The sequence below is a fragment of the Heptranchias perlo genome, chromosome 43 (genome assembly GCF_035084215.1).
Source record: "Heptranchias perlo isolate sHepPer1 chromosome 43, sHepPer1.hap1, whole genome shotgun sequence".
NCBI classification, from domain to species: domain Eukaryota; kingdom Metazoa; phylum Chordata; class Chondrichthyes; order Hexanchiformes; family Hexanchidae; genus Heptranchias; species Heptranchias perlo.
In genome coordinates, this window is record NC_090367.1 from 5382566 (window position 1) to 5624015 (window position 241450).

Here is a 241450-nt window from a genome sequence, read left to right on the forward strand (position 1 = left end):
GACCCTTACCCTGAATAAACAGTGGCTCTGTACAGTTACACAGTGAGTGACCCTCACCCTGAATAAACAGGGACTCTGTACAGTTACACGGTGAATGACCCTTACCCTGAATAAACAGTGACTCTGTACAGTTACACAGTGAGTGACCCTTACCCTGAATAAACAGGGACTCTGTACAGTTACACAGCGAGTGACCCTTACCCTGAATAAACAGGGACTCTGTACAGTTACACAGTGAGTGACCCTTACCCTGAATAAACAGGAACATTCTACAGTTACAACGTGAGTGACCTTTACCCTGCCAAATAAACAGGGACTTGGTACAGTTATACAGTGAGCGACCCTTACCCTGAATAAACAGTGGCTCTGTACAGTTACACAGTGAGGGACCCTCACCCTGAATAAACAGTGACTCTGTACAGTTACACAGTGAGTGACCCTTACCCTGAATAAACAGGGACTCTGTACAGTTACACAGTGAGTGATCCTTACCCTGAATAAATAGTGACTCTGTACAGTTACACAGTGAGTGACCCTTACCCTGAATAAACAGGGACTCTGTACAGTTATACAGTGAGTGACCCTTACCCTGAATATACAGTGACTCTGTACAGTTACACAGTGAGTGACCCTTACCCTGAATAAACAGGGACTCTGTACAGTTACACAGTGAGTGACCCTTACCCTGAATAAACAGGGACTCTGTACAGTTACACAGTGAGTGACCCTCACCCTGAATAAACAGTGACTCTGTACAGTTACACAATGAGTGACCCTTACCCTGAATAAACAGGGACTCTGTACAGTTACACAGTGAGTGATCCTTACCGTGAATAAACAGGGACTCTGTACAGTTACACGGTGAGTGACCCTTACCCTGAATAAACAGTGACTCTGTACAGTTACACAGTGAGTGACCCTTACCCTGAATAATCAGTGACTCTGTACAGTTACACAGTGAGTGACCCTTACCCTGAATAAACAGTGACTCTGTACAGTTACACAGTGAGGGACCCTCACCCTGAATAAACAGTGACTCTGTACAGTTACACAGTGAGTGACCCTTACCCTGAATAAACAGTGACTCTGTACAGTTACACAGTGAGTGACCCTCACCCTGAATAAACAGTGACTCTGTACAGTTACACAGTGAGTGACCCTTACCCTGAATAAATAGTGACTCTGTACAGTTACACAGTGAGTGACCCTTACCCTGAATAAACAGGGACTCTGTACAGTTATACAGTGAGTGACTCTGTACAGTTACACAGTGAGTGACCCTTACCCTGAATAAGCAGGGACTCTGTACAGTTACACAGTGAGTGATCCTTACCCTGAATAAACAGTGACTCTGTACAGTTACACAGTGAGTGACCCTTACCCTGAATAAACAGGGACTCTGTACAGTTACACAGTGAGTGACCCTTACCCTGAATAAACAGTGGCTCTGTACAGTTACACAGTGAGTGACCCTTACCCTGAATAAACAGTGACTCTGTACAGTTACACAGTGAGTGACCCTCACCCTGAATAAACAGGGACTCTGTACAGTTACACGGTGAATGACCCTTACCCTGAATAAACAGTGACTCTGTACAGTTACACAGTGAGTGACCCTTACCCTGAATAAACAGGGACTCTGTACAGTTACACAGTGAGTGACCCTTACCCTGAATAAACAGGGACTCTGTACAGTTACACAGTGAGTGACCCTTACCCTGAATAAACAGGGACTCTGTACAGTTACACAGTGAGTGACCCTTACCCTGAATAAACAGGAACATTCTACAGTTACAACGTGAGTGACCTTTACCCTGCCAAATAAACAGGGACTTGGTACAGTTATACAGTGAGCGACCCTTACCCTGAATAAACAGTGGCTCTGTACAGTTACACAGTGAGTGACCCTCACCCTGAATAAACAGGGACTCTGTACAGTTACACGGTGAATGACCCTTACCCTGAATAAACAGTGACTCTGTACAGTTACACAGTGAGTGACCCTTACCCTGAATAAACAGGGACTCTGTACAGTTACACAGCGAGTGACCCTTACCCTGAATAAACAGGGACTCTGTACAGTTACACAGTGAGTGACCCTTACCCTGAATAAACAGGAACATTCTACAGTTACAACGTGAGTGACCTTTACCCTGCCAAATAAACAGGGACTTGGTACAGTTATACAGTGAGCGACCCTTACCCTGAATAAACAGTGGCTCTGTACAGTTACACAGTGAGGGACCCTCACCCTGAATAAACAGTGACTCTGTACAGTTACACAGTGAGTGACCCTTACCCTGAATAAATAGTGACTCTGTACAGTTACACAGTGAGTGACCCTTACCCTGAATAAACAGGGACTCTGTACAGTTATACAGTGAGTGACCCTTACCCTGAATATACAGTGACTCTGTACAGTTACACAGTGAGTGACCCTTACCCTGAATAAACAGGGACTCTGTACAGTTACACAGTGAGTGACCCTTACCCTGAATAAACAGGGACTCTGTACAGTTACACAGTGAGTGACCCTCACCCTGAATAAACAGTGACTCTGTACAGTTACACAATGAGTGACCCTTACCCTGAATAAACAGGGACTCTGTACAGTTACACAGTGAGTGATCCTTACCGTGAATAAACAGGGACTCTGTACAGTTACACGGTGAGTGATCCTTACCCTGAATAAACAGTGACTCTGTACAGTTACACAGTGAGTGACCCTTACCCTGAATAATCAGTGACTCTGTACAGTTACACAGTGAGTGACCCTTACCCTGAATAAACAGTGACTCTGTACAGTTACACAGTGAGGGACCCTCACCCTGAATAAACAGTGACTCTGTACAGTTACACAGTGAGTGACCCTTACCCTGAATAAACAGTGACTCTGTACAGTTACACAGTGAGTGACCCTCACCCTGAATAAACAGTGACTCTGTACAGTTACACAGTGAGTGACCCTTACCCTGAATAAATAGTGACTCTGTACAGTTACACAGTGAGTGACCCTTACCCTGAATAAACAGGGACTCTGTACAGTTACACAGTGAGTGACTCTGTACAGTTACACAGTGAGTGACCCTTACCCTGAATAAGCAGGGACTCTGTACAGTTACACAGTGAGTGATCCTTACCCTGAATAAACAGTGATTCTGTACAGTTACAGTGAGTGACCCTTACCCTGAATAAACAGTGACTCTGTGCAGTTACACAATGAGTGACCCTGACGCTGTCTGCCAGCTGCACTTCGTCGTGTATCTGTATGGAGCTTCTGAATACTCAGCAAACTGAGGGGTTAATTCATGGGTAGTTTCGTGAGTAGCCATGTCATGCTTTACTTGTCTGTTCTTTATTGCTGGTTGTTGCACTTCCTGTGTTAGGTGATCCCTCTCACTGACTGGTTACTCTGCCCTGTGCTGTAGCTATGATGTACTCGGGAGTGGCGGCCCGACTCCGCAAGCAGAGGCAGAAGGAGCTCGGGGCGGGACAGCACAATCAGGCCTTCAAGTACCTCGGACAGGATTACGAGACACTCCATGACGACTGTCTTGGCCGAGGAGCTCTGTTTGAGGATGAGCACTTCCCAGTTGGCCCCTCCATCATTGGGTTCAAGGAGCTGGGGCCTCAATCCTCGAAAACTTATGGAATCAAGTGGAAGAGGCCAACGGTGAGTGTGAACAGAACACCAAGTGTGGACAGACCCAGCCCCGAACATGTACTCACATATGGAAGGGGCGAGTAAGCCAAAACTACCACAAAACTGTCTTCATCCTGTCTGAACTGGATGTTGTTTGTAGATGGGAATATTCCCAGCTTAGAATCATAGAACTTTACAGCACAGAAAGAGGCTGTTCGGCCCATTGCCCCTCTGCCCTCTCTGAGAGAGCTCTCCCCTCAGTCCCATTCCCCTGCCCTTTCCCCATACCCCTTTTAAATTTTCCCTTTTCAAATATTTATCCACTTCCTTTTAAAAGCTGTTATGGTTTCTGCTTCCCCCGCTGTTTCTGGACGGGCATTCCATGTCCTAACAATCTTCAATTGATAGATTTTTGTTGGGTAACACTATTAAGGGATTATGGAACCAAGGTGGGTAAATGGAATTAAGATTCAAATCAGCCATGATCTAACTGAATGGCGGAACAGGCTCGAGGGGCTGAATGGCCTCCTCCTGTTTCTACGCTCCTCAGTGTAAATTCTCCTAAGCTCTCCCTTTGATTTTTTTAATTCATTCATGGGATGTGGGTGTCGCTGGCAAGGCCGGCATTTATTGCCCATCCCTAATTGCCCCTTGAGAAGGTGGTGGTGAGCCGCCTTCTAGAACCGCTGCAGTCCGTGTGGTGAAGGTTCTCCCACAGTGCTGTTAGGTAGGGAGTTCCAGGATTTTGTCCCAGCGACGATGAAAGAACAGTGATATATTTCCAAGTCGGGATGGTGTGTGACTTGGAGGGGAACGTGCAGGTGGTGTTGTTCCCATGTGCCTGCTGCTCTTGTCCTTCTAGGTGGTGGAGGTCATGGATTTGGGAGGTGCTGTCGAAGAAGCCTTGGCGAGTTGCTGCAGTGAATCCTGTGGATGGTACACACTGCAGCCACTGTGCGCCGGTGGTGAAGGGAGTGAATGTTTAGGGTGGTGGATGGGGTGCCAATCAAGCGGCTGCTTTGTCCTGGATGTTGTCGAGCTTCTTGAGTGTTGTTGGAACTGCACTCATCCAGGCAAGTGGAGAATATTCCATCACACTCCTGACTTGTACCTTGTAGATGGTGGAAAGGCTTTGGGGAGTCAGGAGGTGAGTCACTCACCGCAGAATACCCAGCCTCTGACCTGCTCTTGTAGTCACATTATTTATGTGGCTGGTCCAGTTAAGTTTCTGGTCAGTGGTGACCCCCAGGCTGTTGATTGTGGGAGATTCAGCGATGGTAATGCCATTGAATGTCAAGAGGAGGTGGTTAGACTCTCTCTTGTTGGAGATGGTCATTGCCTGGCACTTGTCTGGCGCGAATGTTACTTGCCACTCATGAGCCCAAGCCTGGATGTTGTCCAAGTCTTGCTGCATGTGGGCACGGACTGCTTCATTATCTGAGGGGTTGCGAATGGAACTGAACATTGTGCAATCATCAGCGAACATCCCTATTTCTGACCTTATGTTGGAGGGAAGGTCATTGTTGAAGCAGCTGAAGATGGTTGGGTCTAGGACACTGCCCTGAGGAACTCCTGCTGCAGTGCCCTGGGGCTGAGATGATTGGCCTCCAACAACCACTACCATCTTCTTTTGTGTTGGGTATGACTCCATCCACTGGAGAGTTTTCCCCCTGATTCCCATTGACTTCAATTTTACTAGGGCTCCTTGATGCCACACTCGGTCAAATGTTGCCTTGATGTCAAGGGCAGTCACTCTCACCTCACCTCTGGAATTCAGCTCTTTGTCTATGTTCGCACCAAGGCTGTAATGAGGTCTGGAGCCTAGTGGTCCTGGCAGAACCGAAACTGAGCATCGGTGAGCAGGTTATTGGTAAGTGCCACTTGATAGCACTGTCGACGACACCTTCCATCACTTTGCTGATGTTTGAGAGTAGATTGATGGGGCGGTAATTGGCCGGATTGGGTTTGTCCCGCTTTTTGTGGACAGGACATATCTGGGCAATTTTCTACATTGTTGGGTAGATGCCAGTGGTGTAGCTCTACTGGAACAGCTTGGCTAGAGGCACGGCTAGTTCTGGAGCACAAGTCTTCAGCACTACAGCCAGGATGTTGTCGGGGCCCATAGCCTTTGTTGTATCCAGTGCACTCAGCCGTTTCTTGAAATCACGTGGAGTAAATCGAATTAGCTGAAGACTGGCTTCTGTGATGGTAGGGATATAGGGAGGAGGCTGAGATAGATCATCCACTCGGCACTTCTGGCTGAAGATGGTTGCAAATGCTTCAGCCTTGTCTTTTGCACTAACGTGCTGGGCTCTGCCATCATTGAGGATGGGGATGTTTACAGAGCCTCCTCCTCCCGTTAGTTGTTTAATTGTCCACCACCATTCGCGAGTGGATGTGGCAGGACTGCAGAGTTTCTTTAGGTTTTAAATTAATGCCCTTTAGTTACCAGCTCAGCGACCAATAGAAATAGTTTTTCCCTATTTATTTTATCAAAACCCCTCATAATTTTGACCCCTTCTCTCAGATCTCCTTTTAATTTCTTTATTCTGATGAAAAGTGCCCCACATTCTCTAGTCTCTCCTTATAACGAAAACCTCTCATTCCTTGCATCATCTGAGTGAATTTCTTCTGCACCCCCTCCAGGGCCTTGGCATCCTTCCTAAAGTAATGCGCCTAATAATTGGACCCAGTATTCTAACTGCAGACAAACCAATGCTTTGTATAGGCTGAGCTTTACTGCTTTGCTTTTGCACTTTAGGTCTCTAGAAAACCTGGGATCCCAAAGGTTTTTTTTACAGCTTTATCGACCTGTCCTCCCAATTTAAAGATTTATATATCTGAATCACTAAGTCTGTCTCTTCTCCTCTACTCCTTGTAAAGTTTTACCATTTATTGTACATGTCCTCTCTTTCCTACATTTGCAACTATACTTCAAAAGTACTTCATTGGCTGTAAAGTACTTTGAGACGTCGTGAGGTCATGAAAGGCGCACAGTGGCTGCAGTGTGTACCATCCACAGGATGCACTGCAGCAACTCGCCAAGGCTTCTTCGACAGCTCCTCCCAAACCCACGACCTCTACCACCTAGAAGGACAAGAGCAGTAGGCACATGGGAACAACACCACCTGCACGTTCCTCTCAAAGTCACACACCATCCCGACATGGAAATATATCGCCGTTCCTTCATCGTCGCTGGGTCAAAATCCTGGAACTCCCTTCCTAACAGCACTGTGGGAGAACCGTCACCACTCGGACTGCAGCGGTTCAAGAAGGCGGCTCACCATCACCTTCTCAAGGGCAATTAGGGATGGGCAATAAATGCCGGCCTCGCCAGCGACGCCCACATCCCATGAACGAATAAAAAAAATATAAATGCAAGTTCTTTCTTTTTGTTCATACTCCATAAATGGATCACCTTGCATTTCTCCACATTAAATTCCCCTGAAGTTGGTTACAGTTCTCCTCACAGCTAACCACACTTCCAATATTTGTGTTGTCTGAAAATGTTAACTCTGTACCCCCCCCATACCTATGTCCGGATCATTTATGAAAAACAACCTCAGGACGTCCCAAAGTGCTTTACAGTCAATGAAGTACTTTTTGAAGTGTGGTCGCTGTTGTAATGTAGGAAATGCGGCAGCCAATTTGCGCACAGCATGATCCCACAAACAGCACTGAGATAAATGACCAGATAATCTGTTTCAGTGATGTTGGTTGAGGGATAAATATTGAGCAGTATCTCCGTCATCCTCCGTGAGAGAATTCCTGATGAATATGATCCGATCCCTTAAAGGATAAGTGGACCATCCCAATGTACTGAGTCATACTGAATCGGTCCTGGTTGTCTGCTGGGTTGTCTGATCCCAGCAGGGGGCAGGGGTCGGGCTGCTAATGGTGGCCTCAGCCCCTTGGGTCAGGGAGGGGAAACCCCTGGCTGATTTTCCCGCTTCCAATCCCTGTTCGGGCGCCTTGCCGCGAGGCACTGGAGTGTGGGTGTTAGATCGAGGGCAGGATCGGGTACACCCGCGATGCATTCCATATTCAAGCCTGCCGTACACTCATTGGTTGGACCTGCACATGTAGGAGGCTCCCAGGGGGTCCCTTGTGCCGAGAGAATCCTAACCCCTGAGGAAGCACCAATAGTTTTCTGCCCTGGACCAGTATGGTGCCATGCTGGTGCGAGGGAACTGACATGGGCTGCAAGATTTGAAGAATAGCCGGGCGGTCTTGTTACCTCCGTAAACTGATGTACATTGTAAATGGCTGTCAGTGTGGGACTGATGGACGCTGCAAATGGCAGTCACTGTGGGACTGATGGACACTGCAAATGGCTGCCTGTGTGGGACTGATGGACACTACAAATAGCTGCCAGTGTGGGACTGATGGACACTACAAATAGCTGCCAGTGTGGGACTGATGGACACTACAAATAGCTGCCAGTGTGGGACTGATGGACACTGCAAATAGCTGCCAGTGTGGGACTGATGGACACTGCAAATAGCTGCCAGTGTGGGACTGATGGACACTGCAAACGGCTGCCAGTGTGGGCTGCTGAAGGTTTGTTTGGGGGAAACCTATGCATAATTGTTCAGTTAAATGTGCAAAGCACTAACTGCCTTTACTTGTTCCCATAGGAGATATGTTCCAACCCCCAGTTTATACTGGATGGAGCAACTCGCACTGACATCTGTCAGGGAGCTTTGGGTGAGAATGCCATTTCGTTTATATTCCTTTTATTGTGTGTCAGCTTAGTTCAGTTGGTATCGCCCTCACCTCTGGATCAACAGGTTATGGGTTTGACCCTCTCACCAGGGCTTGAGCCCATAATCTAGGCCGACTTTCCAGTGCAGTACTGAGGGAGGTTGGAGGTATGTCCTTTGCTGAGACGTCAAACTGAGGTCTCATCTGCAAGAGAGGGAGGAGGCTCATGTGGAGCATAGCACCGATTGGGCCGAATGGCCTGTTTCTGTGCTGTAAATTGTAGGTAATGTTATTCTATGGAATGAATGTGCCAGTGGTTCAGGAGAAGGTCAAGGTTCTCTGACACTACTTGAAGAGCAGGGAATCCATCACCAAACTCATCTTCCCTTCGCCTCCCATTGAGGGGGAGGAGCGTTTCTTCCCAGAAGGACTAGTTCCCCTGCAATACCCTTCCACTACTCGAGCTTTCTGCTTCTTTTTCCCATGCACTAGCAGCACCTACCTTTCCATTCAGCTCCTCTTCCAGGGCCGCGACACTCCTTCCATGTGAGACTATGTAGTAACTATATTCAGAGCCCACGGTGCTGGTGTCCTCTACAGTGCGACCCAGGTTAGGGGCCCACTTCACTGACCACTGCCATTCCATCCGCAGTGTGACCCTCAGCACTTTAACCCCTCCCCCCCCCATTCCCGCTCTGACCCCCCGTTCCCATACTGACCGCTGTGACCTTTGGCCTTGTACACTGTTCCAGTCGAGCTCACCGCTAACGTTGGGAACCGTGTCCGATCATTCTCCTGGGCGTTCTGCATTCCTTTGCTTCTAACACTCATTTCACTAACTTCAGACCTTAGCTACATCCTCCACTTCCCAGCATTTCAACTCCTTTATTGTCTTCAAATTTCCACCATTTCCCAGCCTTTCTGGGGTTGACCCCTCCCTGTCTTGCTATTTGCAAGTTGCTTTGCATCTTAAAGATCCCTCTTATCATTTAGCCTTGCTTTTAATAACTTCTCCCTTTCAAGATTGGAGAATCTGTTATCTGCTTAAGTCTTTTACCTGATTCTATTAAAAGTCTCGTTCTTCTCTTTAGTCTTCAGACCTCGGTCCTGTTCTGTTGGCCGATCTGTTTTAAAGGACATTGTTTCAGAGAGTTTGGGCCCAAGGCCAGAATCATTGCATCATTCACCGCAACAAACCCCTTTCCTCAACTCTAGGTCACTTTGATTAAACGCTTTGGCAGCGCATCAAAAAGACTCAACATTCCTGAGCTCACACTTGAAAGAGCTGAGGCAATGCACCATTTCACCCTCTGGATACCAGGCACCGAGTCCAGTCATGCAGAGATGTCAATGGGATTGTGTAAATATAATGGTTTGTGTTAAATCTTCATGCTAGGTTCACTCGAACTATGAAATACATTCAGCAGTATAATAACACGCTTTATTCTGGGCTGTGTCTGGAGAGAACATTTAACACTGGGGTGAAATAATAGTCCGGGAACGCCTCGATTGGAAAATTCTCATCGTGTTCGAATCCCTCCATGTCCTCACCTCCTCCTTATCTCTGTAACCTCCTCCAGCCCTCCGAGATCTCTGCGCTCCTCCAATTCTGGCCTCTTGCCAATCCCCAATTTTCATCGCTCCACCATTGGCAGCCGTGCCTTCAGCTGCCTGGGCCCTAAGCGCTGGCATTCCCTCTCTAAGCCTCTCCGCCTCTCTCTCCCCTTTAAGGCCCTCCTTAAAACCTACCTCTTTGACCAAGCTTTTGGTCACCTGTCCTAATATCTCCTTATGTGACTCAATGTCAATTTTTGTTTTATAATCTCGCCTGTGAAGTGCCTTGGGACGTTTTGCTATGTTAAAGGTGCTATATAAATGCAAGTTGTTGATATTGAATACAGGTCTGCCATTGGTGGTAAATTTGAGATTAGGGGCTTTGCTTAACTATCACCTGTAAATCATGTAAGCACAGGCCTGAAATCCAGTATAATCTACCAACCCTGGTCTCAGCAGGTGGCTCTCTCACCTCTGAGTCAATAGGTCGTAGGTTTGAGTCTCACTCCAGAGACTTGAGCACAAAATCTAGGCTGATGCTTCAGGGCAGACGAGGCCTCGGTTTAATGTCTCATCCGAAAGACTATGCAGCACTCCCTCAGGACTGCACCGAGGGTGTCAGCTTGGATTGTTATAGCTTAAGTCTCTGGAGTGGGACTTGAACCTACAACCTATTGGACTTAGAGGCAATAGTGCAACCCACTGAGCCACGGCTGACGCCTGACTCAGGCCCTGTTTTGATCCCCACTCTGTGCTGACTTTTAGCTGGGGCTGTAGGTGAGGGGTCACAATTGACCTCAGTGCCCTGGGGTTAGGGAGAGGGGAATAGACCAGGTTTCCCGCTCCTGATCCTGCGGCCCCTGCTGGAAAGTGCGGATGCCGGGGCGACGGCACGATCAGGCTCGGCTGCGATGCCTTCCGGAAAACCATCGGACGCTCAGTGTCTAGAAAACCCAGTGCCTTTGGGACAGGAGAGGGAATAGAATCTCCAATCTGTCACTGCCTTCCAGCAGCTCAAATATATCTCTCCCCTGCATTTTATTTTTTAGGAAAAAGAACTTGCAATTTCTACAGTGACTTTCATGACATCCCGAAGTGCTTTACAGCCAATGAAGTTCTTTTGAAGTGTAGTCACTGTTGTAATATAGGAAACATGGCAGCCAATTTGCACACAGCAAGATCCCACAAACAGCAATGTGATAATGACTGGATAATCTGTTTTAGTGACATTGGTTGAGGGATAAATATTGGCCAGGACACCAGGGAGAACTCCGCTGCTTTTCTTTGAAATAGTGGCTGTGGGAACTTATATATCCACTTAAGAGGGCAATCAGAGCCTCGGTTTAACATCTCATCTGAAAGACAGCACCTCCAACAGTGCAGCACTCCCGCAGTACTGCAATAGGAGTGTCGGCCTGGATTATGTGCTGAAGTCTCTGGAGTGGGGCTTAAACCCACAACCTTCTGACTCAGAGGTGAGGGAGAGATACCCACTGAGCCACAGCTGAGAGTTGGAGCTGCTCCAGATTCTCTGAGCTGCGTCTCCTGCGGTTCTACAGTGATCGGCAAAAAACAAAGGGCAGCTCTCGTGTGCTGCGGCCTGAAGGAAAGACCTGACTTGTGGACTGGCTGTGGCCTTTCACACTCTCCGACTGAAAAGCTTGGGCTGTGAGCCTGAGCCTCACTGGGGCCTGTAGGAGGGGAGGGGCAGTCGGGCACCTGTTTTCAAAGGCTGGGTGCTGGCTGTGGAATGTTGCTCGACTGGGCCTGGCTCCAATAGGCATCAAAGGTCAACAAGGTCTCTTCAGTAATGGGGAGTGTTCACAGTTTCCAAGGAAACACATGGAACCAAATCAACATTTACTGATTCATTCCCTCTTTTGCTTCATCTGGAAGTTTCTTTCTTTTTAACTCTCTGTGTTCATTGGGGGATGGTAGACTATGAATCTCACAGTCATCAGACACTCCCAGAGCAGGTACAGCACGGGTTGGATGCTCCCTCTCCACTGTCCCATAAGCTGTCTTGCTTTGTCAATATGTGTCTATGTGTGTGGGTCTGTCTGTGTCTGTCTGCGTGTTTGTGTGTTTGTCTGTGTGTGTGGCTGTCTGTGCGTCTGTCTCTGTGAGTGCAGGTGTCTGTGTATATGTGGGTGTCTGTATGTGTTTGTCTGTGTATGTTTGTCCGTTTGTAAGTGTCAGTCAGTGTGTGTGCCTCTGTCTCTGGGTGTGTGTTTGTCTGTGTGTGTATATGTGTGTGCATCTGTCGGTGTGTGTGTGCCTCTGTCTGTCTGTCTGTGTGTGTGCCTCTGTCTGCGTGCGTGCGTGTGTGTGTTTGTCCATGTGTGTGCGCGGGTGTCTGTTTGTCCATGTGTGTGCGCGGGTGTCTGTGTATGTGTGCCTCTGCCTGTGTGTGTGTGCGGGTGTGTGTGTGTTTGTGTGCCGGTGTCTGTCTGTGTGTGTGCCTCTATCTGTTTGTCTGTGTGTATGTGTTTGTGTGTGTGTGTGCGGGTGTCTGTCAGTGTGTGTGCCTCTGTCTGTGTGTTTCTGTGTGTGCGGGTGTCTGTCTGTGTGTGTGCCTCTGTCTGTGTGTTTCTGTGTGTGTGTATGTATGTGCGGGTGTGTGTGTGTGCGGGTGTCTGTAAGCGTGTGTGCGGGTGTGTGTGTGCCTCTGTCTGTCTGTCTGTGTGTGCGGGTGTCTGTATGTGTGTGTCTCTATCTGTCTGTGTGTGTATGCCTCTGTCTGTCTGTGTGTGCCTCTATCTGTGTGTCAGTGTCTGTGTGTGGGTGCCTGTCTGTGTGTGTGCGCCCCTTATCTGTGTGTGTGTGTTTGTCTATGTGTGTTTGTCTGTGTGTGTGTGCAGGTGTCTGTCTGTGTGTGTATGTGTGGGAGGCGGGACTTGTCCTGTGGGTAGGGGGGGGGTTGTGTGTGTGGAGTCTCTCCCAATGTCACTGTGTGCGTCTCACTTTGAGGCGGGGTTTGTGTCCTAGCCTCTCTGAGGGCCACCTGCTCTCGGCCTGTGTTACTGACAGCAGCAGATTGACTATAAATGTTGCTGACTGACTCAGGCCCAGCTGTCGGCCTGTGTTACCCCTGGGTCCTCCGGCTGAGATCGGCCCAGCCTGTGAACTGCCCCTCATCTCAGATAATAATGGAGATTTGTCTGTGGCTTGTGTGAAGTATTCTCAGTGAAACACCAGCAGGATCTTTGTCCCTTTGTGATCCAGTCTGGCCACAGAGGCTGCACCAGGACTGTGTGGTGACTGCTCCATCTGGGCATCCTCCTGGGCGCAGTGGGCACCTGATAGCACGGAGACGGAGCTCCTCTGACACCTCTTGACGTTCCAGCGCCCTGATGCTTCTCATGTTTACCCGTATCCGATTCCTCCATCACTGTTTCAGCACAGAAATAAACTGCGGGCTCCCCTCCCCCCTCCCACCAATGGTCAGTCAGTGTGGGACTGGATCACTGAGGGTTACATCAAGATTACAGCCCAGAAACATGGCTCAGCACCACACCAGGCCCATTGACACACTGTATATAAATAACAATACAGAAACAGGCCATTTGGCCCAACCAGTTCCTGCTGGTGTTTAACCTCCATATGAGCAGTAGTCCTAAACCCGTCTGCCCCACTGTTCCCTTTGTCCCCCTTTCCTTCATCAACCAAGCTAACCTATTTTTAAATGTTGACATGGTCTCTCCTTCAGTCACTAACTCCGCTAGTGCATTCCACAGCCATCTGTGTGAAGTAGTTTCTCCAGCTCTCTGCCCTGTATCTCTTACATTTTATCGTGTATCTATGTCCCTTTGTTCTAGACCCCCCTCAATCACCGGAAATAATCTGTGCTAAGTTCACTGCCCTATCTTGCACCCTGCGCCTGTCGGTGTGACGCACCCTGCGGTCGAATTGACAGCAGTCATTTCAGAGGGACCCTCCCCCCAACCGGGCTGGGTACTGAGCGCCCCCATCGCCCTCTTCCGCTCATGGCGGTGACCAGTTTACTCTGTTTTCCAGGTGACTGCTGGCTGTTGGCTGCCATCGCCTCCCTGACTCTGAACGAGAAGATCCTCCATCGAGTGGTGCCTCATGGGCAGAGCTTCCAGCACCATTACACTGGAATATTCCACTTCCAGGTACCCCAGACATCTTCGTGCCGTTTGGCTGCTAATTAACGAACAACCTCTGATCCCCCAGATCCACAAGGGAAGTGGGGGGCGGAGGGGCAGGAGTGGGCTGAGTGGGGGAGCAGGAGTGGGGTAAGGGGGGGACGGGTGGCAGGTGTGGGGGGCAGGAGTCGGGTGCGGGAGGGCAGAAGTGGGGGCTGGGGGGGTGAGTGAGTGAGTTGCGGGGGGCAGTAGTGGGCTGAGTGGCGGCGGGGGCAGGAGTGGGGGGGCAGGAATGGGGTGAGTGGGGGATGGGGGGTAGGATTGGGATGCAGAGGCAGGAGTGGGGTGCGGAGGCGCAGAATGTGGTGAGTGGGGGGGTGGGGGTTTTTGTGGGGTTCAGACGGGGGGGGGTGGGGTTAGACACTGTCAGTTTGGACCAGATAAGCTGGATGTAGCAGAGGCTCATGTGACTTCTCCTTCCAGTTACTAGGCGCCAAGTCTCTCTGGGGGCGTTGCATTAGGGTTCTGTTGTGGGGGGTGTGCCGTCCGCAATGTGAGAGCCCCAGTCTTGGTGGGCGGTTCGAGTGATCCCGTCCTTGTGCTTTCCGGCAAAGGATTAAGCGATCGGGAGCAGGAGCGCTGGCTGATGCCCCTCCTCTCTCCCTCACCCCCGGTCCTATCATCTCCCGGTCGATTTGAAGGCCTGTAACGTTACAACTGTTTTTCTCTCTCTCTCTCTCCACAGTTCTGGCAGTTTGGTGAGTGGGTGGATGTGGTGATCGACGACCGCCTCCCGGTGAAGGATGGCAAGCTGGTGTTTGTCCACTCGGCCGCGAGGAATGAGTTCTGGAGCGCATTGCTGGAGAAAGCCTACGCCAAGTGAGTCTCCACGGCCTCCGGTCACTGCCATCAGTCACAGCCACCGGTCACAGTCTCCGGTCACAGTCTCCGGTGACGATTTCCGGTCACAGTCTCCAGTGACGATCTCTGGTCACGGCCTCCGGTCACGGTCTCCAGTGACGATCTCTGGTCACGGCCTCCGGTCACGGTCTCCAGTGACGATCTCTGGTCACGGCCTCCGGTCACGGTCTCCAGTGACGATCTCTGGTCACGGCCTCCGGTCACGGTCTCCAGTGACGATCTCTGGTCACGGCCTCCGGTCAAGGTCTCTAGTGACAATCTCTGGTCACGGCCTCCGGTCACGGTCTCCAGTGACGATCTCTGGTCACGGCCTCCGGTCAAGGTCTCCAGTGACGATCTCTGGTCACGGCCTCCGGTCACGGTCTCCGGTCACTGTCTCTCCTTCCCCCTTCTCCCGAAGCTGCTGACCTTGCTGGAGAACAGTTCCAAAGGGGATGCCTCAACCCTGTCCCCGTTCCTCCCGTGCGAGTCTAGACAGTGAGAGTCGGCAGGGCATTCGACCACAGGGGGCATCGCAACTAAGCTCGATCCTGTCCTCATCCAACAGCCATGCACGTCCGCTATCCATCAGAGGATTAGGAGACAGTGATCATGATCTGAGCCCCGATTGATTTCCTCACCCTCCCACCCTAGCCCAGGGACACCAGAGTCAATTGTACCACCCCAAATACCACCCTGGCGGAGATCAGCTAACTCAGCACTGACTGGGAATGGAGCCTGGGACCTTCGTGTTTGGAAATACAAAGGGGTGGAAGTGATGCTTCAGTTGTACAGAGCTCTGGTTAGACCCCATCTGCAGATATTGCTTTCAGTTCTGGGCACCGTCCCCTCAGGAAGGATATATCGGCCTTGGAGGGGGTGCAGCGCAGATTCACCAGAATGATACAGGGGCTAAAAGGGTTAAATTATGAGGACAGGTTGCAGAGACCAAGCTTGTATTCCCTTGAATATAGAAGATTAAGGGGTGATCTAATTGAGGTGTTTAAGATGATGATAGAGAGAAACTATTTCCTCTGGTGGGGGAGTCCAGAACAAGGGCATAACCTTAAAATTAGAGCTAGGCTGCTCAGGGGTGATATCAGGAAGCACTTCTTCACACAAGGGGGAGTGGAAATCTAGAACCCTCTCCCCCAAAAAGCTGTTGAGGCTGGGGGTCGATTTAAAATTTCAAAACTGAGATTGATAGATTTTTGTTGAGTAAGGGAATTAAGGGATATGGAGCAAAAGCGTGAAAATAGATTTGAGGTACAGATCAGACATGATCTAATTAAATGGCAGAACAGGCTTGAGGGGCTGAATGGCCTCCTCCTTTTCCTATGAACGGCTGCGTCAAACCGGGAGGTGCAATTCCTCACCGAGTCACCTTAATTGGATTTTCAGTATTGCTGTTAAGTCCGAGTTTTGAGGTGTTGGGAATGTTAATGTTCCTGTGTTAAGATTCTAGACCTCAGGTTAACCCAGCTCACAGTAATAAACTTATCTTTCAATGACTTTTATTGCCTTGCACTAAAATACAGTTGTAAACAATTTTACAACACCAAGTTATAGTCCAGCAATTTTATTTTAAATTCACAAGCTTTCGGAGACTTCCTCCTTCCTCAGGTAAAATACAGAGCAGCACTACAAAACACAAAGATTAAAAAGTCAAACATAAAAGGTGTCGGTTATCTCTCCGGGAACCGAGATATGGGTCTCATGAGCATTCACCCCTTGAATCTGCTCTGACCATCTGGTGGTGACGTGCGCCTCAGATCGGTGACTTGTTTATAAGAATGCAGCAGCTGTCCTTGCACAAAAGTGAGCAAGAAACGATTTATTCATTGACATTTTAACTTTCATGTCAAATATAATTACCGATTTCAGCACACCCTATAATCACACATCCTCTTTTTTGCAAGGTAAGGATCAAGAGGTGTGAAACCACTTGCTATTAAACTGCACAACCAGACATCAGCTGAAGAGATAAGCTATATAAAAGTATAAAAAGCAAAATACTATAGATGCTGGAGATCTGAAATCAAAACAGGAAATGCTGGAAATACTCAGGAAGTGAGGCAGCATCTGTGGAGAGAGAAACAGAATTAATGTTTCAGGTCGAAGACCTTTCGTCAGAACTGGAAGATGTTGAAGATTAACCTGCAACTTCTTGCAGGTTAATCTTCAGGTTCCTGTTTTGATTTCAGATCTCCAGCATCTACAATGACCTGCGAAAAGTATAAAAACATTTGCAACCTCAGATCTGCAGCCTAACGATATAAATATAATTCAGGCTCCTCCCTCAGCCTCAACATGTAGCCCACAGAGACTAATAGCAAGTGCTGCAATCACTCTCCTCGTCTTATCACTGCCCTCAGACCTAGAATCGGGACTTTCCTAATGAGTCAGTTGTCTAGAACTTCAAGAATGGATGTTTTTCAGTGTGTATGTGAAATATCTACTTCTCTGCCTCCCCAATCTCACAATGATTCTCTCTTTATCCATCTCTGTCTGTCTTTATCTGCCATGTCCTGTTTGTCTGTTTATCACTCTGTGTCTCTATTTTGCTTTCATCTCTATTATTCCTTCCCTCTGTCCTTCTCTATTTCTTTGTTTGTCTGTCTTTGTCTCTCTCTCTCTCTTTCCATTTCACGAATGGCTGACTGTTTCTCTGTATCCCTCTCCCCATTTCTTGCTCTGTCCCTGTCTCCATTCTCTTTCTCTCTATCTTTCTCTATTTCTTTGTCTATTAACTCTCTCCATTTCTATCTGTACCTCTCTTTCTGTATCCCTCTCTCTGCCTCCGCCTCTCCATCTCTCTCTCTCTCTCCATCTCTCTCTTTCTGCCCCCTTTCTCTCTCTGCCCCCTTTCTCTTTCTCTCCCTCTATTTCTCTCCCCTCCCCCACAGGTTGAACGGCTGCTATGAAGCTCTCTCGGGTGGAAGTACATCAGAAGGTTTTGAAGATTTTACAGGAGGGGTGACGGAAATGTACGACCTACACAAACCACCCCCAGATCTTTACAGAATTATCCAGAAGGCGCTGGAGCGCGGGTCCCTCATGGGCTGCTCCATCGATGTAAGTGGTCCGTCCGATTTACTTACCTGGGTTGGACTCAGGAACGTTTGAGATGTTCCTGTATTGAGGACCGATTCTCGGGAGTTCAGTCCCGTGACGACTGTCGATACGCTCAGAGATCAGCAAATATTTGGCAGCTGTTATATATTATACACTAACAGATAATTTTGTTAAACTCCCACAGACTCTTCCTGCTCCCCGTATCCCAAGTTGAAATAAAGACTTTACATTGTCTCCTATTCTAACACATTCTCTCTCAGGATCTGAACAGTGTGTGAAAGAAAGAATTTGCATTTATACAGCGCCTTTCACAGTCTCGGGATGTCCCAAAGCGCGTTACAGCCAATTAAGTACTTTTGAAGTGTAGTCACTGTTGTAATGTAGGAAATGCGGCAGCCAGTTTGTGCACAGCAAGATTCCACAAACAGCAATGTGATAATGACCAGATAATCTGTCCTTAATGGTGTTGGTTGTGGAAAACGTCTTGGACTGGACAAGTCCCTGCTCTTCACATAGTGGGATCTTTTACATCCGCCTGAGAGGGCAGACGGGGCCTTGATTTAACGTCTCATCCGAAAGACCTCAAACAATGCAGCACTCCCTCAGTACTGCACTGGGAGTGTCGGCCTGGGTTATGGGCTCAGTCTCTGGAGTGGGACTGGAACCCATGACCTTCTGGATTTCAGGCTTTTAAAACCCAAGCTTGATCCCACGACCCCTTGATTTGCCTCGTTTTCTCTCCTACTTTTTTCAACCTTGGTGATCCCTCCCCTTTTACCCCAAGAGGGTACAAAAAAGATTCATGAGCTGCCGTGGTGTCTCAATTGGTAACCGCTGCCTGCCTGGAGTGGACAGAAGGCCCCAGGTTTGAGCCTGCCCTGTGCCGAATTAGTTGATCTTAGCCCAGACAGTGGCAGGGGGTGTTACAATTGGGCTAAAACAAAACCTAGTATCAGTAAATGTGACCATGAAGCTGTTGGGATTGTGGTAAAAACCCGACTGGTTCACTAATGTCCCTTTGGGGAAGGAAACCTGCTGTCCTTACCCAGTCAGGGCCTCTACGTGACTCCAGTCCCACACCACCGTGGTTGATTCTAAACTAGCCTCTGAAGTGGCCTAGCAGGTCACTCAGTTGTATCGAACCGCTACCAGCGGTTCAAGGAGATGGTCCACCAGGGCATTTCTCAGGGCAACTCGGGGACGGGCAATAAATGCCGGCCTTGCGAGCGGCGCCCACACCCCGAGGATGAATGAAAAGAAAGAAAAATCAGCCAGGGTTCCTGCTCCTGATTTCTTTCAGTGTCCCCCTGCTGGGGGTGGGGTGAGGACGGGATCGGGCGTGCCTGTGATGACCCTTCCAGGTCCGTGTGGTTAAGCGTTAGATTGGTGCATTTACCAACTGAGCCACTGGAGAGGGAGGGGGCGACACCCCTGCAGCTTCAGATAAAAAGGGGATCCTGCCCCTCAAACTTTGTACCGGCGGGGGGGGGGGGGGGGGGGGGGCCTGGATCCTGGAGAAGATCCCCCTCTCTGCACCTTGGTGAATCGTCTGCTGTTAAATCAGACTCGTGACTTGTCCGTGTTTTTTTCCCTCCCCAGATAACCAGCATGTTCGACATGGAAGCTGTGACGTTCAAGAAACTGGTCAAAGGTCACGCGTACTCTCTCACCGGTGCCAAGGAGGTTAGAGTCTAACCCGCTACGTCTAAAGCATAGGAGGTGTAACCAAAGGGCCCTTGTTTATCTCTATTGCATCCTCCCCCTCTGCTCCAGTTTTCTGCCTTTCCCTTTCTTGCTGGGGTCAGTCATCTGCCAGTACCTCACCCGTGTGTGGGTCCAGGCAGTGAATATTAGCAGGATATTCGACTGAAGGGCATCACAGGTGGACCAATCCATATGCACGCAGCAGAAGTCACGGGATATGGATCAGGAGCGGGAACCCTTGTTAAAAAAGGGTGTAAGGATAAACTCAGCAACTACAGGCCAGTCAGTTTAACCTCGGTGGTGGGGAAATTTAGAAATGATAATCCGGGACAGAATTAGCAGTCACTTGGATGGTTGTGGATTGATTAGGGAAAGTCAGCACGGATTTGTTAAAGGCAAATCGTGTTTAACTAACTTGATTTGAGTTTTTTGATGAGGTAACGGAAAGGGTTGATGAGGGCAATGCTGTTGATGAGGTGTATATGGACTTTCAAAAGGCGTTTGATAAAGTACCACATAATAGGCTTGTCATCAAGATTGAAGCCCATGGGATTAAAGGGGGCAGTAGCAGCATGGATACAGAATTGGCTAAGTAACAGGAAGCAGAGAGTAGTGGTGAACGGTTGTTTTTTAGACTGGAGGGAGGTATACAGTGGTGTTCCGGCACTGGGACCACTGCTTTTCTTGATATATATTAATGACTTGGACTTGGGTGTACAGGGCATGATTTCCAAATTTGCAGATAACACAAAACTTGGAAGTGTAATGAACAGTGAGGAGGATAGTGATAGACTTCAAGAGGATATAGACAGGCTGGTGGAATGAACATTGCAGATGAAATTTAACGCAGAAAAATGCGAAGTGATACATTTCGGTAGGAAGAACGAGGAGAGGCAATATAAACTAGAGGGCACAATTCTAAAATGGGTACAGGAACAGATAGATCTGGGGGTACGTGTGCACAAATTGTTGAAAGTGGCATGGCAGGTTGAGGAAGCGGTTAAAAAAGCATACGGGATCCTGGGCTTTATAAATAGAGGCATAGAGTACAAAAGCAAGGAAGTCATGATGAACCATTATAAAACACCGGTTCGACCACAACTGGAGTATTGTGTCCAGTTCTGGGCACCGCACTTTAGGGAAGATGTGAAGGCTTTAGAGAGGGTGCAGAAGAGATTTACTAGAATGATTCCAGGCATGTGGGTCTTTAGTTACGTGGGTAGACTGGAGAAGCTGGGGTTGTTCTCCTTGGATCAGAGAAGGTTGAGACAGAATAGATAGAGAGAAAGGGTCAAGAACAGATTTAAGATGATTGGCAAAAGAACTAAAGGTGACATGAGGAAAAACTTTTTAACGCAGCGAGTGGTTAGGATCTGGAATGCACTGCCCGAGGGGGTGGTGGAGGCAGATTCAATCGTGGCCTTCAAAAGGGAAGTGAAAGGAAAAAACTTGCAGGGCCACGGGGATAGGGCGGAGGAGTGGGACTAGCTGGATTGCTCTTGCATAGAGCCGGCACGGACTCGATGGGCCGAATGGCCTCCTTCCGTGCTGTAACCTTTCTATGATTCCTTCCTCCCCCCACACTTTCTAATTGGCAGCTACCTCAGCACAGGCCAGGGATCGAGCCTGGGCCCTGCCTGGGTTGTATCGCTCAATGCCACACCTGCGAATGCACTTACTCACTGAGCCACGGGTGGAGTGGCGGAGTATCTTCAATTATATCATGGAGTTAGGGAATTATGGGAGAGTCTCGTCCCTCTCTGAGCGACTGACTGCGATTTCTCTGGTTAATGTCTGTCTTGTTTTAGTTTTCTCCCTCGCACCCCCACCTCTGTGCCAAGCACCCAGCCCCAGCCTCCAGACAGGCAGTGCCAGTCTTCAAACTGATAGACACGGAGATTAAATGAGATGTATAGAACCCACTGGGGTGGAACTTGAACCCATGTCCATCTTTACTAGTGGGCGCGACAGGTTAGAGCATGAACACACACATATATACACTCATACACATATATATACACACACCCGCACACATGCATATGCACACTGCACACTTATACACACGAACACATACACATATACACACAAACACATACACATATACACACACGTACATGTATATGCTTGTGTGTATATTATTGTGTATGCGTGCGTGTGTATATGTATGTACACACACGGTTGTGTATATGCATGTGTGTTCATGTGTATATGCATGTGTTCCTGTATGTGTATGTGTGTTCATGTGTGTATGTGTGTTTGTGTGTGGATATGTGTGTATATGTATATGTGAGTGTATATGTGTCATGTGTTCAAGTGTATATGTGTGTCATATACACACGAACACATATACATATAGACACATACTGCACACACATGCAAATACACACTGCACTCTTATATGAGCATATACACACACATATAGACACATACCGCACACACATGCAAATACACACTGCACTCTTATACATATGAACACATATACACACATACACACATGAACACACACATATAGACACATACCCGCACACACACAAATACACACTGCACTCATACATATGAACACATATACACACATGAACTCATACACATATAGACACATATCGCACACACATGCAAATACACACTGCACTCATATATATGAACACATATACACACATACACACATGAACACATATACATATACACACACATACACAAACACATATATACACATATGAACACGAAGACATACACATCGCACACGTGCATATACACACACATCCACACACAAACACATATACACATATGAACACATACACATGCATATACACATGAACACACATGCATATACACAACCGTGTGTACATACATATACACACGCACGCATACACACTCAATAATATACACACACAAGCATATACATGTACGTGTGCACATACATATACAAACACAGCTCATGTGGTCCTGGTAGGCTTGGGTTTGGTTTGTGCCGAGTTGTGCCGAGTTGCTCCCAAATCCTGAATCCCTTTCCCCTCACTGTGTGTTGCTTATTGGTGACTGGTTTAACAGCCTTTCTCCATGTTCCCAGGTCTATCACCGAGGAGGTTTGGTTAAACTGGTCCGGGTGAGAAATCCCTGGGGAGAGGTGGAGTGGACTGGAGCCTGGAGTGACTGGTATGTGGGATTCCTACAGAGTGAGGCTGGCTGGGGGAGGGGGCACCGAGAGACCCTTCAGGTTGGAGAAACGTGAACGGCCTCAAACCTATGGAAGGCATGTGCTTCTGCGCTGAATTAGTGCTGCTGACGGCAGGAAATCCGGGTGTTTGATTGTGCCTTCAGCTTCCGATGCTTGGGTCTCTTGGAATGGCAGCAAAACCAAAAGTTGTTGTTGTATCCTCACACTCTTCCCTTGGAGAATAGTATGAAGTAGTTGAAGGATTTGCAGGCAGATTAACTGTCTGAGAGGCCGTGATGTGAACCCTCCTTCCATGGCTTCATTTAACTTCGCGTATTTGCCAGCTCTAAAGTCGGGGGCTGATGAAAGTGGCCATCGCAACTTGCGCTGCGAGCTAAACATAGTGTGAGCTTCCATCAGACAGTGACTAACGTGAAAATCGTCATCGGCACCACATTTGGCCCTAGTGTGAGGACAAAACGAGGCAGTTACCAGATCGCAGGGGAGATCATATGGTTCAGCATCACGACCCAGAGCTTTGTGCTCCGGGTACGTTAATGTGCATATCGGAATTTTTCAGCCCGCTCAAACTTCTGTCCCTTTCAGACACAGGAAGGTGTCCAGTTCCTTCCTGAAAACCCTGCCAGGCTCCTGTTTGACCTTTGAACTGACAGTTTGTTCCCGGGGGATGTTTTTCTAACTTTGCGTAGCCTCGCATTGCTGCAAATCACGGGGTTTCTGCCCACTGTTTTCTGTAGGTGAGAAATTAGCGTGATTTCCGTCTTGTGCTAACGGCAGGGCTTTTAATAGCACACTTAAGCCACCCGGTGGCAGGAAGAAATAAGCAAGAATCATTGTGTAAGACTGGTTATTCACATATAGATAGGTGAAGTGGGAGATTGGGGTCTCGATATTAACCCCCCCCCCCAACAATGGACGGGAGGGGTGGAGTGCATTAAAGACTTAAATATGGGCAACGTGTCTCTAACATGCTGTGTGCCCAGATGTTGGGGTGTTATGACTTTTGAAATTATTGGCCTTGGAGGGGGTGCAGCGCAGATTCACCATAATGATACCGGGGTTGAAAGGGTTAAATTATGAGGACGGGTTGCAGAGACTAGGCTTGTGTTTCCTCGAATATAGAAGATTAAGGGGTGATCTAATTGAGGTGTTTAAGATGATTAAAGATTATGATAGGGTAGATGGAGAGAAACTATTTCCTCTGGTGGGGGGGAGTCCAGAACAAGGGGGCATAACCTTAAAATTAGAGCCGGGCCGTTCAGGGGTGATGTCGAGAAGCACTTCTTCACACAAAGGGGAGTGGAAATCTGGAACTCTCTCCCCCAAAAAGCTGTTGTGGCTGGGAGTCAATTGAAAATTTCAAAACTGAGATCGATAGATTTTTGTTAGGTAAGGGTATTAAGGGTTACAGAACCGAAGCAGGTAAATGGAGTTAAGATACAGATCAGCCATGATTTAATTGAATGGCAGAACAGGCTCGAGGGGCTGAATGGCCTCTTCCTGTTCTCATATTCCTTTGTTCCTAAGTGCAGTTACTGTTGATATGTTGGCACATGCAGCTGCCAATTTGCACACAGTAAGATCCCACAAACAGCAAATCTATTGAGTTTGTTTTTGATGGTATTGGTTGAGGGAGGATTATTGGCCCCAGGACACCAGGGAGAACTCCCTGCTCTTCTTCCAACAGTGGCTGATTGAATTTTATCATCCATCTGAACAGGTAAACGGGGCCTTGGTTTAATGTCTCATCCAAAATAAGGCATCTCCAACAGTGTGGCGCTCCCTCAGTACTGGACTGGGAGTTTCAGCCTAAATTATGTACTCAAGTCTCTGGAGTGGGACTCGAGCCCACGACTTTCTGACTGAGCCGTGAGTTTTAAAAATAATTCATTCTTGGTATGTGGGCATCGCTGGCAAGGCTGGCATTTATTGCCCATCCCTAGTTGCCCTTGAGGTGGTGGTGGGCCGCCTTCTTGAACCGCTGCAGTCTGTGTGGTGAAGGTGCTGTTAGAGAGGGAGTACCAGGACTTTGACCCAGCAACGATGAAGGGACGGCCGATAATATATCTAGGTCGGGATGGTGTGTGACTTGGAGGGGAACTTGGAGGTGATGGTGTTCCCATGCACCTGCTGCCCTTGTCCTTCTCGCTGCGATCCCACTGAGCCACATTCATGACTGCGACTAGCTTTGAAGCAGTTCTGCGGCAGTAACCATGTGCTTGTTCTTGTGCAGCGCAAATGAATGGAACCAGGTGGACTCTGTCCAGTGCAGCCAGATGCGAGTGAAGCTGGAAGATGGAGAATTCTGGTGAGTGTCTCATGTGTGGGAGAGGGGGAGATAATTTACAGGACCCTTTTGTATTTCATATGGTGATGTTGAGATGTACAGTTTTGTCCCCTTCAAATCCTGAAGGATCTTGCTGGGGAGCAGGTTCCTTGCCCGTGTGTTCATTCTTCATGAGCCGTGATGTTCAACCACAAGTGCCACCACAGGCGAGCCCTGATCCTGCCCTCCACCCGATTGGCCCCGCACACGCACTTTCCAGCAGGAGTCACTGGATGGTCACCGGGAGCGGGAACCCTAGCTGGTTTTTCTTATCCCTAACCCCAGGGGATACTGAGGCTATTAGTAATGTCTATTGTTACAGCACGGGTTAGATACAGAGTAAAGCTCCCTCTACACTATCCCATCAAACACTCCCAGGGCAGGTACAGCACGGGTTAGATACAGAGTAAAGCTCCCTCTACACTATCCCATCAAACACTCTCAGGGCAGGTACAGCACGGGTTAGATACAGAGTAAAGCTCCCTCTACATTGTCCCATCAAACACTCTCAGGGCAGGTACAGCACGGGTTAGATACAGAGTAAAGCTCCCTCTACATTGTCCCATCAAACACTCTCAGGGCAGGTACAGCACGGGTTAGATACAGAGTAAAGCTCCCTCTACACTGTCCCATCAAACACTCCCAGGGCAGGTACAGCACGGGTTAGATACACAGTAAAGCTCGCTCTACACTGTCCCCATCAAACGTAGAAACATAGAAAGGAATAGGCCATTCGGCCCTTCGAGCCTGCTCCGCCATTCAATATGATCATGGCTGATCCTCTATCTCAAAACCATATTCCCGTCCTCTCCCCATGCCCCTTGATGCCTTTTGTGTCTAGAAATCTATCTATCTCCTTCTTAAATATATTCAGTGACTTGGCCTCCACAGCCTTCTGTGGTAGAGAATTCCACAGGTTCACCACCCTGAGAGTAAAGAAATTTCTCCTCATCTCTGTCCTAAATGTCCTACCCCGTATCCTGAGACTGTGACCCCTCGTTCTAGACCCCCCAGCCAGGGGATACATCCTCCCTGCATCCAGTCTGTCTAGCCCTGTCAGAATTTTATACGTTTCAATGAGATAAAAACACTCCCAGGACAGGTACAGCATGGGTTAGATACAGAGTAAAGCTCCCTCTACACTGTCCCATCAAACACTCCCAGGGCAGGTACAGTATGGATTAGGTACAGAGTAAAGCTCCCTCTACACTGTCCCGTCAAACACTCCCAGGGCAGGTACAGCATGAGTTAGATACAGAGTGAGCAGTGTGTGAGTGTGAACAATGTGAGTGTGCAGTGAGCATTGTGAACAGTGTGAGAGTGTGCAGTGAGCAGTATGCATGAGTGTGAACAGTGTGTGTAACCCAATTACTGTGCCTGAGTGTTACTCAGTTGTTCACCTTTTCCATACAATCTTCTTCCTAGGATGTCCTTCGCTGATTTCCAAAGAGAATTTAACCGTTTGGAAATCTGTAACCTCACAGCAGACACCCTGAAATCGGATAAAATCCGTAAATGGAGCACCTCATTGTACGAAGGGGCCTGGAGACGTGGGAGCACAGCAGGAGGGTGCCGGAACTTTCCAGGTATGACATAGGGTGCTCTGATTGGCTCATTGATCAGGAAATATGTAATAGTTACAACACGGAATCAGGCCTTTCGGCCCAAAGGGTCCATGTCACCATTTTCCCCCACCCGAGCAAACGGTCCCAATCACATTTACCTGCTTTGTTCCCATATCCCTTAAACCACTTTTCCTTCATTCATGTTGAATCTTGACAGTTTCTGCCTCAATCACTAACCTGGGAAATGAATTCCACCTCCTCACAACACTCTGTGTGTGAAGTTTCTCCTGCCCTCTGTTCTCAATCTCTTACATTTAATCTTGTATCTATGACCCCTCGATCTCTATCCCTGAACTACTGGAAACAGTATGCTCCTATCTATCCTAACCCATCCTTTCATCATTTAAACACTCCTATCATATCGCTCTATAATTTACATTGTTCTAAAGAAAACAGACCCAATTTGTCAAGTCTTTCCATTTGTATTTCCTTATACAAGGCAGCATCCTGGTGAATCTGTACTGTACCCTATCAAAAGCCTCAATATCCTTCCTTTAGTGTGGAGCCCAATACTATACACAGTACTCTAACTGAGGTCTTATTAAGGTTTCATACAGTGTCATCGTGACCTCTTGGCTTTTATATTTATACCTCATGATGAAACCTACAATTCCATTAGCTGTTGTTTCATGACCTTCATCAATCTGAGGTGCTGCCTTTAATGTCCTGGGAACCTGTCCCTCCAAATCCCGCTGATCTTCCACATTATCAGGTTTAGCCCAAGGGATCCACCTCAGTATCCCCAAGGGGATAATGGGGCCAATTGTATTGTCCACTTTCACCCTGTACTGTCACTGATAAAAGCCGAGAACCTTCCTGTATTTTTGGTTCAGTGCAATTACCGAGCAAGCCGGCAGAGGGAGCCGATGTCACAGTTTGTATTGTTTTTATTAAAGGGGCAGTTTCCTTTAATAAGTGTCTGCAAAACTCTTTCTATTGAAAGGAAGAACTTGTATTTGTAGAGAGCATTTCACGACCACAGGATATCCCAAAGCGTTTTACATCCAATGAAGTACTTTTGAAGTATAGTCACTATTGTAATGTAGGAAATGTGGCAGCCAATTGCGCATAGCAAGATCCCACAAACAGCAATGTGATAATGATGAATTAGTCTGTTTCAGTGATGTTGGTTGAGGGATAAATGTTGGTCAAGACACCGGGGCGAACTCCCTATCTCTTCCACGAAATAGTACCATGGAATCTTCTATGTCCACCTGACGTTTCATCCGAGAGACAGCACATATATGAGGTGGCACAGCAGCACACCAGCGCCTGAGGCCTTGCCCACAATCCTGTCACCCGCCAGTTTTGACAAGCGCAGAGAAAGCGCTGAGCATGACCAGGTGATTCCCCGCGAGGGAACAGCTGAGCGCCAAACCTGGACCACTCCCGATGTGACGCTGTGTTTGGGTGATGCGCTCCACTGAGGGGATTGCTGCAAAGGCAAAATAAACAAAGAAGCTTCCCCTGGTGGCTCAATTTGTGATTGCATCACCTGGTGCGGTACTGAGATACACAGGAAGATCCTGAGCTTCCATCTCCAGTCTGTGCTGGATTAGCTGATCTCAATAGGGACACTTCAGTTAGCCTGTGGGGTAGGGTAGGGAAAAGAATTGTTGGGTCTATATAGGATATTGTCATACATCCTTTACCTCGAATACAAGTTTGAGGACTAGATAATACTCTTTCCTAAATCAGATCAATGATAAAACAAAACACAATCCCTTATATACAGCGCATATGAGATTGGTATTGATTATAACTCACTTGCAAAGGACTCTTCATAGCATTTGATCTTGATTGCTTACACCAGCCTCACCAATGCTCAATAGTTCCCCAAGGACCTCCAATGTCTGTATCATTTATATGTTTAATTACGTCCTCCTAACCTAAGACCATCATGTTCTAACTATGTCTGGTTAATCTCCCTTCTACGAGTCTGTGCAATAACATCAGTTTACTCACTAATGAGTGGATCAGTAATGGCCTTCCATCCAGTACAGTCGTAAAACAAGTCTATTTGTACCAGATTACCTCCCTACAGTCACATGACTGATTTACTCTACACCTACTACATTCCTTAGTCTCTTCTCATGGATGGTTAATAAGTAATGTCTCCAATGCTCCAACCCTGACCTTCACAGCCATTGGCGAATGAGCGGATATATATTTTAAAAGCTTACTATGGCTATTCTATCTGGAACAGCTATACTTACACTAATCACCCAGGGTGGTGGGTATTTGCTATACTTACTGGTTATTGCTGTAAAGTGAACCTTGCTGGAATGTGTGTTTGCGGTGTGGAGAGGATTGGGCTTGGCTGTGAAGTCCTCCACAGTTGAATAGCCTGCCATCACTCACTGTCCTGGCTGTTATATGGGGGTGGAGTAATTTGTGAGTTTGTGTGAGTCCCTTTTCCATGTGTATTAATTTTAATAGTGGGCCGAGTGTTCTCACTGTGCGTAGCCTCCCCACTGGTACCACAATGTGGGAAAGTACCCTCACAAAGCAGGGCCACGCGGATGAGATACTGGGGGGGGGGGGGAGAGGCTGGCAGTGCCAGTGGACAACACACTCCAGCAAGAGTAGGCACCAACTGGTGAGGAGTGACTTTTAGAAGGATATGTTGATGGGGTTAGATGAAGTAAGGTGGAAGAAAGCTGATGTGGAGCATAAACACTGGCATAGACCTGTTGGGCCGAATGGCCTGTTCTGTGCTGTAGATTGTATGTAATTCTACCACTTTGTGCATTTGGAGGGGAACAGAATAAATGAAGAGGGAGAGTGAGTCTCACGGTCGCTGACTGTGTAACGGTTGCCCTGGGCTGTGGGTGAGACCCTCTGTTCTCTGACCCCCCCCGCCGCCGTTTGTTCTCTGACACCCCCATTCTCTGACCTCCCGTTCTCTGAGCCCCCCATTCTCTGAGCTCTCCCCATTCTATGAGCCCCCCCCATTCACTGACCCCCATTCTTGGAGCTCTCCCCATTCTCTGAGTCCCCCATTCACTGACCCCGCGTTCTTTGAGCCCCCCATTCAATGACCGCCGTTCTGACCCCCTGTTCAATGACCCCCCGTTCACTGACCCCCCGTTCTCTGACCCCCCGTTCTCTGACCCCCCCGGTTCTCAGACCCCCCCCCCCATGCTGATCACCCCCTGTCCTCTGACACCCCCGTTCTCTGAATCCCCCGTTCTCTGAATCCCCCGTTCTCTGAATCCCCCGTTCTCTGAATCCCCCGTTCACTGGCCACCCCGTTCACTGACCCCCACCCCCCCCCCCGTTTACTGACCTCCCCCTTCACTGACCCCCCTCCCGTTCACTGACCCTCCCGTTCACTGACCCTCCCGTTCTCTGACCCTCCCATTCACTTACCCCGCACCGGTCTCTGACCCCCCCTGTTTACTGACCCCCCCCCCCGTTCACTGACCCCCCTCCCGTTCACTGACCCTCCGTTCTCTGACCCTCCCATTCACTTACCCCCCCCTTTCTCTGACCCTCCTGCTCTCTGACCCTCCCGTTCACTTACCCCCCCCCCCGTTCTCTGACCCTCCCGTTCTCTGACCCTCCTGCTCTCTGACCCTCCCGTTCACTTAACCCCCCCCCCCGTTCTCTGACCCTCCCGCTCTCTGACCCTCCCGTTCACTTACCCCCCCGCCCCGTTCTCTGACCCCCCGTTTCACTGACCCCACCCCGTTCTCTGACCCTCCCGTTCTCTGACCCTCCCATTCACTTACCCCGCACCGGTCTCTGACCCCCCCTGTTTACTGACCCCCCCCTCCCCCCCGTTCACTGATCCCCCCCCAGTTCTCTGACCCTCCCGTTCTCTGACCCTCCCGTTCACTGACCCTCCCGTTCACTGACCCCTCGTTCTCTTATCCTCCCATTCACTGACCCCGCTCCGTTCACTGACCCCCCCCCCCCCCAGTTCTCTGACCCTCCCGTTCACTGACCCCCCTCCGTTCACTGACCCCCCTCCGTTCACTGACCCCCCCCACCCCCGTTCACTGACCCCCCCCCCCCGTTCACCAACCCCCCCCCCCCGTTCACTGACTCCCCCCCTCGTTCTCTGACCCTCCCGTTCTCTGACCCCCCTGTTCTTTGACCCTCCTGTTCACCGACCCCCCCATTCACTGACCCCCCGCCCCCGTTCACTGACCCCTCGTTCTCTGATCCTCCCAATCACTGACCCCCCATTCTCTGACCCCCCCATTCACTGACCAACTGCTGTTTTTTCCTGCAGCCACTTTCTGGATAAACCCGCAGTTCAAAATTCAGCTGCAGGAGGAAGATGACGAGCGGGAAGGGGTGGAGTCGGGGTGCAGCTTCCTGGTAGCATTGATGCAGAAGGACCGGCGCAAGCTGCGGACCGCAGGGAAGGATATGGAGACCATCGGCTTCGCCATCTATGATGTACGAAGGTGTGGGCACGGTTGGGGGAGGGGTAATGTAAGCCGGTTTCCATGCCAATAAGTTTGTCGTCTGTTGGTTGCCCTCGCTGGCCGTCAGACGCCCACCGCTACCTGGCCTAAGCGTTGCTTTTGTCATGTGTTGGTGGGCTGTTCGACCACAGAAGGCATCACAGCGCAGCTCGCTCCCGTCCTCACCTGAAATCTAGATGTACACGGGCATGTTTCCCAGCGAAAGTCGCTGGGTAGCGATGAGGAGGAGCAGGAGCCCTGGTCGGTTAACTTGGCATGGATTGAACTTATGAGCCTCAACCTCACACTGGGTAGTGCATTTACCTACAGAGCCAATGGGGCATGGGGGAGAGGAACGGTCCAGCAAGGAATGCTGTTGTGTACAGTTGGAGGAGGGAATGAGAATAAAATGGAGATGTGCTGAGCAAGGCCATCTTGTCACAAGGGAATTGAATAGTTTGAATTGCTGGTGGTGGCATTGTTCTAAATGCATTTATTTTTCTGTCATTTCAATTCTTTTTCTGTTTCTCTACAGGTCCCAGATGAGGTAGGTCAGTTTGTGCAGCATCTAAGGATCGTGCAGAGAGCAGGTAAAGATCCCACATATGAGGGGATAGGAGCATAGGAACAGGAGCAGGCCATTCAGCCCCTTGATCTGTATCTTAACTCCATCTACCCGCCTTGGTTCTGTAACCTGTAATACCCGCGCTCAACAAAAATCGATCAATCTCAGTTTTGAAATTTTCAATTGACCCCCAGCCTCAACAGCTTTTTGGGGGGGAGAGTTCCAGATTCCCACTCCCCTTTGTGTGAAGAAGTGCTTCCTGACATCACCCCTGAATGGCCTGGCTCTAACTTTAAGGTTCTGCCCCCTTGTTCTGGACTCCCCCCACCAGAGGAAATAGTTTCTCTCTATCTACCCTATCAAATCCATTAATCATCTTAAACACCTCAATTAGATCACCCATTAATCTTCTATATTCATGGGAATACAAGCCGAGACATGGATTGAAGGGGAGTGGCAGGGTGTAGAGCTGGCATTGACTTGGGGAGGTGATAGTGGGCACGGCTAGAAGGGGAAGGGATAGAACAGGCATTGTTTGAAAGGGAAAGGGTGGTAATAAAGTGGGCATGGATTAAAGGGGAGGTGATAAAGTAAGCATGGATTAAAGGGGAGGGTATAGAGCAGACTCTAATTGGGTGTAGGGAAAGATCAAACATGTGCTGGGGGAGGGATAATGTAGCACTCACTTTGGGAATGGAAGAGAGCAGAAGCTTCCTGGGGGAGGGAACAGAGTGGACTCACTTTGGAAATTGGACACAGTAGATGTGTCCTGTGGGAATTGGAAATAAAGAACCTGGATTTTGGGGGCAGGCTGTGGCACGGGGGGTTCTGGACTGGATACACATTAGGGGTTAGGGGCTGTGAGTTGTGGTTTGAATGGAGCCATTGGCTGTGCTCCTGATCCATGATGTCACCACAGTGCAACATCATGATGTCATAGCCATGCACAAAATGGCTGCCAGCTCCTGGCCCATAAATTATTGGTTCATTATTTTTTAATAGTTTTTAAAAGGAAGTAATCACTTTCCCCTTGGCATTGCACATGGTGAGTCAAGTCTAAAGTGCAGTCAGGTGAAGCGAGGTCAAAGTGCGAGAGATAATTGGACCAGGGAGAGCAGACAAAATTCATGCCCCATTTTACAATCAATCATATGCTGTGTCCTTATTTTGTATGATAGTTCGACTTTTAGCTGATAATTTATATAGCAAAACTGACAGGAATTTGGGGAGCAGAGTGGAGTTGGTGGGACAGAGGAAAGGCTGAGGAAGTGGGAGATGCTATAGCACCACCACTGGTAGGAGGGTGTAATTACAATGTGACAAGTTTACATAGATAGTTTCCATTATAAATGTGGACATAGGAATTTATAACAGAAACAGGTGCCGGCAAGGTTTTCCAGATAGGGGTCTCACCCGTGCAGGTGTAAGATTTTTAATATATTATAGATAGAAGCTTTTAAATGTAATTTCTACTCCTCGTCTCCTGAAGTTGCTGAGTTTTCCGAGGTACACAGGCACTCTGCCCAAGTGGCTATCCTACAAGTGTGGGCCAATGTCAGCCAGCTATTTGAGCTTGGGGGACATCACAGCTGAACCTGATCCTGTCCTCACCCGATATCCATACGTGCTCATTTTCCAGCAAAAAAAATCTCTGGATAGTAATGAGCAGTGGGAGACCCCCGACTAATATCTTTCCCTCCCGCTAGTCTGGGGTGTTACAGTGAGGTGTTGGGTCCCGTACTGGGGGCTTGAATGAGACCGGCAGCTGTAACCAGGACCTCTCTGGTGTATAGGGCTCAATGTCGGGTGGGCTTACTGACCATGTGTGATCCTGAGGTGCGGATTTCACCGATTGCTGCTGACTCGGTGCAGTTGTTAGTGACGGAATCATAGAATCTTACAGCACAGAAGGAGGCCATTCAGCCCATTGTGCCTGTGACGGCTCCTTGAAAGAGCTATCCAATTAGTCCCACTCCCCTGCTCTTTCTCCATAGTCCTGCAAATTTATTCTTTTCAAGTATTTATCCAATTTCCTTTTGAAAGTTATTATTGAATCCGTTTCCACCGTCCTTTCAGGCAGTGCATTCCAGATCATCACAACTCGCTGCATAAAAAAATTCTCCTCATCTCCCCTCTGGTTCTTTTGACAATTATCTTAAATCTGTGTCCTCTGGTCACTGACCCACCTGCCAGTGGAAACAGTTTCTCCTTATTTACTCTATCAAAACCCCTCATAATTTTGAACATCTCTATTAATTCTACCTTCTCTGCTCCAAGGAGAACAACCCCAGTTTCTCCAATCTCGCCACAGAACTGAAGTCCCTCATCCTGGTACCATTCTGGTAAATCTCCTTCGCACCCTCTACATGGCCTTGACATCCTTCCTAAAGTGTGGTGCTCAGAATTGGACACAATTCTCCAGCTGAGGCTTACATCCCTTTCCTGGTACCATTCTAGTCAATCTCCTGTTATATTTTTCCGTGCTCTTGTGATGCAGTACGTCGGACAGTCAGCAGTTCACTTGAAGCGGGATTTCTTCCTCACGCATGGCTCGCGAGCCCGGTCCGAGCTGTTCATCAACCTCCGGGAAGTGAGCAGTCGGTTCAAGCTTCCCCCTGGGGAGTACATCATTGTCCCGTCGACCTTTGAACCCAACAAGGAGGCTAACTTCTGCTTGAGGGTCTTTTCGGAAAAGAACGCCAACTCCGAGTAAGTAAGGGCTCAAAGATAGGAACCCGCTGTGAAAGGAAGATCCCTGCATTTACACAAAGTGTCTCTCAGAATGGTCCCAAACCACTTCATCTACAAAGAAATGCTTTGAAGGGCAGCCACTATGTAGATGCACATTTTGTGCACAGCAAGGTCCCGTAAAATGAGATGAGTTTTTGATGGTGTTGGTTGAGGGACGAATGTGGGCCCAGGACACCACCCTGCTCTTTGAATAGCGTTGTGGGATGTTTAGCATTCACTGGAGGAGGCAGACAAGCCTCGGTTTAACGTCTCATCCGAAAGACGGCACCTCCAACAGTGCAGCACTCCCTCAGTACTGGAGGGGAGCTCCCGATCAATGTGAAAACTTGGCAACTGACTGGGTGACGTGATCCACCGTTCGTTAACTATGGCCCAGCCCGGATTAAGTGCTCAAGTCCTGGAGTGGGGAATGGACCAGATTCAGTCATGGCTCAGTGGGTAGCACTCTCTCACCTCTTAGTCAGAAGGTCATGGGTTCAAGTCCCACTCCCGAGACTAGAGCCCATAATCCAGGCTGACACTCCCAGTGCCAGTACTGAGGGAGTGCTGCACTGTCGGAGATGCCGTCTTTCGGATGAGATGTTAAACCGAGGCCCATTTGCCCTCTCAGTTGGATATAAGAGATCCCATGGCCCACACTATTGGAAGAAGAGCAGGGGAGTTCTCCCCAGTGTCCTGGCCAACATTTATCCCTCAACCAACATCTAAAAACAGATTATTTGGTCATTATCACATTACTGTTTGTGGGACCTGGCAGTGCACAAATTGGCTGCCGTGTTTCCTAGATTACAACAGTGACCACACTTCAAAAAGTACTTCATTGGCTGTGAAGCACTTTGGGACGTCCTGAGGTTGTGAAAGGTGCTATATAAATGCAAGTTCTTGCTTCCTATTCACACCCCACTCCCTGTGAGTGAGATGTGATCCTTCCTTTCCCCCAGTTACTGTGTCTCCTGACCTGAAGGTGCTGAGTCTTGCTGAAATATGGTTGATGGGCACTGAATGTCCTCTGAGCCTCTCCCATGCTTCATGTGTGAGTCCAGACAGGGAGTGCTGGCAGGTGATTTCACCGTGGACAAGCCCGACCCCTGAACCCACAGTCAGCTGACAGCCACAGTGCAAGAGTAACACTAAATTATTACCCCAGGTGAGAGGACCCCTCTCTTTCTGGAGATGAGTGGGAGTGCAAGTGCTATTTTGTCCTTAATTATGAAAGGGAGGGAGAAGTCCATGATAGGATAATCAGACACAGGGCTCTGGATGGAAGGAGCTGATGGGCTGAATGGCTCTCTTATCTTTTGTTTCCACCTATAACAGAGTGGCAGCACCTTCCCATGTGGAGTCTCCCTGTATTTGCTGGGCTCCACTGCTTGTGCCCGTATTCACTTCATTTCTAGTTCCTGAAGGCGCTGGTGGTCAAACTTGACCATTAGTGGACCATCCATTGGTGACATCACCTGGTCAGTTATCAGGTTTTCCCAGTGGTCTGGAGCTCTTCTTCAGTGGGTTAACTCTGCAAATGCCCACCATGTGGCACCAAGAGACAGGGCCTCCAGGAAACGAGGGGGGGAATTGGCAGGGGGACTGCTTATCCTGCAGTATTCCCATTCATAATGTGTCAGACTGGGAGCAATGACAGTTTCAAACCTCATCTTTTACAGGGAACTCGATGATGAAATCAGCGCTGACCTGGTGGAGGAGGTAAGATGGCAGTGGTTTAAGGTGACGTTTGGTGGGGTCAATGAACAGTCATTTTCTTTCTATTTTATTCTGTTTGCACTCCTGAGGCTGAAGGATGTGAGTGCTCAGGGAATGGAACACTTTCCCTAGTGCCAGCATCATGCAACCCCATGGCAGGGTTAGATACAAAGTAAAGCTCCTTCCACACAGGGCAGGTACAGCACAGGTTAGAAACAGAGTAAAGTTCCGTCTTCACTGTCCCATCAAACACTCCCAGGGCAGGTACAGCATGCTTAGGTACAGAGATGCACTACCATATGCACTGCAGCAACTCACCAAGGCTTCTTCGAAAGCACCTCCCAAACCCGTGACCTCTACCACCTAGAAGGACAAGGGTAGCAGGCACATGGGAACAACACCACCTGCACGTTCCCCTCCAAGTCACACACCATCCCGATTTGGAAATATATCGCCGTTCCTTCATCGTCGCTGGGTCAAAATCCTGGAACTCCCTTCCTAACAGCACTGTGGGAGAATCTTCACCATGCGGACTCATATGGTTCAAGAAGGAGGCTCACCACCACCTTCTCAAGGGCAATTAGAGATGGGCAATAAATGTTGGCCTTGCCAGTGATGCCCACATCCCATGAACGAATATAAAAAAAAGCTCCCTCTACACTGTCCCATCAAACACACCCAGGGCAGGTACAGCACGGGTTAGATACAGAGTAAAGCTCCCTCTACACTGTCCCATCAAACACTCCCAGGGCAGGTACAGTACAGGTTAGAGAGAGAGGCAGTTGGCAGTGGGAGTTTTAGGGTGGGTTTAGGAACAAATTGTTTAATGTTTAATATTTCTGTCTTGTGTCTCCCGTAGGAGGAAGTACCTGAGCATGAAATTGATGAAAAATTCAAAAGCCTCTTCAGGCAGCTGGCTGGAGAGGTGAGCGTGCGGGTCTGAGTGAGCGGGTCCGAGCCTGTGCGTCAATGTTTGTGGCCCTCTGTGTGTTGACCAGCTCGAAACAAACATATCTCTATGAGAAAAGTCCTTCTCCTGAGGAATCTCTCTCGATTCTGACAGAGACATTAGCACTTGCTGATCCCGCCCAGCTGTGATACTCAGTTGCTCGCTTGGCCTGGTACTGGCACTGGAGCTGGTATGGCCGTGGGGAGCCATGCAGCGGCTATGCCTTCTGCAGTTGGTGTCAGTGCTCAGACTCTGATTTTTTGTTCTCCTCTCCCATTTGCAAATGCCGACTCTCGCTGGTGTATGGGTCCTCTGCCCCAGACCATATTAGTGCTTATTCCAGTGTCACAGTGAAAAGCCCCATTTCCCTGGGTCTGTGAGTAATTGAGGGTTTAATATATGGGATATTCAGGGTACCCAAAGCTCTCTGTAACCTAACGATTTATACTTTATTTTTTTGTCTTCCGCAGGACTTGCAGATCACAGTGAAGGAGCTTCAAACAATTCTGAACCGAGTAGTGGGTAAACGTAAGCATCAGGCCCACTTCTGTCCCCCACAGTCACTCTCTGTGCCAACTCTCCGGTGCCACATGCCCATAACCATCCCCTCTGTTGTTTCTTGTTTCCAGACAAGGATCTGAAGACAAATGGGTTCAGTATGGAGTCCTGCCGCTGTATGGTCAACCTCATGGACGTATCCTCATTAGAACGACTTACGTAACACCTTTAATTGCGGGTCTGCATTAGGTATTCTCTTGGGTTCAGTAATTACTGCTGTAGGATTTCTCCTCTGTCTTGTTCAGAATACAAAAGGTCAAGGATCAAGTGAGACTCCGTAGTTATTTTCTAACTTCAACTAATTTAATTTGACATACAGTCATACAGTTTTTACCAGAAAGTAGTAGCTTCTCATGCCTTTTTCTAGCAAGGCCGAAGGATTGATCAAGTCCTTTTGTCTTGGGAGAACAAGAAGGTTCTCTCCTGTGCCGTCTTATCCTGACGTTGCATGCGGCTTTCCTGAAAACCCTGCAGAATGGGCTGTTTTATATGTTTTTCCTTCACATCTGCTGTTGAACATCATAACGTATTTGGGTTGTGTTTCAACTCTAACACTAAAGAATTTCTTATCATTTCCTTAGGCCTTGTAGCTTACCAAGGTCAGCCTTGCTGACACATCCTACCTACTGTCTCAGCAGAACCGTATCCTGCCAGTATGTAATAAACACATCCATGATACTTTGCAGGACATGTCAATGGCCTAATTTCCCAGCACTGCTCAAGTTGACAGCTCCATGGCCTTTTACCAGGTAATCAAAAGTCCATTCTTTTAGTCTTCTTTAAATTCAAGTATTAGAAGTCCATGTTGAAAAGTCCAAAATCCTTCACTGGTCACACATGTAAGTGGTCCCCTACAATCAGGAGCTTATCTTTACTCTCCAATATCTAGTTGCAGGTTAGGTTGGCTCGGAGTTCATAACAATGAAACCTCTCGTTGTGTGAATGGGATACTGTGATCTCGCTATGATCCTGTGTGCGTCCCTTCTATCTTCCAGAAGGTGGACAGTTGTACCCTCTAGTAAGATGAGGCCAAATGTAAACCAAGAAACTGGTTTGTTTTGCATGTAATATATGAATGAGCAGATTAAAAGTTTACAGTGAATTTCAATCTCTCTTCATAATGCTCCTCGTAACCTTGAGGCTGTTTTAGTTGGTACAGAGGAGATTGAGGGGTGATTTGATGGAGGTGTTTACAATTATGAAGGGTTATGAAGAGTCGATAGGAACACATTGTTTCCAGTGATTGAGGATCTAGAACGAAGGGACATAGATATAAGATTAAATGTCAGAGATTTAGGACAGAGAGCAGGAGAGATGTTTTTACACAGGGTTGTGAGGTTGTGGAATGTACCAGCGGAGTTAGTGATAAAAGCAGAAACTTGTCAACATTTAGGAGCAGGTTAGATAGGTGGTTGAAAGGGGATAATGGGATATGGGAACAGGACGGGGACGTGGGATTAGGATACTGCTCATGCGGAGGATAAACACCAATACAGGCTGCTTGGGCTGAATGGCCTGTTTTTGTGTTGTAATTTCTATGTAATGGAAAATAACAAAAGATGCTACACTATCCCTGTTTGCGAGCTGAATTCACTTTACTGACTAGCAAGTTTCTGAAATGTCTCTTGACCTATGACCCGCCCCTGGCAGTCTACGCCCAGGGATTGGCCAGATGAGCTGCCAATCAATGCTGCTACGTCAACTCAGAAACCTTCCACATGATACCTACAGGGCCCGTTCCGCTAAGACCCCATACTGTGCTCTGTGAGAAGAGGTCATCTGAATGTTATGCCCAATTTCCTCTCTGGAATGTGTTAACAAATCCCATTGTCTCAAACTGACCCTAACCTATCTAACCTACTCTTAAATATTGACAGGTTTCTGCTTCTATCACTAACTCCGCTGGTACATTTCCCAACCCTCGTGATCTGGATCAAATCCCAGGAGCAGAGGGTGATGTGTGGATTTAATCCCTTGTGAGCTGAATTTAACTTAATAACTTCATTTTAGTATAAACTAATCTGAAATCCCTCCTACACTAAATATTCAAAAATTCCAAAACGTGACAAACAATTTACACTAATGTCACACTTTTAACATCGTGGATTGTCCCAAGTGTATAAAACAGGAGTTGGGAGAAGAGTTAGAGACCGGGACTGAAGATATGGTTGAAGAGGCAGGTACTGAGGAGGCTCTTGTAGGTGGGAACAGATGGAACAAGGAGGGGGGAGGGAGAGAATTTCAGAGAGTAGGGATCTGATGGGAGGGGAGCTTATACAGTAGACATGAGTCAGAGAGCTGGAGGGTGCAGGCTGGGTTATTAGGCTGGAGGAGGCTGCATTAGTAGAGACCATAGAGGCATTTGTAAATGAGATGATGATTCTGAAAACAAGGCATTGGGGACAGGGGGCCAGAGGAGGTCGTGGACGATAGGGGATGGTGATAGGTTAATAAGATGGGGCAATAAAGAGTGGGATGAGAGTTTGTGTAGGGAAGAGCTTGGGAGGCTGGCAAGGAAAGTCATGGTGGGGTGAGAAAGGGACATCAGCGAGAGATATCACAGATATTGGTAATGGGACTGCAAGTAGGGTTGACACTCAGCTTAGATCAAATAGGACACTGAGGTTTTGTACGGTTAGGTTCACCTGATCGAGCAGCCGGGAAGAAGGAGAGATTCGGAGGACAGGATCCGGTGTTTCTGGCATGAACTAAACACGATTGCTTCGGTCCTGCCAACACTGAGCTTGAGGAATTTGCAGTGTATCCGTGACTTGGTGTCGGACAATATAGCAGCAGTTGTGGAATCAGAGATGGTGGTGTGGAGGTAAAGCTGAAAGGTCTTAGCATACGTATGGAAGCTGACCTCAAGCTCTTGGATAATGGTGCTGAGAGACATCATGTAGATGAGGAATAGGAATGAGCCAAGGATGGAACAGTAGGGTCTGCCAGAGGTGACAGCACAGGTGCAGAAGAATCTATTGCAGGGGCTGCGCTGGCTCCAGAATGGAACCATGAAAAGGTGGAGCCATGCAGTAGGAGCGAGTGGGTGACCATGTCGATCATTATATAAAACTGTAGAGAGGAGGGGGCGAATCAGTGTAGTGAACTTGGTTCACTACACTTTAATGGTCAGGGAAGGGCACTGTGGGTTATATTTGGGTGGTGGGGGGGTGTGGATTGCGTGGAAAGAGGGAGTGTTATTCCCGTATCCAATGGATAAATGCTGAGACCCACTGTGAGGTTTGGTATTTGAAGACGGGCATGAAATCCAGTTTGGAAGTGCAAGATCTAGAAGTGGGAGATATATGGTACTGAGGCATGGAATCTGGGGAGAAACGTCTGGGTATGAGGCACAGGCTCTAGATCTAGCGGATTTATGCCTTGGAGGTGTGGGTTCTGGCGGTGGGGGATGTTGACTCCAGGGGTGCGATCTGGAGGTGGATGATGCTGGCTCCAGGTGTGGGATCTGGAGGTGGGTGATGCTAGCTCCAGGTGTGGGATCTAAAGGCAGGACGTGTACAGTTCTGAGGCATAGGATCGGGAACCAGCACATTGTCACTTTATTAGTGCAAGATCGGGGAGCAGGAAACATCATTCGGATAAATTAGACATCCAATTAATTCTGCAGTTTTCCTTAAATGTGGTTCGTGTAAACAGCGAGATGGAAACGCGAGACTTGGTCTTACAGAGTTCAACGTGTTGTGGAACAAGATACGCAAGTGGCTGGTAAGAGAAGGATTAGTTTCAGCACTTTTTAATCCCCCAAACTCCCCCCATCTTTCCCGAGCGTACTGACTCTTGCTGGGGTACAGACCACCAATGGCGGCCATGCCTTCAGCCATCAGGCCCTAAACTCTGGAATTCCCTCCCTAAACCTCTTTACTTCTCTCCATCTGTAAGACGCTCCTTAAAACCTACCTCTTTGACCAAGCTTTTGGTCACCTGCCCTAATATCTCCTTATGTGGCTTGGTGTCAAATTTTGTTTGATAACACTCTTATGAAGCGCCTTGGGACATTTTACTACATTAAGGCACCATATAAATGCAAGTTGTTGTAGTAGTATGTCCTCGGACACCGAGTGCCCTCTGCTATCTCGTCCAAAGGTCCCCTCTTCATGTGTGACCCCATCCTATTTGTGATGTCCCGCTAAGAAAGAAAGACTTGGATTTATATAGCACCTTTCACGACCTCAGGACGTCCCAAAGCGCTTAACAGCCAATGAAGTACTTATGAAATATAGTCACTGTTGTAATGTAGGAAACGCGGCAGCCAAATAGTGCACAGCAAGATCCCACGAACAGCAATGCGATAATGACCAGATCATCTGTTTTTTAGGTGTTGGTTGAGGGATAAATATTGGCAGGACACCGGGGAGAACTCCCCTGCTCTTCTTCCAATAGTGCCATGGGATATTTTATGTCCACTTGAGAGGGCAGACGGGACATCAGTTTAACGTCTCATCCAAAAAATGGCACCTCCGACTGTGCAGCATTCCCTCAGTACTGCACTGAAGTGTCAGCCTAGATTTTGTGCTCAAGTCTCTATAGGGTGAGACTTGAACCCACAACCTTCTGACCCAGAAGCGAAAGTTCTGGGGATCTTTGACTTGTGGCTCAGTCAGAAGGTTTAAGTCAAGAAGGGATTCTCTCCACCAATTGAATTTTCATAGGTGAACACACCTGGACATTGCTTAATAATTAATAATTGATAAGAAGTTATGTAAGTCTGTCTATGCTGCATTAATTGCTGTAGGAAAATAACACATTGAATTTCACATTGTCATTATTACATATACACAAATATGACAAAATAATCTTTACTACCAAAGCTCTCCCCTTTCCTCTTTCAATTACTTAGCTTTACTCTTAATCATTCCTACTTCTTCCTACAGTCCAATCCCCATTCCCCCACCCACTACCCATGATTAACTACTGCCCCACTTTCTCACCCTTCACTACTCCAGAGTAACTCCCCACCCTCCTCAATACTCACACATACACAGCTTTTCAGCCGGCCTAACTGCTGCACGAGCTAAGATCAGCACAGACTGGGGATTGAACCTGTGAGCCCCCTGGCCTGTATGACAGTCCCTCACAAGTAGTGTAGATCAGCCATGATCTAATTAAATGGCGGAACAGGCTCGAGGGGCTGAATAGCGTCCTCCTGTTCCTATGTGTGGCTACCCACTGAGGCATCAATCCTGGGGGCGGGGGGCGGAGGGGAAAGGGGTTGTTGTTTGGCAGTGGGGATAATTAATGGAGCTATTGATATTTTTCCGCAGGGAGTTTTCAGACAGTTCGATTTAGACAAATCTGGAACGATGAATGCCTATGAGATGAGACTGGCCTTGGAGTCTGCAGGTACTGCTTCACATGCTCTACATTCCTTGTACTGTCAATGTTGCAGCTTGATCTTTTACTGTGGAACAATTATCTTTAAAAGGAAGGGCTTGATTTTTCCATTGGTTCTCGGGATGTGGGCATCGCTGGCAAGGCCGGAATTTATTGCCCATCCTTAGTCGCCCCTTGAGAAGGTGATGGTGGGCCTTCTTGTTGAACTGCTAGCGGTTTGATACAACTGAGTGGTTTGCTGGACCACTTCAGAGGGCAGTTAAGACTCAACCACATTGGTCTGGGGCTGGGGGCACATAGAGGCCAGACCAGATAAGGTGAACCAGTTGGATTTTTACGACAATCCGTCACTTTTACTTCATCTCCAGATTTTTTTAAAACTCTATTCAAATTCAAAGGGGCTTCAGTTATGTGGAGACTGGAGAAGCTGGGATTATTCTCCTTAGAGTAGAGAAGGTTAAGAGGAGATTTAAAGAGATGTTCAAAATTATGAGGGGTTTTGATAGGGAGAAACTGTTTCCACTGACAGGAGGGTCGGTAACCAGAGGACACAGATTTAAGATAATTGGCAAAAGAACCAGGAGAGAGATGAGGAGAATTTTTTTTATGCAGCGAGTTGTTATGATCTGGAATGCGCTGCCTGAAAGGGCGGTGGAAGCAAATTCAATAGTAACTTTCAAAAGGGAATTAAATATAATACTTGAAGGGGAAAAATTTGCTGGGCTATGGGAAAAGAGCAGGGAAGTGGGACTAATTGGATAGCTCTTTCAAAGAGCCAGCACAGGCAGGATGGGTCGAATGGCCTCTTTCAGTGCTATCTGATTCTAAATTCTCAAGCTGCCATGGTGGGATTTGAACATGCATTCTCTGAATTATTAGTCCAGGCCTATATTAGTCCAGGTTATATTACTAGTCCAGTAATATAACCATTACACTACTATACCCTGCAGTATAGTAACAGTATTCAGTAACTCATTAATTCTCCTTTTTAATATCATCTCTCCAATCTCCTTTCTGAAGGTGCCGGGGAACACTGGGGTTGTTTTCTGGTCACAACTGTCTAACTCGAGCTATTAGCATTGATCAACTGCCTCCTCCAGTTTCCTCCAGTACCTCACCAAGTGGTCACAGTGATATGAGAGCCTGAGTAGTGAGTGTGAACAGGGGGTTCAGTCGTGCCCTCACCTGATGTGACTGTCCGGCAGGGGTCACTGGTTAATGATCATGAGCGGATTTTCCCCTCTCTAACCCAGAGGCTATTTGTAGCAGCCGCTGCAAAAATCAGCTACTTCAGCACCGACTGGTGATTGAACGAGGGACCTTCTAGTCTGTCTGGCTCAGTTCCATACTCTGGCCATGTCCCTTGTCCTATAATCTAGGCTGGCGTCTCTAATGCAGCACTGACGGAGGGGCTGTTCTTCCGATGAAATGTTAACCCAAGATCCATCTACCTGTTCAAATGGATGTTAAAGATCCCGTGGCACTATTGGAAGAAGAGCAGGGGAGTTCTCCCCAGTTTCCTGGCCAGCATTCTTCCCTCAACCAACACCACCAAAAAAACAGATTAACCGGGCATTCACCTCATTTGCTGTTTGAGGGATCTCGCTGTGTGCAAGATGGCCACCATATTCACCCACGTAACTACTAATTCAGTGTGAAGTGCTTTGTGATGTTTCTCAGAGATGTGATGAAGTTCTATATAAATGTACGCTCTTAATGAGCACAGCTTAGTTTGCAGATTAAACTCAGTGAGGCTGCAGGCCAGGTGTGGGGCCTGGCTGGACAGGAGCTTGGCTTCAAGTGGCCTGTGGGCCTAGCTGCCAAGGCTCCACGCCAGGACTGCATCCTCGAGGCATTCAAACCGTCATCTTCTAAACCAGGACATTTGGAAAACTGTCGCATGTGGAAAAGCAAGATCCCACACGACTCAGCCTCCTGTTTTTGTGTTTACTCTGCGTTTGGCTTATTTTTTTCTCTCTCGTTTGTCCCTCCCAGGGTTTAAACTGAACAATCACATGCACAATCTGCTCATCACGCGATATGCGGAGCCTGACCTTTCCATCAACTTCGATAACTTTATCTGCTGTCTAATCCGCCTGGAGAGCATGTACAGTGAGTTCCGCATCAGCACTGCTTTCATTGTTACATTTCACAAGATCTGTCTCCACACACCCTGCCCAACGCCTGGACATTTACTGTTCCCGCAATACAGCCTCCTCTGGTACCTCGCCCGCATAACCAATCTGTGAGCCGAGACAGGACAGTCAGGCTATTTGACCATGGAAGGCATCGCAGCCAATCCAATCCAATCCATTTGACTTCCACATTTTCCAGCAGGAATCAATGGATGGAATTCAGGAGCTGGAACTACAGCTGATTTTATTCTCCTTCACAGGCCGGGGCACTGAGGCTGATTCTTATTCCCTAGTTGTTACCCCGACTGAGGTCAGCTAACACAGCACAGACTGGGAATGGAACCTAGGACCTTGCTGACCTGTATGCATTTACCCATTGAGGGGGAGCTATGGCAAGTGTTCCTTTTTGTCGAGGGTATGCTCAAGGACCATTCTTAGGAACGCTGCACCACACAGTAATGGAACACGGGTCTGGAGCTGTGATTCCTCCACATAGTCACACGGGCTGGGCGAGTGGGACGTCGGGCTGGGCGAGTGGGACGTCGGGCTGGGCGAGGGGGACGCCGGGCCGGGCGAGGGGGACGCCGGGCCGGGCGAGGGGGACGGGTCGCCGGGTCGGGCGAGAGGGACGGGGATGCCGGGCCGGGTGAGTGGGACGCCGGGCCGGGTGAGTGGGACGCCGGGTCGGGCGAGGGGGACGGGGACGCCGGGCGAGGGGGACGAGGACGCCGGGTCGGGCGAGGGGGACGGGGACGCCGGGCCGGGCGAGGGGGACGGGGATGCCGGGCCAGGTGAGTGGGACGCCGGGTCGGGCGAGGGGGACGGGGACGCCGGGCGAGGGGGACGAGGACGCCGGGTCGGGCGAGGGGGACGGGGACGCCGGGCCGGGCGAGGGGGACGGGGATGCCGGGTCGGGCGAGGGGGACGGGTCGCCGGGCCGGGCGAGGGGGACGCTGGGCCGGGTGAGTGGGACGCCGGGTCGGGCGAGGGGGACGGGGACGCCGGGCCGGGCGAGGGGGACGGGGACGCCGGGCCGGGCGAGGGGGACGGGGACGCCGGGCCGGGCGAGGGGGACGGGGACGCCGGGCCGGGCGAGGGGGACGGGGACGCCGGGCCGGGCGAGGGGGACGGGGACGCCGGGCCGGGCGAGGGGGACGGGGACGCCGGGCCGGGCGAGGGGGACGCCGGGCTGGGTGAGGGGGCTGGGTGAGTTGAGTACAAGGGGAACAGGCTCAATGCGCTGAACGGCCTCTTCTCATTCTTGATTTTTTCTTATTCTGCTTCCTGCTCCTGTGTTTCTGAAATGTCTGCTGAAAAGTTTTGTTGGATTATAATTTGAGCAATTTCACTTAATGAGCTGCTTTCTCAATGCAGGAACCTTTGTGATGCTGGATTCAGATCGGGATGGTAGTGTTACCTTTAATGTGTATCAGGTGAGCCTCGGCATTCTCTCTAATCTCTTCCTCTAATTTCTGGCTCTGTAATCTCTCTTTCTATTGCAGTCCCCACCACTTAAAACATCCACGTTTAAATGGGTAGCTGCCTATATTGGCCAAAAAGCGATAACTATTATCCATTTGAATTAACATCAGTTGCCGGTTTTAACGTCTTAAGTGCTCCGTTTATTTCGGGCAGAAACCGAAATGCTGAGATTTTTTTGGTAGTCTAAATGAATTTTTTATTCAATCTGATACCAATTAAGTTTAGCCTTTGCTAATTTACACCATGCTCTGTAAATTGTCGCTGGTATAATTAGCACAATGCTAAAACAGCTGTTTCTTTAATTATGTCATCTGCTACAAGCATTTAACAGTGGCTTTCGAGACAAAGTAGAAAGCTCTGGCAGCTGTGGCAACACTCAGTTCGAGGTTTTAAATGCCCTTCAGGCAATAATAACCTGCCATAAAGTCTGTCAAACATTAACACTGACCCTGCGCTACACTGAATATCAGAGGTCAGCATCTGATCCCTGTAGTTTGATGTCTGAAACCATGTCCTGAGATTAGAAACTGATTGTTGATTAGAATTCATGGGTGAGAGGAGCACAAACACTGCCCAATGGCATTTTATATAAATTATTTATTGATGCCCAAAGGGTGGAGTCTGTCCCAGGAATACCTTTGGGGGAAATTTACAGACTTGTCTTTCTTAAAAAGTTTGATTAATTTGAGTCTCTCTCCTGACCTGACAGTCCGGGAACAATTCAGAGGAGGTGTCCCAAAACTGAGTGATTCTAACACTCACAATGTCCCTTTCCATAAGTTTCATAAATGTTTGTTTCAAAAATTTTTTCCCTGTTAACAGCCATCGCATATAGCGGACAAATCGCGTTTGCATGAACACACCCGCTATAAGCAGTGTGGACTCTACCTCAGTCTCAAATCTCTGTCTGTCACTGCCTCTCTTTCTCTGATCTCTCTCTGTTTAATTTACATAGAATTTACAGCACAGAAACAGGTCATTTTTTGGCCCAAAAGGTGTATGCCGGTGTTTATGCTCCACATGAGCCTCCTCCCACCCTACTTTATCTAACCCTATCAGCCTATCCTTCTATTCTTTTCTCCCTCATGTACTTATCTAGCTTTTCCTTAAATGCATCTCTGCTACATGCCTCAACCACTCCTTGTGGTAGCAAGTTCCACATTCTCACTACTCTCTGAGTAAAGAAGTTTCTCCTGAATTCCTTATTGGATTTATTAGTGACTATCTTATATTCATGGCCCCTAGTTTTGGACTCCCCACACGTGGAAACATCTCTCTCTCAATCTCTGTCTTGCACTCTATTTATCCCTCTAACGATGTCTCTGTTTTTGGAAAGTGATAGTTACTGAGTCTCTACAGTTGCCAAAGTTTCATTCTCTTTGTTACTGTCTATGAAAAGTTTCCCAGTGAATCTTCTTGGGCCTTGAACTCAGACCGCCTCTGCTCCAGCCTCAGCCCCAATTTGTACCCGCTCAAGCCTCGGACTCACTCTGATCTCAGCCCCCGCTTCAGCCCTGGATGTGTTCCAGTCTCGGGCCTGCTCGGTAGCTCTTCCTCGCTGCTTTGTTGCTCCAGGAGCTGGAGCACTCCAGGAGCAGAGCCAGAGCCAGAGCCAGGGGTGGGGTGAACAAGGCCAGGCATGGGAGGAAGGGATTGAATGGGAGGGAGCTGGGAGCGGAAAGGAAAGCACAGACTCAGGGGTATTGCCGTTTTTGTGCAGGTTTTCATGGACAGATGGAGCCGAGAGCTTAATATTTAATTGTAAAAATACTCATTATAGAACTGAGATGGCAGGGAGACTGAGACCAGTGGTCCCAGGCCCGGTGAGGTTGTACTGGGAAGAGGTGGGGTGCAAGAACATTACTGGTAGAAGATCCTGCTGAGTCCCGGCCCATGAACTGAATGAGCCAATCAAGCAGCCAGAATAGGTCCCCCAACCTCTATGCGTTAATATTTTTCATTTAATTTCGATGTCCCACCTCCCATTTCCTCCTTTTCTCTCTCGCTCTTGCTGAGGTACAGTTCCATGGCTGCTTGCTGGCCTCTGGTAGCTCACCCAATTGGACGTAATTCATAAGTATGTCAAGACACTCAGTGTGGGCAGGCCATTTAACTGTGGGGGACATCACAGGCAAGCCCAATCTCGTCCTCTTCTGACATACACAGGCAGACACTTTCCACCAGATGTCATTGGATAGTGGTCAGGAAAAGTAATCCTGCCTTGATTTTTTTTTCTACCCTTTCCCTAGCTCTGAGGCCAACTGTACTTTGGATAAGACCAGCTAACTCAGCACAGATTTGTGGATCAAACCTGGGGCATTCCTGGTCGGAATGCTGTGCATTTCCCAACTGAGCTTCTGCCAGCCGTGGCTCAGTGGGTAGCACTCTTACCTCTGAGTCAGAAGGTCGTGGGTTTAAGTCCTATTTCAGAGACTTGAGTACATAATTCAGGCTCACACTCCCAGTGCAGTATTGAGGGAGAGCTGCACTGTCAGATGAGACGTTAAATCGAGGCCCCGTCTGCCCGTAAAAGATCCCCTGGCGCTATTCGAGAAAGAGCAGAGGATTTCTCCCCAGTGTCCTGGCCAATAATCCCATAACCAACACTTAAAAACAGATGTCATTATCACATTGCTATTTGTGGGATCTTGCTGTGCGCGAATTGGCTGCCGCATTTCCTACAACACACCAGTGACTACATTTCAAAAGTACCTCATTGGCTGGAAAGCGCTTTGGGACGTCCTGAGGCCGTGAAAGGCGCTACATAAATGCAATCCTTTGTTTGTGGAGAGCTAGCTGCTGCTGCTGATTGCTGTAACCTGTGGTACTGTTCCCACTGGCTCTAACCTTGTTTTCCTGTTGGTCTCACAGTGGCTCACGATGACCATGTTTACTTGAATGATGCGCCGATTCCCAGCTCCTGCTGACACTTCGTCTGCCTGCTTTCCACGTCCAAGTGCCTTTGCTGTTGAGACAATGGACACAAATTGAAACCTCTTGCGGGTGCCAGCCTGACGCAGTCATACGAAAGCCCCCCCGCCAACACCCCCCGGTGCTTTGTTTTATGTTGGACTCAGTGATGTTGCATTACCTGCTAAGTTGTGTTTGAGGACACCGTTTTAATGGCTGTTTTACAGTTATCTATGTTTTTTAAAATTATTTTTGAAGGGCTGCCAATCTTTTTAATGGGAAATTTAAAAAATATAATAAAAAAAAATGTTGAAATGCCCATTGGTGCCTTTTATATTTCTGTTCGGTGCCAGTGACCTCTAACCTGTCTCCATATCACTGCTACGTTGTGTCCAACACCCACTGCACCTCAAAAGAGATTCCCTTATATTTAACATCGCAAAATGTCCTCAGAAGCTTCACAATGTGTGTGTGTCGGGGGGTGGGGGGAGGGTGGATGGAAAAAAGGAATTGGGGGAAAATGTCGGGGTCACTGAGAGCTAGAGTAGGTTCAGAAGAGGCTTCTGAATATGGGGAGAGATGTAGCAAGGTGTGTTGCGGGGGGGGGGGGGGATTTAGGGAAGGTGTAAGGGGGCACAATGGTTAATGTTTGTCACTGATGGAGGGGAGGAATACACAGACCCGGTTGTTTTCGATGCTATGAATCCAAGTATTATTAGTGCACACTGATTGGAGTTAGGTTTCTGGGAGAAACAAACTGCATCCTCAACATATGCAAGTCATACTCCAGTGAGGGGAGAGACAGATACCTACACTACCCTCCTCCCACTCCACAGGGTGGATCCCACTCCCTCTTCCCCCATCAGGTAAGGTGGATCCCTCTCTCTCTTTCCCCCATTGGGTGAGGTAGATCCCTCTCTCTGTTCCCCCATTGGGTGAGGGGGATCCCTCTCTGTGTTATATGCTTGTGCCCCAGTATTTTATTATTTCGGTGATCCATTAAACCTCAGTTCACCTATGGAGTGGGTCAACTACCCTTTCCTGACCTCAGGGCTGCCAATCGAACCAGGCGCTGTGTAAAAGAGGAAAGGAACATTTTTAGCTCCCCTTGGTGGTTCAGTGAGTTTACCCAGTGAGTAGCTGAGCCATACAGACCAGGAAGGTCCCACGTCTGAGCCCTGATCCTCAAGGAGTTAGCTGACGTCAGTCGGGGAATGGTAGGGGGTGCTGCAACTGGCCTGATTGACCCTTGATTAAGGAGGAAATGAATCTACTCCTGAACCCTTTCCTGCTGGAAAACGCACACACATGTGAATGTGAGATGAGGATAAGATCGGAATCGGCTGTGATGCCTGCCATGTTGAATAGCCCATTGACATTCCAGTGGTTTCAAAGCCCAAGAGAGAGTCAGCAAGTTCGGAGGGAGGGGGGGGGGAAGGGGGGTGGAGGGATGGAGGGATAAATCATACATAATTTGTTACAGAATTAACTTTTTCTAGGGAATTGCATGAGGGAACTACTGTTGAAACACGAGTGTACAGGGCAAATGCTAGTGCCTGGGTTAGAAATTAAACAGCTGCTGTAGAGATTTCTTGATGAGGGGAGAAATATTTCCCTGCCCTTTCACAAGGATGTTGACTGGTCTTAGCAATCCTTTTGTGTCTTTGTATCTCTCTGATTGTCCTGAAGGTGCTGACTCTTACTGTGGTATGGGCTTCAGCCGAGGGCACTTGCCCAAATGCCCATTCTTCATATGTGAGCCCTGGCAGTGAGTGCCCACAAGCTATTTGATGGGAGGCATTACAGCCAAGCCCGATGCTGACTGTCTCCGTGCACATTTGTAGCAGTCAGCGGATAGTGATCAGACCCTTCCCTAGCCCAAGGGTGCTAAGTTGGGTTGCCAACCCTTCAGGATTGGCCAGGAGTCTCTAGGAATTGAAGATCAATCTCCAGGACACTGCTGTGAGCAAACCCAGGGAGAAAAATCATATAGGCATTAAAAAACTTTTTTTTCATTTTCTTTGTTCGCTTCTGTAAATTAGGTATAAAAGGATTGGAGATGGGAAAAAGAGGCAGTTTGACTGACAGTCAAGAATCATCCAATTAGGTAACAAAGAGTCTGTTTGCTTTCTGAATGGCGGGGCAGTTAGAAGCAGGAGGTTATGTGATGGAACCTTCCGGAATATGTCCAACTAGAGTTGGCAACTTAGTGCTGAGGCCAATTGTAACTCTGGCTGCGATCAGCTAACTCAGCACATGTCGGGGTTTGAACTTGGAACTGTCCTGTTCTGTGTAGTTCAGTACCACGGCAGGCGGTGCATTTGCCCCGTAGAGAGCTATAAAAAACAATCAACCAGTACGGTTCCTCTCATTCTCCAGGTCTTTTCAGCAAGAATCAGCAATTTATGGGTAGGGACTCTTTCCTCCTGCACTGGTTGCCATGGGCTTTTACTGAAGGTAACCTTCACTCTTGTTTCTGGATGGTTGAATTGGCACATTGGATAATAAGTTACAGTTTGCTGGTCTGGTTTTGACTTGACTATATTTCTTATTTCAGCAGTGTATCTTAAAGGGCCCATGAGGGGTGATTCTGTGACCCAGCCCTGCCCTGCGCTAGGAGTGCCAGATCATGGAATTGCCCCCTCATTGGTGCTTTTATACTGAAGAAGTGCAGACACAACGCATGGGTCTCCTTCTGTTGGCCATTTCCCATAGACAACTGATCTTCCTGGTTAAGGTACTGCCCCTTTCTCCTATTCTCCCCCCTCTCTAGACAGCTTACTGCTGGCGATAATGGTGGTGATAACACTTAATGTGTTCGTGTGACATTCCTAGCTGTCATATTTTAAGCAAGGTGAAACCCATTTTAAAGTAAACAGGTTAGCTCCTCTCCATAGCGCCAACAAAGGAAAAGAAAGGCAAGAAAAGACCATCAGGCTGACCAAATCCGACCCTATCGGTTAGCCGGTGAACCCCTCCCCAACCGCCAGCAGTGCCAACTCCTGGAGGGAGGCAAAAGAAAACCGGCGGCTAAGTTTGGCAAAAACTCTGGCAAATCCCTCCCTGGGTCGCTCAGACAAAGAAGTAAGCTCCAGGTTACCAATGGTGCATCAACCAAGATCCAAAGGCATCGGACAGATCCATGAAAATCTCGGTCTACTACTCTGCTGTTGGGCTAAGCTTTGCCCCTTACAGCAAAGGGGGGCTGGTCCTGAGGGGTTGAGGGGGCTGGGAGGTTTGCTCTCTGGGTCTCCATGGAGACTGGCTTCTGAGGCCAAGTGTAAAAGACGGAGGGAGAATGGCACGAAAATTGCTGTCCTGAAGCAGGAATAATGACCTGGTAAATATCACAGTGCCTTGTGTCCCAGTAATCTTTCCCCTGGTTCAACAGTGCTACACACTTGTAAATATTTCACCAGTCCATGCTCTCTCCCTGCATGTTTAATGTTTGGAGCGTGTTCTGCTTAGCATTAATTGGTGTTCTGCAGGACTTTTATAGCTTGCAATGACCATCGTCACTCAGCACCAGCCCACCATGGCAACAGTGGGAACAATTTTGACTGAACAACAAGTGAACTTTCATCACAGCCAATGAGAATAGTCAGTTTACAAAAGGCAGTGAGTGCCTCCTAATTTTACCCCAGCTTCAGCCCTGAGAGGCCTTTGTCCCAGATATCTTTATTAGAGCAAGACCTTTCAGGAGTGAGATTAGAAAACATTTCTACACACAAAGGGTGGTAGAAGTTTGGAACTCTCTTCCGCAAATGGCAATTGATTCTAGCTCAATTGCTAAATTTAAATCTGAGCTAGATAGCGTCTTGGCAACCAAAGGTATTAAGGGATATGGGCCAAAGGCAGGTATATGGAGTTAGATCACAGATCGGCCATGATCTTATCAAATGGTGGAGCAGGCACGAGGGGCTGAATGGCCTACTCCTGTTCCTATATTCCTATGTTCCTATATCCACATGCCAGTGGCAGTATTATATTGGGAGTCTGGCGTCAGTGGTTCCTTGCTCAATACTTGCACTGTTGGAAGCACCTGGCAATATCCCATTAAAACCTGATCTTTTAGATAAGGTGTTGTTTCACCTCATCCCCCCCTCCCCCAACCCCAGACAGCATGGGCAGAAATGACTGTTGCTGATAATGGCGGTCAGATGCTTCAGGTATTTATATGCCATTCACCTCGCCACTGTTTTAATGGAGATGCTAACCGATTCAAAATAAGCAGGTTAACACCTCTGTTAAAATAGCAGAAAGAGGTTCATTCTCCTGGTCCCTAGCAAGTGGAACTCCTTCATTGATTTTAATGAATTTAGTGAATTTCTCGTGTCTAATTTAAATAATTATTTATTGATGTATTGCAGTAGTGGATAATCAGAGAAGAGGAGAAATTTTTTTACGCAGTGAGTTGTAATGATCTGGAAGGCACTGCCTGAAAGGGTGGTGGAAACAGACTCAATAGTAACTTACAAAAGAGAATTAGATAAATACTTGAAGGGGGAAAATTTGCAGGGCAATGGGGAAAGGGCAGGGGAGTGGGACTAATTTGATAGCTCTTTCAAAGAGCCGGCAGGCATGATGGGCCAAATGGCCTCCTTCTGTGCTGTATCATTCTATAATTCTATGATTAGAACCAAAGTATGGAGATGATTGATTTGCTTATACTCATTCCACACTAGCTATCAGTTATGTCGGACTATAGACATTACATTGCCCCGGTTCGCAGATTAAAAAAATATAAAACTGGCTTTTCTGAAGCATTAAAGATCGAGAACAAAGCATGATATTTTTGTGCTCTGGGATTTGAGAAACAATGCATCTAATTTCATAATTAATTTTCTTTTTAAACAGTTGAACTGTGTTGCTTCAAACAACAAATGATGATAGCATAATACATTTCACTTGTTTTATAATTAAAATAGGCTCATTTTCAAACAACCTATCTTTAATCATCTTGACCATGTTTATACGATCAAGTCAGTGCAACAGGCCATGGTGTGAGCAGGTTTCCGATTTACATATTTCGTTATATAAGCTTTCACAGCACAGTTTAGAAAAAAAACATCTTGGATTTTTCATACACTTGTTTAAATCAGTGGATGAATTTGAAGAAACCAAGGATGCAATTCCACATCTGGCTTTTGGCAGTGGCACTTGAAACCAAATGTTCAGGGTAAGTGAATGGACCATTTGATTGTAATTTCTATCTTTTAAATTAAGCAGGATTTTAATTTTTAAAAAGAATATTAACTCATTAACCACTTCACTATTTGTAATGATAGCATAGTTATTTTAGGAGAGCACTTTCTTTTAAAGAATCACCTAACTTGAAGTTTGTGATTAAAAGCTGCCCCTCATCTGAGACGGGTTAACTATTCTCTCCTGGGAAGAAATAATTAATATGTACACTGGACAATGAGGCAAGAAGTTGGTTTAAAGTATTCAGCCGAGTCCCATGCTTTTGAACCAGCTCAGTGCTCCCTGTTCCAGTGTAAAGAATGGTGGAATATTCCTTTAATTGCTAGTACTAAGTGGGATAGTTAAAGATTGTAAAACCTAGTTGATTGGTAAAATGCTACTGCCCTGGGTCCAAGGTCAGAAAGTAGCACATGGGACATTATTACAGAAGATTAAGGGGAATGTAAATAGGGGAAGATAGCAAATGGATTGAAAATTAGTCAGAAGAGAGAAAACCAAGACTAGGATTTGAGGGCAGTTTTTCAGAGTGGTTAAAAGTGGGTAATGATGTCCCACAGGGTTCAGTTCTGCTCACTGTGTATATGAATTATTTCTAGAGGTCCAGCGGGAATGGTCTTGAAATTTGCAGCTGATACCAACATAGGAGGTATAGTTAATTTTTTGGAAGACCAAAGGGATATCGTTAAGTTGGGAAATGGGTTAAAACATGGCAGATGGAATTCAAATGTTAATAAGTGATGTATTTGCTTAAGAAAACCCAGTAATAATTATACTCTGAATGGAAGTGGGCTCAGTGTAGTGGGAGAGCAGAGGGATTTGGGGGCACAGGCTCACGGGACATTAAAGGCAGCACCTCAGGTTGATGAGGCTGTAAGAAAATTCTAATTTTTATAACAAGAGGTATAGAATATAAAGGCCAAGAGAAAATGATGAGCCGATATAAAACTTTATTAAGATCTTACTTAGAGGACCTTGTGCAGTACATTCCCAACCACTTAAAACTTCCACGTTTAAAACGGGCAGTTGCTTATATCGGCCAAAGAGTGATAACCATCACACATTAATGTCAATTTCAAAGTTGACGGTTATAGCGTCTTAAGTGCTCCGATTATTTTGGGCAGAAACAGCTATACTTACCAGTTCTCACCTCGCTGGCTTGACCTACAACATTCTTGTTATATTCTTGTGAATTACACAAGTTTTCAGGGTCATGTGTTCATTACATAACAAATTGAATGGTTTTTGTCAAAAGAGCAAAAGATTATGTGTAACAACTGTGCCATATTCCATGTTGTCGGTTTTCTCACACTGTTGACGACAATCTCCTGTCTCGTGGCCTCACTCAGTCTCCCTGACCGCATTTCAGGCCCTCCCTCGGATTAGCAATTGCATGCTATGTGTTCTACTTTGTTACATTTATAACATTTAGCATCCCTAGAATCGATTCTTTGTGATTTGCTGGCTCACTGGCTGTTGGACAATCACCCAGTTCAGCGAGATGCCTACCCATTGACAACTGTGAGATATCTGGCTTCCCACCTTCTCATTGGATCCCTGGTGTTTGTGAAGCTGAATAATGCTTGGCTTGTTCAGGCATCAGACTTGGGGTCCTGCTTTCTTGGTCAAGGAAACATATCCTCGAGTCATCCAGAACAACATCTAGAAAACAATACTTTCATACTTCATTTCAACTTCTTTACCCAAAGAGTGGTAAGAATGTGGGCCACACTACCACAAGGAGTAGTTGAGGCAAATTGCATAGATGAATTTAAGGGGAAGCTAGATAAGCACATCAGGGAGAAAGGTATAGAAGGGTATGCTAATAGGGTTAGATAAAGTAGGGAGAGAGGAGGGAGGAGCATAAACGCTGGCATAGACAAGTTGGGCCGAGTGGCCTATTTTTGTGCTGTAAACTCAATGTAACTCACCAAACGTTGTTACACTTTTCCCCTCTAACTATTTTCCATATATCTCTCACTTTAATCACCAGTTTTCAGTAACTACTGTCATGATCTTTCAATAATGTTTTGAATTTGCACTGCTATGCTTCTACTGTAAGGTCAAAAATAGTGAGAATCACTCATTTTGCTACATCATGATTTCCTATCTATGATGTTTCAATAATTCCAAAGCACTTAAAAATTGATCTTGTTACCATGTTATACCGGCCATTGCACATAACAGGCAAATCGTGTTCGCATGAATGCGTCCGCTATAAGCGGTGGGGACTGTATTGGGCTTCACACTATAGGAAGGATATTGACGTTTTAGAGAGGATATAATGTAGATTAATTAGGATGCTGCCTGGTATGAGGAAATAAAAAGAAAAACTTTTTGTTAGAGCATTGCAGATTATGGGCATACATCACGTGCTCAGATGTCACATGATCTGATGTCATATGATCAGATGTCATGAGTGTCATGTAATCAAATGTCACATAATCAAACATCACGTGATCAAATCTCCAGAGTTGGCAACCCTACTGGATAGCAAGGGACTAATAGGTACACTGCAAATGGCTGACAGCAATGGACTAATAGGTACACTGCAAATGGCTGACAGCAATGGACTAATAGGTACACTGCAAATGGCTGACAGCAATGGACTAATAGGTATGCTGCAAATGGTTGCCTGTCGGGCTTTCAGAGCTACTGGTCTGTTCTGTGGTCACAAGACTGATTTAGGAAGTGTTAATTTCTCAGTGGGAGATAATATTAAGGATTAATACATTCCTGTTTCTTTTCATTAGTCCAATTTAAATCCAGATTATGATGTTGCTATGGTTATTCTGCAAACTGTTTCAATCAATTAACCCCTTCACAGATGCATAACCTTCTAACTGTATGTAGATCTCATGAATGGCCCCAAATGACTGGTTTGCATTTATTACACATAATCTCGTGATACCAGACCTGTGCGTATGAGACTGGATAAAATTGCTCTATTTTTCTCTTCCAATTCTCCTCTTTTCCTGAAGACGCCGACTTGTCCTGGGGTGCAGTTCCATGGGCCCCTGCAGCCTGCAGTACATTGCTCGAATAGCCTTTCTTCACCTGTGAGCCTAGGCAGTTAGTATAGGCCAGATATTCGTCCAGGCTGGGCCTCACTCTGCCTCGCCTGATGACCACACGCACACATGTACTTTTCACCAGCAGCAGGGACCTGGCTGATTTTTCCCTTTGTGCCCACAATGTTGAGGCCAATTATAGAGATCCAACTGCTGTTCCCAGTTTGATGTGGAAATGTCCAACATACTGGTTAGGGAACCCCTTTCATCCAATGCTTCTTCTCACATTAAACTCACAACCAGTTTCAACTAGAGTTAGTTTCGCTGGGAGCTGAAACTATCTGAAAGCAGCTTACTGTGCTCAGTGTGAGTAGAAACTGTAGCTAGATGACAGGTTCAGCTGCAGCCCTTTAAACCTCCTGCTTGGATGATGACAAAAGGCTGCTCACTGATTGATCGATTTAGACCAATCAGGGAGCAGCCATTTTCCACCAATCAGTTCTCCAGCCCAGGAAGTTAAGGAGCTGAGGTTGAAGCATTCCAGTCTTCGAGCTTCTGAAAGGGGATGGGTGGAAGTGGAGATGGGGGTGGGAGACAAGGCTGGAAGTGGGGATGGGGGAAGGGATGGGATGGAGGAGAGAAGGATGGGGTGGAGGAGAAGAATGGAGGTGAGGATAGGTGAAGGGATGGAGTAGGGGAGAGAAGGATGGAAGTGAAGAGGGGGAGAGCTGGATGGGGAAAGGATAGGGTGGGGAGAAGGATGGATGAGGGATAGAATGGGGTGGGGAGAAGGATGGAAGTAAAGAGGGTAGGAGAGATGTATGGGGGTAGGATAGGGTGGGAGAAAGCAATATGAGAAAGAATGGAGTAGGGGAGAGATGGAAGTGAAGGGGAAAGAGATGGATAGGGAAGGATAGGGTGGGGAGAAGGATTCAGCATGGAGAAGAATGGGAGTGAGGGAAGAGGGGAAGGACATGATTTTTTTGTGTATGGAGGCTTGGAATTTTTGTGCACTGGGTCTTGCTTTTTGTGTTTGAGGGGTCTGGCTTTCTGTGTGTAGACAGTCTTGCTTGTTTTTTGTCAATGGGGAGTCTCACAATTTTTGTGTATTGTAGGGGGGGGGGCGGGGGGGGGGTTTGAACTTTCAGTGTATCGGGGCTCACAAGCCCAGTCAGTGAATTTGACTTTTGAGTATTTGGCCGCCAGCTCTAAAAGGTTGGACATCCCTAGCTCAAGGGATACAACACAGGTTATAGCCAGCTGATGGAAATCTTTTTGATGCCTGGCAGTTAAATCCATCAGCAATAGTTTTTGAACATTGAGACTCTGTGTCATTTATTGCGGGAGCACAGAACCTGACTGCACTCTGATATAGATGGTCTTCCTGATTCCACCTGCCCCCCCCCCCCGTCACATTCCTCTCTGTATATTCAAATATTTTGACAAGTTGTTCGACCCAAAACGCTTTTTGCTGGCACACTGCGTACACTGAAAGATTGTTGACATTTTTTGTTTTCATTCAGAAACCTGGGAGAGGAGCCAAAGCCCAGAATGCAACATGCCAAGGTTGAAGGCGTACAAGAGGAGAAAAGGACACCAGGTTTAGAGTCTACTAACACCCCAACTGGGATCAGATGATTGAGCACAGATCAAGGATCAAGTCTGTTGTGTTGTTGGTCTGTTTGGCTCAGTTCCGGTGGGGGGGGGGAAGGGCGGGGCGAGGGGGTTCCTTTAAAGTGCTGAACAATTCAGGAGGCTCATGTCTCAATGTTACAGCATTTTATTTTGTTGCCCATCTGAGAATTGACCTGCTCACTCGGAAGTGATGTAGGAATGGAGTGACAGACAGACAGTGGATTTATAACTTTCTCGGCTATATGAGTCATAGAGAGTAGTCCATTAAAAAAGACTTGATACTTCGAGCAGTAATATTCCGTATCCTTGGACACACTAAGGGAGGGGCATTCAATATCCACTCGCTGCCAAGTGAAGGTCCTCTGGGGTATCGTGCATCCAAGGATCTGAAGCCAGAGGTCCCTGGATGACGAAAGGGATAGAAAGTAAGATGAAGCAGCAAATGACAAGATGTCAAGTTTATAATACAAGTGAGAACCAGGCTGAATATAGAAAGTACAGAGGAGATAAGAGGGGCAAATAAGGAAATAAGTGGGGCAAAGAGAGGGTATGAGAATTGACTCATACTCATGACTGGTGGCTAACATAAAAGGGAATCCAAAAGTCTTCTATGGGCATATAAATAGTAAACGGGTAGTAAGAGGAGGGACCAAAAAGGAGATCTACGCATGGAGGCAGAGGGCATGGCTGAGGTATTAAATGAGTACTTTGCATCTGTCTTTACCAAGAAAGAAGATGCTGCCAAAGTCACAGTAGAAGAAGAGGTAGTTGAGATACTGGATGGGCTAAAAAAAAGTCCTTTGCCGATTTATACAACCCACAGCTGTGGTGTTGAATGTGGGGAAGTAAGGTGAAGTTTGGTCTTCAGGTGAAGCGGGGGACCAGAGCATGCAGGGTTGAGGTTTATTTAATCCATTGGAGCATAGGAATTTCTCTGCAGTATCAGCTGAGGAAGTGGAAGATGCAAAACAGGTGGTGAGAAGATGTAATTACAACATGACAAGTTTACATGGGTAGTTCCCATTATAAATGTGGACGTAGGAATTTATAATGGGAAAAGTTGACACAAAATGTCCTAAAAGCATGACAACAGGAGGCAAGGTTTTGTGTGACAGGAAGTGCGTGCAGACATGAGATTTTTAATGGCGAGTATGTGTTAGCCTCGGCAGAATTTTTATTTACACTTGCCGAATTTTTTTTAACTAGCGCAGAGACTCTTCAGCCAGGTCTCTGTCTCCACTCTGATGATATCACCAGCAGCATCTCCTGCGTCCAAGAGCAACTGCGTAGCAAGCAACAAGCCTGCAACATCAAGCCTGTGAGCTGCCAGACCCCAGGAGACCATACTGTTTGGCAGGAGTGCAGATTTCCTCGCTGTGACAGCGCAGTTTCCCGGAGTTGGGTGGCTTTGGAGCAGCTCGCGTTCTGTTTCAAGTTGTGACATCTACTGTTCCATTATAGTCGCTCTGGGATGTTTCCTGTCAGCGATGTAACTGGAACAGCTTCGCTGGGAGGCAGACCCCACTTGAGGGTCTCCATTTTGGTAAGAAAATCAGCTTTTTGTTCAGAAAAAATTGGATCAGAATTTCTGTTGTGTTATATAACTTTTGTCTATAAATGGGAGACTACTTTGAATAAGAGATACTCCCTCAGAATTTCAGTTGTCGTCGATGGTAGATTCAGTAATATTGAGATGCTGTTATTTAAAAATATTTATTGGGATGCAGGGGGCTGGAGCCCCAAATATAGTGTACCACCCGAACAGTCCAACATAACCTCATGCTTTTGATTCTCAAGTCAGTGAGTCACTGTTGCCCATCACTGAAGGGATTGACTGAAGATCTGGCCCTTTCCTACAAATACTTGAAGGGAAAAAAATTTGCAGGACTACAGGGAAAGAGCGGAGGAATGGGACCAACCTGGATTGCTCTTACAAAGAGCTGGCATGGACTCAATGGGCCGAATGGCCTCCTCCTCCTGTGCTGTAACCGTTCTATGATTCTATGAAATTGATAAAGAGGAGGTACTAGAAAGGCTGGCTGTACTTAAAGTGGATAAGTCACCAGGTCCGGATGGGATGCATCCTAGGTTGCTGAGGGAAATACGGGTGGAAATTGCAGAGGTACTGGCCATAATCTTCCAATCCTCCTTAGATATGGGGTGGTGACAGAGGATTGGAGAATTGCAAATGTTACACCCTTGTTCAAAAAAGGGTGTAAGGATAAGCCCGGCAGCTACAGGCCAGTCAGTTTAACCTCGGTGGTGGGGAAGCTTTTAGAAACTATAATCTGGGACAAAACTAATAGTCACTTGGACAAGTGTGGATTAATAAGGGAAAGCCAGCACAGATTTGTTAAAGGCAAATCGTGTTTAACTAACTTGATTGAGTTTCTTGATGAGGTAACAGAGAGGGTTGATGAGGGTAATGCGGTTGAAGTTGCGTATATGGACTTTCAAAAGGCGTTTGATAAAGTCCCACATAATAGGTGTACAGGGCACAATTTCAAAATCTGCAGATGTCACAAAACTTGGAAGTGCAGTAAACAGTGAGGAGGATAGTAATAGTCTTCAAGAGGACATAGACAGGCTGGTGGAATGGGCGGACACATGGCAGATGAAATTTAACGCAGAGAAGTGCGAATTGATACATTTTGGCAGGAAAAATGAGAGGCAATATAAACTAAAGGGGGTGCAGGAACAGAGAGACCTGGGGGTATATGTGCACAAATCTTTGAAGGTGGCAGGACAGGTGGAGAAACCGTTTAGAAAAGCATACAGGATCCTGGGCTTTATAATTAGAGGCTTAAAGTACAAAAGCAAGGAAGTTACATTGAACCTTTATAAAACACTGGTTCGGCCAAAGCTGGAGTACTGTGTCCAATTCTGGGCACTGCACTTTAGGAAGGATGTCAAGGCCTAAGAGAGAGTGCAGAAAAGATTTACTAGAATGGTTGCAGGGATGAGGGACTTCAGTTACGTGGATAGACTGGACGAGCTGGGGTTATTCTCCTTGGAGCAGAGAAGGTTAAGAGAAGATTAGATAGAAGTGTTCAAAATCATGAAGGGTTTAGGTAAAGTGAATAAAGAGAAACTGTTTCCATTGGCAGAAGGGTTGAGAACCAAAGGACACAGATTTAAGGTGATTGGCAAAAGTACCAAAGGCGACATGAGGAAAAACTTTTTTACACAGCGATAAGTTATGATCTGGAATGTGCTGCCTGAAAGGGTGGTGGAAGCAGATTCAATTGTGGCTTTCAAAAAGGAATTGGATAAATACCTGAAGGGAAAAAATTTGCAGGGCTATGGGGAAGGAGCGGTGGGATGGGATTAACTGGATTGCTCTTACAAAGAGCCGGCATGGGCTCAATGGGCCGAATGGCCTCCTTCTGTGTTGTAACCATTCTATGATTCTAAGTAGTGGCTTGTGTTGGCAACAGAGGCAGCATATTAGGAAAATGTAAGTGACATGGAAATGCAATTGGCCATTATAGATGGAATGTTAGGACATTAGAGAGATGAGCTTTAATGAGCTAAATGGTCTTTCCTTGGCCTGCAGATTCTTGCGTTGCTGCATTATCTCAAGCTAGTTTGCTCCTATTAACCCAGTAGGATCATGGTGGTGAGAGGGTTAAATTGTGGCTGCATCACTGTTGGCAAAAAAAAATGTTTGACCAGATTAAATGTTATGCAAACTGTCACCTGTCACAATAGTCTCTGCATTAGTAAGACCCAGTCAGTCTGCTGAGAGCAAACGCCGGTATGGGCTTCACAGATCTCCTTGAGAATGTCGGAAGCATGGGAAAATTCCAAATTATTCAAGCAGCTTTGCTGGCAATCCCGATTTGTACCTTGGCATGCCACAACCTGCTCCAGAACTTCACTGGGGCTGTACCCAACCACCATTGTAGGGTTCAGCCGGAATTGAATGGCTCGAAGTATGATAAGCCCCAGGCGAAGGAGCTTCTCCGGATTTTCATCCCTCAGGACCGGAAGCAACAGCCGGAGAAATGCTGTGTATATTCCTCACCTCAGTGGCACCTTCTGGATCTCAATGTGACACTGGATAACGTGACTGATTATGATACGGAACAGTGCACAGACGGATGGACATATGACACCTCTGAGTTTTCATCCACCATCATTACGGAGGTATGGGTGAAAAATCTGTTCAGTGCTGAATATTCTTCCCCCATCCAGCTTTCTTCCTTCCCCTCCTGAAGGTGCTGAGTGATGTTATAACATGGCCATTTTTTCCAATATGTATCGAGATCATGAGGGAGCATCAACTGATGTCCACATACATGCATACATTCCATTAGGAGTCATTAAGCAGCGATTAGGAGTTGAGTTGCCTGCCACAGTTCGTGTAAGCCTAGTTGAAATTTAATGTGCAATTGTCCTACAATTTCAGTGTTTGTCTTGATCCTTGTTGTCTTGTGGGGTTGTTTACGTTCCCTCATGATCGACCTTGGATCTTGCACTCAAGGATTTAACGCTCTGATAATTTTGCAATGTGTGGGTAAGAAAATAAATCACAGCAGAGATCAATTAATTTTCGGTATGGCTCCTCATTAACCCCCTTAAGTGGTTCTCTCCTTAACCACAGTCTCTCTCTCCAATACTACTAAATGCCAGATATCTACCTCCAACCTCTACATCTTGCATTACATCTTGTTGTATATTCAGGTACATAGATCATTGAAGTGTCATGAACAGGTGCAGAAAATAATCAATAAGGCTAATGGAATGCTGGCCTTTATATCGAGAGGACGAGAGTACAAGGGGGCAGAAGTTATGCTGCAGCTATACAAAACCCTGGTTAGACCACACCTGGAGTACTGTGAGCAGTTCTGGGCACCGCACACCTTCGGAAGGACATATTGGCCTTGGAGGGACTGCAGCATAGATTTACTAGATTGATACCCGGACTTCAAGGGTTAAGTTACGAGGAGAGATTACACAAATTGGGGTTGTATTCTCTAGAGTTTCGAAGGTTAAAGGGTAAACTGATTGAAGTTTATAAGATATTAAGGGGAACAGATAGGGTGGATAGAGAGAAACTATTTCCGCTGTTTGGGGATTCTAGGAGTAGGGGGCACAGTCTAAAAATTAGAGCCAGACCTTTCAGAAGTGAGATTAGAAAACATTTCTACAAACAAAGGGTGGTAGAAGTTTGGAACTCTCTTCCGCAAATGGCAATTGATGCTAGCTCAATTGCTAAATTTAAATCTGAGATAGATAGCTTTTTGGCAACCAAAGGTATTAAGGGATATGAGCCAAAGGCGGGTATATGGAGTTAGATCACAGATCAGCCATGATCTTATCAAATGGCAGAACAGGCACGAGGGGCTGAATGGCCTACTCCTGTTCCTATATTCCTATGTTCCTATATTCTCAGCTTTGAAAATGGTAAGTGATAACAAATTATGTACAATATAGGTAAAGAAATATGAATAATAACCACTCATTTATGGTTTTCACGGAATAATGGTCAAGAGAACCATGTCATGAAAACAGAATTTGACTTCTTCCGTCACTGTAAATCAGTGGCCCTGATGTTATCCAATACATGGCATAAACACCCCTATTGTTGTAAAACAGCCTATCCAACAACTCACTGCGAGTATTGCCACGGGAGATCTTCTAGTAATAAGTCCTGTATACGGATGTACTTCCTGTAAATATCATGCTTATTTCTGTAACACTTTCTCCTTCACACTTTACCCATTCTACTTTGTTGATTATAAAACAGCATAACCACGGACTCAATATGAGCGCTGCCACAGGAGATCTGCTAGTGTATAATATATACGCACACACAACTTTCTCCCCTCCCCTCCCGAAGGCACTGACTCTTTGCTTGCAGTGCCATCAGGGGCTCTCTGGTACCTCACCCGGGTGGCCTATATTTATATCTGTGAGCTGTGGCAGTAAGCATCAACAGGCTAGTAGACCGCGGTTGCACCACACCTGAACCCGATCCCATCCTCAGCCAATGAGGGAGTCACAGGATAACTATCAGAAGCAAGAATCTTGTCCGATTTTCCCCTCTCCCGCCCATTAGTGCTGAGGTCCATTTACAGCTCCAACTGCTGCTCTAACTCAAGATCAGCTAACGCAGTATTTACCAGGGATTCAACCTGAGACCTTCCTGGTCTGTATGTCTCAGCTACTCATCAGATAAGCTCACTGACCCACTTTGTGGTGTTATAGGGTTAAGATCTAGCACTTAATGGTTAAACATGGATGTTGTCCAGGTGAGATTTGACCTTTGGGTAATGACGTGCTGACTTTGAAGAAAATTATGTTTCTCATCTGAGATCAGATTTTAACAAACAGAAAAGAGCAACTGATGATCTAAACATAACAAGAGAATGGGGAAAGGGGCTTGGAGATGAGCTGTAGCCAAGTTTACATTTCTTGAGAATTTTTTATGCTCTTTAAGGCAAGGGTTATTATTGCTGGGCAATTGAATACATCCCCTTTCTGGCACCAAGTATCAGCAGCAATATAGTCACATTGAAAAAAAGAAAGAACTTGCATCAATATAGCGCCTTTCATGACCTCTGGACGCCCCAACACATCTCTCAGCCAATTAATTACTTTTGAATTGCAGGCGCAGTTGTTGTGTAGGCAGACGTGGCAGCCACTTTGCACACAGCAAGGTCCAACAAGCAACAAGTGAGATGAACGATCAGTTTTGCTTGAGGAAGTGTGTTGCCCAGGACAATGGGTGAACTCACTGCTCTGCCTTTGAATAGTCCACCTGAACAAGCAGACAAGGCATCGGTTTATTGTCTCATCCAAAAGTCGGCACCTCCGACAGTTCAGCACTCCCTCAGCACTGCAGTGGAGTGTCAGCCTAGATTATTTGCTCAAGTTCCTGAAGTGGGACTTCAACCCACAACCTCTGACCTCTACCACTGAGCTAAACTGCCAAGTCAAGAGAAAAGGCCTCCCTTTACTCTACACCTACACCAGCCTCAGTCTCAACTTTGGAAGAGCACCAGCGTGACATTTTATTCCATTTACCACACTGGCCATCTCACGGCCTCTCTCAGTGAGATTGCTCATTCATGCTCAGCAAGGGGCACTTTTGCGCTGTGGGTCTACGCCACTAGGAACTGGGTTGAGATTGTCCAAACTCATTGTAGGCAGGCAGAGAGGAGTCTCCCATCCCTTCTACCTGGACTATTTTGACCCCTGATCCGAGGGGTGAAAGGGAAGTATCTAATACACTGCAATACCCAGTCCTACTCCGGAATAGAAAAGAGATTTTCCTCCATCCGTCTACATCAGGATTTGAACCCACATTCCAGAGGTCAAAAGCAGGTTTAAATTTTCCGTGCTTTTCTGACAATACATCTGTAAAACAGTTTGACTCCCACACACTTCCCATCCAAACACATCATCTTAACCCTCCCAATGCACAAAATTCCAGATCCAATCACAGCACAGTGTAAATTCAGAGCCCAGGAAATGACAATATTACTTTCTTTAGCCTATGTTTTATTTTTATCCTGCCCTGTTCTCCTCTCCTCCCCTCCAGAATATATTCACTCTTACTGGCCGACTGTTCCATTGGGTACCAGACGCCCTCCAGTACCTCACCCATGTGGCCATTCATCGCATGTGGGCCTAGATAGTGTGTGTCGGCAGAATACTAATTGGTGTTGGACATGGCCGCCAAGCCTGACACCGTCCTCACCCATGATCAGGAGCAGGAATCATAGCTGATTTTCCTCTCTCTAATCAGGATGTGTTGAGATCAACTGCAGTGCCCCTAAAACGACCCCAGCTGAGATCAGGACTATATGGCTCAGTGGGTAGTGCACTTATTGTCTTTGATGCTCTTTTTTAGTGTGAACTCTTGTGTAGTGCACACTTGAGCCCTGATGGAGATATTTAACTGGCCAGGAATTGCAGTCATTCTAACAGATCTCTTCTTGTCCCTATAGTGGGACCTGGTTTGCAACAAGAAGTCTCTGAAACCGATGGCGCAGTCTGTCTACATGGGTGGCGTTTTGGTGGGAGCCCTGGTCCTTGGTGCTCTTTCGGACAGGTAAGGAGTTCAGATGAAGATGATTCTTATTGGCTCCTCCACTGGTTTAGTGAGTTTATTCAGTGAGCTGTTGATCTACAAAGACCAAGAAGTTCCCAGGTTTAGTTCTTGGTCTGTGCTCAGTTGGAATGCTACAATTAACCTTAGCACCCCTGGTCTGAGAGGGAGAAAGTCAGCCAGATTTCCTCTCCTGACCAGTGGCTGTGTATGGGCATCGGGTGAGGACAGGATTGGTCTTGGTCTCCCACTGTTGAATTGCCAGTTGACACTTACTGCCAAGGCCACTTGGGTGAGGTGGAAGAAGGTCTGAAAGTACCAGTGGAGTCAACACCTTCAGGAGAGGAGAGGAAAAGATAAATCTCAAAACAAACTGCAGTTCGTCTGCTGCTGATGGCCTTTGTGCTGCAGGTTTTGTCAATACCTTTCCCAGCCTTCTTCCCAGGCTCAACAGTATTCTCTGGGGAGATAGGGTTAGATATCTATATATATAAAAGCTTTGTGATGAGCTGTCCGTGAAAGAGATAGAGAGAAAGAAAGAACGAATGAACTTACATTTATATAGCGCCTTTTACAACCTCAGGACGTCCCAAAGAGCTTTACAGCCAATGAAGTGTAGTCACTGTTGTAATGTAGGAAAATGTGGCAGCCAATTTGCACACAAGATCCCACAAACAGCAATGAGCTAATGACCAGCTAATCTGTTTTTAGTGATGTCGGCTGAGGGATAAATATTGTCCTGGACACTGGGAGCACTCCCCTGCTCCTTTTTGTCCACCTGAGAGGGCAGTTTAGCGTCTCACCCAAAATACAGCACCTCTGACAGTGCAACACTGAAGTGTTAGGCTAGATTATGTGCTCAAGCCTCTGGAGTGGGGCTTAAAGCTATGACCTCCTGCCTCAGAGACGAGAGTGCTACCACTGAGCTAATGCTGATACCCAATTAGGGAATGAATTCTGCGCTTCCTTGTGGTCTTTTTTTCTCTTCTATTCCCCTGGAAGTGCTGGTTCATCCTAGAATCATAGATTGGTTACAGCACAGAAGGAGGCCATTCGGCCCACTGAACCCGTGCCGGCTCTCTGCAAGAGCAATTCAGCTAGTCCCATTCCCCCGCAACCCTGCAAATTATTTCCCTTCAAGCACGTCCCCGGATTATTAGTCCAGGCCTCAGGATTACCAGTCCAGTAACATAACCACTATGCTACCATACCCACTCGCTGCGTGAAAAAGTTTCTCCTCATGTCGCCTTTGGTTCTTTTGCCAATCACCTTAAATCTGTGTCCTCTGGTTCTCGACCCTTCCGCCAATGGGAAGAGTTTCTCTCTATCTACCTTTCTAGACCCCCTCATGATTTTGTACACCTCTATCAAATCTCCTTTCAACATTCTCTGCTCTAAGGAGAACAACCCCAGCTTCTCCAGTCTATCCATGTAACTGAAGTCCCTCAATCCTGGAATCAATCTAGTAAATCTTTTCTGCACCCTTTCTAAGGCCTTCACATCCTTCCTAAAATGCAGTGTCCAGAGTTGGACACAATACTCCAGTTGTGGCCGAACCAGTGTTTTATAAAGGTTCATCATAACCTACTTGCTTTTGTACTTTATGCCTCTATTTATAAAGCCCAGGATCCCGTATACTTTTTTAACCGCTTTCTCAACCTGCCCTGCCACCTTCTGTGTGCACATATACCCCCAAGTCTCTCTGTTCCTGCACCCCCTTTAGAATTGTACCCTTTAGCTTACATTGCTTCTCCTCATTTTTCCGATCAAAATGTATCACTTCGCACTTCTCTGCATTAAATTTCATTTGCCACTTGTCCGCCAATTCCACCAGCCTGTCTATGTCCTCTTGAAGTCTAAGATTAGACTTAGAGGCACAGTTCCAAATGTACCAGCCTAGACAGTCAATGTCAGCAGGGAATTACAGCTGAGCCTGATCTGGTCCTCATTTCACACCTATGTATGTACACTCTGTAGCAGTAGTCATTGGATAGCAAGCAGGAGCAGGAGTCCAGGCTGACCTTTCCCCTCCATTGCCCCAAGGGCATTAAGTCTAATTTCCACCTTGGCTAAGATTAGGTAAATCAATACAGACCAGGGATTGAACCTAGGAACTTTTGGTCTGTATGGTTTGTTGCCACATCAGATAGTCCACTTGTCCACCAAACCTTTGGTAAGTTATTTCCGCTGACTTTGACATCAATGCTGTTCTGCATTTAGCCAGCAGGAGGCAGTCAAACCAATGGGCAAGACACACTGGCCAGGATTCTCCCCCACAGTTCTGCCCAAAACCGGGCAGGATCATGGCAGAGAATGATGGAAAATTTGGGCAGTGATTCCCACCGCTGCATCATCCCCACCACAATTGAGATTTAACTGCCCCTGCCGGGACTTCCACCAGCCGCTCCTTCCTTGCCTGCCGCATGCAGAGGGTTGCTGGTGGATTTTCCGCCACTTACTGCCGCTTCCAGGGGTTGTCATGGGAAGGTGTCAGTAAGCCCTGCGACGAGGTGGTAAAGGCCCGGAGATCCCCCCTTGGTGGGAGAGAGTCTTGTGCCAGCTTCCTCCCCCTCCATATAGACCCCCATGAGGCCTACTCCGATGCCGATCTTCAGGGTACTTCTACCTCTTAACTGCCTCTTCTAGTGCTGCTGTGACAGTCCAGCTGGGATTTTGCAGCCAGGCAATGGTGAACTCCCTCTTGGTAGAGGAAATCCCACCAGAGCCCATCATGCATTAGTGATGAAATCTGACTCTGGATACTACGGTGGTGTTCCTGCCGTGTCAAACGGGCGCATGGACGTCCCACGCTGTCAGAAGACTGCCATTGGGAGACTAATCCTGGTCACTGTGTCAGGCTTCCCTCCACATGTTACTGAAGGCTTGGCATGTGCCTGGGGGCATTTGATTTGGAGCCTGGAGGAGTGGGGGTGGGGGAGGGGAAACTAGAGTACTGAGATTGTGACTGGACTATTGATTGCTGGGAATGGGTATAGTGATGAGATAATGTCTGGAGTGGGTCTGGTGGGGATCACTCAGATTGGAACCTGAGATGACAGAATTGACAGTTTTCATTTCTTGTCTAATTTCTTTAGAAAGCAGGACACTTTGATGTGACCTAATTGAATTTTTCCAGATTGTAAGAAGGTAGCTGACAACGTTTACACAGGCTATTTTGTTCAGTGTGTCAAAGAGATTGAGGGGTTTGGTGAGAAGGAGGGTAGGTAGGTTCAATCTATGAAAAAAAACTTGTTGGGCTGACTGGCTTTTATCTGTTTCGAAAAATTTCATTTTCTAAGGCATTGGGTTGACTGTAATCCAGAGATTCTGCTACAAGCTTAGTCACCGGTTGGTTCTTTTGCATTTCCTCCAATGTTTAGGTTTGGCCGACGGACTGTTCTCTTGTGGTCCCACATGCAGATGGCAATCTCTGGGATATGTGCCGCATTCTCCTCCTCCTTTGCCCTATATTGCTTTTGGAGGTTTGTAACTGGAGTGTCACAGTCAGGGATCACACTCAACATCTTCTCGCTTAGTAAGTATCGGCAGGTGGTAGCACTTTATTCTATTGTCATTGGTGTTTTCTCATTTCTTCAGGGGCTTCAAAGGGAGGCAAATAACACCAATGAATCAGATGGGCGAATGCTCACCCTCCCCTGGCTGGTGCGTGGGTTATCTGTTCCAGCAATACTGTGACATCAGGCATTTGGCCTACAGAAGTGGTAGTCCACCCCTTCCATTGGCAGACTTGCTGCTCCGTGTGCCTCTGGGCCTCCACTGGTGGCCTGCCTGGCTGTGGGATGTTGAATGAGCTGGGATTTGTGGCTATTCTCAATCTTTTTCTATAAATGTGGCAAGGGAATGCTATTAGGAGGAAGGGCTCTCCCAGTTTCCATACAGCAAGTGAAAGGTAAGAACTACTAAGCTTATAGTCTTAATTCCTGCCTAGTGGGAGGTGCCTGGCATCCACTTGGCCACTGTCTGCAGCAGCTTGACTTAAATCCGGAGCTCACTGTGTGGGAAATTGCAGGTGTAGACCTATGCCGCATTATTCTGTGGTGCAGCATTCCTAAGAGTGGCCCTCAAGCAAGGCATTGGTTGGGAATGTGTTTTTTGCATTTTCGGAGGATGGATGGACCAATGGTGGGAATGTGGGGGCGGGACAAATAGAGGTGGGAGGTCATGTGATGAATCCTCCAGGAATGCACCCAACCAGAGTGGTCAACCCTACCTTCAACTAAAACTCGGTAACAATGGCCTAGCCTGCTGATTTAATAATATCATCACTAACAAAGTACTGAACATTAACAGGAAAGCAGAACAATTTAAGGGTCACCATGCTACGATTTGACAATGGGGTCTGCAACTCTGATCTTCCAGTGAGTTCCTGCTCCCCAGTTCTTTTGCTTTTGGAGAGAAGGAAGCTAAGCGCCTATTCACAAAGGAGAGGAAATATTGGAGGGACAGCAATCCCTAGCTGACTCCTACTGGCCAGCTTAGGAGTGGAAATGGCAGTGTCTGGCAGCAAGTCACTTGACTGGTTTTTGCAACCAAAGGTGGTTCAAAACATGAGGAGACTGGGGATAAGATTGAGATCCAGGTTGGCAGAAGATTTTTTAAAAATACAATCTGGTGGATTAATTATTTTGTTGACACCCTCTACATTACTCACATGCTATTTGTTGGTCATAAAATCAAACAGGGGCATTTTTGAGAATCACTCAGGAATGTTTTGGAATGCTCCACTGAGCGGTAATGTGTTAGAGGTCTGTGACCATAATTTCTCACATGGTGTGATCCATACAACGATAGGGAGTTGCTGAGGACTCTGTTGCATGTGCTGTGAATTCTGGAATAGCCACTGGCTTCTAATAGCGTTCCCTTGTTTTCTTTCATGTGACAGCTCTGGGAACATCACAGAGCCAAGTGAGCTACAATTACAGAGGTCTAGATACGCATGGAGCAGCTACTGTGCGTTAGAGTCCTCACTCGCCGTTCCTCCAATTCTGTTTTTTCCCCGTTCCCTCTGCTCCACCATTGGAGGCCAATCTTTCAGTCATTACATTCCTGCTCCTGGAAACCCAGCATTAATCTGGGCTCAGAATTAGAGAAACTTACGGCACAGAAGGAGGGCATTTGGCCTATCGTGTCTGTGCCGGCTGAAAAAGAGCTATTCAGCCTTATTCCACTTTCCAGCACTTGGTCAAAGTTTGCGCACAGCAAGTTCCCATAATCAGCAGTGAGAGAAATGACCAGATCATCTGTTTTTTAGTGGTGTTGGTTGAGGGATAAACATTGTCAGGACACCAGCGACAACTCCCTGCCCTTCTTTGAAATAATGGCGGTGGGATCTTTTACGTCCACCTGAGACGGCATCCAAAAGACACCACCTCCAACATTGCAGCGCTCCCTCAGTACTGGCACTGGGGAGTGTCAGCCTAGACATTTTGGGCTCGAGTCTCCAGAGTAGGACTCAAACCCACGATCTTCTGACTCAAAAGTGAGAGTGCTACTCACTGAGCCACAGCTGATATTGAAGTCATCGGGCTTCTTTTAAATATTCTTTTGCATCTGTACAAAGTACGACACTTTAAAGTGTGACATCAGGAGTTTGTCGGGCAGCTCATCTCAAGATATTTATACCTTTATATATATTCTTTTTTTAAATAGACATGGGGGAAGTGGACTCTTTAACAGTGGCTGGCACAAATTCTTAAAGGCACAATATCTTATTGAAAAGCCTTGGGGTAATCAGAGCCCATTGTGCAGGACACCAGAGAGCTTAAAGAAAGAAAAAGAGAAGATGGAGTGGATCCTGAGGTATTGACTAGGTGATGCCAACTTGAGTTTGAAAAGTGACAGACCATAGGAGGAAGGGAAGACTGAGGAGGAAGTCAATTCTGTTATTTTGAAGTTCTGGGAAATATAGCCGTTCATATCAATACTGGGAGTGTTAGAGGACACTTTCAGAAGAGAAAGGGGAAGAGAGAAATTTGGAGAGAGAAAATAGTGGGGGGAAATTGTAAACTGAGCATATAATGTTGGAAGCTCTGGAGCCAGAAGAGCACTGATTTGTGTTTATTTTATTATTGTTTCCAGCTGTCGAGTGGACTCCTACTAACATGCGGACGCTAATTTCAACCATAAACGGATACAGTTACACCAGCGGTCAGCTGCTCTTGGCTGGTCTAGCATATGGAATCCGAGACTGGCGTTGGCTTCAGTTTACAGTGTCTGCTCCTTATTTCATCTTCTTCCTTTACTCGTGGTAAAGTCATGGTCTAGTCTCTCTGTATTCTGTCTACAGCTTCTCTGTAGCGCCAGTTTTGGGGGGCACTGTGTGAGAGTATTACATAGTGGACGTGGGGATTACAGAAAGAGCCATTGTGCAGAGGGTGCTGGGAACACAAGAAAAGTCAGAGATGAGAAAAGACCACTTGGCCCATTGAAGCTCAGCCATCTTGTACAATAACTCTTCCATCATAGCATTCAGTTGCACTCTAAATAACCCCATAGGTATCTCTGATCATCCATGTCTATTCATGGGCTTACAACCTTGAATCTTCCTCTTAGCTAGATATTAATGCAATTAATGGCTCAGTGACGGCACTCTCTTCTCTGAGTCAGAAGTTTGGGGATTCAAGCTCCATTCCAGAACTACGTAAGACATTCCATTGCAGTACTGATGGAGTCCTACATTTGTCTTTCAGATGAGATATTAAACTGAGGCCCCATCCATCTCTTCAGGTGGATGTAAAAGATCCTGGGGTACGATTTAAAGAAGAGAATGGGAGTTCTCCTGCTGTCCTGTCCACAATTTATCCCTCAACCAATACCACCAAAAACAGATTAATCTACAGCTGATTGTGTGATCTTGTCATGTGCAAGTTGGCTGACGTGACTACACTTCAAAATAATTCACTGGTTGTGAGGTGCTTTGGCATGTGAAAGGTGCTACATAAGTTCAAATTCTTTCTTTAAATTAACACACTTTAAATGCTCTTAGGGAAGGCAAGGTAAAGAATCAACCGAAATGCAGAACTTTTCAGGAAATAATGTCACTTGTAACTTCATGTGCCTTTTGGTCAAAGTGCTGAAGCTGCATGTTATTTGTATGTAAAAGTGGAAGATCATCTTCAGCTAGAGAGAGAGGCATGTTGGAGACTTGAAGGACTTGTTGAAGGAAATGCTTGACTCTAATCTTCTCCCCCTGAAGATGAATGGCCTCCAACCACAGATAGGGAACTTTGCAAGTGGAGGGCTGTAAACATGAACACATGGCCCACCATTTTTTGAGTGGGCAGATTGGTCCTCTAGTCTGCTGCACCACATTTCTTCAGTTATTTTCCCCCTCCGACGTAAAGGTACGGACAAGGTAAGATGGGCTGACTATCTGGTTATCTGTTGTTGAAGGGTCATTCCTAATAATCCTGGTCCTTCTCACAGGTGGTTCCCAGAATCAGCTCGTTGGCTCATCCTGAACAACAAGACTGATGTAGCTCTGAAACAGCTCAAAAGAGTGGCAAAATTAAACGGCAAGGAGGCAGAAGGGAATAAACTCACCACCACGGTAAGCAGCGGAAAATGCCGAACATTGACTCTCCTCCGTGGATGTGTAATTTCTAGTCATTGTTACCAGTTTCTTAATTTCTTTTTAGATTCACAATCACTATCTAAAAATCTTCCTTTTCTAATTCCCTCCAACTGTCCAGTTTGATGCTGCAATAGTAGATCTTTATTGCACTTTCTCTCACCTCTGGCCTCCAACTTCTTTCCATCTCAACCCTTGTCTTACTCCATTTCATAACAACTCAAATGACATTCATCCTCTGAACTTTCCTCTATTGTTCTTTCTAAGCTTCAAATATTGTACACCAGTTTTCATGCTCTTCCTCCTCCCTGTATCATCACTGGGTTGAAATCAAGGCTTGTTATACCATCTTCTACTCTAATTCATTCTTTTTTAGGCCCTCAAAACTGGATCTTCCCATCTTCCTACAATCTACACGTCCTTAAACCCCAAGCTCGGCATTATCTAATCACTACATCCTGATTTTCATGTTCTTCCTTACTACTCTTTTCAAATTTGGCAGTGCCACTCCATATTGGCCTTGGTTCTTCACCCAGATTTCTCAATAAAAAAGCTCGTTCTTCAACGTGGCTCTATTTTTGGTAAGCGTTCCCTGGCTGCAGCTAAGTCTCTCCTAAAGCAAAACCTTCTCAAGTTCCGTTAGTTGTATCTTTGTAGTGTTCTCACCAGCCTGCACTGTGAGAATTGTGCCAAGTCTTGTGAGAAATAAGGGTGATATTCAAAGCCTGGAAGTGGTACAGAGAAGATCCCAAATGCTGATCACTGGCATTGGAGGGTTGAGTAATGAGGAAAGACTGGAGGAAATTGGGATATTCAACCTCAAAAAGAGGCAACTCAGAGAGGACCTCATTGCGATATTTAAAATAGTAAATGGTTATATTCAGAACACTAACTAAAATTAAACCATGACAGTAGGACAAGGAAGTTCAGATTCAAACTAATGAAAGGCAAACTTGGGACTGATGTTGCGATGTTTGTGATCAACTTCTGAAACAGACTTTAAGCACAGATTGGGAGGAAGCAAAAACCCTGGAGTCATTTATAAATCAGCTTGTTGCTGTGACAGAGGGACTGTAGGTTTTTTATGGATGGATGAGCTTAGATGAGCTGAATGTCCTTCCTCATCCGTAACTATCTGCTGATCTTGTGAGAGATCAGATTCTTAAGCAGGCCAAGTCAGAGGCATCATGCACTGAAGATGAACTGTTCACAAGATCACATGATAATCTAGGATGAAGAAGGCTCTTTGGGCCCTTGGATCTTACCCTCTCACTACAGTAACTCTACCATCTTCCCATTACCGCATCTAGCTGGCTCTTAAACTAGTCCAATGTCCTAGCCTCAACCAACTTCCTGGCAATCGGTCCCAGCTCTTGACCACTCTCTGTGTAAATACATACATTGTGACATCTATCTCACATTTGCCCGTGACATCCCTGACCCTGTGCCCTCATCCTAGTGTCCTGGCGTATCTGAAAGTATTGCTTGGATTGACATCTCCACGAGGCCCCGTCTGAGACATCTCTTTTGGAGGCTGATGAGCCGCAGCTTATCAAGTTCAGTGCTTTGGTGTGTAATATCATTGTGTGTTTTCCCACAGATTCTCAAATCCAGAATGGAGAAAGAGCTGTCAAATACCAAGAAAAACTATGGTATGATGGATCTCTTCCGGACCCCGGTCATGCGCAAAAATATTTGCTGTAGCATGTGTGTTTGGTAAGTCATTGTAAAATCAGATTTGAAATATGCTCTTGTCAGTATCAGGCCCATGGTACTACCAGAATCATGGGGCACTAGTATGGGCTGCTTGAGATCATGCATTGTGCTGCAGCTGGTGGGGATGGGGAGAATAGTCTCTATCACCTTACCCTCTAGCTGGAGGCTGGGCAGACCAGGACCAACACCTTGTCCTCTCGCTGGGAGGGTGAGATGGTCTAATCAACGACTTCTTGTTGGTTAAATGCCATGCAGCTTCAAGATTGGTGAAGAAGTTAATCAGGCGTCATCAGATCTCAACATCAATCCCAGTGTTATGGGGAGAGAGTAGGGCAGTGGGATAAATATTGGATTGCTCCAGTGAAGAGCGGGTACAGATACAAACATACGAAATTAACGGGCAGGAAAAGACCAGCTGGTCCATCAAGTTAAACACTTCTTCCCTTCCCCGACCTCCCACCGTCACACCCACCCCCACAGCCATGTAATCTCCTGGAAGAGGCAAAAACCAGAAAAAATCCAGTGCCAATAAGAGAAAAAAACTCTGTAAAATTCCTTTCCGACCCCCTCAGATGATTGAAACCAGTCCAGGAGATCACGTGGACCAAGTGTTATCTATAAAGACACTTACCTTCTATATGATGCAATCTCTACCCTGGTCAGGAACCGGTCCAGCTCCCTCTCAAAAGCATACAGAGAGTCACCCACCACACCAACAGGCAATGTATTCCAGAGGCTCACAATTCTCTGGGAAAAGAAGTACCATCCAATATCCAGCCTATTCCTATTCTTACATAGTTTAAACTCATGTCCCCTGGTCCTCCCCCACCTGTTAAAATTGATTAATTTATCAATTTTTAAAATTCGTTCATGGGATGTGGGCGTCGCTGGCGAGGCCGGCATTTATTGCCCATCCCTAATTGCCCCTTGAGAAGGTGGTGGTGGTGAGCCGCCTTCTTGAACCGCTGCAGTCCATATGGTGAAGGTTCTCCCAGAGTGCTGTTTGGAAGGGAGTTCAGGATTTTGACCCAGCGACGATGAAGGAACGGCGATATGTTTCCAAGTTGGGATGGTGTGTGACTTGGAGGGGAACGTGCAGATGGTGTTGTTCCCATGTACCTGCTGCTTTTTGTCCTTCTAGGTGGAAGAGGTCGTGGGTTTGGGAGGTGCTGTTGAAGCAGCCTTGGCGAGTTGCTGCAGTGCATCCTGTGGATGGTACACATTGCAGCCACAGTGCGCCGGTGGTGAAGGGAGTGAATGTTTAGGGTGGTGGATGGGGTGCCAATCAAGTGGGCTGCTTTGTCCTGGATGGTGTCGAGCTTCTTGAGTGTTGTTGGAGCTGCACTCATTCAAGCAAGTGGAGAGTATTCCATCACACTCCTGACTTGTGCCTTGTAGATGGTGGAAAGGCTTTGGGGAGTCAGGAGGTGAGTCACTCGCCGCAGAATACCCAGCCTCTGACCTGCTCTTGTAGCCACAGTATTTATATGGCTGGTGCAGTTAGGTTTCTGGTCAATGGTGACCCCCAGGATGTTGATGGTGGGGGATTCAGCGATGGTAATGCCGTTGAATGTCAAGGGGAGGTGGTTAGACTCTCTCTTGTTAGAAATGGTCATTGCCTGGCACTTGTCTTGCGCGAATGTTACTTGCCACTTATCAGCCCAAGCCTGGATGTGGTCCAGGTCTTGCTGCATGCAGGCCTGGATGTGGTCCAGGTCTTGCTGCATGCAGGCTCGGACTGCTTCATTATTTGAGGGGTTGCGAATGGAACTGAATACTGTACAATCATCAGCGAACATCCCCATTTCTGACCTTATGATGGAGGGAAGGTCATTGATGAGCAGCTGAAGATGGTTGGGCCTAGGACACTGCCCTGAGGAACTCCTGCAGCAATGTCTTGGGGCTGAGATGATTGGCCTCCAATAACCACTACCATCTTCCTTTGTGCTCGGTATGACTCCAGCCACTGGAGAGTTTTCCCCCTGATTCCCATTGACTTTAATTTTATTTGGGCTCCTTGGTGCCATGCTCGGTCAAATGCTGCCTTGATGTCCAGGGCAGTCACTCTCACCTCACCTCTGGAATTCCGCTCTTTTGTCCATGTTTGGACCAAGGCTGTAATGAGGTCTGGAGCCGAGTGGTCCTGGCGGAACCCAAACTGAGCATTGGTGAGCAGGTTATTGGTGAGTAAGTGCCACTTGATAGCACTGTCGACGACACCTTCCATCGCTTTGCTGATGATCGAGAGTAGACTGATGGGGCGGTAATTGGCTGGATTGGATTTGTCTTGCTTTTTGTGAACAGGACATACCTGGGCACTTTTCCACATTGTCGGGTAGATGCCAGTGTTGTAGCTGTACTGGAACAGTTTGGCTAGAGGCGCACCAATTCTGGAGCACATGTCTTCAGCACTACAGCCGGGATGTTGTCGGGGCCCATAGGCTTTGCTGTATCCAGTGCACTCAGCCGTTTCTTGATATCACGTGGAGTGAATTGAATTGGCTGAAGGCTGGCGTCTGTGATGGTGGGGATATCGGGAGGAGGCCGTGATGGATCATCCACTCGGCACTTCTGGCTGAAGATGGTTGCAAACGCTTCAGCCTTGTCTTTTGCACTCACGTGCTGGACTCCGCCATCATTGAGGATGGGGATGTTTGCAGAGCCTCCTCCTCCCGTTAGTTGTTTAATTGTCCACCACCATTCACGACTGGATGTGGCAGGACTGCAGAGCTTTGATCTGATCCGTTGGTTGTGGAATCACATAGCTCTGTGTATAGCATGTTGCTTCCGCTGTTCAGCATGCATGTAGTCCTGAGTTGTCGCTTCACCAGGTTGGCACCTCATTTTTAGGTACGCCTGGTGCTGCTCCTGGCATGCTCTTCTGCACTCCTCATTGAACCAGGGTTGATCCCCTGGCTTGTTGGTAATGGTAGAGTGAGGAATATGCCGGGCCATGAGGTTACAGATTGTGCTGGAATACAATTCTGCTGCTGATGGCCCACAGTGCCTCATGGTATGCCCAGTTTTGAGCTGCTAGATCTGTTCTGAATCTATCCCATTTAGCACGGTGGTAGTGCCACACAACATGTTGGATGGTGTCCTCAGTGTGAAGACGGGACTTCGTCTCCACGAGGACTGTGCGTTGGTCACTCCTACTGATACCGTCATGGACAGATGCATTTGCGACAGGTAGATTGGCAAGGACGAGGTCAAGTAAGTTTTTCCCTCTTGTTGGTTCGTTCACTACCTGCCACAGGCCCAGTCTGGCAGGTACGTCCTTCAGGACTCGGTCAGTAATGGTGCTACCGAGCCACTCTTGGTGATGGACATTGAAGTCCCCCACCCAGAATACATTCTGTGCCCTTGCCCATTCAGTGCTTCCTCCAAGTGGTGTTCAACATGGAGGAGGACTGATTCATCAGCTGAGGGAGGACAGTAGGTGGTATCCTTGCCCCTGTTTCACCTGCTGCCATAAGATCCAGAGTCAATGTTGAAGACTCTCAGTGCCACTCCCTCCTGACTGTGTATCACTGTACCACCACCTCTGGTTGGTCTGTCCTCACCAGTGGGACAGGACATTCCCTGGGATGGTGATGGAGGAGTCTGGGACATTGGCTGAAAGGTATGATTCTTTGAGTACGGCTCGGTCAGGCTGTTGCTTGACCCGTCTGTGGGACAGCTCTCCCAATTTTGGCACAAGGCCCCAGATGTTGGTGAGGAGGACTTTGCAGGGTCGACTGGGCTCGGTTTGCCTTCGTCGTGTCTGGTGCCTAGTGGTCCATCTGAGTTTTATTCTTATTATGACTTTTTTTTTTAAAGTGAGATTTTACAACTGAGTGGCTTGCTAGGCCATTTCAGAGGGCAATTAAGAATCAACCACATTGCTGTGGGTCTGGAGTCACATTTCAGTCAGGCTAGCAGGTTTCCTTTCCTGAAGGGCATCAGTGAACCAGATGGGTTTTTAACAACAATCTGATAGTTTCATGGTCACTATTATTGATATTAGTATTTTAATTTCAGATTTTATTTAATTAATTGAAATTAAATTCACCAGCTGCCGTGGTAGGATTTGAACTCACGACCTGCAGATTACTAGTCCCGTAACATAACCACTATGCTATCAGCCCTTTACTTATTTTATAGACCTCTATCAGGTCACCTTTAAGTCCAAGCTGCTCTAAAGTAACTAGACCAAGGTCCTTGAGTCTTGTTGCTCTCCTCTGGACCTTTTCCAAAGCCTCTATATCATCCACCATGTTGGGGGGGGGGGTGGACCAAAACTGAGCACAGTACTCTCGATGCGGTATGACCAGCGACCTGTATAGTGTTAAAATGGTGTCCTTTGATTTGTATTGAATAGTTCTATTACTGTAACTCAATGCCTTGTTAGCTTTAGCTACAGTTTCTCTTCATTGGTCATGAACCTTTAGTGATCTGTGCATAATAACACCAAGATCTTTTTGTAGCTCAGCCTCTTTCAATATTGTTCCCTGCAAATGATACATGTATTCTGTGTTGGCCCTATCAACATGCATAACACTACATTTATCTTAATGAAATGCCATTTCATAGAATCATAGAATGGTTACTGCACAGAAGGAGACAATTCGGCCCATTGAGCCCATGCTGGCTCTTTGTAAGAGCAATCCAGTTAGTCTTCTTCACTCGCTTTTTCCCCGCAGCCCTGCAATTATTTTCCCTTCAAGTATTTATCCAATTCCATTTTGAAAGCCACAACTGAATCTGCTTCCATCACTCTTTCAGGCAGCACATTCCAGATCATAACTACTTGCTGCGTTAAAAGGTTTTTCCTCATGTCGCCTATGGTTCTTTTGTCAATTTGTGGCCCACTCCCCTAGCACATCTAAATCTTTTTGGATTTGATTGCACTCCCCTACCGTCTTAACCCTTGCACGGATTTTGGTGTCATCTGCAAACTTACTTACCATACTCCCAACATCACTGTCCAGGTCATTAATAAAGACCGTGAAGAGTAGTGGGTTCAGGATCGATCCCAGGGGAACACCACTAGTACGAATGGGGCAAATGGCCTTCTTTAGTGCTATATACGAACATGGTTCTATCCCTTAAAGAGAGAACGCAGTACTTACACACAATGTTACCTCTATTAGTTCAGAGAAGTTATGAAATTCATGCATCCCAAAGAACAGAAAACCCCTGGTCCTGACCTCATCAATCTGGTTGGGAGTCATGCATTCAATTGCTTGACCTACCTGGATACCCAGACCTAGATCAAACAGTATTTCAGCCAATCGCCTTTCAGCATGAATATAAACAGGAAACAAAGCTCCAAACAATTGTCGATGTTACTTTGCTTTCATTCCAACATGTTGGAACAGCTGGAAACACGAAATAAAACAAGTGCTTTACTTCCTCTTTATTCAAACAGGTTTGCAGCCAGTTTTGGTTATTATGGACTGGCAATGGATCTGCAAGGCTTTGGCGTCGATATTTACCTACTCCAGGTCATTTTTGGAATAGTTGATATTCCGGCAAAGACTATTGCTATTGTCTCTATGAGTTTCATTGGCCGGCGCTGGACCCTAGGATCAAGCCTTATCTTGGCAGGACTCATTACATTGACAAACATTTTTGTTCCGCCAGGTGGGTGTACTTATTTTGGCATTCATACCCGTTCCCCCATGTTGACACATGTGACCTTCAGTTGAGGTTCAGGTCACACGTTAAGCCACCATAAGAATTGTTAAGAACTAGAAAAGGTCATTCGGCCCAACAAGCCCATCTCCTTTTGACTGACCTCAACCTCTGTACCACATCCCTAAATGTTTTCTCTCTCTAGAAACACATCAGTCTATATTTACCAACCAGAGCTCGCCATAACTATAAAATAGTCACTAATGAATCCAACAGGGAATTCAGGAGAAACTTCTTTACCCAGAGAGTGGTGAGAATGTGGAACTCGCTACCACAAAGAGTAGTTGAGGCGAATAGCATAGATGCATTTAAGGGGAAGCCAGATAAACACCTGAGGGAGAAAGGAGTAGAAGGATAAGCTGAGTTAGATGAAGTAGGGAGGGAGGAGGCTCGTCTGGAGCATTAACACCAGCATGGACCTGTTCGGCTGAATGACCTGTTTCTGTGCTGTACATTCTATGTATGTATTAGCCCATTTATTCTGAACAGGTTAACGGCTGCATTAAAATAAAGCCAATTGCAAAATCTAGATTATCCAATCTATCCTTTTCTTTAATTGAGAGAGCTGGCTAAAGAGCCAAGAGTTACTGCCGGACCATGCTAAAGTTAAAAAGTAGAGAAGAGGATGAGCTGACAAGGTGGGACTTGTACAAGTCGGACGGGTTGCACCTGAACCAGAGCGGGACAAATATCCTTGCGGGGAGGTTTGCTAGCACTGTTGGGGGGGGTTTAAACTAACTTGGCAGGGGGATGGGATACAGAGTGGAGCTACAATAGGGGGTGATGTGCAGCCAAATATAGAGAAAAAAACAAGTCAGCTTGGAAGACAGGGCAAATATGTGAGGGCAAGGCTGGATGGCATCTATTTTAATGCAAGGAGTCTTGCGAATAAGGTGGATGAACTGAAGGTGTTGATAAACACATGGGAGTATGATATTGTTGCTGTCACAGAGACATGGTTGAGGGAGGGGCAAGACTGGCAGCTCAATATTCCGGGGTACAGAATCTTCAGGCGAGACAGAGGGGGAGGTATAAGAGGAGGGGGGGGTCGCAATATTAATTAAATAATCAATTACTGCCATAAGGAGGGATGATATATTAGCAGGTTCCTCTAATGAGGCCATATGGGTGGAGCTTAAAAACAAAAAGGGGGCAAGCACTTTGATGGGAGTGTACTATAGGCCCCCAAACAGTCAGGGGGAGATAGAGGAACAGATATGTAGGCAAATCTCAGAAAATTGTGCAAATAATAGGGTAATAATAGTGGGGGATTTCAACTTCCCCAATATTAACTGGGATACTCAGAGTGTAAAAGGCTTAGAGGGTACAAAATTCTTAACGTGCATCCAGGAGAGCTTTTTGAGCCAGCATGTAGAAAGTCCTACAAGAGAGGGGGCGGTACTGGACCTAATTCTAGGGAATGTGGCCGGCCAAGTGGAAGAAGTGCTAGTAGGTGAGCACTTTGGTGACAGTGACCATAATTCGGTGAGATTTAAGGTGGTCATGGAAAAAGATAGGGAGGGGCCGGAAATAAAGGTTCTAAATTGGGGGAAGGCCGATTTTAATAGGATAAGGCAGGATCTGGACAAAATGGACTGGGATCAGCTGCTTGTAGGAAAATCCGCATCGGAGCAATGGGAGTCTTTCAGAAGGGAGATTGAGACCATACAATGGCAACATGTTCCCGTAAAGGTCAAGGGTGGTTCCAAGAACTCCAGGGAACCTTGGATGTCAGGGGATACACGAGAATGGATTAGGAAAAAAAGGAGGGCTTTTGGCAGATACAAAAGGCTAAAGACGGAGGAAGCCCTAGAGGAGTACAAAAAGTGCAGGGGGATACTTAAAAAAGAAATTAGGAGATCAAGGAGGGGCCATGAAATAACACTGGCGAGCAAAATAAAGGAAAATCCTAAGATGTTTTATCAGTATATAGGGCCCATTAGGGACAAAAATGGCAATCTGTGTGTGGAGCCGACAGATGTAGGAGGGGTTCTAAATGAATTTTTTGCATCTGTTTTCACTATGGAGAAGGACGATGTAGACATAGAAATACGGCAGGGGGACTGTGATATACTCGAACATATTAACATCAAGCGGGAGGAGGTATTGACGGTTTTAGCAGGCCTAAAAATGGATAAATCCCCAGGCCCGGACGAAATGTATCCCAGGCTACTGTGTGAGGCAAAGAAGGAGATTGCGGGGGCTCTAACACATATATTCAGAACCTCTCTGGCCACAGGGGATGTGCCAGAGGACTGGAGAACCGCTAATGTAGTACCATTATTCAAGAAGGGGAGTAGGGAAAAACCGGGGAACTACAGGCCAGTGAGCCTAACATCAGTGGTAGGAAAATTATTGGAAAAAATTCTGAAGGACAAAATTAGTCTCCACATGGAGAAGCAAGGATTAATCAGGGATAGTCAACATGGCTTTGTCAAGGGAAGATCATGTCTGACTAATTTGATTGAATTTTTTGAGGGGGTGACTAGGCGTGTGGATGAGGGTAACGCAGTGGATGTGGTATACATGGATTTCAGTAAGGCCTTCGATAAAGTCCCCCACAGGAGACTGGTCAAGAAGGTACGAGCCCATGGAATCCAGGGTGCCTTGGCACTTTGGATACAAAACTGGCTTAGTGGCAGAAGGCAGAGGGTGATGGTCGAAGGTTGTTTTTGTGACTGGAAGCCTGTGGCCAGTGGGGTACCACAGGGATCGGTGCTGGGTCCCTTGCTGTTTGTGGTCTACATTAATGACTTGGATATGAATGTAAAAGGTATGATCAGTAAGTTCGCTGATGATACAAAAATTGGTAGGGTGGTAAATAGCGAGGAGGATAGCCTCAGTCTGCAGGACGATATAGATGGGTTGGTCAGATGGGCAGAACAGTGGCAAATGGAATTTAACCCGGAAAAGTGCGAGGTGATGCACTTTGGAGGGACTAACAAGGCAAGGGAATACACAATGAATGGGAGGACCCTAGGCAAGACAGAGGGTCAGAGGGATCTTGGTGTGCAAGTTCACAGATCCCTGAAGGCGGCGGAACAGGTAGATAAGGTGGTAAAGAAGGCATATGGGATACTTGCCTTTATTAGCCGAGGCATAGAATATAAGAGCAAGGAGGTTATGATGGAGCTGTATAAAACACTGGTTAGGCCACAGCTGGAGTACTGTGTGCAGTTCTGGTCGCCACACCACAGGAAGGATGTGATCGCTTTGGAGAGGGTGCAGAGGAGATTCACCAGGATGTTACCAGGGCTGGAGCGCTTCAGCTATGAAGAGAGACTGGGAAGATTGGGTTTGTTTTCCTTGGAGCAGAGGAGGCTGAGGGGGACATGATTGAGGTGTACAAAATTATGAGGGGCACAGATAGGATGGATACTAAGGAGCTTTTTCCCTTCGTTGAGGGTCCTATAACAAGGGGACATAGATTCAAGGTAAAAGGCGGGAGGTTTAGAGGGGATTTGAGAAAGAACTTTTTCACCCAGAGGGTGGTTGGAGTCTGGAACTCACTGCCTGAGAGGGTTGTGGGGGCAGGAACCCTCACAACATTCAAGAAGCATTTGGATGAGCACTTGAAATGCCATAGCATACAAGGCTACGGACCAAATGCTGGAATATGGGATTAGAGTAGACAGGGCTTGATGGCCGGCGCGGACACGATGGGCCGAAGGGCCTCTATCCGTGCCGTATAACTCTATGACTCTATGACAAGCATGCCAGAAGGGTAAGTAGGGTGTTTTCCCCAACAATAGTTGGACTTACTGAGGAATTAAAAAAGGTGTGCACTCTGTTGCTGTCTGAGTAAATGAAAGAGCATTGATTACATGACGACAAGCTTGAGTTTTATAAGGCTGCAGGTTGTGGGGAAAAGCGATCGAGTGAGGTCAGGAGTTCCATAGTTGTGAAGGCCTGGGAAAGAATGTGTTGGGGAGGAGACAGTTCAGTGAGTCAATTTTAACACATTGAGGATACAGGGAGCAAGATGAGAGTATTTGGATACCAGATTACTGCTATCCTGTTTGGCCCAGTCTCGGATTTCTTTCTGCATCTAAGATGTCAGACACTGCTTTTTGTGCAAGGCACATTTGCAAGTAACCCAGGCGAGAATCACTGATGCCCATCACCACAAATAAGGCTCACTGATTATAGAATCATAGAACCATAGAAAGGTTACAACACAGGAAGGAGGAAATTCGGCCCATCGAGTCCATGCCAGCTCTATGCAAGAGCAATCCAGCTAGTCCGACTTACCCGCCCTATCCGCGTAGCCCTGCAAATGTTTTCCTTTCAAGTACTTATCCAGTTCCCTTTTGAAGGCCATGATTGAATATGCCTCCACCACCCCCTCGGGCAGTGCATAACCTCTCACTGTGTAAAAAAGTTTTTCCTCATGTCACCTTTGGTTCTTTTGCCAATCACCTTAAATCTATGTCCTCTGGTTCTTGACCCTTCCACCAATGGGAACAGTTTCTCTCTATCTACTGCCTGGACCCTTCATGATTTTGAATACCTCTATCAAATCTCCTCTCAACCATCTCTGTTCCAAGGAGAACAACCCCAGCTTCTCCAGTCTATCCACGTAACTAAAGTCCCTCATCCCTGGAAACACTCTAGTAAATCTCTTCTGCACCCTCTCTAAGGCCGTCACATCTTTCCTAAATTGCGGTGCCCGGAACTGGACACAATACTCCAGTTGTGGCCAAACCGGTGTTTTATAAAGGTTTATCATGACTTCCTTGCTTTTGTACTCCATGCCTCTATTTATAAAGCCCAGGATCCTGTATGCTTTTTAAACCACTTTCTCAATCTGCCCTGCCACCTTCAACGATTTGAGTACATATACCCCCAGATCTCTCTGTTCCTGTACCCTTTTTAGAGTTGTGCCCTCTAGTTTATATTGCCTCCCCTCATTCTTCCTACCGAAATGTATCACCTCCTATTTTTCTGCGTTAAATTTCATCTGCCAAATGTCCGCCCATGCCACCAGCCAGTCTATATCCTCTCAAAGTCTATCACTATCCTCCTCACTGTTAACTATCCTTCCAAGTATTGTGTCATCTGCAAATTTGGAAATTGTGCCCTGTCAAGTCATTAATATATATCAAGAAAAGTAGTGGTCCTAGTACCGAGCCCTGGGGAACACCACTGTACACCTCCTTCCAGTCTGAAAAACAACCGTTCACCACGACTCTCTGTTTCCTGTTACCTAGCCAATTCTGTATCCATGTTGCCACTGCCCCTTTTATTCTATGGGCTTCAATCTTGATGACAAGCCTATTATGTGGTACTTTATCAAACGCCTTTTGAAAGTTCATATTAGTACATGAAGTACTGCACTCATAAATCCCACGTGCCACTCCGGGAGGCTGTAAGAGCATGTGTAATAGGCATGTGTACTATTACCTGTGTGCCATGTCTACTGGCTGAGTGTGTGTTATACTTCACCACTGTTTCAGGATGTGTGTGTGTATGTGTGTGAGTGAGAGAGAGAGAGAGATAGCCAACTCGGCTGCTGGATATATTTGGTGGAAAGTGTTGTCTCTTGTTACAGAGCTGCAGATTGTACGGACTGCACTTGCTGTCATTGGGAAGGGATGTCTCTCTGCCTGCTTCACGTGTGCTCTTCTGTATGGTGGAGAGCTTTACCCGACCGTCGTCAGGTATGTACCTCCTGTTATATTACACATCGTTAACAGTCCATGTGTTAAAGAGCAACTTGCATTTATATAGCACCTTTAATGTAGAAAAACATCTCAAGGTGCTTCACAGAGACAAAAGGAGAAAAAAGGATGCTGAGCTAAAGGAGGTATTAGGAGGGGTGGCTAAAACCCTGGTAAGAGGTGGGTTATAAATAGGGTCTTAATGCAGTAGAGGATAGTGGAAGGGTTTAGGGAGGGTATTCCAGAGCATGTGGTTTAGCCAGCTGAAGGCACGGCCACCAATGGTGAGAGGGATGCACAAAAGGACAGAGTCCGAGCAATAGAGAAGTTGGGGGAAGGTTGTAATCGTGGCAGGGGTGAGAATGAGAGTGAGAGAGAGAGAGAGAGAGAGAGAAAGATTGATTCCATCTAAGTCGGAAAACTGGGAACTCAAAAAAGAAACCTTTTCAGAGAAGTGTAGTTATTTAGTGCACTGAACTATTGTGGACAGTCTGCAGCAAAATGTCCTTAGCAAGAGAAAATATCCACTAATTTAGCTTATGGTGCGCCTGAGCAATTAGCCTCTAACTGACCTCAAGATGTGCCAACTTAGAGTTCTGTGTACAGTTCTGGTCACCGTATTACAAAAAGGATGTAGAGGCACTGGAGAAGATGCAAAAAAGATTTACAAGGATGATACCAGAACTGAGAGGTTTTCACTGTCAGGAAAGACTGAATAGGCTGTTGCTCTTTTCTCTAGAAAAGAGAAGGCTGAAGGGTGACCTAATAGTGGTCTTTAAAATTAAGACGGGGTTCGATAGGGTAGACGTAGTGAAGATGTTTCCATTTGTGGGGGGAGTCCAAAACTAGGGGCCATAAATATAAGATAGTCATTAATAAATCAAATAAAGAATTCAGGAGAAACTTCATTACCCAGAGAGTGGTGAGAATGTGGAACTTGCTACCACAAGGAGTAGTTGAGGTGAATAGCATAGATGCATTTAAGGGGAAGCTAGATTAAACACATGAGGGAGAAAGGAATAGAAGGATATGCAGATAGGGTTAGATGAAGTAGGATGAGAGGAGGCTCGTGTGCAGCATAAATATCAACACAGAATGATAGAGAAATTACAGCACAGAAGCAGACCAGATGGGCCGAATGGCCTGTTTCTGTGCTGTAAATTCTATGTCATTCTATGTAATTCACTTCAATTAGACCATGTGGCCTTAAAGGGGCATGCTTAGCAGCAGAGTAATACATTGTGTATTATATGGTATGTCACTCCTGAATTACTATGAACAATGCTGCAGGACAGCCACTAGCAAATGAAAAGTACAGGGACATAATTCCTTCCCTGCCTATCGGGCCGCGAGTTCCAGGCTTTTCACAGCGCGGAATGTTTTTCAGCATTTCTTCCTATCTGTGTCCCGGCAGGCAGACAGCGATTGGCCTGATGTCGACGATGGCACGGGTGGGAGCCATGTTAGCGCCTTTTGCAAAGTTGGCTAGCAACACGTTTCCTGCCGCAACATTGGGTATATATGGTGGAGTGCCAATAATAGCCGGGATCATTGCCTATTTGCTACCAGAAACACGGAACATTCCTCTACCAGACACCATTGAAGACATAGAAAGCAGGTTTGTAACAACAACAGCCTGAAACAAGTTTATGAAAAGTCATAGAACCATCACGCACAGAAGGAGGCCATTCCTCCCATCGTGTCTGTGCCGGCTCTCTGAAAGAGCTAACAATTAGTCCCGTTCCCTTGCTCTTTCCCTATAGCCCTGCATTTTTTTCTTTTTTAAGTATATATCCAATTCCCTTTTGAAAGTTACTATTGAATCTGCATTGAGTCCAACATGTCTCAGCATCAGGTTTAGTACCTGTACAGTGGAAACTGGTTAAACGGGAACAATCCCTTCCATTAAGTATGCCTCGGCTGTGTCACTGCTGTTTTTCTAGGTTTTCTCCCCTCGTGCTCCTGAAGGCGCTGGATTGTGCTGGAGTACGAAAAAAGCCCAAGTGCCCATTCTTCATGTAGAAACCTAGAAAATAAAAACCAGCAGGCCATGTGATCAACACGGCTGAGCACAATGCTGCTCTCACCTGAGGTCTGTACACAAGCACTTTTCAGCAGGGTCACTTGATAGCGATCAGGAGCGGGAACCCTGGCTTATTTTCTCCCCTTTAGCTCAGTGGCACTGGGGGCCAATTAAAGCTCCCCTGGCTGAAATCAGCATAGGTCAGTTGGGCCGAGTGGCCTGTTTCTGTGCTGTAAATTCTGTATAATTCCCCATTATTCTCCAATGGGCCCACTGTCATCTACCCCTGTCACTGCTGGCCTTGCTTCCTCCCCCTTGTAGGTTTGTGCATTTTGTGAATATGGACCTCGCTGTAGTGGGTACCTGTGCCATTCCGCCCTCACTGGCCAAGAATTCTGCCACAGTGGCAGTGGGATTGCTTCTGACAGGACACCTCTCCCAGTGTGACTCAGCACCCCAGAGCATCTGCCCGGAAGTGTGACCCAGCCATGTCACATCCAGTCTTTTAAGGTTTTGTTTTGTTGTTTGCCTTCTAGAGCAACAAAAGATGCTGAAAAAGACAAGGAGCCAAAGAAAGAGGAGACTGTGCTGCAAGAAACAGACATGTCACTGCTGTAACAGGCTGCTTAACCAGACACCACTCACTCAAACCACACTGTTTAGACATTGTTCACTTTCATACCAAATATCAGGACACACATACGCTCTGCACGTGGCTTTTCTGAGTGAGATCAATGAATTAGTGTCCGTATACGGCAGGTTTGAGCTGTGTACTGGTCTGAGACTCCCAGGCCATTCCTGTCAGGCTTGGATTTAAATCTATGTCCCCGTAAGGAAGAAGGTGTACATTTGCCTGCAGTGCGGAAAGTGTGTCAGGATATTTGAGATGCGAATGCACATTGGGGAATTTTGAGGATGGGCAACAAGGAATGGTTTCCAGGTAATCATATTCCAGTTTTGTAAACAGCAATGAATGTAGACATTGACAGACTGGTGTATGGAGTGTTAAAGTAGGACAGGTATTAATTGATCTTTGATTAATGGTGGACCCGTTCACTTTGTCTCCAGGTGCACTGGTTGTACTACTAAATCTCAAAAAAGACCATAGCTCCGATTTTAACCCCCCCACCTCGAGATTTGAGCGAGCAGAGGGTTAAAATCAGGGCAGCGTGGTACTCGCCTCATTCGCGCTGCACTTGCACCACTCAACATCTTGGGCAGCGTCGGAGGCCTTCACCCCAGGCCACATAAATATTCAAAAGTTGGGGTCCGATGGCATCATGTTTTATGCCCAGGTGGCATGAATCGCGATGCCAGCAATGCCAGCCAACCCAGGCGGCATTCAGGAGGGGATCCATTCTGAATCCTTCAATAAGAATTGTATATTTCACATTTTAAATTAAATGGTCTCCCTTAAACTACTTTGATGTCTCCTATGCTTTGTCCAACAGCTGAGTGCCTGCAATTATTGAAACAGCGACTGGCAGCAATATAAAAAACAATCAGGTGTCTGGACAAGTGTGTTCCATTAGAAGAGGGTCTGATTTAACTGTAGTTACAGTTTCAGGACACACTTGATGCAATGAGATGGAGGGGGGCAGGTAAATTCAGGGCAAATCATCGGTTTGGAAATTAGCAGAATAAGAATAACGGCATGAAGTCCAAGAAAAACTTTTTGATTCGTTTTTAAGTTACTGTGCGCACTGTCATATTGATTGCAACTTAAAGGGGGCTTGTCTTAACGGTTTAAAGGTGATACTTTTGCTGAGAGAAATTCTACGACTATCTAAGGATTGGATGACCCTTTCAGAGGAAAAGAGAAATGTGAAAAGTGAATGAATAATTTCTTGTCTACCATGAAACTGTTTAAAGCTGGTTAGCACTCATTCTGCAGGACATTAATTTGGTTACTTATTAGGTTGTTTCCCATGTCGTACATTCCGTTCAGGATACCCCCATAGACGTGGCCCTTGACACCCCTCTGCAACCCCATCATGCCTGAGTAATACATTTCTAATTAAGGCCAGAGGACCACCAGGAGCATTACTCAGCATACCATGGGGCTTCTGGGAAGGTCTGGTGGGCACCCTACAAGATTGGTATCTGTCGCCATCCCGCTGTGCTGCATCCTGCACAACCTCGCAGTGGAGAGAGTTCTTCATTTGGAGGAGGTACAGTAGCGGCAGCAGTCCTCATCGGACGAGGAAGACCAGGGGGGAAGGCGAGGAAGCAGCAGAAGTGGAAGGGCCACCTCAACACCTTGCAGCAAGAGGTGTGAAGGATGAGCTAATTGCTCCTCGATTCCGGTTACCTTCTCGATCCCCTGCCCTGAAACCATACACCAAGCCCTCTGCATTGACAATCCACGTTACATCCTTCACCACTCCTTTCACCCCGCATTAAAGAAAATTCACACCATTCTGACCACTTATATATCATTTACATACTGACAACGCAGACTCAGAAGTTGCTATTAAACAACACTGTAGGCTAAAGTGCCAAATGTGATGAAGATGATTAATTTAATGGCAAACATAACAATTGCCTTCCATTCATTTCACACTCATGTGTCAAGCTACAGAGTTTTATGTAAAAGGTTTGCTAACTTTGGCTACGCCTACAAGGAGCTCCCCTAGTGGCCTTAGCAAAGCGGGTGAGTGGCCGCTGTTCCTCACGAGGACCCTTGAGATGCTCATGGCTGGTGACTTCTGAGTGCTCGAGCATATGAGGACCTGGCTGTAGACTACTGCACCTTGGCTGCTGCCGGGCCAGCTGTATCAGCCAACTTGCTGCCACCATGGCAGGTGAGGGTTGAAGGGGTGGCGAAGGAGCAGACATGCTGACATCCTGAGTGAGGGCAACACGTACTGTTCCCATTGCACCACTCCCGTGGGGCTGGGCTTCATCGCTTCCACTGATCTGTGGGAGAACAGACTGCAGAAGATGTGACTCCTTGAAAGCCTCTAACTATTCGGTCCATCAATCTGTCCAAGGTGGACACCTGTCTCTCCAAGGTGGAAACCAGAAACTGCATGGCAGGTGTTTGAGCTTCCACCAAAATTGCAAAGGCTAGTGACACTGACTCCCTTTGTGAGGGCCCAGCTGCAGCGTCCCTGGAGGTGACCAAATTCTCCAGGGCAGATTGCAGAGTGCTGATGCCATGAGATATGACACCACACAGACTGGAAGCAGACCCCTCCACAATTCCAGCCACAGTGCTAAAACTTCTTGGCAGGTCTTCTAATACAACATCAACAATAACAAGTTGCATTTATATAGTGTCTTTAATGTAGCAAAACATCCCAAGGCGCTTCACAGGAGTGTAGCCAGACAAAATCTGACCGAGCCACAAAAGGAGATATTAGGATAGGTGACCAAAAGCTCGGTCAAAGAGGTAGTTTTTAAGGAGCGTCTTAAAGGAGGAGAGAGAGGTGGAGAGGTTTCGGAAGGGAATTCCAGAGCTTAGGGCCTAGGCAGCTGAAGGCACAGCCGCCAATGGTGGAACGATGAAAATTGGGGATGCGCAAGAGGCAAGAATTGGAGGATTGTGGAGATCTCGGTGGGTTGTAGGGCTGGAGGAGGTTTCAGAGATAGGGAGGGGCGAGGCCATGGAGGGATCTGAACACAAGGATGAGAATTTGAAAATCGAAGGGTTGCCGGACGGGGAGTCAATGTAGATCAGCGGATGATGGCTGAAAGGGACTTAGTGCGAGATAGGATACGGGCAGCAGAGTTTTGGATGAACTCAAATTCATGGAGGGTGGAAGATGGGAGGAGAGCATTGGAATAGTCGAGTCTAGAGGTAACAAAGGCATGGATGAGTGTTTCAGCAGCAAATGAGCTGTCTATATTGGGGCTATTTTGCTTGATTATGCAAAGTATTAACTTGTTTTTCTTTGATGAGGTATTATGTTAAAGATTAAAGCATTCCTGTTTCTACATGTTAATTCCTGTTTCAATCCTTATTGCGTTGCCATGGGTTAAGTTTCAAGCTGAGTCAAAGGGAAGCTTTCAGGACCACATGGCTGGTGTCATTTCTGCTCCATTGTGCCTTTAAAGTGTCTCTTAATAAACATTGTCTGCCTCTGTTATAATTTACTACATTTAAAAGTCCTATTACTAGTTCCTCTGGGGGAAGCATAATTGGGCTAATTTCAGGATAGAATGCTCCCACCGAGCACAGTTCCTGGAATCACCCAATTGTGCAATCAGCCCTAATCTTTTCACTTTTAAATTTGCCCTCTTCCTATTCCTTCCCTCTTCTCCTGAAAGTGTTGAGATGTGGTTCCATAGGTGCCTCTAGTACTGAAACCCCTCTACCCCATACTTTGTTTGGGAGCACAGACGGAGCGCTAGTAGGCTCTTCAATTGGGAGGATCAGGGCCAAACCCACTCCTGTCTTTACTCCAACTCCCTTCAGCAGGAGTTACCAGATAAGGATTATGTGTGTGAAACCCCTGTTTGCTTTTAATCCCCTTCCTGCCCCTGGTGCACCGAGGCCAAATTTTGCTCCTGTGGCTCAGATCATAGAGTGGGAACTGAAGCTGGAACTTTCCTGGTCCGTTTGGGAACATAGGAACAGGAGTAGGCCATTCAGCCCCTCGAGCCTGTGCCACCATTCAAATAGATCATGGCTGATCTGTATCTTAACTCCATCTAGCCACCTTGATTCCGTAATCCTCACCACCTTCACCTAATGAAAATCTATCAATCTTAGCTTTCAAATTTTCAATTGACCCCCAGCCTCAACAGCTTTTTGGCGGAGAGAGTTCCAGATTTCCACTATCCTGTGTGAAGAAGTGCTTCCTGACATCACCCCTGAATGGCCTAGCTCTAATTTTAAGGTTATGCCCCCATGTTCTGGACTCTCCCACCAGAGGAAATAATTTCTCTCTATCTACCCTATCAAAGCTTTTAATCATCTTAAACACTTCAATTAGATCACCCCTTAATCTTCTATATTCAAGGGAATACAAGCCTAGTCTATGCAATCTATTCTCAAAAATTAACCCTTTTAGCCCCGGTATCATTCTGGTGAATCTGCGCTGCACCCCCTCCAAGGCCAATATATCCTTCCTTAAGTGCGGTGCCTAGAACTGAATGCAGTACTCCAGATGGAATCTAACCAGAACTCTGCACAGCTGTAACATAACTTCCAACCGTCTTGAGATAAAGGCCAAACATTCCATTAGCCTTTTTAATCCAGATTTCCACTCCCCTTTTTGTGATGAAGTGCTTCCTGACATCACCCCAGGATAGCCTAGCTCTAATTTTAAGGTTATGCCCCCTTGTTCTGGACTCCCCCAAGTACCTGACCAGGAAGTGCGTTCGCTAACTGTCCCAGGAGAATCTACTCCAAATCCAGCTGATTCGACGGGAGGTCTCACGCCTGTCTTTCTGGGGGTCTCTGCAGCACTTCTGCTGAAGTTACAGCAGACAAATGAAAATTGACCCCCAAATTATCCGATAATACCAATTATGTTTAGCACTACATGAACCCTTTACTGTGCTATTTACATTGCTTATTTCAAATTATTGCATGATTCAAATTTTTTTTAGTGCAAAAAACTACTTTGAATTATTCGGAGCAGGCTGCACGGTGGGAGATGAGGAATTGCACAGTTTGGGGGTCACAGCCAGTCTAATGCAGTGCAACATAAGAACATTTTTCCCTCCCCATCTAGCATAGTTTCAGCTACTTCAATCATTTTTATTTAAAATGCTTCTGTTATAAGCTCAGGTTCTGCTGTCTGAGGTTCAGTGGTGTCAGTTGTCCCTGTAAGCGAATTCCACACCTCTTACATGACTCACGCTGCCCAATATCTAGTTATACGATAGCGTAATTCAGGGGCTGTAACGATGCATCCACTTGGGTATATGAGCTGGATATTGTGTCCTTCACACATTCCCTCAAGTGTAATTCTTCAATCTTTTCAAAAGTGGACCAAGAAAACACTTGGTGAGAAAAGACCAGATGTGAACTGTTAAGCTGCTTTGTTTCACATATGGCAAGCAAACATACAGAGCAACAATTATGCTCGGATTCACTTAATTCTATCAGTACAACTTGTCTTTGCGTAATAATACAAACTAATGAACATGTTACGCTTCCCCACATCAGTTGTTGACTGTCAGTATGTTTTTCTGTTTCCGTTTTTATTTCCCTCTGTTCACAATCCGAAGGGAAAGCCTATTCGAGACATCCTTGCTAAGTGCCGAGGACAACACAATGGGTGTGAGATGTTTATTGATTACCGAGACAGGCTAATAAATTGATTACTGTATACATTCTTTTGAGAAATAATTTCAAAGCCTAGCTCATTAGCATTTTAACCACCTTTTCTCGCAGTGACACTTTCTTCCAAACTTGTTTGAATACACTTTGCTTTAAACAAATGTAACTTCTTTACATCCGAATCTTTTCTATGGAAAAATAGTTTTAAAAATCCCGAAACGTGACGCGGGGCATTCCCCATGTACTGAGAAGGTATATCACTATTGCACTGAAATGACTTTGAGCTATTTCAAATAATTGAAGGGGTACTTGATATCTTTATCTTTGTCCAACAACGCTCAAAATACTACCTTCATCCCCACCAACCACACCTCCTTGGTCTTTCCTCTATGTAGTATTCAAGTTGTTTATATAAAAATATACTTTGGCGGTAAAACCGAGTTTAACAATTTAGAGTGCAAAAGCAAATCTGTTATCACCAGATTAAACATTATTTAAATCCACTAATGCTCAAATAAAGCCAAAGACTCAGTTTCCACATCAATACCATGATCTCTCAGTCAGTAAAAGCTTCCCTGTAGGTAACCGTCTCTCCCATTTATAATACACAACCATGGGCTTTGTTGATATCCTGGAGAAGGTCAGGAGTGTGGGAAAATTCCAAATCTGTTGTAGGCAATCCCAGTTCTATTTCTGGCTAGACCTGCTTCAGAACTTTGTGGCTGCTGTACCCGATCACCACTGTAGGATCCGTTGGACAGAGAAGGTTAAGGGGAGATTTGATAGACATGTTCAAAATCATGAACGGTTTTGACAGAGTGAATAAGAAGAAACTGTTTCCAGTGGCTGAAGGGTCGGTAACCAGAGGACACAGATTTAAAGTGATCGGCAAAAGAACCCGAGGCGACATGAGGAAACATTTTTTTATGCAGCGAGTTGTAATGATCTGGAATGCACTGCCTGAAAGGGTGGTGGAAGCAGATTCAATAGTAACTTTCAAAAGGGAATTGGGGGGGGGTCTCACAATTTTTTTGTATGGGGGGGTGTGGTTTGAATTTTCAATGTATCGGGGCTCACTAGCCCACTCATTGGTTTTGACTTATGAGTATTTCGCCCCCAGCTCTAAAAGTTTGGACATCCCTAGCTCAAGGGATACAACACAGGTTATAGCCAGCTGATGGAAATCTTTTAGATGCCTGACAGTTAAATCCATTAGCAATAGTTTTTGAACATTGAGACTCTGTGTCATTTATTGCGGGAGCACAGAACCTGACCTCACTCTGATTCCACCTGCCCCCCCCTTCACATTCCTCTCTGTATATTCAAATATTTCGACAAGTTGTTCGACCCAAAACCCTTTTTGCGGGCACACTATGTACACTGAAAGGTTGTTGACATTTTTTGTTTTCATTCAGAAACCTGGGAGAGGAACAAAAGCCCAGAATGCAACACGCCAAGGTTGAAGGGGTACGAGAGGAGATAAGGACATCAGGTTTAGAGTCTACTAACACCCCAATTGAGATCAGATGATTGAGCACAGATCAAGGATTAAGTCTGTTGTGTTGTTGGTCTGTTTGGCTCAGTTCCAGGGGTGGGGGGAGGGAAGGAGAGGGGATTGGTGGAGGTGGAGGGGAGGGGGAAGGGAAGGCGGAGGGGGAAGGAGGGAGGAAAGGCAGTGGGGAAGAGGGGAAGTGGGGTGGGGGAGGCGAATAGGGGAGGACGGTGAGGGAGGGGGGAGGGAGGGCGGACGGGGGAAGGAGGGCGGGGCGGGGAGGGATAGAGGAGGGGAGCGATGGCGGGAGAAGGGAGGCAGGGGAAGGAAGGAGGGCGGGGCGAGGGGGTTCCTTTAATGTGCTGAACAATTCGGGAGGCTCAAGCCTCAACGTTATGGTATTTTATCTAGTAACCCATCTAACAATTGACCTGCTCACTCAGAAGTGGTATAGGAATAGAGTGACAGACAGACTGGATTTATAACTTTCTCGGCTGTTTGAGTCATACAGAGGCCTATGAAAAAAGACTTGATACTTCGAGCAGTACTATTCTGTATCCTTGGACAGACAAAGGGAGGGGCATTCAATATCCACTCGCTGCCAGGTGAAGGCCCTCCAGGGCATCGTGCATGCAAGGCTCTGAAGTACTGGCTTGTGTTGGTGACAAAGGTAGCATATTAGGGAAATATCAGTGACGTGGAAGTACAATTGGCCACTATAATTTAACCAGAATAATTGTTATGAAAACTGTCAACTGTCACAATAGTCTCTGCGTTAGTAAGACCCAGTCAGTCTGCTGAGAGCAAACGCCGGTATGGGCTTCACAGATCTCCTTGAGAATGTCGGAAGCATGGGAAAATTCCAAATTATTCAAGCAGCTTTGCTGGCAATCCCGTTTTGTACCATGGCATGCCACAACCTGCTCCAGAACTTCACTGGGGCTGTACCCAACCACCATTGTAGGGTTCAGCCGGAATTGAATGGCTCGAAGTATGATAAGCCCCAGGCGAAGGAGCTTCTCCGGATTTTCATCCCTCAGGACCGGAAGCAACAGCCGGAGAAATGCCGTGTGTATTCCTCACCTCAGTGGCACCTTCTGGATCTCAATGTGACACTGGATAACGTGACTGATTATGATACGGAACAGTGCACAGACGGATGGACATATGACACCTCTGAGTTTTCATCCACCATCATTACGGAGATATGGGTGAAAAATCTGTTCAGTGCTGAATATTCTTCCCCCATCCAGCTTTCTTCCTTCCCCTCCTGAAGGTGCTGAGTGATGTTATAACATGGCCATTTTTTCCAATATGTATCGAGATCATGAGGGAGCATCAACTGATGTCCACATACATGCATACATTCCATTAGGAGTCATTAAACAGCGATTAGGAGTTGAGTTGCCTGCCACAGTTCGTGTAAGCCTAGTTGAAATTTAATGTGCAATTGTCCTACAATTTCAGTGTTTGTCTTGATCCTTGTTGTCTTGTGGGGTTGTTTACGTTCCCTCATGATCGACCTTGGATCTTGCACTCAAGGATTTAACGCTCTGATAATTTTGCAATGTGTGGGTAAGAAAATAAATCACAGCAGAGATCAATTAATTTTCGGTATGGCTCCTCATTAACCCCCTTAAGTGGTTCTCTCCTTAACCACAGTCTCTCTCTCCAATACTACTAAATGCCAGATATCTACCTCCAACCTCTACATCTTGCATTACATCTTGTTGTATATTCAGGTACATAGATCATTGAAGTGTCATGAACAGGTGCAGAAAATAATCAATAAGGCTAATGGAATGCTGGCCTTTATATCGAGAGGACGAGAGTACAAGGGGGCAGAAGTTATGCTGCAGCTATACAAAACCCTGGTTAGACCACACCTGGAGTACTGTGAGCAGTTCTGGGCACCGCACACCTTCGGAAGGACATATTGGCCTTGGAGGGAGTGCAGCATAGATTTACTAGATTGATACCCGGACTTCAAGGGTTAAGTTACGAGGAGAGATTACACAAATTGGGGTTGTATTCTCTAGAGTTTCGAAGGTTAAAGGGTAAACTGATTGAAGTTTATAAGATATTAAGGGGAACAGATAGGGTGGATAGAGAGAAACTATTTCCGCTGTTTGGGGATTCTATTGTCATTGGTGTTTTCTCATTTCTTCAGGGGCTTCAAAGGGAGGCAAATAACACCAATGAATCAGATGGGCGAATGCTCACCCTCCCCTGGCTGGTGCGTGGGTTATCTGTTCCAGCAATACTGTGACATCAGGCATTTGGCCTACAGAAGTGGTAGTCCACCCCTTCCATTGGCAGACTTGCTGCTCCGTGTGCCTCTGGGCCTCCACTGGTGGCCTGCCCGGCTGTGGGATGTTGAATGAGCTGGGATTTGTGGCTATTCTCAATCTTTTTCTATAAATGTGGCAAGGGAATGCTATTAGGAGGAAGGGCTCTCCCAGTTTCCATACAGCAAGTGAAAGGTAAGAACTACTAAGCTTATAGTCTTAATTCCTGCCTAGTGGGAGGTGCCTGGCATCCACTAGGCCACTGTCTGCAGCAGCTTGACTTAAATCTGGAGCTCACTGTGTGGGAAATTGCAGGTGTAGACCTATGCCGCATTATTCTGTGGTGCAGCATTCCTAAGAGTGGCTCTCAAGCAAGGCATTGGTTGGGAATGTGTTTTTTGCATTTTCGGAGGATGGATGGACCAATGGTGGGAATGTGGGGGCGGGACAAATAGAGGTGGGAGGTCATGTGATGAATCCTCCAGGAATGCACCCAACCAGAGTGGTCAACCCTACCTTCAACTAAAACTCGGTAACAATGGCCTAGCCTGCTGATTTAATAATATCATCACTAACAAAGTACTGAACATTAACAGGAAAGCAGAACAATTTAAGGGTCACCATGCTACGATTTGACAATGGGGTCTGCAACTCTGATCTTCCAGTGAGTTCCTGCTCCCCAGTTCTTTTGCTTTTGGAGAGAAGGAAGCTAAGCGCCTATTCACAAAGGAGAGGAAATATTGGAGGGACAGCAATCCCTAGCTGACTCCTACTGGCCAGCTTAGGAGTGGAAATGGCAGTGTCTGGCAGCAAGTCACTTGACTGGTTTTTGCAACCAAAGGTGGTTCAAAACATGAGGAGACTGGGGATAAGATTGAGATCCAGGTTGGCAGAAGATTTTTTAAAAATACAATCTGGTGGATTAATTATTTTGTTGACACCCTCTACATTACTCACATGCTATTTGTTGGTCATAAAATCAAACAGGGGCATTTTTGAGAATCACTCAGGAATGTTTTGGAATGCTCCACTGAGCGGTAATGTGTTAGAGGTCTGTGACCATAATTTCTCACATGGTGTGATCCATACAACGATAGGGAGTTGCTGAGGACTCTGTTGCATGTGCTGTGAATTCTGGAATAGCCACTGGCTTCTAATAGCGTTCCCTTGTTTTCTTTCATGTGACAGCTCTGGGAACATCACAGAGCCAAGTGAGCTACAATTACAGAGGTCTAGATACGCATGGAGCAGCTACTGTGCGTTAGAGTCCTCACTCGCCGTTCCTCCAATTCTGTTTTTTCCCCGTTCCCTCTGCTCCACCATTGGAGGCCAATCTTTCAGTCATTACATTCCTGCTCCTGGAAACCCAGCATTAATCTGGGCTCAGAATTAGAGAAACTTACGGCACAGAAGGAGGGCATTTGGCCTATCGTGTCTGTGCCGGCTGAAAAAGAGCTATTCAGCCTTATTCCACTTTCCAGCACTTGGTCAAAGTTTGCGCACAGCAAGTTCCCATAATCAGCAGTGAGAGAAATGACCAGATCATCTGTTTTTTAGTGGTGTTGGTTGAGGGATAAACATTGTCCCAGGACACCAGCGACAACTCCCTGCCCTTCTTTGAAATAATGGCGGTGGGATCTTTTACGTCCACCTGAGACGGCATCCAAAAGACACCACCTCCAACATTGCAGCGCTCCCTCAGTACTGGCACTGGGGAGTGTCAGCCTAGACATTTTGGGCTCGAGTCTCCAGAGTAGGACTCAAACCCACGATCTTCTGACTCAAAAGTGAGAGTGCTACCCACTGAGCCACAGCTGATATTGAAGTCATCGGGCTTCTTTTAAATATTCTTTTGCATCTGTACAAAGTACGACACTTTAAAGTGTGACATCAGGAGTTTGTCAGGCAGCTCATCTCAAGATATTTATACCTTTATATATATTCTTTTTTTAAATAGACATGGGGGAAGTGGACTCTTTAACAGTGGCTGGCACAAATTCTTAAAGGCACAATATCTTATTGAAAAGCCTTGGGGTAATCAGAGCCCATTGTGCAGGACACCAGAGAGCTTAAAGAAAGAAAAAGAGAAGATGGAGTGGATCCTGAGGTATTGACTAGGTGATGCCAACTTGAGTTTGAAAAGTGACAGACCATAGGAGGAAGGGAAGACTGAGGAGGAAGTCAATTCTGTTATTTTGAAGTTCTGGGAAATATAGCCGTTCATATCAATACTGGGAGTGTTAGAGGACACTTTCAGAAGAGAAAGGGGAAGAGAGAAATTTGGAGAGAGAAAATAGTGGGGGGAAATTGTAAACTGAGCATATAATGTTGGAAGCTCTGGAGCCAGAAGAGCACTGATTTGTGTTTATTTTATTATTGTTTCCAGCTGTCGAGTGGACTCCTACTAACATGCGGACGCTAATTTCAACCATAAACGGATACAGTTACACCAGCGGTCAGCTGCTCTTGGCTGGTCTAGCATATGGAATCCGAGACTGGCGTTGGCTTCAGTTTACAGTGTCTGCTCCTTATTTCATCTTCTTCCTTTACTCGTGGTAAAGTCATGGTCTAGTCTCTCTGTATTCTGTCTACAGCTTCTCTGTAGCGCCAGTTTTGGGGGGCACTGTGTGAGAGTATTACATAGTGGACGTGGGGATTACAGAAAGAGCCATTGTGCAGAGGGTGCTGGGAACACAAGAAAAGTCAGAGATGAGAAAAGACCACTTGGCCCATTGAAGCTCAGCCATCTTGTACAATAACTCTTCCATCATAGCATTCAGTTGCACTCTAAATAACCCCATAGGTATCTCTGATCATCCATGTCTATTCATGGGCTTACAACCTTGAATCTTCCTCTTAGCTAGATATTAATGCAATTAATGGCTCAGTGACGGCACTCTCTTCTCTGAGTCAGAAGTTTGGGGATTCAAGCTCCATTCCAGAACTACGTAAGACATTCCATTGCAGTACTGATGGAGTCCTACATTTGTCTTTCAGATGAGATATTAAACTGAGGCCCCATCCATCTCTTCAGGTGGATGTAAAAGATCCTGGGGTACGATTTAAAGAAGAGAATGGGAGTTCTCCTGCTGTCCTGTCCACAATTTATCCCTCAACCAATACCACCAAAAACAGATTAATCTACAGCTGATTGTGTGATCTTGTCATGTGCAAGTTGGCTGACGTGACTACACTTCAAAATAATTCACTGGTTGTGAGGTGCTTTGGCATGTGAAAGGTGCTACATAAGTTCAAATTCTTTCTTTAAATTAACACACTTTAAATGCTCTTAGGGAAGGCAAGGTAAAGAATCAACCGAAATGCAGAACTTTTCAGGAAATAATGTCACTTGTAACTTCATGTGCCTTTTGGTCAAAGTGCTGAAGCTGCATGTTATTTGTATGTAAAAGTGGAAGATCATCTTCAGCTAGAGAGAGAGGCATGTTGGAGACTTGAAGGACTTGTTGAAGGAAATGCTTGACTCTAATCTTCTCCCCCTGAAGATGAATGGCCTCCAACCACAGATAGGGAACTTTGCAAGTGGAGGGCTGTAAACATGAACACATGGCCCACCATTTTTTGAGTGGGCAGATTGGTCCTCTAGTCTGCTGCACCACATTTCTTCAGTTATTTTCCCCCTCCGACGTAAAGGTACGGACAAGGTAAGATGGGCTGACTATCTGGTTATCTGTTGTTGAAGGGTCATTCCTAATAATCCTGGTCCTTCTCACAGGTGGTTCCCAGAATCAGCTCGTTGGCTCATCCTGAACAACAAGACTGATGTAGCTCTGAAACAGCTCAAAAGAGTGGCAAAATTAAACGGCAAGGAGGCAGAAGGGAATAAACTCACCACCACGGTAAGCAGCGGAAAATGCCGAACATTGACTCTCCTCCGTGGATGTGTAATTTCTAGTCATTGTTACCAGTTTCTTAATTTCTTTTTAGATTCACAATCACTATCTAAAAATCTTCCTTTTCTAATTCCCTCCAACTGTCCAGTTTGATGCTGCAATAGTAGATCTTTATTGCACTTTCTCTCACCTCTGGCCTCCAACTTCTTTCCATCTCAACCCTTGTCTTACTCCATTTCATAACAACTCAAATGACATTCATCCTCTGAACTTTCCTCTATTGTTCTTTCTAAGCTTCAAATATTGTACACCAGTTTTCATGCTCTTCCTCCTCCCTGTATCATCACTGGGTTGAAATCAAGGCTTGTTATACCATCTTCTACTCTAATTCATTCTTTTTTAGGCCCTCAAAACTGGATCTTCCCATCTTCCTACAATCTACACGTCCTTAAACCCCAAGCTCGGCATTATCTAATCACTACATCCTGATTTTCATGTTCTTCCTTACTACTCTTTTCAAATTTGGCAGTGCCACTCCATATTGGCCTTGGTTCTTCACCCAGATTTCTCAATAAAAAAGCTCGTTCTTCAACGTGGCTCTATTTTTGGTAAGCGTTCCCTGGCTGCAGCTAAGTCTCTCCTAAAGCAAAACCTTCTCAAGTTCCGTTAGTTGTATCTTTGTAGTGTTCTCACCAGCCTGCACTGTGAGAATTGTGCCAAGTCTTGTGAGAAATAAGGGTGATATTCAAAGCCTGGAAGTGGTACAGAGAAGATCCCAAATGCTGATCACTGGCATTGGAGGGTTGAGTAATGAGGAAAGACTGGAGGAAATTGGGATATTCAATCTCAAATATTCAACACAAGAGGCAGAAATTTAGTAAACGAAATACTCACATTCTGTGACAAAGTCAGCAGTCACATTAGTTATGTCCAGAATGTAGAAAATGACTTAATATACAATTGCCTTACTATAAACTTATGAGGCACAATTTTAAAAGGGAAAAACAGGTGGCTTGGGGACAGGCAATCAAAATCGCTGTTTTTGGGAGCAGGCAGACATCCCGGCTGGAACCCGCACATTTCTGAATGAGACTCAGGCAAATCTGTGTGCATGCGTACAGCAGTCACCGGGAAGTCCCGCCCCCACTTAAATCCGGCGGACTGATAATTAAAGGAGCAAATGTACCTCATTGAGATACTTAAGGTAGTTTATTTTTTGCGTATTGGATAGTTAAAAAGATTTTAATATTATCTGGGTGGCTTTTCCACGGCTTCCCATTCACGCCTGGTGAAACCAGGTGGGAAGGGCTGGATCAGTGAAAAATAAACTAAATAAATTAAATAAAATTACATTTCCCATTGTAAACAAATTAAATAAACATACCTTAAAAATGATGTTGCCTGGACCACCCCCCCACTCTGATCCTGATGTCCGATGTCTGCCCTCTGATCCCGATGTCCAATGTCTCCACTCTAATCTTTGTTCCCCCTTCCCCCCTGCACCCCCCAACTCTATCCTAACAGCCGATGAGGTCTCTCTCTCTCTCTCTTTCTCTCCCCCGACTGGACGTGCAGCTCCTGTTGGCAGGAAGCCGGCTGGCTGCTGAGCGTCAAACCTAATGAGGCTTTGATTGGCCTCATTAGGGTTGCAATCGCAACCCGCCTACTTCCCTTCTGGGTTTGGCACCCGTAAATCACCACCCCCCCAACTCTTCCCGCTGGCATATTAAAATTGTGCCCATGGTATTAGTGCACTGTCCACCAATACAGTATAGGAAAAAAATCACACTGTGTGATGCCCTTAATTCATCATTTTAATTTGCTCTCACTGGTACCATCAATGATAGTCTTTAAGCAACAGTACTACACCTTTGTGTTATATGCCTTGTATTATCGACTGACATTCTTGGCCTCACTCGACCTCTGAACTCCTTTATCTCATCCATTGCTGAAGGCACCTCCAAGAATTTCAGTTTCCTTGTTTGTATCAACCACCTCTTTTATCTTCTACAACTCCTAAATGTCTAAAAATCCAATTCTGTCTAAGAGTTGAATACACTTTCCTTATGTGGGAAACTCTTCTAACTCCTCTCTTGCACTCTTGCACAAGATACAAGAGAAAACTTCTTGTCTGTTAGGTAATCCTTCTCTCACCTCCAACCGCTCTCCCTTGCATCCTTTCTAGTCTCTCTATTTTAGCAATGTTACGAGACCTTGCTGAAATTATATAGGGCTCTGGTGAGACCACACCTGGAGTACTGTGTACAGTTTGGGTCTCCTTACCTAAGGATATACTTGCCTTAGATGGGGTGCAATGAAGGGTTCACTAGATTGATTCCTGGGATGAGAGGGTTGGCCTATGAAGAGAAATTGGAGTTTAGAAGAATGAGAGATGATCTCAATGAAACATATAAAATTCTCAGAGGGCTTGACAGGGTAGATGCTGAGAGGCTGTTTCCTCTGGCTGGAGAGTCTAGAACTAGAGATCATAGTCTCAAGATAAGGGGTCGGCCATTTAGGACCAAGATGAGGAAAAATTTCTTTACTCAGAGGGTTGTAACTTTGGAATTCTCTACCCCTGAGTTGTAGAGGGCTGAGTTGTTGAATATATTCACGATTGAGATGATAGATTTTTGGACTCTAGGGGAATCAAGGTATATGGGGATCGGGTGGGAAAGCAGAGCTGAGGTTGAAGATCAGCCATGATCTTATTGAATGGCGGAGCATGCTCGAGGGGCTATATGGCTTACTCCTGCTCCTATTTCTTATGTTCTTAGAATGATACCAGGCCTTAAAGGTTTAAATTATGAGGATAGGTTGCATAAACTTGGCTTGTATTCCCTTCAGTTTAGAAGTTTGAGGGGTGATCTAATCAAGGTCTTTAAAATGATAAAGGGATTTGACAGGGTAGATACAGAGAAACGATTTCCTCTGGGGAATGTAAAGGGGCATAATCTTCAAACTCGATCTAGGCCATTCAGGAGTGAAATCAGGAAGCACTTTTTCACACAAAGGGTAGACCTTTCAAAATCATGAAGAGTCTGGACAGAGTAGATAGAGAGAAACTATTCCCATTGGCGGAAAGGTCAAGAACCAGAGGACATAGATTTATAATGATTGGCAAAAGAACCAAAGGTGATATGAGAAAAAACTTTTTTACACAGCGACTGGTTAGGATCTGGAATGCACTACCAGAGCGGGTGGTGGAGGCAGATTCAATCATGGCTTTCAAAAGGGAACTGGATAAGTACTTGAAAGGAAAAAAATTGCAGGGCTACGGGAATAAGGCAGGGGAGTGGGACTAGCTGGATTGCTCTTGCATAGAGCTGGCACGGACTCCATGGACCAAATGGCCTGCTTCCGTGCTGTAACCTTTCTATGATTCTAGTGGAAATCTGGAATCCCCAAAAGACTGTGGACGTTGGGGTCAATTAAAATTGTCGAGACTTGAGATTATCAGATAGAATTATAGAAAGGTTACAACACGGAAGGAGGCCATTCGGCCCATCGAATCCGCACCAGCTCTATGCAAGAGCAATCCAGCTAGTCCCACTCCTCCACCCTATCCCCGTAGCCCTGCAAATTTTTTCCTTTCAAGTATTTATCCAGTTCCCTTTTGAAAGCCATGATTGAATCTGCCTCCACCACCACCTCGGGCAGTGCATTCCAGATCCTAACCACTTGCTGTATAAAAAAGATTTTCCTCATGTCACCTTTGGTTCTTTTGCCAATCACCTTAAATCTATGTCCACTGGTCCTTGACCCTTCCGCCAATGGGAACAGTTTCTCTCTATCTACTCTATCTACTTTTTGTTAGTTTAGGGTATCAAGGGATATGGAACAAATGCGGGTAAAGTGAAGTTGAGGTACAGATCATCATGATCTGATTGAATGGCGGAACTGGCTCAAGGGGCTGACTGGCCTACTCCTTTTCCTATGTTTCCTGCAACCTCACTCTATTGGAATCTGCTACTTTAACTCATTCAAATACTTAAACTGTAGAACTCCTTCCCTTCCTCACTTCTCTTCCTTCTATAATCTATGGACTTTTTAAACTCCACTTTGCATCATCTCACCACTTACCTTAGTTGTCTCTTACTCTTTTTAACCTTGGGGATGTCCCACGATATCACCTATTCTGCTCAGTTAAAAATTGGGTTACAGGAAAAACTTTGACTCCTTATTTTCCAAGATTGAGGGCAGTACTGTTGTATACTCACGGTCACTTCCATAACCCAGGGGTTTTCAAACTGGGGTTCCCAGACCCTCAGGAGTCCAGTGGTCTCAAGGCTATCAAATTTCTGTCTGTCCCTTGTGAGAGTTCCATACTTTATGTATTCGTGACTTACTAGCACAGCTACTGTTCTTTATTCTGCATGAATTCCAACTAGGAAATCAATATCGTGGTTGAAGTCATTGAAATGTTTATTTTGCAATGATAGCACTGTTTCTTTTGGCTAGCTGACACTGTCTTTTGGAAGTCAGGATAGAATGCCTTGGGTTTGTAAGGGGCCCCAGGAAATGTCAGTATTTGCAGAACTGCCCATGAGTGTATTGGTATTTGCAGGAGGTTTCCAGGAGTGTGTTAATATTTGCAGGGAATCGCCAATGAGAACGGTTTGAAAACCACTTGTGTAACAATGAAGACAAATGTCTTGTGCTACTAGCTATAAAATTGATAGACTACTCTTTGTACTTGGATATCCATTCATATCAGTGTGTATACAAAGGTGCAAAGCATTAGGAATAAAACTAGGGAACTAGAGGCACTAATTACCATAAGATATGGGGGGATGATTTTACTCCCCCTACTTGATCCAGTGTAAATTGGGTAGTGTACTTTATGCCTAATTTAGGTGGCTGCTGTCAAAAGCAGCAGGCAAACGATCTCCACCCCTGCAGCACAGCCCTACAGCAATGAGGAATTTCAAAAATGGCCCTACCTGAGGTCCGAGAAAGTTGCTGGCTGCCCCGTTACAGCTCCTCCGATTTGAAGGCACCCAGTTTCCATGGTTGGTTCTTTTTGAGCAAAAGATGAAAATGCATCCATGAGTTTCTCTTAGCTCCTCCAATTATCCTTTACATGACATTTCTCTCTATGATTGTTATTAATTTTCTCCTGGACAGGTAGATAAATTTATAGTGGTGACATCACCACTCAAAGTTACCATGAAATTAGTGTGTATAAATTCAGTCAACGTAAGATGGAGTTGGTAAAGCCTATTGTAAACATTTAATTATTTAATATGGACATATATGGGTGATAAAGTTACAAGTATTAGTTTTTCAAAAAGTAAATAGGATCAGAAATTCTGCTTTTGAAAGTGAGAATGGAGAGAGGAGTTGAGAAGATGAGGCAAGTCAAGGAGCAGTGGTCAGAGATGCCAAGCTTGAGTTTTAAAGGTCTGTAGATTGTAGGAGACAGGTAAGGAGTTCCACAATCCTTACATCCAATCTAATACAATTCAAGTGAATTAAATTTCAGTCCCTCTTTCCCCCACCATCTATTATGGCTTCAGCTACTTCAATTATTTTGACCTGAACTGCTTCTAGAAAGACATGGGTCGCTATATGCACTGGTGAGTTAGCACACTGAGATGATGATACCTTGTGTGCTGCAGTGAATTGTTTGACATGACTTCCTAAATGTTGGTGACAAGTATACCTTTGACCAGTAACTCCCCACAAATCCCCACCTAAATCTCCACTAACCACAATTCCATGGCCGTTCTTATACAAGGTTCAAACTCATTAAAACCAAGTTTTATGATTTAGAGTGAAAAAGTAACCATTATCACCTGATTAAACATTACTTAATGTATGCACTAATGATCATTACAGCCAAAGGCTCAGAGTCTCTGTCAGTGTCACAACCTCTCAGTCAGTAACAGTCTCTCTGCACCAGTGTCTTCATCTGCAATCTGCAACCATGAGCTTCGGTGATATCCTGGAGACTGTTGGAAGTGTGGGAAAATTCCAAATCATCCATATTTTTTTGCTGGCAGCCCCAGCTTTAATCATGCCTAGCCACAACCTGCTTCAGAACTTTGTGGCTGCTGTACCCGATCACCACTGTAGGATCCGTTTGGAAGCGAATGGCTCGAGGTACGATAATGTTACAGACAAGCTGCAGACAGAGAAGCTTCTCCGGGTTTTCATCCCTTTGGACCAGAAGCAGCAGCTGGAGAAATGCCGTGTGTATTCCTCACCTCAGTGGCACCTTCTGGATCTCAACAAGACGCAGCAAAATAGGACCGATTACGACACACAGATGTGCACTGATGGGTGGACGTATGACGACTCTAAGTTTAAAGCTACAATAGTTAGTGAGGTACGACTGAGAATGTCTATTTTACTTCAAATTTCAATAATATTGTGTATACACTGGGATAATCTCACCTCCATGAATAGTTTTCAGTTCAAACATCCAGGCACATGTGCAGGAGTTGCCTCGTTGCCAGGGGTAACACCAGCTTCAGCCCCCTTAATGGCTCAGTGGATAAGCGATCACTGGTGTGGTACTAAGTCATAAAGACCAGAAGATTCCACGATTCCTTTCTGTGCTGAGTTAGCTGATCTGGGCAGGATGGCAGGTGCAGCACAATAGCCCTGCTATAGGGAGAAGAAATATTAGCCGAGGGTTCCCACTCCTGATCACAAGCCAGTGTCCACTGCTCGAAGGCGCAGGCATGGACCTCGGTGATAACAGGACTGGGCTCAGCGTTCAGATCCACCGTAGTCAAACAGCCTACTGACACTCACTGTCTAGGCGTGCTGTTGGAGAATGACTACTTGGACAAGGTACAGGAGGGCTGTCAATGCCTGTGGTGCCATACCCCAGCAACAGTAAGTTCCATCAAAGGAGAACATTGGAATAAAAAACACTGGCTCTTACTTGATCTTAGTCCCACTGATATTAGCAGAGAGAAAACTGAGTGGAAAATCACAATGAGCACCATGTGTACAATACCCTTTCCCTCTGCTCTGCTGGTAGCTCCCTACTGGTGGCACGAGTAAGGAGGGAATACGAAAGTCTCATTATTAATCATGATCACGTAGATAATATAAACACTGGAAAGAAGAAGATACTTATATAATGTTTGACTGAAAGTGGTATGACACCCCCTCCTGGTATAACAACCATGCTTAGTATATGTCCCACACTTCATATAACTTGCCCCTTCCAGTTGATATAATTTTGCACTTGATCAACATCACTTCAGGCTTCACTTTTAAGTAAGCTATTAACTTGCTCTAGGTGATGTGGCTATTGTCCAGTAATGGCTGAGGAATGAAAGTGTCTACAGTGCAAAAAGAATAATTTATTGCAGCAAATGAGAGCAATATCCAACACATGATTCTGCTCTTGTCTCTCATTGCATCCGTGCAAGTTATAAACAAAAGCTTAAATGAAACTCATCGTTTTGAAAGTTGCTGCCTGAAGAAGTGTTGTTGACTTAACTTTCCAATCACTATAAACTGTGGAGGCACCTCCCCAGGGGCTCAACTGGTAAATGCATTACCCAGTGTGGGACTGAGTGGAATGACCACTTGAACAAGGTGCCAAGAATGCTTGGCCCTATGGAACCATACTGCAGCATGAGTCAGCACCTTCAGGAAAATTAACCAAGCAAAATGACAGAACACTGATCCTTTTTCACATCTCCACTATTTATCTCTGGTCTGCTGCCCTCCACAGACCAGCATTCCACCCCCCTCCCCATGCACCAGCAGCACAGAAAGCACAACATCTCACTGAGTATTTCGTCATTTCAGTCTATAACTATCCCTGAAACCATATTCGAATTCCCATTCCAATAATATTGTGTATACATTGGGATAATCTCACCTCCATGAATTTTTATCTGGTTTCTTTCTAAAGGGGTTAACTGATGTAGCTTCAACTCCACACATCCGCTATTTCATGGGAGAAAATTATCTTATAATCTATTGTCCTCCATGAGGCTTGTTCATTTTTAGGCTGTTGTGTTTATTTTTGTGCTGTTCCTCTCAGCATTGTCTTGAAAAGAGAGCAAAAGTGAGCCCTGCATGATGCTACCATGACTACTCATGTGTGGGCAGTGCTTATGCCCACAGGCATAACCGTTAGCCTATTCTACAAACAGGAACTTTCTTCCCCTTGCTGAATAAATCAAACTCCAAATACATACACAGTGAACAATCCTTACCCTGCTGGATCAACAGGAACTTTGTGCAGATACACAGTCAGCAGCCTTTATCCTGCTGAAGAAATAGGAATTCCACACAATTACATAACGAATAACCTGTACCCTGCTGAACAGATAGGAATCATTGCATGCACGTACTGTGAGCAAGCCATATCCTGCTGGATTAAGAGAAAATCAATACTATTACACAGCATCAAAAGCAAAATACTGCGGATGCTGGAAATCTGAAATAAAAACAGAAAATGCTGGAGAAGCTCAGCAAGTCAGGCAGTATCTGTGGAGAAAGAAACAGAGTTAACGTTTCAGGTCGAAGGCCTTTCTTCCGAACTGGAAGATGTTAAAAGCAGCTTTTAACTCTGTTTCTATTACACAGCATTTGGCCCATACCCTGATGAATAAATTGTGATTCTATGCAGTTACAAGGTGAGAAAGTAAAAATTTCCATATACAACATCTGTTAGGTGTGAGGCGTTTGCAGAACATCCCAGTTACTATTAATGTTATATCTTCAATAACATCAGCTCCATTCTTGTTTTGACAGTGGGACCTAGTGTGCAACTGGAAATCTCTGAAGCGGATGGCACAGTCTATCTACATGGCTGGCTTGCTGACAGGAGCCATAGTGCTGGGCAGGCTTTCAGACAAGTAAGAAAGGCAGGATGAATTGTACAACACGTACTGTCGAGTTGGTATGTTTAGACTGCGGGCTGGTCACCCAGGAAATGAAGGCCATGATTTCCTGCTCAACCCCTGGCAATTTTTCAGCAGATCAGAGGCAGGTGATGATGGAAAAAATTCTTGGGCACACTATCCTGTTGCTGCCTCCTATTTCCTGCTCCCCAGGCCCAACATCGCTCTTGTGATTTGCATCCTTTGAACACTGGATGCAACTGATGCCTGTTAGGCTCAGACATCCAGTGTTTTTCCTGATGACAGCACAGCCCCTGAATTTTTATTTTGCAGGAGGACCCGTCCAAGGACACAGAGAGCAGCCCTGCACCGACCAAACATGAGGCCCCAGAATTGTTTTACAACAATTTCTGTTTTTGCAGGCAACATCGAGGCCTGCCCTAGCAAAGCTCCACCTACAATTGGGCACGACACCCCAGGGAGCCCACCCCCAAAATGCTAATGGCCCCAGAGCCAGAAGTTCAGCTGGGTGAAGGATGGGAGGCAGCTAAGAAGGAAACTAGAGAAACCGAGTCAACAGTGTGGATAAGGGTTTCAGTGGCAGTGAAGGTAAGATAAGGGCAGAGGCAGGCAATGTTGCAGAGGTGGAAGTAAGCAGTCTTGTTGATGGATAGGATGTGCAATTCAAAGCTCAGGTCTGGCTCGAACAGCGTTCCAAGGTTTCATAAGGCTGGGAAGGGGATAGAATTGGTGGATAGTTGGAGCTAGATGTAATCAGGATATATATAAAATCTACCCGTGCACTTCTGGCCACCTTTGTGCTATATACTGTTTGTCTGACATCAAGTCATGAATGAGTCAAAATGTCCTCCAACTGAAAATGCGGAAGACCAAAGGCACCATTTCAGACCATGCCATAAATTCTGGCCCTTTGCCACTGAGCATTCCCTTAAGGACAATGTGTAGATGAGGAAGAGGAGCGCTTAAGGATAGATCCTTGGGGGATTCCAGAGGTGACAGTATGGGGGTGGGAAGATAAGCCATTGCTGGAGCTGCACCAGCTGTGTACAGGTAAGAGTGAATCCATGCAAGGGGAGTCCCATGGATCTGGACATCATGGGGGAGGGGGTGATGGAGGAGGGTGGCATGGTTAACTGTATTCAAAACTGCAGAGAGGTCAAGGAAGAATAACGCACCATGGTCGTATTCACAGAGAATGTCATTCATGAATTTTGCCAGGGCAGTTTTGGTGCTGTGAACAGGGAGTTTTTGGGGAGATGGGCATGGAGCTGGGAGGTGAGGACACATTTGATGACAGTGACAAAAAATGATAGTCCCGATTTTAACCCAACCTAACCCACCAGGCGAGAACAGGGCAGGTTAGACTCCTATTTTACTCCTTGCTCCATTGAAGGTTGTAGGTTGAATGTAGGCTTTTTGAGGAGAGGGTGAGGATGGCAGATTTGAAAGGGAAAGAAATGGTGAGCAAAGTGAGCCATTTACAATTTCAGCTTGCATGGGAGTCAGGAGGGGTAGTTGAATGGTCAGGAGTTGGGTGAGGAGGGATGATCAAGAGAGCAGGAGGTGGGTCTCAGGAAAAGATAAGCTTAGAAAGAATGGGGGCAGGATTTGGGAGAGAACCTGCAGAGTGACAAGGGCTTTGAAATAGGGTGGATAGGTCACTGGGGAAAGAAGAGGAGAGGGTGACAGCAGCAGTTGCAGCTGCACAGATGGCCTCAACCATAGAGATGAAGAAATCCATAAGCTCTTTGCACTTTGTATTGGAAGTGAGGTGGAGGGATTGGGGGAAAGGGGATTGAGGAGGCCGATTGTTATGGAAAAATGAATCAATGGGATGTCCTTGTCCTCCAAGTTGACCTTGGAGTAGTAGTAGGATTTTGCTGAGGAGAATAAGGCATGGTAGAGTTTAACATGGTTGAGCCAAATCTGGCATGAATTACTAGACCAGCTGTGCACTCAGCTTGGCAGCCCTCAGACTTAAGGGAGTGAAGATGGGGGGGCTACACAGGGGGAAGATGGTGATTAATCTGGTGAGATGAGGACATCGACAAGAGAGGGGGGGGAGCACGTGAGCAGGTCAACAGCAGCAGAGATGTTCAAGACAAGTGAGCGTCAGATAAGAGGAATTTGGGATTTTGAGACTGAATTAGTGAAGGAGCTGGGGCAGAGTTTTATTCAGGGGTAGTGAGAGTGGTGGGGTTATGGAAAGGTAAAATGATATGAGTGATAAGGCAGCTGAGGAAGTGATCAGAGATAGCCCTGTTGTGATGGACAGTCCGATATGAAGTGAGAATCTTCCTAGCGTTAATTTAAAAAGTTCATTGGTTAAAATTGGTAAATGTAAATAGTGGCAATGGACCCTATTTGCAAGTGTAAAGGAGCTCTGGGTGGTAACCCCATTCAGTTACCACAAGCCAATTCTCCAGTGTCTCATTCTTTTATTTCTTGTTCTCGTCCTCTTCTTAAGATGCTGCGTTCTGGTTCAACAGGCACCAACCATCTACTAGTACCTCATATTGAGCTCTTTGTCCTCTATGAGCTGGTTGATATCAGCTAACTTCGCACACACTGGGAATCAAATCTGGGGGCCTTCTGTTCATGTGGCACTATAATGGCAGTTCTCACTAGACAATCAGAAGAGCCTTGTCAATAGAATTTGACTAGTTTGATATATTTAATAGACAGAATGGGTGGCATTCTGTATGTGCTCCCTTCTCCCATTGGCTACTGCAAATTGTCAAGACTGGGGTTGCTCAGTTCTGGCTTTTCAGTAGATGTACTGATTCCAATTCACAAGCTGCCTGTTGTTAAACCTCGCAATTGCTTTAGTGTAAAATATTTCCTTACATCTCAGTGGATAAATGCACTGACTGCTGAGCCATACAGGTCAGAAGTCAAATGTGCCTGTCTATGCTGAGTTAGCTAAGGTGGCAGTAGGGGCACTACAGCTGGCCACAGAATGGGCTGGGAAAGAGAAACATCAGCCAAGGTCCTTGCTCCAGATTGCTATCCAGTCACCCTTGCTGGAAAGTGTGTGTGAATGAACGTTGAATGAGAACAGTTTCGATTTTGGGTGCGATGCCCGCTAAGGAAAAATATTCTGCCCACATTCACTGTCTGATCTTACATTTAAGAATGGCCTCTTGCACAAGGTGCCAGACTGCTTTCATGGAAACTGTAGCCCAGCAAGATGTTAGCTCCTTCAGGAGAAGAGGGAGACAGGTTGGAAAAACAATCTTTCCCACTGTTGCTGTGACAGTTCAGTGCTGGCTCACAGTGCGCTGATAGCTGGTATTTAAATCTCTGTAAGCTATAAAAGTCCTGTACAACACCAATTAAATACTGAACAGAACACGCTCTAAACATTAACCATGTCACCAGACAGAGACATAGCATGGACGGGTGAAACACTTACCAATACTGTAATGTAACACTGTTAAATCTGTAATAGCAAGGGTTCCTTTTCCTCTAACCTGTGTTTTTTATTGTTAGGTTCGGGCGTCGGACTGTCCTGCTCTGGTCATACTTCCAGATGGCAGTCTCTGGAACATGCGGGGCTTTCTCCTCCTCCTTCCCTTTGTTCTGCTTTTGGAGGTTTCTTTGTGGAATAGCAGGATCTGGGATCATACTCAACTCTTTCTCCCTCAGTAAGTGAAAAGTGTTATACATTTTGTAGTTGCCTCTTAGGTTCAGTGCAAGAGTCACCATAGGTACCCAAACCCTCTAAAGTTGCCTTCAAATAACGTTCGCCCCACCTCATAAATAAGAAAAATAGCCATGGTGCCCTGTCCTGGCTGACAGGCATAGTATACTTAGCACTGAATTAGATCAAGGCTTATGCTGGGCCTCGTTGGCTTTAATCTTAGAGTAAGCTGTCTAGGCCTTATCTCTCTTTATATCTCTCTCTCGCTTTCTCTCTTCAACTGACCTTGAACATGTGGATCTTTGTTCTCTTGCTCACAAGAAGTGGGGATGGGGGCCTCGATCTCCGATCCCTCATTTGTTCATAGAGTTGGTCAGTGGAGCTTCCAATTAACCTGCTACGGCCCTCCCAAGAGTGGCTTATTACCAGACAGCCCGTGCTGTGTATGTAAGAATAGCACTATCTTGTATAAATGTCCTATGGATGCCTGAAACAAGGTAACAAATTACCTATAGTTCCAGGTCATTATGGGTAACAGTATTAATGGTTATCTCTAATATACCAAACCCCTTTTTGTCACAGCAGCCCAGCATTTCCCTATGTTTAAAAACAGCCAGAAGAAGGCTGCATCTTTGTGAATTAACCTGAGTTCATGTCAGAAATATCCAATAGCTTAAAACAAAAATCCCACCTAGGTCAAATAGCCAATAATCCCAAATCATGACACCCATTATTGGTCAAACATCATGCCAACACTCACTCTCCAGGTTCATACAGGAAGAATGGGCATTTGGATAAGCTACTGGATGGCACCTATTGAACTGCTACCGAGCATGGAGTAGAGTGGGCCTCTAATTTGACATTAGTTGGGTGGTGTTACTCGCACCTGGCTGACTTTTTCTTTTATTCATTCATGGGATGTGGGCGTCGCTGGCAAGGCCAGTATTTATTGCCCATCCCTAACCTGTTAGTGTGCTGACCCCATCGGATTGTGGCCCAAAGTGGGGTCCATAATTGTGAGTTTGCTGAGTTGGGGTGGGGGAGGGCGGGATTAGAGTTTGCCTTACAAGGGGAGATGGATACATTTAAAGGGATGTGGCTACTTAAAGGCAAGTAACCACATAGAGGGATAAAAATATTAGGAGCCTTTACAATGATTGTTTATATCTTGAATGTATATTTCAGCCTTTGCAAAGGTTGTTTGGGTAACAAAAATGCCTGGCAAATACTAGTGTCTGGCACAATTAATGTGGAGACAAGAAACTGAGTTTGTGGCCAAATGATGGGGCAGCGCAACACTCCAGTCCCCATTTGATGGCTGGTAAAGTGGAGGTGGTGCAAAAGCAACGAAGGTGGCCCTGGTACTTCACAGCATCTTTCCCACAGGAGAGCAAAGAATATCAACCCTAATACCTTCAGAAAAGAAGGATTAGAGGAAAGTAAATTAGCAGGTAAAGGAGGTAAACGACAAGTGAAAATGCTGTTGTGGCTAAAGGAGCAACAAACTTACATTTATATAATGTCTTTCACAATCTCAGGATGTCCTAAAGCATTTCATAGCCAATGAAGTACTTATGAAGTATAGTCACTGTTGTAATATTGGCAGTCAATCTGAGCACAACAAGGTCCCACAAACAGCACTGAAATAAATGACCAGATAACGCGTTTTGGTGGTTTTGGTTGAGGGATAAATATTGGACACAACTGCCCTTCTCTGCTTCGAATAGTGCCATGGGATCTTTTACGTCTACCTGAGAAGGCAGATGGGACCTAGGTTTAACATGTCATCCAAAAGACAACATCTCCGACAATGCAGCACCTGCTCAGCACAGCAATGAAGTGTTGGCCTAGATTATGAGCTCAAGTCCTGGACTGGGGCTTGAACCCCTGACCTTCTTGATTCAGGTGAGAGTGCTACCACTGAGCCTAGGTTGACACCTTAGGATACAGATGAAACTTCCACAGACATATGGGTTACGGAGGCAAAAATCAGCCAGGGTTGCTTCTCACTATCCAGTGAATTCTGCTGGAAAATGAGCAAGTGTACATGTGTGTGCGGACATCAGATGAGGAGAGGGTCAGGTTTAGCCATGCATATTTGTGAATGAACCCTTATCAGTCTGAACTCGAGCTCATATCAGAAACATGTTTAGCACAAAACAAAAATCACTCCTTTGTCAAATAGCCAATAATCCCGAATCATGACATCCCCTCATCAGAGAGCCTGCCAACATTAACTACCTAGGTTCACATCTGAAAAATGACCAATCGGGCGGCCTGCACTCATGGAATCCTACCCCAAGCATGAGTTGGTGCATTCTGTGCTCTTATTCACACTGTAGCACGTACACTGTACTCATAAAGTTTCCTTTAAAAGTACATGGGCTCTAATGTTCTTCACTATTTGCCAATTCAGTAACAGCAGAATTTGTTTTGATTTTTTTAAATATCTTGACTCTTTCTCTATTTCCTTCCAGAGGTTGAATGGATCCCAACAAGAGTTCGAACTTCTGTTGCAATGATTGGCAATTATCTTTACACCTTTGGTCAACTACTCCTGGCTGGTTTAGCATATGGAATCCGAGATTGGCGCTGGCTTCAGCTCACAGTGTCTATCCCATATTTCGCGTTCTTCCTTTCTGCTTGGTAAAGTCAAACACTATTGGTCTCTTTTACAGGATTGTATCAAAAATCATCTATATCTATCTAATATCTATAACTGTCTAACTGGAGCTAGAGCAATACATATTAAGGAAAGGATAGAAGGGATACTGAAAGGGATAATAGCTAAATGACACAGGGAAAAATAATATATGAGCCTTAAAAGCCACATATGCAGATTTGCTCAAAAGATAGAAGATGCAAAGTAATGTTCACTGGTATAGCTCCAATATTTAGGAAAGGAGGGAGGTCATCAGAAATACTGAAGAGGTAAATGAGTGGCTGGCAGCATGGTGTGAGATGCTACCTTCATAAATAACTGGGAATCCTTCCAGAGTAAAAAGGACTAGGAGAGGAGAGATGGGCTACGAAGTAGGGACAAAGAGACCTACGAGGAACATTGTCAAGGACACTGGGATGTAAAATAAGTCGATCCCATGGAAGATAGAAATCTACTCTGGTGAGACATCTGTAATGTTAAACAATCAAAGTTAACACTAGGGGTATGCTATAGACCACCTGGTCAGCATAAGAAAGAGGACAATTCGCTCATGAAGAAATAAGATTGCTATGTAAAAACTGAAAAAATATTTTAAAGGAGACTTCAATCAACCAAACATAAAATGGGAAAATCCCAAGTGGTTTAGAGTTAGAGTTGACCCAGTGTGCCAAGGAAGTTATGAGAGACAATGCTCATCTTGTATTTGTAAATGACCCAGAAAATGTACAACAAATAGAAGTCGTAGCGGCCCTGGCGACCAACGATCACAGAATGATAAAGTTTAACATGATCTGGGAGGCAGGATCTGCCGAAGACCATGAAACAGGTACATGACTTTAAAAGGGCTAAATTTGAGGAAATGGAGGAACAACTAAAGCAAATAAATTGGGAAAGGTTGTTCAACAACATTTCAATAGAAGACAAGTGGAACACCTTTAAAAATATAATGCTCAGCATGCAGGATAAATACATTCCCAAAACTAACAAGCTCAGAATAAGCAAACATGACCCAAAATGGATTAACAAACAAATTAAAAGTGAGATAAAGGGGTAAATGGCCCCTACAAATCCTGCAGGGAGAAAAGAGAAGGGGCCCACTGGGATGAATGTAAGAAATACAGAAACATGTTATAAAAGTAACCTGAGGGGCAAAAATAAACCTAGAAAAAAACACACCCGTACAACTGTACTCCATAATGAGTCCTCAATTTCAGGTGAGTCTGGGTAAAGGAAGAAAATTGGGAAAATAAGGAAAGCCCAATACCAAGAATCTATTGTATCTCATTATAGAGATTAAGTTAAATTAACAATTAATGCAATTCCAATATTATACTATTCTGCTGAATTAGCCTAAATTATTTAAGAGCTTTTATCGCTGAGGTACTATTCCTAATTATTGTGATCTTCTCACAGGTGGTTCCCAGAGTCTGCTCGTTGGCTCATTCTAAATGACAAGGCCGATGTAGCTCTGAAACAGCTCAAGAGGGTGGCAAGATTAAACGGCAAGGAGGAAGAAGGGGAAAAACTCACCACCGCAGTAAGTGCTGATGTTAAATGTTATACAATACTCACCCCACTTGGTACACCATGGAACTGGTGTTTTTAACCTCTTTACACAGTGAAGATGGATGACACATTTCTTTCTATTGACATTTTTGGGCTCCCCTCCGAAGACATTATACTTCGAAGTGTCAAAAGTAATAAATGGAAAGAAGGGGAGTTGTTTCATAATGGTTTCTCTATCTGGAGCCAGGAATTTACAAGCACCTGCCAATGTGCAAACTTCCCTCACTTTCAGTAACTAACCACAGGACTGACCGTAGGATGCTCCTATATACAGCAATTGGACTTTGTGGTCTGAAAGGAATAGGCTCAGTTAAACATATCTGCACCTTAGCAACAGAATAATACATTGTGTGTTACATGATATAATACTCTTGTCTTTGTAATACAGCATATCTTCTCACCGATTGTACTCAATGGGGAGATCTACTAGCATATAAGTATATGGAAAATAATATCATACTTGTAATGATGTAGTAGATTAAGAAAATGTCCGCAACAACTATGGCACTATTAACTGAATAGGAGCGAATTTGACTCACTCCGCCCTGGTTTGAAGGAGGTGGTAACTGCCCTAAAATTAGAGTGCTGCACTTACAACCCCATTCCCACCCACCATCATTTTGCTTGGGGCCTTCACAAAGGCAGCCAGGCGGAGCCTCAATAAAGTATATAAATTGGGGTCCTATGATTTGATAAGACCCCAAAGCCATTGTTACTCATAAAAGCAAAAGCAGTGCACATCGCTGGACCTACCTAGAGTTGGAAGGTGGTAGACAGAGAATAGGGATAAAGGGATCGTTCTCTGATTGGCAGGGTGTGACCAATGGTGTTACCCAGGGATCTGTGCTGGGGCCGCAGTTTCTCACCATATATATTAACAGTCTGGATGAAGGAATAGAGAGTTGTATATCCAAGTCTGCAGATAACCCTAAGTTAGGAGGCACAGTAAGCTGTGTAGAAGGGAGCAAGAAGTTACAAAGAGTCATAGACAGACTAAGTGAGTGGGCAAAACTATGGCAGGTGGAGTTCAATGTGGGGAAGTATGAGGTCATCCACTTTGGATCAGGAAAGACAAAGCGGAGTATTTTCTAAATGGTGAGAGACAAGGTTAAATTATAAGGATAGGTTGCATAAACTTGACTTGTATTCCCTTGAGTTTAGATGGTTGAGGGGTGATTTTAATTGAGGTGTTTAAAATGTTAAAAGGATTTGATAGCTTCTCTGTATCTACCCTATTTCCTCTGATGGAGGAATCCAGAACAAGGGAGCACAATATTAAAATTAGAGCTAGGCCGTTCAGGAGTGAAATCAGGAAACACTTTTTCACACAATGGGTCGTAGAAATCTTGACTTCTCTCCCCCAAAAACCTGTGGATGCTGGATCAAATGAAATCTTCAAGACTGAGATCGACATATTTTTGTTAGGTAAGGGTATCAATGGATACGGATTAAAGGCGGGTAAATGGAGTTGAGGTACGGATCTGCTTGATCTAATTGAATGGTGAAACAGGCTCGAAGGGCTGAATGGCCTCCTATTGTTCCTATGTTCCTAAAGACGCAAAGTCCAATTGCTGTATACAGGCATATCCTGAGATTAATTGCTGTTGGTGAGGCAAGTGTTTTCTTTAATACTATCTGTTTGTCAGGATGTGGGCAACACTGACCAGGCTGCATTTATTGCTTATCGTGAAGTTCCTGGCTTCACGTCAAAAGAAACCATCATGAAATGATTGGCCTATTTTTCTCTTTGTATAATTTTAGCACTTAGGCGTGCCATCTGAAGTATGACTGATGTGTACTAGATGCAATACTATATTATATATATTCCCATTGCTCATCTGTCTATACCACATGTATTCCTTTTAATTTTACAATAATATAAACAGGTAGAAAATATTGAACTCTCCCAATTTATCGTCCTTCTACTTATTACAAAGAATGTGCAGCAAAGAAACAGGCCATTCAGCCCAACAGGTCCATGCTGGTGTTTATGCTCCACGTGAGCCTCCTCCCACCCTTCTTCATCTAACCCTATCAACATACCTTCTATTCCCTTCTCCTGCATGTGTTTATCCAGCTTCCCCTTAAATACATCTATGCTAGTCGCCTCAACTACTCCATGTGGTAGCGAGTTCCACTCTCTGAGTGAAGAAGTTTCTCCTGAATTCCCTATTGGATTTGTTAGTGACTATCTTATATTTATGGCCCCGAGTTCTGGTCTTCCCCACAATAAGCATCATCTCTATATCTACCGTATTAAACCCTTCATAATCTTAAAGACCTCTAAAAGGTCACCCTTCAGTCTTCCCTTTTTTAGAGAAAAGTGCCCCAATCTTTCCTGATAGGTATAACCTCTCATTTCTGGTACCATCCTAGTAAATTGTTTTTGCACCTTGTCCAGTGCCTCTATATCCTTTTTATAATATGGAGACCAGAACTATGCACAATACTCCAAATGTGGTCTAACAAAAGTTCTGTACAAGTTTAACATAACTTCTCTGCTTTTTCAATTCCATCCCTCTAGAAATGAACCCCAGTGCTAGGTTTGCTTTTTTTATAGTCTTATTAACCTGCATCACTAATTTTAGTGATTTGTGTATCTGTACCTCTAAATCGCTCTGCTCCTCTACCCCATTTAGACTCTTATTTTCCGAGGAGTATATGGCCTCATTATTCCTATCAAAATGTACCCCCTCACACTTATCTACATTGAAATTCATTTGCTAATTACACGGCCATTCTACAAGTTTATGGGGTATTAACTACACCCCCTAACTTGGTGTCTTCTGCAAATTTTGAAATTGTACTTCCGATTCCAGAGTCCAAATCATTTATGTATATGCTGAACAACACTGGTCCCAGCACCGATCCTTGTGGAACACCACTTCCCACCTTTTGCCAGTTTGAGTAATTACCTTTAACTCCTACTCTCTGTTTTCTGTTTTGTAGCCAGCTTGCTATCCATTCGGCTACTTGTCCTGGAAACACATTTTTATGGGAATTTTAGCCCCAAAAAATTCAGTTACTTTGTCACCGCTGTGTCATTTCTTGGCCTCCACTACCTACTCTGGCCTCAAATAGAACTCCACATCTCCTCCATTACTAAACTGACTCCAAGAAGCTTTGTTTCTCTTCCATGGCAAACATTTCTTTTCTCTCAACAACTCTTACTTCTCTATAAAACCGAAATACTTTCAAGACTAGAATACTGTTCCTGTATTGGGGAAGTTCTCCAATATCTGTCAACCTCCTGGCAGGATACAAGAAAAAATGTCACCTGATAAGCAGTCCCCCCTTTTACCCTTGACCTTTCTTCTCTTTCTGACTTTATTAGTATTATTGTCATTGCTTCCCTAAACTTTCCTCTCTTGTTCTTTCTAATCTACAAATACAATGCCTGGCATCCTTTTCTTCTTTTCTGGCAGGTGGGTCGGTAATCATAGGACACAGAATTAAGATAATTGGCAAAAGAATCAGAGGGATGATGAGGAGAATTTTCTTTACACATTCTCACTGAGTTGTTAACTAGACTCATTGTACAGTCTCTGACTCTAATTATTTTTTTATCACTGCCTCATAATCGTGGAACTTGCCGGCCCCAATATTTACGGGGAGGTGATTCGGTGATTAGGTGTTGCGGCCAGGAAACCTGGAAGTACGGGTTTCCCGGAGGTCCTGCCAACCTGATTTAAATATTTGGACTCTGTTTCCCAGCCGCAGCCAGCAAGGTTGAGAAGTTAGCTTGGGGTTGCCGGGGGTAGGGGAGGGCGGGGGGGGGAGCACTCCTGCTCCTCCTGGCCCACAAGCACTTGCTGGATCCAGCCGTTCTCACCTCCCTTCAACTGACCTGCAGGCGTTAAATCTGAAACACAGCTAAAATTTGAGGCAAGCAGCCTCATTAAAATATTTAAATTAGGGGCCCACCTCCAGGGAGCAGGTTGGCCGCCCATCCCCCAACCCGCCTCTGTTAAAACCGGAAGTGGGCGTGTTGGGGTTGGGTTTTTCATAAAAATCATAGAATGATAGAACGGTTGCAGCACGAAAGGAGGCCATTCGGCCCATCGAGTCCATGCTGGCTCTATGCAAGAGCAATCCAGCTAGTCCCACTCCCCCGCTCTATCCCCGTAGCCCTGCAAATTTTTTCCTTTCAAGCACTTATCCAGTTCCCTTTTGAAGGCCATGATTGAATCTGCCTCCACACCCACACCCCGCCCCCGAGAGTACATTCCAGACCATAACCACTCGCTGTGTAAAAAAGTTTTTCCTCATGTCATCTTTGGTTCTTTTGCCAATCACCTTAAATCTACGTCCTCTGGTTCTTGACCCTTCCGCCAATGGGAACAGTTTCTCTCTATCTACTCTGTCTAGACCCTCCATGATTTTAAATACCTCTATCAAATCTCCTCCCAACCTTCTCTGTTCCAAGAAGAACAACCCCAGCTTCTCCAGGCTATCCACATAACTAAAGTCCCTCATCCCTGGAATCATTCTAATAAATCTTTTCTGCACCCTCTCTAAGGCCTTCACAACTTTCCTAAAGTACGGTGCCCAGAACTGGGCACAATACTCCAATTGTGATTGAACCAGTGTTTTATAAAGGTTCATCATGACTTCCTTGCTTTTGTACTCCATGCCTCTATTTAGAAAGCCCAGGATCCCGTATGCTTTTTTAGCCACTTTCTCAACCTACCCTGCCACTCTCAACAATTTGTGCACATATACCCCCAGATCTCTCTTTTCCTGTACCCCTTTTAGAATTGTGCCCTCTAGTTTATATTGCCTCTTCTTGTTCTTCCTACCGAAATGTATCACTTTGCATTTTTCTGCGTTAAATTTCATCATGTCCGCCCATTCCACCAGCCTGTCTATATCCTCTTGAAGTCTATCACTATCCTCCTCACTGTTCACTACACTTCCAAGTTTTGTGTCATCTGGAAATTTGGAAATTGTGCCCTGTACACCCAAGTCCAAGTCATTAATATATATCAAGAAAAGTAGTGGTCCTAGTACCGACCCCTGGGGAACACCACTGTACACCTCCCTCCAATCTGAAAAACAACCGTTCACCACTACTCTCTGCTTCCTGTTACTTAGCCAATTTTGTATCCATGCTGCTACTGCCCCCTTTATTCCATGGGCTTCAATCTTAATGACAAGCCTATTATGAGGCACTTTTATCAAACGCCCTTTTGAAAGCCCATATACACCATATCAACCTCTTGTTACCGCATCAAAAAACTCTATCAAGTTAGTTAAACACGATTTGCCTTTAACAAATCTGTGCTGGCTTTCCCTAATCAATCCACATTTGTCCAAGTGACTGCTAATTCTGACTCGCATTATCGTTTCTAAAAGTTTCCCCACCACTGAGGTTAAACTGACTGGCCTGTAGTTGCTGGGTTTATCCTTACACCCTTTTTTGAACAAGGGTGTAACATTTGCAATTCTCCAGTCCTCTGACACCACCCCCTTATCTAAGGATGTTTGGAAGATTATGGCCAGTACCGCCGCAATTTTCACCCTTACTTCCCTCAGCAACCTAGGATGCATCCCATCTGGACCGGGTGACTTATCTACTTTAAGTACAGCTAGCCTTTCTAGTACCTCCTCTTTATCAATTATTAGCCCATCCAGTATCTTAACTACATCTTCCTTTACTGAGACTCTGGCAGCATCTTCTTCCTTGGTAAAGACAGATGCAAAGCACTCATTTAGTATCTTGGCCATCCCCTCTGCCTCCATGACTAGATCTTCTTTTTGGTCCCTGATTGGCCCCACCCCTCATCTTACTACCCGCTTACTGTTTACATGCCTGTAGAAGACTTTTGGATTCCTTTTTATGTTTGCCGCCAGTCTATTCTCATACTCTCTCTTTGCCTCTCTTATTTCCTTTTTCACTTCCCCTCTGAAGTTTCTATATTCAGCCTGGTTCTCACTTGTGTTATCAACTTGACATCTCTCATAAGCTCCTTTTTTCTGCTTCATCTTACTCTCTATTTCTTTTGTCATCCAGGGAGCTCTGGCTTTAGTTGCCCTACCTTTCTCCCTCGTGGGAATGTACCTAGACAGTACATGAACCATCTCCTCCTTAAAGGCCGCCCATTGTTCAATTACATTTTGCCTGCCAATCTTAGATTCCAATTTACCCGGGCCAGATCAGTTCTCATCCCACTGAAATTGGCCCTCCTCCAATTGAGTATTTTTACTTTAGACTGGTCCATGTCCTTTTCCATAGCTATTCTAAACCTTATGATACTATGATCGCTGTTCCCTAAGTGTTTCCCCACTGACACTTGCTCCACTTGGCCCGCCTCATTTTTGAAACTTTAACCCCCCCCCCCCCATCTTGGGGGGTTAAAATTATCCTGTTTAATCTTTATCTCCCTCCGTCTTTTTATGCTACTCCAATCTGAAGGGTTTTAAAACCACTCTTTTCTGATTTGCTTCATCTCTTTTACTCTATTCCAGCTTAGTGGTGTCTTAATCAATGGACTTTGGTCTTACGCTCATATTTTTCAATAAAAAAGAAACCTTGGTATAGAACCCCTTGGTTCTTCTAATTGTATCTGATAGATCAAATTAGAAATAAGACGAAGTCATGGATCTATCACATCGTTGAATACTGTAATAAAAAGAACATGATGTTGTGTCATGTCATTGTGTGCGTTCCACAGATTCTCAAGTCAAATATGGAAAACGAGCTGTCAGACACCAAGAATAAGTACAGTGTGCTAGATCTATTCCGGACACCTGTCATGCGCAAGATAGCCTGTTGTACCATGCTTGTTTGGTAAGTTATTGGTTAATGAGTTCTTTTAGCTAGGTTATCAAATTTGGGTAATGAGTTCTCTTAACTAGGTTATCAAATGCTGGCCATGAGCAGGTGACGCCAGTGGAAATAAAGGAAGAGGGACATCCAGGAAAAGACTGAGAGTGTTACAAGTTGACTGGCTGGCCTTAATATTGCTGTCCTCTTGCCCAGGCGAAAGACAGATGGAACATATCATAAGTTGGTGGGTTGGGCTATTAGTATGGCCCAGACACAACTCAAGCATAGACCCACACCCTGGCAGGGCTTGGTGCCAGGAAGCAGAGGTGCAGCTGCTGGCCTCAGAGACCTGCAGTTGTAGGCCCATCTGCTGGCCGAAGGGCCTTCTGGCTACTGTTGGAGCAAAGCAGCTGGAAGGCCGCAAGGCCCAAGGAATTGGTGGATCCTTGAACATGAAAGTTCAAATTTAACTTTTGGGTCTTCTTTGCCTTCCTGCCTGCCACCCTTAGATCCTCTGATCTGAGAGGGTCGCAGGCTCATGGCTTCACGCCAGCTTCTTGGGGCACCACTGGAAGTAGACACTCCTTGTTCATACTGTGAAAATATTGAAGGGGGACGGTCGGAAAAGCTCTCTCCCACCTCATTTCCATGAATATGTTCGGTTTGTGCCTATCTGTGGAAGCCCATTTTTGAAATCATGAGGCAATATCAAGGGAGTGTGAAATGAACCTTCCTCTTCTACAGAGAGGAACATGGAGGCCATTTGTTCTGAAGCTAAATCAGTGATTGAATAGGGGACTGCAACTGAGAAGATGCAGTAAAAATGCATCCACAGAAATAATTTTGACATGATAAAACATATTCTGGTCTTTTTGCTGCAACAGGTTTTCAACGAGTTTTGCGTATTATGGGTTAGCGATAGACCTGCAAGGATTTGGAGTTGATATTTACCTCATCCAGTTGATTTTTGGAGCTGTCGACATTCCAGCAAAATGTTTAGCTTTTGTTTCCCTGAATCTGATAGGAAGACGGTTCACGCAAAGCAGCAGCCTCATCCTGGCAGGGAGCATTATAATAGCAAACATCTTTGTCCCAAAAGGTAAGGGTTTATATTTACATATCTTCTCTTCCCCCCCACCCAAAAAAGGGAAAGGTTCAGGTTAATATCTGTTGCATGCTAAGTTAACTGAACTCAGCTCATGGTAGCAATTGGGGTGCTACAATTAGCCACAGTGCCCCAGGACTAGGAATGGAAAAATCAGTCAGGGTTCCTGCTCCTGGTCCCAATGCATCACCCCCTGCCCAATGGGTCTGTGGATGTTAGAAAGAACTTTCATTTCTATCGCGCCTTTCATGACCTCAGAATGTCCCAAAGAGCATTACAGCCAATGAGTACTTTTGAAGTGTAGTCACTGTTGTAATGTAGAATAACATGGCAGCCAATTTGAGCAAGGTCCCATAAAGAGCAATGAAGTGAATGACTGGATCATCTGTTTTAGGTGTTGGTTGAGGGATAAATGTTGGCTAGGACACCGGGAGAACTCTCCTGCTCTCCTTCGAATAATGCCATAGGATCTTTTACATCCACCTGAGCGGGCTAGTTTAATGTCTCATCCAAAAGACCCATCTGACAATGCAGCATTCCCTCAGTACTACACAGAAGTGTCAATCTGGATTATATGCTCAAATCTCTGGAATGGGGCTTGAACCCATGACCTTCTGACTCAGAGGTGAGAGTGCTACCAGTGAGCCAAAATTGACACCTTGTTAGGTGAAAACAGAATACCAGAGATTTGCTGGCACCTGTGGAACCATACCCAAGCAGGAGTCAGTCCTTCAAAAGAGGAGCAGAGAAAACTGGGGGAAAAATAGATGCCATCTTCTCCATAACAAATGACAATGCTGATCTGTGACTGACCAAAGAGGAACACAGATAAAAGAGCCACTGCTGGTCCCCGTCTTCCTTATTGTAAGGCTGTCTAGACCAGTGATTGACCAACTTATTCCTGTGACAAGCAAGCTCCGAGTCTTAAATTGCTGAGCTATGAAGAGATGCTAAAGTGCTCAATCTATTCTCATTGCAAACAGCTATGTATGTGCTAAACATAAGCTAAGGAACAATTAATTCATTAGTTGAGAATGTAGGCTCTATTCAAACAAGGAAACAGACAGAGCTGTTATTTGATAGAATAGAAGCATACAGTCCTATGCGTTCATGCATCACTCTGTGTGCTACTGGGCGGTACAGATCGGGACAATCCCAGCTTCATTCCCTAGGCTGTGCTGAGTTGCAGTGAAGGTGCTACCCTTGGTTTCAGCAACCCTTGGCTAGAGGGAAGGAAAAATCAGACAGGATCCCCAGTCCTCATCACTATCTTGTGACTCCTGTTGAACAGCCATGTGAGCTGGGTGTTGATTTAGGTTCAGCTATAGAATCATAGAAGTTACAACATGGAAACAGGCCCTTCGGCCCAAGATGTCCATGTCGCCCAGTTTATACCACTAAGCTAGTCCCAATTTCCTGCACTTGGCCCATATCCCTCTATACCCATCTTACCCATGTAACTGTCCAAATGCTTTTTAAAAGACAAAATTGTACCCGCCTCTACTACTGCCTCTGGCAGCTCGTTCCAGACACTCACCACCCTTTGAGTGAAAAAATTGCCCCTCTGGACCCTTTTGTATCTCTCCCCTCTCACCTTAAATCTATGCCCCCTCGTTATAGCCTCCCCTACCTTTGGGAAAAGATTTTGACTATCTACCTTATCTATGCCCCTCATTATTTTATAGACTTCTATAAGATCACCCCTTAACCTCCTACTCTCCAGGGAAAAAAGTCCCAGTCTGTCTAACCTCTCCCTATAAGTCAAACTATCAAGTCCCGGTAGCATCCTAGTAAATCTTTTCTGCATTCTTTCTAGTTTAATAATATCCTTTCTATAATAGGGTGACCAGAACTGTACACAGTATTCCAAGTGTGGCCTCACCAATGCCCTGTACAACTTCAACAAGACATCCCAACTCCTGCATTCAATGTTCTGACCAATGAAACCAAGCATGCCGAATGCCTTCTTCACCACCCTATCCACCTGTGACTCCACTTTCAAGGAGCTATGAACCTGTACTCCTAGATCTCTTTGTTCTATAACTCTCCCCAACGCCCTACCATTAACGGAGTAGGTCCTGGCCCGATTCGATCTACCAAAATGCATCACCTCACATTTATCTAAATTAAACTCCATCTGCCATTCATCGGCCCACTGGCCCAATTTATCAAGATCCCGTTGCAATCCTAGATAACCTTCTTCACTGTCCACAATGCCACCAATCTTGGTGTCATCTGCAAACTTACTAACCATGCCTCCTAAATTCTCATCCAAATCATTAATATAAATAACAAATAACAGCGGACCCAGCACCGATCCCTGAGGCACACCGCTGGACACAGGCATCCAGTTTGAAAAACAACCCTCGACAACCACCCTCTGTCTTCTGTCGTCAAGCCAATTTTGTATCCAATTGGCTACCTCACCTTGGATCCCATGAGATTTAACCTTATGTAACAACCTACCATGCGGTACCTTGTCAAAGGCTTTGCTGAAGTCCATGTAGACCACGTCTACTGCACAGCCCTCATCTATCTTCTTGGTTACCCCTTCAAAAAACTCAATCAAATTCGTGAGACATGATTTTCCTCTCACAAAACCATGCTGACTGTTCCTAATTAGTCCCTGCCTCTCCAAATGCCTGTAGATCCTGTCCCTCAGAATACCCTCTAACAACTTACCCACTACAGATGTCAGGCTCACCGGTCTGTAGTTCCCAGGCTTTTCCCTGCCGCCCTTCTTAAACAAAGGCACAACATTTGCTACCCTCCAATCTTCAGGCACCTCACCTGTAGCGGTGGATGATTCAAATATCTCTGCTAGGGGACCCGCAATTTCCTCCCTAACCTCCCATAACGTCCTGGGATACATTTCATCAGGTCCCGGAGATTTATCTACCTTGATGCGCGTTAAGACTTCCAGCACCTCCCTCTCTGTAATATGTACACTCCTCAAGACATCACTATTTATTTCCCCAAGTTCCCTAACATCCATGCCTTTCTCAACCGTAAATACCGATGTGAAATATTCATTCAGGATCTCACCCATCTCTTGTGGTTCCGCACATAGATGACCTTGTTGATCCTTAAGAGGCCCTACTCTCTCCCTAGTTACTCTTTTGCCCTTTATGTATTTGTAGAAGCTCTTTGGATTCTCCTTTGCCTTATCTGCCAAAGCAATCTCATGTCCCCTTTTTGCCCTCCTGATTTCTCTCTTAACTCTACTCCGGCAATCTCTATACTCTTCAAGGGATCCACTTGATCCCAGCTGCCTATGCATGTCATATGCCTCCTTCTTATTTTTGACTAGGACCTCAATCTCCCGAGTCATCCAAGGTTCCCTACTTCTACCAGCCTTGCCCTTCACTTTATAAGGAATGTGCTTACCCTGAACCCTGGTTAACACACTTTTGAAAGCCTCCCACTTACCAGACGTCCCTTTGCCTGCCAACAGACTCTCCCAATCAACTTCTGAAAGTTCCTGTCTAACACCATCAAAATTGGCCTTTCCCCAATTTAGAATTTTAACTTTTGGGCCAGACCTATCATTCTCCATAGCTATCTTAAAACTAATGGAATTATGATCACTGGTCCCAAAGTGATCCCTCACTAACACTTCTGTCACCTGCCCTTCCTTATTTCCCAAGAGGAGGTCAAGTTTTGCCCCCTCTCTAGTCGGGCCATCCACATACTGAATGAGAAATTCCTCCTGAATACACTCAACAAATTTCTCTCCATCCAAGCCCCTAATGCTATGGCTGTCCCAGTCAATGTTGGGAAAGTTAAAGTCCCCTACTATTACCACCCTATTTTTCTTGCAGCTGTCTGTAATCTCCTTACATATTTGCTCCTCAATTTCCCATTGACTATTTGGGGGTCTGTAGTACAATCCTATCAAAGTGATCTCTCCCTTCTTATTTTTCAGTTCTACCCATATAGACTCAGTGGGTGAACCCTCGGATATATCCCCTCTCACTACTGCCGTGATGTTCTCCCTAATCAAGAACGCAACTCCCCCTCCTCTCTTACCTCCTGCTCTATCTTTCCTATAGCATCTGTACCCTGGAACATTGAGCTGCCAGTCCTGCCCCTCCCTTAGCCATGTTTCAGTAATAGCTATAACATCCCAGTCCCATGTACCCATCCATGCCCTGAGTTCATCTGCCTTGCCCATCAGACTTCTTGCATTGAAATAAATGCAGTTTAATCTAGACTTCCCTTGGTCTTTGCCCTGCTTTCTCAGACCATCTGTCCGGTCATGTTCTGTGCAGTCTCCCTTACTGCCTTTTGTTTCTGTCACCACTTTATTTCCCACTGACTTCCTGCATCGGTTCCCATCCCCCTGCCACATTAGTTTAAACCCTCCCCAACAGCACTAGCAAACACTCCCCCTAGGACATTGGTTCCAGTCCTGCCCAGATGCAGACCGTCCAATTTGTACTGGTCCCACCTCCCCCAGAACCGGTTCCAATGGCCCAGGAATTTGAATCCCTCCCTCTTGCACCATCTCTCAAGCCACGTATTCATCCTAGCTATCCTGTCATTCCTATTCTGACTAGCCCGTGGCACTGGTAGCAATCCTGAGATTACTACCTATGAGGTCCTACTCTTTAGTTTAACCATGGCACTCATGGTCAAAGAGCATGGTAACACTCGCTGTCAAGTCTCACACATTAAGAATGGGCATTTGGATAAGGTATTGGAGGCCCACCAACCATTGGACTAATTCTGTGATGCTGCACTGCCAACAAGGACTGCACTCGCAGGGAATGTGGTTTGAGGATTCAGGCCTACAATGTTGTGGCCCTATCTCCAACCCGTCTTCACTATGAGGAGAGAAAGTTAAAGGGAAGTTTAAAAAAATGGAGGGAAACAGGAAAATAGACTGAGGACCCTGTATAATGGAGTGAAACAAAGGGGCAAGATATGTGGACTGAATGACTTTTTCTTCTTCCTATATTCCTATGTTCTTAAGCGTGTCTACACTGGCCAGGCAGAGGGAAACTGACAGCTCATGGTAAAGTCAAACCACTAGCAAGAGTGAGGCTTTTTTAATAATGTTTGCTACATGTTTTCATGTTTCTAGTAAGAAACTCAGTCTGACTGGGGTAAAGTCGCATATTGTCACTTCACCTTTAGCAACAGTGTTTGGCTAGAAGTAACACCAAATCAAAACCGGTGGTCAAAAAACCAAGTAATTTAAGCAAGTATTATTCAGCTGAAAAGCTATACATTGTGAAAAGGGAATGTATTCTGAAATCTATTCAAATACACTTCTTTTTCATTTTTCAAAAATGAAAACCCTTGTCCTCTCCTATGGCTATCCAAAATTTTGCATTTATACAATATCTTATCACACCCTAAGGATGTCCCAAAGTACATTGCAACTGCATTCATACCCCAAGACCTGGCCCTACAGATTATGTGCTGTGCTCTATGCCCCATCCTAATAAACTGTGTTCTTCCCATGTGCTAGACCTCAAGCCTTTTTATACCACATGTGCCAACCCTATCATGTCTATTATAGCCAGTGTCCCAGCCTGTGCATTGTGCCATACCTTACCCCAGTGTCCCACTCTGCATTATGCCATACCTTACCCAGTGACCCAGCCCTTTGCATTGTATCATACTCTACCCAGTATCCCAGCACGGTGCACTATGTCATATCCAATGGCCCAGCCCTCTGCATTGTGTCATACTCTACCCAGTTTCCCAGTCCTGTGCATTGTGTTATACCCAGTGTCCCAACCCTGTGCATTGTGTTACACCCAGTGTCCCAGCCCTGTGCATTGTGTTTACCCAGTGTCCCAACCCTCTGCATTGCGTCATTCCTTACCCAGTGTCCCAGCTCTCTGCATTGTGTCATACCCTACCCAGTGTCCCAGCCCTCTGCATTGTGTCATACCCTACCCAATGTCCCAGTCCTCTGCAATGTGTCAAACCCTACCCGGTGTTCCAGCCCTCTGCATTGTGTTGTACCCTACCCAGTGTCCCAGCCCTCTGCATTGTGTCATTTCCTACCCAGTGTCCCAGCCCTCTGCATTGTGTCATACCCCACCCAGTGTCCCAGCCCTCTGCATTGTGTTGTACCTACCCAGTGTCCGAGCCCTTTGCATTGTGTCATACCCTACCCAGTGTCCCAGCCCTCTGCATTGTGTTATATCCTACCCAGTATCTCAGCCCTCTGCATTGTGTCATATCCTACCCAGTGTCTCAGCCCTCTGCATTGTGTCGTACCTCACGCAGTGTCCCAGCCGTCAGCAGGTCTTCCACCGAAGTCATGGCAGACGAGCAGAAGAACCCCTGAGAAATTCACCCCATGTATTTATGCCCAATGTCCCAACCCTATAGGTTCTGAATTTATGCCCCATACCCCAATCCTGCAAGTTATAAACAGATATTTAGGGGCAGAAATCCCTCTATATTTTTAACCAATTGATTAAAGTCTACTACTTTAAGAGATCTCTTTATTTCAAATCAGTTAATGACTGTTCAAAAATTGAACAGATGATTTTCACCCGTTAATCAATTTGTTCAAAATGTCACATGGTGAAATTTCTATTGCTCCATCTCTCTTACAGAGATGCAGACCTTACGAACTTCATTTGCTGCTATTGGGAAGGGATGTCTCTCAGCTGCGTTCAACTGTTGCTATCTCCACGCAGGTGAACTATACCCAACTGTGGTCAGGTGGGTACTCCTGTTACATTCTACAACTGATTTATTTCAACCAGATCAGTAACTGCATTAACAATCATCAGGATACAGCTCTGACAATTGACTGGTGAGTTAAGGCTCCACCATAAACTGAGCCACACAGACCAGGTTTTATTCACAGTCTGTGCTGAGTTAACTCATCCCAGCTAGTCAACAGTTGAGGGCATTACAATTGGTCTGAACAACAAAATCTCCAGAGTGTTCATCCTTGCTCACCATCCAATAACTCCAGTTGGAAAGTACATTTGTGATGTTAAGATTGGGCTCAGCTGTGATGCCCGACACTCGGTGAATTTCCGTGAGGTTTCTCACGCTCATCTACTGCAACTTTGTAGCAAAAGCTAGGAAAACCTAGAGAAATGGCACAAACTAATTCCCTCCATGGTTTAGGCTTGCACATGAACAATTGGGTGAGGTACCAATGCTTGTGGAATCTCACCCCGAAGAGTTCATGCCTTCAAGAGGAGGGAAGAACACGTAGACAGGGCCTCGGTTTAACATCTCATATGATATATAGAATTTCTGACAATACAGCACTCCCTCAATATTGTATTCAAGTGTTAGCCTAGATGAAGTGCTCAAGTCCTGGAGTGGGAGTTGAATTTACAACATTCCTAACTCAGAGGCAAGAATGCAACCAACTAAGCCAAGGTGACACCACAAAGTGTATTAGTCACAGCAATGTAATAATGTGGGGTATGTCAAGTGTGTTACAGAGGCAGGCATGGTTTATATCAATGCTACAGCGAAGGATATTGGCTATATCAGATTGTTATAATGAAGATTATGGGCTATATCAGTATTACAATAAGTGGTGTAGAGTATATCAGTGTTACAGTGAGGGTTGTGAGGTATATCAGGGAATTACAGTAAGGGGCATGTGGTGTACTACAGTGTTATAGTCAGAGGCACAGGGTATATCAGGGTGCTAAAATGAAGGATGTTGATCCAAACCCAGCAAGAGTCAGCACCTTCATGAAAGGAGGGAAGGAATTTGGAAAAAAATGTTAAAGGTACAATGTTTTATAAACACCGTCTTTGTGTATCCCACACAGGCAGACAGGAATGGGACTTGTGAGTACGATGGCCCGGGTGGGATCCATGGTGGCACCTATTATAAGGATGCTTGGTGATTATATACCATTTCTACCGATGGCTGCATATGGTGGAATTGCGATAATAGCTGGAGTTGCTGCCTTTTTCCTATTGGAAACGCTTGACGTTCCTTTACCAGACACTGTTATGGAAGTGGAAAGCAGGTTTGTAATATCAAATTCACAGTGATTCCGGGCACAAATTAAAAATGACAGCAGGGGTCTAAACATATTACAAGAAATGAGCTCTTAGGCCCGGGCTTAAAGAATTTATGGACTTTGCATCAACAAACAGACTGTAGCAGAGAATTCCCCATTCTAACCATCTTCTGTAAAAGAATTTTTTCCTAACCTCCCCTTGAAATCTTTTTGTGATTCTTAAATTTGTGACCTCTTGTTACCATCTTGCTGCCAGTGGAAACAATCATGTGCAAAATACTTTCAGGAGCAGAGGGGGAAAAAATTGGGAGGGATGCAAAAAACTTTGAATGTTTTCTAAACACTCTTTGTTTTGTGATTTATTTATTTCCAGAGCAAAAAAAGGTGCTGTAAAAGAACAGGAGCCAAAAAGGGATGAGATTCCACTGCAGGAAACACACATATCACTGATGAAACAGACCGTTTAACCAGACACAGCTCACTCTCAACATACCATCAGCCCTCTGAGCTGCTGCGTGGTGACTGACATTCTGTAACATACGTCCACCTTTTCACAACAGGCCATTCAATAACGCATTCTTAAACTGAAATATTTCTAAGATGCATATTTAACCTTAGATTACTGAAGTGATAATACAGCAGGATGATACATTATCAACGTTGGCCGAGTCACAGGAGTATGAACCATGTACCTGGTGGGTGGTGTCCTCTTGTGTGATGGTGGTGAACGCTATACACCAGATACATCGACGACATTTTCTTCCTATGGACCCACGGCGAAGAATCACTGAAGAGACTACACGATAACATCAACAAGTTCCATCCCACCATCAAACTCACCATGGACTACTCCTCAGAATCGGTTTCATTCTTGGACACACAAATCTCCATCAAAGACAGGCACCTCAGCACCTCACTCTACCACAAGCCCACGGACAACCTCACGATGCTCCACTTTTCCAGCTTCCACCCTAACCACGTCAAAGAGGCCATCCCCTATGGACAGGCCCTACAAATACACAGGATCTGCTCAGACGAGGAGGAACGCGATGGACACCTACAGACGCTGAAAGACGCCCTCGTAAGAACGGGACATGACGCTTGACTTGTCGATCGACAGTTCCAACGGGCCACAGCGAAGAATCGCATAGATCTCCTCAGAAGACAAACACGGGACGCAACCAACAGAGTACCCTTCGTCGTCCAGTACTTCCCCGGAGCGGAGAAACTACGCCATGTTCTCCGCAGCCTTCAACATGTCATCGATGACGACGAACACCTCGCTCAGGCCATCCCCACGCCTCCACTACTCGCCTTCAAACAGCCACCCAACCTCAAACAAACCATCGTTCGCAGCAAATTACCCAGTTTTCAGGAGAACAGCGTCCACGACACCACACAACCCTGCCACGGCAACCTCTGCAAGACATGCCAGATCATCGACACAGATACCACCATCACACGAGAGGACACCACCCACCAGGTACATGGTTCATACTCCTGTGACTCGGCCAACGTTGTCTACCTCATACGTTGCAGGAAAGGATGCCCCGGAGCATGGTACATTGGCGAGACCATGCAGACACTGCGACAACGGATGAACGGACACCGCGCAACAATCGCCAGACAGGAGGGTTCCCTCCCAGTCGGGGAACACTTTAGCAGTCAAGGACATTCAGCCACCGATCTTCGGGTAAGCGTTCTCCAAGGCGGCCTTCGAGACACACGACAACGCAAAATCGTCGAGCAGAAATTGATAGCCAAGTTCCGCACCCATGAGGACGGCCTCAACCGGGATCTTGGGTTCATGTCACCCTACACGTAACCCCACCAGCAGGAAAAAAGTTATCTGTTTTTAATACAACTGGAAATTCTCTCTCTCTCTCTGCCTTTCGGGTCTCTTTCTCTCTGTCTGTCTAATTTGACACATTGTGTATTCAGTATACTGGGACCTACTGTTTTCCGTGGCTAACCTGTCTGAACACCAACGACACCTTTGATTGGTGTCCCAGCCTAATATAAGATATGCGATTTGAGAACCTCTCATTCACTCACTCACCTGACGAAGGAGATAATCTCCGAAAGCTTGTGATTTTAAAATAAAATTGTTGGACTATAACCTGGTGTTGTAAGATTCCTTACATCTATTTAAACAATGTTCCTATGCTCACTGCTGCTGAGAATTTCCCTCTCTTGTTCCTCTTACACTCTAAATATATAATCTTACATGCCCATCCTCCTCCCTGCAACCTCACTATTGAAATCAAGATACATTGCACTATCTGCTACTCGAACACATTCAAAACTTTAAAATTGTAGGACTTCTTACCTTCGTCAGTCTTACCTTCTTTCTATAATCTATAGACTTTTAAAATGTTAATTGCCATTATCTAACCACTATGCCTTCATTTACTTTGCTCTCTCACTCTTTTCAATCTTGGTGGCATCATGCAGTATGGGCTCTTGGCTCTTAATCTAGATTTCTCAATTCAAAAATAGAAATTGTATAATTTGACTCATCTCCCAATACTCTTTATACCACAAAAGCCAGCTTCCATTAGTAGACCCATGCCCTGAATGAACCAAAACTTAATCCTGAGTGTGTACATTCAATTGTTTTCTGAGTTCACCAGACCCAACCGTATCAAGATTTTTAGTCTTTTAAACTGAGCCCTATGGGAAGCTTTTACCTCAGCACACACCTTGCTGTTCACGGAGCTCTTTTTTGCTAGTGATCTGGACAAACAGAAGATCTGACTGAGCTAAAGGACTGGCCAACAGCTTCTTGTATTGGTCACACTCTAAACAACAACAACTTTGGTGAACAGGACTTGGTGCAAGTTAGGGTATGGGCAGCATTGGGTGAGCTTAAGTTTATGGAGGGTGGAAGATGGGAGGCCAGCCAGGTCTCTAAGCACACAACTATCAATCAAGACAGATTCAAAGACACAATGAACGACCTTGACTTGCCATCATTTGATTGAATAATGGTTCACCCCTTGTCCAGGCTTTGTAGAGCCAATTTAGTCCAGGGGCGAACATATTATACTGTGCGTGTGAAACAATTATGCAAAATGTTCTCATCTGTGAGGTAGAAATTCTTTTTATGCCAAATGTTCTTTCGTTGCTCATTGTACATTTCAATGTAATATCATTAAATTCATATGAAAAAATAATAACTATTACCTTCAAAGGATCCATAATTTGGTTATCTACTGCTCAATTGGCTAATCAGAACTTTTCAGGAGAGAATTCCGAGGGCCATTAATGTGTAATTGCCCCAGCCAGAAGTATGTACATTTGCTCAAGTCACACCCGCATCTACAGAAAAGCAGAATAAACTCGTTACAGATTGCATTTACCAAAAATCAGTGTAAAGTTGCCAACTTTGGCCCAGCTAAAATTTCATATATAGAATGATACAGCACAGAAGGAGGCCATTCGGCCCATCGTGCCTGTGCCGGCTCTTTGAAAGAGTTATCCAATTAGTCTCGCTCCCCTGCTCTTTCCCCGTAAATCTGCAAATTTTTCCTTTTCAAATATTTATCCAATTCCCTTTTGCTATTGAATCTACTTCCTTCCACCTCCCTTTCAGGCAGCACATTCCAGATCATAACAACTCGCTGCACAAAAAAATAAATTCCTCATTTCCCCTCTGGTTCTTTTGCCAATTACCTTAAATCTGTGTCCTCTGGTTACCGACGCTCCTACCAGTGGAAACAGTTTCTCCTTACTTATTTTATCAAAACCCTTCATGATTTTGAACACTTCTATTAAATCTCCCCTTAACCTTCTCTGCTCTAAGGAGAACAAACCCAGCATCTCCAGTCTATCCACGTAACTGAATTCCCTCATCCCCTGGTATCATTCTAGTAAATCTCCTCTGCACCCTCTCCAAGGTCTTGGACATCCTTCCTAAAGTGTGTTGCCCAGAATTGGACACAATACTCAAGCTGAGGCCTAACCAGTGTTTTATAAAGGTTTAGCATGTAATGAATTTGGAGCAGTCATGATCTAGTTCGTAGTTGGCACCAATGTGACAATGTGTTTGTCTAACGAGAGTTGAGGTGCTGTGCTGCAGACCAGAAGATACAGGACAACAGAATTCCCCTCTGTGAGGTCCACCGTCAAATGGACAACAACCATCAGTCAGCACTGAGACTCGAATCCCGCCGTCTGTCGATCGCTCAGCACAAGTGGATGGGACATCGGTCAGAATGGAGGGAGGACTGAGTCTCACGGCTACGTGACACGAACATCTTAACCCATTCTGGCTGGCTGGATTTTTGAATTGATAAAACTGACAACTATTTTAGTATAAAAAAGCAACTTTGCAGTTTATTACATTGTAAAATAAAACATCACCAAACCCCAATCCCATCGTCCAGAGCAGAAGACGTCAAAATTAATATAAAATGGATCTTTAAAAAATGATTTTTTTTCACTCTTGTATATATAAAAAGAAAAAGATGACTCCCAGACCAAACGTAGACATCCAACAATCCCAATGCAGACAAGCTCGAGGGGTCACAGAGAGAGGTCAGAGGACTGGTCCGTGGGATAGTGATTCGGCTGAGAGATTTGCCCCTCGCTCCGAAAGCTGCTGCCTCTCACTGTAGGGTTGCCAACTCTGGTTGGACGTATTCCTGGAGGTTTCATCACATGACCTCCTGCCTCCAACTGCCCTGCCATTGGTCGCCCGACATGTCCATCCTTGCAGAGCCCCGGCTTCCCCATGGCCAATTGGAAAGTGAAAAGACTCAGTTACCCGATTGGATGATTCTTGACCATCAGTCCAGCAGCCATTTCCCCGCCTCCAATATTTTTTATAACTAATAATCAAAAGTGTTCAAAGAAAATGAAACAAAAGACACAATTTTTTTTGAATGTCCTTATGATTTTTCTCCCGGGTTTTTGCTCGTAGCAGTGTCGTAGAGATCAATCTTCAATTCCTGAAAATTCCAGGACAATCCGGGAGGGTTGGAAACCCTATCTCGCTAGGGTACGGCTTCCACAGGTGCTGGATAACCTCCGATACCTCATCCGAAAGTCCGTTCTTAGTGTGCGAGCCCAAACAGTGACTGTCAGCAGGCTCCCTGGACCGTGCTGGTAGGGGTCCATCCTGTCCTCACCTGCCTCATTCTGGCCTCCACAAATGCACTTTGCACCAGGTGTCGCTGGTCAGTGATCAAGAGGGGGGGCCCTGATGATTATTGTCTCCCTTCCCTGTCCCTAGCTCAGGGGCACTGAGCCCATTGTGGCATCGCGACAGCTCACCTCCCTGAGAGTGGCCAAAGCAGCACAGATCGGTCCCACCTGACCATAGTACAATGACATGCTTTAAGTACCAGGAATTCAAAGTGTCGGACTGTAACAGGATCCAGTGGGATCTCCAGCAGCAGCCTGAAAGTACAGTAATTGACACGTTGGGATTGTGTCCATCCATTATCCAAGTACAGCCGTAACCTTCTCAAGAATCACAGGCCAATATGGCTCGTTGGGAGCACGGGTACAAAGAACTGATTTCATATAAAAAGATAGAAAGGGCAATTTTGCGAGGTTCCAAATCTGGAGCCAAGTTATGCAAGATTACCCATAGAATATTCAAACTGTATGTCACTTGAAACAGGTGTTATCATAACCCTATCTGTAAGGATTGAGGGCGGTGCTGTTTCACACACAGTGTCAGTTCCATATCTCAAAGGTTTCAAACTGGACTCTATGAAGTGTGCAATGGGATTCTTGAGGATTTGTGTCCATCTGTCATCAGATTTCCACAAGTTTCCGTATATTCTGATTTACTAGCAAGTTAGTTCTGTTGCTGTATACTCCATGAATATCAACAAATAAAATCAGTATCATAGTGGTCAAAAACATCTCTTGTAATGATAGCACGTTTTCCATTGGATTGTTGACCCTGGGTAATTTTAACTTTACATGAGGACGAGAAATGGATTCTTGTAGGTCAACCAACCATTTTACAACCTGCCCAAATTTCCTTTTCACTGAAGTTAGCAGGGCTGGGACAGAAGGGAGCAAGAGGGAGTGAAAAATGAAAATGTTAAAACTTTAATGATGAAAGTTAAAATAAAAATAGGAAAATAAAGCCCACCTGCAACACCATCTACAATATCATAGGAACAGCAATTTGTAAGAGTAACAGCACCACTTATGGTGCAAGGACTGAAAGGGAAGTATAACAGTAAGTATGGATAGTTGAACTTATGGTTATAATCGGGTGTTAGTCAGGCATGTCAGAGCTGTGAGAAAGTGTAAGAAAAGGGTGACACAAGCATGACAAAATTGTGATACAGAAAATAACTGTGACAAAAGGAAGTATCTACCAGACTTTAAATATATTGTAATTATAGAAGTTAGATGGCAGAAAATAAAACAGAATAAAAAGCATGATGCAAAAGGAACCACAGAGAGAGATGCGTCGCAGAAGGCACTAACCTCGCCACAGGGTCTACAGACCGAGGCTCAGCTTCCTGGGCCTCTCTGAGGAGCAGTATACACAGAGGCTCAGAGTCACTCGACATGTAGTCATGAACATCTGCAGCCTCCTTGATGCTCAGCTGCTCCCGGCTGGCCCGAGCACCATCTTCTTACCTGTCGCTGTCAAAGTCACCAATGCCCTCAACAACTTCTCCTCTGAGCCTTCCAGATGCAACGGGGACATCGCCGGCATCTCTTAGTCGTCTGCACAAAAGAGTCCTGCAAATACACCTACACCCACTCTGCAGTGTCACAATGGGTGGCATCAGGTGTGGGTCTTCATGGTGATCCTCAGGAAAGGGAATTATTGCACAAACCAGACAAGATTTGCAAAGACGTGGCAGTAGTGGTGATAACAAATTTTAATGTGCTTTGTAAAACAAACAAAAGTAAATCAAAAACATAACATTCTGTCATACACCCTTGTGCATCCCCTTTGTGCTCACAAAACCTTAGCCTTACGTTTACGGGAACCCTTACGTGGTGCTACCCCTGTGGCTTCAGCAGAGGTAGTAGCAGGTTGCTCTTGTCCATGCCCTGACCGATGAGATGCTTTGCGCAGATGCCCTCTGGGTTTCGGTGCCCATGAGGGCCCCTCCAAAGACTGCTCCACTTGCACATGTGCAGGGGCAGACTCAGCCCCTGGAGAGGAGGCAGCATTGCGGGTACTGGTTGAGAGGGGGGCAACGGGTGAGACGTGGAAGCGCTTTGAGTGGCGTCCCCACTTCCATGTCCCCTTTCACCATCATCCCTCTCCTGGCTCAGGCCCACATCACTCCTTCCACCCTGCTGGACGACAATTTGGAGGACTTGTGTGAAGCCTTGGAAGGCCAGTTGTAATGTATCTGTCAGCCTGTTTAAGGCAGCAGAATGTTGCTCACCCTGAATCCGAACAGCCGTTGTCAGGGCCTGAATGGACTCATTGTTGAGCTGTGCTTGAAGCTCGATGGAGGCTAGCCTTTCCTCCATCACAGACATTCCTGCACCTACCCGCGACACTATCTCAGAGATACCTTCACGAGCCTGTGACAGTATCTCGGAGATACCCTCCTGTACCTGTGCCACCATTCCACTCATGCAGGAGTTGGACTCCTTCATCCTCTGCGCGATTGTGGAGAGTGCGTGTGGCACCTGTTCCAGTACCGTGGCAATGTGCTGCTGGCCCTCGATGACTCTCCCTTTCATGGCTAGCCCCCCAGGGTTCAGCATCTGGGTCCAGCTGAGCAGAGCCTGGAGAAGAGTGCTCCCACCGACGTGGATTCTCCACGGCTGCCCCTGCCACCAGGGTCTGCTCGTGCTCACATGTGCAACCCCAACTAACTGAGGATGGGGACCCACCGAGGTGTGTGTATCTGCGCTGGTAGATGGCTGGCTCAGAGGCTGGCAGGTCCTCTGAGGAATCGCCCTCCGCAGTCACGGCGGTCACAGATGGCTCTGCAAGAGAACAGAAAGCAATATTAAGCATGTGGACAGATGTTGAGGTGCTGCAGATGCCAAGTGATGCTAAGATCATTCACTATCATGAGTGCTGAGTGTTAGATTTCTGACACCAGCCGCTTGTGCGCTCCCAGTCTCGGCATCCGCCACTGACAGGCACTCCAGCGTCCGGCTTAGTTCCAATGCCTGCTGCTCTGTGTCCATTAGGCTCACCACCACCTTCTCAGCCAGCAACGCCCACATCCCATGAACGAATAAAAAAACCTGTTGTGGCGGGCCCCCTCCAGTCCTTGCCCTCTCCTAGGCATTCTGGCATCTCTTCTCCTATCAAGGCAAAACACACAGAGAGGCGTGACTGAATGATGGTTGTATAGTGACCCACTGCATGCATTGGTGTGGGTGGGAGTGACCATGACGGAGATGCGTGGGAGGGTGTGTGTGAGACATAGCCATGAGATTGTATGAGGATTGGGTTGTGTGGTAGTGTTCGAATGAGAACTGGGGCGGTGAGTAAGTGCAGGCAAGGTGAGGATGATGGTTGAGTGGATGTGAGGGGTGATGCGAGAGTGTTGTGGTGGCGGTGCAGAAGGAGTTGTGTGGTGGTGGAGGTGATGTGGAAGACGGAGTGTGGGAGAATGCGTAAGTACACTCACTTTGGCTGACCTGGTTAGGTCATTAAAGTACTACCTGCACTTGACCCAGGTTCGGCACACATTGCTGCTGCTGCTGACCTCCTCGGCCACCTCTTCCCATCAGATGGAAAAAAAAATTCCCTCCTACTCCTCACCCCATCGAGCAGCACCTGGAGTGAGGAGTCAGAGAATCTTGGAGCAGCCTTGCCTCTGGCCTGCTCCATGCTCCAAAAATGGTTCTTTGCTGGAGGAGGAGCATTGGAGGACTGCCCCTTTAAATAGGGCTCCTCCTGCTGACAGCCTGTGATGCGGGTGCGCAGTGCACCCGCTGTGCAAGTCTGGAACGGGAAACCCAGAAGCACGTGTAAGTACCTTCAATTAGGCTGCGATCACGTGCGGAGCACCCCGATTTCACTGGACGCATTACCCACGCACCCAGTCGACCCCCCGCTGCCAACCCACCTCCCTCCTAATATCAGGCCAAGAGTGTTTTCTCCAACCCCCATTTTGAGAAACAGGGAAAGGCCACAGCCCATAGTGCAGGGTACCATGAATGTGGGAAAGAGGAGCAGTGAAGATGAGGTAAGTCAAGCAGTAGTAGTCAGTAACGCCAAACTTGGGTTTTAAAGGTCTCTAGATTGTAGGAAGAAGGGAAGACTGAGGAAGGTATGGAGATCCACAATTCTTACATCCAGTCTGACAGAGAGGAATATCAGGGTCCTTGTGTTTTTTTTAACTCAAGTGACTTAAAGCTGTTTAGAAATAATTGAAGAAGAATTAATTCAGCTGGAAATATTGTCCAATGCTGCAGAACGTAACAGGGCCCTGGAAGTAAAGCAGGTAGAATATCAGAGAGCACAGCTTGGGCAAAGTCACAGTCTGTAGGCTACAGTAACTGTGGTTCTAGGGGATTCTTCGCTCAGGAAAATAGACAGCCATGTGTGCTGGAAGGACAAGACCAACTGGATGGTGAGCTGTTTACGGAGAACTAGAGCAGTACACATTGAGGAAAGGTTAGAAGGAATACTGAAGGGGTCAGGGCCAAGCACTGTAGTGGTAGTCTATGTAGGGGTACATAGAATTACATAGAAATTACAGCACAGAAACAAGCCATTCGACCCAACTGGTCTATGCTGGTGTTTACGCTCCACCCAAGCTTCCTCCCACCCTACATAGGGTAAATGACACAGGGAGGAATATTATAGGCACCTTAAAAGGCATATACATAAATATTACCTCAAAGATATAAGGTGTAAAGCAGTGTTCTCCAATGTATTTTTAATGTTTGAGAACGGAGAAGAGCTCACTAATAACATTAAGAATGCTAATGAATGGCTGGCAACCTGGCAAACTACAATGCTACTGTCATAAATAACTGGGAACATCGTCAGAATAAAAGGGACTGGTACTGGTAAGACAGGCTACAGCTCAATCAAATAGGAACAAAAAGACTTGCGAGGAACATTGGGGTAGATTTTAACTTGCCAAAATCAGCAATAACAGGGTGGTATAGGACTCAAAATGGGGTCAGTAGACTTATCAGCCTACGTACATAGGACCCTGATTACCATTTTAGGATAAAACTATTCCAATTGTACACCGTGACTCTCCAACCAGTTTAGTTGGCGATGGAGCCAAAGAGGCCCTGAAAAGATAAGTTTAAAATGATTTTTGTGGGGCCAGAAGGAGCAGGAGTGTTCTTTTGGGCCCCACAGAAATAATCTGGGCCACAGTAGCCCTGGCTCCCCCCCCTGCCCCACCTCCGCCATCACGACCCACCTGACCTGAATCCACCGAACTGCAATGGGGACACCCGCCTGACGCCCGCAGTTCGCCGATTCCATTTAAATGAGGCCTGGGTCTCAAAATGCCTCCTGCATTAAATTTCATCTGCTATTGTTTGGTTAACTCATATATTTTGTTTAACTCATTCTGTAATTTCTGGGCTGCCTCCTTCAATTCCACTGCCTCACCAAATTTGGTATCACCTGCATTTCCATTGAGTTTCTGAATCCAAGTCATTGATGTAAATTACAAACAGTAGTGGTCCCATCACCAAGCCCTGGGGCCCCACACTCAGTACCCACCCCTCCTACCCTGACATTATCCCTCTAATCAGTGCCTGTTGTTTTCAGCCAATTTCTTATCTTCACCCAAATTTTGCCCTGAATCCCAACGGATTTGAGATTAATTAGTAATCTTTCATATGGAACTTTGGAAGTCGAAGTGTATAATGTAGTAGGGTTTACCAGTCAATTTGAGTTGTCACTTCCTCAAAGAAATGAAGGAGTTTGGTCGGGCACGATCTTCCCTTTCTAAAGCCGTGTTGACTACTCTTTATTAGGTTTACTGTTACACAGATAATCTTCAAGTTTATTCCTGATAATCAATTCCATTATTTTATGTGGAATTGAAGTAAGACTAATGGGTATGTAGTTGCCTCTGTTCTGCTCCCCCAGCTTCTTCCTGGGGTCCTGTACACAGATGTCTTTCAGGGTTACTGCGTCCATTTCCACCTATTGATGACCCTACAATCTGTCATCTAGGATCTGGTTATCTCTATGCCCCCTCCCCCGACAACTTTTCTAGTTGACATAGAATCATACAGCACATAAGGAGGTCATTCAGCCCATCGTGCCTGTGCCAGCTCTTTGAAAGAACTATCCAATTCGTCCCACTCCCCTGCTTTTTTCCCATAGCCCTGCAATTTTTTCCCCCTCAAGTCTTTATCCAATTCCCTTTTGAAAGTTACTATTGAATCTGCTTCCACCACCTTTCAGACAGTGTATTCCAGATCATAACAACTTGCTACTTCCGCATCTCCCCTCTGGTTCTTTTGCCAATTATCTTAAATCTGTGTCTTACCCTCCTGGAGATGGAAACAGTTTCTTCTTATTTACTCTATCAAAACCCACCATAATTGCATTTTTTGCATCAATGAGGTTGATTATAACTTTTGGGCAGCAGACTGGCAGAGTGCACCGGCCGGGGGCAAAGGCCAGAGGCATTTTGAGACCCAGACCTCATTTAAATGGAATTGGCGAACTGCGGGCCGTTCGGTGGATTCAGGATGGGTGGGTCGTGATGGCAGAGATGGGGGGGGGTGGGGCGCAGGAGGGGCGCTAGGGCTATTGTGGCCCGGATTATTTTTGTGGGGTCCAAAGGAACACTGCTGCTCCTCCTGGACCCACAAAAATCATTTAAAACTTACCTTTTCAGGGCCTCTTCAACTAGTTTCGTTGGCGATGGAGCCGAAGAGTCACGGTGCACAATCGGAACAAAAAAAATGGTAATTGGGGTCCTACGAGCATAGGCTGATAAGTCTACTGACCCTATTTTGAGGCCTATACCACCCCGTTATTGCCAATTTTGGCAAGTTAAAATCTACCCCAATGTTCCTCTTTTTGTTCCTATTTGATTAAGCTGTAGCCTGTCTTACCAGTACCAGTCCCTTTTATTCTGACAATGTTCCCAGTTATTTATGACAGTAGCACTGCGGTTTGCCAGGTTGCCAGCCATTCATTTGCATTTTTAATGTTATTAGTGAGCTCCTCTCCTTTCTTGCAGATAGGAAATCATTTAATGGGAAAAATGGGCACCATACATACTTAATGAAAGATGTGAAGTAGCTAAGGAATAATCTAATAGAGATCTAGGAGTCTCAGTAGATTGTATGCTCAACATGTCCAACCAATGCAAAGCAACTATCAATAGAACGTTGAACTACATAGTCAGAAAAGTAGACTACAAGCCAGAGGAAGTTGTGATCAAACTGTACAGTGAGGAGAAATCAGTGGCAAGCCAGTGGGAGGCACTAAAATGTGAAATTCTACAGGTACAATGCAGACACGTTCCCTCAAAGAAAAAAGGAGGCACTGCCAAATTTAGAGCCCCCTGGTTGTCTAGAAGTATATGGGGAAAGATAAAGCAGAAAAAGAAAGCTCATGACTGTCACAGAAAACTAAATACTGCAGAAAGCCTGGAGGAGTATAGAAAGTACAGGGATGACGTAAAAAAGGAAATAAGGAAAGCAAAGAGAGGGCATGAAAAAATATTAGCTAGTAAGATTAAAGAAAACCCAAAGATGTTTTATCAGTACATTAAGAACAAGAGGATAGTTAAGGAAAAGGTGGGACCTATCAGGGATGATAAGGGTAACTTGTGTGTAGAAGCAGAGAATGTGGGTAGGGTTTTAAATGAATATTTTGTCTCCGTATTCACAAAGGAAAGGGATGATCCGGACGTAATAGTTAAAGAGGAGAGGTATGAAACATTGGATAAGGTAAACATAACGAGAGAAGAAGTACTAGAGGGACTGGAGCCCTTGAAAGTTGATAAGTCACCAGAGCTGGATGAATTGTTTCCTAGGCTATTGAAGGAAGCAAGGGAGGAAATAGCGGATGCTCTGAGGATCATTTTCCAATCCTCACTAGATACAGCAGAGGTACCGGAGGACTGGAAGACTGCAAACGTAGTACCATTGTTTAAAAAGGGTATGAGGGAAAGGCCGTACAATAATAGGCCGGTCAGTCTTACCTCGGTGGTGGGCAAACTATTAGAATCAATACTGCGAGATAGGATAGTCTGTCTCTTGGAATGGCATGGTTTAATCAGGGATAGTCAGCATGGATTTGTTCAGGGAAGGTCATGCCTTACAAATCTGATTGAATTCTTTGAGAAAGTGACAAGGAGGATTGATGAGGGTAGTGCAGTGGATGTTGTCTACATGGATTTTAGTAAGGCATGGTCCCACATGGCAGACTGGTCAGAAAGGTAAAAGCCCATAGGATACAGGGAAATGTGGCGAATTGGATCCAAAATTGGCTCAGTAACAGGAAACAAAGGGTAAAAGTCGATGGATGTCTTTGCAAATGGAAATCCATTTCCAATGGTGTGCCACAGGGCTCGGTGTTGGGTCCCTTGCTGTTTGTGATATATATTAATGAGTTGGACTTGAATGTAGGGGGCATTCGACGACACAATTTGCAGACGACACAAAAATTGGCCGTGTAGTTGATAGTGAAGAGGATAGCTGTAGACTCCAAGAAGATATCAATGGGTTGGTGGAGTGGGCTGAAAAGTGGCAAATGGAGTTCAACACGGAGAAGTGTGAGGTAATGCACTTAGGCAGGGCAAACAGTAAAAGGGAATACGCAGTAAACGGGAATATATTGAGAGGGGTAGAAGAAGTGAGAGATCTTGGAGTGCATGTGCACAGGTCCCTGAAGGTGGCAGTACAGGTAGATAAAGTTGTGAAGAAGGCATACGGAATGCTCTCCGTTATTAGCCGAGGTATAGAATACAAAAGCAGGGATGTAATGATGGAACTGTATAAAACGCTGGTAAAGCCACAGCTGGAGTATTGTGCGCAGTTCTGGTCACCACATTACAGGAAGGATGTAATTGCTCTAGAGAGAGTGCAGAGAAGATTTACAAGAATGTTGCCAGGGCTTGAAAATTGCAGCTACGAGGCTGGGGTTGTTTTCCTTGGAGCAGAGGAAGCTGAAGGGAGATTTGATTGAGGTGTACAAAATTATGAGGGGCCTAGATAGAGTAGACAGGACGTACCTGTTTCCCCTAGCGGAGAGTTCAAGAACTAGAGGACATAGATTTAAGCTGACTGGTAGAAGGATTAGAGGGGACATGAGGAAAAACCTTTTTACCCAGAGGGTGGTGGGTGTATGGAATTCACTGCCCGAATTGGTGGTAGAGGCAAGAACCCTCAACTCTTTTAAAAAGTACCTGGACCCGCACCTAAAGTGCTGAAAGCTGCAGGGCTATGGATCGGGTGCTGGAAGGTGGGCACCTGGTTGTTCTTTGAGCTGGCACGGACACGATGGGCCGAATGGCCCCCTTCTGTGCTGTATCTTTTCTATGGTTCTATGTTCTGTTCAGACCGCACCCTGAGTACTGGGTCCATTTCTGGTCACCGAGACACAAGGGAGACATTCAAGTGCTGGAGATAGTGCAGTGAAGAGCCCTAAGGCTGGTCCCTGGTGTCAGGGGTCAAAGATATGAGGGAAATCTGCAAAGATTTGATTTTTTTTATCCAAGACAATAAATGGTATTGAAAAGGTTAATCTAGAATACTACTTCAAATTAAACAGTGGGAGTAGGACAAGGGGACACAGGTTCAAACTAGCAATAAATAGCTTGAGGACTGATATCAAAAAGTTCTTCTTCATGCAGAATGAACTTCTGGGCAGAGTGGTAGAGGTGAAAACCCAATAATCATTTAAGAAACAATTAGATACAGCAATGGGAGAAATGTAGGGCTGTTTTGAATGGATAAATTAAGATTGGCCAAATGGCCTTCCTTATCCGTAAGTATCTTGTGATCTTTCTAAATGCTAGTTACAAGTATACCTTTGACCAATAATTCTCTCAAAGGTTTGAAAGTTAGAGTGAAAAAGTAACTCCGTTATCACCAGATTAAACATTACTTAATCTATGTACTAATGTTCAGTACAGCCAAAGATACACAGTAAGTAAACAACCTCAGTCGTTAGCAACCTCTCTGCAATTAACAACCTCTCCATCTGTGGTCCGCAGACATGGGCTTTGCTGATATCCTGGAGACTGTTGGAAGTGTGGGAAAATTCCAAATCATCCACATTCTTTTGATGATATTCCCAATTTTAATCATGCCTAGCCACAACCTGCTTCAGAACTTTGTGGCTGCTGTACCCAATCACCACTGTAGGATCCGTTTGGGAGCGAATGGCTCGAGGTACGATAATGTTACAGGCAAGCTGCAGACAGAGAAGCTTCTCCGGGTTTTCATCCCTTTGGACCAGAAGCAGCAGCCGGAGAAATGCCGTGTGTACTCCTCACCTCAGTGGCACCTTCTGGATCTCAACAAGACGGAGCAAAATAGGAACGATTACGACACACAGATGTGCACTGATGGGTGGACGTATGACAACTCCAAGTTTAAAGCTACAGTAGTTACAGAGGTACGACTGAGAATGACTATTTTACTTCAGGTTTCAATAACATTGTGTATAATGTGGAACTGAAGGAAGTTCTATGAATGAATATGTATGCACTGGGATAATCTGACACCCAAGAGGAGTTTTCAGTTCAAACATTCAGGTATGAGTGTGGAAATGGAAAAATGTCACGCTGGTACAGGAGGAGTGCTCTGCTAAGATTGAGGCACAGTGTTGGGGAACAGTGGAGCAAGTTTTACTCCACATGCTTTTCCTGACCTGGGCATGATTGTTGTAAAAACCTAACTGGTTCATTAATGTCCTTTAGGGAATGAAATCTGCCATCTTTACCCCGCCTGGCCTATATGTAACTCTGGTCCAACATCAATGTGATTGATTTTGAAGTGGCCTAGCAAGCCATTCAGTTATATCAAACCACTACAAAGAATATGGACTGAAGTGGTTCAAGTGGAAGGCCCACTACCATCTTCTCAGGGCAACTAGGAATAGGCAAAAAATTTAAAAGAAACGGGCAACTGATGGTAAAGACTCTGTTAGTGAAGTTTCCCACTATTATTGCCAGGCAGGTATGCCACAACCTGTAGATATGGATGGTGGCACCTTGGTAAGTGCGGCCAATTAGGATTAGCCATTCACATATCTCATTGGTGCATCGGATCTGCTGTCCCAGTTTTCTTTGGAAATTGGAGCCTTCGCATGCAATAATCATCTGCTAAAGCAAGATATGTTCGTTTTTTTTCTGCAGACGTGGGTGTGCGGCTACGGTGGAGGGGCACAAAGCACCTCTTGTGCCGCTTAATCTGTCTGTGCATCCCTCTGTTGGTCCTCTAAATACCTCAGATTGGGAGATTCCCATTGGGAAACCCATTGGTTCTGGGACAATTTCTTTCCCCAAACAATTGGTACAAAAGTTCATGAGAACCTAAGTAGCAGCAATAAAAACTACAAAAAATGAAAAACATAGTTTCTACTTACCTTAATATTACTATTAATATTAATATGATCTTCTGTGTACGTACCATTACTTAGCAACCCTGGATACCATTTCACATCGGTGTGATTACGAATGGGAGTCCAGTACACTCAAACATTGGGAAATGGCATGCAGGATATTCATGCCCTCAAATGAATATGTAAATGAAGCTCCTGTTTCAGGTGGGTGTTTCTTAAGCAGTCATTCCTCGTCCATGGTAAATTGCACATGATGCAGCATGCACAAAAATCCGGTGTAATGACGCTGATCAGGTGAACCCTATTGGAAAATCTGAGCTATCATTATGCCTCATTACAACAAAACAACTTGCATTTATATAGCGCTTTTAACATAGTAAATTGTCCCAAGGCGCTTCAGAGGAGCGTTATCAAATAAAATTTGACACCGAGCCACATAAGGAGATATTAGGGCAGACAGCCAAAAGCTTGGAAAATTAACCATGCAAAATGTTAGGTAGTGCAGAAAATATGGAAGTTGATTTAAAGGCACTTTAGAAAAAAAGTCACAGAAAGCTTATTTCTCAGCTGCTTTTGATGATTTCCTTTTGTTTATTCACTGCCAAAACTGCTTTACTATCTATCTTTACACCTTGTTCCGTTGGGCTCCCATTCCTCCTCCCCACCCATTCTAATGAGGTCACACTGGGTTTCCCATTGGGAATAACCATGTATGTTTGTTTTTGGCATCCCAGTCATTTCAGGGCCCAGATGTTTGCAGAACATCCCAGTTTCTATTAATGTTTTTATATGCTCAATAACTATCAGTTCCATTCTTGTTTTGACAGTGGGACCTAGTGTGCAGCCAGAAATCTCTGAAACGGATGGCACAGTCTATCTACATGGCTGGCTTACTGACAGGAGCCATAGTACTGGGCAGGCTTTCTGACAAGTAAGAAAAGCAGTATGGATAATATAAAGAGTTCTTTCTCTCCAACACAAAATCAGGCTGGTGCAGTTGAGCTTCCGACTGGTCATCTAAGACTCAAAGCGTAAGACTAACCTGATGTGAAGTGAAAATTGTGCCAGCTAAACTCTTACTAAAAAAAAAATCACTATTGAAATTGGTAAATATGGGATGTAACTATGGGCCCTATTTACAGTCTTAAAGGTATAAAAGAGCATTAGGTGGTAAAGGGCAGTATTACGAATACGGGTCTGCCATAGACATCTTCTCGGGTTCGGTGACGTCAGTTGCTCCGAGAAGTGGTCTGAGCATCTTACTTACTTACCCTCACTATTCTATACATGTAATGGGGCGTAACAAATGCTGCAATTGCAGATTTTTTTCCAAATCAATTAGGAGATCCTCCTCAAGAAAATACTTGGGCCTAAATTTTAACACGGAGCTGGGAAGATGGCGGGGGGCAGGGGAATTTCTGACAGGAAACCCCGGAAGTACAGGTTTCCCAGACGTCTGAACGATTTTGACGTAAGGACGTCGTTTATTTTTTTTTTGTCGGTCTCCCACCCAATAGGCCAGCCTGATTGACAGGCTGGCTGTCAGTCGGACAGGAGAAAAGGAAGGAAGCGGATATAAGAAGGTAAGTCTTAGGTTGGGGGGGGGCGGTCGAGGTCTGGAGTCATCGGGGTGGGGGGGGGGAGGTCCGGAGTCTTCAGGGGTCAGCAGTCATCGGAAGTCAGGACTGGGAGTCATCGGAGGTCGGGAATCATCAGGGGTCCGGAGTCATCGGGGGGATTGGGGGTCATCAGGGGGGCGGAGATCGTGGGGGGAGTCGGAGGTCGTGGGGTGGGGGGAGGTCGCTGCAGGTAGGTGTGTTGGGCTTGGGGGAAGCACTCCTGCTCCTCCGGGCCCACAAGCAGTGCAATAATGGCACTTACCTGCTGTTTCGGGCCTTCTCACCTCAGGGGGCTCAGTTATGGGGGTTCAGACATCAAGGGGGGGTCGGAGCTCGTGGGGGGGGGATGTCGGAGATCATTGGGGGGGGTCGGAGATCGTGGGGGGGAGTCGAAGATCATGGGGGGGGAAGTCGAAGATCGTGGGGGGTGGGAGTCGAAGATTGTGAGGGAGGTCGGAGATCGTGGGTGGGGGGGGGGGGTTGGTCGATCGCGTGTGTGGGATCACGGCAGATAAGCTTGTTGGGCCTGGAGGAAACACACCCACTCTTCCTGGCCCAAAAGCAGTGCAATAAAGGCACTTGCCTGCAGTTTCGGGCCTTCTTGCCTCCTGTCATTTGGCGTGAAGTGGAAGGCCTGGTAATCCTGGTTCCCAGGGGTTAAAAGTAAAAAAGCTATAAAAAAATGGAGGCCTGCAGCCTCCTTGAAAACTTCTAAGAGCGGGTTGGTCGCCCGCCCCTCGTCCCGCCTCCGTTAAAGCCAGAAGTGGGCAGGTTGGGGTCGGGTTTTAGATTTAAAAAATTTTTACTACCCCACCCCCCCACCCCTAACCCACCCATTCGTCTGGGTTAAAATTTAGGCCCTGGTGTATGTTCTAAAACACAGCATTTAAAAGTAACTCTTTTTCCAAATTGTTTCTGTGGAAAATGGTTAAAAATTGCCAGAATATGACAGGGAGGTAACCCCATTCAGTCATCACAGGCTAAAAAGTTACTATTCTCCAGTGCTTCATGTCCTTTGTTCATTATAATTTCCTCCTGTCATCTCTTCAAGGTGCTGACCCCTGCTGCAATACAGTTCAGCAGGCAGCAGCTGCCCACGTACCTCATATTGAGCTCTTTTTTGCTCAATGTGCCACTTTCATCATTATATTTACATAAGAGTCTGTGCCTTTTGAAATCTCTAAATCATACTGTCCACAACATACGAACAATGATGGACAGGAAAAGACCCACTGGTCCTTCTAACCTGTCCCACATAGTAGTGATGCCAATGCATACACTCCCCACCCATCCAAAGCCAAGTACTCTCCTGGGAGAGGAAAAACAACAGATAAAAACCCAGGTCAATTAGGAGGGAAAAAAATGGAAAATTCCTCTCCGACCTCCTTAGGTGCTTGAAACAAGTCCAGATCACCACATTGACCCTGATTTACATTACAGTATACCTACCTCTTGTTCAAAGTGATCTCCGCCCCAGCCAGAAACAGGTCCAGCTCTCGCATGAAGGACTTCAGCGAATCAGCATTCACCGCACCAGCTGGTAACCTGTTCCACAGGTTCACTATTCTCTGGGCAAAGATGAACCACTAACATCTAACCTGGTTCTGCCCATATATAACTTTTAGGCATAACCCCTGGTCCTCCCTAGTCTACCCAGTTGAAATAACTGGTCCACAAATACACAATCTAGTCCCACCTTTACTTATAAACCTCGATCAAATCGCCCAAGTCTACGCTTCTCTACAGTATAGAGACCCAGCTCTTTGAGCCTCTCTAGGTATCTAGACTGCAAATTAACTTTGCGGCCCTCCTCTGCACCCTTTCCAAAGCCTCAATATCCTCACCATGTGGAGACCAAAATTGGACGCAGTATTCTAACTGAGATCTAACCAAGGTCTTGTACAAGGACAAAATGGTATTCTTTGTTTTATAGTCAACTGTCCCGTGAATACACCCTGGAACCCTGTTCGTTTCAGCTATAGCTTCACCCCAATGGTCATGGACCTTTAGAGATTGATGCACTAAAATACCCAGATCTGTTTCTTTCACAAATGGTATTAATTCTGTTCTCTGTAGGGTGTATGTATGTTTAGCATTAGACTTGCGCACATGCATAAGACAATGGTTTTCTAAGTTACACATAATTTGCCAAACATGGGCCTAATCCCCCACACATTAAGATCAGCTTGCAGTACTTGAGCATCCCCTACAATCCTAACTCTTGCACATATCTTGGTATCATCCGCAAATTTGCGGATCACTCCCCCACCACCTACATATAGATCATCAATGAAAATAGTAAATAACAAAGATCCTAGCCGTACCCTGCGGGACACCACAGGTAACCAGTCTCCAAGCACAAATCCACTGACAACCACTTTCTGACTTCCAATGGGAAACTGTACCCCAGTAAGGAATCAGCTCCTTTGGAGATGGAAAAATTTGAATAAAGGCCATTCCTTTCCCACTGTTGCTGTGACAGTTCAGTGGTGGCTCACGGTGCGCTGATGGCTGGTGTTTAAATCTCTGTAAGCTATCCTGAACAACACAAATTAAACACTGAACAGAACACGCTCCAAACATTAACCAGAGGGGGAAATTTAACCCCTCCACGATGAGCGGGAAGGGGGGGGGGGTAAATCGGCAAATATGCGAAACCCAACCCCAACCCGCCACAAATGTGCCTACTTCAGTTTTAACCGTGGCAGAGTTGGGGGCATCCGAGTAATCCGCTCTGGAGAGCTGGGTCCGTCATTATAATATGTTAATAAGGCTCTTGGGAAAGAGAGTGCTTGGGAAACCCGGCAGCTAAAGGGAGGCGGGAGATGCCGGACCAGCAGGTAAGTGCTTTCCTAGCACTGCTTGTGGGCCAGGAGGAGCAGGAGTGCTTCCCACGGCCCCTCAAGCAAACCTTCTGCTGCAAATGGCCAACCCCCACGCCTCCATACCCATGATGTCTCCTGGTCCCCACTCCCTCCCGATTGCCGGTCCGATCCCCCCCACCAACCCGCGATGTTTCCACGTCACTGGGGACTGTCCCCAAGGGTCCCCAGCTACGGCCTTCTACTGCAGGCTTTTCCGCCCATCAGCCGGCCAGCCCTCAATGGAGTTAAAAAATGATAATGAGGTCCTGCTGTTAAATTCGCAGGACCGCCACTTTGCAAACACCTGCCCCCGCTCCCTCCCCGTACAGATCGGGGCCCATTTCACCAGACAGGGACACAGCACGGACAGGATAATCACTTACCAATACTGTAATGTAACACTGTTAAATTTGTAATAGCAAGAGTTTCTTTTCCTTAATGTTTACCCTGTGCTTATTATTGTTAGGTACGGGCGGCGGACTCTCCTGCTCTGGTCCAGCTTCCAGATGGCAGTCTCTGGAACATGCGGGGCTTTCTCCTCCTCCTTCCCCTTGTTCTGCTTCTGGAGGTTTCTATGCGGAATGGCAATGTCAGGAGTCATATTCAACACTTACTATTTTGGTAAGTGAATTACTTTATATATTTTGTAGTTGCCTCAGGCCCAACGAAGACCAAAGGAGGCCTTCAGATACTCTGACCTGGATACATTTGAACCCAACTGCCAGAGTTAAAAGATCAAATGGTCCAACGTAGTCCAACCATCCAGTCCTATTGGAAACCACTGTAAATCTTTGAAAGTCAGAATGGGTAAATGCCACCCATGGTGTGGCACTGGACCATACAGACCCTGCAGTTGGCATGAAGATATACAGAGTAGAAAGTCAATCCTGATACGAACAGGAAAAGACCCGCTGGTCCATCTAGCCTGTCCCATATAGTTGTGATGCCTATACATCACAATACATACACTTCCCACTCACCCAGAGTCATGTAATCTCCTGGGAAAGGCTAAAACCCAGATTAAAGCCCAGGCCAATTAGGAAAAAAATCTGGAAAATTCCTCTCTGACCCCCTTTAGGCAATTGAAATTAATCCAAGAGATCACATTGACCCTGATTTACATTACACCATGCCTACCTCTTGTAAGAGATGGTCTCCGCCCCACCCAGAAACAGGTCCAGCTCTCTCTCGAAATGATACAGTGAATCAGCGTTCACCGTACAGGTTCACTATTCTTTGGGAAAAGAAGAACTGCCTAACATCCAATCTAGTTCTTCCCTTACATAACTTGTAAGCATGACCCCTGGTCCTCCCTAACCTATTCAGCTGAATTGTGTCCAGACACAATCTAGTCCCTTCATTTATTTATAAAGCTCGATCAAATCGCCCGAGTCAACGCTTCTCTAAAGTATAGAGATCCAACTCGTTGAGCCTATCAGGGTAATTAAATTGTTTTAGACTGGGAATTAATCTCATGGCCCTCCTCTGCACCCTTTCCAAAGTCTCAATATCGCCCAACATGTAAGGAGACCAAATCTAGACACAGTATTCTAACTGAGACCTAGCCAAAATGAAAATATTGTATTCTTAGCTTTATAGTGAATTGTCCTATGAATATAACCTAGAACCCTGTTTGCTTTAGTTATGGCTTCACAGCATTGGTCATGAGCCTTTAGAGAGTGATGCACTAAAACACCCAGATCTGTTTCTTTCAGCACTGATTTTAATTCTGTTTCCTGCAGGGTGTAAGTATATTCGGCATTTCATCTACCCACGACCATAACACTACACTTTTCTAAGTTAAACATAATTTACCAAATGCGGGCCCATTCTTCCAACACATCAAGATCTGCTTGCAGTAGGTGAACATCCTCTACAGTCCTAACACTCGCACATATCTTAATATCATCCGTAATCATTCCCTCAACACCTACATCTAGATCATTAACAAAAATAGTAAATAGCAAATGTCATATCACTGATCCTTGCAGGACACCACTGGTAACCAATCTCCAAGCAGATCTGGATCACTGACTACAACTTTCTGTCTACGGGCATTCAGCCAATTCTGAACCCACCACAGCAGAACCATAACTGAGGAAGTAATCAATACCTTCAGAAGAGTGGGATGAGAGGGGAGAAAATTAGCGGAACAAGAACGTAAACAAAAAGATAAGTGAGAGTGCTGTTGTCGATACAGACAGTTTGAGGAAATTACCCCAGGTCTTCTGGCAATGGAGGGCAAAAATCACTCAAGGTCCCTACTCCTGCTCACTATGTAGTGAACCCCTCTACTAGAAAGTGACTGACTGAGTTTGTGTGTGGGTATCAGATGAAGACTGGATCAAGCTCAACCTCGATGTCCAACATAATCAACTAATTTACCAATATTCACTGTCATGGCCACATATGAAGAATAACCACTTAGGTGAAGCATCGGTGGGTTTCCCAGCGCGTGTGAGCACTTTCAGGACAAAACTTGTGTTATTAATGTGTTACTGCATCTTATTCACACGGAAGCACCTCTTATAAAAGTACATGGGCTGTAAGCCAGTCCATCAGTTGCCAGCTCAATATCAGCAGGTTGCATTAGTATCTTGATCTTTCTTTTATTTCCCCCCAGCTGTTGAATGGATCCCAACTAGAATCCGAACTTCTGTTATAACTGTTATGAATTATGCTTATACCTTGGGTCAACTAGTGCTGGCCGGTTTAGCGTACGGAATCCGAGATTGGCGTTGGCTTCAGTTTGCGGTGTCTACGCCATTTTTCATCATCTTCCTCTACACTTGGTAAAGTCAGATAAAAATGATCTCTTTTTGCAGAATTATAGCAATAATTATCTATCGATATTACTACTGCATCTCCTTGCTCATAGTGAGTTGAAGGATATGTTGGTTTAAATGTGATGTTGCGCACAATCTAAAATCTTGCTTATACATTCTCTTACTGTCGACAACTCATACTTCTTCTTGTCATGATTTTTGATCACACTTTAAATTCAACTTTTAACATTGAAACTTTAAGGAACCAATCAAATCACTCAAAATGCTTTTTCAAAAAAAAATTATCCTCCAATTTTCCTCCGAAATTCATAATGTCCAAAATAAGGTTTTAAACAAAATTTTAAAAAATTAACTATTTATTTCACAATGGCACAATTAAATTTATCCTCCGAGGTAGAACTGGGTGCCGTCAGAGTACATGTAAAATCTGACATGTTTTCGGATGATGTCGCCGAGGGGCAGCATGTAGTAAGAAATAGGAGGGGACCAAAGTTTGATCCTTGAGGGACTCCAGAGGTAACAGTGCATGAGCTGGAAGAGAAGCCATTGCAGGTGGTTCTCTGGCTACGACTGGATAGATAAGAATGGAACCAGGCGAAGGCATTTCCACTCAGTTGAAGGAGGATGGTGTGGTCAACCATAAAAAAAGGCTGCAGACAGGTCGAGAAGGATGAGGAGGGATAGTGCACCAAAGTCACAGCCACACAATGGGGGTTCAATTGGATAACCCCCGAAAACAGGCATGGAATTGCGGGATGCGATTAATCGATACCTGTTCATTGGGCTGCATGCAGCACGTTAAATTTGTGGTGCTTTACATGATTGCTGCGTGCAGCCAGCACTACCTGCGCCGTTCATTGGCTGCACGAATCAGTAGAAGGCCCGATATCGCGAATGGCTGGTGCTTCTTAAATACAGCCTGCACCTCTTAAAGGAGAGTTGCATTGTTGCTGCAAGAAGAGGTGGGAGTCCTTCGTGAACTGAATCTGTGCTGTAATATATTGAAGAATGGCTGAACATGCGAGAGAGCGTGCACCAAGGTTTTCTGATAATGCACTGGAGGCCTTGGTGCAAGAAGTGGAGAGAAGGAGGGTCATCCTGTACCCGCAGTGGGGCAGGAGGCCCTCCAGACATTTGCTCAAGAGGCAGTGGGAGGAAGTAGCGGCGGAGGTCATTGCCAGGAGTATAGCTCCAAGAACATGGATGCAGTGCAGGAAGAAGATCAATGATCTGACACGAGTTGTCGGTAAGTGAGTTCAATCATCAAATGGCATATCCTACCAACTGCACCACTAGCCTCGTCTACTGCTCAATTCACTACACCCCCATCACCCACTTACCAACAATCTCTATCAATCGGTACACAACTCTTCAATTTATATAGTTTACCCCACTCTCACGCACTTAGCACTGTTGCAAGCCTCACACCGGCAACTCACAGCTCACACACACTGGCAACTATTCAACCATTACAGCCACATCACCCAAACATATTGCAGGACACTCATTGATACACTTCCCTGGAAAGCCTGCGCACAAAGATGCATGGAGGAGTCCGGCTCCAACGTGACACACAGCTTTGTGCAGAGCTTGGAGCCCATCCTGTCCAACATGGAATGGGTGGTCACCTCCATCAGCACACCTGTGGAATCCTTCATGATGCAGTGTCTGATGATGTCACAGGTTCCATTACAGCACAAACAGTTTCCATCAAAGGTCTGACTGCTGCATTGGAATCTCAGGCTGTTGCCTAGGATGCTCAGACAGCTGCCATCGTGGCTCTGGGTACCACTGGGCATCACAGCAGTCCAGCAATCTGTTCTCCAACAGATCACCAGGATTGCTGAGGCGCCGCCCTGGGAGAGTGGCAGCTGCTCCATGGAAGAGGAACCTGCTGTCCTCTCTCAGGATGACAGCATTCCTGCTCCCACCCCTAGTGCCCTTGCTGTTGCCTGTCTGCCAACTAGCCCAGACTGCTGCAGCCCAGGCCGAGATGGTGCGGTCTGAAGCCGGATCCTCTAGGCCCAGAGCTGCTCAAAGTCATCCTTCTAGGCCATCTGCAGTCTCCTCAATTGAAGGTCAACAGCCTTCCAACTCCCATGCTCCAGCCACTGGGGAAACACCAGAAGCACTAGGAATAGTAAAGGCACACGAAAAACAGGCACTAAGGGAATGCACGAGGGTGAATAGTTTCATTTTGTGTGCATTATTTAATGAATCAATAAATCTGGATTTGAATTTGCATTTGGTGGTGGTTTTTATTTCTGCGGTGAACTGAGGGAGGAACCAATATGTGTAATCATAAAGAGGACAATGTGATGTGGTCAGTGAGAGAGGAATGGTAAGGATTGTGGGACTGTTGGTGAATGGGATGATGTAGTTGAGGTTACTGGTATCGCTCATAGAACCATAGAAAAGATACAGCACAAAAGGGGGCCATTCGGCCCATCGTGTCCGTGCCGGCTCGAAGAACAACCAGGTACCCATTCTAATCCCACTTTCCAGCACCCGGTTCGTAGCCCTGCAGCTTACAGCACTTTAGGTGCAGGTGCAGGTACTTTTTAAAAGAGTTGAGGGTCCCTGCCTCTACCACCAATTCGGCAGCGAATTCCATACACCCACTACCCTCTGGGTAAAAAGGTTTCTCCTCATGTCCCCTCTAATCCTTCCGCCAATCAGCTTAAATCTATGTCCTCTAGTTCTTGAACTCTCCACTAGGGGAAACAGGTACTTCCTGTCTACTATATCTAGGCCCCTCATAATTTTGTACACGTGAATAATCTGATCACATAGAGCCCTGGCAGAAAGAGCCTGTCTACGTTGTAGCCTCCCTTCCTCTTCCTCTTGCACTTGCACTTCCTCCTCCTCCTCCTCTTGCTCATGCTCCTCAGATTATCGCCTGATAGGCGGTGGCAAGGGCTGTTCCCTCATAATGGCCAGGTTGTGCAGCATGCAGCTTATTACCACAAGTCTCAGTACCCGCTCAGCTGAGTACTGCAGGGCTCCTCCAGAGTGGTCCAGGTAGCGGAAGTGTTGCTTAAGGATGCCAATGGTGTGCTCTATAATGTTTCTTGTGGCAGCATGGCCCTCACTGTAGACCTGTTGTACAAGTGTGCGTGGGTTCCTGACCGGAGTCATGAGCCATATCATGAGGGGATAACCCTTGACATCCAATAATCCAACAACTAAACTGTAAGTACTTCATGATCCCTTTAAATAGCGCTGGTGGGGGGGTCCTTCATGCCGTTTAATGTCATGTTCAGCTCTGCGAGGTTATGTGTGGAGTTGCAAAATAGCAGCGGTGCCTTCAAATCAGCGTTGCACACTGATTCGCATCATCATCTCCCTGCTCTGCATGCTGTTGGTAGTAGTTAGGCACGTACGCGCAAACCCCTTTAACAAGAATGGCGTCCTGCGCACTTCCTGTCGGAAGTGTGTGCGTGCATTTCGGACCACATTTTCGTGTTTTAGATGGCTGTATAGTGCCAAAAATACAGGCACTAAATGGCCCAATTTAACCTCCCAAATGTCATTTATGACTGATTACGGCCATTTCAATGCTATGGCAGGGGCAGAAATCTGATTGGAGAGGTTCAAACATGGAGTTGCGGGCAAGATGGGCACAGATTTGGGAGGCGACAACACGTTCAAGGGCTTTGGAGTGGAAAATGAGGTTTGAGATGAAGCGGTAGTTTGCAAGGACAGAGGGGTCAAGGATGGGTTTTTTGAGGGGGGTGATGACAGCAGATTTGAAAGGGAGCTGGACAGTACCAGAGGAGAGGGAACCGTTAATAATATCAGCCAGCGTGGGGACCAGGAAGGGAAGTTAGGTAGTCAACAGTTTGGTGGGAATAGGGTCAAGAGAACAGGAGGTGGGTCTCACAAGCAAGTTGAGCTCAGAGAGGGCATGAGGGGAGATAGGAGAGAAAGTAGAGAAAGATGCAAGTTCAGGGCTAGGGCAGGGGGGAACCTTGAGGGAAGTTTGGTTTGGTGGGCTAGGGAAAGGGAGGGATATGGCAGAAGCAGCTGAACGGATGGTCTCATCTTAGAGACAAAGAAATCCGTTAGCTCCTCGCACACCTTGTTGGAGGTGAGGGTGGAGGAGGCAGGGAAGAGAGCTTTAAGACAATGATTGGTAGTGGAGAAGAGACGCCGGATACAGAGATGAGATACAGACACAGAAGCAGAAATAAGACGATGACAGATACAGGTAGGTGACACCACATGATATCCACTATATTAAAAGTGTTCCATTTAGTACACACTTGCTATCACACTTCAGACATCACAGGTCATATTTAATATCCTCTCACTTGCTGTGAGCAATGCCATGGGCGATCTGCCAGATCTCTATTAAAAGTCTTGCATACAATGAGTACTTCCTGTACACATTAACCTTACGTACCGTGTCATGATTTTTCAGTCACACTGTTACACTGTAAAGCAGTAGTAGTTCAGAACCGAAGAGGTAGGGAATGTACAAATCAGAAGCAAGGAAAGTGGCTGGAAAATTAACAATGGGAAGTTATGAAGGACTTATCAAAATAACCATTCCTGAATGACCAGTTTGGAGAATCTACCAATAATAAAAACAATAAAAAATAAATAAAAATGAACCAATCAAAATGATCATATATCAATATAGAGATGAAGTTTGATTCATGATTAATGCAGTCCCAATACTGTTCTGCTGAATTATCCTAAGGTTTCCCGGGAGTGCTTGTATTGCTGAGGTGCTGTTCCTAAGTTTTGCGATCTTTCTCACAGGTGGTTCCCAGAGTCAGCTCGTTGGCTCATTCTAAATAACAAGACTGATGTAGCTCTGAAACAGCTCAAGAGGGTGGCAAAGTTGAACGGCAAGGAGGCAGAAGGGGAAAAACTCACCACTGCAGTAAGTGCTGATATTAAAAAATGTTTTACGCTTACTCATCCCACTTTGGACACCATGGAACTGGTGTTTTTAACCTCTTTACACAGTGATGATAATTAAATAACACATTTCTTTCTATTGCCTCCCCTCTGAAGACATCAGAATTTTAAAGTCAGAAGTATTAATGGGAAGACCCTAGGCAAGACAGAGGGTCAGAGGGATCTTGGTGTGCAAGTTCACAGATCCCTGAAGGCGGCGGAACAGGTAGATAAGGTGGTAAAGAAGGCATATGGGATACTTGCCTTTATTAGCCGAGGCATAGAATATAAGAGCAAGGAGGTTATGATGGAGCTGTATAAAACACTGGTTAGGCCACAGCTGGAGTACTGTGTGCAGTTCTGGTCGCCACACCACAGGAAGGATGTGATCGCTTTGGAGAGGGTGCAGAGGAGATTCACCAGGATGTTACCAGGGCTGGAGCGCTTCAGCTATGAAGAGAGACTGGGAAGATTGGGTTTGTTTTCCTTGGAGCAGAGGAGGCTGAGGGGGGACATGATTGAGGTGTACAAAATTATGAGGGGCACAGATAGGATGGATACTAAGGAGCTTTTTCCCTTCGTTGAGGGTTCTATAACAAGGGGGCATGGATTCAAGGTAAAAGACGGGAGGTTTAGAGGGGATTTGAGAAAGAACTTTTTCACCCAGAGGGTGGTTGGAGTCTGGAACTCACTGCCTGAGAGGGTTGTGGAGGCAGGAACCCTCACAACATTCAAGAAGCATTTGGATGAGCACTTGAAATGCCATAGCATACAAGGCTACGGACCAAATGCTGGAATATGGGATTAGATTAGACTGGGCGTGATGGCCGGCGCGGACACGATGGGCCGAAGGGCCTCTATCCGTGCTGTATAACTCTATGACTCTATTAAATAGAGAGAAAGAGAGGCAGTCATTTCATACTTGTTTCTTCTGACCTGGAACCAGGAATTTACAAGCAACCGCCAATCTGTAAAAAATATGAAATAAAGGGGAGGAAAGCATACAGATTAAATTCCAAGCGGTGGTTCAGAAGAATCCAGCATGAAACAACTGCCTTTCTTCCTTTTTCTTTTCCACTTTTGAAGTGTGACTGCGGAATGTGGCGGGCTTGTGCTAGATACAGAATTCTATATATATGCAACATGATCTCCTGCAGCATTGGTGTTTTATAAGAAAGTGCTGTTGCTTTCAGTAAGTGAAAGGATATGTTGTTTGGGACAGGGTTGCTGGGTTGATAAGAATTTGGGACAGTGTGGCAGCAGTTAAAGGGGCCGTGAAAGTAAGTAAAAGTGTTGGGGACTAGTAATTGATTTGGGGAGAGCAGTGGGTAGCTTGTGGAGGAAATTAATCAGGATTTTGGATGGAAACCCTCATCCATGTCTTTGTTACTTCTAGACTCAACTATTCCAATGCTGTTATGGCCGGTTTCCCATCTTCCACCCTCCATAAACTTGAGCTCATCCAAAACTCTGCTGCCCGTATCCTAACTCGCACCAAGTCCCATTCACCCATCACCCCTGTGCTCACTGACCTATATTCCTTTCCCGGTTCGGGAACGCCGATTTTACAATTCTCATCCTTGTTTTCAAATCCCTCTATGACCTTGCCCCTCCCTATCTCTGTAACCTCCTCCAACCTTACAACCCTCTGAGATTTCTTTGCTCCTCCACTTCTTGCCTCGTACGCATCCCCGATTTTAATCGCTCCACCATTGGCGTCCGTGCCTTCAGCTGCCTAGGCCCTAAGCACTGAAATTCCCTCCCTAAACCTCTCTGCCTCTCTACCTTTCTCTCCTCCTTTAAGACACTCCTTAAAACCTACCTTTTAGACCAAGCTTTTGGTCACCTGTCCTAATATCTCCTTATGTGTATCTTTTCTATGGTTCTATGTGGCTTGGTGCCAAATTTCATTTGATAACGCTCCTGTGAAGCACCTTGGGACATTTTATTACGTTAAAAGCGCTATATAAATGCAAGTTGTTGTTGTTGTAGATACTTGAGTTAGAGGAGTGACAAATAAAGAGGGCAGGGAGGAGCATTGAGTAGTTGAGGTCAGTAGAGTGTATTGGGGCAGTATTTGGGAGAATTGGGGTAAAAAGTACTTGGGATAGAATGCTGAGAATTTGGGTTACTGGTCAGGATAATTTAACTTATACAGCATACTGAGTAATTGGAAAGGGAGTAGTTGGTATTTTAGAGAAGAATGATGAGTATGTGGGTGGAGAGTAGTGGGTATTAAGGCCGTCGGTAGTTCAGGGGGTGATTGAACAGTGTGAAGGGTGGGTAGTTGGCATTTGAGGAAGTGAACGATTTGAGAGCTAGGCAATGGACATTGGGGTCAATGAGCATTAGGCGGGTAGTGGGTAGTGTTGACTGTGGGATGCAGAACATTTCTGCTCACAGGCTGCACAGAGATACATAGCTAACACAGCTTTGATTAATTAAAATATCTGCTTCCTTAGTAAAAGCGCAGAAAGCCCTAAAGACCTTTGCAACAGTTCCCTTTTGTATATGCCAATAAACTCCCACCTGCTTCACACACAAAGCTCATACACCCATTCCTGGCCTGTCCAGATGATAGAGCAGAGCCCAAAACCAAAAGCACCGGGAATCCTGCAAAATTGATCTCTGTCAGATTTCTGAGCTGCTGCCGCCCCATTTTCATCCAAATCGGAGTGCAAAGAAGACCAAAATCACTCCTAGTAGTGTCATGAATGCTCCAATAAAAGGGATGTGTCATTTCATTATGTGTGTGTTTCGTAGATTCTCAAATCGAGTATGGAGAAAGAGCTGTCAAACATCAAAGATACCTACAGTATGATAGATCTGTTCCGGACACCCGTCATGCGCAAGACAGCCTGTTGTACAATGCTTGTTTGGTAAGTTATTGGATAACGAGTTCTGTTAACTAGTTAAGTGGTGGCCAAAAACAGATAATGCCAATGAGAAAAAGGAAGCATAAAGAAAAGGAAGGGGAACAACCAAGCAAAGGAAGCAGGAAGAAAAGGAAGGGGAACAACCAAGCAAAGAACTAAGATTGTTACAAGTTGACGGTTTCCTCTGAAACCAAAATGGTGATTAATAAGGAGGTTGGAATGGAGAAGATGCAAATAAAATTTCCATCCAGAAACAATTTTGACATGATAAAACGTATTCTTATTCTTCCTTTTCCTACAATAGGTTTTCAACAAGTTTAGCATATTATGGGTTATCGATAGACCTGCAAGGATTTGGAGTTGATGTTTACCTCATCCAAGTCATTTTTGGAGCTGTCGACATTCCAGCAAAACTTGTTGGTGTTATCACCATGAGTTATATAGGCAGACGGTTCACACAAGGCACCTCTCTCATCCTGGCAGGGGGTATTATAATAACAAACATCTTCATCCCAAAAGGTAAGGGCTTATAGTTACATATCTTCCCTTTCTCCATGTAATTCTCTTCATTCAGGATAGGGAATCATACACGCCATTATCCAGTTCCTCTAATGGTCTAGTGGGTGGTATGAAACTATACAGACCAGAAGGTCCAGTTTTCAATTTCTGCTACATGCTAAGTTAACTAAATTCAGCAAGGGTAGCAGTTGGCATGCTGCAATTGGTTAGTGTCCCAGGGCTAACGAGTAGGTAAAATCAGTCAGGGTTCCTGCTCTTCATCCATATACAATGACCTCCACCCCACCCCTTCCCCAAGAAGATGCTTGTCTGTGGATATCGGGTGAGAATGAGATACCAGAATATTGCTGCCACCTGTGGAACTATACCTAAACAGGAGTCAGTTCATCAAGAGGGCATCAAGGAGCAGATAAACCCATAGAAAATTGGGGGGAAATTGATGCCATCTGCCCCACAACAACTGACAATGCTGATCTGTGACTGGCCAAAGAGGAACACAGATGCAAGTGCCACTGCTGGTCCATTCTTCATTTTAGTAAGGCTGTACAGTTGTCTACATACTAACCTATCAAGACTAATGACTGTCCATCTTATTCCAACTACCAGCAAATTATGGGTTTTAAATCACTGAGCTAGCGAGAGATTCTGAAGCGCTCAATCTATTCTAATTGGAAAAATAAAAAACTGGAGAAGGGGGAAAACATGATACTGAGAATCAGATAAGTGCAAGTGAACATGCTCTTTGTATTGAACCAGAAGAGAACTAGAGCCTGTAAAATTAAGCTAGGTATGGCTGAACATAACTTATAGAGTAATTCATTCATATTTGGAGATGATAATGTGCACTGAATGTAGGCTGTGTTCAAACATTCAAAAAAGAAACAGACTGTGCCCTTTATTTGACAAATTAGAGATACAGATTAGGTCCCAAGGCAGGAAGAGGACATATGTGTTCAAGCACCACCAAGTGTGCTACTAAGCCATACAGACCAGGAAAATCCCTGATTCATCCCCGGGCTGTGCTGAGTTGTAATAAGTATGATAGACTTGGTTTCAACAACCCTTGGCTAGAAAGAAGAAAAATCTACTAGGGTCCCCATTCCTCATCATTAATGATTCCTGTTGAAAGTTCATGTGTGCGGATGTTGGATCAGGGATAGAAATCTTTCTATTTTTACTCAATCGGTTCATGGTTCAGCTGGAATTCCTGTATTTGCTGTTTTAAGATTAGTTTAATTTAAATTGGTTAATGATTGTTAAAATATCAAACAGATATATTTCACCCAAACACATTAATCAATCCATTAAAATACAATACAGTGAAATTTCCACTGCTCCATCTCTCTTACAGAATTGCAGACCGTACGAACTTCATTTGCTGCTGTTGGGAAGGGATGTCTCGCAACTGCATTCAGCTGTTGCTATCTCCATGCAGGTGAACTCTACCCAACTGTGGTCAGGTGGGTACTCCTGTTACATTCTACAACTGATTCATTTGAACAAGGTCAGTAACAACATTTACAATCATCTGGGTAGAGCTCTGACAATAGGCGGGTGAGTAAAAGCTCTGCTGAGCCATTCAGGTTTGATTCAATAGAACCATAGAAGGTTACAGCATTGAAGGAGACCATTTGGCCCATTTTGTCTGTGCCAACTCTTTGCTAGGGCAATTTAAAATGAATCCCACTGTTCCACTCTCTCCCCATAGCCCTACATTTTCCTTTGCTTCAAATATTTATCCAATTTTTCCCTTAAAAAGTGCAATGGTATCTGTCTCAATCATTACCTGTGGCAAATCATTCCATTTTAAGAACATAAGAAATAGGAGCAGGAGTAGGCCGTACAGCCCCTCGAGCCTGCTCCACCATTAAATAAGATCAAGGCTGATCTTCGACCTCAACTCCACTTTCCCGCCCGATCCCCATATCCCTTGATTCCTTTAGAGTCCAAAAATCAATCGATCACAGACTTGAATATACTCAACGACTGAGCATCCACAGCCCTCTGGGTTAAAGAATTCCAAGATTCACAACACTCTGAGTGAAGAAATTCCTCCTCATCTCAGTCCTAAATGGCCGAACCATAATCCTGTGACGTTGCCCCCTAGTTCTAGATTCTCCAGCCAGGGGAAACAGCCTCTCAGCATCTACCCTGTCAAGCCCTCTCATAATCTTATATGTTTCAATGAGATCACCTCTTAATCTTCAAAACTCCAAAGGATATAGGTCCATTCTACTCATTCTCTCCTCACGGGACAACCCTCTCATTTCAGGAATCAATCTAGTGAACCTTCATTGCATCCCCTCTAAGGCAAGTATATCCTTCCTTAGGTAAGGAGACCAAAACTGTACACAGTACTCCAGGTGTGGTCTAACTAAAGCCCTGTACAATTGCAGCAAGACTTCCTTACTCTTGTATTCAAACCCCCTTGCAATAAAGGCCAACATACCATTTGCCTTCCTAATTGCTTGCTGTACCTGCATGTTAACTTTCTGTGTTTCAAGTACAAGGTCACCCAAATCTTGCTGAACACCAACATTTAATAGTTTCTCACCATCTAAAAACTATTCTGTTTTTCTATTCTTCCCACCAAAGTGAATAACCTCACATTTCCCCACATTATACTCCATCTGCCACCTCCTTGCCTACTCACTTAATCTGTCTTTATCCCTTTGCAGACTCTTTGTGTCCTCCTCACAGCTTACTTTCCTACCTAGCTTTGTATCGTCAGCAAACATGGATACATTACACTCAGTCCCTTCATCTAAGTCATTAATATAGATAGTACTGATCCTTGCGGCACCCCACTAGTTACAGCCTGGCAACCTGAAAAAGACCCTATTATTCCTACTGTCTGTTTTCTGTCCGTTAACCAATCCTCTATCCATGCTAATATATTACCCCCAACCCCATGAGCCCTTATCTTGTGTACGTTCCCCTCCAAGTCACACACCATCCCGACTTGGAAATATATCGCCGTTCCTTCATTGTCGCTGGGTCAAAATCCTGGAACTCCCTTCCTAACAGCACTGTGGGAGAACCGTCACCACACGGACTGCAGCGGTTCAAGAAGGCGGCTCACCACCACCTTCTCGAGGGCAATTAGGGATGGGCAATAAATGCCGGCCTTGCCAGCAACGCCCACATCCCGTGAACGAATAAAAAAAAAAACAACGTTTTGCATGGCACCTTATCGAATGCCTTTTGAAAATCCAAATATACTAAATCCACTGGTTCCCCTTTATCTACCCTGCTAGTTACATCCTCAAAAAATTCCAGTAAATTTGTCAAACATGATTTCTCTTTCATAAAACCATGATGACTCTGCCTAATTGTGTTATGACGTGGAGATGCCGGTGATGGACTGGGGTGGACAAATGTAAGGAATCTTACAACACCAGGTTATAGTCCAACAAATTTATTTTAAAATCACAAGCTTTCGGAGATTATCCCCTTCGTCAGGTGAATGAGTGAAAGGTTCTCAAATCGCATATCTTATATTAGGCTGGGACAGCATCACACCAATCAAAAGGTGTCGTTGTTGTTCAAACAGGCCAGTCACGGAGAACAGCACGTCCCAGTACACTGGATATACATTGTGTCAATTACACAGACAGAAAGAAAGAGACCCAAATGGCAGAGAGAGAGAGAGAGAGAGAGAATATTAAAACACATAACTTTTTTTTCCCTTTTTGCTGGTGGGGTTACGTGTAGCGTGACATGAACCCAAGATCCCGGTTGAGGCCGTCCTCATGGGTGCGGAACTTGGCTATCAATTTCTGCTCGACGATTTTGCGTTGTCGTGTGTCTCGAAGGCCGCCTTGGAGAACGCTGACCCGAAGATCGGTGGCTGAATGTCCTTGACTGCTAAAGTGTTCCCCGACTGGGAGGGAACCCTCCTGTCTGGCGATTGTTGCGCGGTGTCCGTTCATCCGTTGTCGCAGTGTCTGCATGGTCTCGCCAATGTACCATGCTCCGGGGCATCCTTTCCTGCAACGTATGAGGTAGACAACATTGGCCGAGTCACAGGAGTATGAACCATGTACCTGGTGGGTGGTGTCCTCTCGTGTGATGGTGGTATCCATGTCGATGATCTGGCATGTCTTGCAGAGGTTGCCGTGGCAGGGTTGTGTGGTGTCGTGGAAACTACACCATGTTCTCCGCAGCCTTCAACATGTCATCGATGACGACGAACACCTCGCTAAGGCCATCCCCACACCTCCACTACTCGCCTTCAAACAGCCACCTAACCTCAAACAGACCATCGTTCGCAGCAAATTACCCAGCTCTCAGGAGAACAGCGTCCACGACACCACACAACCCTGCCACGGCAACCTCTGCAAGACATGCCAGATCATCGACACGGATACCACCATCACACGAGAGGACACCACCCACCAGGTACATGGTTCATACTCCTGTGACTCGGCCAATGTTGTCTACCTCATATGTTGCAGGAAAGGATGCCCCGGAGCATGGTACATTGGCGAGACCATGCAGACACTGCGACAACGGATGAACGGACACCGCGCAACAATCGCCAGACAGGAGGGTTCCCTCCCAGTCGGGGAACACTTTAGCAGTCAAGGACATTCAGCCACCGATCTTCGGGTCAGCGTTCTCCAAGGCGGCCTTCGAGACACACGACAACGCAAAATCGTCGAGCAGAAATTGATAACCAAGTTCCGCACCCATGAGGACGGCCTCAACCGGGATCTTGGGTTCATGTCACGCTACACGTAACCCTACCAGCAAAAAGGGAAAAAAAAAGTTATGTGTTTTAATATTCTCTCTCTCTCTCTCTCTCTGCCATTTGGGTCTCTTTTTTTCTGTCTGTGTAATTGACACAATGTATATCCAGTGTACTGGGACGTGCTGTTCTCCGTGACTGGCCTGTTTGAACAACAACGACACCTTTTGATTGGTGTGATGCTGTCCCAACCTAATATAAGATATGCGATTTGAGAACCTTTCACTCATTCACCTGACGAAGGGGATAATCTCCGAAAGCTTGTGATTTTAAAATAAATTTGTTGGACTATAACCTGGTGTTGTAAGATTCCTTACATTAATCGTTTTATGATTTTCTAAGTGCCCAGTTACTACGCCCTTAATAATGGATTCCAGCATTTTCCCGACAACAGATGTCAGGCTAACTGACCTGTAGTTCCCTGTTTTCTCTCTCCCTTCTTTCTTGAATAACGGGGTCACATTTGCTACCTTCCAATCCACTGGGACTGTTCTAGAATCAACGGAATTTTGGAAGATCAAAACCAATGCATCCACTATCTCTGCAGCCACCTCTTTTAGAACCCTAGATTGCAGGCCATTAGCTCCAGGGGATTTGTCGACTTTTAGTCCCATTAATTTCTCCAGTACTTTTTCTTTACTAATATTAATGAATTTAAGTTCCTCACTCTTGTTGGACCCTTGGTTCCCCACTATTTCTGGTATTTTTTTTGTCCTCTACTGTGAAGGCAGATACAAAATACTTGTTTAACGTCTCTGCCATTTCCTTATTCCCCGTTATAATTTCTCCTGCCTCAGCCTCTAAGGGACCCACGTTTACTTTTGCTACTCTCTTCCTTTTTACATACTTGTAGAAACTCTTACAATCTGTTTTTATATTTCTTGCTAGTTTACTCTCATATTCTATTTTCTCCTTCATCATCAATTTTTTAGTTATTCTTTGCTGGTTTCTAAAACTCTCCCATCCTCAGGCTTACTACTCATCTTGGCAACATGATAAGCCTCTTCTTTTAATCTAATACCATCCTTAACTTCTTTAGTTAGCCATGGATGGATTGCTTTTCCCCTGGAGTTTTCATTCCTCAATGGAATGTATATTCGTTGAGAATTATGAAATATTTCTTTAGATGTTCCCCATTGTTTATCTACCGTCATATCTTTTAATCTAATTTCCCAATCTACCTAAGCCAACTCACCCCTCATAACTTAAACAAAGCCAATTACATAGGTAAGACTCTAGTTTCAGACTTAAGTACGTCACTCTCGAACTCAATGTGAAATTCTATAATATTATGATCACTCTTCTCCAGAGTATCCCTTAATATGAGATTACTAATTAACCCTGTCTCATTACACAAGACAAGATCTAAAATAGCCTGTTCCCTGGTTGGTTCCACGACATAGTGTTCCAGGAAACTGTCTCAAATGCATTCCATGAACTCTTCCTCCAAACTACCTTTGCCAATTTGATTTGCCTAGTCTATATGAAGATTAAAGTCCCTCACGATTATTGCCTTACCTTTGTTACAAGCTCCTCTTATTTCTTGATTAATATCCAGTCCAACAGTATACTACTATTAGGGGGCCAATAAACTACTCCTACCATTGTTTTCACCCCTTGTTATTTCTTATCTCCACCCATACTGATTCTACTTCCTGATCTTCCAAGCCAAGATCCTTTCTCACTACTGTCTTTATGTCATCCTTTATTATCAGGGTTACTCCCCTTCCTTTTCCATTTTGTCTGTCTTTTCAAAAAGTCAAATACCCTGGAATATTTAGTTCCCGACCTTGGTCACCTTGCATCCATGTCTCAGTAATGGCTACTAGGTCAAACCCATTTAGCTCTATTTGTGCCATCAATTCGTCTATCTTGTTACGAATGCTTCGTGCATTCAGATAAAGTGCCTTTAATTTTAACTTTTTACTATTTTTCCCTGATTTGACCTTGTTCACTGGGTGTACTATTATCGTTGAACTCTTTGTCCCTTCCTGACACAGTCTGCTTATCTTTACCCAAATCGCTACACTGCTCTATGACTTTGACTTTTCTCTTTAGATTTATAAATTTACCCTTACCTGAACCCTCCAACTCCCTCTTTTTAGTTTAAAGCCCTATAACTTTCCAACAACTCTCTACATAAAGAAATTTCTTCTAACCTCTCTCCTTACTCTCAGTGATAATTTTAAATTGATAACACTCATCACTGACACCCAATCAGAGAAAATAGTCTTTCCCTGTTCACTCCATCAAAACCCTTCATAATTTAAAAACCTCAATTAAATCTCCTCTTAGCCTTCTCTGCCCCAGTATAATAGTAATAGTCCCAGTATCTCATCTCTCCTCATGACGATAGTTTCCTCTCACTGGCATCAGCCTGGTGAATCTAAGCTGCATGCTTTCTATTGCTATAATGTCCCTTCTATAATAGGGTTCCCAAAACTGCATACAGTACTCTGTGGCCTAACCAATCCTTTGTACAAATTTATCATTACTTACTGTTGTACTCTATGGCCCCCACAGTCACACTTTTAGGGAATTGTGTGTGTGAATCCTTAGGTCTCTGTTCACCCACACTATCAATGTCTTTCCACTGAGTGTGTACTTGCAATCCTTGTTTATCTTCCCAAGATGTATTATCTTATACTTGCCTGCATTAAATTGCATTTTCCACCTGTCTGTCCGTTCCATCAACCTATCTATGTCTTCATGAGTCATCAGCCAATTTCTAGATTGTACTCCCTATGCCCAAGTCCAATTTATCTATATATAAACCATGAACAAAAATGGATCCAGCACTGATCCATGGAGCACACTACTTCCAACCTTTCACCAATCTGAGCAACACCCATTTACCCTAATTATTTGTTTCCTATCCATCAACCAACTTTCTACCCATACTGCCACATTTCCTCAAACCATATGCTTGAATTGTTCTAACAAATCTCTTGTGAGCCACCTTATCGAACACCTTCTGAAAATCAATATACACTACATCTATTTCATTTGCTTTACCTATCCAATCAGTCACTTCTTTAAAAAATGCTGTTAAATTTATTTGCTAACTTTCCTGAACAGTTAACTGGGACTAGACCCCTTCTTATCCACATCCTTTAATGTCTTTCCATTGCATGTGTACTTGCATGCTTTGATTGAACTTTGCCTTTTTCCAGTCCAGCATTCTTATCGTTGATTCTTCATTATCCTTTTCTATTTTTGACATTGAACCCAACTATATTGTGGTTGCTATTTTCCAATTGTTCAACAATTTTCAAACCAGTTATGTGCCCAACTTTATTTCCTAAAACTAAACCACGCAATGCTTCTTTCTTTGTTGGACTAGAAACATACTGATTTTGGAAAAAATCCTGAATGCATTCTAAAAAGCATTCTCCACTTTGCACACGTCCATTACCTTTATTCTAGTCTATTTTTGGATCGATAACTCATACAATATTATTGTCCTGTGGTTCTTCCGTATCTGCCTGAATCGTCTTCAGATCTTCCTCTCTATCCCATCTCCACAGTTTGGTGGCCTATAATGCACATCAAGATTTCTATTTTTTTAAAAATCTATCCATACGGATTCCGTCTTAACTCAATCCCCATGGACATCCTTACATCTAGCACTGTGATAGAATCCTTTACTAACACTGATGCCCCCTCTTTTTTTCCTGCTCCATCCCTCCTGAATATTTTGTAACCGATGTTCAACTCCCAGTCTTACCCTAATCTAAGCCATGTCTCTGTTAACAATTTTATATCACACCCCTCCATAGCAATTTCTGCCTCCAGCTCACCAATTTTATTCAAAACACTTTGTAAATTTATATACAAGCAATTCAAACCTCCCTCTGTCTGTTGACAATCTTACTCATTTTCCTACTTCTGTGCTGAGTTAGGTGACCTCAGCTGGGCCAGGTGAGCCTCCAATTAAACCTGCTACTGCCCTCCTAGGTCTGGGTAGCCAACCCCCATCTGAGGTCACATGAATGAAGGCACTCCAACAAGCCAGGTGTGCACATTTACTGGAATGTCTGTAACAAATAGTCTCAATCTGATGTGGTATACAGTAAGCATCATTCCAGACAGACGCTTCATCTGAATTTTAATTCCCATTCCCAAACGCTGTATGTTGTAGATTTAATCCTTTGTGAGCTGAATTTAACTTAATAGCAAGATCTTGATAAAAAAAATACCCAAAACTCTTCTGAAGTCAAATAGTCAACGCTCTCGAACATAACAAGGGCTACATCTATGTTACAGTGAGAGGTGTGAACTATATCAGAGTGCTGCAATGAAGGATGTGGGGTATATCAAAGTGTTTACAGTTACAGGAGTTAGGGCATATTAGAGAGTGTCATACTGAAGAAAGTTGAACCATACCCCAGCAAAATTCAATAGCTTCATTTGACGAGAAAATGAAAAAAATTGTTTAATGGTGAAACGTTTCATCAACTTATGACTCTTTGTTTGTTTTCCCTTGCAGGCAGACAGGAATGGGACTCGTGAGTACGATGGCCCGGGTGGGAGCCATGGTAGCACCGGTTGTAAGGCTGATCGGTGATTATGTACCATTTCTACCAATGGCTACATACGGTGGAATGGCGATAATATCTGGAGTTGCTGCCTTTTTCCTATTAGAAACACTGAACGTTCCTTTACCAGACACTATTGAGGAAGTGGAAAGCAGGTTTGTAATTTCAAAAATTCACACTGATTCAGGGCTCAATTTAAAGAACAACAGCAATGATTTCAACATATTACAAAATAACAAGTCCTTAGGTCTGGGTACTCAACACAGTCTACAGTCATTTCAGTTCACTTCTGCACTTGTGGCCTTTGGAAAACTACTAAGAGGCAGGGTCACCCTATTACAGTAAAGCTATTGGTCCAACAGTTTAATTGTTTCCTTTCTCTTCCTTTAAGGAGGTGCCTGGTCTCTAACAGGTAATTTGCCACAGCAGCACGATAGCAACTGAGCAGAGTCTGTGGGGAATTGTAAGGTGCAGCTTGCATCCAGTCACTCCATGGGGCTGAATGTTCGTTCACTCTTGAAAATAGACCTCAAGCAAGACAGAGGTTGGGACTGTTAGTAACAGTACTACATGGCAGCAGCACACATAGCCTTACATAAAATCTACTCAAAGTATCATCATAATAACTTTTGGTCATTATTTTCTTGTTGAGAAACCAAAGAGAAAGGCCCAAGCTCATAGTACAGGACATCATCAGGGATGAAGAGTAAATATAAACTAATTGTATCGTAACACTTTATCAGATTGAAATGCCTCAAGCACTCCATTCAATGAATTACTTTTGGAGTGCAATGGCTGTTATGTAGGCAAAAATGACAACCATTCTGTGCTAGGAATGAAATGAAAAAAAGTTATGTTTTGATGGTGTTGGCTGAAGAAAGAGCATTGGTCAAAACACTAGGAGAACTTTTTGCTCTTCTTTGAATAATACCATGGTATCTTTTAGCTCTAGCTGAACAGGTAGACAGAGCCTTGGATTAACAGCACCTCTGACAGTGCTGGAGAAGAATGAATTACAACAGGAGCCTGTGCAAAGTATCAATCACAATACAGGGAGCATATGTGAGTTTACAAACAACAAAAGAGGAAAGTACTCACCATAGTAATGTTGGAGACACCAAAAAGGCTGTTATGGAGAGAGAGAAACTGGAGTCCAGAGATGAAAGACTATGAAGAACCAGCTGAGAATCTTGTCTCTAAATTGAGGAATCCTCACTAGGCCCTTGTTAGATAATATCAGAGAGGGAGACAATACACGTTTCTCTGCCCTGTCTCAGTGGGTTATAGCACTATCCAGGAAGGTCCTGGATTTAATGCATGGTCTCTTTTGAGATAACTAATCTCAACCAGTGCAGTAAGAGAAATGCTACTATTGGCCTCAGCAATCCCCAGGGTTTCCACTTGTCATCGCAATCCAGCTAACCCCTGCTGGAAAGTGTGTGGATGCGTAGATGTCTGGTGAGAAAAGGACTTTGCTTAGATGTGACGTTGACCTTGACACTTTATCTAGGTTCACAAATGGAGAACGGTCACTTCAGCGAGGGAAGAAAATTGGGCAATGAAAGAAAAGTTAAATGCTTTCTAAACATTGTTTGTTTTGTTATTTATTTATTTCCAGAGTAAAAAAAGGTGCTGAGAAAGAAAAGGAGCCAAAGGCCGATGAGATTCCACTGCAGAAAACACAAATATCACTGATGAAACAGACCGTTTAACCACATGCAGCTCATTCTCAACACACCATCAGCCCTCTGAGTGGCTATGTGATGACTGATGTTCTTCAACATATGTTCACCTCATCACAATGGGCCATTCAATAATACATTCTTAATCTGGAATATTTCTGATGATGGATAATATAATGTTATATGATACACTTCTTTCATGACACTTTTAATTCATCACTTCAAATTGCTCCCAGTACCACCACTATGAGCCTGTAACCACCAGTATTTCGAGCACCAGAATCTCTTGCAAGATCCCAGTATGTGTTCTAGATGCCAATTTTAATAAATAGTAATGTACTTTCTTTTAACGGTTATCAGTTTAATTGACTGCACATTAAAGTGACATCACCATAGTTTATGTGTGTAATTTCTCTTGTCTGTCACAAGATACAAGAAAAAACCTCTTGAATAGGCAATCCTTCTCTCACATCCAACCTCTCTCTCTTGCAAACTTTACAGTCTCTCTATTTTAACAATATTTCTCTGCTCACTGTGGCCCTAAACTTTCCTCTCTTATTCTTGCAAAGCTCCAAATATACCATTTTATATGCTCATCCTCTTCCCTGCAACCTCACTTTGTTAAAATCTAGATGCATCACATCATCTGCTACTCTAACTCATTCAAAACCTTAGAAGTGTAGACCTTCTCACCTTTCTCAGTTTTCCCTTCCTTCTATAATCTATGGTCTTTTAAAATTCTAATTGGCATTATCTAAGTGTCAGCCTTGGCTCAGAGGTTGCACTCTTGCCCCTGAGTCAGGAAGTCATGTGTTCAAGACCCACTCTGGGACGGCTGTGTCATGCTCCAGTACTGTTTATATAGTTTCTCCTGGGTTTCCACTGAAGTTATGGCAGAAGATTGGGAGAACTACAGAAGTTCCATGGCACTGTTTAGAGAAGTGCTTTTCTTGATGTATAATGACTTGGACTTGGGTGTACAGGGCATAATTTCAAAATTTGCAGATGACACAAAACTTGGAAGGGTAGTAAACAGTGAGGAGGATAGTGATAGACTTCAAGAGGATATAAACAGGCTGGTGGCATGGGCAGACACCTGGCAGATGAAATTTAACACAGAAAAATCATATCAAATCAAAAAACATAAAATTCTAACAGGACTAGACAGACTAGATGCAGGGAGGATGTTCCCGATGGCTGGGGAGTCCAGAACCAGGGGTCACAGTCTCAGGATACGGGATATGCCATTTAGAACCAAGATGAGGAGAAATTTCTTCACTCAGAGGGTGGTGAACCTGAGGAATTCTCTACCACAGAAGGCAGTGGAGGCCAAGTCATTAGATGTATTCAAGAAGGAGATAGATATATTTCTTAATGCTAAAGGGATCAAGGGATATGGGGAAAAAGCGGGAACAGGGTACTGAGTTAGACAATCAGCCATGATCATTTTGAATGGCACAGCAGGCCCGAAGGGCCGAATGGCCTACTTTTGCTCCTATTTTCTATGTTTCTATGTAAAAATGCGAAGTGATACACTGCGGTAGGAAGAACGAGGAGAGGCAATATAAACCAGAGGGCACAACTCTAAAAGGGGTACAGGAACAGAGAGATCTGGGTTTATATGTGCACAAATCGTTGAAGAGGTGGCAGGGCAGGTTGAGAAAGCAGTTAAAAAAGCATACAGGATCCTGGGCTTTATAAATAGAGGCACAGAGTACAAAAGTAAGGAAGTCATGATGAACCTTTATAAAACACTGGTTCGGCCACAACTGGAATATTGTGTCCAGTTCTGGGCACCACTCTTCAGGAAAGATGTGAAGGCCTTCGAGAGGGTGCAGAAAAGATTTACTAGAATGATTCCAGGGATGAGGGACTTTAGTTACGTGGATAGACTGGAGAAGATGGAGTTGTTCTCCTTGGAACAGAGACGGTGTGAGGCGATTTGATAGAGGTATTCAAAATCGTTAAGGGCCTAGTCATAGTAGATAGAGAGAAACTGTTCCCATTGGCGGAAGGATCAAGAACCAGAGGACATAGATTTAAGGTGATTGGCAGAAGAACCAAAGGTGACATGAGGAAAAACTGTTTTACACAGCGAGTGGTTAGGATCTGGAATGCACTGACCGTGGGGGTGGTGGAGGCAGATTCAATCATGGCCTTCAAAAGGGAACTGGATAAGTACTTCAAAGGAAAAAATTTGAAGGGCTACGGGGATAGGGTAGGGGAGTGGGACGAGCTGGATTGCTCTTGCGTAGAGCCGGCGCAGACTCGATGGGCCGAATGGGCTCCTTCCATGCTGTAACCTTTCTATGATTAAGATCTCCCAGTTTTCTAGCCAACCTGTTGACAGTGAATGGGTTAAAATCAATCTGTGGTTGCAATAAAGAGTACATGCAATGTTCTCATGCTGGACACCTGATGGAAAAGTTCTGAGACTAGATAAGCTAAGAACTGGAGCATGACACAGCAGTTAGCAGTTTCACGCCAAAAGCAGGTCATGCGAGATACTGCAGAACTAGACAGAGCTGGTTTAAGTCAGGTTTAGACTTCAATGGAGAGTAAAATCAGGCAAGGTGTAAAACCAGCTTTGTATCCGATCTCGACAGTTTCCTGATGGGTGGGTTAGGTTAAAATTCACCACGGGGGAGCAGGATAGCACGGGCCTCTTGCTCCTTTGCCAAAACCGATCACTATTCCAGAATCATTGTGAAAAGCAAAAATGACCCCTGACTTCTTTTCTCCACTACCAACTGTCTCCTTAAACCATTCTCCTCTGCTCCCTCCAACCTCATCCCTAATAACAAGTGCGAGGAGCTCATGACTTCTTTGTCACCAAGATAGAGACCATTTGTTTGGCTGCCTCTGATGTTTCCCCCCTTTCCCACCAGGCTAAACCTTGCCCCAGGAACCCTTGCCCTAGTCATCTCTCTCTAGATTTAATCCCATCTCCTTCAATGCTTTGTTCATCTTGTCCATGAGTCCACCTCCTGCTCCCTCAATCCTATTCCCACTAAATTGCTGAACACCCAACTACTCTTCCTGGCCCCCATGACAGCTAACATTATAAAAGTTTCTCTCTCCAAAGGTACTGTCCCTCTCCCTTTCAAAACCGCCATCATCAGCCTTCCCAAAAAAAACGAACTCTCGACCCCATCATCCTTGCAAACTACCACCACATCTCCAAACTCCCTTTCTTCTCCAAATTCCCTGGACATGTCGTTGCCTCCCAGATCCATGCCCACTTCTCTTGCAACTCCCTGTTTAAATCTGTCCAATCAGATTTCTGTCTCTCCCCCAGCACCAAAAAGACCTGATATAATATAATAATGAAATAACCATGAATGACATTCTCTCTGACTGTGAGCATGGTGCAGTATCCCTCCTTATTCACCTTGACCTGTCTACAGCTACACCATCTCCTCCAATGCCTTTCCTATATTGTCAAGCTTGGTGGAACTACCTTCGCTTGGTTCGATCATAGCCACGGGATCTCTATCAATGGCTTTGTTTCCCACACCCACACCATGACTTCAGGAGTCCCCCAAGGATCCATTATTTGCCCCCTCCACTTCCTCTTCATCATGCTGCCTCTTGGTGACATCATCTGCAGACATGGGATTAGCTTCCATATGCACACTGATGCTTCTCAGCTTTAACTCTGCACCACCCCTCTCAACCCCTCCACAGTCAGACGACTTGGATGAGCCCCAATTTCCTTCAGTTATTGCGAAGACCAAAGCCATCATCTTCGGCCCTTCCCACAAACTTTGTACACTTGCCACCAACTCCATCGTTCGCCCCAGCCATTGTTTCAGGCTGAACTTGACTGTTTGCAACCTCAATATCCTGTTCAACCTGAAGCACAGCTTCCGGCCTCATTTCCTCTCCATCACTAAGACTGCCTACCTTTGTTTCATCACCCACCTCTGCTCTTAACTCAGCCCATCTGCCGCTGAAATGCTCACCATGCCTTTATCACCTTCAAACAATGCTCTCCTGACCACTCTCCCATCCATCCTCCATAAACTTCAGTTCATCCAAATCTCTGCTGCCCATATCCTATCCGCCACCGTTCTCTTTGCCATCACCACTACCACTGCTGATTACATTGATATGCGGTTCTCTAACGTCTCAAATTTAAAATTCACACCCCTGTGTTTAAATGAATTTCTCCATGGGCCTGATCTGTAATCTTCTCCATCTCTACAACCCTATCCCCCACTGTAAATCTCTGCTCCTCTGACTCTGGCTTCTTCTGCATTCTTCCATCCCTTCATTCACCCCACCATTGGCAGCCGTGCCTTCAACCACCCTGGCCCTACGCTCTGGAATTTCTTTCCTAACCCCTCCGCCTCCCTTTGCTCCTTTAAAACCCTTCTTATGGCCCACCTCTTTGATCAAGCTTTTGGTCACTCATCCTACTATCTCCTCCTTTAGCTTGGCACCCAATTCTTTTCTTAAGCCTCTGTAAAGTTCCCTGGGACGTTCTTCTATAGCTACATAAAAGCAAGTTGTTGTTGTTGAAAAATCAAAATTTGACACTTCTCCAGGGCCGGCATAGTGGAAGGGACTGAAAACTAAAGCCTACCTACAAGAATCTCCGCAGGAGATTTGGAAGAGTAACAACAACACCTATGGTGCAAAGACAGAAAGGTAAGTATTACAGTAAGTATGGATAATTGAACTTATGGTTATAATCAGGTGCTAGTCAGGCATGTCAGAGCTGTGAGAAAGTGTAAGAAAGGTGTGACACCACCATGACAAAATGGTGACCCAGGAAGCAACTGTGACAAAAGGAAGAATGTGCCAGACTTTTAAGATATTGTAATTATAGAAGTTAGATGTTTGCACTTGTGCAGAGTATAAAACAAAATAAAAATCATGATGTAGAAGAAACCTCTACTTGTAGACTAATTCATAATAAAAGACCTTTAAGTATTCCCTCACTGAGGACAGCTACAGACTTTAAAATGAAGACTCAATTGCCTGCTGTGATGTTGATGATCATTTGAATGGAAAGAGTACATAAAACAGGTATGGCTGGAAAGCACATTTGCCATTATGAAAATGGCCTTCAGTATGCACTAGTGCTGCACTCAACCTTGGCAGATCTCAGAGTGAGTCAGGGTTTTTTCTCCAACCCCCATTTTTTTAAATTGAGAAACAGGGAAAGGTCATGTAGTGCAGAGTATCACAAATGTTAGAAAGAGGAGCAGAGATGATGTAAATCAAGGAGCGGTGGTCAGTGACGCCAAGCTTGGGGTTTATAGATTGTAGGAAGAAAGACAGGTAAGGAGTTCCACAATCCTTAAGTCCAATCTAATACAGTTCAAGTGAATTTCAGTCCCTTTTGGCCCCACCATCTATTATGGCTAAGGAACATAGGAACAGAAGGAGGCTATTCAGCCCCTTGAGCTTGTTCCACCATTCAATAGATCATGGCTGATCTGTATTTTAACTCCATTTATCCGCCATGGTTCCGTAATCCTTAATACCCTTGCCTAACAAAAATTTATCAATCTCAGTTTTGAAATTTTTAATTGACCCCCAGCCTCAACAGCTTTTGGGGGACAGGGTTCCAAAATTCCACTACCCTTTCTGTGAAGAAATACTTCCTGACATCACCCCTGAACAGCCTAGCTCAAATTTTAAGGTTATGCTCCCTTGTTCTGGACTCACCCACCAGAGGAAATAGTTTCTCTCTATTGACCCTATCAACTCCTTTTATCATTTTAAACACCTCAATTAGAGCCTCAATCTTCTATAGTCAAGGGAATACAAGCCTAGTCTATGCAACCTGTCCTCATAATTGAACCCTTTTCAGCTCCGGTATCATTCTGATGAATCTGCACTGCATCGCCTCCAAGGCCAATATATCCTTCCTGAGGTGCGGTGCCCAGAAATAAATGCAGTAGCCCAGATGGGGTCTAACTAGAGCTCCGTACAGCTATAACATAACTTCCCCTCTTTGTATTGCATACCTCGAGTTAAAGGCCGACATCCATTAGCCTTTTTAATTATTTTTTGTACCTGTCCACTAGCTTATAGTGATTTCTGTACTTGGACCCCTAAATCTCTCTGCTCATCCACAGTTCCTAGCTTCTCATCATTTAGAAAATACTCTGATCTATCTTTCTCAGGTCCAAAGTGGATGACCTCACACTTCCCCACATTAAACTCCATCTGCCAGTTTTTCCCACTCACCTAATCTATCAATGTCCCTTTGCAACTTTCTGCTCCCATCTACACTATTTACTGTGCCACCTAACTTAGTGTCATCAGCAAACTTAGATATACGACCCTCTATTCCTTCATTCATGTCATATATAAATATAGTGAAAACTTAAGACCTCAGTACAGATCCCTGGGGGACACCACTAGTCACATCCTTCCAATTTGAGTACATACCCATTATCCCAACTCTCTATCTCCTAACCAATTTCCTATCCAAGCCAATAGGTTGTCTCCAATTCCATGCACTCTCATTTTTGTTAACAGTCTCTTAGAAAATCTCAGTGACTATTAACATTGTTTTGTCTTCACTAATTGCATCAGTTCCATTCTTGTTTTGACAGTGGGACCTAGGAGTCTCTGAAACAGATGGCACAGTCTATCAACATAGCTGGCTTTCTGACAGGAGCCATAGTACTGGGCAGGCTTTCTGACAAGTAAGAATGTCCTGCTTTCATTATTATATTCACAAAGAGTGTGTTTTGGCCTGCAACTTTTCAGCAAGGCTGGGTGAAGCATTTACCACTTGTAATGTAACACTGTTAAACCTGTAATAGCAACGGTTTCTTTTCTTAATGTTTACCCTGTGTTTATTATTGTTAGGTACGGGCAGCAGGCACTTCTGCTCTGGTCCCACTTCCATTTGGCAGTCTCTGGAACATGCAGGGCTTTCTCCTCCTCATTCCCCTTGTTCTGCTTCTGGAGGTTTCTATGTGGGCTGGCACTGTCAGGGATTTTACTCCCTCAGTAAGTGAACTACTTCATTCATTTATTTTGTAGTTGCCTCTTAGGCCCAGAGCAAGAGTCACCTCAGGTACTCAAATCTTATAAGAAGGCCTTTAGATATTCTGACTGGGATGCATTTGAACCCAGCTGCCAGAGATAAGAGGTCAAGTGGTCCATCATAGTGCACCCATCCAGTCCTATTGGAAACCACTGTAAATCTTTGAAAGTTAGAATGGGTAAATTTCAACCCATTGCGTGGCCCTGGACCATACAGACTCTCCAGTGTAGCATGAAGCGATACAGAGCAGAAGGTTTCACGTTCGATCTGGTCTGTGCTGAAAAAAAAACATAGGAACATACAAAAATGATAGGCAGGAAAAGACCAGCTGACCCATCAAGCCTGGTCCACACTCATGATGGCTGGGGCATTATGACTAAACACTTCCTACCCCCGCAGCCATGTAAATAAAGGTAAATTAAAGTTTGTTTGGATGCTGTTGCGGATACAAACAGATTGAGGAAACTAGCGCAGGCTTTCTGGCCTATGGAGGGCAAAAATCAGTCACAGTCCCTACTCATGCTTGCTATCCAATGTCCCCTGCTAGAAAGTGTGACTCTGTGTATGTTTGTGTCTCCAGTATGTGGCTCTCTGTGTGTTGGGGGGACATCAGATGAACATAGGATCAAGCTCACCCATGATGTCTAACGTCATCAACTAACCTATCAATATTCATTGCCTTGGCTCATATATGATTAATGACCATTTGGGTGCAGTATTGGAAGGAGCTCCTACACAATCTGGTACCTTCAAGATAGAACCTGTGCTAACAATATGCTCTGTGTAGTGACGCAGTTTCCATTAAAAATACATGGGGGCCAATTTTTGTCTTTCCAGTTTCGCAGTGGACATCAGGGAATCTGGCAGAAATCAGTTGCCAGGTTTCCCTGGTTTAAGGTCCCATCCTATCCTCTGGTCAGGTCTGGGGAAGACATCTGAAGCTCCTGGAATGCTGATGTAGCTCTGAAAGAGCTCAAGAGGGTGGCAAAATTAAATTGCAAGGATGCAGAAGGGAAAAAACTCGCTACCACAGTAAGTGCTAATATTAAAAAATGTTTTACACTTACCTCACTTGGTACACTATGGAATTGGTGCAAGTAACCTCTTTACAGTGAAGATAATTGAATGACATTTCTTTCTATTGACATTCTTGGATTCCTCTCAAGATGTCACACTTCAGAGTGTTAAAATGATTAAAAAGAGAGAAATAACATAAGCGGAAGTGTTCAGATTAGTAGGTGGTTGTAAATTTCCAGCTCTGGTTCAGAAACCAGCATGAAAAAATTCAGGAGGGGGTGTGGGAGCAACTGATGGGGCCAAGAAGTGCACAACTGTGGGAAGGGTGTAGTGAGTAGTGCGGAAGAGTAGTTACAGGAGGCTTTGGAATACTTGTGATACAGAACTGGAGTCGAGGAGGGATGGAGTATTGAGGCAGTGTTTGGGGAAATTCAGATAGGGAGTACTTGGGGTGGGGACATGAGGTGGTGCGAATTCAGGTTAGTGGCTAACACACAGGAATATTTAGCAGATGGTAAATAGGGAGGGAGATCTTAGTATTTGTAAGGAGGGTAACGAGTATGGGAGTAGTGATTAGTTTGAGAGGGTGGGTATTAGGCCAGTGAGCTCGGAGGTGAGCGAGCAAAATGGAGGGTGCACAGTGGCTATTTAGAGACAGCTAGCCTTGGAGAAGTGAATAGACATAGAAACATAGAAAATAGGAGCAGGAGTAGGCCATTCGGCCCTTCGAACCTACTCCGCCATTCAATATGACCACGGCTGATCCTCTATCTCAATACCATATCCCCACTCTTTCCCCATACCCCTTGTTGCCTTTGTGTCTAGAAATCTATCTAGTAATAATTGGAACCTGGGCACTGGATACTGGCCAAGCAAGAAAAGATGCTGAAAAAGAAAAGGAGTCAAAGAGGGATGCAATTCCACCACAGGAAACATACATATCACTGATGAAATAGACCGTTTAACCACACGCTGCTCGTTATCATCACCTCTGAGCTGCTACGTGTTGACTGACATTTTATAATATAGATCCACCTTTCATACAATGACAGATTTTTAATCTGGAATATTTCTTATGCCAATACAGCATAGGAAAAAAAATCAGATTTCAGCCAACACACTTTAATGCTTTACCAGTGTACCTCATGACACTTTTAATTCATCAACTGAAATCGCTCCCACATTCAGTGGTAGAGTTGTAACCATCGGTATTTCACCTTCCCTTTATAAAATTCAATGTGAAAGAATTGCAGTTATACAGCTTATCACACCTCTGAAACGTCTTGAGATGCTTGACATACAATGAATTACTTTGAAGTCCAGTCACTGTTGTTAGACAGGCAAACTAAATAAAAATGTGTTGATCAGCCATAAGATGGATGACCAGTTAATTTGGTGGCATTGGCTCAGGGTGAACTGTTGGCCAGGACATTGGGAGAACTCCCTGCTCTTCTTTGAATACAGTCCCCACCACTTAAAACGTCCACGTTTAAAACAGGCATTTTGCTTATATCGATCAACGGCAGAGAAATGGAACAAGTGGACAAACTCAAATGTAAGCTGAACAATTTCAGAAGAATTTCAGTGATGAATTTAAAAGAAGATGTACCTTTGCTGCTGCCAACAGATATTACGGAAAACATGAAGAAACTCTGCAAACCAAACTCAGATTAAAGGAAAGCACTGTCATAATGCTACCCCATTACACCGGCCTTTGCATATAGCGGGCATATCGCGTTTGCGTGAATGTGCCCACCATAAGCGATGGGGACTGTAGTGCCACAGGACCTTTCATGTTCACCTGAACCCCAGACCATCACTTGTTTTAGCATTGCATCCAAAGAACGTTATTTCCAAATCTGCAGGAGTAATGCATTGGAGTGTCGACCTTGAGTACGTGCTTGAGTCCTGGAGTGCACTTGAACCCACAACCTTTGACTCAGAGACGGCAGAAAATCCAAGTTTAAGATTTATAATTGTAGTAAGTACTTTTAACAGTACAAATGGAGATGATATAAAAGTTTCACATGCCATTTTCTGAAACCCCAGTGACAAAACGGAACAAAAAATCAGTCTGATAAGAGTTATGTCTTAGTCCAAAATGATTTGTTCACAAAGCTCTGGGTACTCTTGCAAGACCCCAGTTTATGTTCAGGTGTCAATTTAAAGAACTGGTTTTGTAGATGTATTTCAATTGTCTATTTCATTAACTGCACATTAAAGGAAAATTAGGGATTATGCACACAAAAAGGTTATAAGGTGAAGATTCTTTTTTGCTTGTTTGTAAATGACTTTTAGCAAATATGATTCACGCTGCTCTTTATATTTAATAATGGAGCGTGGGCAAATTAGTGCGAATATCGCATTGCAGATCTGTAGAGACTGGCTGACAGCTCAACCCTGCCTGAGGCCAAAATAAAATGGGTGCCGTGACGTCCAGCTTTCAGAGATATTCACCACTGAAAGCAGGGATAGAGACAACTTTTGGAGATAGTATTCCTTGCCTCCAGACACATGTGCAGTAGTGTAATGGCACTCAGTAGTGTATTGGCACCTCTTTTATTTCTTATCTCTAACTGAATAGATTCTGTCCTTGACCCCTCCAGGACATTCTCTCTCTCCTGTACTGCAATATTCTCCTTAATCAATACTGCCACCCCCTCTCCTTTCTTTCCTTCCTTATCTGTGCTGAACACCTTGTATCCAGGAATATTTAGTACCCAATCCTGACTTTTTTTGAACCAGGTCTCCATTATCGCCACAACATCGTATTACCATGTGGCTATTTGCGCCTGCAGCTCACCAACCTTGTTTACCACGCTTCATGCATTTACACACATGCACTGCAAACCAGTCTTAGACTTTCTTGTACTCTCTCTTAGTCTGATCCCACCTAATACTGTAATATTACTTGCTCTAGTGCCATTTTTCTCCCCCAATCCTTCGTGCCCCTTGTTTCTCCTTTCCAATGCTACATCCTGGTGCCCATCCTCCCTGCCAAATTAGTTTAAACCCCTGCTCCCCCCACAACAGCACTAGCGAACCTCCCCATGAGGACACTGGTCCCAGCTCTGTTGAGGTACAACCTGTCCGGCCTATATAGGTCCCACCTTCCCCAGAACTGGTCCCAATGCCCCAGGAATCTAAAGCTCTCCCTCTTGCACCATCTCTCCAGCCACACATTCATCTGCTCTATACTCCTATTTCTATACTCACTAGCACATGGCACCGGGAATAATCGGGAGATTCCTACCTTTGAGGTCCTGCTTCTTAATATCTTTCCTAAGTCCTTAAAATCTGCCTGCAGGACCTTATCCCTCTTTCTACCTATGTCGTTGGTACCGATATAGACCACGACCTCTGGCTGTTCACCCTCCCCCCCCCAAGAATGTTCTGCAGCCGCTCAGTGACATCCTTGACCCTGGCATCAGGGAGGCAACATACCATCCTGGGAATCACTTCTGCGGCTGCAGAAACGCCTCTCTTTTTAAAAATTTGTTCATGGGATGTGGACGTCACTGGCAAGACCAGCATTTATTGCCCATCCCTAATTGCCCTTGAGAAGATGGTGGTGAGCCGCTGCAGTCCGTGTGGTGAAGGTTCTCCCACAGTGCTGTTAGGTAGGGAGTTCGAGGATTTTGACCCAGCGACGATGAAGGAACAGCAATATATTTCCAAGTCGGAATGGTGTGTGACTTGGAGGGGAACATGCAGGTGGTGTTGTTGCCATGTGCCTGCTGTCCTTGTCCATCTAGGTGGTAGAGGGTTTGGGAAGTGCTGTCAAAGAAGCCTTGGCGAGTTGGCAGTTGTCTGCTCCCCTAACTATAGAATCCCTTGTCATTATTGCTCTCCTGACCTGTCTCCTCCCCCCTCCCCGTACAGCTGAGCCATCCATGGTGCTGTGGACTTGGCTCTGGCTGCACTCCCCAGAGGAACCCTCTCCCTCACCAGTATTCAGAACTAAATACTGGTTAGAGAGGTCTCCTGCACTGCCTGCCTGGTCCTCCTTGTCTGTCTGGCAGTCTCCCAGAACCTCTTTGCCTGCACTCTCTTAAGCTGTAGGGTGACCACGTCCTGAAATGTGCTATCCAAGTAGCTCTCAGCCTCATGAATACACTGCAGTGATGCCAGCTGCTGCTCAGGCTCCGAAGCCCGGAGCTTAAGCTCCTCCAGCTGATGACACTTCCTGCACGGGAAACGTCCTGGAGTTCCCACAAGGCACAGGCCATGCATTCGACGGGTGTGAGCTGCCCTGCCATGGCTCGATTTATTAGAGTGTTTACTAAACTTAACAAAAATAAATTAAGCCTTAAAAAAACTCACCAGAAAAAGAAACACTATCCAGCTACCAGCCAATCAGCTCCTTCCCCTATTTATTTATAGTTTTATTAGTCTAGTTTATAAACTAATTTAAGTTTAATTTATGAACTTTCAACAGTTTTACGCTCCCAGCTTTTAATTTAATTTTACCCAATTCCCTAACTCAGAGGGAAAAAAGCTGCAATACTTACCAGCCAATCACCTACCTGCTGTCCTGTGACGTCAGTCCTTGTTTTTATTCTTGATTCCTGCCAACTGTCTCTGCAAGATCCGCCGCTCCCAGTCAGTTTAGGTTTTCGAACCTCAACTTTTATTTGAGTCCCTCTGCCGCCTCCGGTGCTCTTCTAGATCCGTCCCGCTGCCTCCGTTGCTTTGAGTGAGTTTAGGCCTTCGAGCCTCGACCTTTTTGAATCCCTCTGCCGCCTCTGGTGCTCTTCTAGGTCCGCTTCCGCCGCTTCCAGTGAATTGGTTGATGTTCTGCTCACTTTTATGTGGCAAGTGCTCCAGTTTGGACTTGTCTAGTTTGCCTGAGCTTGAGCTCAGTAGCTTCTCAATGATCTTTTACTCCAGAAGCACCTTTTGGAGTAACACAAAATGACACATGCATGGGAAGAACGAGCTCTCACTTTAATGGAATGATCTGCATTTTGAGAAATACACACTATCACAACGAGGATTTATTAATGATTTGGGCATAATGTTTTTTAGAAAGAAACTTCTGGTGAACAGAAGCCTTTAGGCATAGTCCAATCACAGACATGGAACCCTTTCTCCAACAGCCATGATTTCAGTTCTTGGTCAAAGTAACCTTTGACCCTGAGGCTCATTATGAGTAAATGGAGTCTTGCCTGTAATCTGTTTGAGGAATTCTTTCAGGTCCTTCTCAAGCATCTGAAGAGGACGTGAGCACCATAGGGGTTAAAAACACAGAATCCAAACCCTTTACCAGCTAGCCGTGCATCCATTCGTGCATTCTTAAAGAGGGCTAATCAGGAACAGTCGATACATGCTTGATTAATTTATTCCAATTTAAATATTATCAAAAATCTTGTTTTGGGTGTGCAATGAGTCAGCTGTCACAATGTAGTTGCTGGGTTTTACCACTAGGTGGCGATTTTGTGAACTCTCACCCTGTCGCCATCTGATGTGCTTATATTTACAATTGACAGCAGGCAACACCATGGGCTATTTACTGGTTCTTAAAGGAAATTACTGAGCACATGGACAAAAGGAATGGAGTAATGGACTTTCAATAAGATTTTGATAAAGTGACACATAGATGTTGCGAAGATTAAAGTCCATGATAGGTAAAGTGGTGGCATAATTAAAGGGATGCCTGAGCAACAAAATACAGAGTTCTGTAAAAGGATGTTTCTTGAATTAGCAAGATCTAACTAGTGGTGAGCCATGAAGGTCTCTTATCCACGTACATAAGTGATCTGGATGTGAGCATAGAAATTATATCAAAGTTTGCTGACAATACCAAACTGGAGGAATGGCAAACTGCAAGAATGCCTGCAAAAGGATATAGACAGGTTGATACGAGTGGGTAGATAAGTAGCAAATACAGTTCAATGTAAATACAAGGGGAAGGGCAGAGAATGGAAATATATCCTAAATGGTAAAATTCTTAATGAAACAGGCGAACAGAAATGTAGGGTCACAGACCTTTAGAAGCAGGATCGCAGGTGGAAAATCACAAAAACACAACAAATATGTATAGGGGGGGACATTGAATACAAAAGCATGAGATGGTAATGAATCTAAACAAGACATCAAGTCACAGTTTCAGTAGTCTACACCATTTTGGGCTTCATGCTAAGCTGTTGGAGGTGCACCTGGTATATGGTAGGATTCACACTGCTGGTTTTCCCTCACTTGGGTGAGATGTTAGACTTTGCTAAGCAACGTAACAAAAAAGTACAGTCAAATACCAACCCCACAGTCACATGGGTATAAGAAAAGTGTTACACCCTGGGAGGGGGCACAGGAACTGACTTTGGGTGGGGGGAGGGGGGGAAACGGTGGGTGCAACTGCTCAATGTTAGTATTGCAATGCACCCTGAAACTGAGATGAGATAAGGCAGACATTTGAAGATCTGTTAAGGGACTATAATACAATTATCTGTGAAAGTGTGTATTGAATTTGAACTCCTGAGTTGTAAGCTTTTCTCCTCTTCTGTTTCTTGGGCAGGTCCTTGTCACTCCAGCTTGTCCTGGCCAATTCTGATGACGGGTGATATTCAAAACATTAATCTACCTTACTATTTCAAATGCTGATCAGTCCATTATACATTCCCACTATTTTGTGCTTTTAATGAACCAGAAACATTTCTGACTTCACTGGCTTACAAAATGACAGTGCTGTCTAACAAATCGTAGAATAGAATCATAGAATGATACAGCACAGAAGGAGGCCATTCGGCCCATCATGCCTGTGCCAGCTCTTTGAAAGAGCAATCCAAGTCCCACTCCCTTGTTCTTTCCCCAAAGCTATGTAATTTTTTTCACTTCAAGTATTTATCCAACTCCCTTTTGCAAGTTATGATTGAATCTGCTTCCAACACCCTTTCAGGAAGTGCATTCCTCATGTCGCCTCTAGTTCTTTTGCCAATCACCTAAAAACTGTGTCCTCTGGTTACCGACCCTTCTGCCACTGGAAACAGTTTCTCCTTATTTACTCTATCAAAACCGTTCTTGATTTTGAGCACCTCTTTCAAATCTCCTCTTAACTTTCTCTGGTTTAAGGTGAACAACTCCACCTTCTCCAGTCTCTCCACATAGCTGAAGTCCCTCATCCCTGGTACTATTGTAGTAAATCTCTTCTGCACTCTCCCTAAGGCCTTGATAGCCTTCCTAAAGTGTGCCCAGAATTGGACACAATGCTTCAGCTGAAGTGTAACCAATGTTTTGTAAAGTCTTAGCATAACTTCCTTGCTTTTGTACTCTATGCCTCTATTTATAAAGCCAAGGATCCCGTATGCTTTTTTAATGGTCTTCTCAACTTATCCTCCTACCTTCAAAGATTTGTGTACATACACCCCTAGGTCTATCTGTTCCTGTACCTCCTTTAAAATTATACCATTTTGTTTATATTGCCTCTCCTCATTCTTTCTACCAAAACATATCATTTCACACTTCTCTGCGTTAAATTTCATCTGCTATGTGTCTGTCCATTTCACCAGTCTTTCTATATCCTCCTGAAGTCTATTACTATCCTCCTCATTGTTTATTACATTTCCAAGTTTCGTATCATCTGCAAACTTTGAAATTATGCCCAAGTCCAGGTCATTAATATATATCAAAAAGAGCAGTGGTCTTAATACCGGCCATTGGGGAACACCACTGTATACTTCCCTCCAGTCTGAAAAACAACCTTTCACCACTACTCTCTGCTTTCTGTCTCTTAGCCAATTTCGTATCCACGCTGCCACTGTCCCTTTAATCCCACAGACTTTAATTTTGCTAACAAATCTATTATCTGGTACTTTATCAAACGCCTTTCGAACGCTCATATACACAACATCAACCGCACTACCCTCATCAACTCTCCCCGTTACTTCATCAAAGAACTCAATCAAGTTAGTCAAACACGATTTGCCTTTAACAAGTCCATGCTGACTTTCACTTATTAGCCCAGTCTCTGTGAGCAATTACCCATGGGTGCTGCAAAAACATGGATTCATCTTTAGAATATTTGAAACCATTTGTCTTTTCAAATCACAGAAGCATCATTGTTGCTTTAATATTACTAGGTTACAATTAATGAGATAACCCAAAAAGGTCACATACCGAAATGACGCCCTCTGTTTTCTGAATGACAGTCATCTTCCTGTTGCCATGGGTGATGTCTGTATAAACAAGGAGGTTGTGCATCTGGGAGCATTGGGCAATGTAGGGCAAGTCAAGAGGTGAATCTGAGAAAAGATTAAAATATTGATTAAACATTCTCGCCACAGTAAGAACCAGAGACTTAGTGATTTAAGCCACTGCCTGGTGTGGTACCAGAAGGTCCCAAGTCTGATCCCTGGTCTGTGGTGAGTTAGCTGGACTCAGCTGGGACATTAGTTGGGATGCTACAATTAGCCCTTTCAAAATAGTCCCTGGTTTTGAGATGGGGGAAAATCAGCCTGTATTCCCACATCTGAATGCTATCTAGTGACCTCCACTGGAGAGATTGTGTGTGGTCATCAAATGGGGACAGGGTTGGGCTCAGCTGTGATGTCTTCTAAGGTTGATCAACCTTAGAACACTCACTGTTCATATGAAGAAAAATTGCTGCTTGTGTTAGGTACTGTAGAACCGTACTCCCAACGTCTTCAGGAGAGTAGAGAAAACAGAAAGCTGGTGAAGTTCACTTAAGGCAAGTGAGTTAGTGATAAGTAATCATAGTTGGAAGCTAAACATTTAACCATTTGAGACACTCGGAGCTCACTAGAGAACTGGCCAGCTCCATGTAAGGATTCATTATGGAAACAGCAGGCTATTTTGTTTGAGAGTAGATTGGATTAATCTGCTCTCAAACGGAGTAGATTGGATTACATATGATTGTCCTTATCACAAGCCCTGGTACCCTGTCAGCATTATTACTAAAGCAATAATACATCTTTTTTTTGTTTTTTTTGGGCGGTGGGGGGGGGGGGGGGGGAAACTGAGAAATCTAGGGAAGATGAGCTAAATCAAGTGGTCATGGTTGGGGGACACCAAGCTTGAGGTTTAAAAGCCTGGAAACTATATGAGAAGGTTCGGTCATCCCAATACTTAGTTGGAGGAAATTTTTGCTCATCCAGTACTGGATGTCGGACAAGCAGTGTGACAAATCAGAGACAGTGGAGGGGTCGAGGGAGGTGGTGGTGAGCAAGAGCTGGGTGTTGTTGGCGTACGTGTGGAACCTGACGTATTTTAGGATGATGTCACTGAGGGGCAACATGTAGATGAGAAATAGGAGGGCGGGCCAAGAATAGATCCTTCGGGGACTCCAAAGTCGGGAGCGGGAGCGAGAAGAGTAGCCATTGCAGGTGGTTCTCTGGATATGACTGGATAGTTAAGAATGGAATCAAGAGAGCGCAGTCCTACCCAGCTGGATGACAGAGGAGAGGCATTGGAGGAGGATGGCATGGTCAACCGTGTCAAAAGCTGCAGGCAGGTCGAGATGGATGAGGAGTGATAGTTTACCACAGTCACAGTCTCACAGGATGTCATTTGTGACTTTGATAAGGTCCGTTTCAGTACTGTGGCAGGGGTGGAAACCTGATTGGAGGGATTCAAACATGGAGTTGCGGGGAAGATGGGCATGAATTTAGGAGGCGACAACACATTCAAGGACATTGGAGAGGAAAGGGAGTTTGGCAATGGGGCGGTAGTTTGCAAGGACAGAGGGATCAAGGGTGGTTTTTTTAAAGTGGGGGGGGGGAGTGATGACGGCAGATTTGAACAGGAGAGCAAGATCCGATTGTGCTTTCTGTGGTCCAGCCAGATCTGGCAATGACTGGCTAAACCAGATGTCTGCCATTCATGTCTGCGACCTTTGGACTTAAGGGAGCAGAGATGAGGGTCATACCAGGGGTAACGACCAGGATGAGAGAAAATAATGGTTTTAATGGAGACAAGGCCATCAAAGGTGAAGGTGAAGGTATGAATGAGCAGATCAGTAGCTGCAGAAATGTCGTGGTAAATAGAGGGCCAAAGGCTAGACAGCTGGGAATTTGAAAGTGCCGTTGTAAGTGATTTGGGGGATTGTTTCTCCCAGGGTGAACACAGAAGGACGTGGAAGTGGGATGTGGGTGGAGAGAGAGACAAGGAAGTGATCAGAGATGGCCTTATCCGTGATTGACACGATGGGAGCAGACAGGCCATGTGAGATGGCAAGGTCGAGGGAATGAAAGTGAAAGAAATTAACAACATTCGTGCAGCTTTTGTTAACACTGTTGACTCCCACTAAGTTTGCTGAATTTACAGCATAAGGAATATGGTGAGTAAGTGGGTTTACTCGAGTTAGGTGTGCCTCCAATCCTTGCATTGTCCCAAGATATTGCTGGCATCGCCAGATGATTGCCCATGGCAGTAGAGATGTCCAAATCCAAGTTGCTTGCCATAAAAAGGACAGTCAGCCAGGCATGCACTCGTATGGTTCTCCAGTGTCTCAAATACAATGAATTGTTCAACAATTTTTCCCACTGAATTGACAATTCAGAATATGAAATCAGCTGATCAATATGCGATACATCTGGTGTTGAATCAACAATTATTGAAAAAAGACTTGGCTTGTTGTAGCTCTCTGGCGATTGTGTTTTTAACTTTCTGCCCCATCTATTCAATCAATTTCTACCACCTAGAAGGACAAGGGCAGCAGGCACATGGGAACAAAACCACCTGCACGTTCCCCTCCAAGTCAAACACCATCCCAACTTGGAAATATATGGCCGTTCCTTCATCGTCGCTGCGTCAAAATCCTGGAACTCCCTTCCTAACAGCACTGTGGGAGAACCGTCACCACACGGACTGCAGCGGTTCAAGAAGGCAGCTCACCACCACCTTCTCAAAGGCAATTAGGGATGGGCAATAAATGCCGGCCTCGCCAGCGACGCCCACATCCCATGAATGAATAAAAAATACCTGATGACAGATAGGAGGACTTATTTGTGACAAATTGATCTATCAACTCCAAAATCTCCAAATAGTTTCAATTGTTTGGTGAACTAACAGCTGATCTTGACCACGGAATGGGTGTCTGCGCTCACTTAAGAACTTGATCATTGCCACCAAATGCTTAAGAACATCTCTCGAGTACTGACATTCTGACTAAAACTGCCGAGCTAGATCTGCATTCAGTGTACCTGTTACCTTTGCACGCCGAATCCATGGCAATATAGTTTTGGTGTTCCAAGCTTTTCTCATGTTCAGAAAACCACTCAGGGTGTTTCCAGTTGCTGAACCCTTCGGTAAAGGTGTGTGCTCTACTTGCTGAAAAAAGTTTGCAGGTAAATCAGTAAATATTTCCAGCAGGGGGCGAGTAAATAAGCCACTCTCATGTAACAACTTCACTGATGTACAGCCAACATGAAAATAGATCTTTGGATACCATCAGAGTCTTCCCTGCAACCACCCGAGCACAAGAAGAGAAATTTTATATGTTTTTATCTTGTCAAATAGCTGAACGCTCAGCAATCCAAAAACTCCACAATGCAGGATGACTGGTAAATCAATCTGCTAAGACAATATTTCTTTTACCATCACTTGACCTCAACTCGTCCTCTTCCTGAGAGTCATCTGCCACCCAGTCTTGCACATCTGCATTAGGCCTCTTTTGTACAATACATTCTGAAGCCTGTCTATTGTCAGAAGAGCCATCTACCATCCAGGTTTATTGTTGTCTTCGATCAGCTGATTTCATATTCTGAATTACCAATTCAGAGGGAAAAATTGTTGAACAGTTCATTGGATTTGAGACACTGGAGAACCATACAAGTGCATGCCTGGCCATTTGTCCTTTCTATGGCAAGTAACTTGGATTTGGACATCTCTACTGCCATGGGCAATTATCTGACGATGCCAGCAATATGATGGGACAATGCAATGGATTGGAGGCACACCCAACTCAAATAAACCCATTTACTCACTATCTTCCTTCTGCTGTAAATTCAGCAAACTTAGTGGCAGTCAACAGTGTTAACAAAAGCTGCACGAATGTTGTTAATTTCTTTCACTTCCTGTTGTCATATTCACAGCCACCCCCTTGACCTTGCCATCTCACATGGCCTGTATACTCCCATCGTGTCAGTCACAGATAAGGCCATCTCTGATCACTTCCTTGCCTCTCCAAAAGAATTTTGCTTCTCCAGCTTCTTGAAGTATTGGTTTATTTTTGGGATCTTCCCCAGCAAAGCCACTCCTTTCATCTCCCTTTCTTGATTCTGCTTTCTCTTAGCACTGCCACTTACATAAGGGAGGTTGCTGAAGGAATCCATACTGGAATTTTATTAACAGTGACTACAATATCAATCCTCTAGCAACTGGAGCTGCAGATATTGAAGAATCCCATTACCCGGGTGAAACTTAAGCGAGGTTTAAACAGGTTGCTTCAGGGCCGAATAGGACGTGCGTTGTAGGTTAAAATGATGTCCGCCTATGGGGCCCGTGCGTTCATGTGGTCCTGATATTTCCACAGCCTTTCTACCATGGAATTCAATTCTTTTTTAAAGAAAAGATTGCCATTAAACCCAAGTTTAGTCATTTAAAGTTAAGAATTAACATTATCACCAGATTAAACAGTACTTAATGTTTCTACTAATCTTCAGTACAGCCAAAGACATACAGTCTCTCCATCAGTAAGTCTGTCAGTGAACAACCTCGGACCTTAACAGCCACTCTGCAAGTAACGATCTCTTCAGCTGTATTCCGCAGCCATGGGCTTTGCTGATATCCTGGAGACTGTTGGAAGTGTGGAAAAATTCCAAATCATCCATATTCTTTTGATGATATTCCCAACTTTATTTATGCCGAGTCACAACCTGCTTCAGAACTTTGTGGCTGCTGTACCCGATCACCATTGTAGGATCCATCTGGAAGCGAATGGCTCGAGGTACAATAATGTTACAGGCAAGCTGCAGACAGAGAAGCTTCTCCGGGTTTTCATCCCTCTGGACCAGAAGCAGCAGCCGGAGAAATGCCATGTGTATTCCTCACCTCAGTGGCACCTTCTAGATCTCAACAAGATGCAGCAAAATAGGACTGATTACAACACACAGATGTGCTCTGATGGGTGGACGTATGACGACTCCGAGTTTAAAGCTACAGTAGTTAGTGAGGTACGACTGAGACTGTCTATTTTACTTAACACTGCATTTCAACAACATTGTGTATAACATGGAACTGAAGGAGGTTCTATAAAGGACTGTCCATACACTCGGAAAATCTTACATCCAAGAAGAGTGTTCAGTTCAAACTGGTAGATGGCTTTAAGATACAGATAGGCCATGATCTAATTGAATGGAGGAACAGGCTCAAGGGGCTGAATGGCCTACTCCTGTTCCTATGTTCCAAACACTAAGGCACTAAGAAACGACAGGTTAAAATGAATGGAAAGGAAACCCAAGATGCAGGCATGAGTCTGCAGGCAAATAAGGGATTAGATCCAATGAATGCAGTTCTCTACAGTCATTGCCAGTTAGGTGTGCCAATGCCTGCTGATATGAATTGTGGCATCTTGGCAGATGTGGCCGCTGGCCACTGTTCATCCTGGCAAGCCTTCATCGAAAGCATGACATACTGAAGGGCTACGTATTGTCACAAATGCTGTCTTTCAGATGCGATGTTAAACTGAGGCCCCTTCTGCCTGTTCAGATGGATGTAAAAGATGCCGCTGAACTATTCTGGAAATAGAGCAGGGAGTTTGCCTGGTGTCCTGGCCAACATTCCTTCCTCAATCAACATCACCAAAAGAGATTATTTAGTCATTTAACTCATTTGCTGTTTGCTGGGCCTTCTGTGTACAAATTGAATGCCATGTTTTCCAGTATGACAGTGACTGCACTTCAGAAGTAATTCTTCGGCTGGAAAGCACTTTGGATCATTCTGAAGACATGAACGGCACTATTTAAATGCAAGTTCTTCTTTCTTAATTCAGCTAAATGAACAGATTAAGCCATCTATGTACCCTTTCACTGGTTGCCATGGCTTGTTTGGAATTTCATGACAATTGAATTCTAAAATAATTTACTGTCATAAATATAACTAAACAATCATTTGTTCAAAAATAGTTTGATTCAAATTACATCTGCATCAAATTCTCAAACCAACACTTTGAATTGTCCTCAGAACGTTTATATTGAATGTGGCTGGGAATTTTTTTTTTAACTGCTGCTGGCTTTAAACTCCTTATGTAGTGTGAATGGATTTAAAGGGAAAGCCACCAAGCTAAACAACATACTACATTTTTGTCACAGGTCCTGTAACATAGCAGCAAATGTGTGAGCAGCAAAATCCCACAAAATGGCACCGGAAATAAATGTCCCAGTAATCTGATTTTGGTGGTATTGCTTGAGGGAAGAATGTTGACCATCATACCTGAAGAACTCTTTTATGTCCACCTGAACTGGCACACAAGACCTCAGTTTAATGCCACATTGAACCCATAACCTTCTGACTGAGAAACAAGAGTGTTATTAACTAAGCCAAGCTGACATTTCAGAAAAACTGGACCACAGACATTATCAGTATAAAATTCCCCTCCGGGTATAACAACTTCTTCTGCTATAACTTCCCCTTCAGGATTAACACTCCTGCTGGTATAACACTCCCCTCTTGTATAACAATCCCACCTTGTATAACTCTCCCCCTCTAGTTGGTATCATTCTGCACTTCACCGACATTAGCTCAGACTCCCCTTTTAAGTAAACTATAAACATACTCTATGCTTCTGTAATGTGGCTATTGGCCAATAATGGCTGAGGAATGGAATTGTCTACGGTGTAAAAAGGATCATTTATTACCACATATGAGAGTGAAATCCAACGCATGATTCTACTCCCGTCTCCCATGGGCAAAAACTGTGGCAGATGGAGATTAATGTGGGGGAGTATGAGGTCACCACTCAGGATCGAAGAAAGACAAACTGGAATATTTTTTAAATTGTGAGAGACTAGGACGTGAGGAGGAGTAAAGGGATTTGGGTGTTAACGTGCACAAGTCACTAAAAGCTAGTACACAGTACAAAATGTAATCAAAAGACTAATGCAATGTTGGCTTTTATCTCAAGGGGGGCTGGAATAAAAAGGGGAGGAAGTTATGCTTCAGTTGTACAGAGCCTTGGTCAAACCACATCTGGAGTACTGCATTCAGTTCTAGGCACCGCATCTCAGGAAGGATATACTGGCCTTGGCGGGGATACAATGTGTTCATTGTGTGATTTATATCAATGAGTGTTAATTGTATTCAGGTGGTAGGTATCAATTGGGGGCTCTCTTGTATCGTTTTTATAGGAGAGCTTATCTAGGGTATGGTGTGTGTGTAAGGGGAATCTCTACGAATAAAGGCTTGAAAACAACTAAAGACCAGGCTGTAGTATTCTATCCTTCACCACTTGGCTGTCCAATTAGAAAACAGTGCATATTCACCAGAACGATACTGGGCTTAAAGGGCTATATTATGAGGATAGGTTGCATAAACTTGGCTTGTATTCCCTTGAGTTTAGAAAGTTGAGGGATGATCTAATTGAGGTGTTTAAAATAATAAAGGGATTTGATAGGGGAGATACAAAGAAACTACTTCCTTTGGTGGGGGAATCCAGAACAAGGGGGCACAAGCTTAAAATTAGAACTAGGTCATTCTGGAGTGAAATCAGGAAGCACGTTTTCACACAAAGGATAGTGGGAATCGAGAACTCTCTCCCCCAAAAGGCTGTGGATGCTGAGTCAATTGAAATTTTCAAAACTGATACTGATAGATTTTTGTGAGGTTATCATGGGATATGGGTCAAGAACGAGTAAACGTAGTTGAGGTACACATCAACCATGATTGAATGGCAGAACAGGCTCCAAGGGCTGAATGGCCTACTCCTGTTCTAATGTTCCTAATGGAAAAGGAATAATTTAGTGCAGCAAATGAGAGTGAAATCGATCACATGATTCTGCTCCTGTCTCCTACTACAATCAGTGCAGGTCAAAATAAAAGTAGCTTAACTGAAACTAATTTTTTTGTTAAGTTTTGAAAGTTCCTGCCTAAAGAGGTGCCATTGACTTTATTTTCCCATCACTATAAACTGTGGAGACACCTCCCCAGGAGTTCAACTGGTAAATAGAATCATACAATGATACAGCACTGAACGGGGCCATCCAGCCCATTGTGCCTGTGCCATCTCTTTGAAAGAACTATCCAATTATTCCCATTCCCCTGCCCTTTCTCCATAGCATAGCCCTGCAAATTTTTCCCCTTCATGTATTTACCGAATTCCCTTTTGAAAGTTATTATTGAATCTGCTTCCACCACCCTTTCGGGCAGTGCATTCTAGAGCATATCAACTTGCTGCGTAAAAAAACTTCAACTCATCTCGCCACTGGGTCTTTTACTGATCTGTGTCCTCTGGTTACTGACCCTTCTGCCACTGGAAACTGTTTACTCTATCAACTTGATTTTGAACATCTCTATTAAATCTCCTCTTAACCTTCTCTGCTCTAAGGAGAACAATCTCAATTTCTGCAGTCTCTTCACATAACTGAAGACCTACACCCCGGTACCATTCTAGTAAATCTCCTCTGCACCTTCCCTAAGGCTTTGACATGCTTCCTAAAGAGTGGTGCCAAGAATTCGACACAGTACTCCAGCTGGGGCCTAACCAGTGATTTATAAAGGTTTAGCATAACTTCCTTCCTTTTTTTTATTTGTTCATAGGATGTGGGCGTTGCTGGCAAGGCCAGTATTTATTGCCCATCCCTAATTGCACTTGAGAAGGTGGTGGTGAGTGCCTTCTTGAACCGCTGCAGTCCGTGTGGTGATGGGTCTCCCACAGTGCTGTAAGGAAGGGAGTTCCAGGACTTTAACCCAGCGACGATGAAGGAACGGCGATATATTTCCAAGTTGGGATGATGTGTGACTTGGAGGGGAACGTGCAGGTGGTGTTATCCCCATGTACCTGCTGCCCTTGTCCTTCTAGGCGGTAGAGGTCGCGGGTTTGGGAGATGCTGTCGAAGAAGCCTTGGCGAGTTGCTGCAGTGCATCCTGTAGATGGTACACACTGCAACCACGGTGCGCCAGTGGTGAAGGGAGTGAATGTTTAGGGTGGTGGATGGGGTTCCAATCAAGCAGGCTGCTTTGTCCTGGATGGTGTCGAGCTTCTTGAGTGTTGTTGGAGCTGCACTCATCCAGGCAAGTGGAGAGTATTCCATCACACTCCTGACTTGTGCCAGGAGTTGAGTCACTCGCCGCAGAATACCCAGCCTCTGACCTGCTCTTGTAGCCACAGTATTTATGTGGCTGGTCCAGTTAAGTTTCTGGTCAATGGTGACCTCCAGGATGTTGATGGTGGGGGATTCAGCGATGGTAATGCCGTTGAATGTCAAAGAGAGGTAGTTAGACTCTCTCTTGTTGGAGATGGTCATTGCCTGGCACTTGTCTGGCGTGATTGTACTCTATGCCTCTGTTTATAAAGCCAAGGATCCCATATGCTTTTTTAACAGCCTTCTCAACTTGTCCTGTCACCTTTTGCATTGGTTAACGTACACCCTAGATCTCTCTGTTCCTGCACCTAATTTAAAATTGTACCATATAGTTTTTCAAATGCAAAATATTGCAGATGCTGACAATCTGAAATAAAAACAGAAAATGTTGGAAAAACTCAGCAAGTCAGGCAGCATCCGTGGAGAAAGAAACAGAGTTAATGTCTCAAGTCGAAGACCTTTCATCAGAACTGGAAGGTTTAAAGAGTTAACAGTTTTTAAGCAAGTACAGAGCCAGGGAAAGTGGGGAGAGGAGGAAAGAACAAAAGGGAAGGTCTATGATAAGGTAGAGGACAAGGGTGATTAAATGGCAAAAGGGATGATGGTGCAAGGCAAGGAGGGTGATAATGAGACAAGTTAAGAAACAAAACATGGGTCTAGAGGAGCTGTAAATGGCAACAGCGGAACCATTACCAGCAGCTGTAGACCCAAAACAAAAAAAAATGGGAGCAATGGTTATGGTCTGAAGTTATTGAAATCAGTGTTCAGTCCGGAAGGTTTTAAAGTGCCTAATCAAAAGATTAGGTGCTGTTCCTCGCGCTTCCGTTGAGCTTCATTGGAACAGTGTAAGAAGACGAGGACAGAGAGGTCAAAGTGGGAGTGGGACAGGGAATTAAAATAGTAAGAGCCGGCAGGTCAGGGTCACGCTTGTGGACTGAGCGGAGGTATTCAGCAAAGAGATCACCCAATCTGCGTTTGATCTCCCCAATGTAGAGGAGACCGCATTGTGAGCAGCGAATGTAGTATATTAAATTGAAAGAAGTACAAGTAAATAGCTGTTGCACCTGGAAGCAGTGTTTGGCGCCCTGGATGGTGGGAAGGGAGGACGTGAAAGAGCAGGTGTTGCATCTCCTGCACTCGCACGGGAAGGTGCCATGGGGAGGAGAGCAGGTGTTAGGGGGCGATGGAAGAGCGGACCAGGGTGTCGCGGAGGGACGATCCCTTCGGAATGCTGAAAGGGGAGGGGAGGGGAAGATGCGTTTGGTAGTGGGATCGTGCTGGAGGTGGCGGAAATGGCGGAGGATGATACGTTGAATGTGGAGGGTGGTGGGGTGGAAGGTGAGGACAAGGGGGACCCTATCATGGTTCTGGGAGGAAGGGGAAGGGGTGAGGGCAGAAGTGCGGGAAATAGAATGGACACAGTCGAAGGTCCTGTCAACTACAGTGGAGGGGAATCCTCGGTTGAGGAAAAGAAAAGAGATATCGGAAGCACTGGTGTGGAAGGTGGCATCGTCAGAGCAGATGCAGAAGACAGAGAAAATGGGGGAAGGGAATAAAGTCCTTACAGGAAATGGGGTAGGAGGAAGTGTAATCAAGGTAGCTGTGGGAGTCAGTGGGCTCATAATAGATATTGGTTGACAGCCTATCCCCAGAAACGGAGATAGAGAAGTCGAGGTAGGGAAGGGAAGAGTTGGAGATGGACCATGTGAAGGCGAGGGATAGGTGGAAATTGGAAGCAAAGTTGATGAAATTTTCTAGTTCAGGGCAAGAGCAGGAAACAGCACCAATAGAGTCATCAATGTACCAGAAAAAGAGGTGAAGGAGGGGACCTGAGTAGGACTGGAACAAGGAATGTTCCATGTATCCCACAAAAAAGCAGACATTGCTGGGACCCATACGACCGTATTTGGAGGAAGTGAGTGGAGTCAAAGAAGAAGTTGTTCAACATAAGAACAAATTCAGCCAGGCGGAGGAGGGTGTTTGTGGATGGGAATGGGTTGAGCGTCCGTTCAAGGAAGAAGTTTATATCGCCTCTCCTCATTCTTCACATCAAAATGCATCATTTCACATATCTCTGTGTTAAATTGCACCTGACATGTGTCTGCCCATTTCACCAGTCTGTCTATGTCCTCCTGAAATCTGTTACTCTCCTCCTCACTGTTTACTACATTTCCGAGTTTCATGTCATCTGCAAACTTTGAAATTATACCTTGTCCAGGTCATTAATATATATCAAAAAGAGCAGTGGTCCTAATACCGACCCTTAGGGGACACCACTGTATACTTCCCTCCTGTCTGAAAAACAATCGTTCACCACAACTCTGCTTTCTTTCTCTTAGCCAATTTTGTATCCACGCTACCCACTGTCGCTTTAATCCCATGGGCTTCAATTTTGCCAACCAGTCTGTTATATGGTACTTTTATCAAACGCCTTTTGAAAGTCCATATACAAACATCAACCGCACTACCTTCGCCATTACTTCATTATGCATTACCCAGTGTGGAACTGAGTGGAATGGCCTCTTGGAGAAGGTGCCAAGGGTGGTTGGCCCTGTGGAACCATATTGCACCATGAATCAGCACCTTCAAGAAAATTAACCAAGCAAAATGACACAACACTGATCCTTTCTCACATCTCCACTATTTATTTCTGGTCTGCTGCCCTCCACAGACAGCGTTCCACCCCCTCCCCATGCACCAGCAGCACAGGAAGCACAACATCTCACTGAGTATTTCTTCATTTCAGTCTATAACTTTCCCTATAACTGAATTCCCAACAGGCAGGATTTTACTCTCATTCTTCACCAGTTTTCTGCTGGTACTGGGGTGGGCAATGACGGGGACAAATTGGGTAGGGACTTACAATGCCAGAATCCCATCCACATTTGTGCTCATCCTATTTTCCACCAGAAGTGATGGGAAACACCTGCCCAAATATGGGCAGCCATATTGTAATTAAGCAGTGGTGACAGAGTGATGTCATTACTGCCTTGGAGGTTAGGAAGGTCTGTATATAACAGCTGCCCAACGTTGCAGAATGAGTCAGTTTGCCAAAAAAAATCAAATGGTCAAATCAGTAACTCTTCTGTTGATATGCAGGTACATAATAGCTTGATTATTGGAGGCAGCCTGACTCTTTAAGCTGCTACAGATACTTACCGCCTCCCCCAGGCGCAGATGACAATACTGTTGGGAGTTTGCTGAAAAACTTTAAATGAGGTTGACCGCAGACACTTTGGGTGATCATCAGGCCAGTTGGCCAGGCAGAAATCCTGCCTCACCACCCTTCTGATGGCAATTGTGCCAGACCAGAAGCTGTCTTTAGTTCTGTGCTATTGTGTTTAGCATTTTACGAAAAGTATTGCCCTGAAAAGGAAGCAAGAACCTGCATGAAGCCACTATGACCCCTCATCATTGAGCAGAGCTTAGGCCCACAATGTGTGTATAATATCCTTTACACTACTCTACAAAGTGAGCAATCATTACCCTGCTGAATAAGCAGGAACTTCTTTCCCCTGCTGAATAAATGATATCCATAGAACTTAAACAATCAGCAATCATTACCCTGCCAAATTAATAGGAAAGCCATGTAGTTAAATAGTCAGCCATCTTTACCCTGCTGAACGAACCGGAGTTCCACACAGTTGCACCTGTACCCTGCTGACCACCCATGAATAGTAGGTAATCCTTGTATGCTGAGTCAACAGAATATCAGCATAGTTACATAGTAAGCAGCCTGAACCCTGCTGAATTAACAAGGATTCTATTTAGTTACAAGGCAAAAAAGAGAAATTTCCATGTAAATTATTTGTATATAATGTCTGCAGAAAATCCCAGTGACTGTTGGGTTATGGGTTGCGGAACCACGGTGAGTAAATGGAGTTAAGATACAGATCAGCCATGATCTAACTGAATGGAGTAACAGGCTCAAGGGGCTGAATAGCCTACTCATGCTCATATGTTCCTGTTAATATTGTTATGTCTTCACTAACTGTGTCAGTTCCATTCTTGTTTTGACAGTGGAACCTAGTGTGCAGCCAGAAGTCTCTGAAACAGATGGCACAGTCTATCTACATGGCTGGCTTGCTGACAGGATCCATAGTATTGGGCAGGCTTTCTGACAAGTAAGAACGGTGTAGTGGATATTATTGTTCATTGTTTTCTTTCTATTCAAATATAATTGGTGAGGTCAAACTCCCAACTGGTCACTTAGGACTCAAAGTGCAAGACCAGTCTGATGTGAAGTGATATTTATGCCAGCTGACCTCTTATTAAAGAAATATGATTGGTTTAAATTGGTAGATCTAGATTGTAACTATGGGCCCTCTTTATAGACTTGAAATCACAAAGGAACTTTGGATGATAAGAGGCAGGTAAGCTCATTCAGTCACCACCACCTCAAAAGCTGCTATTCTCCAGTGCCTTGTTCTTTTGTTCATAGCAATTTCCTCTTGTCTTCTCCTCAAGGAGCTGTGGTACAGCTCAATAGGCACCAGGTGCCCATCAGTACCTCGCATTGATCTTTTTTCTTCTATGTCCCGCTTCCATTATATCCACAAAGAGTGTGCTTTGGCCTGTGCCTTTTAAATCATATAAGTTGAGCTGTTCAAAAATTTGCAAATACCCAAACAGAACACTGAAGGTGGCTCAGTGGGTAAATGCACCACATGCTGAAGTACTGAGCCATGCAGGTCAGCAGGTTCAAAGGTTTGAACTCCTCATTTTTCCTGAGTTAGCTGACCCCAGCTGGGGTAACAGTAGGGGCACTACAGTTGGCCACAGAGTCCTGGGCTGGAAAAGAGAAACACCAGCCTGGGTTCATGGTCCACATTGCTATCCAGTGACTCCAGTTGGAAATTAGGGCAGGGTGAGGCTTTTATATGATACTGTCCAGTCAAATATCCTGACAACATTCACTACCTTGACTGATGCACAAACAATGGCTGTATTCAAGTGGTGCCAGACAGCAAGGAGTTATCTACTTCAGAACGGGAGGGGAGAAAATTGGAATAAAGAGCCTTTCTTTCCCACTGTTGCTGTGACAGTTCAATGCTGGCTCACAGTGCACTGATAGCTGGTGTTTAAATCTCTGCAAGCTATAAAAGTCCTGTACAACACCAATTAAATACTGAACAGAACGCACTCCAAACATTAACCATGTCACCAGACAGAGACACAGTATGGACGGGTGAAACACTTACCAATACTGTAATGTAACGCTGTTAAACCCGTAATAGCAAGGGTTTCTTTTCCTTAATGTTTACGCTGTATTTATTATTGTTAGGTATGGGCGTCGGAGTCTCCTGCTCTGGTCCCACTTCCAGATGGCAGTCTCTGGAACATGCGGAGCTTTCTCATCCTCCTTCCCTTTGTTCTGCTTCTGGAGATTTCTATGTGGGCTGGCACTGTCAGGAATCATACTCAACATTTACTCCCTCAGTAAGTGAAATACCCCATTTATATATTGTAGTTTCCTCTTAGGCCCAGAGCAAGAGTCACCACATAAGGCGCTATATAAATTCAAGTCTTTCTTTTTCACATACGTTAAAGGCATTAGGCCTTTTAAACAACCTCTTGTAGTTTTATTATGTCCCCTGCTCTTGCTGACACTTAGGTTTCATTAGCCTCTGTGCCGGCGGCTGTTATTTATTGATTTTGCATCAATCCCTTTATTGGCACCAAAGGGTTTGCCACCAGAAATCCTTCAAGGTGATGTGTCCAGAGAAAAGGGGGACTAGCAGAAGGATAACAGGCAGGTCTGGCTGCTTGAGAGGTGCTCTGTACGCTCCTTCCCGCACCAGCACTCCAACATTTGCAGAGAGAGGTATCAAAATATCCTTTGGTGGACGTTGTTGGTTGCTGCACACACGTCTTCCCAGTAACAGCTGCACCAGCAGACCCCTGATGGTTTCATTATGAGATGTGAATTTGTGTCTAACCCACATGCTTATTGTTAAGAAGCATCAAAATGACAGTATATCATGCTTTACATGGTATTGCATGAAAGAAGGCATGCCAAGGTGATCATCAGCCAGCACTGTCCTTACCTGCCAAGATACCATCAACCAATTTTCCAGCCCTGGCAAACCCACCTGGGATTGATTGTAGTAACCTGCCCTCTCTAGGTCTGGATCAGCAGACAGGAAGATGCCAAATTTGGCCATCTGCTGCCAGGATACCAGTGGGTCATATGTAGGGATGGCAACCGTCAGCTATGGCCTGAAATTTGACTGCACTTTCTTACAGGCACAGTGCAGTGCTGACCTATGGAAATGGTGCTGTAGAGCTGCACTGAGGAAGACCCTCCTCGCAAGCGTCTCATGCAGCACCAGCTCAACTTCACCAGCCATTAAAAAGGAAGGCGAGTACAGGTCTGAACTGTTACTTTCCCTTCACCATGGCCTATCACGTCTTAAATCCCTGCCCCAGCAACTTTGCCAAAGGTTGTTAATGGCCTGAGTAGCCTTTTAATGCTCTCCACAGCTTTCTAAATCTTGTCTCCCTCCATGTGACACTTCCCTTTAATTGTTCCTATCCCTTTAAGTACTGGTCTCTTGGCACCTGAAATTCCGCTCCTGCCCGCTGGTCATCTGCCGCTTATCACCTTTTTCGGGTGGGCAACTGACCGGCGGTATGCATATAAGGCCCGGGAGTTAAAATCGTCAGGGCCCCATGCTGCCACGGTCAGAGGGTTTTTGTCACTTGCCTTGTCCCTGCATCCATCCAATTTTCACTCCTGGTTAAAATCGGGCCTACAATTTTCCTCTGCTATTAATGGTGTCATCCCTGGACCTTCCTCCTGCAATTTTGAATAATTATGCAAATTAGGTTCAACTGTAAAGTTGGGTGCTATTAGCACAAGAATCAGTGCAAAGCAGTGCAAACCAAATTAGAACTGATTAACAACTGAAGATGCAACTCACCCCATGATCTCTAACCTAATCCATTACCTCAATGTCAGCAGATGTTTAAGTTACTTTAATATATTGAATCTTTTTCTTATTTCCATCCAGCTGTTGAATGGATACCAACAAAAGTTCGAACTTCTACTGTAACTTTAATAAGTTTTTCTGAAACCTTTGGTCAACTACTTCTGGCTGGCATAGCGTACGGAATCCGAGATTGGCGTTGGCTTCAGTTTACAGTGTCTGCCCCATTTTTTGTCTGCTTCCTCTACTCTTGGTAAAGTCAAACACATACATGTTCTCTTTTGCATAATTATAGCAATAATTCTCTATGTATAGCTATATAAGAATCTTATGTTTGCACCTGAATTTTGCAACTGGCATAGGACCCCAATTTGCACAGTAAAGCAGCCACACGCCTGTTTCAGGTGGGCAGGCTGTTCACCCATTTGCAGACCTGCCTGAATATGCATCAACTGAGCCTTGTGCTTCAAAACTAGATGGGATTGTGAGTTGTGAGGAGGATGCAAAGAGGCTTCAAGGCAATTTAGACAAGTTGAGTGAGTGGGCAAATACATGGCAGATGCAATATAACGTGGATAAATATGAAGTTATCCATTTCGGAAGGAAAAACAGAAAAGCAGAGTATTATTTAAATGGTGATAGATTGGGAAATGTTGATGTACAAAGGGACCTGGGTGTCCTTGTACACCAGTCACTGAAAGCAAACATGCAGGTGCAGCAAGCAGTTAGAAAGGCAAATGGCCTTCATTGCAAGAGGATTTGAGTACTGGAGCAAGGATGTCTTACTGCAGTTAAAAAGGCCTGGGTGAGACCACACCTGGAGAATTGTGTGCAGTTTTGGTCTCCTTACCCAAGAAAGGATATACTTGCCATAGAGGGAGTGCAGCGAAGGTTCACCAGACTGATTCCTGGGATGGCAGGACTGTCATGTGAGGAGAGATTGGGTTGATCAGGCCTGTATTCACTAGAGTTTAAAAGAATGAGAGGAGATCTCATTGAAACGTATAAAATTCTAGGAGTCTTATAACACCAGGTTATAGTCCAACAGCTTTATTTGAAATCACAAGCTTTCGGAGGCTTCCTCCTTCGTCAGGTGAGTGTAGGATTCCATAAAGGTACAGCATATATAGTCAGAGAACAATGCCTGGTGATTACAGATAATCTTTCCAACTGCCCGTTATCAAAGCAATCAAAGGAGTTGAATGGTGTTCAGACAGAGAAACATTACATACAAGACTACTGAATACACAAACGGTCAGAACACAAAGACAGAGAGAGAGAGAGAGAGAGAGAGACACCCGAAAGGAAGAGAAAGAGAGAGAATGACCAGTTGTATTAAAAACAGATAACTTTTTTTCGCTGGTGGGGTTACATGTAGTGTGACATGAACCCAAGATCCCGGTTGAGGCCGTCCTCATGGGTGCAGAGCTTGGCTATCAATTTCTGCTCGATGATTTTGCGTTGTCGTGTGTCTCGAAGGCCGCCTTGGAGAACGCTTACCCAGAGATCAGAGGCTGAATGTCCTTGACTGCTGAAGTGTTCCCTGACTGGGAGGGAACCCTCCTGTCTGGCGATTGTTGTGCGGTGCCTGTTCATCCGTTGTCGCAGTGTCTGCATGGTTTCACCGATGTACCATGCTCCGGGGCATCCTTTCCTGCAACATATGAGGTAGACAACGTTGGCCGAGTCGCCGGAGTATGAACCACGTACCTGGTGGGTGGTGTCCTCTCGTGTGATGGTGGTATCTGTGTCGATGATCTGGCATGTCTTGCAGAGGTTGCTGTGGCAGGGTTGTGTGGTGTCGTGGACGCTGTTCTCCTGAAAGCTGGGTAATTTGCTGCGAACGATGGTCTATTTGAGGTTAGGTGGCTGTTTGAAGGCGAGCAGTGGAGGCGTGGGGATGGCCTTAGCGAGGTGTTCGTCGTCACTGATGACATATTGAAGGCTGCGAAGAACATGGCGTAGTTTCTCCGCTCCGGGGAAGTACTGGACAACGAAGGGTACTCTGTTGGTTGTGTCCCGTGTTTGTCTTCTGAGGAGATCTATGAGATTCTTCGCTGTGGCCCGTCGGAACTGTCGATCGACGAGTCGAGCGTCGTATCCCGTTCTTACGAGGGCGTCTTTCAGCGTCTGTAGGTGTCCATCGTGTTCCTCCTCGTCTGAGCAAATCCTGTGTATTCGCAGGGCCTGTCCATAGGGGATAGCCTCTTTGACATAGTTAGGGTGGAAGCTGGAAAAGTGGAGCATCGTGAGGTTGTCCGTGGGCTTGTGGTAGAGTGAGGTGCTGAGGTGCCCGTCTTTGATGGAGATTCGTGTGTCCAAGAATGAAACCGATTCTGAGGAGTAGTCCATGGTGAGTTTGATGGTGGGATGGAACTTGTTGATGTTATCGTGTAGTCTCTTCAGTGATTCTTCGCCATGGGTCCATAGGAAGAAAATGTCGTCGATGTATCTGGTGTATAGCGTTGGTTGGAGGTCCTGTGCAGTGAAGAAGTCGTGCTCGAACTTGTGCATGAAAATGTTGGCGTATTGGGGTGCGAATTTCGTCCCCATGGCTGTTCCGTGTGTTTGGGTAAAGAAATGGTTATCGAAGGTGAAGACATTGTGATCCAGGATGAAACTACAAGAGGTTGTTTAAAAGGCCTAATGCCTTTAACGTATGTGAAAAAGAAAGACTTGAATTTATATACCGCTCCCCCCAGTGGAGGTGCTGCAGCACCACCATGGACAGGAGGGTGTAATGATAGAATGAGAAGCTTACATGGGCAGTTTCCATTAGAAATGTGAACATAAAAATTTATAATGGAAATACAATAAAATAAGAATAGAATTTATCATTTTAAAATGGAGACTGAATTATGTCTGTGCACCATGGTCCAACCATCGACCATCCTCTAATCCCACTTTACCTCAAGGTTACACTTGGTCTGGACTCCTCAGGTGCAATGCCATGGGACAGTGACTAATATATCCACATTTCTATAAGAAATTACAAATATTGGGGGAGAAATTCAGCTCATTGTGTGGGAGTTGAAAATCGTGGGGGTACTTCGTCCTCCCTTGACGCACAAGGCTCAGTTGTTACGTGTTCAGGCGAGTCTGCAAATGGGTGAACAGCCTGCCCACCTGAAATAGGCGTGAGGCTGCTTTACTAAGCAAACCGGGGTCCTATGTCAGTTGTAGGACTCCAATGCAAAATTCAGGTACAAATGGATGGAGCCTGTGTCTCGAGCGGCCTAACCAGTGGTCCCTTTAAGAACCCTTGGAGGCCACACAAAAAATGCCCACAAAATTATACTTTTATGGAGCCAGGAGGAGCAGGAGTGCTTCTCCTGCCTCTACAAAAATACTCCGGGCCACTGCCGAGCCAGGCAAATCCACCTTCGGCTTTGCCACCCCCGCCCCCCCACAACCCCCGCCAGGAGTGAGTAAGATCGATCAGAGGCCTCAAGACTTGAGAAATGACACTACAGCACAGAACAGTAAGACATGCAGGCTTGCTTGGTGTGGGAGTCGGCCGGAATTCATCAGGCCCCGACTGGCAAGCTGCATCAGGTCGCCCGTTTGGTGCATGTAGCTTGCCGCTTCCATTCAACTGAGGCCCGCTGTCGAATTTACCTCTGGCTGGCACGTGGAGCACTGACTTGCTGCAAAGTTTTCCCCCTATATGTCTGCAAACACTTCCTGTCTACTTTTTCCATTATAAATTCTTCTCTCCACTTTTATGATGGAAACTACCTGTATAACTATTGCTATAAATATACTCTCCCACTCATGGAGACGTTGCAGCATCACCACTGTCGGGAGGGTATGTTTATAGCATGACAAGTTTACATTGGCAGTTTCCATTATAAATGTGGACATAGAAATTTATAATGGAAATATATATTAAAATAAAGATAAAATGCATGACTTTAAAAAGGGAACTGAATTATATCTCCACGCCGTGGTGTAATTATTCCATGCCTGCCAACCACACTCCCCAGGGCCGATGTTCGTCTTCAGCTGTAAATCAGTTCTAATTTGGTTTGCACTACTTTAAGATCCACTTAAATCCCAAGTGCCAATAGCACTCACATCCTCATTTGCATAATTATTCACAACTCCAGGTGCAAACTCAGGTGGGTCTGGGGATGATACCACTGGTAGGAGAGGAAAATTGTGTATAAGTCCAACTTAAAGAGATGTGGACAATTAAAGGGGAGGGTCACAAAGATGGCGGCAACCCCCCTCAACAGATAGCAATGGACTGACTTGCCAAAAGGGAGGTTAAGGCAAAAAAACAACAGCAACCAGCACAAAAGTCATGAAAGCCTCAGTTCCAATTGCAGAACAAAATTACAAGAAATGCTTTTTAAAAGGCTGAATGCATTTACCTCTAAAATCTGCAGGACTTTTCCTGCAGGTCCATCCGAGGCCTCCTTCGCGCCAGATTTTATGGAGTCCAGCACACCTGTGGAATGCAAAATGGCACGGTGCCCTTTCCCAACCCCTTTTACACATACAAATTCCTGTCTGCATCACACGGGAATTTCAGATGCCCGGCCCAGGCACAACTCAAATATAGAGCTGGGCTCAAAGTCAGCAGGAATCAGGCAGTATTGATTTCTGCTGAATTTCCCAATCTCTACCGCCCAATTAGTGTCCCAAATCTGGGCTCTTAAAGAAACTGCCTGCCCCTCCCCCCGTGGAACAACACAGGAGATCAAATCGTAAATTATTAAAATTCTTGTGTATGTATGCACTTCCTGTCCACAAACTTCACTTCTGTTGTCAAGACTTTTTCTCACTCTGTCAACATTTAACATTGAAATTCCTAACAGATTTATAGTTGAATTTCTCTATGTAAACAGTTGCCTGTAACTTTTGTTGATGAACCAACCAAATCACTCAAAATGCTTTTTCAAAAAGTTTTGTCTACCAATTTTTCTCACTAACTGAAATTTATAATGTCCAAAATAAAGTTTATAACCAAAAATTTTTTTTAAAATACACATTTCACAATACCGACTAAATTTACCCACTGAAATAGGACTAAAAATTTATCATATCTCATTAATAAGACAAAGTTGGATTCATGATAACGCAGTATAGTATACAGTCCTGCTGAATTATCCTAAGGATTCCTGGGAGTTTTTTGAGGATGTAACTAGTAGAATAGATAGGGGAGAACCAGTGGATGTGGTATACTTGGATTTTCAGAAGGCTTTTGATAAGGTCCCACACAAGAGGTTAGTGTGCAAAATTAAAGCACGTGGGATTGGAAGGAATATACTGGCATGGATTGAGAATTGGTTGACAGACAGGAAACAAAAAGTAGGAATAAACGGGTCTTTTTCCGGGTGGCAGGCAGCGACTAGTGGGGTACCGCAGGGATCAGTGCTTGGGCCCCAGCTATTCAATGATTTGGATGAGGGAACTAAATGTAACATTTCCAAGTTTGCAGACGACACAAAGCTGGGGTGGAATGTGAGCTGTGAGGAGGATGCAAAGAGTCTCCAATGTGATTTAGACAAGTTGGGTGAGTGGACAAGAACATGGCAGATGCAGCATAACGTAGATAAATGTGAGGTTATCCACTTTGGCTGTAAAAACAGAAAGGCAGATTATTATCTGAATGGTGACAGATTGCAAGGAGACCTGGGTGTCCTTGTACACCAGTCGCTGAAAGCGAGCATTCAGGTGCAGCAAGCAGTTAGGAAGGCGAATGGTATGTTGGCCTTCATTGCAAGAGGATTTGAGTATAAGAACAGGGATGTCTTACTACAGTTATACAGGGCCTTGGTGAGATCACATCTGGAGTATTGTGTGCAGTTTTGGTCTCCTTATCTGAGGAGGGATGTCCTTACCATGGAGAGAGTGCAACGAAGGTTTACCAGACTGATTCCTGGGATGGCAGGACTGACGTATGAGGAGAGATTGGGTCGACTAGGCTTACATTCACTAGAGTTTAGAAGAATGAGAGGTGATCTCATCGAAACATATAAAATCCTAACAGGACTAGACAAACTAGATGCAGGGAGGATGTTCCCGTCGGCTGAAGAGTCCAGAACCAGGGGTCACAGTCTCAGGATACAGGGTATGCCATTTAGAACCGAGATGAGGAGAAATTTCTTCACTCAAAGGGTGGTGAACCTGTGGAATTCTCTACCACAGAAAGCAGTGGAGGCCAAGTCATTAGATGTATTCAAGAAGGAGATAGCTATATTTCTTAATGCTAAAGGGATATGGGGAAAAAGCGGGAACAGGGTACTGAGTTAGACGATCAGCCATGATCATTTTGAATGGCGGAGCAGACCCGAAGGGCCAAATGGCCTATTCTTGCTCCTATTTTCTATGTATTGCTGAGGTACTGTTGCTAAGTATTGTGATTCTTCTCACAGGTGGTTCCCAGAATCGGCTCGTTGGCTCATTCTAAATAACAAGGCTGATGTTGCCCTGAAACAGCTCAAGAGGGTGGCAAAATTAAATGGCAAGGAGGCAGAAGCAGAAAAACTCACCACCGCAGTAAGTGCTGTTATTAAAAAATATCTTACACTTACTGGGGGTAATTTTGACTTTGATAATGTAAAACGGGTGATGGTGAATTGGCAGTCCGTTTTACACCATTGCACAAAGTCAAAATTACCCCCACTCACCTCACTTGGTATACCATGGATCTGGTGCTGGTAACCTCGTTACACAGTGAAAGTAACTGGATGACATTTCTTTCTATTGACAGTAGAAAATGTCACACTTCAGAGTGTTAAAATGATTAAAAAGAGAAATAACATGGGAGAAAGTGTTCCGATTGGTAAATGGTTGTAAATTTATAGCTCTGGTTCAAGCCAACGTGAAAAGATTCAGGTAGGGATGCGGGAGCAAGGGGGCTGGGAAGTGCACAAGTGTGAGAGGGGGTAGTGAGTAGTGCGGGAGAGTAGTTGGTAGCTGCAGGAGGAAAGTAGTGAGGCTTTGGGAGTAGTGGATACTTGCGATAGAGAACTGAATAATGAAGGGGCAGGGAGGGGTAATGAGTAGTCTAGGAGGGATGGTGTATTGGGGCAGTGTTTGAGGAAATTCAGATAGTGAGAATTTGTGGTGAAGGGCATGAGGTGTTAAGAATTCAGGTTAGTGGCCGGTGCACGTGAACATTTAGGCGATGGTAAATGAGGAGGGACACATTACTATTTGCAAGGAGGGTAATGCGTTTAGGGGTAATGTTTAGTTGAGGGTGGGTATTGGGGCAGTAGGCAGCTCAAGGGGTGATTAAGCAAAATGGAGAATGCTACTTAGGGACAGCTAGTCCTTGGGGAATTCAATAATTGGAATCTGGGCATTAGATACTGGAAGCCCAGTGAAGGTGGTGGGTGCTGGGCAGAGCGGGGAGGCAGAACATTTTGCCCGCCTCTTTTTAAACATATGGGCAATGTTGGCAAGGCTATGTTTTATTGCCCATCTCTAGCTGCCCTGAGAATATGGTGCTGGGCCATTATGAACCATTACAGTCTTTGTGGTGAAGGTATACCCACAATGGTGTTAGGTAGGGAATTCCAAGATTTGATATATGTGCAGATATATGTGCAAGCCAGGATGGTATGTGACTTGGGAGGCGAACTTTGCAGTGTTGTTCCCTAGATACATAGCTAGTACAGCTGTAATTAATTAGAATATTTACTTTTTTTTATTTGTTCTCGGGAAGTGCGGTACGTTAGCAAGGCTGCATATATTGCCCACACTTGTTGTCTTCCATAAAGTGTTGTGAATGCTTTTAAAGAACTTTGAGATGATTTTTAGGTCTCGACAGGGGGAGTATTAGAAGGGAGCAGGGAGAGGGGAAAAGCCATCTCTATGTTTTAGGGGGATAAGAAACAGGAGAGAGAACAAGATAGGACAATAAGAGCTAGTAGGAGGAAATGTCAGGTAATTTTTAGAGCCTTTTAACTGGTGAAACAGCACCACCTACCTGGGAGATAGAACTGGAAAAACTCAAATCAGAGGCAAGTATAATGAACAATAGTAAAGTGTGTTACATTTGCAGGAAATGTTTGCTGTACACAAGACTTTTAATATATTATACTTGTGGATCTCCCATAGCATTGCTTATGGTAAGTTAGAGTAAACTGTCTTTTTCTTGCATGTTTCCATCATTTTTGTGTTACTGTTTGTCTCTGTCTCCCTCCTGTTCTCACTGTCTCCCTTTAATTTCTCTCTTAATTCTCCTTGCTTTCTTCTTTCATTCTTCTCTTTCTGTGGTCTTCTGCTTCTCTCATTCTTTTTCTTTTCTTTCATAGGCCAGTGGCATGACATGGCAGACCTGGACCGTACTGCAGGACGAATTTTTGGTCATGGGGGAGGCATCCAACCAGGATGAGACAGGTTTCAGATTGCAAGTGGGGAACATGAGATAGATGTAACGAAATCATGATACAGCAAGTAAGGGTGACAAACAGAAAATGTGCACTAGACAGAAGACATTTAATACATTACAGATGGAGGTAGAATTGGTCTTCGCCAGGAGCACAAAACAAGCTTATAACAAATGTACAGCCCATTTTATATCGCACCCGATTTTCTTTTCTATTAACTTCAGTAACCAGTCCTTGCAAACTTAGCTGATTTCAGATGGGACAGCAGTAGAGGATGAAGTTACAGTTGGCCTCATCATCCGTGGGCTTGGGCTTGGGCTTGGGTGGGAAAAAAAGTTAGCCATGGATCTGTGATCTTATTGGAGAGTGCGTACATGAAAGGACCTCGGTTGAGGTCATCATCGGGCTTGGCCTCCATAATTGATTACCTTGCTAATAGTTAAACTCACATATGAAAGATCGACAAGGTACCAGAAGACGGCTAGCACCCGTGGAACTGTACCCCAGTATGAGGGAGTGGCTTCAGCAAAACAGCAGAGAAAATTGGAGGAACTATCAAATATATATAAAAATCTCACCAGTTAAACAAGAATGCAGCTTCACCATGACTGAAACATTATAAGCTATGAAATGCTACTGCACTGTCGTTATAGTGAGCATCATTCTATTTCTAGACCATGAAACTGAGCATGTTGGTAATTGACTGGTTGGAGCCAAACTAATGATTGAATAGCAGATAGCAATTGAGGGACCTTGCTGTGGGCAAATTGGCTGCCACGTTTCCTACATTACAACAGTGACTACAATTCAAAAGTACATCGTTGGCTGTAAAGCGCTTTGAGACGTCCTGAGGTCAAGAAAGGCCCTATATAAATGCAAGTTCTTCTGGTGGAGCAGTCTGCCTACACAACTGTTGCTGTACTCCAAAAGTAATTCATTAGGGTAAATTCACCAATGCCTACTCCCAGCAACATTGTGACCCCCATTCTCTGACCTGTGTTCCCCTCAAACTAGGTTCCCCACCGGGAGTTGGGATTGGAGAATTTACCCTATTCTGTGCAGTGTTTTCAGACATTTCAACATCAGAAGGCATTATGTAAATGCAAATATGATCTGCATATGTAAAATACAGTAAGATGGGTACCTCTCAACTCTTTTGCAGATGCTCACTGTACAGAGGCTGCTAAGGGCACTTTACATTAGTAGCCTTATCTTGGTGCTGTAATTGACAGCTCACCTCTGAAGTGACTCAGAAGGGATTCTCAGAGCTCTGTCCTCGCTTCCACTCCACTCCTTCTTCATATCAACAAGCTCCTCCATTCACCATCCAGCCCTACATACCCTTTTGCTTATGATTATGCTCTACATTCATCAGCATCCTTCAGATCACAAATCCTCAATGCAAACTGTTACATTTTGGGGTCTTTTTCCATCCTCCTTATCCTTGATACTTCCGCTTCTGTACTTAGATTACAGGCATGAGTGATTTCTTAGTTCTTCATGGCCTCAAGAGCATCTTCACTGGCCCCGATAGCTACGTAAGTTTTTGGTAATATGTCCAGATTGCCCTTGAGAATCAGAAAAATATTGATCAGGACTACAAGGGACAACTCCACTGCTCTTCTTCAAATCGTGCCATGGGATCTTTTACATCCACCTGAGAGGGCAGACGGGGCCTTGCCCCATCCGAAAGACGGCACCTCCAACACTGCAGCACTCCCTCAGTACTGCACAGAAGTGCCAGCCTACATTATGTGCTCAAGTCTCTGAAACTTCCGACTCAGAGGCAAGAGTGCTACCACTTAGCCAAATCTGACACCTGACAAGGCTAAATCATGGATCTAACACATGACTCAATGGTGTAATTAAAGGGGTATGCTCAATACTGATATTGTGTCATTACACTATGTGTGTTCCAGATTCTCAAATCAAGTTTGGAGAAAGAGCTGTCAAACACTAAAACTGCCTACAGTATGATAGATCTGTTCCAGACACCCGTCATGCGCAAGATAACCTGTTGTACTATGATTGTTTGGTAAGTTATTGGATAATGAAGTCTCTTAAATAGGTTATCAAGTGGTGGTCATGAATTGATAATGCCAGTGGAGAAAAAGGAGCTGGAAATAAAGGTAGGGGAACAACAAGGAAAAGAACTGTGTGTTACAAACTAACTAGTTCCTTCTGAAGCCAAATTGTTCACTGAAATGCAGCTTGAGAAGAAGCAAAAATTCTATCCATTAAAACAATTTTGGCATGATAAAGCATATTCTGAATCTTCTTTTTCCTGCAATAGGTTTTCAACAAGTTTTGCATATTATGGGTTATCGATAGACCTGCAAGGATTTGGAGCTGATATTTACCTAATCCAAGTCATTTTTGGAGCAGTCGACATTCCAGCAAAAATTGTTAGTGTTATCAGCATGAGTTATATAGGCAGACGATTCACACAAGGCACCTCCCTCATCCTGGCAGGGAGCATTATAATTACAAACATCTTCATCCCAAAAGGTAAGAGCTTATAGTTACATATATTCTTTATTTTTATTCGTTTGTGGGGATGTGGGCATCGCTGGCAAGGCCAGCATTTATTGCCCATCCCTAATTGCCCTTGAGAAGGTGGTGGTGAGCCGCCTTCTTGAACCGCTGCAGTCTGTGTGGTGAAGGTTCTTCCACAGTGCTGTTAAGTAGGGAGTTTCAGGATTTTGACCCAGCAACAATGAAGGTACAGCGATATATTTCCAAGTCGGGATGGTGTGTGACTTGGAGGGGAATGTGCAGGTGGCGTTGTTCCCATGTGCCTGCTGCCCTTGTCCTTCTAGGTGATAGAGGTCACAGGTTTGGGAGGTGCTGCAATGCATCCTGTGGATGGTACACACTGCAGCCACAGTGCGCCAGTGGTGAAGGGAGTGAATGTTTAGGGTGGTGGATGGGGTGCCAATCAAGCGGGCTGCTTTGTCCTGGCTGGTGTCGAGCTTCTTGAGTGTTGTTGGAGCTGCACTCATCCAGGCAAGTGGAGAGTATTCTATCACACTCCTGACTTGTGCCTTGTAGATGGCGGAAAGGCTTTGGGGAGTCAGGAGGTGAGTCATTCGCGGCAGAATACCCAGCCTCTGACCTGCTCTTGTAGCCACAGTATTTATGTGGCCTCTCTACCACTTAAAAGGCACATGTCAGAAGTGTGATGGATACGCTCCACTTGCCTGAATGGGTGCACTGCAAGCTCGCCACCATCCAGGACAAAGCAGTCCGCTTGATCGACAGCCCATCCACCATCTTAAACATCCACTCTCTCCACCAAAGGTGCACCTTGGCTGCAGTACTTACTATCTACAGGATACACTACAGCAACTTGTGAAGGCCTCTTCAAACCCACAACCTCCACCAACTAGAAGGACAAGGGCAGCAGGTGCCTGGGAACACCATCACCTCCAAGTCACACATCATCCCAATTTGGACATATATCGGCCGTTTCTTCATCGCCACTGGATCAAAGTCCTGGTACACCCTACCTAACAACATTTGGGGAGTACCTTTGCCACATGGACTGCAGTGGTGCAAGAAGATGGCTCAACACCACCTTCTCAAGGGCAACTAGGGATGGACAATAAATGCTGTCCTTGCTAGCGATGCCCATATCCCAAGAGTTAATTTTTAAAAAAGGATAGCGGAGTGTTACCAGCACCTCTGGAACCATACTCAAGGAGCCTGTCCTTCAGGACAGCAGCATAGAAAATTGGAGAAAATTAGGGAAGAAATAGATGCCATCTTCCCCACAGCAACCGGGAATGCTGATCTGTGACTGGCCAAAGAGGAACACAGATGAAAGAGCAACTGTTGGTCCTATTCTTCCTTGTTGTAAGGTTGTTCAGAGCAAAGACTGTCCATCTCATCTACAGGCAAGTGATAGGTCTTACACCACTGAGCCGGGAAGATTTGCTGAAGAGATCAATGTGTTCTCATTGAAAAAATACAAAATTTGAGGAGGAAAACATGATATAGGGAATCAGTGAAGCTCAAGTGGAAAAGTTATTTGTACCAAACCAGAAGAGAACTAGGGCTTTTGATAATAACCTAGGTAAGAGATAAACATAATTTAAGGAGCAATTATTCCACGATTGAAAATGATAACTAGTGCATTGAATGTAGGCTCTGATCAAGCATTCAAAAAAGAAAAAGGACATATAATTGACAGATTAGAGGGATACAGATTAAGTGACATGGCAGAAAGAAGGCATATGTGTTCATGCAGCAAGTGTTCTACCGAGCCATACAGACTCATGAAGGGAACACAGGTCAGAAATAAGGTGACACCCAGCATGCTTTGAGTCCCGCTGGGAGTGCTGAACTTAGCCGTGTATTTTTATAAAGAATATTTATCAGATGTGGCTGGTAACCTTAAATTTAATTACTGCATCGTGGGAGAGATCGCTTTGTTTCTTGTGTCTCTCTGCTAATTTGTTTTCCATGTGCTGGTGAGTGTGTACATTGCTGTCTGATGTGTGAAATGTCACTTCAAAGGCATCATTCCTATGCAAATACATTTGCAGAACATGTAGAAACCATTTAACACAGAGTTCTTGCTTTGTCCCAAAACACCAAATTGAAGGCATTAGCCTTGGGTCTAGCATCAGGCAGGGTGGAGTTTAGGAAACCTTTACTTTGTTTTGATAAACTTTGTGCAGAAGACACCATTTGATCTCCTTCATTCTAGTTTTGAACACGAGGATATGGGGAGGCAATTCTTTTACGAAATTGACAGGCAGGAAAAGACCAGCTGGTCCATCAAGCCTGCCCCACGTCACGATGGCAGGATGATCAAGGCTAAACACTCTTCCCTCCCCCGACCTCCACCCCTCACATCCATCCTCGCAACCACATAATCTTCTGAGAGAGGCAAAAACCAGAAAAAATCCAGGGCCAATAAGGGAAAAAAATACCCTGTAAAATTCCTCTCCGACCCCCTCAGGCGATCGAAACCAGTCCTGGAGTTACATAGACCAAGTATTATCTATAAAGATATTTACCTTTTTTTTTATTCGTTCATGGGATGTGGGCGTCGCTGGCGAGGCAGGCATTTATTGCCCATCCCTAATTGCCCTTGAGAAGGTGGTGGTGAGCCGCCTTCTTGAACCGCTGCAGTCTGTGTGGTGAAGGTTCTCCCACAATGCTGTTAGGAAGGGAGTTCCAGGATTTTGACCCAGCGACGATGAAGGAACGGCGATATATTTCCAACTCGGGATGGTGTGTGACTTGGAGGGGAACGTGCAGGTGGTGTTGTTCCCATGTGCTTGCTGCTCTTGTCCTTCTAGGTGGTAGAGGTCGCGGATTGGGAGGTGCTGTCGAAGAAGCCTTGGCGAGTTGCTGCAGTGCATCCTGTGGATGGTACACATTGCAGCCACAGTGCGCCGGTGGTGAAGGGAGTGAATGTTTAGGGTGGTGGATGGGGTGCCAATCAAGCGGGCTGCTTTGTCCTGGATGGTGTCGAGCTTCTTGAATGTTGTTGGAGCTGCAGTCATCCAGGCAAGTGGAGAGTATTCCATCACACTCCTGACTTGTGCCTTGTAGATGGTGGAAAGGCTTTGGGAAGTCAGGAGGTGAGTCACTCGCCGCAGAATACCCAGCTCTGACCTGCTCTTGTAGCCACAGTATTTATATGGCTGGTCCAGTTAAGTTTCTGGTCAATGGTGACCCCCAGGAGGTTGATGGTGGGGGATTCGGTGATGGTAATGCCGTTGAATGTCAAGGGGAGGTGGTTAGACTCTCTCTTGTTAGAGATGATCATTGCCTGGCATTTGTCTGGCACGAATGTTACTTGCCACTTATGAGCCCAAGCCTGGTGTTGTCCAGGTCTTCCTAGATGCAGGCTCGGACTGCTTCGTTATTTGAGGGGTTGCGAATGGAACTGAACACTGTGCAGTCATCAGCGAACATCCCCATTTCTGACCTTATGGTGGAGGGAATGTCATTGATAAAGCAGTTGAAGATGGTTGGGCCTAGGACACTGCCCTGAGGAACTCTTGCAGCAATGTCCTGGGGCTGAGATGATTGGCCTCCAACAACCACTACCATCTTCCTCTGTGCTAGGTATGACTCTAGCCACTGGAGAGTTTTCCCCCGATTCCCACTGACTTCAATTTTACTAGGGCTCCTTGGTGCCACACTCGGTCAAATGCTGCCTTGATGTCAAGGGCAGTCACTCTCACCTCACCTCTGGAATTCAGCTCTTTTGTCCATGTTTGGACCAAGGCTGTAACGAGGTCTGAAGCCGAGTGGTCCTGGCGGAACCCAAACTGAGCATCGGTGAGCAGGTTATTGGTGAGTAAGTGCCATCACTTTGCTGATGATTGAGAGTAGACTGATGGGGCGGTAATTGTCCGGATTGGATTTGTCCTGCTTTTTGTGGACAGGACATACCTATCCACAAAAAGCAGAACCTTTCATATGATGCGACCTCTGCTCCAGTCAGGAACCAGTCCAGCTCCCTCTTGAAGGTATACAGAGAGTCAGCCACACCAGCCGGCAATGTATTCCAGAGGCTCACAATTCTCTGGGAAAAGAAAAACCGCCTAACATCCAGTCTACTCCTACTCTTCCATAGCTTAAACTAGTGTCCCCTGGTCCTCCGCAATCTGTTAAACTGGAATAATCTATCAATAGGGACCCTATCCAGCGATAGAATGTTTTACTCTTCCACTATCTGAAGATGAGGATAGACGAAGAAGGCTTGTGTCAATTCCAGAAAGCTATTACAGTCACTATTATGAGAGATATAAAGACTGCTTTAAAGCGACCCCGAAACAGTGCAAAATAATCATCCATAAGTTGGAACAACTTGCTCAAGATAAAAAAGCATGTCAAAAAACCATCCATGAAGGCACCTCCTACTATGAGGACCGTCGCATTGCTGATGCTGAATGTAAACACCAGCTGAGGATGTCGCACTTGATAAATCAATATTCCCAACCTGGTGTATCTGGGAACCACTGTTCAATCTGCGGTCGCTCATTCCAAGCAAAAATAGGTTTCATCAGTCATCAAAGAACTCACTGCAAAAATAAAATTCCAGCTGTCTTCTTTGATATCGTAGGACGAACAGTAATAACATTTTCTGTTTGACCGTTAGGCACTACTTTACCACACATTGTGCACATCAAATCACACTCTAGTTTGTAGGGAACAAGTGCTCTTTTGGCATTCGGCATGGGAAGAATAAAGCCTTAAAATTAATTTTATAAAATTCTAAAATCTATTTACTCAATTCAAACACTTCATCTCTTCACATTTTCAGAAATTTAAACCTTTTGCCCCATCTCCTGTGACTATGTACATCTGCACCCCACGGTCCTGCCCTGTAGTCTATAAATTTTTACCCCATGCCCAAATTTGCAGGCTGTAATAAGATATTTTGGGAGAGAAATCCCTCTATTTTTAATCAAGGTGAATGGAATTCCTGTGTTTACTACTTTAACAGATTAGTTTACTTTAAATGGGATTATAGCTTTCTTAAAATACCAGACAAATTTCACCCAAATTTTGTAAAAGAGACAGTGGAAATGAGTTAATTAATTCATTAAAAAACTCAGTGAAATTTCCACTATTCCATCTCCTACAGAATTGCAGGCCTTAAGGACTTCATTTGCTGCTGTTGGGAAAGGATGCCTCGCAGCTGCGTTCAGCTGTTGCTTTCTGCATGGAGGCGAACTCTACCCAACTGTGATCAGGTGGGTACCCCATTACATTCTACAACTGGCTTATTTCAACATCAGTAACTGCATTGCAATCAGGACAGAGGTCTGTTGATGGACTTGTAAGTAAAGGCTCTGCCATACACTTAGTCATGTAGACCAGGTTTGATTCTTATCTCAGCTGGGCCAACAATTGGGGTGCTACAATTAGTCTCAGTGCTTAATGTTTAAACAGAAGATGGAAACAATACAAATCAAGTCCATTCCAGAAAGGAAGAAAGTGAGTGTATCAAAGGCTAGGCTCCATGGATGAATAGCAGTATCAGATTAAATTTGAAACTAAGTAAGTATTTAGCATTTACTAGACAAAGAAGAAGAAAGCCAGGACAAATAAACAATATTTAGGAACACTACAAAAGAGGGAGATTAGAAAGACTAAGGGAATGGGAGAAAATTAGCAACAAAAAAGGTAATAAAACAGCTTTCTTTGGTTGCATTAGTAATAAGAGGATAGTCAAGGTAGAGGTGGGGCCACTGACAGAAGGAAGGTGGTAAGCTTGTAGTGGAAAGTGAGGGAATGACAAAAGATACTAAATAAGTACTTTGCTTCAATTTTCACATAGGAGTTGGATACTGGGATTGCAGAACCAACAGAGGTGTGTGTAGAACACTTAGTACTATTACCCTTTTAGAAATAACCTCTAAGAATGTTACTCACATTTAAGAAGAAATAGCAGAGGCTCTGACTGTCATTTTCCAAAGATCTTTGGACAGGAAAATTGTGCCAGAGGACTGGAAGTGGCAAATATAACACCAATCTTCAAAAAAGGATTCAGGGTTGAGCCAGGAAGTTATAGACCAGATAGTCTTACTTCAGTTGTTGATAAACTATTAAGTCTATAATATGGGTATTAAATTACCAAGCACTTGGAGAAATAGAAGTTATTCAGCACCCGTTAGTACGAATTTCTAAAAGGGAGGTCATGCTTGACCAACTTTATCAATCTTTCAAGAAATAATGAGGATGAACAAAATCCTGTCAATGTGCTTGATATAGATGTTCAAAAATCATTTAATAAGGTGCCACACATAAGAGACTTATGGCAACAATAATGACATATGAAACCAAATGGTTGGGAGGAGCAGAAAGCAAAGGGTAGGAGTAAGAGGCAGTTTCCAAGACTGGAAAGATGTGGGGAGTGGTATATACAGGCTGTTCTTATTTATTATATAAGTAAATGATCTGGACCTGGAATGACATAAAATTGGACGCATGAAAAAGTGTAACAATGATTGTAAAAAAACTGCACGATGGGCAGGTAGGTGGCAGATACAGTTCAATGTAGAAAAATTGAAGCAATACATTTTGGGAGTAAAGGAATTATGGTAAGATTTTAAATGGACTTGAGTTGCAAAGAACCTTGGTGTGGAGATACACGGGGGCCGAAGCAGCTGAAGGCAGCATACCCCAAAAGCCCACGCCTTTAGGAGAGGGAGAAAATTAGAAAAAAAAAATCAGCATTTAGTCCACATCTCCCCAGATAAGATCACAGTACTTGGACCATATAACAGATTTTCAAGCAAATCCTGTTAATCAAATATTTATTATAGATATGGTATTTCATGTTTTTTCTGTCAGTGAAATAGCCAGAATAAACATTCCTGAATATTATGAAGAGTATTACAATCATCAGAGTTCAATGATATACGAGATCAGAGTGTGTTGCAGTGACAGGTACTGGGGTGGGGTGGTGGAACGGTAGGAAAAGACAAGACAGGGATATGTGGTACACCAGAGTGTTGCAGCGAGGAGCGTGCGTCATGTCAAAATGCTTCGGCCATATGTATAGAGTATATTAGTGTTACAGTGAGAATGAACTGTACCGCAGCAAGAGTGAACAACTTTATTAGAGGAGAGAAAACGGGCAAATGTTGTTAAACTAGTCGAATATTTCATCATGAGCTTCTGACTCACACTGCTTCCTTGTGTTTCCCTGCAGACAGACGGGAATGGGACTTACGAATACGATGGCCCGGATTGGAGCCATGGTAGCACCAGTTGTAAAGATGACCAGTGACTATATACCTTTTCTGCCGATGGTTATATATGGTGGAACGGCAATATTATCTGGAGTAGCTGCCTTTTTCCTATTGGAAACACTTAACGTTCCTTTACCAGACACTATTGAAGAAGTGGAAAGCAGGTTTGTTAAAAGAAAAATTTACACTGATTTGGGACACAAATTATACGATGACAGCAAGAATCTCAACTTAATATAAAATCATGAACTCTTATACCTGGGCTTATTGCAGTAGTATTCTTCAGTAGTGGTGCATCTGCACCTCCATTCTTGTGTACACAGCTGTGAATCAGCCTGGGAGTCAGTGATGTTCTGATGCCTTTTCTTTTGACTGTCCTTATTCAGTAGCTAGGTGCACTCCCCAGTGTAGGGCTGAGCAAAACATCCTAGGAAGGTCCCAGACTGAATCCATGGTCTCTAGATAACATCAGCCAAAGGCGGGGGGGGGTTGGGGGGGGGAAATGCATGCACCGCGCGTCCAATGAGGAAAGAATCTTGCACAGATGAGCCAGTGGCCTACTGATAGGCACTATCTGGGCTCACATGCAAGAATGGTCACTTGAGTGAGATATCTGAAGGACAGGAGGGGAAAAAATTGTGAATACACAAAAGAAAATGTGAACATTTGCTGAGCACCATTTGTTTTGTGATATATTTCTTTCCAGAGCAAGAAAAGGTGCTGAAAAAGAAAACAGGTCAAGGAGGGATCAGATTCCACTACAGGAAACACACCTCACTGATGAAACAAGACCGTTTAACCACACACAGCTCGCTCTCCACACACCATCAGCCCTCCGAGCTGCTATGTAGTGACTGACATTTTAATATAGATCCACCTTTCATACAATGATAAATTTTTAATCTGGAATATTTCCAATGCTAGATATTATATATGACAGTCACATTTGCCTATCTGATAGCACTTCAAATGCTGTAATTATGAAACTAGAACGAGAAATATGCTTAGACAGTCCCAATTGAGTTGATAGTTGCCATGGGCTTACAACACAAAACTGACCCTAATCAGCAGTCTCACAGAGAGGCAGCAGAATAGCTGGGGTGGAAATGGTAAAATGTCATACTTGTGCAATAAGAGGTGTTCTTCTGAGGTTGCTGCAGTAACTGGTGCATTGGGAATTGTATCTTTCCAGATTTCAATAGCTTCAATAGAGGATCAAAAACTGACAACATAAAAACTCCCACATTCTGAGAAGGTCAACTTCCACAGCTCGTTAATTATGTCTAGGATAAACAAACATTACAGTTGCTTTAAAATACAAACAATATTGCCATTAATAGTATTTAACATACTGGGGCCAATACAATATAGGACAAAAATTCAACTTAGTACACAAGATTCCACAATCAGCCATAAAATGAATGATTACATTAATCTGGTGGTATTGGTTGAGGAATAGACTGCCTATGGCCAAAATGAAATGGCTGCCGTGACATCCAGCACTGCCTGCTCTTCATATTTGTCTCTGAAAGAGACAACTTTAGGCGCTAGTGTTCCTTGCACCGGACACACGTGCTTTTCCTCAGTTATATTACAGTCCTGCAGGACTGTATTATAAATGTGTCATGTGGTTCAACTTCCAGTTCACATAGTTCCTGGTTTAGTACAAAGTTCTCCACATCCACTCAGCAACTTACTTTGACCTTCAAGAAGCTTGGAGCGAATTTCTATCCCCTGGTCTCCTTTGTCACATTGAAGTGGTTGATGTTCTGCTCACTTTTGTGTGGCGATTACTCAGGTTTGGACTTGACTAGTTTGCCTGAGCTTGAACTCAGTAGCTTTTCAATGATCTGCTACCCAATAAGCACCTTTTGGACTAACAGAAAATGACATACGCTGGGGGAAGAACAAGCAGTCATTTTAATGGGTTGATCTGCATTTTGAGAAATACACAATATCACAACGAGGCTTTATCTGTGGTTCGGGCATAATGTTTTTTAGAAAGAAACTTCTAGTGAATAGAAGCAAGCCTTTTAGGCAAGACTGGTGAATCTAGTCACAGACTTAGAATCCCTTCTCCAACAGCCATGATTTCAGTTCTTTGTCGAAGTAACCTTTGACCCGGAGGCTCATTGTGACCTCGTTAACCTGAGTAAGTGGCATCTTGCCTGTAATCTGCATGAGGAATTCTTTCAGGTCCTTCTCGAGCATCTGAAGAGGACGAGAGCACCACAGGGGTTAAAAACGCAGAATCCAAACCCTTTGCCAGCTATCCATGCATCAGATATGCATCAACATTTGTGAACTCTTAAAAAGGGCTAATCATGAACATTCAATACACGAGCAGATCATGCTTGATTCATTTATTCCAATTTATATATTATTAAAAATCCTGTGTTGGATGCACACTTCCTGTCCACAAATCTTACTTCATGCTGTCATTGTAAGTTGCTATGCCAACATTTCCAATTCAATTTTGCTATGGCAACTGTCCATGTAGTTGCAGGTTCTGGCCACTAGATGGCTTTGTAGAGTATACTAAATATAAAAAACATATTTATCAACTGACAAGTTTGACACTCAAATTACCAGTAGGTAGCCCAGGCAACACCATGGGCTATTTACTGGTAATTTGAGGAAATTACTCAGCATACAGATAAAAAGAATGGAGTAATGGGGGTGTAGTTCCAATTTCAAAAAGAAATTGATAAAATGACACATACATGTTGCGAAGATTAAGATCCATGATATTAAAGATAACGTGATGGCATAGATAAAGGGATGCCTGAGCAACAAAATGCAGAGAATTCTGTAAATGAATGTTTCTCAAATTAGCAAGTAGTAGGCCATGAAGATCTGTATTAGGACCTCTCATCCACATACACAGGCTATCTGGACATGGGCACAGAGGAAGTTATACCAAAGTTTGCTGACAATACCAAATTGGGGGAATGGCAAACTGCAAGAATGCCTGCAAAAGGATATAGACAGGTTGATTCAAGTGGGTAGATAAGTAGTAAATTCAGTTCAATGTAAATACAAGGGAAGGACAGAGAATGGAAATATATCCTAAATGGTAAAATACTTAATGGAACAGGCAAACTGAAATGTAGGGCCACAGACCTTTAGAAGCAGGATTGCAGGTGGAAAAACATAAAAACACAACAAAGAAGGATTCTGGGTTATATTTATAGAACACAAAAGCAAAAAGAGATATTGGTGCACCTAAACATCAGCCCACAGTTGCGGTATTGTGTGATTTGGGCTTCATGCTAAGCTGTTGGAGCCGCACCTGGTAAATGGTAGGATCCATACTGCTGATTTTCCTTATCTTAGGTGAGTTATTACATCAATTTGGCCAAAAAAGTCAAATACCAACCCCCTAGTCACATGATAACAAGTATGTAACAACCTGGGAGGGGCACAGGAACAGACTTTGGGTTGGAGGGGGGGACAACAGTGGGAGCAACTGCTCAACGTTAGTATTGCAATGCACCCCGAGACCGAGATGAGACGAGGGCTTTTACCTCAGTTGCGGCTGGCTCACTGTCAACTTGTTGGCTGGTTGTCCACATTTATAATTAAATTTCCTGCACTCCAGGCAACCACCACCGCAATCACTGCAGCTCCCCGATGCATGGGAGGTTTGAATCTGCTGATAACTGTGCATGAGCAATGCATACTAGTGCTGCTTTCTTAATATTTCGCGCAAGTCAGCGCTCATGACTTTCGAGGCACCTCCTTTGCTTTCCTGCCGTTGTCCCTCAAACACCTTCATATTGAAATCTAATTTGAGACAGCCCTTCCCATCATTTGAAGATCTGTTAAGGGACAATAACACCCAATTATCTGTGAAAGTGTGTATTGAAATTTGAACACCTGAGTTGTAAGCTTTTCTCCTCTTCTGTTTTCATGGGCAGATCCCCATCACTCCAGCTTGACCTGGCTAATTCTGATGACAGGGGATATTCAAAATGTTAAGCTAACTTACTATTTCAAATGCTGATCAGTTCACTATGCATTCCCACTATTTTATGCTTTTAATGAACCAGAAACAATTCAGTTCCTAACTGCACTACCTAACAAAATGACAGTGCTGTCTAACAAATGAAAACAGACTGACCACGGGTTTTACAAAAACATGGATTCATCCTTAGAATATTTGATACCATTTGCGTCTTTTCAAATCACAAAAGCAACTTTGTTGCTTTAACATAGAAGTGGTCAAAATCATGAAGGGTTTAGATAAAGCAAATAAAGAGAAACTGTTCCCATTGGCAGAAGGATCGAGAATCAGAGGACACAGATTTAAGGGTGATTGGCAAAAGAACTAAAGGTGACATGAGGAAAAACCTTTTTACCCAGCGAGTAGTTACAATCTGGAATGCACGACTTGAAAGGGTGGTGGAAGCATATTTAATTGTGGCTTTCAAAAAAAGAATTGGATAAATACTTGAAGGGGAAAAATTTGCAGAGCTACAGGGAGAGGGGAAATGGGACTAACTGGCTTATTCTTACAAAGAGCCGGCACGGGCTTGTGGGCTGAATGGTTTCAGCGCAGAAGGAAGCCATTCTATATTACTAGATTACAATTAATGAGACAACCCAAAAAAGGTCACTTACCCAAATGTCACCCTCTATTTTCCGAATGACGGTCATCTTCCTGTTGCCATGGGTGATGTCTGTATAAACAGGGAGGTTGTGCATCCGGGAACGTCGGATAATGTAGGGCAAATCAGGAGGTGGATCTGAGAAAAGATTAAAGTACTCATTAAATATTCTCGCCAGAGTAAGAACCAGAGACTTAGTGATTTAAGCCACTGCCTGGTGTGGTACCAGAAGGTCCCAAGTCTGATCCCTAGTCTGTGGTGAGTTAGCTGGACTCAGCTGGGACATTAGTTGGGATGCTACAATTGGTCCATTCAAAATAGTCCCTGGGTTTGAGATGGGGGAAAAAATCAGCCTGTATTCCCACTTCTGAATGCTATCTAGTGACCTCCACTGGTGAGAGTGTGTGTAGTCATCAGATGGGGACAGGGTCGGGCTCAGCTGTGATGTCCTCTAAGGTTGATCAGCCTTACAACACTCACTGTTCATAAGAAGAAGAATTGCTGCTTGGATTAGGTACTGTAGAACCGTACTCCCAACATCTTCAGGAGAGAAGTAGAGAAAACCGAAAGCTGGTGAAGGTCACTTAAGGCAAGTGAGTTAGAGTGATAAGTAATCATAGTTGGAAGCTAAACATTTAACCGTTTGAGTCACTCAGAGCTCCCTAGAGGACTGGCCAGCTCCATGTAAGGATTCACTATGAAAACACCAGGCCATTTTGTTTAACTCTCAGTTCTCTCCCATAGACAGTAGATTGGTTTACACACCAAAAATCCTAGCATTATTACTAAAGCAATAATTCATCTGTTTTTTGTGGGGGGGGCTGAGAAATCTGGGTGACAGGCCAAGCCTCACAAGGCTGAAAAAGGCAAGATAAGCTAAATCAAGTGGTCGTGGTTAGGGGACACCAAGCTTGAGGTTTAAAAGCCTGGAAACTATATGAGAAGGAAAGACTGTATGGTTTAAGATAGAATCTAATGTAGAAAACATTGCAAGGTGCTTCACAAAACAGACACCTGGCCAGGAAGGGAAGAGGTTGAGGATCGACAGAAAGCTTGGTTGGAGAGATGTACTTTGACAAGGCTTTCAAAGCTGGAGAGGCAGAGGGAGTTAGGGAGGGAATTGCGCAGAGTAGTGCGGGAAGCAACCGAAGACTGCCAAAATCGAGGACTGAAGGGAAGACAAGATGTACAAAAGGCTTGATTCAGAGAACAGGAGCATGAGAAGGGGTCTAGGGCTGAAGCAAATTACTGAGATAGGGTAGGGTAAGGCTGTGGGAACAATGCAATGTGTCTTAATTTCAACATAGGAAGGACGCAGCAAATAGAAAGAGTGTGCAGAATGGTGATATCAGCCAGTCAGAAATAAAAGACAAGAAAAGTTCAGACGAACAATGACTGTAGTGTAAGTGTTAAAATAAAAAAAGGTTGTTTTGCAGAGAAAGTGGCAATACACGGATCGGCTATTAAATGACACAGACCTCGAGGTGGACTCCATCCTGATGGGGTTGGATAGCAGTCATGTTTCGGAGGAACGGGTACTGTAGCGGGTGGAATCAATCTCTCCACAAATTTAAACTCCTCTGTTGACTCAACAATCCCTGGATATTTGGAATCAGAACTTGTAGAGTTTGAGTAGTTCTAGGAAAGAATGAAAACATCATGATCAGAACTCAAGGGATCTGGGCTGCGGACAAATGGTACAGGGCTTGCTAATATGATTAAGCAGAGGGGGTCATTTTCTGGATATACAACAGCGTCTGATAACTTCAGCTACCACCAGTGCATATTGGAAAATTGTGGGCACTCTACCCATACTGTCCATTGAAATCACTGGCATGGCCTCCACTGGCACCAACATGGCCACTGATCCCTCACTGACATCAACATCGCCGCTGAACCCCTCAGTGACAACAGCAGGAAAACTACACCACTCACTGGCACTGACATGGCCACTTTTTTTAATTATTCGTTCATGGGATGTGGGCGTCGCTGGTGAGGCCGGCATTTATTGCCCATCCCTAATTGCCCTTGAGAAGGTGGTGGTGAGCCGCCTTCTTGAACCACTGCAGTCCATGTGGTGAAGGTTCGCCCACAGTGCTGTTAGGAAGGGAGTTCCAGGATTTTGACCCAGTGACGATGAAGGAACGGCTGATATATTTCCAAGTCGGGATGGTGTGTGACTTGGAGGGGAACGTGCAGGTGGTGTTGTTCCCATGTGCTGGCTGCTCTTGTCCTTCTAGGTGGTAGAGGTCGCGGGTTTGGGAGGTGCTGTTGAAGAAGCCTTGGCGAGTTGCTGCAGTGCATCCTGGACCCTTCAGTGGCACCGACATGGCCACTGGACCCTTCAGTGGCACCGACATGGCCACTGGACCCTTCAGTGGCACCGACATGGCCACTGGACCCCTCAGTGGCACCGACATGGCCACTGGACCCCTCAGTGGCACCGACATGGCCACTGGACCCCTCAGTGGCACCGACATGGCCACTGGACCCCTCAGTGGCACCGACATGGCCACTGGACCCCTCAGTGGCACCGACATGGCCACTGGACCCCTCAGTGGCACCGACATGGCCACTGGACCCCTCAGTGGCACCGACATGGCCACTGGACCCTTCAGTGGCACCGACATGGCCACTGGACCCCTCAGTGGCACCGACATGGCCAATGAATCCCTCTCGTGGTTGTTTAACCCTTCACTGGCACTGACATGGGCGCTGGACCCCTCATTGGTACTGCATGGCCACTTACCCTTCAGTGGCACCGACATCGCCACCAGACGCCTGTCACACCGGGATGGCCACTTATCGCTTCACCAACGTTGACCGCCTCCGAACCTTCATTGGCACCGACACCCAAGGGGCCTGTCTCACTGCCCTAAATGTTCCCCATCCCCATTACCCTTCACGCTGACCCGAACCTAATTTCAGTCAGATCCGGCTGGGTTAACCAGCCGCGAAGCACCGCCGCTCTGCCGTTACCTGAAGCCGGGGAGCGGCCAACGTCGGACGCGCGAGCCGGTTCAAATTCCTCAAGCTCAGCAAACGGCACCAACCAACCGCCATCTCGAGCCAGCAGTCCGAGCTGCGCCTGCGCCTGCGCGGAGACCTGCCCCCCCCCCAAGTCGGAAACGTCACGACGCGCCTCGAGAAGGCTACGCATGCGCGCTTTTGTCCTTTTTTTTGCTCGGCGTCCTCCCATTTTGAGGCGGGCGGTTGGTGAGTGCTGGTTGGAATCCCATTGTAATAGGAGAAGGGGAGTGACAGCAATGGGCTCCGGCTTGTAGACTTAATGAGGGTTTGATGTCGGCGATAATGCGGTTCCAGAGCCCGTAGGTTACGGCTCTGCCCATCCTTATCAGCCTGAAAGGCTGCGAATCGCTTTGGAAAGTTTGAAGCAGTAATAGTAGAGTGCAGGGAGATCAGGACAGGGGAGCAACTATTGTCAAAACCCCACACTCCCCGGGCAGGTACAGCACGGGTTAAATAAGAACAGGAGGAGGCCATTTCGCCCCTTGAGCCAGCGCTGCCATTTCTTGTCCAGTACGTTTCCAGCCCAATGAGGAAGGAGGCATTGCTGGACTTAGTTCTAGGGCATGAGGCGGGCCAAGTGGAGCAAGTATCAGTGGGGGAACAGCGATCATAGTATCATAAAGTTTAGAATAGCTATGGACCATTCAAGTAAAAATACTCAATTGGACGAGGGCCAATTTCAGCAGGATAAGAACTGATCTGGCCGGGGTAAATTGGAATCAAAGGTTGGCAGGCAAAACTGTAATAGGACAATGGGTGGCCTTTAAGGAGGAGATGGTTCAGGTACAGTCTAGGTACATTCCCACAGGGAGAAAGGTGGGGCAATTAAAGCCAGAGCTCTCTGGATGACAAGAGATAGAGAATAAGATGAAGCAGAAAAATGGGGCATTTGACAGATATCAGGTTGATAACACAAGTGAGAACCAGGCTGAATATAGAAAGTTTAGAGTGGAAGTGAAAAAGAAAATGAGGGGCAAACAGAGAGTATGAGAATTGAATCATAGAAAATTTACAGCACAGAAGGAGGCCATTTGGCCCATCGTGTCCGCGCCAGCCGAAAATAAGTCACCCAGCCTAATCCCACTTTCCAGCACTTGGTCCATAGCCTTGTAGGTCACGGCACTTCAGGTGCACATCTAGGTACTTTTGAGGGTTTCTGCCTCTACCACCCTTTCAACCAGTGAGTTCCAGACCCCTACCACCATTTGGGTGAAAGAAAATTTCCTCAGCTCCCCTCTAATCCTTCTACCAATCACTTTAAATCTATGCTCCCTGGTTATTGACCTCTCTACCAAGTGAAATAGGTCTTTGCTATCCACTCTATCTAGGCCCCTCATAACTTTGTACACCTCAATTAAATCACCCCTCAGCCTCTTCTGTTCCAAAAAGAACAATCCCAGCCTATCCAATCTTTCCTCATAGCTAAAATTCTGCAGTCCTGGCAACATCCTTGTAAATCTCTTCTGTACCCTCTCTAGTGCAATTACATCCTGTAGTGTGGTGACCAGAACTGTACACAATACTCAAGCGTAGCCTAACCAGTCTAATACAGTTCCAGCATTACCTCCCTGCTCTTATATTCTGTACCTCAGCTAATAAAGGAGAGTATTCCATTTGCCTTCTTAACCACCTTATCTACCTGTCCTGCTACCTTCAGGAATCTGTGGATATGCACTCAAGTTCCCTCACTTCCTCTACAACTTTCAGTATCCTCCCATTTATTGTGTACTCCCTTGCCTTGTTTGGGCTGGCGGCAAACATAAAAGGGAATCCAAAAGTCTTCTATATGCATGTAAACAGTAAACGGGTAGTAAGAGGAGGGGTAGGGTCGATCAGGAATCAAAGAGGAAATCTACTTATGGAGGCAGAGTGCATATCCAAGCTACTAAATGAATACTTTGCATCTGTCTTTACCATGGAAGAAGCTGCTGCCAGAGTCTCAGTAAAAGGAAGATGTAGTTGAGATACTGGATGGGCTAAAAATTGCTAAAAAGGAGGTACTAGAAAGGCTAGCTGTACTTAAAGTAGATAAGTCACCTGGTCCGGATGGGCTGCATTCTAGGTTGCTGTGGGAAGTAAGGGTGCGGAGGTACTGGCCATAATCTTCCAAACATCCTTAGATATGGGGGTGGTGCAAGAGCACTGGAGAATTGCAAATGTTATACCCTTGTTCAAAAAAGGGTGCAAGGATAAACTCAGCAACTACAGGCCAGGCAATTCAACCTCTGTGGTGGGGAAACTTTTAGGAACGATAATCTGGGACAGAATTGGCAGTCACTTGGACGAGTGTGGATTGATTAGGGAAAGCCAGCACAGATTTGTTAAAGGCAAATTGTGTTTAACTAACTTGATAGAATTTTTTGATGAGGTAACAGAGAAGGTAGATGAGGGCAATGCAGTGTACATGGACAAAAGGTGTTTGATAAAGTGCCACATAATGGGCTTGTCATCAAGATTGAAGCCCATGGAATAAAAGGGGCAGTAGTAGCATGGATACAGAATTGACTAAGTAACAGGAAGCAGAGTGTAGTGGTGAACGGTTTTTCAGATTGGAGGGAGGTGTACAGTGGTGTTCCCCAGGGATCGGTACTAGGACCACTGCTTTTCTTGATCTATATTAATGACTTGACTTGGGTGTACAGGGCACAATTTCCAAATTTGCAGAGGACACAAAACTTGGAAGTGTAGTGAACAGTGAGAAGGATAGTGATAGCCTTCAAGAGGATATAGACAGGCTGGTGAAATGGGCGGACACATGGCAGATGAAATTTAACACATAAAAATGTGGTGTGATAAATTTTGGTAGGAAGAATGAGGAGAGGCAATATAAACAAGAGGGAACAATTCTAAAAGGGGTACAGGAACAGAGAGATCTGGGGGTATATGTGCACAAATCGTTGAAGGTTGCAGGGCAGGTTGAGAAAGTGGTTAAAAAAGCATACAGGATCCTGGGCTTAGAGTACAATCAAGGAAGTCATGATGAACCTTTATAAAACACTAGTTCGACCACAACTGGATTATTGTGTCCAGTTCTGGACACTGCACTTTAGGGAAGATGTGAAGGTCTTAAAGAGGGTGCAGAAAAGATTTAATAGAATGATTCCAGGGATGAGGGACTTTAGTTACGTGGATAGCCTGGAGAAGCTGGGGTTGTTCTTCTTGGAACAGAGAAGATTGAGAGGAGATTTGATAGAGGTATTTAAAATCATGAAGGGTCTGGACAGAATAGATAGAGAGAAACTGTTCCCATTGGCAGAAAGGTCAAGAACCAGAGGACATAGATTTAAGGTGATTGGTAAAAGAACCAAAGGTGACACGAGGAAAAACTTTTTTACGCAGCGAGTGGTTATGATCTGGAATGCACTGCCCGAGGGGGTAGTGCAGGCAGATTCAATCATGGCTTTCAAAAAGGAACTGGATAAGTACTTGAAAGGAAAAAATTTGCAGGGCTGCGGGGATAGGCCAGGGGAATGGGACTAGCTGGATTGCTCTTGCATAGAGCCGGCACGGACTCGATGGGCCAAATGGCCTCCTTCCATGCTGTAACCTTTCTGTGATTCAATAAGATCATGGCTGATCTGTGACCTAACTCCATATACTCGTCTCAACTAAAGGTATTAAAGGATATGGAGCGAACAAATATCTAATCAATCTCAGATTTAAAATTCACAATTGAGCCAGCATCAACTGCCGTTTGCGGAAGAAAGTTCCAAAATTCTACGACCTTTTTGCGTGAAGAAGTGTTTCCTAACTTCACTTCTGAAAGTCCTGGCTCTAATTTTTAGGCTATGTCCCCGAGTCCTTGACTCCCCAAATAGCAGTACAGAGTAAAGCTCCCTCTACACTGTCCCATCAAACACTCCCAGAGCAGGTACAACACAGGTTAG

At 45.2% G+C, this 241450-nt stretch overlaps 6 protein-coding genes and 1 long non-coding RNA gene across 12 annotated transcripts; 6 read left to right on the forward strand and 1 right to left on the reverse strand.

Moving 5' to 3' along the window:
* The first annotated feature begins 3428 nt into the window (after positions 1-3428).
* LOC137306465 (calpain-1 catalytic subunit-like) lies at positions 3429-49952 on the forward strand. Its single transcript, XM_067975701.1, has 21 exons — positions 3429-3673; positions 8281-8350; positions 13919-14037; positions 14756-14889; positions 17817-17985; positions 19585-19668; positions 22757-22842; positions 25098-25172; positions 26616-26776; positions 31056-31225; positions 31769-31780; positions 34296-34507; positions 36211-36250; positions 37107-37172; positions 37667-37724; positions 37826-37890; positions 41412-41480; positions 43037-43115; positions 45102-45218; positions 46616-46674; positions 49595-49952. Exons 1-21 carry the CDS (start codon positions 3431-3433, stop codon positions 49619-49621), a joined length of 2115 nt encoding a protein of 704 aa, XP_067831802.1. The 5' UTR covers positions 3429-3430; the 3' UTR covers positions 49622-49952.
* Positions 49953-52011: 2059 nt separating this feature from the next.
* On the forward strand, positions 52012-94266 carry LOC137306468 (solute carrier family 22 member 6-A-like). 4 transcript variants are annotated; one of them, XM_067975706.1, is made up of 13 exons: positions 52048-52090; positions 52191-52370; positions 59370-59506; positions 60688-61024; positions 67440-67543; positions 70921-71075; positions 73640-73808; positions 74987-75110; positions 76732-76847; positions 82258-82472; positions 88075-88183; positions 89598-89801; positions 90743-94263. In XM_067975706.1, exons 4-13 carry the CDS (start codon positions 60953-60955, stop codon positions 90822-90824), a joined length of 1350 nt encoding a protein of 449 aa, XP_067831807.1. In that variant the 5' UTR covers positions 52048-52090; positions 52191-52370; positions 59370-59506; positions 60688-60952; the 3' UTR covers positions 90825-94263. The 4 variants fall into 4 exon arrangements, with proteins under 4 accessions (XP_067831808.1, XP_067831807.1, XP_067831809.1 ...); XM_067975707.1 differs by lacking the exon at positions 52191-52370 and having other exon boundaries at positions 52012-52090; XM_067975708.1 differs by lacking the exons at positions 52048-52090; positions 52191-52370; positions 59370-59506 and adding an exon at positions 59802-59906.
* Positions 94267-98730: 4464 nt separating this feature from the next.
* On the forward strand, positions 98731-109066 carry LOC137306358 (solute carrier family 22 member 6-A-like). The gene is made up of 4 exons (XM_067975511.1): positions 98731-99193; positions 102608-102776; positions 103955-104078; positions 108929-109066. Exons 1-4 carry the CDS (start codon positions 98749-98751, stop codon positions 109064-109066), a joined length of 876 nt encoding a protein of 291 aa, XP_067831612.1. The 5' UTR covers positions 98731-98748.
* An 856-nt stretch (positions 109067-109922) lies between these two features.
* On the forward strand, positions 109923-180035 carry LOC137306359 (uncharacterized). Its single transcript, XM_067975512.1, has 20 exons — positions 109923-110403; positions 112803-112906; positions 116405-116559; positions 119033-119201; positions 120631-120754; positions 127458-127573; positions 128437-128651; positions 135239-135347; positions 136430-136633; positions 137001-137091; positions 151728-152150; positions 153926-154029; positions 158048-158202; positions 160205-160373; positions 165135-165258; positions 168039-168154; positions 168456-168670; positions 170022-170130; positions 177910-178113; positions 179577-180035. Exons 1-20 carry the CDS (start codon positions 110002-110004, stop codon positions 179668-179670), a joined length of 3402 nt encoding a protein of 1133 aa, XP_067831613.1. The 5' UTR covers positions 109923-110001; the 3' UTR covers positions 179671-180035.
* A 6188-nt stretch (positions 180036-186223) lies between these two features.
* LOC137306470 (uncharacterized) lies at positions 186224-189922 on the forward strand. Its single transcript, XR_010958887.1, has 4 exons — positions 186224-186308; positions 186475-186618; positions 187493-187687; positions 188498-189922. It is a non-coding gene; the product is annotated as an uncharacterized lncRNA (long non-coding RNA).
* A 2299-nt stretch (positions 189923-192221) lies between these two features.
* Positions 192222-232331, forward strand: LOC137306466 (solute carrier family 22 member 6-A-like). Of its 3 annotated transcripts, none has more exons than XM_067975702.1 (11): positions 192231-192368; positions 199920-200799; positions 208945-209048; positions 210209-210363; positions 211938-212106; positions 218237-218360; positions 222118-222233; positions 222492-222706; positions 227811-227919; positions 229884-230087; positions 230630-232331. In XM_067975702.1, exons 2-11 carry the CDS (start codon positions 200398-200400, stop codon positions 230772-230774), a joined length of 1743 nt encoding a protein of 580 aa, XP_067831803.1. In that variant the 5' UTR covers positions 192231-192368; positions 199920-200397; the 3' UTR covers positions 230775-232331. The 3 variants fall into 3 exon arrangements, with proteins under 3 accessions (XP_067831805.1, XP_067831803.1, XP_067831804.1); XM_067975703.1 differs by having other exon boundaries at positions 200290-200799; XM_067975704.1 differs by lacking the exon at positions 230630-232331 and having other exon boundaries at positions 192222-192368; positions 229888-230028.
* mrpl49 (mitochondrial ribosomal protein L49) lies at positions 231826-237629 on the reverse strand. Its single transcript, XM_067975710.1, has 4 exons — positions 237513-237629; positions 236012-236171; positions 234547-234671; positions 231826-232134 (listed from the first exon to the last, which is right to left on the reverse strand). The coding sequence occupies exons 1-4, from the start codon at positions 237594-237596 to the stop codon at positions 231988-231990; spliced, it is 516 nt and encodes a 171-aa protein (XP_067831811.1). The 5' UTR covers positions 237597-237629; the 3' UTR covers positions 231826-231987.
* Positions 237630-241450: the final 3821 nt, after the last annotated feature.

Coding starts and splice junctions, on each gene's coding strand:
- LOC137306465 (XM_067975701.1), top strand. CDS start 3,431: ATGATGTACTCGGGAGTGGCGGCCCGACTCCGCAAGCAGAGGCAGAAG. Junction 14,038..14,755: donor CTGGAATATTCCACTTCCAG/GTACCCCAGACA, acceptor CTCTCTCCACAG/TTCTGGCAGTTTGGTGAGTG. Junction 19,669..22,756: donor CTCTCACCGGTGCCAAGGAG/GTTAGAGTCTAA, acceptor CCATGTTCCCAG/GTCTATCACCGAGGAGGTTT.
- LOC137306468 (XM_067975705.1), top strand. CDS start 63,241: ATGGGCTTCACAGATCTCCTTGAGAATGTCGGAAGCATGGGAAAATTC. Junction 73,809..74,986: donor ATCTTCTTCCTTTACTCGTG/GTAAAGTCATGG, acceptor TCCTTCTCACAG/GTGGTTCCCAGAATCAGCTC. Junction 89,802..90,742: donor ATTGAAGACATAGAAAGCAG/GTTTGTAACAAC, acceptor TTTGCCTTCTAG/AGCAACAAAAGATGCTGAAA.
- LOC137306358 (XM_067975511.1), top strand. CDS start 98,749: ATGGGCTTCACAGATCTCCTTGAGAATGTCGGAAGCATGGGAAAATTC. Junction 99,194..102,607: donor TTCCCCCATCCAGCTTTCTT/CCTTCCCCTCCT, acceptor TATTGTTTCCAG/CTGTCGAGTGGACTCCTACT. Junction 104,079..108,928: donor GGAATAAACTCACCACCACG/GTAAGCAGCGGA, acceptor TGCCTAATTTAG/GTGGCTGCTGTCAAAAGCAG.
- LOC137306359 (XM_067975512.1), top strand. CDS start 110,002: ATGAGCTTCGGTGATATCCTGGAGACTGTTGGAAGTGTGGGAAAATTC. Junction 128,652..135,238: donor AAACATCTTTGTCCCAAAAG/GTAAGGGTTTAT, acceptor TCTCTCTTACAG/AGATGCAGACCTTACGAACT. Junction 168,671..170,021: donor AAACATCTTCATCCCAAAAG/GTAAGGGCTTAT, acceptor TCTCTCTTACAG/AATTGCAGACCGTACGAACT.
- LOC137306466 (XM_067975702.1), top strand. CDS start 200,398: ATGGGCTTTGCTGATATCCTGGAGACTGTTGGAAGTGTGGAAAAATTC. Junction 227,920..229,883: donor CTCTACCCAACTGTGATCAG/GTGGGTACCCCA, acceptor GTTTCCCTGCAG/ACAGACGGGAATGGGACTTA. Junction 230,088..230,629: donor ATTGAAGAAGTGGAAAGCAG/GTTTGTTAAAAG, acceptor ATTTCTTTCCAG/AGCAAGAAAAGGTGCTGAAA.
- mrpl49 (XM_067975710.1), bottom strand. CDS start 237,596: ATGGCGGTTGGTTGGTGCCGTTTGCTGAGCTTGAGGAATTTGAACCGG. Junction 234,672..236,011: donor AGGATGGAGTCCACCTCGAG/GTCTGTGTCATT, acceptor ATCTTTTCTCAG/ATCCACCTCCTGATTTGCCC. Junction 232,135..234,546: donor AAATAGAGGGTGACATTTGG/GTAAGTGACCTT, acceptor CGTCCTCTTCAG/ATGCTCGAGAAGGACCTGAA.